At 39.7% G+C, this 288,358-nt stretch overlaps 8 protein-coding genes and 1 non-coding gene across 14 annotated transcripts in view; 3 read left to right on the top strand and 6 right to left on the bottom strand.

Annotated features, from left to right (window-relative positions):
- The window catches only part of LOC121521522, a 1,363-nt gene extending 297 nt beyond the window's left edge, over nucleotides 1–1,066 (top strand). Inside the window, exons 3-5 of the mRNA XM_041805574.1 lie at nucleotides 16–294; nucleotides 426–910; nucleotides 1,006–1,066. Coding sequence (XP_041661508.1) covers nucleotides 16–294; nucleotides 426–910; nucleotides 1,006–1,017 — 776 coding nt within the window. The 3' untranslated portion in view covers nucleotides 1,018–1,066. The remainder of the gene's footprint in view (nucleotides 1–15; nucleotides 295–425; nucleotides 911–1,005) is intronic.
- Nucleotides 1,067–24,953: 23,887 nt separating this feature from the next.
- Nucleotides 24,954–73,231, bottom strand: bcl11bb (BAF chromatin remodeling complex subunit BCL11B b). Of its 2 annotated transcripts, XM_041804420.1 has the most exons (5): nucleotides 72,882–73,231; nucleotides 72,424–72,751; nucleotides 59,512–59,895; nucleotides 54,219–54,323; nucleotides 24,954–29,942 (listed from the first exon to the last, which is right to left on the bottom strand). In XM_041804420.1, the coding sequence occupies exons 2-5, from the start codon at nucleotides 72,485–72,487 to the stop codon at nucleotides 27,877–27,879; spliced, it is 2,619 nt and encodes an 872-aa protein (XP_041660354.1). In that variant the 5' UTR covers nucleotides 72,488–72,751; nucleotides 72,882–73,231; the 3' UTR covers nucleotides 24,954–27,876. The 2 variants fall into 2 exon arrangements, with proteins under 2 accessions (XP_041660354.1, XP_041660355.1); XM_041804421.1 differs by lacking the exon at nucleotides 54,219–54,323 and having other exon boundaries at nucleotides 72,424–73,231.
- A 7,383-nt stretch (nucleotides 73,232–80,614) lies between these two features.
- ccnk (cyclin K) lies at nucleotides 80,615–91,115 on the top strand. Its single transcript, XM_041805877.1, has 11 exons — nucleotides 80,615–80,753; nucleotides 82,884–83,119; nucleotides 83,368–83,449; nucleotides 83,539–83,670; nucleotides 85,980–86,085; nucleotides 86,188–86,245; nucleotides 86,701–86,870; nucleotides 86,965–87,173; nucleotides 89,505–89,535; nucleotides 89,803–89,874; nucleotides 90,313–91,115. Exons 1-11 carry the CDS (start codon nucleotides 80,745–80,747, stop codon nucleotides 90,855–90,857), a joined length of 1,650 nt encoding a protein of 549 aa, XP_041661811.1. The 5' UTR covers nucleotides 80,615–80,744; the 3' UTR covers nucleotides 90,858–91,115.
- Nucleotides 91,116–94,221: 3,106 nt separating this feature from the next.
- On the bottom strand, nucleotides 94,222–179,229 carry ccdc85cb (coiled-coil domain containing 85C, b). Of its 4 annotated transcripts, none has more exons than XM_041805105.1 (7): nucleotides 177,763–179,229; nucleotides 123,219–123,298; nucleotides 120,116–120,157; nucleotides 110,606–110,710; nucleotides 102,353–102,445; nucleotides 98,565–98,663; nucleotides 94,222–97,471 (listed from the first exon to the last, which is right to left on the bottom strand). In XM_041805105.1, exons 1-7 carry the CDS (start codon nucleotides 178,478–178,480, stop codon nucleotides 97,382–97,384), a joined length of 1,227 nt encoding a protein of 408 aa, XP_041661039.1. In that variant the 5' UTR covers nucleotides 178,481–179,229; the 3' UTR covers nucleotides 94,222–97,381. The 4 variants fall into 4 exon arrangements, with proteins under 4 accessions (XP_041661039.1, XP_041661040.1, XP_041661041.1 ...); XM_041805106.1 differs by having other exon boundaries at nucleotides 110,606–110,707; XM_041805107.1 differs by lacking the exon at nucleotides 120,116–120,157.
- A 1,307-nt stretch (nucleotides 179,230–180,536) lies between these two features.
- LOC121521266 (cholesterol 24-hydroxylase-like) lies at nucleotides 180,537–188,566 on the bottom strand. The gene is made up of 15 exons (XM_041805104.1): nucleotides 188,364–188,566; nucleotides 188,157–188,234; nucleotides 187,851–187,932; nucleotides 187,445–187,518; nucleotides 187,178–187,264; nucleotides 186,888–187,026; nucleotides 186,673–186,783; nucleotides 186,431–186,593; nucleotides 185,880–185,945; nucleotides 183,376–183,448; nucleotides 183,210–183,294; nucleotides 181,545–181,655; nucleotides 181,271–181,359; nucleotides 181,092–181,158; nucleotides 180,537–181,013 (listed from the first exon to the last, which is right to left on the bottom strand). Exons 1-15 carry the CDS (start codon nucleotides 188,510–188,512, stop codon nucleotides 180,849–180,851), a joined length of 1,539 nt encoding a protein of 512 aa, XP_041661038.1. The 5' UTR covers nucleotides 188,513–188,566; the 3' UTR covers nucleotides 180,537–180,848.
- Nucleotides 188,567–214,799: 26,233 nt separating this feature from the next.
- LOC121521471 (cholesterol 24-hydroxylase-like) lies at nucleotides 214,800–220,734 on the bottom strand. 2 transcript variants are annotated; one of them, XM_041805486.1, is made up of 15 exons: nucleotides 220,486–220,734; nucleotides 220,263–220,340; nucleotides 219,960–219,987; nucleotides 219,661–219,734; nucleotides 218,880–218,966; nucleotides 218,610–218,748; nucleotides 218,366–218,476; nucleotides 218,122–218,284; nucleotides 217,658–217,723; nucleotides 217,401–217,473; nucleotides 217,237–217,321; nucleotides 216,214–216,324; nucleotides 215,970–216,058; nucleotides 215,765–215,831; nucleotides 214,800–215,687 (listed from the first exon to the last, which is right to left on the bottom strand). In XM_041805486.1, the coding sequence occupies exons 1-15, from the start codon at nucleotides 220,632–220,634 to the stop codon at nucleotides 215,523–215,525; spliced, it is 1,485 nt and encodes a 494-aa protein (XP_041661420.1). In that variant the 5' UTR covers nucleotides 220,635–220,734; the 3' UTR covers nucleotides 214,800–215,522. The 2 variants fall into 2 exon arrangements, with proteins under 2 accessions (XP_041661420.1, XP_041661419.1); XM_041805485.1 differs by having other exon boundaries at nucleotides 219,906–219,987; nucleotides 220,486–220,733.
- Nucleotides 220,735–220,817: 83 nt separating this feature from the next.
- trnat-ugu lies at nucleotides 220,818–220,890 on the top strand. The gene has a single exon. It is a non-coding gene; the product is annotated as a tRNA-Thr (tRNA).
- Nucleotides 220,891–235,213: 14,323 nt separating this feature from the next.
- ism2b (isthmin 2b) lies at nucleotides 235,214–255,303 on the bottom strand. The gene is made up of 6 exons (XM_041804789.1): nucleotides 254,676–255,303; nucleotides 242,811–243,062; nucleotides 241,415–241,742; nucleotides 239,563–239,700; nucleotides 239,391–239,459; nucleotides 235,214–238,494 (listed from the first exon to the last, which is right to left on the bottom strand). The coding sequence occupies exons 1-6, from the start codon at nucleotides 254,781–254,783 to the stop codon at nucleotides 237,977–237,979; spliced, it is 1,413 nt and encodes a 470-aa protein (XP_041660723.1). The 5' UTR covers nucleotides 254,784–255,303; the 3' UTR covers nucleotides 235,214–237,976.
- A 986-nt stretch (nucleotides 255,304–256,289) lies between these two features.
- On the bottom strand, nucleotides 256,290–286,811 carry sptlc2b (serine palmitoyltransferase, long chain base subunit 2b). The gene is made up of 12 exons (XM_041805333.1): nucleotides 286,557–286,811; nucleotides 280,007–280,201; nucleotides 279,178–279,332; nucleotides 278,370–278,518; nucleotides 275,387–275,511; nucleotides 270,115–270,208; nucleotides 269,473–269,578; nucleotides 268,241–268,460; nucleotides 266,637–266,763; nucleotides 262,182–262,317; nucleotides 261,736–261,865; nucleotides 256,290–258,552 (listed from the first exon to the last, which is right to left on the bottom strand). Exons 1-12 carry the CDS (start codon nucleotides 286,698–286,700, stop codon nucleotides 258,439–258,441), a joined length of 1,695 nt encoding a protein of 564 aa, XP_041661267.1. The 5' UTR covers nucleotides 286,701–286,811; the 3' UTR covers nucleotides 256,290–258,438.
- Nucleotides 286,812–288,358: the final 1,547 nt, after the last annotated feature.

The raw sequence follows: 288,358 nt of genomic DNA, 5'->3' as shown, positions 1-288,358 counted from the left end.
TCTCTGCCTTCCTAGGAGGCTACAGTCCTGGCTCCTTAGTGGCCAGCAGTGGTGTTGCCAGCGCTCCTGCCGTCTCCAACTGGGAAGCTCCGTCATCTGGTGGATATGTCCCTTCAGCTTCCTATTCTGGAGCTGTGGCTCCTTCAGCTCCTGTAGCAGCTGCTCCAGACACTGGATATGTTTTTGCTCAGCCGGTGGGACAACCAGCCACTTCTTACAGCTCTAGCTCTGCTGCACCAGTACATCCTGGCTACATGTCTTCTGGGGCCTCTTTTCAACCAGCTGCAATGCAAGGTAACTGCTGACATGAAGGCCATTTTTGAGCATTTGAAGGCTGGTCCTAACAAACGTCAACCATTTACTACAACTTTATCTAAATGTTAGCTTTTAGTCTTGGGTGTTTATTCCATTCTTATGCCTCTTAGATGTTGCCTGGATGGTTGAGCCTCCCACTTTCCTTGCTGTTCAAACTCCTGCTCAACTGGCGGCCTCCAGTGGCAGCTCCAGCAATGTGAACGCACCTGTCCGCCAGGGAGGTGAAATGTCTTCATATGAGAGGAGCGTCGAACACGGCAACGCTGAATCTGAGACGGAAGCTCACGGCTCCCAGCCAGCACCTTCTGTAGAGGCTGAGGTTTCCACTGACGAGTCCACCAGTGAAGTTCAGCCAGAAGTCGTCCGCAGACGCTTTCCTGTCCTTCCTTATCCCTATGACTTCATGTTCCTGACCGGCCAGTATCCTGCAGGAGTCATCACTCACTCCAGCCAGGCCTACGAGCAGGGGGCAGACCACTGGCAAGATGCCCACTACGTCAGGTACCACCTTCCTGCCTTCACCTTCATTAAGGAGCAACCCCAGATGGCTCCAAGTGTGAAGAATGTCAAGCAGCCTGTGAAACAACAGGTTAAGGTCAGTAATCTACATCAGGGCAGTCCTGTAGTTGGCATTTTTGAGTGATATTTCAAGAAGCTTGCTGTAATTGCTAATGTGTCCTTTCTTTTCAGGGTGGATACTAAGTGAAACCCTGCAGACCTTGTGGTGTTCAAATAAAACTTGTTGAATTAATGTTTCGCTTTGGTTGATCCTTTGAAACTTTAACCACTATGAGTACACCACTGAATTGATGCTTGCCAATAGCTTGATGGCATAAAATATACGTAAATATCGGACTAAAATTGTTCCATTTCAAAGTGGAAATGGGTTTACATGGGCACTTGAGGAATTGAATTTAACTTAAATAGCCCTCTATTTGTATGCCAAGTGACTGCTACTTAGCACTTTATACATATATGATGTCAGTGACGGCCTGATAATTGGAACTCACTTACCTGCCTCTTATGCAAACAGCCATACATTTCTGTGGCTCTTATCGTTGCTTAGTAACCCTACATGCTGTGTGCAGTGAAGCTGCTGGCAACACAAATAGAGTGGGGTGAACTGGCTATAAGCTAGCTTTTCTTTATTATGTTATATGCTTAAGACATGGTAGCAAATGAGTTCTTTAGGCTACTGGTTGCATTGGAAAGACAACTTACAAGGTTCAGGTCCAGTCAATGGTTAAGCAGTATTCCTGGCCACCATTACACCACAAAGACAAAAGAACACTCCAAGAAACTCAGAAAAGGTTATTGAAAAGTAAGTCAGAGGATGGAAACAAACACTTCCAAGGCACTGACCATCCCCTGGGGTTCAGTTATACCAAGAAATGGAATAAAGCATGTGTAAATCTGCCTAGATCACGCCGTCCTCACAAACTGAGTGACCATGTAAGGAGACGAGTGACAGAGGCCACCAAGACACCTTTGACTACTCTGAAGGAGTTACAAGCTTCACAAAGGAGAGACTCTGACTACAACTGTTGGCTCGGTTCTTCACTAGTCAAAACTTTATGGGAGAGTGGCAAAGAGCCACTCTTGAAGAAAACTCTTATTAAATCTGGACTAGAGTTCACCAAAAGGTATGTGGGAGAAAGTTCTTTGGTCTGAGACCAAAGACGCTATGTTTGGCAGAGTACTGCTCATCACAAGCTCACCATCCCCACTGTGAAGAGTGGTGGTGGCAACATCATGCTGTGGGGATGCTTCTCAGCAGTCGGCCCTGGAAGGCTTGTAAAGGGACAGGGCAAAATGATTGAGAAAATATGTGAATATCCTGAAGAACAGTCTTATTCAGTCTGCAAGAGAGCTAGATTAATTTTCCAGCAACACAATGGCCCAAAGCATACAGCAAATGCTACACAGAAATGGTTTAGAGACAACAAGGTGAGTGTTCTGGAGTGGCAGAGTCTAAGCCCAGACCTCAATCAAACAGAGAATTTGTATCTGGACTTGAAAAGGGCTGTTCATGCCTGATCCTCATGCAACCTGATGGAGCTTGAGCAGTTTTGCAAAGAATGGAGTCAAATTAGTGTCCACATTTGTTAGAGTAAAACATCCAAGGGGGTGAGTACTTTATGTGCAATGTATCTATAGAAATCAGGAGTTCAATAGCATGTTCATGTGTAACATTATCTACATGCATCACCACCTTTAAGAGAGCTACCAAATCTTGGTTATTTCAGCAACAGAGCTGCTCTCATGTTTGATTTTCTGTAACGTTGTCACTGTTTAATCTGTTTTTTACTGTCTCTATTGTACCCTGTCATTTTTCCCCTTTTTAATCAACTGTTTTAGCTTTTTATTCTTACAAAAGCCCTTCTAGGGACGGGTGTTGCAAATCAGCATTCACTGCAAACACTATGATACTTGCATGGGATGCCTGTTCTCAGTTGTCTATGTTTATTGTATCTGTCCCTATTCAATAAACCTTAAATAAATAAATAAGTACATTGCTTTAGGTGTACACAGTCTACCGTATCCTGTGACCCTCTTCAATTCATCTCTGATCAGCCTGATCAGTTAATAAGGATGTGGAAGTATTGCATTTCAGGTTTTCAATCCAACACCTCAGCTGCAACATTAGAAAGACGTATGCCACGTATCCATCTTCTGATGCAATTGCTACATTAAATAAAGGCTATACATTTTAAACACCAAAGCATGGCCAGTAAAAGGCCTTTTCTTTATCACACATTGAGTACATCCATAAACAAATCCCAATGTCTCGGGCAGTCTTGATGTATTGTTTGGTTTGAGCTGCGTCTCCAACAAGAGTGAATCAATACCCAATCTGTTACAGTGACATTGCCTGATGTCATTAATGGACAGTGGGCATCCTAATTCATATAACAAATCACCTCACAAAGACTCTGCATTGATCTTTAATTAGAAGCAGCTGTTAATCACCTTTATGACTCTCCTCAGTGGCACTGTAATGGTTTCTGCAGTGGAGCCACAGCAGTCTGTTGCAGCTGAAGAACAGCAGCATCAGCAGGGTATGTTTACTGTCTCTGTTTATGTACAGCACAACACACTTTTAATGGATCTCTTTCAGGTTTTCAGGATATTCTGAACATCGCATAATTGTGACTTTTTTTATTCTATTTGAGCCAGAGAGAACAAGAGAATTACAGCCGCCCTCTTTCACTTGTCTGCAACCTAAAATCTTCTCTTTTTAATGGTCTTTTCAGGCAAAGGGACAAACAATGACCCACAGGAGAGAAATGGCAATTACCTCCAGTAAGGTGCCCACTTCACACACCTGTCACAACACAGATGAACCCATCATAAAAGGCCGGTGGAGAGGGGACAAAAACGAGGGAGTTCTCCCCCGGTGACCCTTCAGCTTTCATAGTCTCCCCTCCTTTTCAGCTCGACTATTAAGACATAAAGGGGTCAGTCCCCAGACGGCTCCATCCTTTATCCTCTGCTCTCACACTCGTCTCTGACATAAAACCCTGACTGTGTTCCTCTAACCGAGCATTGACATCAAGATTTCCATTGTGGTTTTAATTCTAATGACATGGCTTCGTCAAGGTTGTCTCATTTATTGTGTCTTTTTGTGACTTTAGTGGTAAAGGTTTCTATTTTTAACAAAAAAACTGAACATTTCCTGAAAGTCGCTGTAAAGGGCTAAACAAAAAATGAGTTCTAGGTTAGTTGGATGACAGAAGGCCAAATTTTAGTATTGAAAAGTCTCCAAATATAAGAATAAGGTTTAAAAATTAGAAAAATGAGGTAGTAATATCTGTTTAAAATGCTGTGGGTGCATCCGTTGAATACACCAAAGCCATGTCCACTCACTTGATGATCCGCTCTTAAACTTAAAAATATGCTACAACCTGAATGGTTGACTCATCCGTCTGTTTTAACCAACCTGTCAGCTCTATGTTTGAGCCATAATCACATTAACGCCATGACAGAGAGATATTTTAGTGCTAAAAAGGGATTTTTTATTTTCTTATCCTGCAGCTTCTCTCACATTTATATTAGATGTCTTGAGTTACTTTTAAAGTTGTTGAATACTCTCCATTTCACTTCTATGTCTCCTTCAAAATAAAAGTCTTCCATGACAATGAAAAGCAGAGACTCTTACTGTGAAGACTGGTAGAAATAGAGTGTGTCTATCAATGGACGCTTAACTGAACTTCAGCATAGTGTTGCTAGGTGAGAGCAGGGATTAGTGGCCACTGTTCTGAGAGAGAGATAGCCAATAATCTTGCAAGGCAGATGGATTGGCCAGATTCTGCATCTGTTATCAGGCAGATGCATCTTGTAAAACCTCGAACTGAAACGATTGTCTGACAACAGACCTGACCAATCAGAATCATTTAAGGAGAACAAGGCAGAGCCATGCAGCAGGATTTAGAAAATGGGGCAGAGAAAATGTTTTTGCCTCAGCATGAGTTTTATCCACCAACAAGTTTCATCATTCAAACAGGTGACAAACAGGTTCAAGCTCAGGTTACAACCGGAGCTGTACATACCAATGATCTCATCTTGTCTTGTCTCTCTGATTGGCCCATAATGACTGTGACACAACGTTCTTCACCTGTCCTATCAGAATAAAGGGGAAAAAAAAAAAAAAAACACCCCAACCCCAAAAATCATTTTAAGAAAAAATAGCAGGGCTGTCAAATGGTTAAAATCTTTAAAATGCAATTAATCTGAACATTTCTTTAGTTGATTGTGATTGATCTCCCTTTAGTTGCATTTTGAATCCCACTATTTGCATTAAGAACAGTTTTATGTCCATTTTGGATTTTTGAACAGTCTTAAACTAAGGATAATTGACCTCCTGTTTGGATACAGACCTGAATTTATATTGAAAGAAAATAAGCAACTTTAGGTAAATTGAAAATCATGACATGTATTTTATCAATGTTTGACTCATCCACTGAGTTTTCTGTGATTTTTTTTTAAGTGAAATGAGACATTAAGGATTAGAGGTGGACTTGCTGCAGGGAGAAACTGCATTGGCTTAACAAAAGTGTGCTGAAAGGGACAATAGTAGCCTACATGATTACTGCGTAACAAATAAATCAGTGCACCAATTATGAGTCTTAATCGCATCACGATGACCCCAAACGGGATAAGTCGTTTATAAAATGGAATGATGGATGGATGGAATTGCGTCACGATTCATGCATTAATGCTGACAGCTCTAGTTGAGCCACACTTTCAGCAGGTAAACTTGTTTGTACCAGCTTTGCTCAGTTCAACTGACAGATACAACCACTCCAACAATAATGCTGCCCCCTGACATTACCTTTCACTGTGGTCTCAGAGCACAGCCACCCCTCTCTGTGTCAGAGTCCTGCCCCCTTGACTGAAAGGTAGGAACAAGAACAAGGCATCTTGCTAGTCAATAATTCCCACTGAAGGCTCAGCCAGCCAGCTAAACAACAGACTGCATTACACTGGAGCGCTCAATTCTTTTAGATCATTGTAGCATTAGGCTGGAGATCAAGGTTAGTTTTATTCTTATTTCCCTTTTACCTGGTGTTGTCCATTTCAGATAGTTTAATTAGTTTTTTCCTGCTAGATTGTTAGTTTAGTTTAGTTCTTATTTTGAAAAAAAAATGCTTCACTTTAGTTTATTTTTTATTAGTTTTAGTGTTAGCTTTAGTCTTTTCGGCAATATCAGATACCTGTCAGGGGTGAGACCCCAAAGGGCTCATCACTTTTTATTTCATGTTTTAATTTTTGATGTTTGTATACAGCTCAAGACCAAAAATTACCCTTGTGTGAAGTCTCCAATCAAATCAGGTGATTTTACTTTCTTCAGCCTTGGTCAAACATGTCAGCCATTATGCTGCTGTCAAACACTAAGACGAAGGAGATTTTGTCTCCATTTTTAAAAATCTTAGTTAGTTTTCTCAGTTTTCACAGTATTTAGTTTTAGTTAGTTTTTGGGGTTTTTTGAAAGCTTATTTAGTTAGTTTTAGTTAACTATAATAACTGTGCTGAGGATGTATTTGCTTCTAACCACATGTATGTGTACACATGACGGCTGCCATGCACCCCCAGTGTTGGTTTGACACATCAGCTGTGCACGTCTTCAAAGAATAGCGCGAATGCGAGTTGCAGTTTAAACATGACTAGAAGCAGAGGAGGTGTGACAGTCAACAGTAGCAGCGACGATAACAGCTGAAAGTAATAAAGACAAACTGATACACCAAGTCCACAATTAACCACATCTTTATGATGTGTCATAGTCACTGCAAAGACACAAACATGCCGGTTAAACTAGATCACAGTAGATACATCAGGATGACAATGTTATTATAAGATTTGTGTTACAGCTGTAAAAAAAGACCATGCTAGGTGGTGACTTTCAGTGGAAGGTGCCTGACTCTTTGTATTTGTTTGTTATTTATTTATTTTATGCATATCTGATAAAGATATTTAGACGTAAAAACAAATATCTAATAAGGCTGAGTGAGAGGACTCTTTCTGTTTTCATCAGCTGTAGACAACTTAAGCCACCAGTTAACATGGTCAGTAATTTAACCGACACACCGCTAACGTTCTGCCTGTGCACATGGAGAAATATTGTAGAAACGAGAGCAAATGTGTTTTTTAGGTATTCATCATCCTGAAATATGTTACTACTGATTATTGACATTATCATGTTAGTTCAAATTTCAACATTAACATTGTAAAACCTTACAAGTGTTTCCATGCTTGTAGTTTACATCCTACACTGATAGTTGTATAAAGGCTAAGCTTTCTTGTGTGCCCCCTAGTGGCGTCCTCCAGTAGTATGAGCCACGTACGGGTAAGTACAGTACTGTGAAGAACTTTTAGGCATGTTTGGGCTAAAAATTGAGGCTGAAGTAAGGGGCAGATGCAGCCAGAGGGCACCACTGGGAAGGAAGAAGGAATGACACATCCCTGGTCATGCTCTAGATGTCCTTGCATATCACCAGGGAAAATAATCAGTTGACAAAATGAAGTCTGCACCTTTAGGGCAGAGTAAGCACATCCTAGGGTACCATCTCGGTGTGTAGTAGGGTTCTTATGAGCCCCTGGTTGTGCTGTGGATGTCCCAAGGTTCTGGAAACTGCTGGGGATGAAATAGCCCGGACAAAAGAGATGCCGACGAGTTTGACCTTGACCTTGTGTTTCATCATGTGTCCAGCTTGACTTTGGCCACCCTCCCTCCCTCTCCAGCCTCAGGTTGTGGCACGTCAGGCCCCACGATGAATCCTTAGCACCCTTCATGCCTAAAACAGGACTATATTTACATAAACACTCATGATGCAGCTGGAGTAAGGTGGAACAAGTATATCTCCAGCCTCAGAGGTTGGGATAATTTATTTGGGGCCTTTATGCTTCACTGAGCCCCAGTGAATGCCCTGTCTAAAAAAAACTAGCCCTGAAAGCTGTGAAAAACTTCCCAGAAGTCTAAATCCAAACTTCAGTATGTTTTTTTCAGAAGTTAACAGCAGCTTTATTCTGAAATATGTAGTGTGTTAAGAGACTATTCACTGATTTTTTTTTACAGGGACTTTAAGTTAAACCAAACTCATTTGAACTCAAATTATATGAACAGAAAGTGAGTTTGTGATATTACATATAACACCAATCATTTAATAGTTCCACTGAAGCAGTGCTTCAAAGCGTTTTGCATGCAGCGCAGAGAAAAATGAATATACATGTTACCATATGTTGTGATTTGGCATCTGGCGTCCTCCTGTGCCAGTAGATGTGAAGGTGGGATCTGGTTCGACTTAGCCATGTGGCAAATATGGGCCTAAACAAACATGGATTTCAGATGTCTGGCAGTAAAAGCCAGATAAAAAGCCGTGGCTATATGGGGAAATAATTTGCTCGTAAAATTCATAGATCTTCATACTTGAATGTTATTCCTTCAAGTGTTTTACGGCTCCCTCTTAACATAATGAAACAGAAATTAAATCCCTCGGGGGAAAGATCTGACTTTTATTTACAGTGGTTCTCATCAGTGTGATTTCTTTTGATGAGATTCGGTCATTTATTGTCAAATTTACTTATTTATCTAGCTAAGCTCACACACTCAATTTGAAGTGCACAAAGAACAGCAAATCCTTTCTTCTCTACAGCGATTCCTCTCATCTGAATACCTTTGTGGTATGAAAACCATATCATTAAGTGCACCACCGAAATAGAGGAGGCATCAGATTCCATTACCATGTACAACTGCTTCACTTTTTTCCAAGAATACTCAGGATGTGTACAGACCAGTGTTCAAATCTACCCCCAGCCATCGTGAACGGCCCAATTGCCTTGTGATTAACGCACAATAAAAGAATGCGATGGCTTAAAGAAGCAGCAGGAAAAGCTGCCCAGTGAAAGATGGGTGTATGGTGCACTCTATAATTAAGCCAGTCTGCACTTGATGAAAGTAGATCACACTGGCGGGCCACGGCTTCACAGCCAGTTTGTTTTTACGACATAATTACAGTCCAAATCAAATGAGAAGATTTAATATTGCGCCACGACAAGCATGTGCCTAACGCCAACAATGACACTGACCCCCCTGAGGCGAGGTGTGTGTCTTTGTGAGTGTGTGTGGGGGGCAGGTCGGGCGTCAGGAAGCCGACACAGAGAATCTCCCCCACCACAGTAGCTATGTACCTGTGTCTGGGCCCACCTGGGAGGTCTGACACCGGAGGAATTACGCTGACAGTGGGACAGAGAAGAGAGGAGAGTCTGTGCGTAAATAAAGGAGGAAGAAACAAAGAAGGTTTATCTTGAGGAATCAATCTTGCTGGGATCAGGGAACAAAGAAATAAAAAGTGATAAAAGCGGGGTTATGACAGCAGGAGAAAATAATGAAGAAGAAGCAGACTTAAATATGCAGACAGAGAGGGTGTGGCTGTAGAAAAAGATAAATAAATGTTTTGCTTGATTGTGTCTCCATGGAGAGGTGATGGCTGGGCTTGTGCTGTCAAAACCTGTTGTTTTAGTGGTTAAAAATAATTGGAAGACATATCAGTGTTAAAGTGTCTTCTTTGTTCATGCAAGCCTAAACTTCCATATTATTTGTGCAAAAGTAAGGGAACTACACTGTAAACATTAGAAAGGTTGAATCTTATTAAACTGTTTAGACTTTAGAAATAGAACTGCCAGCATTCATCCATGCATAGTGATTAATTTAGGTCCATAACCATTACATAATTTTTTAAGATTACAATTAACCATGCTTTTCGGTCCCTTTCAGTTCACTTTAGTTAAACCATATCAGCGTCTCCCTGCAGCCACTGTGATGTAAAATAAATCCACCACTGCTCCTTCATGTCTCAGTTAACTTTAAAAAAACATCTCAGCAGCTCAGTGGACAAGTCCAAAGTTTTAGACTGTTTTATCAAACATTTACCCTTATTTCCTTTTCAATCCGTAACAAGTTCCTTTTTCTGTGGTGAAGGAAAAACAGTTTGAACCCTTTATAGAGCACTCGTTGAAATACTTGGAAATTTAAATCTAAGCCCTAGAATATTATTAGTGGACATCCCAAGACTTTTGCTTTTAAATACCCATATTTATTTATTCATTCATTCATTACTACAGTGAAAATCAAGTTCAACAAAGCGACCATATATGGTTCCTTACCAATTTATGGTTAAAAAAAAAAAAAAAAAAAATCCATAAAGTTTATGCATACCAAAAAAACAAACAAAAAACAAAAACAAAAACAAAAAAAAAAACATATAGTCTAATTAGTATATACCCGCACATCAAAACATATGTGAATGCCAAATACTTATTTTATACACCAAATCAATTTTGAAGGTCACAAATTGCTGATTTTGAGCAGTGAAGGGGCCAACAACAAAAATAAATGAGTCATAATAAAACTGTTACTCTTGTAGAACTGACAAAAATCACACACATTTCACTATTTCTTCCATTTATTTTCCTTATGATTTTCCCTGAACACCTAAAAATATATAATGCCTACATTAATTTAATCAGAAATAAGACTAACAGTGAAAATGAAAATTGATATAAACCACATTAGTGTAATAAAACTGTCATGGGGTTATAAATCTGAACAAAAATCACATCTATTTTACTATTAATACCTTGAAAATTTTAATACGAAAAATTTTACAAATGGATCACTCAACCCTCGCCAACATCTGACTGAGCAGTAGAGTGCTATTATCCATGTCATGATGAGTTGTTTTTTCAAAAAAAAAAAACCCTGAGTATAGCTGGTAGACAAAAAGACTACATGTCTTAATATAGACACCATTTACATCTCTAAATGGAAGTATCACCAAATGTGGTTCAACAATTTTTCACACTAAAACAGCACTAACTGCTAGAAATCTTACAAAAACAAACCCTATCATGTGATAAAACTCTATTTACTTTTATAAAGTGTCAACTTATCATGGATAGTTTTTATGTTCTTTAAATTATTTGTTTGGGACCAAAAGAGAAGTAAAACTACATTTTTCAAGTTCTGGAGGAAACAGGAAGTTTGAGATGCTCTGGGTCACCATTGGTTGGTCTTACGGTGTGATGTCAGATTCTGTGACGTTGACTGAGCTCTGATTGGCTGAGAACAAAACCTTCTGGTTCTACTGAATCACAGAGAGTTGTTGCATCAACTCACCTCATAATTATTTTAATTAAAATATGTTATAATTACCTTTGCCAAGGAGGTTATGTGATCAGCAGGATTTGTTTGTTAGTTTGTTAGTTTGTTGTTTGTTAGTTTGTTGTTTGTTAGCAGCATAACTCAAAAATTTCAGGACGGATTTGGATTAAATTTTCAGGAAATGTCAGAAATTACATAAGGAAGAACTGATTCAATTTTGGGAGTGATCCAGATCACCGTCTGGATCCAGGAATTTTTTAAAGCATTCTGTACTATTGGGAGATAGGGCTAATGGCGGAGGTCTGTGCTCTCCAATGCTTTTCTACTTTAAATTGTAATGTAGATGATAAAATGGGAGAGCCTGATTATTCTACATCAAGGGTGTCCAAACTACAACCAGGGGACCTACTGCTGCCCTTGGACATTTTTTAATATACCAAAGGTGAGGTGTATTAAAGTGGTGCAGTCAACTTAATCTTCTCTGAAAGTGGCCTAAACACATAAATATTTCTGTGTTAAAACGTGGCCAAAATTTGTGTCTGGCCCACTTACTTCACATATTTCAATGAATTGTGGGTTATTTAATCAGTCTGGTGGGACATATCACTAGCGTCAGACCAAAACCTCCAATCTCCAAAATTAACACTTTTCAGGGAATGAAAAAAAAAGGAATTTTCACACTGAATGCTGATTGTCAGTAGCCTTGCAAAGCAGATGGATTTGCCCGTTTCTGTGTTTCTCACCGGCAAATCCATCTTGCAAAGCTCCTATCTGACCAATCAGCGTCAAGGGGCCGTACTTTCAGGCGTGGCGAAGTCGTGATGTAGGCAAGCAGCAGCAAGAGGCCGGTACAATTATGGTGGAAGACATTAGCGTGGATGCTGCTAAGGTTTTATCAAAACTGGACAACATTTCTTCATTAAAAGAAGAAAAAAAAAAAAAAACGGAAGTGAGTTGTTTTCTTTTCAAAAATGACAGACGTTGAGTACTTACATGTTTATAGTCGCCATGTTTTGCGTTATTCCTCACTAGCTGCGGACGCGCAGCTCGATAGCAGCAACGTCACATGTTTTGTGATAGACAGAACGTTCATCCAATCACACTCCAAGTTTTTTCAAATCCCCTGCCTTTTCTCAAACATTTCCTACTGAAGCTTTCCCAGATGGATGTGTGAAACAAATCCATTTGGCATATTAGGTTACATTTTTGATTAAAGCTCCAGTAAGTTAGCTTTGGTTTGTGTGGACTCTGGCGCCCCCTGTGGACATATGATCTTATCCTGTACACGTGTAAATATTGTTTTACCTCGACACAGTCAAATTTATCACTCATTGTGAATGTTCATTGTGAGAAAAAACTTGTTTTGTTGTTACGATGTTAACTGTCTCATCTGATCTACAACACTGACTACAGCGCTGTAGTATGCATGTCAGGCTGTGAGACTTTATAATGAAACAACATAAACATCAAGTTGTTGTGAGAACAAAAACTCTCAATGAATGATGGCCTCATTTTACTCTCTTCCTTGTTTAAAGACAATGTTTTCTGTCCGTCCTGTATTTAAGGGATTTCTGAATATAGGGGATGAAATAATCACAACCATGAGTTGTCATTTCTGTTCTCTGATGAGAGCAGTTTTAATGCTTGATGACATATTTGCGTCTTAAATGACCAAAACCTCCCACAGAGTGGCTTTTAGTGTTTCCCTCCCTTGGAAAAAAAAAGGGTATTTCCTGTCCTTTAGTTACGCTCGACACGACCACAGAGCCTTTGTTCCTGCGGGTCAGATTGTCCCAGAAGAGAGAATCTTCCCAAGCCACAGCTGTTGAGTGACCATGCTCAACCACATCGCTCTCTGTCTCCTGACCACCCTCTTCTCCTCGTTCACCCTCCATCCATTTCTCCCTCCTTTTCCTCGGCGTTTTCCCAGAAGCAGCCAGCTGTGCCGGATTTACTCTGGTGTAGCCCAGTGTGCTTATTGGGCGGGCAGCGTCATTTGACTGGTCAGGAGCAGTAGATTAGTGACTGTATATCTATAGAGAGGCCAGTGGGGCCTGAGCCCTGTGATCCAGTGGAAAGTCGGGTCTCTGCGGCCGCCTTGTGGCTCACTGCGGCCCAAGACGTCAACCACCATCCCTGCTGACACCCTGTTCCCCGAGGACGTGGTTTTACTCCAAACCATGATTTCCCATCTCTCGCTCTGCGACTCACTGTCTGTGACTACAGAGTCTCTGCCCAGCGCTCCCTGCTGAAGAGGATACAGCACCTCCTCACCACGGATGCTCCAGGCCACTTTTCTCCCACGGAGCTGGGCACGCAGGAGGGGGGCCGGTCCTAAACAAGCTTAAAAGAGAACTTTGTAACCTCATGTCACATGTGGCCAGCAGAAGATGGGCCAGTGGTGGAGAAGTGGCCGGATCAGATCTGTGAGTAAGCATTTCTGTGGCTTCTGACTGAACAAAGGATATGGAACAGACAGTTCAGAAAGGGTTAAATAATGTCAGTTAAGTTGAATAGCATGGTGCATGAGGTTGTTATTAAATTTGCCAGACAGAGACAAAGCTTGAACATGTAAGTTTTGATCATAATATATGTAATCACCAGCAAATGTGTTTTAATGTTTTGGGTTTTTTTTTTTTTTTTGACAAAACTGTTTGCAATTATTAGAAACTTTTGGTGCAAGCAACATGTTTAAATGCAAATTTTCAACTAATCTGTCTGAAAGGGTGCTTTCTCTGTGGGAAAAGCAGGCTCATATCCTCTACATGATAAAATGCACCCTAAAGGGCCTTCACAGTAGAAAAACTTGATAAAATGCCCTCCAGTTCCCTCCCACTGACCAAAAAGTGATAAAGTGCTCTCAGTGATGTCCTTCACAGTGGACACAAAGTGATAAAACACCCTTAAGGGTGCCTTCCCAGTGGACAAAACACAATGAAGTGCCCTCCCACTGGACAAAAAGTGATTAAGCGCCCTCAAGAGTGCCCTCCAAAGAGGACAAAACATGATAAAGTGCCACCAATGGTACTTTACCAGTGTGCACAACACAATGAAGTGCACTTCCAGTGCCCTTGCATTAGACAAATGATGAAAGTGCCTCCTAAAGTGCCCTTCACAGTGGACAAAGTATGAAGAAGTGCCCCCTTGGGTGCCTCTCAGGTGTACAAAACATGGAAAAAGTGTCTTCCCGTGCCGTCTTAATGGACAAAATTGTGACCAAAAAGCCTGTCCGATTGACAAACCTGATAAAATGCCCTCCAGTGTCCTCCCAGTGGACAAAAAGTGAAAAAGTGCCCTTCAAAGACGACAAAACTTGATTACATGCCACCAAGGTTGTCTGCCAGCCTAAAGAATGTCATAAACTAACCTGCATTTGTCACTCTGGACAAAAAATGATAAGATGCCCTCTAGAGTGTCTTCCCAGACAAACATGATAAAATGCCCTTAGTACCCTCAAGGGTGATCTTCAATGAGGACAAAACATGAGAAATCACCACGAATGGCACCTTCCCAGCGCCTCCTAAAGTACCTTTCACAGTTGATAAAACATGATTAAGTGCCCCCTTGGTGCCCATCCAGTAAATTGCCCTCGAGAATTTCCTTAACAGTGGACAAAAAGTGATAAAGCATCCCCCCCCCCCAAACATGACAAAGTACCCTCCAGGGTGCCCTACCACTTTAAAAAGTGCTCTGAAGGATATCCTTCAAAGTGGACAAAAAGTGATAAAGTGTTCTCAAGAGTACACTTAAAGAAGTAACAACATGATAAAGTGCAACCAATGGTACCTTACCAGAGAACAAATCATGATAAAGTTCCCTTCAGTGCCCTTGCAGTTGACAAAATGTGATAAGGTCCCCACTAATGAGTCCTTCACAGTAGATAAAACATGATAAAGTGCCTTTAGAGTGCTTTGCAGTTCACAATATGTGATATAGTTCCACTTGGAGTGCCCTTCATAGAGGATAAAACATAGAAAGTCGCCCTCTGGGATTCTCTAATGAGACAAAATATCAACCTGTCCTTCCAGTGGAAAAAAAAACATATGGTGCCCCAGGGTGCCCTTTCAATGAACAAAATGCAAAAAGCTGCCCTCCAGGAAGCCCTCTCAGTGGACAAACATAATATTTACATCCTTACTTGTATATCTTTGAGACGGAAGTGGTTGAATATGTAAAATATCCTTGTCTGTCAGAGATCTATGTAAAATCACATAACAAAACAGTGTAAATCTAACTCAGGATTTAAAACGGTTTCTCTTTAAATGCATGATAACTTTTTTTATGCTGGTGCTCCAATAGGAACAGTGGTTCCCTTTTAAGCATTTTTTCCCTGCCCTTTAAATATCCTGAGTGCACTACTGGCATGAACAGACAAACCATTGAAACTTTAGGGGCAGCCTGTGCTGAAATGTTCTCAAAGTTTTCCTGATTGCATGTTTTGAAAAGGCCTAAGAGTTCTATATGATGAATATGATAAATACACAAAGTAGACAGAGTCATTGGATCATTATTAATGTCTTACCTATTTTCAGTAATTTCAACCATTTGCAGCTGCTAACAATGCACACAGAGTCATGCTATCCCAGTGATTGTGTTGATAGCTCTGCCACTGCTGGGGTAAGAGCTGTGGGAATGTGACATGTACTCCACATGCACATTTCTGCTGACCAGAAGACCAGAATCATCAACATGGCACCCAGATGTCAGCCTTCAGGCACAAACATGCAGACACAGTTGGGAAAGTTTCCTCCTGCAAACACTAAAATCCTCCAAACATCATCTATGTAAGCTGCTTGTTTGATTACTTTCAGGGTATTCTGACATAATAATTATATTTTTACTCTGGCTCATGCATAATTCAGAGATACCGAAACACTTCATGGGTCGTTGTGTGTGGCAAGAGCTGGCAAGCCACAAGAATTCCTTCTGATTTGACTTTCTCACACAAACCCGCCTTCTCTTCCTTTCTTCACTCCTCTATCTCTGCTCCATTGTTCTGTCTCCACTCTCTCTCTCTTTTCTCGCACTTTCTCTACACACATTCACACGCTCACACACTCGCTGTACATATTCTCTCTCTGTTATGTTATCCAATGGCCTGGAGGCTCAAGCGAGGACGGGCTTGACTGCTGTTGGCCTGATATCAAGAAATACCTGATGCGTCCCCACACTCATGCCAGGACTCATTTATGAAGCATGAGACGTTCAGCAGCTACATTCACAAATTAAACATATGAGTCACTTTCTCACTCGTATTGTTCTCTCAGAACAAGGGAGTAGTAGTAGCACTCATATCTGAGTGTAAACAAAAAGTTTGGAAAGGGCTTTTCTTTGATAAATAACCTGAAGTCGCAGTCAAATGTGAATTATTGCAGCAGGATTTTGATTCAGTATCTTTCTGTCTCGTCTTGCCCTCAGAACGTTTGGCCAAATAGCTGCAAGCTAGAAGGATTCCTCTCTGACAACATGATAGGTGGATTATTTCTTGAATTTCACCCATAAAAACATAAACTCAGAGACCTGTAGATACGATGAGTGCCATCAAACACTGCAAAAAAAAAAAAATCCTAGCAATTGTGTCTAATTTCTGATCAAAAATATATTACTACACTAAAAAAGCCACATTCACAAGGCAAGTTCAGCTAGTAATCTAATTATGATCTAATTTTACAATACAAAAGCAAAGACACAAAGTTTGTCATAAGTAAATTAATTCAGTCAGGAACACTCTCATCATATGTTTTACTATTTTATTGCAAAATAGATGTACAGTTTTACTTCGTGGAGAAGGCTCTGCTCAAAAGATGCTCCCAGGGTTACTCAAGCAGCATGCTTTGACTTTCCAGGGAGTTCTTAGCTAGAAAACCCATATGGATGGATCCATTTATGACAATACATACTGAATACAATAAAAAAAAATAGTTCAAAAGCAATTAATCCATAGTAGCATGAATCTGTATATGAGAAGCAACAAGCTTTATGCTATAAAGGAGGAGGCTGGGGTGGAGGAGGTGAAGCTTTGCCAGCAGCAGCAGTGTGGTGCATCAGCATTAATACAAGAAGAGGTCAGTGAGAAGTACGTCACATTTAAATACACCGCTGTGATGAGAGAAAGAGTTGTGATTGGCTGTGGGAGCAGGCAATAATTGGGATCAGCTGACTACCGTATGACTACCGTGTCCTGCATGAACTAACGCTGAGCTTCATTTCAAACAAACCGTAAGTGTCTTGGAATGGGATGTTCTAACTAAACTTGTCTGCACTCATTTCAGTAAACTTAACAAGTACTTAATATCATCTACATGCAACAGCCACTTCATTAGGTATACTGTGAAACTGCTCATTAAAGCAAATATCTAATCTGCAAATCACATGGCAGCAACTAATGTATTCAGGCATGTAGACATGGTCAAAATAATCTGCTGAACTTAAACAAAGCATCAGAATGGGGTAGTAATGTGATTTAAATGACTTTGAGTATGTCATTGTTGTTGGTCTCAGATGGGCTGGTCTGTCAAAATCTGCTGATATACAGAGATTTTCATGCACAACCATATCTAGGGTTGACAAGAGAATAGTCGAAAAAAAGAGAAAATATCCGATAAGCAGCAGTTCTCTGGGTCAAATCACCTTGTTGATGGCAAAGGTCAATGAAGATGCCCTGAATGCCATATAGACTGTTTCATATACTATATGGACAAAAGTATTTGGCCACACCTGTTGATTATTGAATTCAAGTGTTTCATTCAGACCTGATGCAACAAGTGTATAAAATAAAGCACCTAGCTATGCAGCCTCCATTTAGAAACATTTGCAGTTCTAAATGGGTCGTTCTGAGGAGCTCAGTGATACTGCTCTGTGAAGCATGGTGATGTGATGGATGCCACCTTTGCAATTAGATTGTTCGTGAAGTTTTATCCCTGCAGGATATTCTACAGTCAACTGTTAGTGATATAATTAGAAAGTGGAAGCGTTTGGGAACAACAGCATCCACAAAGTGACATAAACTATTAGAGCGGGGTCAACGACTGCCAAAGATCGTGGTACATAAAAGTCGGAGAATGTTACCTGCCTGACTGTATTGTGCCAACTGTAAAGTTTGGTGAAGGAGGGATAATGGTAATGGGCTGTTTTTCAGGGTTTGGGCTAGGCCCCTTATCTTCAGTGAAGGCCAATCTTAATGCTTCAGCATACCAAGACATTTTGCACAATGCTTTGTTTCCAACTGTGTGGCAACAGTTTGAGGAATGCCCTTTTCTAGTCCAACATGAGTGTACTCCAGTGCACAAAGCAAGGAAAGACATGGTTTGAGGAGTTCAGTGTGGAAGAACTTGACTGGCCCAAGCACCTTTGGGATAACTTCTAGGAAGAGTGGAAACTGTTGTACTATCGATATGCTATCATGGTTCTTTGCTCTTCTTTAAATAAAGAAGCATTTTCTAGTTATCTAGTTCTGACAAAAATAGTCACTAAAGCTACATCCAAGCTAAATGCTTTGATGGCGGTAGACATTTTTTATTACCCTTGCAAAGGAGATGGATTGTCCAGATTGTATGTCTGTCATCAGGCTGATCCAACAAGCAAAGCTCTAGTCTGAAACAACTGTGCCAGTTTGGACCAGACCACTTGAGTAGAATGAGGTGGTAGCTATGGTTTAGTTGTGACAACGGCTGCTGCTGGTGTAGCATTTAGTTTAGATGTAACTATAGTACTGGGGCAGTTTCCTCAGAGCACAGAACCACTTCTCAAGATGGAAAGATGCTTTTGCTCATCTCCTGACCTGGTTCGGCATGAGTTTGGGATAGTTTTAGGTGGGGTTTCGTTTTAAGCCAGTATGGTGGAAGGATTAGCTCAGACATAGCTTCAACCGCAGTTTTTATCATATATGGGCAGAATTTTTTTATTAATATTTATTTTTGGACTTTTTGTGCCTTTATTTGATAGAGGAGGACAGTGGATAGAGTTGGAAATGGGAGAGAGAGTGGGGAGAGACATGCGGCAAAGAGCCACAGGCTGGATTCAAACCCGGGTACGTGGGTAGCGCCTTAGACCGCTAGGCCATCTGCACACCTATGGGCAGCATTTCTTTATCAAAAGAGGAGCAAAGAGTCACACTGACAGATTGTCTTGGTTGAGAAGATGTTTTGTCACTTCTCCCGACTGGCCTTGGCATGAGTTTGATCCACCAACTAGCTCCACCGTTCAAAAACCACCACACTGCCTGCCTGCTGACGCCACTCACCACAGCTCTGCATACCTCACTTTGTTTTGTTTCTCTGATTGGCCCTTAATGAATGTGAAATACAGAACATCTGTCCACTCATCTTCCAAGAAGTGTGAAAAATCCTGCCCTTCCCAAACGCTTTGTATAGAAGATCTTCCTGATGAATCTGAAATAAATCCTAATGGATATATGAAACAGTCTGGTGTGTCAGGTTAGTTGTTTACTAACTTGCAGTACAAATGAACCTCGTCCGTAGTTACTTCCTCAGTCTCCTAAAATAACACTAATTGGTCCTGTTATTCTCAGACTAGGCACAAATGTTTCTGGCAGAAGTTTTGCTAAATGGATCTGCCTGATTACAGACATGGAATCTGGTCAGTCCATCTGCTTTTCATGATCAAACTGGTCCGAGCTAATCAGAAGGCAACAATAACTCAAACCATCACTCATAATCAAAGAATGCAGAAGAGCATCTATGGACAAAAAAAAACATGTCAAACAGTGAAGCGGAGTGGGTGACTTCTGAAGAAAAAGCCACTCCTGTCAGCTTAGAATAAGAAACAGAGGACACAGTTCACACAGACGCGGGTGGGAAAAAATGTTACATGGTCTGATGAGTCTTAATTTCTGCTGAAACATTTGAATCGAAGGGTTGGACTGAGGTATAAAAACACAAAACCCTCCCCACTTTGAGTGTTGAGATATGAACATTAATAAGCAGTTGAGCAGGTGTACCTAATGAAATGGCTTCTTAGAAGCACTGAAGGCCTTAATATTTGCCTTTTATAACTTTAAGCAAGATTTTGGTTTTACTTATCATGTGAATGTGACTTGTATTAAGTGTAATGAGATATTGTTATCAGAAATTAGGCAAGTATACTTGAGGATTTTATTTTTTTTCTTTTAAAAATTACCACTCATTTCCACTCCCTAATGATCAGAAACTTAGGGCAGGACTTTAGGGTGTAAGAGAAAGTGACTTTAATTTTTCTTATCAACAATTTTAATATAACTGTGAGGGAGTTTGTCCCAGCATTGGTAGAAGAATGTCCAACATAAAATATCCTCTTTAACTGGTTGAATAACTGAGCAAACACCGTATGTCAAAGTTACATAACTTAATAAGAGATAATCTTTTTAAATTGCTGGTTTAAAACTTTTGTTTAGGCTGGAGTAGCTCTCTCAGACTAGAGCAAACAATTCAAGGTAAACTTGTTTTTAATTGAGGAGAATTATATCATTGAGTCTGACATTTCTGCTTCTTTCTTGTCTCCACTGCTCCACTTCTCTCTCTCTCCTTCCCTCAAAAATGACAGTTTGACCTTGTTTTAACTTTGAACAGTACAGTGAGTGCTAATATCTCTGGTAATACCCATGATACCCATAAGGTGTCTAGTTCATTAAGCCAAAAGAGTGTGTTTTCACAATCGTTCAAATAAATTAAAAAAAAAAAAAAAGATAAGTTTGATGGCTCAAAATCTGAGCTGTCAAACTTATAAGTTCAAAAGGTCAAAACGAAACATTAAAAGTCAAAATAATGTTTAAAATATGCAAATATATGGGTAAAAGTCAAACTCATGACTTTAAAAGGTTAAAATATTATTTCAAATTTAAAATTATGAATCAAAGAGGTCAAAATATGAGAAAAAAAACAAAATCAAGAGATTATTTGGTCAAAGGTCAAAATGTGAAATGAGAAGTCAAAGTTAGGAATTCAAATATGAGATTAAATTAAAAATCATGGGTTTAAAAGGTCAAAATATTGCTTAAAATTCAAAATTGTAAAACAAAAAGGCCAAAATATGAGATTAAATTTCAGATCAGATTGAAATTTTAGATAAAATTTGAAATTATGAGTCTGAAAGCTCAAAATATGGGATTAAAAGTCAAAATATTGAGTTGAAAATGAGATAAAATACTAATTCTAATGTTGAAAATGTCTAAAATTTCACTTAGAATTCAAAATTATGGACCTAAAGGTCAAAATAAAAGATAAAATTGAAGAATATAGTTTAAAAGGTCAAAATATGACTCAAAATTTTAAATTATGAATCCTAATGGTCACACTATGAGATAAAAAGTCAAAAATATTAATTCAAAATATCTAATTATAAAAAAAGTCTAACTCATAAGTTGAAGTCATAACTGTGAGATGCAAAATTGAAAAATCTGAAATGAAAACACAATCTGACTTTTAATCTAATAATTTTTACTCTCTACTTTCATTTTTTATGACTTAACAGGGATATTTTAAATCATCAAGCTCAAGTTTACATGTCTATATACTAGAATAAATCTGCAGACCTCATACTGGTGGGCCAGCTATGATAAAAATATATGATCCTTTGGGCCTTGTATAACTGTACCATGGGCCAGATTTGGTCCCAAGGCCTTGAGTTTGACACCCCTGGTCTACAGCTTTGATAAATTTTAGATCATTTGCTCTTTCTCTAGCTAGAGTGCTGAGGTCGACTGGATGGGCCAAAACAAGCCTTAAAACAGAGATGACTGAGTCTTTGCAGTATCTTCACATCACCTGGAACAGCTCACAACTCCAGATCTGATCTGCCCGTCAGTAAAACATTTCCAATCACTGCTGAAGATCAATCTTGTCTTTGGCCGTCCTTTCAAGTCATGCTTTATCCTGACAGGTTTTACATTTTTGCATTACTATTTTATGATAAATGATTTCATCTTGTTTTCATGTTTTACCCTTTAACTCTGTACCGTGCTTTGATCAAACTTGGCTATTTCACATGCACGTTATAAATGACCGGACTCACCCTGCATGGTTCAGCCAACATTCGATAGTAGGTGGTAGTAAAACATTTTCCCCCATGCCTACATGAAATCATGAGTTATACTGCATAAGAGAGGTATTTTTGAAAGATTTATATGTGGCATTGTTTATAGTCCATGACTGCCTGATATGTATTACTATGAGGATTTTAAGGATGTAGATATCCTCTGTCAGTCTTTTAGCATATGCATACATGTTTAAATGTGAAACTCACTTCATAAGTGTCATGTCTGTCCAAATAAAATCCATCAGACAGCTGCATCTCTTCAAGAACGCTGCAGCCAGAGTCCTCACCAACACCATGAAAGTACCACTCCTTAAACCCCTACTTCCTGTGAGTCAAAGGATCAATTTTAAAATCTAATTGGTTTATAAAGCACTAAATTGCTGCTCTAAAATACCTTCTTCTCAAACCTTTTGTCCTATATGAGGCTTCCAGACCCCTCAGGTCCTCTGGTTTTCTAACTCTCCCCAAATCAGAACCAACCAAGCAGGGTGAGGCAGTTGACTTGTGGAACAAAATACCAGACAACCTTTTATATCAGGCCTTAGGTCAGGTCAGGTATGGGCACATATGCCGGTTTGGCACTTCACCACCTCAACAGTCTTGTACTGCTCAGGCCTCTTGATGGCTTCCAGGCCTGCAGCAGGCCAATACCCCATCTCTCCATGTATCCTTTCTGCTGCCCCCTCCACGAAGCACTCAGTGTGGAGTTTGCATATTCTCCCTGTGCATGCATGGGTTCTATCCAGGTACTCCAGCTTCCTCCCACAACCCAGAGACTTGCACGTTAGGTAAATCATCGACTAAGACCTCGTCCACACATTGTCAGGCAAAACAGAGGGCGTTGTAGGCCATTGAACATGAACTCTTTCCCAGGTCACGTTGGTTGACAACTTTGAAAGTGAAATTGTCATTGCAGAGGAACAGTGAGTATTTTTTTAAATGTTAACTTTTTGTCTTTTTTTTGCCTTTTAATCAGAGATGGGACAGTGGATAGAGCAGTAAAGAGGATGAGAGGAAGGGGGAAGGACATGCGGGGAATGAGCCACAGGCCGGAGTTGAACCCAGGCTGCCCGCGTACATGGTGAGTAACCTAACCTGTAGGCCATATTTGCCCCAGGACCACATCATGGACATTAATGCTGTCACCAATTCTGCTCCTTGCAGAATGTAAAAATTCTTTTAGTCTTTCATGTGGACTAAGAAGTTTCTGAGGATGTGTTGTGTAGACAGGATTATTTTTGAAAACTGAGGAGGAAAACCTACGCCATAGAATCACATGTGGACCAGGCCTTCATTGCCTGTACGTGTGAGGTCGAACATGGCTATTTGTTTGTCTCCTTATGTCAGCCTTGTGACTGACTGGTGACCAGTTGAGGGGGTACCTCTCGCCCAGTGACAGCTGGGATTGGCTCCAGCCCCACAACCCTGAAAGGTTGGATTAATAAAGAGTATAGATGGTTCCTGATTTATAAAGTATATCGTTAACTGTTGGAACAGTGCACTCAAATTATTCAGACGCCCTTCACATTTTTAAATTGTTATTTTGCAGCCTGATGTTACAGGGAGTTAAATTATTTTTTTCTCTCATCCATCTACATTCAGTATCCCATAATGACAAAATGAAAATGGAATTTTTTGAAATTTTTTGCAAACCTGTTATAAATAAAAACTGAGATATCACATTAAAAGAAGAATTCAGACTCTTTGCAACAACACTTGCAATTTAGCTCAAGAAAGTTTGCTTGAAGTTTGCAAAAAAAAAAAACCTAAATGAAGCTTTCATGTGTTTTGCACTGAGAGGCTGCCGCCTATCCACTCTGCCATAAAGCCCAGACCAGAGGAGGGCTGCAGTGATGGTTGTCTTTCTGGAACTTTGTCTCATCTCCATACAGGATCTCTGGAGCTCAGTCAGACTGACCATCAGGTTCTTAGTCACCTTTCTCACTGAGGCTCTTCTCCTCTGATCGCTAAGTTTGGCAGAGTGAACAGCTCTTGGAAGACTCCTGTTGTGCCAAACTTCTTCCTTTCAAGAATTATGGGGGCCACTGTGAACTTGAAAACCTTCAGTCAAGCAGATTTTTTTTTTGGTCTGTGCCTTGTGATAATCCTGTCTCTGAGCTCTGCAGGCAGATCCTTTGACCTCATAACTTGGTTTTTGCACTGTCAGCTGTGAGGCCTTCTATAGAGAGGTGTGTGCCTTTGCACATCATGTCCAATCAATTTAGATGGACTCCAATCAAGGTGTAGAAACATCTCAGCAACGATTCAGAGAAATGGGAGGAGCCTGAGCGACATTTACAGTGTTTTTGCAAAGGGTCTGAATACTAAAGTCAATGTGATATTTCAGTTTTCTATTTTTAATAAATGTGCAATTTCTAAAATTCTGTTTTGACTTTGTCATGATGGAATATTGAGTTCAGATTAATGAGAATAAAAATGATTTATTTCTAATATAGCATGAGGATGAAACATAAAATCGAAAAAAGCGAAGGGGGTCTGATTATTTTCTGAATGCACTGTATCCCTTTCCTCAGGATAACAAAGCTTGTTTTCAAATGATAATACGAGATCCCTCAAGACCTCTGAAAAAACTCAAATCATAAAATTTATCATGGAAAGCAGGAGTGAAATAAAAAGTATCCATGCACTCTGTCCTATTTCCGTGATGTTTCTTTACATCAAAAAGTGCAAACTGCAACATTTTCATGAAATAAATTTGTGTTGTTGAAAGTTTTTAAAGAAATTTTGGTGGGAATTTCTGATGAAGGAGGTGGTGGTGGGTCTTGAGGCTGCATGTTTAGATGATATTTCGATTTATTAAGTATTTTTATAGCTACTGGAATAAATAAAACTAGTGATGACTTTTGAACGAAAGAGGAAGAGGAAATAACCAGAATGAAGAGCTGCTTCAATCATAGAGCAATTGCAACATTTATTGAAGTGTTGGCTTTCTTGTATTGATTTTTCAACACATTACAAAAATACATATATGTTCAAAACAGCAGATGTGTACTGTTCTGAAATCACTTATTTTTTCACAATGATGCACTCCCCCCCAAAAGACCAAGGAAACTATTTTTGTACAAAGAGTGTAAGTGAAAGTTGTGAAAAGTGAAATATGAAAATGTATTTTAAAATTACAGTTGTAAGTGCCATCACAAGACCTTCAACTGACCATGAAGGAAAATAAAAGAAAAATAAAAACATAAAGTTCATGAACGTCTCAGATATTTGATTTGGAAAAGCGTTCCAGCACAAAGCATCGTATTCCCCTGCCGAAAATTCTTCCTTTAGGATCATCTTTAATCATTTTTGTTTTACATCCATAATGGATAGCTTCACCAAACCAACAGAAAACAATATTAAAAAATTAAATAAGAAAAGACTGAAGAAACCAAGTCATAATGGCACCACTTTAGTTAGAAAAAAATAACAATCTGGCATGATTCTGCAATATTACAATTCCAAAAATTGTCTTCCCATACAGTGAACGAGTAATCATACAGAAACATATCCATGAAGATAAATCCCTCCACCAGGATAATCATACAAAACTGCTATGGCATTCAAAAACATTTGAAAGAACATTGGCGAAAACAATACTTTATTATCATTTTAAACACTTACACAGAGTATTTCATTAATGGCATACTTCAACACTGTAAACATATTGTAAGACTGAATGTCCATGTGTGATTTAGATCTCAGGGTTCCTCCGGTGGATTATAATGTAGCTGTATGGCTCTTCCTGGCCTGACTCTCAGACTGAGTTTTCCTCGAATGAATACACTGTGCGTTCACAAAAGGATCTGGATTTTTGCACTCATGCATCAACATGTGTAAGCAAGCTGAAAGCAGCTCTTCAGACGATCTCTTTTTGTGTTATCTCTCTAAAAAGTACCAAACTAGGCTGCAACTGAATAGCTTATGGAGTGCTGCTGTAACCTTAACATCATTTCCTTTCTTAAAGAAATCACAAAAAGAGGAATTTGCATCCAAGATACAGTAAAAAATTCTTTTTTTCGATCAAAACAAGTGTGTTTGGGCGCAGATGAAAAGCAGACAAAAGGGCCAAAAAAGCAGGTCAAACTTTCAAGTGAGGATGGTTCTGGTGATTGAGAATTGCAGCACTAAAATGAAAGATGAGTCTCCGTCTCCTTTCATGTGGCTTTTCTGTCTCCCTCCCTCTAACGCTGGCTGTCTCTCTCAGACGGCCCGCTATAAGATGTGGCCAGTAACTGTGCATTTAGGTACAAAAAAGCCCTCACTTTTCATATGCTTCCAATTTCATTTGAATGACTCTCCTCCCTGGTCAAGGTCTTGCTCCTTCTCCCTCCATTTCTTTCTTCATTTCTCAGCTCCAATCTTTCATTTTTACTATAAGAATAGCCCCTACCCAAGGTCGCCTGGCCTTTCCCCACATTGCAGCTGTGCTTAAAATTATCATAACTCATATAGCCAGATTCATTTCAGGATGAACGATGCAGAAAATAAAAAACTGTAATCCCCAAAAGTCACGAACACGCACACTGTCTCCGAATCTGTTACTGCGAGTTAAACCCGTATCACTTTGTGAGGCGAATGAACAGGCTTCCCTTTTAAAAGCCGCTCTAATGCATGAATCTGAGCTAGTGAACTGTGAAAAGACGCCGTCGGAGAGAGGCTTAGAGCACGCCGCGGAGAGAAGAAAACACACACGCTAACACATGCGCTGATATGAATTTCATTTGGAGGCGTTTTGCGGGACACGGAGGGGAGTCAACCTGGGTCAGAGAGAGCGGCCACGCCAGAGGGAGATGGAGGATTGAGACAGTGTTGAAGTTGAACAAATGTGGGGTCTGATAATAATGAATGGGAGTTACACTTAGCATATACTGTGGAGGATGCAAGCAGCTGGTCTTCTGATTGTTTAGTTTTAGGCCGTCTTTCACGTACAGTCGGGGCTACTTTAACATTAAAAAATGAATATATTTACAAACAATAAACAGGACTGTTCTCCTTCTCACATTAATCACAAGTAGTCTTAACTTATATTTAAATACGGTGGTTTCATCCTACATTGGGAATGTACTGAGCATCAGTTAAGGGTACCTCCATTAAGTGCAACCTTTATTTACGTCCCGGCTGAAGCAAGGACAGCAATACAGTAACTGCATTTGGAAAGAATTATTCACAAGCCAATATTTAAAATTCCCTGAATAAATTTAAATCAGGTCTTTCCGCTAACGCTGGATTTTTTAAACCCAGCATGATGTTTTATTGTCAGGCTGACATTCAGTGCTTTAGGCCTGTGTGAGGGAATGGATTGTAGTCCGCTGCTGCAGTTCATAATATAGAAAACAATTATTTTTACTTTTAAAAGCTTACTGCTTCACAATTTTACTCTCACATGATAATAAGCATCCTTAAAGGAAAAAAGAAAGAAAATTTGTATTAAGGGTGACTTCCAGTTATCTCGTTTTAGAAAAAAAAAATGTTTTAGCACATTTCAAAACTAACTCCATATGAAATCCCACAAAGATGTACCTGCACATGCCAAATATCATTACAAAAATCCAATAAATACAGAAATTATTGCACAGTAGAAAGGCTCCATGGATTCCTAACTGATAAAATCCTCAGTTTGCCAAGAAACACCAAGCATGGCGTTCCAGACAACTTTTCATTAAAGTTTCCCTTTGTTTATATTCTCAGGTGGCAGTTTCTGTGACAAGAAAAAAGATTAACATCAATCAGTCTAATTTTTTTTTTAGAGAAAGATTATCCAGCCAAGCCCCATAGCTGAAGAAGTGGTTATAGGGATTTTTGTGTGTGTATGTGTCGTGTATGTGTGAGTGTTTGCTTGTGTTTGCTGTCGCTGAATGTTTGCTGGCTTAACCTCTGTCCGCCTGCTCCAGTTTGACCTCACTGGCCATCAAATGTTCCCCGTGCCACTTCTTCATGTGTTTCTCCAGCGTGCTGTACACGCTGAAGGGCATGTGGCAGATGTCGCAGCGGTACACCTCCTTGCCGAACTGCCCGTGGGTCTTCATGTGGCGTGTCAGCTTGGAGCTCTGAGCGCAGGCGTAGCTGCACAGGTCGCACTTGTAGGGCCGTTCCCCCGTGTGGCTGCGCCGGTGCACCGTGAGGTTGCTGCAGTTCTTGAACACCTTGCCACAGTACTCGCAGGTGTCATTCCTCCTGTCCTTAGAGCTCGGGGGTCTGCCGGGTCCGGGGCCCCGTAGGAGGTGAGGAGTGCTGCTTCCGCTGCGGCCCGAGGCGCTCCCTCCTTCCATCAGCTCCCCGGGCGGGGTGGAAAAACGAAGGCTTCCCGTCTCTGAGGAGGAGTGCTCGGAGGAGGTGGCGAACGGCGACTGACGGGAATCTGTGAATCCCAAGAAGGGTTCTCTGATGAAGTGGCGTGACGCGGCATAGCCAGCCAGGAGCTGAGAGTAGACGTTCTCAGGGGAGATGAGGGGTATGGTTGGGGGGAGCTCCAGCTGTTCTTTCTCTATCTTGATCCTCTTGTTGTTGGAGGGGCTCGGGCTGGTGATGGGAGTGGGCCGACGCTGGAAAAGTCCAGGAAAGGAGTCTGCCTCTGACACGCTTATTCTGCCGTTCATGGTGGGCCTGTGCTCCTCCTGGTCCTCCTGCTCTCTGTCCTGCTCCCTCTCATTCTCTCTTCCTCTTTCTCCTTCCCCCCTCTCTCCTCCCTCTCCATTAGGTTGTCTCTCCAGACTCCTCTTGTTGGGGTTCAGTCTCAGGTGATTGTCCAGGTGGTTGTATGGGTGCATGATGCCTACCCCGCCACTTTCACTCCCTCTATCCCCACTCAGAGTTTTCTCTTCAGGAGACTGCCTCTGGCCATTCTCCCGGTTCTGGCCGAACTCCTGCGAATCCTCACTGAGGTTGGAATCTGGCCGACTTCCATTCCTCATTTCCTCCTCCTCCTCCTCTTCTTCCTCCTCTTCTTCCTCCTCTTCCTCCTCCTCCTCGTCATTGTCCATTGTCATCCCTCTTGACTCCCCCTCCCGACTCTTTTCTTCCCCCTCTCCCACCTCTCCTCTGTTTCCCTGTTCTGGGGAGCCGCTCATGGACCCAGACTTGTTGTGCATATGCGTCTTCATGTGCCTCTTGAGCTTGCTGGCCTGGGAGCAGGCGTGATCACACAGATGACACTTGTACGGCCTCTCTCCTGTGTGGCTGCGTCTGTGGACGATCAGGTTGCTCTGGAACTTGAAGATCTTACCACAGAACTCACAGGATTTGGACTTGGCTGCAGCCTGGTTCTGTCCCTGGGAATCCGGAGGGCTGGAAGAACCGTGTCCCCCCTGAGAAGTTGGCGGCTGCGGGGCATAATTGAGAAACGTTGGAGGCTTGGCGCCAGGCTGGAAAAGCGTCGGACTCAACAGGCGGTGCATAGGTGGCACGCGGTTGGGGGAAAGAGGGGGTGTTGGCCCGCCGTTATTTGTCGTGTTGCCTGCCAGCTCCCTCAGACGTCTGGAGAAGTCCATGGAAGGAGGGTCCATGGGTGCCATCCGCATCACCCTCTCAAAGGCACTGGGGTGCTGTGACAGCAGCCCCATCTCCTCTGGGCCCAGCCGCTCTAGGGGAGGCCTGGGCGGTGGTGGGGGGCTGACAAAGGGTGGCGTCGCAGGCAGCCGGGTCTCCATGTACCCTGGGGGAGGGGGATGTTCCCTGAGGAGGGGCGCAGCCATGCGGAGGAGGTGGAATGGGTTGTTGGTGTCGCCGAGGAAAGTGGGGAGAGGGGATCGTGGGAGGGCGTCAGTGCAGGGGGGAGGAGGCAGAGCCATGCGGGGAGTGAGGGAGCAGTTGACCAGGTGGTTGTCCAGATAGATGCGGATCCCGTGGGTGTGCTGGGCATGCTGGAGCAGGAACCAGGCGCTGGTGAAAGTCTGCTTACAGGTAGTGCAGATGTAGCTGGAGGGCTCATCCTTATCTGTGGGAAAAGTGGAAGAAAGTCATGTTAGTTTGTATAAAAACAAACATTCAAAGTTAAATTTAAACCAAATATCAGTTCACAATAGCTTCATGTGCATTTTTAAACTGTGTAAACACATTAAGTTGCAATTCTTTGACAGCTATTTTAATGTTTGTCTCATGCTTAGTCTTAAAATTAAAGCGTTTATTACTTTTAGTCACATTTTACTCCACCCTTTATTGTTTAAGTGTGGTTTTAGTGTACTTTTAGTTGACAAAAACTAAAAAAATTTAGGTTAGTCCATTAAAAGTTCTTACATTTCAATATTTTCTTTTAGTTGAATCATTTCTTTCTGGCCAAACCTGCTTCCTTTTTTAAGGTCATATTCTGGGCTTCATTCCGATAGGACAGCTGCAAACATAGGGGGAGTGGGGGCAAGGATGCACCAAACATGCGCTAAGCCCATGAATTGACTCCAAGCCCAGTGCATCCAGGACTGAAGCCTCTCTATGTGGGCACCTGCTCTACCAACTGAGCTTAATTGGCACCAGATCCCTGCTTTCTACATTGACAGGCAAAAAAGATTCATATGCATTGTGTTTCTCCACCCACAATGGAAAAATATCATTGACTTTGAACATCAGATGAAAACTAGACTTTCTTTTTATAAGAGTTTTAATCATCAAAGATCTTTTTCAGTCTTAGTTTCATCTTTCCTATGTCGACTAACATTTTCGTCATACTTTTAGTCAATGAAATTAACCCGTTAAGTTGTACTTTGAGTCATCTCTGTTTTTGGACACACATAGGGGTCTCCTACGGCTTTTATTGAGTATGTATGATTTCTGAGAGTGTGTGTCGACAGGCTAATGCAGCTGGCAGGTATTGCCCTAAGGCCATGACACATTATGCTAATTCTAATGTCAGCGAGGCTTTAATATACAGATCCATCTCGTCTACTCTGTCATTTCCATATGGAGACAGGGGAGGCAATGACGGAAAAAACACACCAATAGGGAAGAAAGGAAAGATGGTAGAGGTGGGGGGAGTGCAAGAGGGTGAGATGTGGCATTAGAGGAAAAGATAGACACACAAAGGGAGCGACAGGAGAGGTGATGAAGAGTATATGTAAACAGTAAAGACCCCTCCGATCTTAAAGCAGCATCCACATTAAATAAAGCTCCACGTCACTGGTGTAATAACAAGTACAGTAAAGTTATTTCTTGTGGCTTCACACACACACAGAGACACGTCACTTGGTGACAACTCGCTCCTTTAAATGGGCCGACTTAAAAACTCCAAATGAACCTATCAGTCACTGTGGCACGGCCGCGTCAGCCTGCTGGTGACTCATAAAAAAACAGCCCGGGTTTGCATTCATCTAATTCGACACAGGCTAACATTGGAAGAGCATTTCCAGGGTCTTGTGTTTGCTTGCAGAGCATCTGCATCTACTTTTATCATCAGCGGCTACCGCAAGCCGAGTCAAGTTGGTACGGTGGTCCCAGAACTAGGAGCCCTGAGGGTGAAAACAAAGACTGAGGAGTTACTTTTGCCCAAAGTCCCATGTGATGAAGAAAAGAGCCCTGAAGATGGCCGACTGCCTCAAAGCCACACATTGTCATGGAATGTAAAACACACGTCGATATTTTCTTTTCACTTTTCTTCTCAGCACACCGAAGTACACTCTGGAGCTCACACACACCGTCGTACCGTGAGGAGCAGATGAGCGAAAGCTGATGTTGGATCAGTGTCTCGTACAGGAAGCTGATTTGGCGGTGTGATTGGTTTGGCTTTCCCCAGGGGAGACAGGGTCAGAAAGAGTTAATGAGGGGCTCATTTACTGATTCTGTCTGTTTTTCTCCGCTATTAGTGGGGCTCTGCTGTAGCCGTCACTCTCACTCGTGTGTATGTAGTGGGAGATGACCTGACTCCTGCTTCTAACGCCTGTGTAGGAGCATGTGTCTGTGCATGTGTGCGGACATGTATGTGGATGTATTTTGGTGTGTGCGTGGGGGGCGAGTGGCGGGCTGCCTGCCCGTGTTTAGTTTGGCGAGGCTTCACACGGCCGCTTGGCAGCAGAGAGCTGGACAGCTTAACAGCTTGGACGGGGAGAAGAGAGCGAGAGAGGGAAGGGAAGAGGAGGAGGAGAAGAAGGGGTAAGAAGAGAGGTGGAGGGACTTTAAGGGCCAGACGTGCTTCGGGCTCACATAAACTGTGACACACACATAGTGGGCATTTACATGTCCCGCGGGACCAATCGGGGTCTGCCGACTTGGGACTTGTTTTCATCAACAAACAAGAATCAATATGAAATGAAGATTGGCAGAGGGATTGATCGTCTCTCTCCATTAATCAAATACTGTTTTTCTCTTATTTTATCTCTATTTTACTCTGAACACATGGCCTCATCAATACACGCCACCCAATCATACCACCACCCCCACAACCTCCCATCCCACCACCACTACAGCAACACATTTGCATCTTGTCATATCTTACACAGCTGTGCCATATGCTGTTAAAGGAAGCGTGGCAGCTAATAGACTGGCAGCTGATGGCTGCTGCCTAATGACGGCCAAAGACAAATTTCATCAACTTCCCAAACAAGCCAGCGAGAGAGAGGGGGGAGGGGAGGACAACAGAATCTAAGACAGATGATCTAAGATAGATAGATAGATAGATAGATAGATAGATAGATAGATAGTTTCAAGCATAGACAATATTTTGTCTGGTGATATACCGTATCGTTTCAGCCACCAAGTATCGATTTTTTTCAAATTAATTGCTGACATGAACTGAAGCCTATGATAATGGAAAACTAAAATCAATTGCTTGGTAAACCAAGACATTCTTTTATTTTTTCATTATGTATTTGAAATGCTTGACAATCATTTCTTTTCTCTAAATTTGTTCCTTAAGTTAACACAGTAAAGCTGCTGAGCACATGCAATCCTCTTAAAGTAGTTTTGTAGTACTTGAGAATGGTCTTGATCTCAAGACAACATTTTGAATGTCTTGGTCTTGTCTTGGTCTTGTCTTGGTTTTGGACTGGCCAAACTCGGGATTTCCATCAGGACTGGTTGAGACAAGCACTGATCTGCTACCTCATTTTTAATCTGTCAAATTTATTGAAAAGAAAACTAAAATTAAAGAGAGAATGCTCTTTAACTGTTCAACCTTGTCATGGTTTTTTTAAAATTGATTTTTTTGGTCTTGTCTTTGTCTTGGTGCACTCTGGTCTCGGGCGAGTCTTGGTCTCGGATAGTGTGGTCTTGAGTACAACACTATCTTAAAGTATTGCCTTATTCCATATAATAGAACGGCCCATTCTGCTGGAGTCTTTTGCAAACTCCGAGCAGGTGTTCATGTGTTTTGCACTAAAGAGAGGCATCTGTCTTGCCACTCTGCCATAAAACCCAGGTCGGTGAAGGCTGTCCTTCTGGAACTCTGTCTCGTCTCCACATAGGGTCTCTGGAGCTCAGTCAGAGTGACCATTAGGTTCTTGGTCATCTTTCTTACTGAGGCCCTCAGTTTGGCCAGACGACCAGCTCTTGGCAGAGTCCTGGTTGTGTGTTTAACAGAATGTTTTTGTGGATCTGTGCCTGTCAACAATCTTGTCTCTGAGGCAGCTCCTTTATCCTTATGGCATGGTTGTTGCTCTGATATGCATTATCAGCTGTAAGGCCAAGTCATGTCCAATCAATTTAATTAACCACAGGTGGACTCCAATCAAGGTGTAGAAACATCTCAGTAAAGATTTGGAGTAATCTGAGCAACAGTGATGTTGCAAAAGGTCTAAATACTTAAGTCAATGTGATATTTCAGTTTATAATTTTCAATGAATTTGCACTGAAATGTAGAAATGTTTTTTTTCTCAATAGCATCAGGCTGCAACACAAGAAAAGCTAAAAAGTCAAGGTCTGAAAACTTTCAACTGCAGTGTGTATAATAATAAAATGAGAGAGACTGCATTACTGGTAGATTTGTATCAATGAAAGATCTGAAATAATCTGCTTCTGAACTGCACGGGAACCTTTACAACACATTTATATTCAAAATAAAAGACGGCGCATGTACGTATCTTATGGAGGCAGACAGGCACACGAGGAGAGACCCAGGGCAGTTTGCCACTTATTTATCAATCTCATATTATGTTGTTTTTATGATGGATAAAACCTAAGTGTAAAGGGGAATTTTTAGCACATGTTCTTCTCAAATCTACAATGCTACTGCAGACAATTTTCCAAATGAGCAGTTGAGAGCATTTAGTTTTTACTTGCTTTTTTTCCTTTTCTGATGATTATTTTAGACAACACGAACAGATAGAATATGAGTCTTTTATTTTCTTTTGGGGGGCTTTTTATGCCTTTATTTGAGTGATAAGACAGTGGATAGAGCAGGAATTTAGGGAGGGAGAGAGAGAGAGAGAGAGATTAAGGCTGCAGACTTTGAGGATCTATATGGGGCACACAAGCTAACCACCAGTCCACAAGCAATCCCAGTTTGGATTTTTTAATACAAAAGGTTAATTTATTGTTTTTGGAGGAAAAAATGTAATCAAATTAGAATTCCATGAGCTAATTTTATGGTTAAGGCCTTGTTGCACTTACTACAGAAACGCCACTAGACGCACACACTAAAATATACTTCAAAATAAAATACTTGTCATCTTTTGCATGTTAAAATCATCAAGCTTCTTATAGTGTGCATCATGGGAACAATTTGCATATTAGCTCTTCATTAAGAGCACTTCAAAGGCAATGACTGACGTGTTTGTTGATTGACATTTCTTTCAGGCTATTGACTCAGTTAAATCTGTCTTCAGCTCCACCCTGACCTCTTCTGTTTGCACAGTTTTAGATATTTTTGGTAAGGTAAACCAAAACCTGCAGGATGCAACATTTTCCCACAAAAACCTACATCTAACATCGCTCGCTCCCCCCTTTGAGCACACACGTATGCACACAGACACACACACACAATGCTTTGACGCACACACAATTGCACACACGCTGGGCGAGTGTGAATATTGTCACTGCGTAGTGCTGCAGCCAATAAAAGTGTTCATTAGAGAATCACGATGGGCCGTGTCACGCTTCAGTTTGAGGTAATTACAGTCGTCTCCCTGACACAGACACTCGCAGGGACCCCTCCACTCGCTGACCGCCAAGGTCAACTAGCAGTTAGAACAGTTACACTCTCGTCTCCACGCAGTCGCTGATGCCGGACCTAATCGCCCAATTTACTCTGACACACCATATGCACACAGACTCATAATGACGCACACACATTTACTCACACAGACGCTGCTCGGTAAACGCGTCTGAGATGAAAGGTTAAGTGAAATGGAGACACAGCAGGAATCTGTAAATTGGTGTTACATTAAAAACTGAATTCACAGGGTTTTTTGTCATTTAGCTGGCAGTCAAACAACTTGTGAGTGTTTAAGTGGGATTGTTTCCCCTTAAAATGCTCTGAATCTTTCATTGTTTTGTTTTTTTTTCCTTTCCAAGTGTCCATCCAGACAGAGTTTCCCATGAAACAGATGAACACAATGAGGATCTGATCCCAGCTAGGCTCTCTTTGTCCTGTGCAACAAAACAAGGGCAAAGGGCCAGGAGGCCTGGAGGAAGTTATTAAAACATTGGCACATGCATGAAGCTGAGGTGGGCCAGTAATAATGCCCTCCTTCTCTCCTGGGTTGTTTTTTTTTTTCTTTACTAAACCACCGGGCCAATTAAGCCAGTCTTCAGGGACTGAGATCTGAGCTTTACATCAGATTTTATTCCTTCCAGATTGCCTTTTATAGCCATTATTTTGCCTTAAAAAGTACAAACAAAATGCCAGTGAATGAAGGGGAGCCATGATATTGACTGTTTGCATATGGCCGGTGGAGGAAAGTTGGTGTGAGCTTGGCAGGATTTGAAGTAAAGACCGGTGCAGACATGTGGATTTGGGTTTAATTTAGGAATTCACATATGCCATCCCTGCAGTCTGAGTTTGATTTATATTTTCGAGGCATGAACTCCCTCTATTTCAGTTACACTTAGAGTTTGGGGGCTTTATCAGTCGCTGTAATCCAGAGGGACTTATAATAAGACCACAGAAGAATAACAAAAAAATCAGCAAACTCAGCCTGCGACAAGATGGGCAGACTGGAGCTTCTCAGCGAACAGTGAGTGGATGGTAATGAACGCTCACTGATGCCAAATTAACTCTCTCAAAGCTTAGAAAAAACCTAATTGAAAATAAGAAGGATTTGAACGCTAGGCCACCAACTTCTGTGCTGTGACACAGACACTTCTGCAGAAAGAGAAGAGCAAAGTTTGGAGCGTGTAGAAAAATGCTGCTTTGTTGTAGACGAAGAAGACAGTGCAGGGCCGGCTTGTTAACAAGGGAGTGAGTGCAGGAGCAGAGGATGTACCACACTAGATGTCACATGCGTGTGTACTGCAGCATTCCTGGGGTTCAGGTTCGCTGTTCTGCTCCTGCATTCCATCAAGGGCGACAGAACGCCACAACGACAGATTTGCATACTGAACAAAGCCGCCCGCAGGCTAGGCCACTGGGACACAAACCTGCCCCTGCAGCCCCTCCCTCACTCACAAACACACATACACAGACACGAACATGCGCAGGCACAAGCCCTGAGAGTATGCGTGTATGTGTGCACCTGTCAGGGGTTAGCTGACACCTCTGCTGCTGGCAAAGCAGCTCCTCATTAGCATGGCTGTGATCTAGGGGTCCCCAGGGGTCCCAGCCTCCTCACCTCGCCCGCTTGCCCCCCCTGCTCCCCGCTCCCCTTACACCTCTGCTCCTCTCCTCCTCCTCCTCTGCACAGCTCCCATCCGTCCCTCCTCCTCCGCCTTCTTCTTCGTCTTTACTCTCCCCTTTGCTCTCATGGCGTGTTTGTCATGACGGAGGCTAATCATTAGGCCATGCAGATCAGAGCTGTGTGTCTGCAGTACGGCTGGGCAGTACATTAAGTTTATGAGATAAATCAATTTTCAGAAGAGATAACAGATGAAATAATATAATTTATATAAATGTAGTTTAAGTGTTACCAGATACCAGGCCTGCTGTTCAGTTAAAGATTGTTTACCAGGGATGCATGATGATGATTTTTATATACAGTAATTTTAGCCTGCACTTATATTGATGTGTGTAACTACATTAATAATGTGTAAATGTAGGTCAGACTTAAAACATCAGTCATCAGTCAACATCAGGACACAGTTCAAAGTTTAAGAAGATACAAAGGAAAGACTTCAGCTTACATAGATCTGTTACTCCTGTCTGGAAATCCACAAACCAGATTAGACCAGTATTAACAGCCCCATTAGTTCAATTAATACAGCTGATAAAGGCCTATATTCAGAGCCAACACAGGCCAATAGTTACAGCTAACATCGGCCGATGATTACGGCCAATATAGGCCGAAATTTACATCAATATAGGACATATTTACAGCTGATATAGGCATGTATTACAAGCCATCATAGGCTGATATTTAAAGCCGATATAGGCCAAACTTTAAAGCCAATAAAGGCTGGGATTTAGAGCTAATACAGGCCAGTACTTACAGCCAATATAGCCAAAAATTTACAGCAAATACTGGCTGATATTTACAACAATCCAGGCCAATTTAACAGCCTAATAGACCTATATATCAAATCAATAAAGGCCAATATTTAAGCCAATATAGGCTGGTGTTTACAGCCAATACTGCCCGATATCAACAGCAAAATAGACTAATATTTACAGCCAATATAGCATAATATTTACATCTGCAATAAGCAGATAGTTAAAGATTACATTGGCTGATAAATATAGCCAATATAGGGAGATTTTTGCTGACGATATGGGATGAAATATACAGCTGAAACAGATCAACCTTTACGGCCAATTTTGGACAGTATCAAAAGCAAATATACGCTGATATTTACATCTGATACAGGCCAATATTTACAGCCAATATTGACAGTTATTTACAGCCATATAGGCTGAAATTTACAGCGTTTTTTGTCTGCTGATTAGGATATTTAACTTTTTAGGCTTATATCTGCCCTGCACAGATATCACACCAATAGCATTCTGTTATATTCTACTAACATTAATAACTGACCACAAAATAAGATATTTGAAATTGCTGGTCTAAATTGGGAGTTATCATTTTGTTTTTATTCAATTCCACAATATTAAACTAAAATCATATTGATTGATACTAAGACAATAGAAATAGGAGTCCTAAACACACAGTACTGGACAAGGTATTGTTTTAATGATCAAATGTTGCAGACAAACTTTTGCACTCTGTCTAAACTGTCCAAATATGTTGGCAGCATTTGGAAAGTGCTTGAGACTGGCAAGGAGGGCTCCTTGCTCCTCTTTTCCAAATGTTGCTCATGTGTCTAGGTAATTTAGATGATGCTTTTTCTTTTTTTGGTAAAAATATGACTGTCGATATTTAGATTTCTGAATTTTTTGGTACCCCAAACTGATAAAAGTTTGGGGTACTACACGTATACTCATATTAATGAGTATACATATAGAATATAATGCAACGTTGGCAATGTTTTGGTACAATTTAGACAGAGTGCAGGAGTTTGTTTGCAATTTCTGATCAACGAAAAAACTGTCTAACATTGGGTGTGTAGGACTTTTGTCAAAGGTTGTAAAATTGTTCAGATTTTTAGTAGAATTATATCAAAGTTTATGATTCAGGTTTTGTGACAACCATAAACATTGAGATATATACATTGAGTGTCACCATTTGGCTAAAAGACATCGAGATATGGTGCTTGGTCTATCCTGTCCCACTCTGGTCTGCAGTTGGGTTTCACCTGCAGGGTGCAAGGGGCTCGGACTTTAACTAAGCATGAACTGACCATCATTTGTACAGTATGAGGAGAAATAAAGAGAGAGATGGAGAGACAGAAAGAAGAGAGACTGTGGAGGGTGGCGGTAGCAGGCAGGGGGTAAGGCTCTCACACAGTGTGACTGGCTCCATGCTAACTCAAACCAGCTTCGGCCTGCTAACCATATACATCTGTGTGCTTGTGTGAGTGCAGCCAATATGACCAGCTGAAATGCCTGAGAAGTTTTAAAGAAACAGTGCTGCCCTAATGTGTTTGCTGGAAAGTGTGGGATGGAAAGCAACTATTTTCCCTTTCAGCTCCTAACTTCGTTTCTTCACCCTGCCTTGTGTCGTCTCTCTGTCTCACGTACACGCTCAGCACCTGCACAAGGTATCTGGGTACTCCACCCTGACCCTCATGCCTCCTGGGATGCGGGTCAAGTGAACAATAAAAGGGATCAGGTATCTCCAACAACTGATCACAGGCACGCACACATGCACACAGAAGGAGCGAGCCCACAGCTGTACAACAATGCTCTCATGTAGCACGTTAGCGACAAGCGGCAAGCTTCCCTCCCAGGCGAGGGCACTAGGGACGCGGCTGTGAAAAATAACTGGAAAGACCTCTCTGTCAGCGAAGAGCTATGACTTTTGGCTCTGCTTCTAGGACAAAGAAGGAGGGAGGGAGAAAGAGGGAGCGATAGAGATGGAAGAAAAAAGGAATGAAAAGAAAAAGGGAGCTCCATAAAGTGCATTAGCTAAGCTCTCTGTGGCATTTCTCAAAGCCTGACTCATCGCCATCAGCTCCTAACTGGTCCCAGCGCCTGTTTTCATGTGTATCAGGGGTATGTGCACACTTGTGGGGTCTGCTGTCTGTCATGTGACGCTGACAAATGGATGACACTCAATCGTGCTTGTGGTTTGCGAGGAGAGGAGCAAGATGGAGGAGAGGAAGAAAGATGGAAAATGAGAGCGGTGGGAGAAAGGGAGTAGAAGAAGAGGAGGAAAAGATAGCACATGAGGACAAAAGAGAAGCACGAGCACTTTGGGGAATGGAGGAAGAATTGCCCTTTGTTTTTCCTCCTCACCTGTGCTTTCATTTTCAAGAAAATTAAGCAATTTAATCTCCAACTTCATCACCTTCCTGTTTTACTGTGACAAGGAAAACATGACTCAATAAAAAGTAAAGGATCCAAGGTGAAAGCATGCTAAATGAACGGATAAATCCCCATAAACAAATAGAATAAAAACAAGGTGGTAAGAGGAAAAAAGCCCCCACAGATGCTACAAAAGACAACACCAAAATGTTTGGATAGGTGATGGCATCAAAAGGCAAAAAAACTCACGCTGCTTCAACAATGAAATGCAGAGCGACTTTGTGGACTCGCACAATGTTTGTTCGAGGTTTTACATCCAAATGAGCTGCAGTCATACCCCCTCAGGGGCTCTCACTTTTGTCCAGAAAGTTAATTTCCTATTCAGCGGCGGGGAATAGGAAATTGACTTTGACATGTGAGTGACACACGAATTCTGTTTTGTGGCTTTATTAAATTTTTCATCGGATCAATCATTTTATACAAACAGTGCATAAAATGTACCGTGTTAGTCTTTGAATTTATTTTTCTTTAGCAGTCAAACAAACTAAATTAAATCGCACCAAAGTGTTTTAACCTGTGATATAGCAGGTGTACTTTGGAAATTCCTCCAAGGCTGCAGCCACGTTTGACCTCTGCTGTAAATATTTAATAGTTACGTCAACAAACTTCATAAAAACACTGCAAAAACTCTTCTCTTAGCAAGCGTATTCATCTGATATCTGACAAGTCCACATAAAACTCATATTTCAGATTCAAAAGGCAAACAATAAAGCCCACACTGCTTTTAATAATCAGAAAAATCTACCAAAATTTACCTGTTGAGTGTCTTGAAATGAGTTCTCATTTTCAGTCTACAAGAAAAATTTGATTTTTTTTAATTTATGAGCAATGCAGGCCCTATTTTTTGCCCCTTATATCTTGATTAAGTTGTTTATTTGGACATGACAGATAGCTGTGGCTTAAAAGAAGTGAAATGAAACATTTTGACCACAATAAGACACTCAAATGTGAGTTTTTGCAGTGTGTATAAACACAGCCTTGGCGTATGAGCGTCTATTTGTGCAAAAAAAGGCTGAATAAGAAGAAGAAACAAGCACGACAGAGGAAAAACACTGCTTCTGTGTGTATGTGGTTTTATGAATGTGTTTGCATGTATATCCCCATGCTTTGGGTGTGTATCTCTGCTACCATGTCTGTGACAGGGTGCTGTATTCTTTCAGCAGTAGTAATGGTCCCCAGCTGCTTTTTGCCCACTGGAGCCAAGCAGCCAGGCCCACTTAACTAGCAGCCCACAGGAAAATACCACCGAGGCCCTGAATGAAGCACACAGGCCCTTCCAACCCAATCAGCCTGCTATAAAACTCGCCCCTCACATGCTTTAGACATGGCGTAGAGTCCGCTTTCCAGTGATTAGGAAACAGAGCCTGAACATTTATGTTCTTATTTACTATTACTCCACAATTTCTCCACTTTAATACGTGATTCTTGCTTTTAAAGGCTGTGAGAGGATGCATTCCTTTTCCTCACGCTCAAACACAAAGTGAGAAAGCTGTTAGCATCACAGGAGAGAACCTAGAAGTGTTGCATCATTTGCTGCCAGTTTTGAAAGCGATCTAATGAGTGTTAGCTTACTAAAAGGAAGAGGGGAGTGTTGAAAAATAAAAATACAGCCTATCATTATGTCTTGCTCCTTTTCCAAACTCCTTTGAAAAAGGTTTGTAGTGTTTTGGATAGAAGGAAGTGGATATATGGTATGATTACAGCTCCAAGCTAGCTTAGCTTAGCACAAAGACTGGAAAACGGAGAAACCGACTGAAATCTTTAATTAAGATGACCACTAAATCTATTTTCTATCAATTTTCATACTAAGCTAGCTAGCCAGCTGCTGTTGCTAACTTCATATTTAGCATAGCCGACAGACAAGAGAGTAACATGACTGAATATTACTGATGGAAACCTGCACCAGCTCATTTCTCTCCACTTTTATACTCAGCTAAGCTAGCCAAACCGCTGGCATTAGCTTCATAATTATTATAGAGGTATGAGAGCTACATAAATTCCTCTTTGGAGGCACTCAGATAAAAATGCACATTCACCTCCTGTTTATTTCACTCATTTTATTCTTATGATAACCTATAGAAACAAGAAAGTGGCACAACTAAAAAATAATTTTCTTTGAAACACCATCACAGACTTATATCTCTGTAATTAAGATGACAACTATATACGTTTTCTCTGTTCCTGTACTCAGATTAGCCGGCTGTTGTTCATATTTAGCATAATAGATAAGAAAAGATACATGGCTGAAATCCTTTATTTGAACCCATAACAGAAACAGGTCACATCCTTGCTTACTAGGGGGACCTTTTAAAGCAAACCCTTCTTCATTTGTTAGACTAAGCTAAGCTTGCCAACTGTGGTGCTAGCTTCATGATTAGCATACAGATATGCGAGTAACATAAATCTAATCCTTTCTAGGGAAACTCTCAGCTTAATACGTATCCACCTACACTTTATTTTGCTCCCTTTTTCTGTGATAAAGTTTCATTTCCCTTTATTTCCCAAATATTATAAGCTAGTAAGGTAAGGTAGCCAAATGTAAGTGCTAGCCTTAAATGAAGCGTAAACATAGCCTAGCTAAAATGGTTCATGGAATACCATAACAGACATAGCCTGACACATTTACATTTACAAGATTACCTCTTAAGCTTTTTTTTCGCTCATTTTTTTCCACTTAGCTAAGCTAGCTAGCGGCCACTGCTAGCCTTATTAGCATAGTAAACAGAGAAGAGAGTGACATGGTTAAAAGTTTTCTATGGAACAGACATGACCTACAACCTTGCTTGTTGAGGTAGCCTTTAAAACCTAAGCTAAGCTAGCCAACTGCTGGTGTTAGCTTCATAATTTGACTACAGACATAAGAGTTATATCTTGTCTATTGAAGCCTTCAGTTGAATGTGCAACCACACATTCACATTTTATTGAACTTCTTTTTCTGGGGGGGGGGGGGGGGTAAAGAATATGTATGGTCTTCATTTTTGTATTATATTGACTTATTAATCTTATTTTCTTAGGGTAACAATGCTTGCTGTTCCACAATATGGAGTTTATTTCTCAGAGTAAAAAGAGAAAAAATACTTGTTATCCACGTAAAACCAGCATAGATATATTAACATACAAGATAAAAAGTCAAGCCCTCAAAGAGCACTTAAAAGTATGTAATGTATGTCCTCTTAGGGCTTCCATACTTTCTAATGTATTTCCAAAAACATCGAACTTAAAATCATTTACTGTCAGGCTCATGGTGAACTTCAAACCAAATTTTTCACTTAGGCCTGAAAAAAAATGCAGACGAAACTTGTTTAATTCTCTAGAGACACATGGAATAAGTTCACGTGTGATCACGTCAATTTTAACACCTTTTTATCTTAAATGTGCCATGAGACAACAGTGTCGGTATTTGTTTAACTTTTTAATCTACCAATCTTTTAATCTGTCTTTCATCAGTAGATCCCCTTGTGATCTAGTGACGGCCAGCAGTGCGACATTATTAGCATTGCAACGGTCATGTCTCCAGGTGTATTCTGTTCTTTCTCTTTTTATTGGATTCTATACGTACTCAGGTGTGTCAAACCGTCTCCAACATTTAACCTTGAATGCTCCACACACACCCATTCACCCATACACGAATACAGATATGAGCATAGACCCATCTCTCATCATACACACCCAAGACATATTTATGGAGTGACAATTGTGTCTGTTTGTATGATTGGGTTGACTTGATTGGCCTCAGGCCTCCCCCTGTGGGTTTCATGTGGCCTCTCCCTCCGTCTCTCTCTCTCCCTCTCTGTCGTTTCTTTCTGTCTCTTTCTCGTTTTTCTCTCTGTCTTTCTGGCTGTTATCACGCTGATACATTTCCTGCTCCTGGCACGGCTCCTGCATAGCTTATGGTTAAAGAAAGCTTTCATCTATCCAGTGCCTTTAGGACACACACACATACAAAGACACTCACACCCACACTCACATACTAACACTGGTACAGGCCAGTGCTGCCCCACCAGACCACAGGCCCAGACAAGCTCCGCTGGCACCAATCACCCCGATAACATCTTAGGCTTTATTTCATTTTGGCTCGCTCTGTTCTGCTCGGGGAGAGACAGACATGGAGAAGAGGGCTTTATGGAAAAGTATGAATTACGCCAGTATACAGAAAGAGAGCAGCCCCCTTAACCTTGAGCAGTTAACTCCCCTGTCTGCAATGCCATCTATGGACATGACGGTGCAAGCCCTCTTTCATGGCAGAGCGAGAGCGGAGCAGACGTTTCCTCGTAGATGAGAGAACAGGTTTTGTGAGTTAAAGCGAAGGAAGAGAAATTAAGAAAACAAACTGTTTACTTGAAATGTGAAACAAATCATCTTCTCATTAAATCAGATTTCTTTTTCTTTAATTCATCATAAATCAAACCATGCAAGCAGGCCTCACAAACAGAGAGAAATATGAATGTGTCTTTCCAAATTAAAAGGCAAGGTGCTGTGGATTAGCCACAAAAGGCCCTCGCTGTTAACAGTTTTCACAGGAAATGGAAGTACTTTCTGCCAAAATTAAAATAGTCCCTATGAAAATTGTTCACAGAGTGTTCTTTGGATTATACACGAGCAAAGGCGCTGTTTCTGGAAAGTGCTTTTGCTATTAAAATTCCTTTTTTGAGAGTTTGAACCCTAGAATGAAATTCCATTAAACTCCCTTGTACTAGAATAGAGGCATAGTAATCTAAAGTTCATTTTTTAATGCTTTTTCTGTTTCTTGGATTTATAGTGTGTATGAAACACACTATATCATGTGTCATATATGCACAGCTCACCCCTGGTTTATATCTAAGTGACAAACCCACATAAAGATAGCTTATCATGTGTGTGTCTGTGTCCGGTGTGTTCTCTCTCTCTCTCTCTGTAATTGCTGGAGACAAATAAGTGGATGAAATAAGGGGAATCGTAAGTGTACCATGAAAGGCTTTCAATATTTCTTGTGGTAGAGCAGCCTGTAAAAGGAAAAATAGGACCATAAATGCTGTCTCCTCATTTTCTTCTCCCACAATCCTGCCCCAATCAAAGCGGGGCGTTAATAAGATAAGAGGAAAAGGAGCAACAACAGTGAAGCAAGTAGGATTACCCCTGTCTGACTGGCTAACAAGCGTCATCTCTTCGCCCCTTTTCATAACTCCTAATGGTAGCTCTCTTTCTTTAGAAAGCAAACACTTTTCTATAGAGAACAAGAGTGAATGCCCCGGTCAGAAAATCTCCTTTTTTACTTCTGAAAGAGGGCATATTATACATTATGGCGCACTGCACAATACCTGAACACACATGTTTTTATCTGCATGTCTGCAGAGTATTTCTATAAGGACAGTTTGCAGAGGTGAACATGTTGCTCAGCAGGTCCTTATGTCAGCTCTTGCATGTGTGTTTGTACATATACATTCAAGCTGTAATTAGAGTAAGTTTTTAAGGTTTTGCACCTTAACTCAGCACTGATGAAAGCACACCTGTAATCGAATGTCACAGCAAGAGAGAAGAAGCTTGAATAACTACAGAGCAGCAGTCAAATTACCTTGATTATAGCTATTTATGCAAAGAACATAAACACATTCACAGATTTCCACTGACACAAGACAACTTATGGTCCGCAGCAGCGCGACCATGAACTTCACATCAGCACTTCACTCAAAGCGGCGTGTTTGTGCGGAATACCGAAGCAAGCGCCATCATAGCTCTCCATGCGTAGCAGGGCCAGGGTGTGAGGTTTCTAATGCCTCTTAAGTAAGGCTGTTAAGGAGCAAAGAGTCCACACATCTGGAAGACACAGTCAGTCGGCACATGCTGAAAGTTAGCGGTGGCGCTCGCAGTCCAAATTAGTGGCGAGTTTTATTCCCCCGCTGTGGTAGGAAAATATCAAATCTGCTGCCATATGAGTGCCATAAAGCTGGCTGTGGAGCGTTTGATGCCTTCATGTGGGAGCCTTTAAGCTGTGTGAGTGCGTGCATGTGTCTGAATGCGCACGACAGTGCTAGGCCTTAATGTGAGATATATGCATTCCTGCATGCACACACATTTAGTGATTGCACGTCTCCTATCAGTGAGTTTTCCTGCATGAAAAAATAAATGTGCATAGCTATGTTTATGTATTGTGTGTGATTGTGTGTATGAGTCAGGTGGAAGCATGCACATGCAGCTGTGCCATTTAGCAGCCTGCTTATAGACCTGGTTGACCCTGCTGGATGTAGCAGACAGACACACACATGAGCAGAGTCAGACGGCCCCTGGGGTGGTCCTGTCTGAGGCACAGTGTTATGAGCCAACAACTCTAGGGGCCCATACACAGGCAGGAACACGTATACTGTAATTGTACACACACGCACATGCTCACAAAGTGTGCATGAACCCAAAAGATGCACAGAAACTAGCATGTTAATGAGAGAAATTATTCAGAAATCAGGCTAAATTTACTTTCAATTTGTATTTCTGAAAGATGCATGTACTAAAATTGGTAAATCTGTGCAAAACATGCAGCATTCTCTGAAAATTTTGATGTTTATAACTTTAAAGTTGCATGTACAAATCAAGTTAAGATCCATCAATTGATTCAACAAAGGCCTGAAACACTGATGTAAATTTGACTGCATAGTTTCTTATAATTAGCAGGTGTGTATAGCTAGCATATGTGCAATGCATGAATGCATCAAAATTAGGGTTGTCAGAAATTAGGAATTGATTGCAATTAATTAAGGGCTATAGTTAGTGCATTATTTATCAAATCAAATGCTGTATTGTACCTCAAAGCACACTTTGGCTAAGCCACTACATAGTCTCCCTGCAGCCGCAGTGATGTAAAATCAGTCCACCACTGCACCTTGATGTTTCGTTTCACACTAAAAAGTCAGACAGCTCAGATTAGTCAAAAGTCATCCACACCTTAAGCAATCAAATGTTTCCTTTTTTACCATTTTCTTATTTGCTTTTCTACCCATAGCAAGCTCATTTTTAATGGTTAAATTTATGCACCGATCTCAAGTCTACCTGAAGTTCCTTTTTTCAAAATAAAAGCTGGTCTGTATCCAAACAGGGAGACGTTAACCTGAGTTTAGAAAAACAGTTGAATCTCAAATGGAACAAAATGGGGAGATTAATTGTGATTTACTACAGAAATTCTAAGATTAATCACATGTTTGACAGTCCTAAAAAATTTTTTAAAAGTCTTGCATTAAAATGCATAAATCATCCTCTTTTCAATTTCTAAACGACGATATTGTTCATGATACCTTGTAATCTGCTATCTGTGTAGGCATCTTTAAAAGATATTCTTTAACTATCAGTGCCATCAGTTTATCTTGCTCATCTCCTGTTTCTTCTCCACGGCTGCAGCTCCAAAAAAAAAAAAAAAAAAAAGAAACACATGAGAAGGAGATCCTGCATCATGAATGAGTTTGTGTTAATCAAAAACAAAATGTTGTGTATTTGAGTGAAGGAAGAAGTGTGCTCGCCTTTCTATCCACAGAGGAATAAGGAAATATTTGCAACACACACTCACACACACAAATGAATAAACAGAAAAATAGACACACATGCCTACCAGCAGACACAAGACAAATTCCCTGGCAAGCATTCAAAACACTCATGTTAGTGCTCACACACACACATGTGAACACACACCTCCTACACAACTGCCACCATGTAACCCCTAATCACAACCCCAGAGCTTGGACATCAAATGAAGCAAGTTTTAAAAAAAATCATCAGGAGTAATTAACGCATTTTCATATGCAAATGTGATTAATGCAAAACTACAAAGTCATTATGCAAATCGACTTTTCCTTGAGCCTCTGTACAAATATTCGCAGCTCAAATCAGGGATCAGTCTCGCCATCTTTCTTTTTTTATCTCTCACCCTTCTCCCTCTCCCTCTATCTCTCTCTCGTCTCTCTCCTGGAGTAGAGATAATGCCTAAGTAGCATGTGAAGTTATTTCTAACTCACACACTGTGCATGTGTGTGCATATGTGTGTGTGTGTTTTCATGCGATGGGCCGGGGCTATGGCATTACGCCGCCTGCCTACTGATTACTGGCTGCTTGGCACTGGAGCGAGACAGGGAAGCCGGCGAACAGGGGAAGGTATGAATATGCAAAAGCCTGATTGCTTTTCATGATTAAAGCCTATTTAATATGGAAATGAGAGCAAGCCAGGTGATTAAAGGAGCATTGGGTGGTGGGGCAAAAAAGGGAGGAAAAAAAAGATGGGGGGGAGAAACAGAGAGAGGGGAGAGGAGAGGAGAGGGGCACCTTCAAATCCTCAGCGGTGGTGAGGTGTGGAAACTGGAATGTCACAGATATTTAGTGACAAGTGTCGAACATGAAGGTTTGACCTCTTTGGGTGTAAAAGTCGATTCACTTTTTAGTTGTTTATGCTGCGTGTTTCCATGCAGAAACCTAAACTAGTCATTAGGATAATAATGCTTCATGCTGATTGGCTCAGGAGCAAAACAGATTATACCAACATATGAAACAGTGCACTTTAGCACAATTTCACAGCAAAAGGGTGCAAAAGTCGTTTTATTTTGTTGTCGTTACATGTTTTCATGCAAAAACCTAAACTAGTTGTAATCATTAACATAGAATGCTTGATGCTGATTGGCATAGAGACAGAAACTGACTATATCACATACTAAAAAAACAGCACACTTTAGCACCCTTTCATGGGTTGCAAAAGTATTTTCATTTTTAAATGATTTACACTGCATGTTTTCATGTAGACACCACCATTAGTCATTAATGCTAAGATAAAAACGCTAGATGATGATTGGCCCAGGACCAAAAACCCACCATATCACAATAAAAACATATCAGTGCACTTAAGATCACTTTCACACCTGTGAAGAGATGCAAAAGTTGATTCAATGTTTAGTATTTTATACGGCATGATTTTATGGACGAACCCCCACAATTCATTAAGATTAAAAATGCTCAAAGCTGATTGGCTCAGGAACTATAAAATGGATTATATCACATTAAAAACAGTGCACTTTAGCACACTTTCACGCCTGCAAATAGCACAGAAGTCAGTCAATTTTTTTGTAGTTTACACTGCATGTTTTATGCAGGAACCTAATTGGCTCAAAAACAAAAACAGATCATATCATTAAAAAAAAAAAAAAAAAAAAAAAAAAAAAAAAATGTGCACAAAAGCACACTTTAACGCCTGCAAAGAGGTGTAATAGTTGGTTCATCTTTTAGTGATTTATATAGCATGTTAATGCAGAAACAATCACTGCTCTTTAAGATAATAATCCTTGTGGCTGATTTGGTCAAGAACCAAAAAAACTGATCATATCCCATAAAATAACAGCAGATATTAGCTCACTTTTGCACCTGCAAAAGGATACACAATTTGATGCTGATTGGCAGATCAGATCACGTAATAAAATCAGTGCACTCTAAATCATTTTCACACCTGCAAAAAGGGGCAAAGTTCATCCATTTTTTTGTCTGTCCACCATGCTGTCATGCAGAAACCTCTACTAGTCATTAACATTAGGAAAAAAAAAACTTGGCGCTGATGTGCTCAGAAACAGAAACAGTCATATCACATTAAAATGTATTTTAAATTGAACTTTCGATCATTTTCACACCTGCAAAATTGTGCAAAAGTCTTTTCAGCCATTTATACCACCTGAAAATGCAGAAACAACTAGTCACTGACATTAAGATAAAATAGCTTAGTGCTGATTGGCTTAGAGACAAAAAGAGGGTATTTCCCATCAAACTGAATATCAGTGCTTTTTGGATCACTTTCACACCTTAAAAAGGGTGTAGAGTTGATTTACTTTTTGGCCGTTGACAATGCACGTTTTCATGCAGAAACCACCACCAGTCATAATCATTCAGATAATATTCCTTGATGCTGATTGGCCAAGGAACAAAATCAGATCATACTTTAAAAAACACATCTCACTTCGACACACTTTCACGCCTGCAAAAATGTTGCACATTTAGGTGTGACGGTTTTCAAGGAGTTGGTGTCTCTTTGTAATTCTTTGATCATAAATCGAGTGTCATCCTGGTTCAGCTCATGCAGCAGTATCAGTCAGCGCTGGGCAGTTAATCAGGTTTCCGTCACTATTTTGGTTCCCACAAACATGGAAACAAAAAGCTTGATAATAAACGATGCCTGTGCCACATGGCGTGTTATGCTCAATTTGTACATAGTTTTGTCTTGTAGTGACTGTTTCAGTGTTTGGCCTTTTTGTTTATTCCGTTATTATACATCATAACTTTACAAATCAATGCTTTCTACTCATTTATTTTTATCTATTGCTTCGTTTCAACATGTTGAGAGGGTTTAAGTTGAATAAATGAATGTGATTCAGAGGTTGTACAATTAATGAGTAATCAAGTTTAATAATAATGATCCCAATCCTAATCACAATCGTTGATAATAATTTCTGCCTTAATCGAGCAGCCCTAGAATGAAGCTCAAATGAGGCCTACAGGAAGCTCCCTCCCATAAACAATGCAAGGATCTCCAGCCTCATAGAGGGATGAAGGAGCGGTGGCAGGGAGATCAGAGGTGGACGGAGAAAAAAGATGTTTGTCGCTGTCGCTCAAATGCTCTCATGAAATATTTAGCGTGTGATCTCTATACAAAGTGTTTGAGAGTGAGAAAGAAAGAGACAGACACAGGGAGAAGGGAGACGAGTTGTCATGATGCGACTTCGCCCAGATGTGCTGGATGTGTTTAAGTGCTCCGAGGGGGCCGCCAGCCGTCCTGGGAGGGGTTCAAAGCAGGGCCAGGGTCGTCTTAGCATGGTAACGCTCCCCTAGCGACAACCTCTCGCTTGCCTGGTGACACGCGTCATTCTTCACAGACGCTGCACGCATACACAAATTCATACAAGGTACGGCACATAGGCATGCACAGACGTATTAACATACTGTGACAAAGCCCACACATAAACACGCAGAGTGCATGCATCAGCAAGAGAAACTCAAGGAAAATAAAATAGGGCACAGAAGGGCCATTTTTCATCTACCCCGAACGTGCATAGCAGAGTGTGTGTTTGCGTGTGTGTGTGTTTGCACCTTTTGGGGTTGAATCTGCTAGCCTTGCAGCATGTTTGCAGTTTAAGCGAGGATACTGACAGACAAAGAGGCCAGACAGGATGTTATAAAACCCGAGCAGGTGAGAAAAAACAATCCAGGAGAGGAGAGGGTTAAGCGTTATGCATACAGCAATACAGGGCAGGTATTTCATGCACGCCACACTGCATTATGGGTACATTTCAGTACTTATATGCATGCAGGTGTGAGCTATGTATGATGTTTATTCTCATTTTGTCCTGCTGCTTTGTGTGTTCTTCTCAGTGCCACATGCTTGTAAGGAAATGTGATGATATTTCCTTATGGGTGTGTGGGTGTCTAAGAGTGTGTGTGCTGCTAACACATTGGACTTAATTAGACCTAATAATGTAATCTAATTTGGTTGAAACTTGAGACTGCCTTGAGTGGCAATCTAATGTGTTGAACAAAGTGCTCCTCCTCTCTTTCATTTGGGGCTTGGAGTGCTTTCATGTCCTGTTCTCTTAGTGATAAGACTGTCAGTGAGTCTGTCTGTATGTGCGTGTCTGTCTAAATGACTGCTCTAACAGGCTGACTCACTCGCTAACTGCTTAAATGTTTTTCCTCTGACCACCCAACAGACAAAGTGCTGTGTAAAAATTCATAGAGTCGTCTTTTCATTGCATGAGCAGTCAAGCGAGTTCCACGTTTATCTCTGCTGCAACGAGGTGGATTTAACGTTCATTAAATGTCCAATTTATGTATGAAAAAGGACACAAAACACAAGTGAGGTTTTTACTGAGCATGTTTCACTGATGTGCCGTCTCACTTTTGTCCTGTTAATTCAAAGCATTTCTTTATTTTGAATTTTAAAGATTCAATTCCAGGAATTTCTCTAAAATTCCCATCACTTTTATTTCCAAATATTAGCCTTGACTGCGCTGTCACATATTGTTTGTGATATTCTTTAGTACATTTCTCCCACTGCAGAAAACACTGACTGGACACAGATGCTGGCCTCACATATGGACATTCAGCATCTGTACTGATTTCTGATGAAAGATATCACACCAGCTTTCCCTCTGAAATAAACAACCAGATGATGTTTTATCCGCAGAATCTGTCTCTGAAATATTTGTCGCTCTAAGACAGAGGTTCCTAAAGTGGGGGCTGGGTCCCCTGGGGGGGCCATTAGACAATCAGGAGAGGTCGAGGGATGCTTTTGAAAAATACAAGGCGGAATTTATAATTTATCCATTATTGTACAAAATATCCTTAAAATGATTTCAATGTGAAATAAAACCACAGTTATTAATAGAGATCTGTGCTTAAATGTAAGGAATGTATACAAAAACTCCTTAAAATGTAAATTTGTACCTAATGCTTTATGCAAAATGGAGGGACAGTGAAGGCCCCAGTCTATGGAACTGTTATTTTGAGGGTCACAAGCTGGAAAAAATGGGAACCCTTGCTTTAAGAGACCTTGAAGGCGACATTTTAAGAGCAAGCCGAGAGTCTGACAGATTAAAAAAAAAAAAAAAAAAAAACACTGTAAAAATTTTTACTTATATTTAACCAGGAGAAAACAGCTAATCTAGATTAAAAATCTCTTTTACAAGAGTGTCATTGCCAAGGCCTTTGCCTCTAATGCAGTGGCTCCCAACCTTTATCACTGGAGCCTCCCTGCTTATTTCTAATAAAGGCTGAGCCCCACATAAAAAGTGACGCATTGCTGTCATTCATTGATAAAGCTCTAAGAAAAGAGGCCTATGCCTTATTTTCTTACCCAAACATCCCTATAAAAAACTATTAAATTAGTGTTTATCATTAATTTAGTTTAGGTTTTCTAGTGCAAATATAATTTTGACAACCTCAGGGCAGACACAGCCCCTGAGATTTTTGGGGTCCCACACTGGAAAACCGACCAAGTTAAAAATACTCAAAATATTTGTTGAAACTGATTACGTCAACTTTTTTAAGTAGTGGAAACAGATTTTTCAGTAGGCCAATGTTCTGATAGATAATTGCCACTGCAATCCCAGATGAGTTAATAGAACTCAAAACATTAGATGCTACTGATTACGTAATTTTTAAAAATAATACTCACTGAAAAACAGAATTTGTTTAGTAGCAGGTACTTAGCTATATTAAGTTACATCAGCTTATTTTGCTTGTACATTTATGTTGGGTTTGCTTAAATGACACTGTAGAAACTTTCCTACACTCAAAAATTCTACTTAAATCCAACTCAAAACAACAAGTTTGTAAAGCTACAAGTTCATCCCCTGCAATTTTCCCTCATTTCTATCACAGACCTCATTCTTAAACATTTACAACACTCAAGGTAGTGACAATAACTGAAAGGTACACACTTCACCAGGTAGTCTTCTTCCATCATGTTTAGTACCATCCATTGCATATTGTGGTTGCTCCCCACAGGTGGGAATTTTCTTAACTGAGACAGTAACTTCACTTATGGTGCAAAAGTGTCCAGTGGTCAAAGGGTTTTCTCGGCAAACTCTAACTTAAGTGCAGTTAAAAGAAAACTTTAAGTGTCTGGGTGCATCCTTTTAATTTAGATAAATAGAACTGAGATAGCTAATTGGATTTTAATGTTACCACGACTCATTTTTTTAAACAACCTCCAACTTTTCAGTCTTACAGTGAAAAACTGGGAGCACTTTAACCCAGAAAGTGTACTTCTACAGAGTTCAGGTATTTATCCTTGTCATGTTAAGGATGGTTACCCCCAGTCAGGACTGCTCTAACTGAGCGGGTAACTTCACTCATGGTGCAAAAGTGTCTTATGCTCAAAGGTGTTCTTGGAAAACTATGCAGATTAAGAGATGATTGTAAAATAACTTGAGAACAATGACAAAAATACTTATGAGTACTGTTTACTTAAAACTAAAAATATGTTATATCAGCTTAGAAAAACAGAGTTAAAGCTATTTTGGAATTTTAAGTCAACAAAACTCAATTTTTCACTGCAGGTTGGGAACTGATGCCCTGGACTGACTGACTGGACGGCTGAAGGGAGACAGGAAACATGGGTTGTGAGTGGGGGAAGTCATGCACCAAACAGCACCAGGGGTCATCAACTACATTTGTACACAGGCCAGATTCAGTTTTGACAGATGCTGTGGAGGAAAGACTTTCAAAGTAACTAAATGAGCATATTATTGTATTTGTATTTCCTTCAACATTAACAATGAGATCAGCTCCTACCGACTATACTGCAGCCAGCCACAAGGAAGGGATTGAGATATTTTGGCTTTATATTTCTGGGGTTGCCATGTTGTCCATCACTGGGCACTGGCACCCTCCAGGAGCCTGAAGTGGAAAGTTGACACAAAAACTGCAGATTTAATCAGAACTTAAATGATGAGCATGTGTTTATCGTGCATCATGTCACTGTTTCAATATTGTTCATTTTAAGGGTTGATTTAATAGCTATATGGATATAAAGAAAAAAGATATCATACAAAAGTTTACTTTTTCCGACAGTCTTTGTGGGACCTTACACTGGTACAAAGGGATACAGCCTCTGCATTTCAACCCAGCTAAAACTGTCATTTGTTAATTTGATGTCATTTAGGCTGGTAATTTGATACAAATTTAAATTCATTCATTTGACTGATTTTTGTAAAAATATGCACATGAAATGCTTAATTGTAGTTTGTCCATGTCTATGTGTTCCTGTAAAGCGTCCTTGGGTTTCTTGAAAGGAGCTATATAAATTCAAGATATTATTATTATTATTATTATTAATTTCAGAAAAACTCATGGTCATTAACGGAGTTTACAATGAAATAAAAGTAATGTGTGAAAAAAAAGCAAATGTAAGTTTGCAGCAATAATATTGGGATCTACTAGTCTGATAAAAAAACGATGCATTATTTGATTTAGTATGTCCACTAAATCAGGGGCAGAGTTCAGCCCTTATTTATGAGGGTGCAAAGGCATTCTTTCCCAAGCTTTTCTTCTAAATAGACAGTTGAAACATAGTATTTTTAAGCAATTTTAAATGCATAGTTATGATATGCCTGCATATTAACAAATCATTTGGGCATACATGATGTGATTCCTTTTTCTATCCATTACAGCCAACATCACTGGATATTATTGTCCTTATAGTGTCCTTATTACCTTTCTAAAAGATCAACGCTTTTCTCTTCTGATGCCTGAAAAAGGGCAGCAATCATCAGATGTACATTTTTTATTAACTGAATGTGGTGTAATTAAGTGCAAAAATTATTAGCATGTCAAAAAGGGTCGTAAAAGCAAAATGGGGTGTTCAAGACATATTTATTTATGAAAATGCTGAAAATGTAGTATGCAATATAATATTGAAAGTATTCACATAATGCAGTGTATATATAAGCTCTAAAGAAGAATGAAAATGATTCCTTTTCAGTTTTGCTACAAGGGCATAAATTCTATGCTGTGGTCAACAGGGTCCATTCATTTATTATTAGCAGTTTATTTTTTGTATTTATCAACCACAACACTCTAAAACAACATACTTTTTACCAATCTAAAAGATTCAGGGCTTAAGCCCCATAAACCAGCCCCTTGCTCCGCCTATGTACTCAATGTAAAAGTCTGTACTTGAAGATCAGTCTAATTCTATTTTATAGCCTCTATAACAATACATTACTACATAAATAAAACTTAAATGCTGTTGTGATTTTTTGTGCACTTCTTATGCAGTGTTAAGAAAGCCATATTAGTGATTGCGTCCCTGTGTTCAACATTGTACTTCAGCCAGGTCAGAGGCAGAGGGGATCCCCAGTCTCTGGCACTGTTATTCTGGGGGAAGTGGTCTTTAAGTTTGGGACCTCCTGCTTTAGAGTACTACATTTGTATCTAGCTGATCTGTCAACACAGTGTCTCTTTCATTCACAGCCACCAGAGACCTTCTAGCGAAGGCGACCACAGTAACCACTGCTCCTTGTAGCCACTTTGTATAATGTCATCTTAATTACATATTTAGATTTGGGTTGACTTTCTTATTAGGTATCTTTTTTTAAAACTTTACACTGAATCAGTTTTTAAGATGGAAAACTTTAGATAGATTACATAAGCACAACGTCACATTTTAACATCTTTTTCAGAATTATAAGTTACAATGACTGATTATTATAATGACTCAAATCTAAAGCCATAAGTCTCTCCAAATGTTTTATTTTAGATCCACTAAAATACATTAATGCTTTATTAAAGTTTATTCCACCATAAAACCCCACTTTAAGACACTGTGGTGACCACTCTCTGCGTGTAATCCCTTTATGTGTAACTACAGTGGCTACCTTTCACAATAAAAGCCCTTCCCTCCTCTAACCGAGTCCGTCTCAGTCTACTGGAGTCTGTGTAATCCTGGATAGCCGATCCCAGCTCTTGGGCGTGATGGCGACTGTCTCCTGTGATAACTTTGAACTGGTTTCCCCGCAGCGCTGGCAGTCTACAGTAACCCCCTCCACCACCTCCCTTACCACCCTCCTCACCCCCCCTCTACAGCCAGATGAACGGCCTTGCTGCTTTATTAATCCCCTTCTCCTCACCACGCACACAGATGAATTTTAATCAGCTTTCTTAACCTCTTTTTTTTTCTTCATATGCTGCAGGATTTCTTTACAAACGTTCAGACACGTGACACACACTCACACGGGCCAAAGAAGAAAACACACACATATATACATACACACACACACACACACTGGGGGCGGCTCCTCTATCACCTTCCTCCTCGCCTTTCACAATTGGTTTCAGCTGAAGAAGTCCTTCAGGCCTGCCAGTGTGAGTTTGTTTGTTTGTTTGGGGTGATTTTGTGTCTGCGTATGCGTGTGTGTTAGCGTGTGTGATGCTTTACTTTTACCGGAGCAGAATAGACGCACACAGCTCTCACTCAGTCTAATGAAATCATCCCGGGCTACATTAATCCCTCCTGAAGGCCACTGTCAAAATAACAAGCAGCTGGGATTCTTTAAAGAGAGCTATCTGTCTTGGACAGGTGAGAGACGTCTGTGTGTTGACATGAGAGCTCTCTTCAAAAATGAAACAACTTTAGAGCTCTTTGCATTCTCTTTTAAGTGTTTAGTGCAGAGGTGCCCAAACTATGGGGCTGGGACCAAAAGCAGCCCGTGGTCCATAAAATGAAATTAGGCCCATATGAGAACAAGAAGCTCATGCTGACTGTACTGTACTGAGTTTCAGCACTAGGCAGTGCTAACATGCTAATTCTGTAAACAAACATTTTGTCAAGAATTTATTTTGTTTTTCATGGCTACATTTGTCACATTTTTAACGCCTTCTTAAAATAGTTTTCCCGCTCATTTTTTCTTTTTTTACCAATTTTTTTGCCCAATTTTAACCCCTTTGCATCACTTTTTCCTGCCTATTTGTGTCAATTTTAACTCTTTTTTTGCCACTTTAAACCTTTCTTTCTACTTTAAAACCTCATTCCGTCACCTTTTCCACCCATTTTGCCACTTTAAACCAATTTTCTATCACATTTTTAACCCCTTTTCTCCACTATCTGCCTGTTTTTTACTTTGGTTAAAACATTCTCGGCACGATTAACCCATTTAGCCTCTTTGTAATCCAAATTTACCACCATTTTCTGCCCATGATTCCATATTTAAAAAATTTTTGGCACATTGCACCTTTTTTTTGCCTCTGTTAACTCATTTTTGCCACTTTAACTCATTTTGTTTTATTTTAAATCCTATTTCACCACCTTCTCTGCCCATTTTGGCCAGTTTTAACCCATTTTTGCCCGTTTCCACCCTCTTTTTAACCCAATTTTCATGCCCTTTTTTGGCACTTCTAACCCATTTTCATTCTGTTTTAAGAATAGGGGTTCACATCTTGAAGAAGGCTATATACTATTGTATAAATAAAAAATGTTGCCTTGATTATAGTGGTTATTATTCAGGTTAGAAATATATATATATATATATATGTATATGACCTCTGTGGGTCCCTCATTTGTCTGGGCCCCAGAAAGCTCTCCCCTTTATCCCCCCTTTACAGCGGCCTTGCATTTAAATGTCTAGTCTAAAGTCAAATAAATACAATACAACTAAAAACAAAGTCCAGCTGTAATAAAGTAAAGTAGGTTTGCAGAATGTGGTGAACGTTAGCAGCCTTAAATTCTCTTTGCAGGTTAATGTCCAATTCCTGAGCTGGATATCATCACACAGTACTTGGGTTAAATTTGAGTACAGTCTCACACTCTCTGGACAATTGAGATGCTGTCCATGTTAAAGCAGTTTATTTTGGAGAGCATTGTGGATGCATGGCAGTAATCATTGAGAACAACTAGCGTTAACTCATGACTGTGGGCCAAAGCTGATAAAAATTGTTAATAATTTCTGTAATAGGTGCCAGTTTAGCTCATTTGTTAGAGCAGGTACATACAGAGGCTACAGTCCTAGATGCACTAGTCATGGAATCAATTCACTGTCCTGGTGCTGTTTGGTGCATGTCTCCCCCTCCTCTTTTTCACTTTTCTGTCTTAATCATGAAAAGTTTTCAACCATTGTTATTCTGGTGCTGACCGCAAAAGTGCCCAAATTTTACCATTCAGCCGACTAATCATGCGCATCCCTAATATTGACAGTAAAAATTATAACAAAAACTTCATTTATCACAACCTGATGGATTACAGCTACAAATAGTGATTTACAAAGCACACCCTGCAAATCATCTGAATATGGAGATGAGACGTCATGCTGCACGGAGCATCATTCTCCTGACCAGGGTGGAGCTAATGGTAAACAGGCCAACCAGGGCTCCCCTAAATCTGATTGGCCTGCCTAAAATCCTTAAATGTCTCTCTATTTGCATTGCCAGACATTAACTAGCCATACTTTTAGACTGAACAGTTGTTAAAGAAAAACAAGTTGTGTTCACTTAAAAATCCAAAACCATTTTTTCAGCTCTATTTTTCTGAGTTAGTTAGTTGAACACATTTTTAGGCTTAAGTAAACAGTACTCAGTCCCTTTTTTTGATATTGTACTCACAGTATTTGACAATCATTCTTAATCTGCAGTTTTCCCAGAATGCCTTTGGGAATTAGACACTTTGCACCATGAGTGAAGTTACCCACTCAGTTAGAGAAGGCTCACCTGTGAGGATCAACATCAACATAGCAAGGATGATGTTCTAATTTCTGTGACAGAGCACTTCTGGGTCAGGGTTCACCTTTCAGTTTGTTACTGACAGTGGGTCAAACTTTGGGCCTAAATGAAACTTTGGAGTGATAGAAGGTAAGCTGTAAGGGATAGAATTGACACTTAAAAACTTTGATATAATAAGTTACGACAAATATTTGGAGTATTTTCAACTTGTTTAGTTTTGCAGTGCATAATCAGTCATTAAGCCTATCTGAGCCTACATTGGATTGGTTTAATTAACTTTGACAACTTAAAGGTGAAGTCCTTATATTTTTTGGGATGTGGCCCTCAGTGGAGAAAGTTTGTTCAACCCTGGGTTAGCGTGTTTCTGTCTCCATACCTCCTCTTTCTTGTTTGGGACAGATCCCCCTCGCCGGCGTCATCCTCCTCTCCTCCTCCTCCTCGCCGCCCGGGGTCACCTGGACGCCCACCTCCACCGGAATGGACTCCCTGCCCAGCTCCAGTGACCGGGCCCTGGGAGAGATCTGGATGCCGGCCATCCCGCCGTTCTCCCCCGGTTTGGAGAAGGACCCCGGTCTGCTCCCCGGCCCACGGCACATACGGCGCTTGTGCTCGATGAAAACCAGGATGTCCCCCAGAGGGAAGTTGGTCTGGCATTGTCCGCAGGTCAGGAGGTCATGCTCCCCTGGTGCCAGCCTCCGCGGGCTGGGGATGGACGGCTCTGGAGATGGAGATCCCGCCCCTGAATCATGATTGGCTTCGGCTGCAGGGATGAGAAATGTGACAAAGCTAATTAGTTTGGTTGCTTTTTCTCCACAACACAGGAAGAGAATTAATAGAACTGTAAAAGATTGAAATTTAACACGTGATTAATCTCAGAATGTCTGTGGTTAATTGTGATTAATCACATTCCTTTTCATAACATTTAACAATTTCACTATTTAGCATTTCAAACTGTTTTTGCGCCATTTTGGATCTTTCTACTGGCTTGATGTAAGGTTAATGACTTCCTGTTTGGATACAAACTTGCTTTTATTTAGGATGGAAGATTATGACACGAACTCAACCATGGATAAAGGAACGTCTTATGGCTAAAACAAGGTTCCTACACACTTATGAATTAAATTAGGCTTAAATTTTAAAAATCTAAGACTTTTAAAGACCTTTTTAGGGCCTGAATTTTGTGTGAAAAACTGTCAAAAATTAAAGGCATGTGCGATTTCTCAGTACACCAGTTGGAGCTGAATTATCCTGTTTAATTACTGTTGATAAAATGTCGACAGAAGGGATTTTGGGGTCAAAACCACCCAAATTCAATGATTTCTGGCACATTTAAGCTTCTTTTCTGTCAAAATATGGTAGACTGATATCTATAGTAACATACACAAAAGCATATACTCTCAAAAAGAATGATTAAAATCAAACAAATGTCAGTAGAAAACAAAGACTGGATAAAGACATGTCTAAGTCAGACCACTCACAAGAAAAAAATCTGAATTTAAAGACTTTTTATGGCCCTAAATTCAAAAAGTAAATTTAAGACTTTTTCAGGATCTGCCTGTTAAAAGGACAAAAAGGTACTATTAAAGGGTTAATGTCTGACATCACAAGGTGCTTTTGATTATCCACCAGGCTGTCTGTGAGTTTTTAAAACTAAATGAGACATTCATGAGCAGTGGTGGTTTTATATACATCACTGCGGCTGCAGACAGAGGCTGCAGTGGCTTTCCACAGTGTGCTGAATGGGACAGTTAAGCATACAGTAAAATAAAATGCAATAATCACTGACCTAAGTTAATCATGCTTAATGCACAAATGCTGACAGCCATAATTCTAATGTGTTTTATAAGTGAAAAATTATGCATTTTATTTTATTGCGTGTAATTGCATGTGTTAGCTAAATGCTGCAGATTTTCTTATTATATTATAAGCAACTATAAAGTCAAATTTGCATCAGTATTTTAGGCCTGTGTTGACTCTAAAAGGGTAATTTAAACTCTATTTATCCTCACAACTTAAAAACTGTAACTAAACGAATCCCTGTTTGGATACAGAGCTGCTTTTACAGGTAGATCAAAGATTATTACATGAATTTAACCACAGAAAAAGGAACTTGTTATGGATTAAAAGGACAAAAAGGCACAGTAATAAAGTGAATGTCTAATATCACAAGGTGCTGTTGACTTCTGACCTGTCCACTGAGCTGTGTGTGAGTTTTAGATGAAAAATGCTACAATAAGGAGCAGTGATGGACCTGTTTTGCATCACTGTGACTGCAGGGAGACGTTAAACTGTAGTGAAAGAAACAATAAAGCATTTTTAAAATTGATATGGACCTTAGTTAAAAGTGAGTAAAGCCTTTAGATCCAATTTTTACATTCTTCTAAATAAAAAAAAAAATTAAATTTCCAAATACACCCACACAAGCCAATCTTATGCATTTTATTTTGCTGCATGTAATTGCACGTTAGCTAAATGCTGCAGATCTGCTAATTATTGGCAGCTATACAGTCAAATTTGCACAAGAATTTTAGCCCCATGTTGAATCTACAAAGAGAATTTTAACTTTATTTTTCCTCACAACTTAAAAACTGTAAGATATTGACTTTCTGTTTGGATATAGGGCAGTTTAAAGATTATAACACGATTTCAGCTGTGGAAAAAAGAAATTGTCATGGATTAAAAGGAAAAAGGGACAGTAAAAAGATTAAAGTTTGATATCACAAGGTGCAGATGACTTTTGGCTTGTCTGTAAGTTTTTTTTAAAGTGAAATGAAAGGAGACGCTGTGGTGGTTTAACAATAGTGTGTTGAAAGTGATAATAATGCATGCATTAAACACGGAACTTAATTAATCAAGATTAATGCGATGAGTCTTGACAGCTTATAAAAAACACACTGAGGTGTTATTCCTGATTATGTTACCAGGTAAAATCCAACCCCCCTTCCACATGTGATCTGCACTTGTGTCACTTTCATGCCATGAAAAAAAAAAAACCCACCCCTGTGAAGCTGCAGACAAACACCTGCGTGGCTTATCTGCGAGAGATCAGCGTGGGTGGGACTCTGCACATACAGTGTATCATGTATATGTGTGTCACTGCCTCTATTTGTCTGCATATGTGTGTGTTTATGTGCGGCCAGGAAGCTATTCATCTCACAGTGCAGGCTGGGGTTTCCGGTGAGGGCCTTTGCTGCACTGAGCTGTCACAGCTAGACGGCTGCCTTCACCACGTGGGAGCCCCGGCTTGTGCAGAACAAAGTGTAGCGTAGCGGAGGCCACATCCAGCAGCGTGTGTGTGCGTGTTTGTGTGGATCACAGAATAAGATGTAGAAAAAGAAAAATGAGAGAAGAAGAAGAAGAAGTGCGTGTGCATGAATGGAGCAGGTGAGTTTGAACACTGTATTCTCCACAGACAGAAAATCTATAAAGCCAAACCCGAGGTCCTGTTAAGAGAGTAAATCTCATTCTTCACAGATCTGACACGGTCATTAATAACCATTACACACTCTTCTCCCCCCGCTCGTCCCCTATGGCACACACTGACTCCCTCAGCTTAACGTAAATCCCTCATGGACAACCTCCTCCTTTTTTTTTTTTTTTTTTTCTAAAACCACCCTGATGTACCAGTATGAAGACGTGTCCTGGAGGAAACCTGAAGCTCCAGAGACTCTAAGGGGGTGTCTGAGTGAGCGGGTGCCCAGGGAGAAGAGCATAGCAGTGCCTGCCTGTGTGTCTCTGCACCCACCCCCTCCCAGCTCTGCCTCCTTTTTTTTCTCCAAACATGACACCCTAATAATTGCAAAGATTAGACAAAGAGTGCATGTTGGTGTGTGCGCCTGCTTCGCTGCTATCAGACAAAGATCCTAAACTCTCTTATCTCTCATCTCAAACTGTCAGGGAGGCGTTACTCCGCTAAAAATCCCAGTTATAACTGCAAGACTGCAAGGTAGAGATCAGCATTGATATCATAGGCCATTTTAGACCCTTTCATGTGTGCTGCAGTACCCTAAATTTCCTCTCAGCAACCCTGGAATAATACTGAGCATGAACCCAACCAGTTTTTTAAAATTCTATGTAGAAACAGTAATTCAGGATGTAAACACAGATGTGGAAGGAGAGGAGGAGTCGAGTTTAAACCCATTTAATTGTGTTAATGTGGAATATTGTGTTAAACTAAAGCTCCAAATAGCTGCCCTTCAGCTTCAGGCAGTTTCAGCCTCTGGCTCACTAGAAAAAGTCAGGCATGACTTTTCATAGCATATCATCCTGTTTAATTTTAACCCTTGGATGCAAAAGTGGGTAAAAACGACCTCGTGAGGTTGTTTTCTTACATTGTTTTGCAATTATAAGTCACTTTCTGATTCGAAAAGATGAACATGAGGCCTGTTTAAAATGTAAATCTTCTGATTTTGGACCAGAATTCAATACAGAATAAATTAAAATGACCAGAATTGAATCTAGACATATTAATTTCCAATGTGGGTGAAATTTTAACCGCTTTTGGAAGAGCGTTTGGTTCAATCACTAACCTATTTTCTCTCCTTAATAAACAGCAGAAAAATCTAGTGGTTAGTAAAGAAAAAGTTTGGCTACTATTAGACGGTTTTAGACCTTTCAAGTTCTGCTGCAGCACCCTTAAAATAATAGTGTGCATGATGACGGCAACCTGACTTTTACTCTTATGTAAAAGTAAGTAACATTTTAATACAGATGTGGAAGGAGCTGGTTATGTAGAGTTTCAGCTCATTAAACTGTGTAAATATTTATTTATCCATTTATTTGTCAGGAACAATACATTAGCGTGGTTGCATCTAATTACAGTAACCCGTGTTTTTATGTAGAATATTGTCTGTTAGGGAAGAAGGTAAAAATGTCCTGGTTCAGGTGGGTTTTTGTTATCTTTTGCAGTTATAAGTCACTCTCTACTGTTAAAAGGTCAAAAAGTGCAAAATGAGGCCTATCTTGAATTTAAATCCCCTGGTTTTGGACCAGATTTCAAAACTGAATACAATACCCCGTAATGTCCTCTCAGCACCCCTGAGATAACAGAGAGTACAAAGGCAACCAGATTTTTAAAACGTATGTAAAAAAGTTAAATAGCAGAGGTGGACTTTGGGAAACATTTCAGAACATTTAAATGTGTAAATATTTATTTATTTCTCAGTTTATTTGTAAGAGATGATGCATTTTTGCATCTAATTGCCATGCAACCAATGTTATTATAAAACACTGTCTGTTAAACTTGAGTACAATATAAAGATACCAGTCTGTCCTATTTTAGCTTCAGGCTGTTTTGCTCTCTGGCTTGTTTGATAATGTCTGTGACGATTTCTTATAATGTAGCATCCTGTTTAATATGAACCATTAGATGCAAAAGTGGGTAAATATTCCCTAGTGAGGTTGTTTTCTAAAATGTTTTGCAACTATAAGTCACTTTGTGATTTGAAAAGGTAAAAAGGAAAAAAAGAGGCCTATTCAAAAAAGAAATCTTCTGATTTTGGGCCAGAACTCAATAAAAGAAAATATAGTCGATCAAAATGGAAAAAAGTGAATATTGATTTCTACTGTGGGTCAATTTTAAACAAGTTATAGAAGAGTGTTTGGTCCGATCCCTAACCTTTCTACTCTCCTTGATAAATAACAGAAAAATCCAGAGGTAAGTCATGACAAAATGTGGGCTACTATCAGTCAGAGCCAACTTTACACCCTGTTTAAGGTGAGCTGAGCACCCCTGAATTTACTCTCAACACCCCTGAAATAATAGTGAGCATGATTCTCCATGAAAGAGAGAGTAATGCAATAGTTTCAACCCATTAAAATGTGTTAATATGTATTTATTTATTAGTTTATTTGCCATGGACTATACATAGAGACAGATGCATCTGATTACACTGCAACTGATTTTATGGAATACTAAATGTTAAATTAAAGCACCAAAGCAGCCTTTCCTCCTTCAGCTTCAGGTTGTTTAACCCTCTAGCTCACTTATTAATGTCAGCTTATAATGTAGCATCTTGTTTTATATTAACCCTTAGGTAAAAAAAAAAGAAATTAAAAAAAAAAAAAAAAGTGAAACTTCAGTTTTGCTTTTCTGTGCCCAAAGTCTTGAGATGGGTCAAATGGGTTGTGAATTTGTTGCTCGGCAGCCTAGAATGTTCTGCAAGAGAGTTTATATCTTGGGGAACTGGTAATAAATTGTTTTTAAAGTAGATTAAAGACATCAGGTTGTAAATGTTTTGACTCATGACTTTCTGCTCTGTGACTCAGTAGTTGGTCGATCTGTTTCTTTTGTTTTTAATGTTAAAAAAGGTGAAAAATAGAAAGAAAGGCCTAGTCACAAATGAAATGGTCTGATTTTTGTCCAGAATTCAACAAAAGAGAGTCTAGTCAGTCAAAATGACAAAAAGTGAATATTAATTTTGGGTCATTTTTAAACCACTTGTGGGAGTGTTTTTGGTCTGATTACTAACCTTTTGAATCTTATCAGTAAACAGCAAAAATCCAGTGTCTAGTCACAAAAAAAAGCTAGGCTGTTATTAGTCAAAGGTGATTTTACACCCTTTTAAGGCTTCAGCACCCATAGTATCATCTAAATAATAAACAGCATTTCTCCACTAAATTATTAAATGTGACAGGTATTGTAAATATCCAAACTTTAATATTTAAGCTATCACTCTGAATAAAGAGTGGATAATCAGTCAAATGTATTCCTCTACACATGCCTGATGCATGCCTGATATAAGGCATGTGTGGGAGGCAGGGAAACATAAATGGTAATCATAGATGACTGCAGTTACACAATGATGACTAGTAGAGTATGATATGCCTTTTGAGATGTAAAACTAAGTATTGTCGTTAATAAAATGTGTCATACAACATGACTTTTTATTGAGTGATATTAGTGTTTTAGTGAGCCCATTGCCATGATGTCTACATGTGGCATTATCTTTAGGAGCTGATCTCCTAAAATCTTCCCTACTATTGGTGAGATTGTTGAGGCTACTTAATGCAACTTAAACATAGTCTAAGTGGGGAGAAGAAGACTCATGTTTGCTGTAGAAAAGGCCTGAATTCATAACTTTGTTGACTTATGAGTGAGTATAGTTGGTATTAAAATACGGCTCTGCAGTAAGAAATTTACTTTTATGCTTAATGACTTTCAAAATAATGTAAAAATGATCATTTAATAAAAATAACAGCAATAAACTAAAATCTTCCATTTTAACATGCCTCATATTTAGGAGCTGAGCACTCCTAAAGTCTCATTCTAAAGTCACCCCTGATGATTATTATGCACACTTCTCCCCTTTTTTCTATTATTTCAAATATTCCTTTGCAGTGATGAATCACCCCCCCCCCACTCTACCCAACCAACGCACCCTGCCACCCTCCCACGCACGCACACAAACGTTCCAGTCCACTCACTTCGCCCTGGAGTGATGATCCGACGCCAAATATCTTTTCTCTAAATGGAGATGGGTTCCTGGATGCCTGCCAAATAATTTCCATCTCATAATCTTTGGCGGCAAAGAAGGAACACAAACACATATTTACCTACAGTTCACAGCTTGCGACCGTAATTCACATGGAGCAATGATCCAGAGTGTTCACACAGGCCGTGCAGCCGTGCACATGCATGCATGCATATGTGCATATGTGCAGTGCATATAAATACATGCAGGGGGGATTCTTTGCAAACAATATGGCCGCCTTTTTCAAATGCTAAGAAAAACAAGACAGGTGTGAAAAAACCCAGATCTTGGTGTTTTGTAAATGAGGAGAAGATGACAGACAACTGGGCATTTGAACTTGACTTTCCTCCTGCATTCACAGAAAAAGTCGGGCCTGTTCGTTAGCCTCTGGTTAAGTAACACAGCCCGGGGCCAGAGGGCGGTAAATTAGCAGGAGTTGGCACTGTCACTATGCCACTCAAATATCAGTCGGACATCTTCTAACAACCGCACCCCTGTCTGAAAAAACCCGCTCTCTCTCCCGCGCTCGCTCGTCTTTCCTGAGGCTTACCTGTGTGAGAAAAACACAGGTGCGAGAAGAACTGAACATGGAATTCATCCAGAGGAGGGGGAGAAAGACAAAAAAAGGCGACTGTGGACACAAACAGAGTGAAATGGAAACATACACATGAAAGAAAAACAGTCTAATGTGGCCTATCATCGTGACAGACAGTGTCTAATTCCTCTGTATAAACTCGTATGTGAGAGGAACATGCTTGATAGGTAAGGGAGCATAGCAGACACACTGTCAAACATGCCATCAAGGAGAAGGCGTGATGATAGCAGTGAAACCCAGCTGTCTAACACGATACCGCACACACTTTATTCCTTTCTCTCTCTCATACACATACACATACACACACATTGAGGGAGTTTTATTCACCCAATGACAGTCCTGCTACTCTGCCTTATCAAGTGCGAGTTAAGTCAGGCAGCCTTAGAGCACCCCCTATCAGTTTGATGAGGAGAGAGTCAGTCAGTCACTCCACTGCTGCTGCTGCTGCTGCACAATGTGTACCAGATGGGAGACAGAGGCGAAGACAATGGGCCTCTTTCACTAATATTTCCATTGGTGCAAAAAAATATTGAAAAGTCTGCCTGAAAAGTGTTTTTTTTTTTCCAAGACTTTCCAGTACTTAAATGTTTGCACTAGAGTTTGACAAGAGTTGCATTGTAATTTAACAATTAAAGCTGAGGTTTAATGCTGTACATTTGTCATCTTTTGGAGTGTTTTTTCACTGCCACAACAAAGTGAGGCATGCAAGGTGTGTTTGCAAAGGTGCATGTGAGGTTCCTCTTCTCTTAATGCCTAATTACCATGTTGGTCCTTAAATGCTCTCATAAACTTAATGATCTTGTTTGCATTGTCACTTAGGGTAATATGAGAATAAAAACAAATTTCACCACACTGTTTGACGACTTCTCTATCCTGAGAGGGGTAACAAACTCAGGAAATGTAATTTAGCTGGATTTGAAACATTTGTTTTTATTCAGTGATGCGAATTTGATTAGATTCCTGTGAGTGGCGTTCAACAGAAACCGTGAAACTATTTTCCGTTCGAGTCCTGACCTCACACAACATTTTAATACCAGCTGCACACTCTGTTCCGCTGTTGGAGGCAGAGCAAGGCCAGGGGCACTCATATGACAGTCGACCATCCTGCATGGGTTCAGACCTGCCTCCCTTTCTTTGTTTTCCATTTGCTGAGCTTAACACACACACATGTGTGTGTGAACCCCACAGGGAAAGTCGGGTAAGATTCACGCTGTCATTGAAAATAAATGACACCAGCAACGTTGCAGATGGTTGCAATCAAAAATTCAAACAACAAGCGGCCTCGCTTAGCCTATCCCTTTTTTTTTTCTCGGCTGCGATTGCCAAGCAGAGCTGCAACAGTTCGGTTGTGTAAGGCCGGGCCTGTGTGTTTCATTATCTTATCATCATTTAATCTGTAGCAGTCGCATTTCTTATCATAAATCTTAGATTATCAGGCTGAAAGTGAGCAAAATACGGCTCTGCTGCTGACTGCGACTTGTCACTAAATCGCTATAAATGACTTGCGAGCCATGAGGCATGACATTTGGAGATATAAATCAAAATTTGCCAAACAATTTTAGGAGATATAATAATAATAATAGAGGGGCTTTATAGCAGTGCAAAATTGATTAAATGTGTTCGATAATATTGCAAAATACAACGAAGAGCTGAGAACAAACTGCAACGGCGTGCTGTAAATCATAAATCGCTCACCAATCATCTCCTGTGAGATTATCATCCGGTTACCACAATGCGTGTGTGAATATTTACTGTGCTGTTGCAGTGCGTACGGTGGGTTTCTCTCCCCCAGCATTCGACAGCCATATGGTGCGAATAAAGGCGAAAACATTAACTGTTTCACAAGTAGCATGCCATTTCTGAGAGTAAACAGTTATGGTGAGGCGTTTCCATGGCTGAAAACAATCCTGTGTATTAATAATCCGGGTATTAGATTGCAAAAAAACACCAAAGCAGACAAGAGAGGCCTGTGATACTAGACACTACATTAATGTGTGAGTGATTCATAAGGATGTACCTGTGATGGATTTCTCTGAATCACTGACAGAAAGAGTCTAAAAAAGCCTTGAGAGCATATTTTCCAACAGGAGTCTTAATTAAATAAAAGGATGATCAACAAACTGAAGGTCAAATTCATCTTGCTCCATGTGAGAAGTGAGGTGCTGATGCATTTTCAAGGTGCTTTTATGAGCGTGTGGCTGCTTTCCTTGGCGCATACTTGTGCATTGTGTGCTTGCATTGCTGTAATTGTCACTTGTGTGTCCCTCTTGATGTCTGGCCCGGCAAGTCAATTTCCAGAACGTAGTCTTCTTCAGCAAGCCTGTCCAGAAATATGCTGATATTCAGGTTCTCTGTTCTCCCTACTAGAGTGTGACCTATAAGCCCATGGCTGCAGGGCACCAGGCTGTGTTTAGTTACACTGAGTAACCCCTTGTCTGACATGTGGCTGATATATGCTGGCACCCTGCAGAAACTCCACATTATTAGTTGTGTAAGGAGATCTTGACACTCAAAACTTGACACTGAAATGTTGCACGGCCTCTTTACAAAGTACACCAAATTCAAAACAGAACAAACAATGAAGTCCACTTGATTTTTTTTCTCACTGTATTTCTTAAATGTCCTCTATACGTTTGCTCTGCTCTTATGTTGACTCAATCAAATTACAGTTTGGTTTTCCCCCAGCACTCCTCAGATCCTCCAGCCTGAGGTGGGATCCTGGTCCTCCTCAGACCCACCCAGCTTAAGGAAACAGCCCACAGCCACACGCAGCCTCCTAGCACTGAATGATGGGTACATTAGATGCCTGCCATCCATCTCTCACATCCCCTGATGTGGTATCATTATTAAGATATCCTGTACGGATGGCAAACACAAAAGGTGCTGTATGCAAATCAGGCATGTGTACACGCTCCAGCACATTGTTCTTGCAGAAAGAGAGTGAACAATGGATTTAAAAGGATGCAATTGCTGCTCTTTGTGCAAAAAAATCCCCTTTTTGCATTGCATCTGACCTCTCTCTGCAGCACAAACAGAATACCTGCAGCTTCAGTGCTTCCTTAATCTTGCACTTACGCCTCTCAGGTCATTGTCACCGCTCGAGGCCACAGTTCATCAAACAGAAGACAGAATGTATCATGTGAGAGAACAGGTAGGACCAGATTCAGGCCCAGATGGCCCGACTTTATGGCACTTTACTGTACTCGCTCTTATAGCCTTTATAGTTCAGTACTGACCTCTGCAACAGCACGCTTTTGCAAACATCTCCACCATTCAAAACCTGTTCACAGTGCCCAAAAATGTATCCTCCTGAAAAACTTCAGGTAAAAAACACATGCATGCATGAGACATCTGAAGCTCTGGTAGGGAAAGTAAGGAATTAAATCTAATCTGTAAAAGCTAATTATCGGTCTCATTATGCAAGAATCTTCATTCGGCACCACAGGTTCAAGAATTTGCTGACTGCACAGCAGGTGCTGGGAGGGTTTGTGTAACTACTATGCAAAAAAGATGTAAGAAAAAAAAGAAAGAAAAAGTGACCCATGGCTGGAAGGAGGGGAGGCAAATATTTAACATTTAGTCCAAATTTGTACCCGTTCCCTAAAGACAAATGAAAATATGCAAAAGGTTGCAATTATTTGTCATAATTCATGCAGGTAAACGTTAAAAAAACGAGCACACATGCCTGAGGTCAAACTGCAGTTATGCTGGATTTTTTAAAACAGGGTGAAAAAAAAAAGAGAATTATGGGGGATGAAGTCCCTCTTAATGAAGTGACAGTGCCAGCACAGGATCAGCTGTGTGATCAATACTGAATCAGGATCGATCTCTGTCATGTGCACAAACCTGCTGAGGAAGCAGCTCACTTTGGAAAATGAGAAAACTCCTCTTTCTGCAAACATTTAGATTTCAGATTGCGCTTTACGACTGAAATGACCGTAATTATTTCAACTCAGGAGAAGAAAAGTCAGTGACATGTGGCAGAGACGGAGTAAATGGGATAAATGATAAGTCGAAATGCCAAACGTGTCGGGTGGGACGGAATGCGCCGAAGCCCCTTTCAACACAAACCAGATTGGCCAAAGATTACATCATGAACTTCTGCTATGAATTACCCAGATTAGGCCCCTATGAAATTGGATTTAGGCAAAGCAGGGAGCGCTGGGAGATGAAGGTTAGATTGATATAATTGATTTGAAATTGGATTATGTGACTTTTTAATCATATACCCACTAAAAAAAGGAATCTTGCTTCAGATTTAATCTGCGTAATTTCATCACAATTTTTGGTCGCTGCTCTGAAAACCTGCGAAAAACTTAAAGAGCTTTAGAGTGAAAATGTTGCTCTGATAAAGTTCAGATTGTTCATACGTTGTGTGTAGTGTGTGCTCTTTTTTTGTTTGCTTTACTGCAACTCTACTCGATTTTTTTTGCGCAATTTGATCCTCATGTGTGCCAAATGTTCCAAAAAGTCCAGATAGGCCTTTATCAAGTCAGGGAAAAATACTTTAAATCGTGTGTTTTTTTCTGTGTGTGTGTGTGTGTGTGTGTGTGTGTGACTGACAAACTGAGAGCAAAAGCAAATAAAAGCATTTAAATTAAATACATTAAAATTGATCCATAAGTAAATGTTTAAAATAGCACATTTAAATAAAAAAGTTGGGATAAATTTGTGGCATTTTTTGACGAAATGTGCAGACAATGCCACATGTTGCAATACTGTGTAAAATTGTGTTGTGATAAAATGCTGGGTTATACACTCACACGCACGAAACGCACGTGCTAACATACAAAAAACACACACTCTCACACACACTTTACCAGAAAGTCCTAAATTAGTTGTAATTAGCTCCTCTTTTCTTGTAAATTCACTGAAACATGCAGGAAGCGCCTTTGAAATTTAATCAAACCGTGTTTATATTTTTAAAGCGTAAAACATAATTTAATAACCCACTAAATTACTTAAATCGCGTCTATTAAGTCTTTTTAACCCCCTTGTTTTCTTGTGCACGTGCGTTATCAAGCTGTACATTTATCGTCACAAATCAAACTTATGTGCGTTAATTTAACGTTTGGCTCAATCTAAAGATTTTAAACATGAGTATGGTTAGAATTTATCTCCAAATAAATCATTTACACACTTCCCTAAAATCAGCATTAATAGTGATGATAGAGTGTGTTTCATCAGATTAATAGAGAGTGGTGTGTGTATGTGTACTCACCTTGTATCGTCTCCCTGTGCGTCAGTGATAAGTGCTGCGGGTTCACCTGCTTGCGGCGGGACATTGCCCCGGCATTTACTCTGGCATCGCCCGGTGAACGGCACTTGGAGTCGGCTTGGACCGTGGTGTCGGTCCCCTCTGGATCGCAGGTGACCAACTTTTGTCCCCCCCTTTTTTTTTTCCCTCCCTAATCCCTCAGCTGTCCACAGTCTTCAGCTGCAACTTTGACACGCGCTTGGGAAGGTGCGTGTGGAGCCGGACAGGAGCGCAACGAGGATGGAGGAGTCCACAGTGTCCTGCAGGCAGCGTCTGCTTTAGGAAGCAACACCTGGATTAAGGAAGCCAAAGTGGAGTGTTTTTTAAGGAGGCAGCAGCGGCCGTAGAGCTGATAAATGCGCAGGTATGTTTTTAAAGCAATGACCTTTTGCGGATAAAAAAAAATATCCTGGACTGCCCACCTCTGCAGCGACCGCGGTGATGGCTCCACTGGTGATGTGTGCAGGCTCTTATTTGGCGCCTTTCCCTTTCTTCTTCTCTTTATTCTAATGATATGATTGTATCATCTGGGGTCAAACTGCTGCTGTTTACTCTAGGATTCCCTACAGTCCTTCCATTTCAGCAGCGGTGCGCTAAAATGACCCTTTGGCACTGACTCCTCCTGCGCGTTTTGGCATCGGTGCGCGGAACGGCAACTCTTGGCTCTGGTGGCAGTAGCCTCGCTGATTGAGAGAGAGAGAGGGGGGGAGAGAGAGAGAGAGAGAGAGAGAGAGGGAGCGGGAGCAGGCGGGCAGACAAGACACCTCCTCCTCCTCCTCGTCCAACAAGCTGAGGTCCAATGTTTCCCAGTTTCCTCCAGTGTCGAGGCTACTTCTTGTTGACTCCCACGATGAAAGAGGCTCTGTTAGGGAGGACCCCGCGTTTATGTGCGCCTCTCTCTGTGTTTATGCAGCGAGGGGTTTTGTGTGTGAGCGTGGGTGTGCGTGTGTGGTTGGGGTTGCCTCCGAGGAGTAGGATTGGATTCAAGTTCAAGTGCGTCCGTGACGTTTGCGCGTCAGACACAACAAGCATGGACAGCACGCGGACACTGGAGAGAGATGCGGCGGCTCCGTGGAGCTGTGCGCGTGGCTCTGACACACACAAAAGTATTGATCACTAATCAGCTGTTACTTACATATGTCACAATGTCTCACAGCAACCAAATTCCCTTTTACGCACACTTTAGTGGTCTTTACGCTCCACGAAAAACACATTTCCTTTGATATTATCTTGTTTTTCCTTTTACCCAGAATTGTTTTCTTTTTTTCCTGTTTATATCAGAGTGTTAAAACTTGATTTCCTTTCTTATAATGATGGCAAAATCTATAAGAAGGCAACTTTTAAACGGCTTGAGCATCAGGATCACCCACACTTAGAAAACATATTGATCAGGATCAACCAGGGCTTAAAGGTCACCTGTAATTAAGATAATTAATTATCTTTATAAATGACCAAATAAGTCCTGATTGGTATGTGAAGCACACTTTTCCCCTCATATTTAAATCAGAGGGTTAAAACAGCAGGCTGCATCTTTGTTGTTGGATAATTTAAACATGTTGTGAGGCAACAGTACCCTCTGTTGGCACAGTCAGGAGACATAACAAACCTGCTCAGAGGCTGAAACCTTACACACACACAGCCACGCTTACACTGTTTTACTCTTATTTTTAGAATGAAGCCTCCTTAATTTGCCATTTATACAATTCAGTTGCTAAAAGAGTCCTTGAAGAGCAGATCAGGTTCACTCAGAGGCAATTAATGCCACTAATGGGCAATCATTCAGCGCATAATTCACTGTATTCATTTGGATCAGTATGTGTGCACAGATAAGTGCTTTGTACAGGCCACAGCTCGGTTAAGACCACGCTCAAGTTCTTTTTTCCCCAGCCTGGGTGTACAATTCAAACCTGTGCCTTGCAATAATTTGAGTGAGACGCATTGTTGAATGAAAATACAAAGGCTAAAACAGCCATTTAAAGTCCACAGTGTTACTGGTGGATCAGCAGAGAAGTGTGCCGCTATATGCATTTTATAGTCGGCCATTAATAAAACATGGTGGGCAATTTTAAGAGCATTAGAAGTTTGATTGCTTCGGGGCAGGCCTAGGGGACTTTCAGGACAGTAATTATTTATATAAATGAAATGTCATCTCAGCTCTGGCTCAAGTAGACATAACCTCAGCAGACTCCACATGGAAACACTACACACAACAGCTATCTTTCACACACACAGAGGCCAGCATGTTGTCAAGCATACTGCTTTGACTGGAGAGCATAAATTCGCTATGTGATATTACATGAAATGTCTTCTTTTCTCGCATCGGGGCCAAGAGAGCAACAGCAGTCGTGGACACGTTGAACGCTGAAGGAAAACATTATCCTGCAAAGGCGCACGCACACACATAGCTTTCCCTGCTGCCTGCGAGCAGCTCCTTGATCCTCACCCATGGGTTTCTCAATAATACATCAATGTCTCCATTATAGCTTGTATCTGCAGGCTGCGGGCAAAGGCAGTTTAAGCTGGGTTGCACAAGGCCAATATACCACAAATACCCTACTTGTGGACACAGGAAAGGTTTTAAGTCCAAAGTGTTGCCTCTGAGGAGACAAGTGCGCGTGGTAAAGTGCCAGTGCTCAACTGGAGATCCCTTGAACGCACCGCAGGGCAATACCTACAAGAGAGACAAGGACATGCTGAGATGAAAGTTTTGTCCAAGTTACAAAGAGATTATGTCGACATTTTTTCCAAAGAGTGACTCAGGATTGAAGACAATTTTGGACACTTACATGATATGTTAAAATAGGTGCTGTCACGATCAATCAAGGTCCATAATAGTGCATTAACTTTCTTAATTGCATGCTTTACCTTCCCTTGCAGCACACTTTGGTTAAACCACTGCAGCGTCTCCCTGTAGCAGAAACTCTCAGCTCAGCGGACAAGTCAAAGGTTGTCTGCACTGTTATATCACACATCTACCTCTTAACTGTCCCTTTATTTTCTTTTCAATCCATAACCTTTTACATGGTTAACCTTTTTGTCTTAAGAGTAAAAAATGACCCTTCCCTCGCCTGATTGAGCTTCATGGTTTCTTATTTCATCCTCATCTAATGTGTAATTTTTACACAATACTGGTGAGAGTGGTGATTAAATTGGGGTAAGGCAACTGTTGTGGCCTTTAATTCCTCATTGTACAGTGAATAAAATGAATTTAAAGTTAGTTTCTACAACTTTTTAAGGTTGTGTAAGACCCTACCCAATTAAATTAATGTTTACAACACTGCAGCTACTCTAAACATGGTGATAACAATAAAAAATTATAATTCAGTGACGAGAACAAGACAGTTATGCTGGACTGAACAGTGTATAAGTGTGGTCTTTCAGCACAGTAAAGAGGGAAATCCCTAATACTAAGTGTCTGATTTTTCTTCATGCAAAATAGATTTTGGGTTCAAAATCAAATGAAGTTGTTTTATATGTGGAGTTAACTGAAGGTAAGTGGTTTTACCTGTAGGACAAGGTGAGTAAACAGAACATCAGGACAACGTAATCTTCAATCTACCCATAAAAGCAGATCCGTATCCAAACAGGAAGTTAATGACCCCCAGTTAAAGACAAAAAAAAATCAAAAATGACACAAAAACAGCTTTGAATGCAAGAAAGTGGAATTTTAAGATGCAATAAGAAGGGTGCAATTAAGTGCAATTTACTACAAAAATCCTGGATTAATCAGGACTAAACAAATGTATCTTTTGGTGGCCATAAATATAAGTCCACCACTGCTCCTTAATATCTAATTTCACTTTAAAAAAACTCACAGGCAGCTCAGTGGACAAGTCAAAAGACATCTGTACCTTCTGATATCACAAATTAAGTTTTGGCTGCTTCCTTATTTCCTTTTAATCCATAGCAAGCTCCTTTTCTTTAGTCTATGTCATAATCTTTAATCTACTATAAACGCAGGTCTGGATCCAAACAGGACGTTCATTATCTGTAGTTTAGGACAGTATAAAAAATCCAAAATATCACAAAACTGGTTGAAATTCTGAGATTAATCGTGATTAAAAGTGTCATCTTTTGACAGCCTTCAAAAAACATTTAGACAGCTCAGATGCAAAGTTAAAAATCATCTGCACCTTGTGCCACACAAATAAGGCTTTTTTCTTTATTTCCTTTTCAATCCATGACAAGTTCCTTTTTCCAAGGTTAATTTCATGTGATAATCTTCAGCCTAGCTGTAAAAGCAGGTCTGTATCAGAACAGGGAGTAAGTTACCCTTTAGTTCAAGACAGTACAATGATACAACACAGTATGAAATGCTAAGTAGGGGAATTTTAATATGCAACATAAAGGATGTGAATAATCATGATTAACTTAGGAGAACCTAAAATATACCACAATTGAATTTTTAATCTCTTTGGCAGCTCTAAAAATAAGCTCCTTAATGTCTCATTTCACTTTAAAAAACCTCACAGGCAGCTAGGTGGACAAGTCAAAAGTCATCTGCACCTCATGTCAAAAATAATTCTGTTCCCTTATTTCCATTTTGCAATCCACAACAAGTTCTTTTTCCCTCGGTTGAGATTAATATCATAATCTCAGATCTACACATGGGCAAGTTTGTATACAAACAGGAAGTCAGTTACCCTAGTTAAAATCATCACAATGAGCTCAAAGAAAAGGTTAGAGAAGGGAAAGCTCTGGCACATCACTTAATAAAAGCACATGCAGCTAAGCAGGCCTTGATTCTGGGTCACAACCTTTGTCACATCCTTTTATCTTTCATTTTTTATGTCCCTGCCATCTCAAAAAGAACAGAAAATCAGCATTAATGCCTTAAAACAGACCGACATTCTGCATTAAAATGGAGAAAAATAAAGTACGTGTCTTTGTGCACTGGAGGTTAAGTGTAAAAGTGGTTGGATGTGGATGTTTGATGTGTTTAACGACCACAGCACTGACACAAACAATGAGAGGTCCACTCCAGGACAGCTCATGGTAATATGAATATTGCTCTGGGATTTGCTTATAGTCGGCACTTCATTATGCAATGTTTAATATTAATAAAGAAAGTAGAAGTATATATTATTCATAAGCTGATTTACTGTAGTGTGTGTGTGCTGACTTGAGTGACAGATTGAGATGCTCCCTTGCTACGGGCAATACAACTAGACAAGGCTCTTACTTTTCTACAGGACACATCCTGACAATTTCTGCAGCAGTTAAGAGGATTTGTCCGAGCACGGCTGAATATATAATGCATGCAGATTCCAAATTTTAATTTGGACGTGGTAAATGATTCAATGCTGGCTTTTCTCAGAAGTGAAGGCTGGGAAGGGAACGGAGAGGGCATGAGATGTTACTTGGATCTAGTCTGCTCTTAAGTTGTAGCATTTAAAACAAACAAAGATGATGATTATGGAGGATCTTATTCGTGGCAAGTTTGTAAAACAGGTGACTCGGTGAGAAAAAACTGTTTTCTTTAATATTTAGATTGTGTTCCTTTGCATCATACTGTCAAAGGTGATGCTCCAGCATGTTCTCATTTTAGCCTGCATATAGAAAGGATAATCATCATGTACCATCATGTGTTATTATGGTTTAAGTCAGATAAAAGTTTAATATATGACCAGAAGTGGCCTTAAAATGTGACCTACGCTCAACAAAAAGCAATGAGGGTGCAATGGCCCTGTGGTTAGGCTGCACCACATGTATGTAGGCTCTAGTGCTCCGAAGTGGGCAACCTGGTCTAGGTCAAGTCTAACCAGTGGCTCATTTCCCTCTCCAGACTTGCCACTGCATCCCCTGTCCTCTCAAAGCATATAATGAGAGATGTTTTGTGAAAATCCGCTCTTACTAAAGTTGCGTAAAGTTAATTATTTTAATATGGGGAACTAAAATTAATCTAGCTTAGGGTGCAGATTGCCTATAATAGTTAAATTACACTCCGTGCACAATGGCAACTGATGTTCAAGTCCAGCCTATGGCCCGAGCCATTATTTTGAAATCTTGAATGAAGCTCAGGAGTTGTCAGTCTGTTATGCTAGTGCTTCATTCAAAATGTTCAGGGCTCACGTCAGCTCCCCTTTCATCGTGGCACCCGAGGAAACAGCCTATATCCCCTATGCCCAGAACCAGCCCTGGTCTTGTGACTAGTGCATCAAGGACTGTAGCCTCTGCACAGAGGCACCAAGTGATCTTACCTGAGAAACTCTTGTCTTTAAGCTGGTTTTGTCCTGTGCATCAACTCATCCTGCTGTCCTTTAACAATCAACAGTCAAATGCATCAAGAATGGGTCATTTTTGCCTGAAAAAGATTTTTTTTTATTATCTTTTACAATAAAAAGTTGTTATTAAATATGTCTGATACCTATCTTATCACAGTGTATTATAAAATAAATAAAAATAGTAAATGAAAAATTAATTTACTCAAAAGTGGAGTTGGGGTGACTTGATGGGCTTAAGCACTGAACGCCATTTAATTATTTATATCATAACTCTTGTCCATAACGACAATCCAAACTATTATCTCTGTTCTATGTATAATGGTTAAAAATATAAACACACCGATGAATTCATCTGTAGAGATGCAATGATAGGTCGCCAGATTTATCAGGCCAAGTAGAAGTACTTATAGTGAGATATCGATTGATACCAAGTGCTGATACAAGTAGGCTATCTCTAAAGGACTTTGAAAGTATGTTTAATTTTCATCAAATGTTCCCCACTTTCTGACAGTGACAGATGAATAGACACCATGGCAACGCTGAAAATAACATGGTACTGTAACATATTTAACTTTTATAGAACATGTCAGTGGATTTCAATGCCACACAACAATAGCAGAACACTTGAAATGATACGCTGTCATCTGTTGGCATGTTAAAGGAGCTGTTATAAAGAAGCTGTTAGGTTTCAGACTTCCAGACTCTTCTTAACAATGTAGCAGTGCACGATTAGCAGTCAGCTATTTCTATTTTAATCCTTGTTTATGTTTAATTATCAACAAATTAACTCAAACTCAAACTCCTCAAATAATGACAAAGTGACCTCCTCCTGGACAGTAGTATCAGCTGAAGTAGTATTGAGTACAATGAATGCAGTATTGACCCAATAGCTGACACCAGTTTGAATTCGTTCTGCCCACAGAATTGGCTGGCCCCCTGAAACCCCCAGAGAATGGGTCCTCCCCAGTAGTGATTTATTGATGATATCAATGCATGTGTGTTGGATGAATAGCATTAGTGCTAGCATCCTGGCTAACAGTTACCTCATTTTGGAATTGAAAAGAGTATTGAACTATTCTGGGGTTCTGATGCTGAAATGATTTTTTCATGCTGCTTTTTAACTGCTTTTCACCATTTTTTTTCGCACATTTATTCCACTTTTTGCCTTCTTTAAATACATTTTTGCCACATCTTAAAAACCCTTTTTTGCTGCTTTCTGCCTTTTCTTTCTTTTAAACAATTTTTGCCACTTTTATCCCATTGTTGCTTCTTTTCACCCTGTTTTCACTTTAACACTTTTTGCCTACTTTTTCAGTCTCAACTCACTCTCTGCCCATTGTTGCCTCTTCTTTTAGCCAATTTTGATGCTTTTTTTGCAACTTTTATATAATTTTTGCCACCTTTTTTGGTCAATTTTGACCCATCAGTTCACCTTTTTGCCACCTTTTTTAAACTTTTAGTTCATTTTTGCCACTTCTTAAAGGTTAAATTAAAATATATTCTTCAAACGTGTGAATGTAAAGTAGTGTATAGGGTTTTCAGTAGACACATTTAATGTTTTAGTGGCTCACCTGGTCAAAAGGCTGCATGTGCCAAATAGCCGTTGCTGGCTGCCTGCGTTCATACGTCATTCTTTGTCTCCATCTAGCGGGTATAATAAGGAACGACATATTTATCCTGCTTCTCAGTAAACACGTCAGCAGGACGTTAGATGTATATATATATGTGCCATTTTCCTGTAGACTGAACAGAAAGAACAGCTTTTAACACATTTATCGAGGAACAAAAAGCTGAAACTGACCGTTAACTACAGCACAAGTGCATCAGATACTTGTGTGGCAGTAATGCATCTTCATGGATGCCAGCTGCCGTTAAACACCAGAGAAGAAGAACTAGATACTTGCGTAATGACGTGTACCCGCAGTGTCTGACGTACTCCAAAATGGCGGTGCCCTTGTTACAATGGGGACTGTCGATGATCACTTGTTAGCCAACTTATTGTGAATATCAGCGGATTAACTCGACAGTTGTCTGTTTTGGGTGACTTGCTCTATCGGCTTCATGTTAAAGGTAAGAGTCGTGTTTTGTTGTTCGACATACGGACGGTAATAGATGAGTATTTGGACTCCGAGCCTCAGCGATGTTTAAACCTCGAGTGTAGCAAGTTTGCTAGCCGATGCTGCTAACAGAGTGTCATCTGTTCGGCTTAACCAGTGTTAACTGTGTCTAACTGTGTTTAAAAAAAGTAAGTTTGGAGTGTTGAACCCTTATTGCCTCAGTACCCCGTGGTCTGTATGGCATTCACTCAGGTTCTCGCGTTTTCTTTATTGGGTCATGTTGCGATGTTAGCTTCATAGCGGCAACTTTCTGTGCTTTTTAACGCTAGCTTTGCTCAGTATTACTAACTGGCTGAATGGTTTCCTCATGTTGGAAAAACTCCCTACGTTATTCTTGACATCCATACGAATGTCCTCAATATATCTGATATTAAACATTTGTAATATGACGTGTTGTTAGCATGCTTAGCTCTCGGTGCTCTTTGAGTGAGTGGAGTGGGATGGGCCGTGAAAAACGTTTGTTCTATGTAGAAAATGTTCAGTATTTCCGTTTTGTGACTTTAATGTTAGGTTTTCAAACTGTTATCCACTGATTTAGTAACCTCATCAGCTACCTGCCATGTGGGAAAATCTGTTGAGCAATTAATACGTTTCCCACCTCCTTTATTTGTGAACAAACCTATTTAGAGTTGCTTACAGTAATAGTAATAGTCAAAGATACTTAATTCAAAGATTAGAGATCATTTTGTATCTGTGGACATTTATTTAAACTCCACACTTGTGTTTAAATAATCCACATTCTTTACAGTGTTTAAAACAAAAACATTAATAATAGAGCAATAAAAGGCAAGCAAAAAATGTCATCAACCATGAAGCTGTATAGATATCAGTCAACAAAGAAAGGGAATTTTATGGTTGAATATATATATATGTATATGTATATGTGTGTGTGTATATATGACATTCAAATGTTAATCGGCTCATATCAGAATCAGTAGATATTTTTTGAAATTTAGTCTTAGTCTTTAGATTAAATTTGTTTTTTTGTGGGGGTTTTTTGTTGTTATTTTGGGACACATTTTAGTCATTTTTGGTTGTTATAGCTTGGTCTATTTTTATTTGAGAAAAACCTAAAACATTTTAGTCCGTCTTAGTCAACAAAAAATCCTAAAACTTTAGTCTTTACCTGTAGTCTTTTCTTTAAAACAATTCAATCAGACAGATTGTAAAATGGATATAAACGAAATGTACTCATCTTAATTCCTTACACGCACAGTGGAAATATATCGTGTATTTTTAATGCCCAAAAGTCCAGTACATTAAGTTTTAGTCTTGTTTTTGCCTCTGTGACAAAATTTAATGTACTTTTTGTTAGAGCTTTATCATAGGTAGATTTTTCACCAGTCTTAGTCCTGTCTTCATCATGTAAGAAAGTTTTAGTTGTTTATTCAGTTGTTGGTTTTTGTTGACAAATTAACAGTACTTTAAAGTGTGTGTTAAGGACTGAAACTTGTCAGTGTGTTCTTCCTCAGAGTTTAAATTGTGTGTTTTATGGTCTGAGGTTTTAGATCAATTCTACATATAAATATTGGTATCAATTCGAATTAATTTGTAAATCTGAAATCTTCTTCATGGCCAGATTCAAACAGTTTAGGCCGTGTACAGGCATGCACCTGCAATTTTTGATGGATTTATTCCCCTCCTCAACATCTGACTTATGAAAGAGAGGCAGTTTTTGTAAAGCTTGGTCCTTTTGTCAGCATGAGAATACCTAAGAATTTATCATTTTGAATGCACAGTGATGACTTTTATCCAGGCTGCAAAAACTTGAACATCTTTCCTACAGAGTCTTACATTCCTGATTAGGACAGATTCACAGCACAGTCTTGCCTTAATCAAAATGTATTCTGTGTTGTAATCCATCCCTTAATATCAGCTGCAGGAGAACTGAATTTAACATTACTTTCCTGTAGGCTTGGGTTTTGTGATGACAAGTTTTTCACCACAGTGCAGAACTGATTTGACAGTTTACCTAACATAACACTACAGCTAATTATGTGGGAAAACTGCTGCTTTTGTATTTACCATCATTTGCTGCTACACATCACTGCTGTTTAATTTGTTCGTCTTTCTGACTTATCAGCCCAGTGCAGCAGGCCCATCCTCTGTCGCCTCTCCTCAGCCAATGAAGGACTCCAAGGAGAACCTCTCAATGTCCAACCAAGGCATGCTGGACCACATCAAGCCATGCTGGTACTGGGACAAGAAGGATTTAGCCCACACCCCCTCTCAGTCTGAAGGTCTGGACCCTGGCACAGAGGCTCGGTATCGGAGAGAAGGAGCCCGCTTCATTTTTGACGTGGGGACCAGACTTGGCCTGTATCCTTGACTGACTGATTGTTTTATCTAAATACTGAGGAAAGCAAAAGTATGAAAAATAAAGATGATGACCAAGACTCTTATGCACATTGACATGCTTGTGAATTAAAGCAACATTAAAATGTATGTAATGGGCAAAGATGATAGATGAAAGCTATGATTTATTTTGATGTTATTTGATAAAACCATTGATATCTTATAGAACTGAACTTGTAAATAGTTTCCTTAATTTCCTTGACTGTTATCAGACACTATGACACACTGGCGACTGGCATCATCTACTTCCACCGTTTCTACATGTTTCACTCTTTTAAGCAGTTCCCCAGATACGTAAGTTCAGTGGATGGCTATTCTTGTATTTCCTGTCCCTCTAATTGGATTAAATGTGTGGGATTAATGGTTTGAATTCTGTCCTTCAGGTGACAGGCGCTTGCTGTCTATTCCTGGCGGGAAAAGTGGAGGAAACCCCAAAGAAGTGCAAAGACATCATCAAAACAGCCCGCAGCTTGTTGAATGATGTGCAGTTCGCCCAGTTTGGAGATGATCCCAAGGTGAACTTCTTCTTTATTTCATTTTATTTTTTTTGTCTTTGTTTATTGGCTCTATTTTAGGTTCAAGAGTTATGTAAACTTTGCTTGAGGAATTTTCTTTGTTCACAAAGTGCAAAAAAGTTAGTAATCTTTGCCCAAAATCCTTTGTAAGCCTGCTTTGCAGAGCTTTGGTGTAATGTGATGCAGAACAACAAAGCAAAAAACAAAAACATGACAGAAAAGTTTTTGCAATCTAATGGCTGTTAATCTGCTTTACCAAGCAGCCAACATCATGTGTATAAGGATTTTACTCCCTGCCTGGCTGCTTACACTCTTTACATACTGAGTGCAGTGTCATCTAAGGTCACACTTTGTGCAAACACATCCCCAACTTACCACTTATGTCATCAAATCACAAAATTCTGTCAGGAAAAAAGATTAAAATTACTTATAAATTTCTTGCCAAACTAGGAAGAGAGTTACTGGGTTAGGTCACCACTAACTTCAGTCATTTCTACTACCTATCTCACATACTCACTCCATAATATACTAATTTAAAAACCCACAAAAGCTCTTATTACTAGTTTAGATCAGGTATGTGTTAGAGCGTGTTGTAATTCAAGCTTATATTTTCCTTCTTTTGGAATGACACATTACTCGAATCATTTATGGGCAACAGCAGTATAATGTTTGTTTTCTTCAAGTATGTTGGTATGTGAAACTAACAGGATGTTGACAAAAACCACCGATACTACTTCAGCATTATCACATGAAAGGAAGTGATTTTTTTTAGTGTCATTACTTTTGTGATTTGGTCCTCGACATAAGGCTGCAGGCCAAGTGCCAAAGATAATAGCAGCAGTGTTTGTACAGATTAAATCCAGCCTCAGGTGTGATATTTCATGAAACAACAGTTGCACAAACAGAGGTCAAAATCAGTGATAGATTTTTTTTCATGGCACAACACAAAAATGCTTTGTTGTCTGGTCTTGTTGTTACTATGATGTGCTGATGATCTGCTGAGAATAATTAATTTTCTACAGACAAATTTAGCTCCTACAGCCTTGAATTTCTCATATATTAGTTTATATAGCACATCCTGCTCATGTGCACAGTTTTGGAGGGGGCAGTAATATCTTGTACGTGTGGAAATGTTTTAAAAGATGTTATAATTTCCAAAATCCACAGCGTGATTTAATCAAATGAAATATTGTGCTTTAAACAAATACTTGTTGCCATTTATAGCCTATCAAAACAGGATTTCTTTTTCACATTTATCTGCTTGCAGTGTCCTGAAGCCAGCTGTCTGTGATTGTGGCTTGCCATTCTGACTCTCAGGCAACATAGTCAGAAGGATTGAATCGAGCTGTGATAGCTCCGTTAAGACAGCTGCAACTGTGTCCAGTGACATTTTATAACAGTCTTGTAGCTTCATGAATCTTTGGTCTGAACTGGGCTCAAAGGATCCTGTTAGTCGATGAACAAGCTTCCCACAGATTCTTAAAAATTCTTTAAAAAGTCATGAATTTGATGTTTGAAATTGACGGCCACAAAATGTTTTTTAAATGTTTTTTTTTATCTGTTTGCACATTGAACCAGACGTCTGGATCCTTTATCAAAGTGACACATCTATTTATCGAGTTGTCAGTTTCTGTGGTGGATTTGCTTGTAGTTTTTATGGCAGCTTAAAATGCTTGCTTCACGAATTGCAAACGAGAGAAGAAGTTGGGGAAATGTAGGTCCAAAGAACTTTGGCTTAACACAAGAAGTACAGGTACTGGCTGGCAGGGGAAAAAATGACTGAGGTGAATTGCAAAGATGCAAAAGACTTTGAAACTTTGGACAATAGAGATCGAACTGTTGAGTCCCTCATGAGAGCAGAATTACACTGATTTCAGCACAGTGTAAAAAGTATGTGGCAACCATGATAGAGAAAACACTGACATCTGTTAATATAAATTAAAAGTATTCAGAACTTCTTCCTGAGGCAGTGATGATGTTCCTCTGTATTAACACCCTTGATGTGCCTCTTCAAAATACAGTCAGAAGTTGATTGAACTATATCATAATCGGCTAAATCAACAAAGTTTATCCAACATATTTCAAATCGCTACAAGATACAGCAGTTCACCCGTCAATTTACAAATTACTGTCATAGATATGACGTTAATGTTCCTTGTGCTTTAGTTATTTAAATGGAGAAGAAATAGAAAATGTTTTCAGTAGAAAGTTGGTGCCTTAGCTCGTGAACAAGTCTTTTGTTGCCTTGCGTGGGTGCTTAGTGAGCTCACTAAATAGGATATTCACCCCATCTGTGTTGCTTCTAACAGGAAGAGGTGATGGTGTTGGAGAGGATTTTGCTGCAGACGATCAAATTTGACCTGCAGGTAGAGCACCCTTATATGTTCCTGCTGCGCTACGTCAAGCAGCTCAAAGGTGAGACGTGATGAAAGTGTCTTTACATCCTCAAACAGCGTGTAAATTCTTTATAGTTGAAGGACTCTTTAGAGCTTATAGATCTTTTTGTTCTTGTTAAAGGTGAAAAGAATAAAGTGTGCAAGGTGCTGCAGATGGCATGGACCTTTGTCAACGACAGGTGAGCACATAGCATAACATCTCTAAGGATTAACACCAACTTCTGGAGAGCAGAACATAATGTATAGGATATACTTTTACTTAAAAATGGATCATCTACCATGCTGGATGTTAAATATATTAACCAGAAACTTTGCTTAAAGATGCCTCTCAGTCATAAAAGTGTGTGTTTATAGAGTATAAATTCTGTTCTAGTGATTTAGCAACATTTACTACACAAACCCACTCTTTTTCCTTTGTTTCACTATTTTCTTTCTGTTGCTTCCAAAATAAGCTGTTTTTTTCTATTTTTTAACAATTACATTAAAAAAAATTAAAAAATTATGAAGCTATAATGATGGAGATTAGTTTGGAGAAATTTCTGTGTCCACTGAGGATCAGGATTTTCACCATGAGAACAATTTTCCCCATATTTGAAGTATCTCAGTAAAGTCTATATTTGCTGTGTCCCTGCAGCCTGTGCACCATGCTGTCCCTGCAGTGGGAGCCAGAGATTATTGCCGTAGCTGTCATGTACTTGGCGGGCCGTCTCTGTAAGTTTGAGATCCAGGAATGGACAGCAAAGCAGTCGTCTCGCCGCTGGTGGGAGCAGTTTGTCCAGGATGTCCCAGTGGAGCTGCTTGAAGGTCTTCATCCTAAGGCTATGACTCTTCCTACATTCAAGATATTCTTTAATCCTGTCAGACCTGTTCCAATGAAAAAAATATCTTTGTCTGCCAGACATTTGCCACCAGATCCTGGACCTGTACTCCCAGGGGAACAAACCCATCCCTCAGCAGATCCAAGAGAAGGAGCGGGCCTCGGTTCCTCCGGTCCCTGCTCCCTCAGTCCCACCGGGACAACCGCCAGCCGCCAACCCTCCTCCCCCACCACCAAAGAAGACTTCTCCTCAGGGGGGCAGCCCTGCACGCCAGCTCAAACGCTCACATGTGAGTAATATGCTTTGATTGTGTCGGGCTTAAAACAATAGCTCTCGGAAAGTCCCATTGTTCTTCCTCATTGGTTTCAATTCCCTTTTTTATTAAAGTCAGTTTATTTTTTCATTTAACAGGGAATGAGCATAGTAACATAGATTCAGTAAAATGCAGAGAACTTATAGTTATTGATAAGAACAGTCCAACTTCACTTCCTGCTCTCTGGAGTGACCATGCCACCATTTTGGTAAAAACAAGCCAAGAGAAAGAAGAGCTGTACATTAGAGAACAGTCATAGAAACAAGATTAAATACTATTGCATTGCATTTTGGGCTTCAAAAAACATTAAAACCATAATTTACAGTGTCTTATTCATCCTCAAATGACAAAAGAGTTTAAGAGGAACTCAGTGGTTTTGGGTGGAAACTGGACAGAAGTAAAGTGGTAAAATGTGGGATCTGTGTGGTGTTGCTACTGGCATTAAATCAGCATCAATCTGTGACAGGAGGAGCTGTAGTCTGCCTGCCTGTTAACAGATTCTTCACACATATGCTAATGGATTTACAGCTTTTTAATAGTTAACATCCTTCTCATTTAACATGGTTAAAGTACACTCATAAGGTATGCCATATTAGTTTATTGCGTCTCAGGTCACAGTAAGGTGTCATTTGTCCAGTTTGATAGAGAGAGTCAAAGCAGACACTCATATAGATATATGGCTTTGTTTATTTTATATGTTACAATGCCAATCTGTATTCAGAAAAATTCTAACTTTAATGTTTAACTCACCAGCGATTGGGTTTTGGCTCCAAACATTTATTAAACGGTACAGTTTCATATTTTAAGCTGTAAAATTGTTAAAAACCCTGTCTTTCCTATTTAACACCATTCATTTTGACGGAGTGTTTTCACCCTGAGAGGCAGGGATGACATTGTTTTGGCAAACTACCTTGGTGGATTACTCTTATCCAGGGGAGGAGGTGACAAAATACATTTACTCAAAGTAATGCAACTGAGTAGCTTTTCTGGGTACTTGTATTTTTTGGTACATTTTAAAATCAATACTTTTACTTAAACGGAGTATGTGTACTTTCACTTGAGTACAATACTCTTGTTCTTTTTCCACCTCTGTTGACTACACAGTATCACATAGCAGGAGAATGATTCCACATCACAACCCAAACAGTTGATGACTGCTGGGGTTCTCTTGGTGATGTTTCTGGTGGATTGTTGCTGTTTTTGATGTGATGTATTTGCACCATGAGTGAATTATCCATTGTGTTAGACTTCCCACCAGTGACTTTAGGTGTCCCTAAGGGATTCATAGTGACAATTCTTCATCAGTATACATTGCCTTGCTTTAGGGTCAACCATCTGCTTTGTTGTTGCCAGAGGAGACCCACCTTACTACAGTTACTGCAGCTCTGTCTATTTATAATATATTTCTTTTGCAAGTGTAGTTTATATATAGTGTTGACTAATATAGACACTTAAATTGTTGGATTTAACTCTGTATAAGTTTAATTAATGCTGTCAATGTTGCCATGTATTTGACTTTATTATAGAGGTGTTATTTTCTCCAACAAGGTTATTGTTGGAGAAAAAGTTGGAAATTAGCAGTAGATAAGAGTTTTATCTATAGCTCATTTCCACCTTTTTCTGGCTGTTATGTATTTGAGTTTACACTCTAAAAATATAGAGCTTCGCTTTGTTTCTTGTTGCTCTTTTGACAGTGTTTATTAGTAGCACAATAAAGAGGCTTAAATATTACTGCCCGCATTTTAACATGTTGTTCCACTTATTATTCAGTTATTGGCTTAGTTTCTCCATTTGAGGTTTGTTGATGAGGACGATTACAACAGTGATCATCCTAAATTACGAGTATGGGATAGCATTGGCAGCAAGCAGCTGCAGAAAATGATACAAACAAAGGCATAAAAGTTTCAGTTTTAACTTGAGACATCATAGCTCAGTCAGGGAACATGCAAGCCGAATATTCTGTCTTTCTCTCTCACCCTTTCTTTCCCTCTTTCTCACACTTTCATAATGGCAATTATGTCGTAAATGTTTTTACTTAGACTTCAGCAGTCTTAAATAAACCTGGACAGCGTGCTTGAGTGTGGTCTTTAAATGAGAAATATTTAATCAATTATATGAATCTGGATAAACTCAACATTTAGAGATCAGACAGCTGTGGTTTGCTTGTAGTCAGCACTTCACCTTAGTTGTAGACTATTTTAAACAGGGCAGTAATTGTTAATGCATTTATTAATTTCAAATAATCACCAAATCCTTCAGCTTGTGTATTTGTTAACCTCTCACTTTATTTTTATGTATTTTTTGCAGACATCTCCTAAAGATGAACCAAAAGCTCCAGGTAAGATCTTTTTTAAAATCATGCCAGCAAAAATCTGTTCTTGCATGTTGTAAATCATTTAAATCATGTCTTTTCACCCCCTGAAACACCTCTGAATATTGTTTGCTAGATAAAGTTTCCTTTATTTACTTAAGTCTTGGCAAGATTTAAAATGTATTCTGTAGATTCGTCATGGCAGATAATCCGGCAGGTTCATGAGCATTTAAGCCTTCAGCAAACTAATTCAGTAACTTTATTTGAAACTCGACTGCTCTGTTAAATTTACAGAACAAGTTGGGTCGAAGATTCCCAGACTTGAGAGCCCCATGCCTCCTCTGCCTACATCACAGCCTCCACCAGGTAAAGTGACTGTCATCTTCTGCCTCCTTAAGTCTATAATTAGTGCAGTTGGGATGATTTAGTTTCAACGTTGGTACCTGCTTGTTTGTTTGTGTGTGCCACCAAAATGCTGCCAGGACCCCCTGCTTGGGACTGCAGCTTAGAAAGCAACATAAAGTCTTTAGTCTGCTTACATAACTCGTAACTCGTCTGGACATGATGTTTCCTAACACACGCACACTCCTAACCTCTCCCAGACCAATCTGATTAGAGCCTGAGCCTGATAATGAGACCTCCTACATGGCCGAAGCCTGCCAGTCCCGCTCTGGCTGTGCGCTCACAGTCTGAGAATGGAGAGGTTATTGGAGATCAAAGTGGACGGAGCAGTCTTGTGGTTTTTACAAGAAAGATGATCAAAATTTTAACTTTTGTTTTTCCTCTTTGCCTGCTGCTCACTAGAACGCAAACCTGTAGCTCCAGCCCCTCCGGCAGAAGCAGAACCAGGAAGTGAAACAGCTCCTCCTCCCCCACATGCCCCGCCACCACATCAGCCTCCTCCCTTACCCCATCGTCCTCCTCCACCTCCACCTTCCAACTACCTCATGTCCACCAGCAGCTCCTACATGTCTGGGGAAGGTTTCCAGAGCCTGCAGTCCATGATGAAGACAGAGGGGCCCTCCTACGCTCCCATGCCTCCTAACTATGCTCCTCCACTACCGCCGTACCACGTCTACCCACCGCCTGCAGCACCCCCTCCAGGCCCTCCACCTCCTCCCTCTTCATACCCTCCACCAAGCTTACCACCGACGTATCCGCCACCGGGCTACAACAACTACCCCCCGCCACCACCTCCACGCATGCCCCCAGGACACGTACCCCCTCCAGGTATCGGTCTACCACCTACTGGGTACCCACCTCCTCCTCCTGTGCCTCCAGGACAGTCACAGGTGCCCCTTCCCCCTCCGCCTGGCATGCCTCTGAACCGTGGGGGGTGGATGAGATGAAAGAGTGACAACAGAGTATGAACTGAGTCTGTGCAGCTGTAGTGAAAGAACCTGAAGCTGAAAAAGGATGGCCTGATCAACTCCAGTCAGACTTTTGTTGTCTTCAAGAAGACTTCACGACAAAGATCTGAGAGTGAAAGTGAAGTCTGGACACGTCTCACCCGGTCAGGTTCTCATAACCTCTAGTGTGGAGGTGTTGTGAGAACCTGACCTGATGAAAATCCTGTAATATTTTTAAATAAACAGTTCGAACGTGTACAGGATGGTACTTACTGTGCCTGATTCCAGGAACTTGTAACAAAAACTGTCTGCTGTTTGTTGTTATTCTGGAAATATACAAGGAAATGTTAGAATGCAGTGGCCTGTTGCACCAGCTATGTTTAAGTTCTATCTTAAGTTATGGAGTCAGGTCCACACTAAACTTCATGTTGAAACCAGCCAGTTTGGAACTCAAATTGTGCCGTGGTTTGGTTTCACCACAGAGACGTAAGGTTTGTCTGGACTAGTGGAGCCTAATGTACAAATAGGCCAAAATAATATTAAGCATTTCGTCTCACTATTGCGTTGCATTGCTAACTCTTATACCTAGTTGTTTCTGATCAGACTTGCATCTGAAAATTAGTTAAGTAACTGTTAATCCACAAACAGCAATGAAAATATATGGAAAATGTGACAGTGATCAGGGGATAAATTAGGTTACACTCTTGATCTGCAGACTGTGAACTAACAGTGGCATCAAGAGGGGGAATTGTCAACTAAAACATACGGCGGATTAAAAGACTGATAAAATTATCTCCGCTCATTGAAAACAAAAGCAGCAAAGTCATGAGATATTTCTGAGGGATGGGCCAACACTAAACAGCCGGTTAAACCATCTGCTCCTCCTCCTCTTCCAAGTTTGTCCACCTTTCAAAACCATACACCATGATGAAGGGCTTTACCCATACTCTGAGCAAGGTGGAGTAAGATTTAGACTTATTCCTACGTTGAAACTACAGTCAAACAAGGCACCACTGAAGCTTACACACAGCTGGTGCAACCCAGTGCTTATTTTTTACTTTGGTTTTTAGTTAATCTTAAGACGTTCAGAGATGGAGTCTTTAACATTTCCCCTTATATTTTGTTGGATTGTTTTTTTTTTTTAAACCCATGTCCTACAAGTTTTTTCCCTTTCCTGCAATCTGTTTTTCTTTCTCATTCCCACTGCTGTGCTGAGAAATAAACAGTAGATGGTAAAACTTGAGATGGTTGCAGTGTTGCTGAAGGACATATGAATATGCAGCTGGATCAAACATGCTGTACATAATTTCCCCAACATATGTACTGATTAAACATGCCGTACTGCTTCCATCATAATAGACGCTGTTAGTTCCTTCAGCTCAGTTTTATTTCTCGTCTTTTTGAGTACAACAATCCTTGTATTAAACCACCCATGTCTAACACTGGACAGTCTTAGGTATACGTGTACATATCTGATCCTTTCATTTAGCTTCTTTTCTGTTTTTGAGTTTTATCCATATGTGCCTTAGTCAGGCTTCTTTTCTCTGTATCCACACAGATTTGGTTTGTGTCAGAGTGGCACTTAGGATAATAAATTACTGCTTTTCCTTTTTTGAAATGAGCCCTGTGCCTTTTCTTCACACTGTATGAGATGACAAGGTGTCACTGCATTTACGTAGTTTATACAGAAAATCTGACGTTAAATTTCATACTTTTAATACCTTTTCAAGACCCTCTTCACATATTTTAAGACTCACCTTAATTTTAACTAAATTGATTTACCAACTTCTAATACTTTTTAAGACCTCAAGGACATCCTGATTTAACAGGATACATTACATCTCAGAGGGGTTCATGATACTTTCCTATGAAATAATTTATTGTACATTAAAATGTAAAATAAATCTGCACCAATTATATTTACAAATTAATTAGATGCCACTATTGTTTTTCATTTAACAGTTTAAAAATAAACAACTTTGTATGATTTTATTTATACCCAAAAGACCTTTTCTTTTACTAAATTATTTCAACCCTTTATAAAGATACACTTTTAACTGCCATATTATATCATACTAATAACTCGGCTATATTTGTTGATTTTGCTGGTGGTTAATGGTAATGGTTTTCAACTGGTCGGGCATCAGGACCCACCACCTCCTCTTTAAGAGAGATCGTGACCTAAATATTTGTAACTTTAACCACTCAGATTAATGAAAAAAGTGGCAGTTTGGACTCTAAATGAAAAAAAAAAAACATAATAATCAAAGAGCCAAGACAAAATAAACATGTTTAAAAAGCAGATCATTACAGGCAGAAATGCATACATTTAATTTCGCTCCATTTTTCCAAGACAACATGGTAATTTATTTCACAAGGAATTTCATTTATATCTTGGGTAAACCTACCTGTCAGCCAAAGGAAAGGAAATGAGTTGAAATCTTGAGGCAAATATTGAAATTTACTCTTTATCATTGGAAAAACTGAAGAATATTGTATGAATTTACCATACAGACATTATTTTTTTCCCTGGCACACATTTAGCTACCCATTGGAACAAGCTTTGCAACCCACTTTGGGTCCTGACCCACCACTTGAGAACCACTTTGCTATGCCATTCATCCATTTTTTTAAGCTTGTTTTTAGCTGACTATTAAAATGGTGTATGGAAATTTTACTGCCTGTTGAACCTTCAGAACAAAAACAGAATTAACATGGTGAACATTGGTGTTTTTATTAAGTGTTCACAACCAACAGCTAGCAAGCCAAAACAGCAAGATTGTTAAATGCTGAAAAAGTCAAATGAAACAGTTTAACAGCTACTCTTTGAATCCATAGCTTTGAGATAACTTTTATTCTGCTTATGTATTCTTACTGTTGAAGTGTTTACCAATAAAATGTAGAAAATCTGATGATTCATATAGTTATCTAAATGAAGCATAAATTTAACTATCCTAGCTTTTATCCAAAAACGGTTTATTTATGCTGAACGCTTAAGTGTTTTGCCAGTCAAAATTAAGTTATCCCACCATTTTATTGCTTTTAGCTAAATTTTTAACTGTTCTGAAGATGGTAAATTCACACAAACGTTACTCCTGTTCGCAGTCCGATTTGGCAGTTTAATCCCCCCTTATGACAAAAGGATACATTTAATAACATTGTATTTATTATGATATATAAGTGAGTGAAATTTATAATTTTAGTGCTCACTTGAAGCTCACCATGTTCAATACATTGAACTTCCTAGAAGAAACTATGTAGTTCAACTGTTGTACCACCAGAGTGCAGTCTATCTCATCTACTACAGAAAACAACACACCTGAAGGCATGCTTCCTCCTTCAAATAAAGACAACACTACACAGATTCATTAACCAACTTTGTTTATTTTCTCCCAAATTTTTCTAAAAGTGGCCTATTTCTTGTTTCTTTTTCATCTGCCAAATATTTACCTCATCAGTGAAATTCATGAAAAGAAGTCCCAGCCATGCTAGTTTCTACAGGATTTGACTTTGTAGGTTTCTAGGGTTCTGTACTGTGGTTTTAGCATTTAGGCAAAAAGAAATACTCTAGATGTTTTTTTTTTTAAAAAAGACAGCTGAGTTCCAAATCAAAACACCATGCAGAAAAATGTGGCACACTTTAAATCAAATGCCTTTTTTTTTATAAAGTATTCAAAATCGTATCATGGCTTCAAATTAGTTCCTAGAAAAAAGGACACTTTACAAAACCATACTTTGATTTATTTTTGAGCCATCATTTGAAAGAGGAGAGGTGCATGGCAAGTAGCCTTACAATGTTCTAATTTGGAACAAATAACACTAGAGATGGGAGAGCTGGAGCTGTCAGTCACTAAACACATCTATGAAATAACTTTACACTTTTAGTAAATCTGATAAATCTAAAATAACGCTGCTTAGTCACTGAGAGCGCTCCCATCTCTATCTAACACCTGGCAATAAATACTTTGACAAACAGTGTTTGTTCATTCTGACATCAAGAAATACTCGTTTTTTAAATGTTAGTGTTTTCGGGAGACACCTAAGGGAAGACTTATCTCTCTTATTTTAAGAAAAAAAAATCAATTTTAAGAAACATGCGCTGCATAAACACACCTGCTGAATCCAAGACAAAAGACAAGGACTGTGCTCTAGATGACTATTTTCATCTGCATTGCAAAAACACCTCAAAAACTGAACTTAGACATTAGCTATTGGCCATGAATCTTTTTTGTTATGCATTAAGCTGCATTTCCATCAAGCGGTCCTGTTCAGTTTGGTGCAGTACTGTGTGCTCTTATTTGCATTTCCACTGTCAAAAGTTGGTAAAACGTACTAAGTGTACCTACCCAACCCAAAAGGGTAGCTACTTACTGCAGCCCAGTGATCGGTTGAAATAAGCGTCAATTTCTTTGCAAAAGTGTTAATGATGGAAAAATGCGGAATGTGCCATGTTTTGTACTGAGCTGAACAGCTGTTCTCTGTCATAAACATGCTTTAAGAAAAAACTTTTTAAATAGTAATTTAGCAAATTAACCTTGTAGGGTAAACAGCAGGCTATGAGCCAGTAGTAAAGCACCGTTCAGGAACAAGTGGGTTCTAAGAGCTGGTTCTTTAATGTTAAGAACAGGAGCTGGCTCCCATTTGAGAGCCAAATCACCTTTGCCAAGTTTGTGAACAAGCCAGTTCTAAGAGCGAGTTCTTTTCTGTGAATGACAGAAGCTGGCTCCCATTTGAGAGCTGGTAGACTTTTTCCACTTTTGTAGCCGTTTAATAGAGATAGAAAAACCAAAATGGTAACAAAGTTTGCGAGTGAGCCAGTTTTAAGAGCTGGTTCTTTTACATGGACAACAGAAGCTGTCTCCCATTTAAGAGCAAATTTACTTTTGCCATTTTTTTGCGGTTTAATAGAGATGGTAAAGCCAAAATCGTACCAAAGTTTGTGAACGAGCCAGCTCTAAGAGTGAGTTCTTTTCTGTGAATTACAGAAGAGAGAAGCTGGCTCTCATTCCAGGGACGGTTTCCTTTTTCCATTTTTGTAGACAATTAATGGAGATAGTAAAGTCATAATGGTACAAAAGTTTTTGAAAAAGCCAGTTCTTTTCTGTGATTGACAGAAGCTGGCTCTTGTTTGAGAGCCGGTTTACTTTGAATCATTTTTGTTGCTGTTTAAAATGTAAAGAAGAGCCAAAAAGCACTGGGATTCCCCTCACTAAAGCTGGACAGACATTAGTGGAAAGCACAAACAAAATCAGAGTTTACAGTACCATAAATGTACTGAAACAACTGCTCGGTGGAAAAGGCCCATTATTTTTTCATTATTGGGAGAAAAGTTATTGCATGGATTCAGCAAACGCCTTCAGCAGTCTTCAACCGAGTTGTAATCAGGGTTCAGTAGAGAAAAAGAGGATTCACAGGTAGATGCTACAGCTGTAAGAGAACCATTCAGTCTCCACACACATACACTCAACAAGCACACCACCACAGACACACGCCGTCACAGATGGGCAAAGGTAAAGCTGTAGCCCTCCCAACCTGAGAAAATGATTGTCAAGCATGCACACAGCATACAATTTGAGTCAATTTCACAAAGAAAATTATCTATCAGTTAATGCATGGAGATGGTTTGATTCAGAATGGCTGTGATACATTTTCAAAGGTTACAGAGAAAAAAAAAAGGAATAACAGCATTTGAGCTGGAAAGAATAAAAAAAAAACAAGATTTTTTCGTAAGCAAAAGCAAACCCTGTTTAAGGTCCGGTTGTTGTGTGCGATTCAAACTAAGTAATTGATCACATGGCCACGCTAGAATACAAAATAGATCAAAGAAAAATCAACAATAACAATGAAGTAGTGCTATGGTTTTATACATAATATACACAAGTTAACAGTGATCTCTAGACTTTATTATCCATAGACTTGTCTTATGAGCAAAAGGCGCTAGGTCACAGTGGGTTTCACATTAGTTAACACTTTAGAATGCTAATGCTAGTTATACTCGTTGACCACTAGGGGGTGATACATGTGACAGGAGCTAGGGTCTCTATAGGAGGTACTATCAAGACTTATCTGAAGATACCACCACTGTGTTGCCTTCACATTCCAGCAACTAGAGTAGAGATTTGTGCCCCTGCAGCCTCATCAGGTCTGTGCTTTAAACCATGTCATATCGTTAGCTTAGTGTAGCACAGCGATGCTATAAAGGGCTGGGGGTGGGGAGGGGGGTGTTTATAGCTTTTACAGAGAGAGATCATTGTGTAGCTGGAAAATTAACAAAGAGAAGTGGTGTATCAGTGAAACTAGCTGCCAGTCGTCGATGCTTCATAAGCTCTGAGATAAAAACATGTTTGACTAACAGGTCCATGGAATAGCTTTCTTAGCCAGTCTTTTGTTGAAGGAATGCTGGGTACTGTAGGCAGTCGGGAGCATGGCATGATGGGTTGTGTAGGCGCAGGCTGAACGAGGTGATTTCAGGTGAGTGTAGGTACTGTAAATCCTGATCTCTCTCTCTCTCTGTGGTTGCTGTGCTACAGCGGCCCTTTGAACTGGTTCCCAGAGAGGTGCTGTCTGATGGACATCTTTGATCCAGCGGCATCACCCAGCTTTCTCCACACCACCTGCAAAACCAAAGCAGAGACAGAAGTTGAGAGAGGAGAAGTGGAAGAGTGAGACGGGCCGACTTAGAGGCAGAGACTGAGAGAGTGAGGCGCGGCAGAGGGAGAAAAAGACTTTCTTCTTCAAGAGCAAAATCTTCAGATGTTCACGGTTTGGCTTTGACTCGCAGAGTCTGCACTCACACACATGTAACAGTAGAGCTATCTCTGAATCTCTGTCCTGTGTCTCTGCTGGAGCTGAGATCTCTCGGCGAGTGAGGGAGTGGGGCCCCTGGGGGACCCCAGTGATATTACAGAGGTACTATTGTAGTGCTCCCTAGATTCCTGGCCTGTCACATACCTCTGCAGTGCCCAGATAGCCCTGTTCTCATTCTCTCTCTAATCAGCGGACCTTTTATCCCAGACCAGGCCTTTCAGCACCAACAGAGAAAGATGGAGGGAGCACAGAGTAAAGGGGTGAGGCTGAAGCAGGGGGGCGGTGGGTGCTCTTTTCCCTGCCGCTCTGGTTTAATTGCTCTGACAGCTCAACTACAAGCCTCTACTTACAGTGTAGAGTTGGCTGTGGAGCTGGGACGATGATAGAGTTGGAGGGGGGGAGATGGAGAGATAGGTGGAGAGAAAGCAAGTGGGAGCGCTGTGGCGAGGACACTAGTGCAAGTGTCATTCCAAAGCAAATGAGTCTAAATGAGGCTCCCTCATTAGTGGAATCAGCTCAAAGGCTGACCTGATTTGCACCAAGCGGAACAAAATGAAAAATCTGACCAACAGCAGAACAAACAGGGACAGTATGGACATAAAGCTCCTTTGTTTACATCAATGCAGAACATATAGAACCAATACAGTGAGCCATGCTTGAATGCATGAACCAACTTAAATTCCTTTAAACCTGGTGTGTTATGTAAGTTATTCTGCAGATGTAGCAGATGAATTGCATGGTGAATCACATGCTCACCTCCTGCTTGCTCTTCTTCCTATTTTAAAATCATTCATTTATGCAATGCAAGCCAAGTCTTGTGGTCCTTTTCAGAACATAAAAGGAACCAGAATAAAAGCAAATCAATGCCAAGCATATTTTAAGAGAAAGAGTTGTACTTACGTTGCACATCTCTCGCACAATGGCCTTCTCTTTCTCACTGAGGTCGTCCTCATAGTCCTCAGGAACCTGCTTGTCCAAGTTCTCGTGGACCTCAAGCACCTGATGGCACACAAAAACACTGATGAAGTGACCTAAAAAATACACGTGAGTTTCAGTGAAGACAAATCTAACTTAAGGGGTGCAAATATGCATGCACTAGTGTTGTAGTACTCGAGAGCAGTCTTGGTCTTGAGACTACTTTTATGCATATCTTGGTTTGTCTTGGAATCTGGAGTATTTTTACTCTGCCTTACATCTTACACCACCACTGATTTGCTATTCTTCGACATCATTAATGTTATTTTAAAGAGAAGCCCTTGCTAGAACAACAAATAGCTTAAATTCAGGATTAACCCCCCACAAACTGTTGAACAACTGCTGATAAATTAATGTTGTAGTTTGACATAAAACAGCTGCTGTTAGGTCGCTGACTGTTATGCCTCCTTGGAAATTTACTGAAGTGCCTTAAGTGTCAGACACCTGCAAAAACTCAGATCTTAACAACCAGTCCATCTTATTTCTAGTCAGAAATGCCTCAACACTTAATCTAGGCCTCATTCACCTGACAAATCTAGATCATCATCTAATTTTCATATATTCCAAACAATTCTGGACTTGACAGTAGCTTTTATAATACATACAAGGATTTGTTTTCGACAAGAAGTTAGTTAAACAAATTGCACTGTGGTGCTTTAAAAACAAAGTTGCAAACACCTTGTTTGTTGCTGTCAAATTTATTTAAAAGCAAACTAAAATTAAAGAGTGAGTGCTCTTTTACTGTTCAACCTTGTAAGGATTTTTAAAAATTGATTATTATGGTCTTGGTCTTGTTTCAATCTTGATCTCAACCCCCAAAGTCTTGGTCTTGGTGCACTCTGGTCTCAAGCATGTCTTGGTCTCAGAAAGCTTGGTCTTGATTACAATACTAGCAAGTACCACCTCACTACTACTATAGAGCAGTGGCTCCCAACCTTTATCCTTGAGGTCATTCCACTTTGTGCCTAAAACGTAGCTGAGGCCCCCAGAATCCAAATGAAAAAGTGATACATTGCTGTCAACACTTGACAATAGGTCTACTTGATTTTACTCTAACCTCAATTACAAGGCTGACACCATAGCCTGATATCTCTGAGAGAGGAAAATGTATTAATTTAAACAGTTTTATTTACAGATCATTTAATAAACCATCCAGTAAGAGTGCTATCGGTGCTTTTAGCTAATATGTGCCTATTTACTTTTGACAATTAAAGCAGGTAGAGCCTTGCCGCCCCTGGGGAATCTGGACTACAATGCAGTGGGTAATAAAAAGTAGAGCTTTATTTCTCATAGACTTTTATCACTCCGAGACCCATCGAGGAGTTTCCACCAAACATTCAACTGTTTAACTGATTTTAAGCAAAATATGTGAAGAGTTTTTCAGAAGCCCCTTGTCTCCAGTAAAGACCAATCTTTATGCTTTAGCATACCAAGACATTTTGGACAATGTTATGCTTCCAATTTTGTGGGAACAGTTTGGGGAAGGCCCTTTTCTTTACCAACATGACTGTTCCTCAGTGCACAAAGCAAGGACTATAAAGACATGGTTTGATGAGTTCAGTGTGGAACAACTTGATTTGCCCACACAAAGCCCTGAACTTAACCCCACAGAGCACCTTTGGGATGAACTGGAACGGAGATTGTGAGCCAGGCCTTCTCATCCAACATCAATGCCTTATGAATGCTCTACAGAATGACTGGACACAAATTCCACAGAAACACTCCAAAATCTTGTAGAAAGAGTTTCAAGAAGAGTGGAAGCTGTTATACTGTAGCTGCAAAAGGGAGCCGATGCCATATTAAAGTACAAATACTTTTGTCCATATATACATGGAGAAACCTGTTATTCATACCCCTGTAAACAGGATAAGTACTAGTATAATGCTTTCTGATTACTGCATCTTATTTGTGCAGGTGCCTATGATGTTTATTTTTTTTTTAATAAACCACAGCAAATTTTGAAATCCGAGAAAAATGAGACCCCTGTGGGTTATTGGTAGTGACGACACAACAGTGGTGGGCCTCATCAGCGACGATGACGACTCAGCCTACAGAGAGGAGGTATGACAACTCATCAACTGGTGTGACATCAATAACCTTCAACACAGGAAGAAACACACATCACACACCCCACTCACCATCAATGGCAGTGCTGTGGAGTCTGTGAAAAGCACCAAGTTCCTGGGAGTGCATATCACAGATGACCTGACATGGACAACCAACACCACCTACCTAGTCAAGAAGGCACAGCAACGCCTCCATTTCCTTCATAGGATGGGGAGAACTGACCTCCCCCCTTCCGCCCTCACCATCTTTAACAGGGGTGCTATCGAGAGCATCCTCACCGGCAGCCTCTCAGTCTGGTACGGCAGCTGCTCTGTTGCTGACCAGAAGGCCCTACAAAGGGTGGTGAGGACAGCTGAGAAGATCACCAGATCAGCCCAACCATCCATTCAGGACTTAAACTCGTCCCGCTGCTGTAAGAGAGCCACCAATATCATCAAAGACCCCACCCACTCAGCACACAACCCGTTCACCCTCCTACCATCTGGTAAGCACTACCACAGCACGTGGTGCAAGACCACCAGACTAAAAAAATAGCTTTTTCCCACAAGCCATCAGACTACTCAACTCAACTCAAACAAGAACATTCTATGAACCTGATAACCACTGCACCCACAAGACCAACTGACTGTTTAAATAACATTGACTCAAATACTCTATATGCTTTCTCCATGCCGCTACTTTGCACTTGCACTTTACCATATTGCACATATTGCACTATTTGTGCTTCAACAACTCTTTACCATATTGCACTATTTGCACTTCAACAACATACCTCAAAATTTTTGTGTGAATGTAAATTATTCCATCCTGCATAATGTAGGACCCACTGTCTGTTGTATCTACTGCCATTTTGTTGATGTCTGTGTGCTCTATTATGTGATATTTGCACATTTGGAGTTGGGGGAACGAAATTTTCATCCTCTGTGTAATTTATTTTACATGGCCTGATTGACAATAAAGCTCACTTTGATTTTGACTATTGTGAGCTTAGCACCATTAAATGCAGACATCCCATTGCAGATATGATGTATCCACGTCTTTTTCAGCAACTGGAGAAGAAAGTGACAGCAAGTATCTAACATGTCCTCACCTCTGACTGGAGTCAGCCTGTCACTGCCAACGCACAGGACAAGGAGAAATGGGTAAATACAGAGTTGTCACTTGGCTGAGGCTGTGCCTACGCAGGTAGTTAACAGCTGTCAGGGTAAGCGAATACATGCCACAGTATCTCATTTTCTTTTAGAGTAGCAATATCAGTTTATCCAGGTTCTGCCCAAATACAAAATCTGATCAAAACCAGGACACTCAAGTCCTATAAATGCACTCTATCTGTATCTGTCACTTGATGACTATTCTTTGCTCTGACTCTTGAACTTAACTGGTCTCCAGTTGGAAGAAGTTCACCTGTTACATCATCTCATTATACCTAATCTTGTTTTATCTTACCTAATCTAATCTTGACTTATGTAATCTTCAGTTTGATTGTCATGCTAAAGCCATTTCTCAGCACACACAAGGACTCAAGCTGATACTGGACAGCACATGGGGAAGTTGCAAAAGTAAATATTAGTTTGATTTTGTCCAGAAAAAACAGCTGTTTCCTGGCTTTAGTTACTCAGTATTTATTTTGCTACATAGTGTTGTACCTTCATGGCATGCACCACAGCCTCAGGCTTCTGGACGCAGGACAGGTAGCCCGTGGCAGGAGAGGACTCGCTTGTTGGGAGGCGCCCAGTGCCCTGAAAGGTGAAGAGGAGCAAAGATTTTAGAGAAGAGTTGATCTGGGACAAGGTTACACAAACCCAAAACATCCGGTTAACACCCTCCATTTAATAAACCATCCAGTAAGAGTGCTATCGGTGCTTTTAGCTAATATGTGCCTATTTACTTTTGACAATTAAAGCAGGTAGAGCCTTGCCGCCCCTGGGGAATCTGGACTACAATGCAGTGGGTAATAAAAAGTAGAGCTTTATTATAGACTGTCAAACTCTTATCTCATCAATTGTGCTGTCACAGTGTTTAACCCTGGGGGGGTCAGATGAGCACCACCTCACGTGGGTTACCGGTAATTCTGGGAAAACCTCGCTCAACAACAGGAAATAAAATGCTCTCTCATTATCGGAAGGGGTTGCTTCTGATTTAACAGGAGGGATTTCTTGTAGTGTAGCAGTGAAAATGCCATCCCTTTCATCCTAACTTACATCACCTCTCCTTCCCTCGTGTTTACCTTCCCTTTTTGCGTTCACCATGTATTCATCTCCCAGCCAGGTCTGCTACCTGCACGGTGTGATTTAACCTGCTGTGATGGGAGCAGCCAGCCAGGATGAGGATCGGGGGTTTGCTTGACTCATCCTACCCCCTGGTTAGTTCCAGACAGTGGCTCTCTGTTAGAGGGACACAGAGATCTCTGGGACACACAATGGCACCATTCAGAGTAACCTGGCATTGGGGCCCTGCATTAGACACAGCTCTGTGGCTCTGTTAGCCCGGGTTCAATTCTCTGCTCGCTAGTGATGCGCCTGTCAGCTCCCTCCGCACCCACTGGCCCCGTTTAGGTGCCAGAATGAGCCCACACAACCTAATAGCACAGAGATAAAATAATAATCCCACTGCAGCAGAGAGGGAGGCTTGGTGGAAACAGCCCAGCAGTTAATTCATATCAAATAAAGCACATGAAAACAGATTTTGATTTGCTAGTCTGCCTTTTTTTTTGCCTGACTACTGCCAACCTTGAAACCACTACAGAGAAGTCTTACCTAATTTTGTTTTGAATCTATAGTGCTGACATTCTGGCCTTTAACTGTATGTACAAATAAAAGGTGAAAGGCCCTCAGTATGTCTAAACTTTAGAGGAAAAACAGAAATATAGCGTGGTGCCACATTTGCTTCTCTGTGAAAGTTGTCATCCCCGTACAGATATGGTTTTAATAAAGTCAAACATGCTCTGCCCGGAGCGTGGAGATGAGTCGCCTGCCGTAACTTATTACTTTCATGGACTTAGATTTCAGACAAGAATGCACAAAATGAAAAGGTCGATATGAAATTTGGTTATTTCTTGTATTAAAAAGGTTCTGCTGCACGCACTAAATTAACTGAGTTTCCTCTGAGTGCAACTACAATTTTCCAAAAAACTTGCTTTTGGGGCTTTTGTTAACTTTGCCCATAGCACTAGTGCTACAGAGGTTGATATCCTTGCAGCATGAGACTGAAACTTGTGGCAGGAACTAGAAAACATTTGTTACGTCTTTAAAACCAACCAAAAGTAGAGCAGTTTATCATTTAAACAGGTGGCAAAGAATGTTAATGTTGCAGACAATATAAAAAATCCTATCTCACATTTTTTGTGTTTTTAGATAGAATAATAACACAACATAATATAGACAATATTACACGTAAAATCCTTAATGAGTTGAAACATTTTGTTTATTCAGCCTACAAACTACCTCGCACCAGAGATGGGCACAGTTCTTCAATTGTAAGTCCCTAATCTTACGGAGCACATAGCGATAGTTCAGGCAGGCTACAGAGTCCCACCCTGCCATATAATAGAGATCAGCTGATCTCACGCAAGCCGTTATCAGCTGACAACCAGCTGATTAGCCTCTAATTACACTATTGGCTAATCACACTTATGCCACCATTTTTAAACTGCTCTAGCTTGGCTATGCTTTGCTGCTCTCTCATCAAGCTGCTTTTTGCAACCCTCCTCCACCCCAGCTCCTCCTTTATTCTGCTTCTGACTTGATCAATGTCATTCTGTTGTCGCTGATGCCTGCTCTGCTCTGGGTTTTGCTGGTTCTCTCACTGCCTCAGGGTTTCCTACAAGGAGGATCCCAGACTCACAATAAGTATTGTAAGCAGTATTAAATATGTAATAATACTAACTGTAAAGTGTTATTCACACTTACAAAAAAAACCTCCTGAATTTTCCTGGGTGAGGTGCATGTGCAAACGACAACAGCAGAGTCTTTTTTCACACTGACTTTATCCTGAAATCCCCCTGCTAGCTACCTAGTATTCTCTCTCTTTCTCCCATCCCTCCACTGATGGACAAGCAAACTGGAGGAAAACTGCTGCTCTGGGGGACGTGTGAACAAGCAAGTCAGAACTTTTTCTGAGCAAGTTACCATGAAATTTTCCAGATCATTTCAGGTTTGCATTTGTGAAAAGGGCTTAAGTTTAAGAATTGTAAATCAAAGGTGCATTGTTAATCAAAAGCCATTTACCTAAACTTGTATTTGAATTCTGTCAATAATTTACAAGGCATTTCTCTTTAGTTTTACTTTCATTTTCAACATTTACTGACTTAATCTGTATGTTTTTCATTGTTGTTGTAGTGGTGGTTATTTCTTCCTTAAAAAGACTCCTGCAATAGACTTTTACAGATAGTTAATGCAGTGTGGTGCTGCAGTATTCAACTCTTTTTAGCTGCCAATTATCTCTACTTCATTTCTCTTTATCCATCATAAACTGCTGCTTATCAGTCTTAGATAGGACATGCACAGATATGCAGATGCATAATGGCTTGTAAATTAAATGACAGAACCTAAAATGCCAAATGTGCATCATGTTGTAAATCATCCTTTAACGACAAGTTACTGCAGAGGTTGACTTCATGCCTTTCGTTTCTTAATAGTTAAACTGCTCCTCTCTCCTTCCTCAGCCCTGCTCTCTATTTGCAAGTTATATTTCATCTAACCATTCTCATAAAATAGCTTACTTCGTAGGATACACTCTTAAAATGTAATCAAGAAAAGTCTGATAGAAAAGTCAAGGTCAAAATTTTTAACTGTTATTTGCTGCCAGCTTGGAGGCCTTGAATGTTTTTAAAGCTCTGTGCAGAGAATTAGAGCACTGTAAACAAATACAGAACATTCACTTGAATGGATGACTTAAAGGGCAGTTTTAGAATATATATAAAGATGCATATATTTAATGCTATAACATCGCCTCAGTTAGCTACAATATAAAATACAGCTAAGGCATTATTGTAACCCATATAATACAGCCTGTGACAATGGGCACAATAATGCAAAATGAGTACTTTTTCCTTTTAACATTACACTTAATAAAGATGTATTTTTTGGCTTTTAGCCTTCATTTGAAGTGGAACAGACAATAAGTAGGATAGGAAATCAGGTAGAGAAAGCAGGGAATGAACTGGAGGAAAGAGCGACAGGTTGGATTTATACCTTGGACTGCTAACTTGGAAAGCTAGCTTCCATACACGTGGTGCAAATGCACAGCTAGGCCATCTGGCATGACCCTTTAAAGATATTTTCACATTAGGCTTGAATGTTTGTTCCAGCTGTTCTGCTTTCACAATAGAAACATCATTCACAGTCTGATACAATGGGTTGCAGCCTGCACCTAGTTGCTTTGCAAATCCACCAATGAAGAAAGCCAAAGAAGCAACCATGGCAACCACTCACACTGATATCTATTAATGTTCTGTGTTTAATGGTGTCCATCCTTCTTCTATTGAGTTTTAATTCATTTTGAGATGCAAAGATCCGCTTCCTCCTTCCATATCTACAACGTAGCTCTTAGGATGAAATTGGTCTGTGCAAATATAGCAGTTTATAAAAATACAGGAGACATTTAGAACTGTCTTCACATCTCTGCCCTGACACCTCTTTACAAGTATTTGTGTCAGTGCAGAGGTTATAGTGGACAGTCACTAAATACGTGTTACATGATGTTTTAATCGTCTTGCCAAATACAAACATACAGTGACTATAAAAAGTACTCGTATTATATTTTATCCTTTAATTAATTTTATAAATCAATCACGGTCAAAAATGTAAAATAAGTGATTGAATAAATATTTACCCCCTTAAAAGTGACTGACCCAATACTCATGGGCTAGTCAAGTGGTGCTAGTAGTCCCACAATCACTGAAATGTGGATCACCGGAGTGCAGTGAATGTGTTTCAACAAGTGATTGTAGTATAAAGACACCTGTGTATGGAAGGTCCAGTCACTGATTAATCAGTGTTCCTGGCTACTGTTACACCATTTAGACAAAACAACACTCTGAGTAACTTGGAGAAAATGTTACTGAAAAGTATAAGTTGGGGAATGGATACAAAAAAAATCCAAGGCACTGAACATGCCCTGGACTTCAGTTGAATCCGTCATCAAGAAATGGAAGGAATGTGGTACATATGTAAATCTGCCTGGACTAGGACATCCTCACAAACCGAGTGACCGTGCAAGAAGGAGACTAGTTACAGAGGCCACCAAGACCACTATGACTGCTGTAAAAGAGTTACAAGCTTCAGCAGCTGAGATGGGAGAGACCCTGCATACAACTATTGCCCAGGGTCTTTACCAGTCAAAGCTTTATTGGAGAGTGGCAAAGAGAAAGACACTGTTGAAGAATTTCAGATTAAATCTCAACTAGAGTTTACCAAAAGGCATGTGGGAGACTCCATGGTCAAGTGGAAGAAAGTTCTTTGGTCTGATGAGACCAAAATAGTGCTTTTTTTTGGGCATCAGACAAGACACCAAATACTGCACATCACCACAAACACGCCATCCCCACTGTGAAGCACAATGGTAGCAGTATCATGCTGTGGGATGCTTCTCAGCAGCCAGCACTAAAGATTTGTAAAGATAAAATGAATGCAGCAAAATATTGTAAAATCCTGGAGGACAATCTTATTCAGTCTGGAAGAGAACTTCAGTTTGGGAGAAGATTTATTTTCAAGCAATACAATGAGCCAAAGCATACAAATTCTTCTACTAAATACTGACTTTAAGGGGAGAATATTTTTGCAGTCAATTATTTCACAGTAAATATTTAATTTATTGACATTACTTTGTAGAAATCTGTTTTCACTTTGAAATTAAAGAGCCAACTTACATAGACCATGACTGATTTTATAAATCAATAAAAGGGGGTGAAAGCTTTGTATTGGCAATGTATTTCCAACAGGGTAAAGTGTCTTTCCTTTGTTTAAGAACAGTTATTTGGCTAAATTGTGCATGCAGCTGTTCTGCCGTTATACTTCATAGTCAGCTAAATAAAAATTATGTAAATTCCTGTCATATCAGCTCTCTTCTGTTGGTTAAAACTATATAAAATGTGTAAACACTTCCGGCTAGCAGCAGGTCAGATTCTTTACTTTCTGGAGCAGCTGCAGATTAAAAAAAACACTGATTTGGACAGTGTAGATAAACAATGAGCTTGGGGCTGCTCATATGGATGTACATTTTGGGATGGCATGCCTGCATAAACAGGCCTGATTTGGGCCTCGCAGGATGAGGAAGGAAGGACGACAAACATTGTCAGTATCAATGGTTTGTTGCTTCAGCATACAGAATTCAATCTGACCCTTTGAGTTTTTGCACAGATCACGCAGTCTTCCTTTCTCTATCTATCGTTCCTCTTTTTCTTGTTTTCTATCTGACAATCTCACGCACACACAATGAACTGAAACTGGGCTTGGACTGGACAAAGAGCTAAATATAAAAGAAAAGCTGATAGTTTGGGATGTGTTCACACAACAGTTCACTCAAGTTCTGTGGTCTCTGGCCTCATAGCTCTCATTTTCTCTTTCTCTCCCTCTCCATCTTCAAACACAGGCTTTATGTTCTCATGCGCCTGAACTCGGGTCACATAAGAGAGCAAGAAATCAATAATTGTTCAGTTCAACATGATTATGTCTTCATGGAGCTGTCACGACAACAAGCCATCAAAAGGAGGTGAAACTCAAGAATCAATTACCCTCAGGAAGTTTTTAATTGTTTACATATTTATTTTCTAGATCTGTTTTTTTATCTTCACATTTTACACAACTAAACACAATTCCAAACTGGAGCTCTGCTTTCATGACAGTGAACTACATTTACGGTTACTTGTCTATAGGCATGTATGCTGATGTAGCAGTTAGCTTATGAAGCTAACAAAAGTTTAATTTGAAATTTATTTTACTTCATTACAACAAATTCTACTTTAAAACAACTTGTCTTTTTTTAACTGGTAAAAGCAGTCCAATGTCATTTCCATCCCTCCATATAAAATGTTCAAATCACTAGCAATTGGATTTGAGCTCTCAATAATTGTTAAACAGTTTGTTCTTTGTATTCTAAGCTCTAAATCAATCGTCTCAATCAATCTACATCAACTAATGCCCATTAAAAACTATTTTTTTGTGGTTTATTCTTTAGTAAAATTCCACTTGTGAACATTTTTGTTCTAGCAAGTTAATGTTAGATCTACCACCTAGCTGCTTCAACAAGTAAAGTAACAATTACATCTATGTTTGCTAGGCATTTATTTAGTAACCAAGTCCCATGAAGGAAGCTTTTTTTGTGGTGTATTCTTGTTTAAAATTCTACCTGCAAACAATTCAGTACTAGCAAGCTAATGTTTGCTCTAATAGCAAGCTAGTAAAATAGCAACTAAATCTCTGGTTACTGGGTGTAGACAATTAGTAACTAATGCTCTTGGATTAAGAAGTGTTTTGTGCATTTTTTTGTTGTGTAAAATTCTCATTTACATTTTTATACACTAAGATAATGCTAGCTCTTGCGATAAGCTAGTCTAGCTGGCAAAGTAACAATTACAATTTTGATTAATGGGTGTAAATATTTAGTAACTAATGCCCATTAAAAACGATTTTTTGTGGTTTATTCTTTATTAAAATTCTACTTGTGAATATTTTTGTTCTAGCAAGCTAATGCTAACTCAATGAGCTAGCTAGTTTAGCTAGTAAAGTAGCAGTTAGCCTATATCTTTGAACACTGGAGTAAATTTTCAGTAACTAATACTTAAGTATAAGTTTGTTGGTCCATTCTGCTTAAAATCAGTTGAACTCCACTTTAGACTGGTTGTAGATAAATGCAGCCACACAAATCCACTTCATATGCCTAGTATCAGTCAGAATGACATCAAATGTCACATCAGCATGAAGCCAAGAGTAAGTCAATATCTTGACCTTGTTTCATGTGAACCTGCACCGTGAAATTACATGCGAAGAGGCAACTATCAAGATAATTTGCAGTTTATCCTCTCTCTTGCAGGAGAGACCCCTTCTAGGGTCAAGGTTTATGGACATTATTGAGCGGCATGAAGCTCCACGAGGAGGCAGGTTTGACCCGTGGGCTTAAAAGGTGCGAGCTGACTCTGAAAGCACTCGACCCGTGCCCCATAAGGACAGCCCGTGATTAAAACACAATATTGATTTTTATACACAGGGATGGGTTATTCCTCTCTGGTTAGTGATGTAGCCCAGATATGACCTCCCCTAAGCAGTCAGAAAACAATTACCCAGCCTCTCCTCCCCAGACAATGGCAGGGTCAGGGGTGGCGGTGGATTTTAGAGGATTATTACTTTCATAGTGGGATTCAGTTCAAACAGGCTCCAGGGAGGGAGGGTGGGAGCTAAAGGGCCAGGATATGAAAGGAAGAGAGGGAGAGACTAACTCCTCTTAACTTCCAATCCTGTTTTTATTCTGTTTTAGTTTCTCTTCTTTATCTAGTCCGTCTCATCCCTTTACCTCCTTTCACTCTCTCTTTTCTCTGCCCACCCTCTTACTGTGCATGTGTGCTTCATTTCCCGTCATCTGAGAAAGAGAGTGAGGCTGCCTATGGAGGTATAATTGGAGAGTTAGAGGTAAAGTGAATTAGAGCTGACTTGACTTGATTTCACTGTGGAGGCACTGGCACCATCTTCTCTACAATTAAGCGTGTGTGCAATTAAACCCTGTCTCCATACATAACCACCTTTGTGTAAGCATGGCGTCACTGTTGATCTTAGAAAAAGGCTGCAGAAGACTGTAATTGGTCAGGAATTAGTGAGTCTCTCTGTGAGTCTTTGTAAGTATCGCTGTAGTTGGTACCTTTTGTTTGTGTATCTAAAAGTGCCTGTATTAGCTTCTTGGGTACTGACCATGTGCATGGCGTCCTGGCGTTGGGGCAGTGAGGACAGCTGGGACTCTGAGTGGTAGAGGGTCATCCCCTTCCTCAGGGCACGGAGGTCACCTGGGTTACACTGCTGACAAAACAAAACAAGCAGACAAACAGAAAAAATATAAGGCTACAGTACTGACAAAACTGCCATAACAAGCACAAAGTTGTGATAGACCATGAAAATTTCCTTTCATGGCTACATATTCAACAGCAGCCCCCCAACCTCTCTAATATAGTGGCCTCACTAGATATTTCCAGGTTGTGTAGAAATGTGCTACTCAGTTCTGCCTTCTCTGGTTCTTACTCCTTCTTTTAAATTGAGGACTCTATTCTACGGCTGAACTTTACATACATCACTTTACAACTGCAATGGTGATGCGTGCATGTGCATTAGTCAAACCACAGGAACATGCAATGTAAACTAATAGTGCTGTTTGATACAATACAAATCCATGTTTTTTTGTTTGGTTGTTTTATGACAAATCTGGGAATATTAGGAAGTAAGAGAGAGTAATAGAGATGAATAAGTCATACACAGGGGGGCAATAAGAAAGAGGTAAGTGGGGAATAAGAGGAGAGTAAGTGAGGTATAAGGGTGGAATCACAGGGCAATATGGGGTAAAAGGGAGGTAATTAAAAAAGGGAATAAATTGGGAACAACGGGGGAAAAACTGAGGAGTAAATGCTAAACATACTGGGAAAAAGTGTGTAAAATTATCTGATATTATTATCAGCTGTTAGAGAACTGAGCACAGAGCACAAAGAGGCTGCGTGTCTACTACATGTAAAAACACTCAAGCTATAGGTGACTCAGCTGCTATCAAAGACACAACAGCATTATGCCGACAAGCACTAAATTACACAAACTGACCTTAAGTTAATATTTTCCCGCAGCACCTCGTCCTAGTTCTTAACATATACGGTCAGTTAAAGGTTCATTGCGTATATTATATGTGTGTCAGTTGCAGCTGCTGGACACAGTGAGCTTCCATTTAATCAATGGTTACACTGATGATATTGAGTCAAAGCATTGCAAGAGACCCCTCAATGCTTTGTGAGCATCTTGCAATGCAAAACACAGGAATACCACTTTCAACAGCTTTTCTCCCTCTTTATGTGAAACTCATCAATGAAACTAAAATAGTGGCTTACTGTTTAGTAAATACATCTAACTAAATGCAGTTTTTATTGGACAGAGTCCGAAATTCAAAACAAGAAGTAAGCAACAGAGTTAAGTGGAGCTTAGCAGCACATCTCCACTCATCATCTTTTGTTATTCTTGGATTTAGAGGACCTGGTGGTTGAATATATAGAATGTGTGATTGAACCTGACTTGTTTAAAGCAATAAAAAATGAGCAGATCCCAAGTAATTCTGGATCACTGATACAATCCTGAATTTTTATTGGTTATGGCTGCACAATTAATTGTAGTTTCACTGTCATCAGGATTGCAATATACAGTAATAAACACATATTTTTAAGTAAACAGGCAACACTTTCTCCCTCTGCAGATGAAGGCCTGGGTATAATGGACATGCTTCCAAACCATTCTGATGCAATGAGATGCTGGGAAAAAAAACTTTTGGTTATAATTTAGTGTTAAAAATGCTTTAGGGGGTTTATTTTGGAATAAAAAAAAAGAGATGCAGGTATTGTACCATACATAATAAACAGCAGGTTAATCTATAAAAACGATGATATACACTCTTGTATTTTAGTTTATTTATTGCACTTCCTAATGCTGCTGCAATATTGCACAGTGATATGGCACACTGCGTGTTTTTCTTATACTGTGCAAGCTTAAAAATAGTGTAGAAATTGGATTTATATCTACCCAGGAGGCATTTTTTGAACCAGAAATAAGGCTAAGAAATTAATCAAAAAGTGTTAAATCACAATATTGACTTACAATTTTTGAATCGCAGCAATATTTCTGTGCAATAACGTGTCAAAATACCAGTTCAAGACATTTTTTCCAGAAAAGATGATATGCTCTACACATCATGCAAACATTCAAGTCTGTTTCTATGTGTCAAAATAATCACAATTATATATTTTTTTAAAGTCATCAACTTTAACACCAGTAAAGACCCATCATACTTAAAATAAAAGACTACATGTGTCTGTCTGCAGCCTGATCTGTATATTTAGATCCTCTGTCTTGCTTCATTAAAACTCCTGATGTTCTGTCCTCCTCCCACACTGCACCTGCAGCCTCATCGCCTCTCCCACCACTGCCCCGAGCAGCATCGTAAATGGCACTGTAGTGACGTGAGGCTATACCGCCGTGTGTCATTGATAGTTGCCATTATGCGGGATCAAAGTTCAGAAGATTTGTTCTCATTAGCAGCCAAAGACCACTGGTTACTGGGGGCGGTAACCAGCCCGGCTCCTTTCTGCAGGCAGGAACATGGCAGCAGTACGGTTCCTTCTGACATTTCTCATATCACGCACGAGTGTTCCCTCTGTGCGAGGCGCGGCGTGTAAACACACGTGATGCCTGCGAGCGCTCAGGCAATAAATAGCCCAATGAGCAGTGGGCGTGCGCCTGTGTATGCGTGGACATTGTGCTGTGTTGTCTGCCTCTGTATTTTGTCTCTGCATCACACACAGGTGCAGAGCCACATACACATTTGGCTCAAACACACAAAGCTACAATCAGCATTCCCCTTGTCTTCCTCGTCCTTTGATGTTCTCCCTCCTCTCCTCTTCCAGCTTAGCATCCTGCTGCTGTTCCTCTAACCTTTCACAATCCCTCCCTCGGCTCCTCTTGATCCATCCTTTGGGTTTCCATATTCATGCCCTCAATTCTGCATGTTAGCAAGCACCTCTTTGTCATTTCTCCTGGCTTTTTGTCATTTTGCGAGATACGCCTTAAATGTCACATCCTTGAAGAACTACGTGAACACTAAATCCATGAAATTAACACATCCATCTTCTTTAAACACAGATCCCTGCTATGCTAACTCTAGCTTTACTAACAACCCAGCACACATCCATAACCTCACTGCCTTTCCTGTGTTGACCTTGACCACTGAGACCAAACAAAGCCATTTGTTAGCACGACAGCTGGGGACAGTTGACCCTCCGCAGTGTAAGCTCAGTCCCCTCCGTCTACACATCCATCACAATGTTCTTGGTGATGACAGCGAGAAGCTGTGGCATCACGCATCACTTCCTGTTTGAGTTATGAGGGCCAGGGGTGATGCAGCCTTGACAATAAGGTAAAGTGTTTGGTAGCATGCACCTCTAGTGAAGTAATGTCATGAAAAAGAGAATAGATTCAATAAAGTCTGACATTTATTTTTTTCATAACCAACTTCACACTTACAGTACAACAACAGGACAGTTGCTTGTTTTTAATAAATCACTTGTGTCAAGGATTATAGACATACCTACATTCAGTACAAACATGGAAAATTTAAACGATCAGAAAAAAACACGTGTTTTTGACTGATCGTTTAAGTAGCATGTAGCATGTACTCCTGTTTGAAACTGCATCCCCAAGAGTTAGTTGGATAATGTACCCTTTTACAGGGATGCATGCCGACTCGGCTTTCATGTGGAGCTTTTTGCAAACTCCAAGCAGACTTTCATGTGTTTTGCACTAAAAAGAGGCTTCTGTCCAGACACTCTGCCATAAAGCCCAGATCTGTGGAAAGCTGCAGTGATGGTTGTCCTTCTGGAACTTTGTCCCATCTCCACACATCTCTGGAGCTCAGTCAGAGTGGCCATCGGGTTCTTGGTCATCTCTCTTACAAAGGCCCTTATCCCCCTATTGGTCTGTTTATGACCAGCTCTTACAAGAGTCCTGGTTGTGCCAAACTTCTTCCATTTGAGAATTATGGAGGCCACTGTGCTCTTGGGAACCTTCAGTGCAGCAGACATGTTTTTGTAGCCTTCCCCAGATGTGTGCCTTGCAACAATCCTTTGACCTTATGGCTTGGTTTTTGCACTCATATGCATTGTCAGCTGTGAGGCCTTCTATAGAGAGGTGTGTGCCTTCCAACTCATGTCTAATAAAATTATTTACCACAGGTGGACTCCAATCAAGGTGTAGAAACACAAAATTTACGTGACATTTCAGTCTCTTATTTTTAACAAATATGCAAAAAATTTCAAAAATTCTGTTTTTACTTTGTCATGATGGTGTACTGAGTGTAGATGCATGAGAACAAAAATGATGTTTTTCTACTGTAGCATCAGGGTGCAACAACAAAATATAAGTGAATAAAGTGAAGGGGGTCTGAATACTTTCTGAATGCACTGTAAACTGATATTTTTTAAACTGTAAAGAACAGCAAATCTGTCTGTATGTCTGTCCAGCACTAGACTTATCCTGTTTGTTAACTCATGACAAAAAGCATTTCATTTCATCAAAAAATAATAAATGCTTTCATTTTTAGATGAAGACATTTGGTAATGAAAAACAAATAATTTCTTTGGATCAAATGTGCATCAATAGATCAGTCAAACAACCTTTATTTGTATAGTGCCAATTCATTACCAATGTTACCTAAAGAAACTTTACAAAGAGGGCAGGTCTAGACGGTTCTGTTTGTTTTATCACCTATGAAGAATCAACATTAATCCACCATAAGCTCAAAATTAAACCAAGTTTAAGTGGAAAAGAAACACCTCTCTGTAATGGGCAGAGACCTCAAGCAAAACCAGACTCAAGTTGAAAATGCATGTACATTACATGTCAATTTAAAGCCAAAGTACACATGCTTTTTTAAACAACCTGCTGACTCACACCAGCTCACGAGTTCTGTAGTTAGTTCATAAAATAAAAATGGGCCAATTTATAAGAAGCTTATGCTTTTAGATTTAAAACTAATTCTCCAATTTACACAACAGATTTGCAGGTGGTTCCCTGAAAAAGTGCTTGAAATAAGACAAAAACAAAACAACCAAAATCAGTGTTTTAAAAAAATCATCATAAAAAGGAAACTCAATGTAAAAAACTTAGCAAAAGCTAATTGTTTTGATGACATGAAAGAGCTGCTTGGTCCAGGGCTGTCCAGTGTCCTGGACACAGTTGATTCATTTCCACTAAGAGGTCAGATTAAGGTTGGTTGGTTCTTATACTCTTATTATCTGTGCTTTCACTGTTAAAAGTTGGGAAATAATAACTGAAAGAATAACTGATCCAAACTGGTCTACTTTTGTGGTACCTATTTGTTTGGTACCTTCGCAACCCTAAAGGGTGGAGCTAGACTCACTGCTGTCTCCTGATTGGCCAAAATATTTGTCAGTTTGCAAGTAATGGCTTTTCCCCCTCTTTCTGTCATAAACATGCTTTAAAGGAAAAGGAGATGGACTATTTAGCAAGTAATCCCTGTGGGTGCTGATCAGATTGAAACAACCGTTCAAGTTGATAATTGATGAGCATAGCAATGTGATGTTTGTGAACAATCCAGGCCTAAGAGCTGGCTCTTTAAATAAACAAGCTGCTTTCCTTTATTCTATTTTCGTTGTAGTTTTTTAAAAAGCCAAAATGGAACTAAATGAAGAGCTGTTTGGGAGCTGAAAGACCGGCTCTTATTAATGAGTTGAGCCAAACAATCCAGATATCTAAAAGGAGACAGAAATTCCCATCATGATTAAGACTGGATGGAAATTAGCTACGGGAATGTAAGCAAAATTAGGTTTACTGTGCCAAATTGTACCAAACACTACAGATTTCCTACTCCATCTGCTGTCTGATCTCTAACAGAAAGGCATAAAAAGTCCAAAAATAAATATTAGAAATGTTGGGGCATTGTTATCACAGTTTAATGATTTTTGAGAAAAGTGAGAAGTAGAAGCTCACTCTGCGCCACAGCAGTAACTAAATTATCCTCCAAACTCTGTCAAAGCTGTTCTGATTCATCAGTCAATAAATCAGTCGTATCAAAACTCTGACTCTCAATACTTCACAATTCATTAACCCTGAGTCCACTGGACCCTGCTGCACTGCTCTGTTTCTAAACGAGTTAAATTAGCCTGCAGTTAACGGATGACGTGCCATCAGTATCCAATGTATAAATCTTTCAGCTCTCAGAGTCTCACTGAGGAGTTTCGTGTTAATGATAAAAGAGAAGTGAGCGAGTCAGGAAAGCCACAGAGCGCCTCACACTTCACTGAGCTGACAGTAATAAGTAATGGTTGAAAGACACTGGAGATCCGTGTGGGAGAAGAGTTGAAGAGCGGATCATGAACACGCATGTGGTTGGGCATGTTGGAGTGTGGGTGTGTTGTGCACGTGAATTCAAACCTGTTTCTCTCATTGTGTTCACACCTGTGCCTTGTAGGCCCTTGTTAATATTCACGGTGGGACCTTGTAGTTAACTCCCTCCCTGCTCTCTTTGGTGCGGTAAAATCCCTCAGCCAAGCAGGTTTGAAGGGTCAACATTCCTGTGATAAGAGGCTATTGTTGCCTACAGGCTCAGTAAGTTTCACTGGGCCAGTTTCATAACATGGGAAGTTAGGCAATATGTCCATTCAAGCAACTAATCCACTGTAACAATCCCACCTGCTAGCATCCAGATAAATTTAGTTAGTACACTATTACATAAGAGGCAAATTAAAAGTAAACTCCAGCTCTATTTTCAATTATGTAGCACAGAACACTTATCTTATAATTGAATTAAAGCAGTCTATTTATAAAAAAAACCCCATCAAGATTTTTCATTTCAGACAGAAGATCCTTCATATTTTAGTTGAACTCACACACCAGTTGTTCCCCATGCATTATTGAAGCCTGGGTCCACCTGTGTTAACCTCCAAACTTCAATTATTCAGACCAGCAGACGTCCCGACAAGCAAGGACAAGCGTGCATTTATGCACCAAAGCACAATGTAGCATCCATTCACCTGAGGTAACGTGTACCGAACACTCACTGTGCAATAAAAAAAAAAAATTAAAAAAAAAAGCTCCAAGGACAGAAAAAGGCTCTCCTGCCAGATTCGGCCACATACAGGCATGGCCACCTGTGCTCGTTTGTTAGCCTTGTATGCTAGCTGTGCAGAACAGAGACTGGACACAGGGGTAACACTCCTGCAAGGTGAGGCTTTCTATTCTCCTGGGCTTATAAAACTTAAACTGGTTTAACAGGGCTGATTCAGTCCAATGGGAATGTTTAGGCTGACATTTGTTTAAATGCAATGATGTACAAAATTTTGAGTACATTAACAAGTACAAATGTAACATAATTAATGGTTTTACATGCACAACAGACTTGATCTTTTTTGTTTACAACTCCGTAACCTACCTGCACATCTTCATGGCTCCTCCACTGCACCTCTGCACATTCCTTTTTGTTTTTTCTATTTAATTCTATATTTCTATCGCTATTACATACATATATTTTATATACATTCATCTCTTTAAGTTCCCCATAAGCAGAGGTACTGCTGCTTTTATAGCCTCTTACTGTTTTTAGTCTTCTTTCTTCTTGCCCAAGCTCAAGTATGCTGTGTCCCAATTGAACCCTGAGGCTCACAGAAACCCTCATTCAACCATAGTATGAGACTCAAAGTATTTACCTCCATAATCTTATTTTATAGATGGAGAATTTGATTGTGGACACTGTCTAGCCTGGCAGTGTCAAGCTCAAGGTCCAGTTTAAGGAACAGTTTAATCTGGCCCGCAAGATCATATGATATTTTTGTTATAACTGGCCCATTAGTATGCAGACTGCCTTTAGTATAAAAATGTCAAGTTATCCTTGATGATTTAAGATATCCTTGTTAAGTCATGAAATCTGAAAAAGTAAGGAGTAAAAATAATGTGGTAAAAAGTCAGGAATGTGACAAAATAAATTGATTTGTGTTTTAATTTCATATTTTTAATTTTGCGTCTCATAATAAGGACTCAAAATTGGGATTTTGACTTTTTATTTTGTACTTTGAGCATTTCAACTCATAATTTTGACTTCTTATATCATATTTTGAGCTTTTAGATTCATAATTCAAAATTTTCCATCATGTTTTGGCCTTTTCAACTAATTGGGCTTATTTTGTATTTTATCTTACACTTTCAGCTCCTTACTTTGACTTCATAAGCCCATAGTTTGACCTTTTAGACTCACAATTTCAAATTTTGAATCATATTTTGACTTTTAATTTCATGATGACAATTTTTGTTTAATTTTTTGACCTTTTTGTTTATTGCAAAGTGGCAGCATTTATTAAGTGCTTATAAATAATTACAATTATAAATACCTTAAAATTTACACCTGAAATGAAAGGTAATAATATAATTAATGAGTCAGATTGGTATTTCCTCCATTTCTGTTGTTGAAAAAGCTGATATCAGAAGTCCCACCCCTTCTTAATTTTGATTGTGGGAGAATTGACAGCGACACCCATGCTCTAAGTACTGACATCAGACTTTTTTTGCTTTGTATTGATCATGCCAGTGTAGAAAACAGCGGTAAGTGGCCTTTGAGGAATAAATTCATTCATATGATGGCAGTTGGATACCAGTTTCATGTCTGTGCCATGAATAAAGCTGAATTAATCTTGGCTTGTCATATTTCAACTTTAGTAATAATGAAATCATATCCATGCCTGTTTCTATACGACAGCAACAAAAATAGAAGTCCTAGAAAGCAAACACTGAATGATTTCTTGTTTTTATCCGGATCTTACCATCACAACTTTTTAGTGTAGGGATATCTAGGCTTTAACCTGATTTACCAACATTCAATGACATTATTAGCCTGCAGGCTTTTTCTCTTCAGCTGGAAATCACCATCCCCTCCATCTCACTCACACTGGATTCATGAGGTTATGTCAGTTCTCAGACTAGAAAAAATCAGATGCACGGTTCAGAGCTCATTGAAAGGATTTCAAATACTTGGCTCCCCTTCCTAGACTATTATGCAAACAACTTTGATGCCAACACTCTAGATCAGTAGCCCTCCTCAACCCTCCCCTACCCTCTCTCCAATCGCTCCACGCTCTTTATTGCTGATTGTAAAACCTGATTTGATACCATAAATTCATCCTGCTGCCATTACAAACAGAGGGATTTCATGTGTAAAGTATGTCAGATATGAATAACATCACATTAAAGTAACTCTTCTGTTACTCATATTAGCTCCCCTGTTTTCTTTTATGTTGCATTTTTTCATACCATATTGACTATTATTTATTATTATTTATCTGCATTGTTCAGGGGAAAACTAAATAAAAACTCCTTCACGCTGTCTAAATCAAACAGATATGTTGTTCTCTTTAGTTATTCTGCAGCAGCTTCTTGTTGAAAATACATCTGTAGATGTGATTGTCATTATTCAGTTCACTGTAACAGGAGAAATGAGAGCATCACACTGTGCCAGTGTTGCTTTAATGTGTCCATGCTCTGAAAAAAATACAGGCTTTAAGCAGTGAACAGTCCCACCACCACACAGATAAAAGAGTGAATAAAAGCAACAGAGGCTAAACCAACTGACCAGCAAAGAAGCCAAAAAACATTTCAAGAGACATTTCATGACTTTACCTTTCTGGTCTGTATCTGTGATAAACTATAGCGGTTATGAGCCTAGAGAAAGAAAAACACAGTATGCATTGGATCATTGATAGATTAGTAACCTTTAGTAACATTCATGATGGAAACTATTCTTTAAGGATGTGCATTTCAAGTAAAGTTCCCATTTGAAAGTTACAGAACAAAAGGCAAAATAATTAACTTGTGACTCATTTAGTCACAGATGGACCAAGATGTAAATCTGAGTTTGTGGGCTTAGTGCTGATGCACAATGGAAATTTTCTTGAAACAGTAAACAGATTAACAACGCAAATCTTTGGTCTGAACTGAAGTGATGCAGCAGTGTGACATTTAAAGCACTGTTTTTACCCTATTTTAATTTGCCTTTCTGTTGCTTGCTTTGACATGGACATGACTGGAGGAACAAGGATCCTATCTGAAGATTTACCGATGTTTCTGGTCTGTTCAATCAATTTTTTTGCTGACTTCTGCTGTATCTAGCTGCTGAATCAAGTATGAGGTTTTTTTAACAAGGTACACAGCAAAACTGGAGTGCTTGAATCTCAGTGTTTACATTTTCATTTTTCATTCACATTTTTCATAGATTTAAACTCCCAAAATGTCATTTTAACTCCATTTTGACTAAAAGGCATTCAGTGTTGGAGTTATTTGACAGTGTTTACCCATTCAGTGTAAGTCCAACTTAATAAACAGTTCATTGATCTGAGCTTGGTCTACAGCAATTTAAATCTGGGAGGTGGAGTTTTCCTATCATGCCCTTGAGCAGAGTGTGTAGATGTGTTTTAGGTGTATTTTTATGGGTTTAGGTGTTGCCTTTTGTACAATGATCACTGTTGGGATTGCTATGCTCGTGTTTCTGGTGAATTAAACTTGTTTTTTATGTTAGACATTTCTGCACCATGAGTGAAGATATCCACGGAGTTAGTCACTTTCCGTCGTGTTCCACCTTTGCATCTGTTTCTTTGATCCGTGCCAGGAGACACGCAATTTTGCCACAATTTACAAGAGAAAAGCCAACACAGCACATCTGCATTTTCATTATTTATTCGTTTTTTATAAATCAGTGCTATTGGTCACACTTTAAATCTGTCTGGGTTTTATTTTACATATTTTTAAACAAGTTTTTCACTGATAAAAATGATGCTGACTATGACCATTTAAAATTTAATCATTTGTGAAAATAGATTCTTTTTTTAATACCCTGAAATGTGGTTATCTTGGAGGGATGAGGTTTTGGTGCTCCAGCAACAAACTATTGAATACAAGGTGGCAATATATAAATACTTAAATTTATACCAAAAGTGAAAGGAAATAACACACTGTTGAGTTAGAAGTACACTTTAATGTGTAAAACACTACGAGAGAGTTAGATTTCAACACTTTCCAAAGTGTTAATTTAACCTGGAACTTTGAATCATATAATCTCAGAAAAATGTTTTTGTGAGAGGAATTAACACTGATGATGTTGTTGTGTAGAAGAAGTGACCAGTTAGACAAACTGATCTGTTTTCATGGTCATACATTTAAGAAAATGTTGTCAACTTACACTAAAATAAGTGATTAAAAAAAACAATGGTATCGGTGTTGGCTAAATTGCTAATTTAAATATCGGCATCAGACCTAAATTTTACAATCGGTGCATCTCTAATTAATAATATGAACATGTTTCAAATGTTAATGCCTGTGCAAATACAAAGCATGACACTTCTATTTATCTGCAATCAAAACAAAGTGCTCGATGTCACTCTGTCATAGAGAAAAAATACAATTTACAGAGTGAAAAGATAAATATTTATCATATGCAACGTCCACAGCAAGCACTAATATTTAATGTGAAATAATAATCGAACCCCTGTATTCTTTTAGGACGCTGGTAGCTGCTTAGTGTCTCTACAACTTTTAACACTACAGTTGTGACACCTGATGCTGATGCTTTTTTCCTCATTTGCTATGTAACGACTTCTAGTGAGCAGCTTTCAGATAAGCTGCTTTACAACAGGTAAAAATAATACAATACATATATATTCAGTTGCATTCATTCTTGTTTTATTTCCACTTTTAGCTGTAAAGCAATAGAAAAAAACCATCATCACTTAAAAGTGAACATGGACTATAACTGAACTTTAAAAGGCAGGCTCCAATTACTATTTCTGCCTGCTGTGAAACAATGTGTAGCACCTCGTTGTAGCATGTAAGGGCTAATTATGTAGATCAGTTCTGTATCACTGATTTCTGCCTACACTTTCTGCCTACATATAAATCTGCAGGGAGATAATTGGGCAGAGAGAAATCACTTAAAAAAAAGAATAAAGGCTTTGAATCAAAAGCCATTTAAAGTGTGAAATTCTAGCTAGACTGTCTGCTGCCTGACTTGCATTCAAATGAACTGAAGAACTTCATAGAGGGGAAAAATGAAACATAAAGGCTTTGATGTTCATATATTTACCCGTAATTAAGGAGCCGTAGCTGTGACCACTCTACAGTCTGACCTCCAACATGACCAATTGATGTTTCAGAGTAAATTTTAGCCCTGAGTCCACCATCTGCAGGCATGAGCTTGAAACACCTCTAAAGACTGACATGTGAACTCCTGGTGAACCAGACTGAAAATCCACACCCCCCCTCCTTTTCTTTTCGCACTCCCACCTCCACTCAATCAGCTCACTCCATCCTTTAAAAATTTTTTGGAGAAGTCAGAGCAAGGTCAACTTTGGGAGAAATACTTTGCTCTGTCACCGTCACTTAATGCCTCTTTCTCCTCCTTTTTCCTCCTCTCATCTCTCCTCTGCTCTCACAGCTCGCCTCAGGGGCTAACATCACTGCTCGCTACAGAAGCTTACTGACTCCCTATGAATAAAACATAGATAAACATATTCTCCCACTAACAGGCGGGCTGTAGTGAGGGGGTAGCTGCACGGAGGCATCAGCCAGCCACTCAATCTCGTCACAGCTGCATGTCGCATGTTTCAGGGAGAGTTTGGAAGTTGCACGAGTGGTCTTCAGGGAGAGTTTGAAATCAAATAAAGCTAGATTGGGCAAAATAACTCCTTCACATGCATTGGTGTTTACATGTGTCAGCAGTAGTGTGGCGCACCTGTGAGAGAAGCTTATTGTTATCGTCCTCCAGGATCCGCACTTTTGTCTCCAGCTGCCTGATGTAGTTGGAGGAGGAATCTGAGGAAGAGAAAGAGGAGAAAGAAAACTGATTAGCATTTCAAAGACCCAGAGCAGAAAAACAGACGGGCATGGCCAACAGAGTTAAAAAAAGACCACGTAGAGCTCAAAAGTCTGCTTGTACTTTTACACACCCATAAATCCACTCTCAAAATCAGTGGTTTCACGCCCTGTTTTAACCCCCTGACCCGGGCCCTAAAGTTGAAATACGGGCGGTGTTTTCTTGTTTTTCACTTGGAAATTCTTTGACGGGAAGTTATTCTTTTGAAACCCAAAGCAAAATAGAGGGATTTTGTTGGAGGAACCACTTGTTGTGCATGCAGGGCATTTATAGGTAAAGTATCAGCTGGAAAACACAAGTTCTTGATAGACAACACAGAACTAATTAATCACAGAGAACTAAAGCATTTCAAAAATTTTACATCAATTAATCACACCTAGTCATCATAAATCACTGATCAAACGTCCAAAACAACTTTCTAAACTTTAAGAAAACACATTATAAAAGTTTCTTGGGCTCTTTTTGATTATCATTTTAACCATCCAGATCAACACTTTTAACAATCTATTGATAAACTGAAAATTTAATCAAGCACTTTTTTGTTGGATTAAAAAGAAAGTTTGTCAGAGAGCCATAGAAAGTCCCCAGATTTGCCTTTTTTTTTTTCTTTACCAAAAACCAATTTAATGTAGTTTACCATAACTTTATGACATCAGCATGGTCAACTGCAGCTTCTTATTCCTCAACTAAAACTACGACTAAAAATGTTGGTCTACATCCTTTTTCTATGAGGAACACAATTTAAAAAAGAACTTTGGTGATACAAACTCTGATTAAAAGTAAGTTTTTTGTCAAGGAGACTAAAATGAGACAAAAGTGTTAGTGCTGGACTGATGGACATCCATAATACATAGAATTTCTCTGCTGTGCATATAAGGTAGGTTATGTCAGTTTTATTTGTGTATTTTAAATTAGCTCAAATGGTTGTATATGAAAACCAACAGATTTTGGCACCGTAGCACTAATTCAATCAACAGCGGACAAATGTCTTACTGTGAGAGGAAAGAAAAGTCCTGACCAGGAACTGGTTACAACCAGAATCGCTAGAACTTGAAAACTGGTTAAAAACTGTTCGGTCAGGAACACTCTCGTCATACATCTTACCACTTTATTGCAAAATGGATATACAGTTTTACTTGGCAGAGAAGCCTAATCCATAGTAGCATGAATCGCAAAATGAATTCTATGATATAAAGGAGGAGGCTGGGATGGAGGAGGTTAAGATTGGTGCATTAACATTAATGCAAGCAGGGATTTAAATGGGCCGCTGTGTTGAGAGAAAGAGTTGTGATTGGCTGTGGGAGCTGTGAGGTGATAATTAGCTGGCCATCAGCTGATCAGAGCTGGGTGTATGACTACCGTGTCCTGCATGAACTAGCACTGAGCTTCATTTCATGAAATTTATATCATGGGGACTAACATTTTCTACAAAGCTAAATCAGAGAAAATACAAACAACTATGGCAAAAATGGGTCCAATAAATTGTTTTTTTTCACAGAGACTGGACTTGGGCATTTTAATCCATAGACCAAAATTAAGATTAAATCCGAAATAGCTGCTAAAGTTAACACTGTAACCAAGGATAGTTGGGCCCTGCTAAGGGTCAGTTCAAGATATGTTGTAGGGCTTTTGCTAATAGTAACAGTTTTATAAACCAGTCTATCAATTTATGTAATAAGGATGTCAAAGTTTTAAATACTATGATACGTTTTGATACCACTTATTATAAAACAGCTCAATACTTAAAAAAAAATCTTATCAGTAGTATCAAAAAGTGCTCGAACTTTGTAAAAACTTCAGATCTTCTGTCATTTAAACTCAATGCTGATAAAGGCACAGACTAAGAGAACTGCCTTAAACATCACAAAGACTGTCAATGTAATGGGATTACATTCAATCAATGTATTTAGACAACTGAGACAGTTCACCTGTGTTTTTTTGGTATTTATGCATATAAACACCTAATTTAGCTGTCTAGGACTTCTGGTTTTATTGGTATCCTCATTGTTTTATTTTCACTAGAGATGTACACAAGTTAAATACTGTGACAACCCTAGTATGTATGGGAATTGGCTAACTGGATCAATTTTTAAGAAATAAAATCAACAGGAACCAATTTTAAGATTTATTGTGAAAGAGATCTTTCGACAGACTGCATAAAACAGAAAGTTCAGAATAATAGCCATAAGAGAAAATCTGCAAATCTTCACTTTTTGAGGCTGGAAACAGCAGAAATTTGGCATACATTTTCTAAAACTCCTCTCTTACACATCCTTTAAGTAAATGCAGCCTTCTTTCTTTTCAGAGAATTGTTAAGTCTTAATATTGCCTCTCTGGAAACTGTCTACCATGAGAAGTTTCTTTCACAAAGCCCTCGTGCAATAAAAACTTAGTAGTATCCTGATGTCAGGGGTCAAGCACTCAGTGTTCCCACCCAGATTAGCAGTGCTTGACCTAACTTTCGACCCCATTCGCCACTGGAGCCATCTTCCAGTTTGGCCCACATTCCCTGTCTCACTCACTCACTTACTCACTCACTCACTCATTGTAAAAAAGACAGACATCCATGATATATCTGAGATTCACTCTCAAACCGTCTCCATACTGTTCACGCCTGGCAAACAATCTAACTGTGGCCTAATTGCTCCACAGAGATTCCCCCAACTGTTGTTTATCGGCGTTCTGCTTTCACATGAATCCACTTGACTGAGTTCAAACAGGGGACAGGAGCTGTGTGAAGAGTGGAGGTGCAGCTTGAATCAGTAGGTGGCACAGAGCCTGTTATCTAAAAAGGCATGTTTAATTTACAGCCAGATCAAAGAGGAGAGACGCACAGGAACAGCAAAGCGAGGAGAACACCACGGAGCGCAGATTTATTTTATTTTGTTTTCTAAATGGAAAGTACAGACCGACAGAGTGATGGGGAGTTATAATAAAGCCGACTGGGAGGCTGCTGATAAATGCACTGGGCTGAGATAAGATGATGAGAAGTCAACCCTGCAGGGCGCAGCACACAGACATCCACACACGTGGGATTGCAGCTTGTTGCATCAGTGAGGTAACTCTGACCTTAGGTTGTTTAAACTGAAATGACCCTAACAAGCTGCCTCAGTGATTCACCCAACAAACGGATGGAAAATCTGCAACCAGGGGGCACTGGTCTGCAGAAAAAAAAAACACAAAAACATTCAAAACAGCACTGATTCAGCTAAAATGAATTCTAATTCCAATCTTTTTTTGCACCCAAAAATGCAACTCTAAAAAACTATATAGTTGGTGCAGCAGGATGCTGCTTTGATAAGCATGAGGGGAAACAGTTTGCACAATCAGGCTGCAAGATTAGAGTAACCAGGTGAACATATGCAGCTAGATTTCTGTCTGAGAATAAGGTCATGGCCATATGGTTAACTGGCTTTCTGGGGGGATTTTAAAGTCTCTGTGTCCAAAACAGTTACCAGATGACAAATAAATAAAGGGATTTTAAGCAACTTAGGGACTTTTAACCTAATATCTTTAAATAACCCTGCTTCTAATCTACATGCAGGGTGGCCACAATACCAAGAACTCTAATATGATTCCAGAAAAATCAACTTCAATTCCTGTTTCCTGGGTCAGGGGGTCACTAGGCCAATAAAGAGTTCCAAAATAGGTTGCGACAGAATCTCAGTCTGGCTGATTATCAGTGCTGGTATTAGGTATCTGTCTTATTATCTGTACTGGCATTGTATTTAAAACAAATCGGTTATAAAGTGTGCAAATTTGCCTCTACTGCAGGGTTTGTCTTCTCCTCTGGTTTGGTTTTCATGCTCCACAGTCTCACCTAATATCCTACCCACAATCTCATCTGAATGGCTAGATGTCACACAAGTACTTACCAGTTAACACTCAGGCCTGGATGCCATTAATATAATGAGATTATGGCAGCGGTTCCTGTTTTCGCTCTTGAAAAACAGTGCTAAATTATTCTTTTAGCTTGTTTATTTTTCATGCAGTTTTTGTCACATTATTTATTTTTTGTTAGTAATAATACATTTGTTGAGGTAACAAAATTGGTTATCATATTTAACTAATAATCAGTATCAGCCTTATTGGTCAACCCCTAGTCCTAGGCATTAAATATTGGCTAATAAATTGTTTTAAATTATCAGAACCAGGCAAACTCCTGCACCCCTGTATGGATGGATACATTTATGACAATGTGTACTGAACACAATAAAATTAGTTCAAAGGCAACTAATACTTAGCAGCATGAATATCAATGGTCCAACAAGCTTTATGCTATAAAGGAGGAGGCTGGGGTGGAGGAGGTTAAGCCTCACCAGCAGTAGCAGTGTGCTGCGTGGTTAGTGAGAAGTACATCATATTTAAATGGACTGCTGTGTTGAGGGAAAGAGCTGTGATTGGCTGTGGGAGCTGAGAGGTGATAACTGGGATCAGGTGGCTGTCAGCTGATCACGGCTGGGCGTATGACTACCATGTCCTGCATGAACTAATGCTGAGCTTCATTAGATAGTTTAAACAAAGGTCTTTTGGTAAGAAAAACACCCACCCGTTTTCAAAGAATTTTACCAATGAAATAATTAAAACTCAGGGTTCCTATAAAACTTTTAAAAATCAAGACTTTTATAAGACCTGAGCTGAGAAGAATGATATATTTTGTGTTGCAAATGGGCCAAAATTAAAGGCACGGTACACAGGACAGCGCTGAATTATCTGGTTTAATTCACTGTTAAAAAAATGTCTACTGTAGAGATCTTTTGGTCATAAACACCTAATTTTGATCATTTCTGGCCTATTCAATGCCTCTTTTCTATCAATATATGGTGTACCAATATTCTTCATAACATACACAACAAGCATATACTCAAAAAAGAATAATTTAAATCAAATAAATGTAGGCAGAGAACAAAGGTTGGATAAGACACGTTTAAGTCAAAGTGCCCTCTAAAATGTCAGACCTCTCACTGGTAAAAATAAGACTTACCACAAGTTTTTATGGCCTTAAATGTAAAAAGTAGGGGTGTAATGGTACAGAAAAATTTTGGTTCGGTATGAACCTCGGTTTTGAAGTCAGTGTTCGGTAAGTTTTCGCCATGGTTAAAAAGGAACAATAAAATTTAATTTTAATGTTTTAATTAAATTGTATTAAAATAAATAGGCTGAATAAATTACATTTAAATGATAAATAATGCTGCAACCTCCCTCCAAAAGTTCTTCAATGATTAAAAATACTAATAAATAAATAATTGTTTGAATAACTAGGTTATTTTCATTGACATATTGATATATTTATACCCATTCTTTAAACACTAAAATTTCCCAGCTAACTTAAACGCATCATCACACAACTGAAAGTTAGCTTGTTAAGTATGCAAATTAGCGTCTTTTTTGCCGATTTCAACACAGACTTCAGTAATGGACTACTTTTTTAACCAATGGGACCTCCTACAAAGTTTGGAAGAACTTTTCACAACCCATCTTGGAGGATAAAGAGGTTAAAGCCGTGTGAAATCTGAGGATAACTCTACCTATGACACAGCTACAGAGTCCCTCTCTCACTCCTCCAAGGCTGATAGTTGAAGGTAAAGTTAATATAAGTCACAGAGCCAGAGCACCATTGCTATATGGGTGGTTCAATAGAGTGTAAACTGTGAATTTCCCTTCAGGGATTAATAAAGTATGACTTAACTTAACTTTGACTTAAATGAAGCCGACAGCTCTTCTAACTCCACAAGCGCCATCACTCTTCTTTGTTTGTTTTTGTAACTGCTCCCTCTTCTGTAATGCAGTTGCTGGCAGCTTTTAGCCTCATTGCTGCCACCTGGATTGAAGTGAGAACTTGACATTTTTTTAATACTCACTGAGACGTATTACTGCATGCACCGAACCGTGACGGCCATACCGTGACGTTAAGGGGCGAATACAAATACCGTTACATCCCTTGTAAAAAGTCAAATTTTACATACTTGCCACATCTGCCCCATACTCACTCTAAAGCAGTGGATTTTTTTTCCAACAGACTTTTAGAACATGCACCTGGTAATATGCAAGGACATCCAGAGCATGGGGTTGTGTCAATCCTTCCCACCTGATGGTACCTTCAGGCAGCTTACTTGCCATATCTGTGTCTTACCTTCATCTCAAACATGCCTAAAAGTTCTGCACAGTACTGCATTTGTTGTAAAAGTCTGCATAAATGTTCATATCTGCTGATAGTGCTAACTTTTAAAGCTAATATCTGACAATATCAATATCATGCCAATAGTATTGTGAACCTTTTTAAAGCTTTATAACATGTTGATTACTTTTAAAGCATGCTTTATTTGCATCTAATCATTTAAAAAGAATAAAAACCACGAGTGTGAGACTAACACCAAGAAGGATCTCTCATAGGTTCATCTTGTGTCAAATCCAAAGTCTTCTCCCAGGTACAACACTGATCCTTCACCCAGGACCTGAGAGAAACAGGGATGAGTGACAGCACCACCCAGCAGGTCCTTCAGGTGCTATCTGCGTCCGGCCCTTTGACTTTATAGCATGGCCGGGCGCAGACAGTGCCGTCAATCGACTGTTTAGACGAGAGGAGAGGGCTGCAGAGGCCATAGCTGCATGGTAATCCTCTCTTTCTGCCTTGTGACCCTCTAATCTGGATTCATCTGCTGGCCTGACCTGCAGCCAGATCTCAATCCGATTAGGTTGAAGGTTCCTCGGCCTTCAGTCATTGCTAGCAAACTCAAACAACAAAGAAAAGGAGCCTTGGGGAAACAGTACAGACGGGAAATGAATGTTCACTGCTTCTTTGTCTTTCTCCACGATGTGGATATTTAGATTACTTACTGAGATTGAGATCTAGCAATTGGTAATCCAATAAACTCAAAAGTCATCTGAGTCTGTCAGGATTATATTTATCTCCTTTTAACTAATTAAACAAAATCTAGATAAGCAATCAAAGACAAATATTGATATATGGCTCAGGCAGGCTCTGTTAAACTACAGAGCTGAGAGTGTTGGCTAAAAGTGCAGGAATCCCTCCGTCAGTGTGAGTCTTCACATACCAGAGCACTACGTCTCCTTTCCTCTCCCCATCATTAAGCCTTTGATGTGTTATGGGGGGGTTATGTTAAACCTCACAGCGCATCACTCCAGCATCACACATGACAAGATTAAGTGGTCCTGCTTAAATATGTGCAGATCTGCCGTGGGAACATGCACACAACGCCCAGACACCACCAACCCCCAACCCCCCAACTTCACACACGCATAAACGCTGCACGCACGCAAAGAGCCACGGGGATCTGCAGGGAGAATCCGAGACGTCACCCTCTCTTTAGCACCCAGCTCCACAGTCATCCTGGTGGGATAGAGGGGTCAGGCAATTAAACTGTTCCCTGTCTCCCCCTGCCACTCCTCCATCTTTTCATCCAGCCTCCATCCCTGCAGCTTCACACTCTCTTTCTCTGTAAAAGCTTAAGGAGAAGCCATAGACTAGGGCCACACATTGTATTGAGCTTTTTTAAGATATATCAATATGTTTTCAAATGAGATAGAGTAAGGCAATATTGTTTATATCAGTATAGTTTAAATTGGTGTTGATTCAAAAAAGAAAATAGATCCCAGGCCTGATGCTCAGCAAAAAGACGACATAGTTAGAGCAACTAGTGCTTAGCACATCAACATGCAGCTAAAAGAAGTTGAATTATTGCGTTAGCTCAACCAAAACTGCTTTTAAAATGCATTAAAATACGTTTGTAAGGGTTAAATTAGATACAACTTTGCCTTACATGCATAAACTTCAAAAGGACCCAAACTTGACCGGGCATTCTTGATATCAACTCAAGAGTCTCCCCAGTCCAACAGCATATATTTAGCATATGCTCTAGGGATGCACCCAGTTTTCCAGTTTAACAGTTAAATTCTGATATCAAATTAACTGGCACAAGATCTACAGGTTGGTAAAACTAATCATAAATCTCTTTTTTTTATAAAAATGGGCCTGAAATCCTGGTCAAATGCTCTTTAAATACTGTAATGTAATGAATCCTCCCGCCACTAGCAGCAGCTTCAGCTTCAGATAATGACCTCTGCCCTCCTGCTGAAACTTTTAACGATGACTTTATTGACATGAGTTTAGCAGTTTACTTGCTGGAGGAACAGCATGGAAACTTCACTGAAGTGATGAGTAACCAGCATAATACTAATCTTCAAAGATAAATGAAGACTGGTGGAGCTAGGTGCTAACTTTAGCCATGCTCTATTCAGCATTAATCATCCACCCACTAACACACTGACCACATGCTTAATTTGACAGCTTTATCAGCATTTTCTCCTCTTTAGAGCAGTCGGTTGCCAAGTGTAGAAAAATCCTAAGGAAGATATTATCGTCTTCCTTCAGATGCTACAACAAGCTACAGAGATAGTGGCACCACATTTGTACCAAAAGTAAAGGGAAGAGTGTGTATAAAATGTATCGTGCTGTAAAGTTGTTCATGCTGTTGCCGCTTGACTTACAACTGGATTAGGTGCTTGTCAACGTGTAAGCAAGGTCAATCAGAGGAAGGTCCATCTAAAACTAGCTGAAAAGGGGCATTTTTCCTCCTACTATAGATGATGGGGGCTGCTCCTGTAAATACATAAATCGTAACATTAACCGAGACCAGGAATGGATCCCGTGACCAGTGCGTTGAGGACTCCAGTCTTTGGAAATTGGCGCCTGTTGTCCCAGCCGAGCTAAACCTTCACAATAAGTGCATCTCTGTTAAAGTGTCTAACTAAAACTCCACTTAACTGTGCATTTTCACATGTTATCTATTTAAAATGTTTAGTCTAGTCAGGAATGATCATTTATTTATTTTACCTACTTTATGAAGAATATAAAGTATTAGTATGAAGAAAATGAAACCATCACCTGTTTGATATCATGGCAACAAAAATTAAAGTCTGAGACACCCAGTATGGGGGAATTATGTTAATTATCAAAAGCTGCAAGCAAACTCATGCACTGTCTAAACTGCACAAATGTGCTGTTAACATTTGGAAAAGTGGGTTAAACTGGTGATCTTATGTCAGTAAGAAAAACAAATTCTTAATAGTAACTGGCTACCATGTTGGGATCCAGGGTACATCCATCACTTTTTCAATAACTGGCAGAAAAAACAGACTTTTATCATGCAAAGGTAGTTTTTTGGTGAGTTTACTCTAACCCTTAAGCCCTTTACCTTAGAGGACACGTCTTTTAAGTGCTGAGAAAATGACTTGTATAATTCACTCGTCACGTCACAACAACCTAAAGAGCTGAGCACCTCTAAAGGTTTGATCCTACAATCGCCCTTCTTGTTGGATCATATCTCCCAGTTGTACAACAACCATGCATATCATCACATAACCCCGGCATAATAATTACAGTCAACTGCATCTTCTCTCTTCTATGCAACCAGTACCCAGGGAGAGGCCTGTATTACTTATGCATAACGTGAATGGGATCTCAAGGGCTGATAAAGTGAATAAAAGCGAGCCTAACTAAGCAGTAAACAATGCAGAAGGAGACGCAGACACACGGGGGGGAACCTTGTCCTCACAACGCACAAGGAAGCTATTTTTACCCGCGCACAAGTGTTGTTTACCCAATGAATCGAGAGCATGTGAAAGCTCTTAATGTGCAAGCACGAGTGTGTGTTTGCGTGCACGCAGGACAAAAGGTGACGCAGACGGTGGCGCGAGTGCCCCCCCCCCCACAGCACGTCACTTTGTATCACGTCAGTGCGGCTGTGACCCACTTCCAGCGGCCACTCCCTCCTTCCCTGTTTCCCTCTCTTTTGATTTTATTACATCCCTCTGTTTTTACTTTTCCATCCTCTGCTTGACTTTTTATCAAGTGTGCAACTATTTTAAAGCCGCTCCGTCTGTCAGCTTAGCTTTCTTAGACGTTATTTTCTCATTCCCTTTACCAGAGGAGTTGCACAGAATGAAAGTCAAACTCTTGCATATTTGTTGCAATCCTCCAAAGGTTACGACCTCGACTGGTTCGTCTTTGTATTCCACTGAGCTCCAAACATCCCCGTCCCCATCTGTCCATTACTGATCACTCTGCGTCTGCAGCACGCCACGGCTACTCTGACTCACAGTGTTTGGAAGTTTCTCCAGACAGTTTTACGACTTCTTGGAATGAAACAGAAACCTCGTCCAAAAACTGAAGGTGATTTTGTTAATGGACTGCAAAAATGTTTAAGAGCCAGTGTTGATGTTTGTGACTTTTCCAGAGAGTTTCCGTTTCTCCTGCATCATGTTGAGTTAGTCAGTTGCTGGAGTTTGCCCTGCTGTTGTAGAGAGGACATTTATCATCCAAGGCCAACTTTAGTATGACTAATAAACCTTAACAAAGCTAGTGAGAGGTCAATGAGTTTAGTCAGTTGTCTTCAAATGTTTCTGAAAAAAACGAGGAGATTTGGATGAAATGGTAATCAATCTATTTGCCAATTTTATGTACATTATATTTTGCTAACCATGCATGTTGTAAAATTTTTAAGTCTTGATAAGTCAAATAAGATACAACTTTATTAACCCCAAAGGAAACTTTGGTGCAAGGTTGCTCAAAATTACATTGCAAAAAGTGTCACACAAAAAGCATCAAATACACATAAAATACAAAACGTAAAGTGTATAATAAAGTGTTCAGTGGACTAAAGGTAAACAGAAATAAACTCTGCCTTTAACCATATTTTTCTAAAAGCTGAGTTTAACTTCACTATCCACACCCAGGCCTAATTACTGCCAGACTTGTAGAATCAAGAAATCCCTTAGAACCAGTCTTACAAAGTGAAGTAGGCTAAAATATCTCAAAAAGCAACACATCATAGCTCCATCTAAAGACATTCAAGAACAGATGAGAAACAAAGTTACTGATGTCTATCCTGGAAAAGGTTACAAAGCCATCTCTAGTGAACAGCGTTCAGAGTCCTTAACCACAAATGGAGAAAACTTGGACCAGTGTGAACCTTTCCAGGAGTAGCCAGCAGACAAAAATTACTCCAAGAGCACATCGCGACCCATACAGGAGGTCGCAAAAGAACCCAGAACAACATCTAAAGACCTGCAGGTTTCACTTGACTCAGTTTTAAGAAAACTGCAGAAATATAGACCAAATCAACTTAGAATGAATTGAAAGTTCTGTTCCTTTTGTTACGCATTTCAAACATAAAGCATAAATGAGCCTTTACACTATAGGTCCCACTTACACATTCATACACTGATGGTGATGGCTGATATGTAGAGTGGCCATCAGGATGAGCTAATTCCACACAGCAGTGGGAGGTTAAGTGTATTGCCTAAGGCCACAATGATCTGTATTTGCAGGAACTGGGGATTGAACCCTCAAACACAATTACCCATAGAAGCATGATAGGTTCAGTCACAGAATAATGTAAGAACTTCAAAATTTACTCCAGGTTTTAATCGTCGATGAAATTCTAAAACCTGTGTGGATTTCATTAGTCTGTATAACAGAGGAATTAATCCAAACATGCACACTAGCTGAATTGCATAAAACATTTCTGATCTGGATCATTACCAGGGGTTTTGCATAGTTTTGACTGTGCACTAGAGTTTGTATGCAATGATTGGTAATTAACAAACAAGAAACTTTCCAAAAGTTTGGTGCTTTGGATTTCTATTTTTTTCTTCATTGTATCAAAACAAGTATCAATAATGTTTGGTTTCTGCTTGAACCTGATATAGGCTCAAAATTCTGGTATGTTGACAACCTGATACAAGAGTATGATATGCAATTGCCACAGTAACAGCATTGTTGACCGTAGTGCAGAAGTTCAGCCGCCACTGCAGGCTTCATTTATGCAAACTTGAGGTTGATACTCCTTATTGCACCCTGATGTTATATTAAAGCAAACATAATTGTGCATGATCAGAAATGATAGAATCTATGCTAAACTCAATCATGTTAAACAATGCATGGGAAAACTGGTTACCATTATTTCTCCAGCCTCCACTAAAGGACCAAATAAAACAATGGAATAAGTACTAAAAGCTTGGTATGTATCTCATTATTCTGTCCTTTAAATTTTGTTTTTCAAAAGCTTTCAATGAATCGCTCTTCTGCTGCCTTGTGTTTTAACGTTCTTGTGCATCCCATCAACCGCTGGAAATAGTTGTTAAAAAAATGCACTGTTGACTCCGACTCGAGTGAGCTTTATGGAAGACTAGAGTGCTCACATGTCAGAGGAACTATTTTTATATGAACGTATACATTTTTGAGACATTCTTACAGAGTCAGGTCTTCAGTGAGAGAGCAGCTCAGGGCTGAGAGCTTCAAAGGGGCTGTATCGACTTAGGGTTCGATTTCTTCCTAAGATTTGTTTATGGAAAACGATGCAGAATGATGCCAGACACATCCTTTAAAAGTAATACTAAATAAACAGAAAACGGTGGCTGCCTAGAATAATTACCAGGGAAGAAAACAGATTTTTTGAGATACATTATCATAATTCTTAAGTGTTCAGTCAGTGTTTCTCCTACCATCTATGTAGGGATGGCTGCTAAAAGTAAGAGAGTATGGCTAAGCCCTGTCCTTCTCATAACATAAAGATTAAAAAAAAAAAAAAAAAAAAAAAAGTTCTTCGATCATTTAGAGTTTGTGTGAGCAATAGAAATGACAGGACCTAAAAGTTACATGAAAAGAATGCAATCTTTATGAATGGGCTCATTCTTACAGCCCAGGCAATGGAGCATCTTCCTACATTCATTTCCATAGTGTCATGAGAAATAGACGTCATGGTACGCTCCCTTTATTTGCTGATAATTTGAGCTGAACTCATCCAGCCAAAATCAATGCAGAGTAAACAATGCAGAGTACAGACAGAAAGCTTTTTAAGCACAGAGCGTAAGTCAAGTGTAGAGCGTTAGCTCAGGAAAGCCACAGTCAAGCGCTGCTGTATTACTGACATCAGCTGATCTGAATCTCATCAACTGACAGCCAACTTATTCACTCTAGGCATGCAATTACCAAATAACACATTCACCATATTCAAACTGCTCTGCTCCCTCATCAAGCTGCTTTTTGCAACCCTCCTCCACCCCAGCTCCTCCTTTATTCTGCTTCTGATATGATCAGAGTGATTCTGTTGCTACTGATGCCTGCTCTGCTCTGGGGGTTTTTGCTGCTTCACTCACTGCATCAGGCTTTCCTTGTACGCACAGGAAAGGCAAGAATGTGTGCTGCTCCTGCTTGATGCTTTCCACGTAGGCTTATGGAAGGGCAGGGGGAGCAGAACAGCCACATTGCCAAATATAAACAACAGCAATATGTGTAAATGAATAACTAATAAAGGAAAATACTGTATCAAATCAAATGTGGTTCTTGACAAAGTGGTACTGATTGAAATGAGCCTTGAGAAACTAATTTAGCATCTACTGCTGTAAGTAAGAATGTTCCCAGGCTGCTTTTCCCTATTCAGCTAAACATGAATTTAAACTGTGTTAAACCGACTAGTCTAAAGAGGAGAAATGCTAAGAAAACAGTAAAATTCACCACAGGGACATTGTGTCTGTGGGTATATGATGTGAGGGTGCTGAGCCTAGCAGAGCGTGGCTAAAGTTAGCAGCTAGCTCTGTCAGCTTCGTACCTCTTTGCAGATTTGTATTATCCTTAGTATAATTACTCATCACAGTGGTTCAGTAGTTAAAGGTGAGTACAACCCTCAACAGCCTACATACAACTTTATATCCATTTTCTAGTTCAAAATACTGCCATACTGTGCCGTTACTATGACACACTTACCGCTAAGCTTCTCAGGTTTATGTTTAGTGAGGTACGGTGGGAAAGCTCTGGCAGGGAGGCATTAACTGAAGCTATAGCGACTACTAGAGGCGGGAGGCTGGAACATCTGAATGGAATTTCAGGACCATGTTTTTGAAAAATGATAATTAGTGTAACTGACTTTAACTGACAGCCTTTTAGTCAGCTAACTGCTTGCATCCCTATTCTTCAAAAGAATAAGTAAAATAGGTTGTTTCTCAAGTTAACATTACCATTATTAGGGTGCTAATTCTGTTAGCTGGTTAATGGATACTTTCATTATATGTTAGCATATTTTATGTGATGTTTAATAAATGGTGTTAATCATGATAAAAGCTGCACTGGTCCTTTAAATTCTTTACTATGCCCAGTTTGCAGAAAATATCTCCAAATGCCTTTCATTCCTCACTCTTCTAATTTGTCTTTCCATCTGTTCTTTCTTCCTCTCTGCCACACCCTCCCTATATGTGTGTCAGCTCCCAGTATGGGGCAGTGGGAGGGATTGACTTTATTGGAGGTCAAGGCAGGCCACTGGATGCTGAAGCAAACTGGGGAGGTGCAGTCAGCATGCACTGAACCAGGCTTGTGCGTAAAAAAAAAAGAAAAAAGGGTTTCTGCTGGATTTAGATTTAGGGTGTGTTAAAAATAGACTGCAGCACGTGCACAAATTTACACCGGGCATTGAGCTGATACAGCCGGGAAAGATACAATTAGAGCATAGCTCGCTTTCTAGCTGTTGACTCCAAGGTCTGTGCTACTTCAAAGTAGCTTTGGTAAATTTGTATGGTTAAAAAAAGGACCAGGCTTCCCTTATGTTTTCAAGTCAGATCCCATGGCCTATAGAGGCCTGCAGTGAATTGAAATCACTCTGCTTTTATTATTCCTGGCTCGGCTCTGGCTTTCATCTCCTATTCACAGCTGTATCGCCATGTTTTAGCACTGAGACATGGATATTCTCCCAGCGCTCTGTGTGTATATGTGCATCCATGTGTTCTGAGTATGAATAAGTGCTTATATGTGCAGCATTTGTGAGATAGAGAACGCATGTGGGATGCATGGCTGAGTATATATGTGTGTGTATGTGTGGGAGAGAAGGCGAGAGGGTTAGTTCCAGAAAGGGGATTTTCAAACCCATCTGTGATTACACTGTATGTATGTGCGCGAGTGACTTTGTGTGCTCAAGGCAGGAGGTTGGGTCAATTACCTCAAGATGTTGAAGAAAGAGCAGAAACAGTCCAAACAGTCTCTTTCTCCTTTTTCTTCACCAACACCCAACTCAGAGAACACTGAATCCCATGAAATCTGACCTCACCCTTTACAGAAAGTCCCATTTATCATAAAAAAACATCCCAGTTAACCAGAAACATCGGAATTCTACAGAAAAAATCTGTAAAAAAAAGTGCCAGGGCCTAGCTCAGAAATGGAAAAAAGGAGGGAAAGATGAAAAAACTGGGAGGGAAAAGAGACCAAAAGGGGAAAAGAAACAAAGAAGGAGAGAGGCACCACTGCCTCAAGTCAGACTCTAGTGCCAGTCATGTGAGCCAGGCTGGAGGGGAAAGAGTTTGTTCAAAAGGCCTACAAATATTTTATAACATTTTCATCAAGGAGAGCATTTTGATCAAACCACTGAGGCTTAAAGTAGTTTGTTTCATCCGTTCAAGGGGAAATAAAGGCTTTCAATTACAACTAGAATCACTCTGCCCTTGTAGATGCCAGGTTTATCTCCTGAAGCCCCATAAATGATGTTTGGTGTATGAAGATATCCAAAGCATGTGAAAGGCATGGCATGGCTTACTGCGGCTATGAACAGCTGTTTCAAGTAGGAGTCAAAACTAATTGTTTTAGCTCTAAATTCCTTCACTTATCCCAACAGTGGGCCATGCATACCGAAGGAGAGCAAAGGAATGATGTGTATGCACACATGTTGGTAGGTTAGTGTTACGAATTGCATGCCTGCATGGGTTTGTTGCTCTTTCATCTTTACCTACAACCAGCAGCTATCTGTGTGTGTTAGAATGCATTTACTTGGCCAACGAGCCCGAGGGTGTCTCCTCTGCTTGGGCTGCCCAGCGCTCAGTGGTCACAGCCAGGGCAGGCTGACCACAGCAACAGAGACGAACAAGTTAAGTGGGCATCCATGCTGCATTAATGAGGGGGATGGCAGAACCTGGCAACCCAAGCACGTAAACCGCGGGCCCCTGGAAGGGCTTCAAAGGCTCACCCTGGCTCGTCAGCTGGCGGGGAGCTAACCCCATCTGACAAGACATGGCACCCGCTCTGAGGGAGAGAACGCGTCTCACCTCCCCACCCCACGCACTCTCTGTTAAGAGTGTGCTTGCGTGGGTGAGCGCTGTGGAGAAAGAAGGCATGTTTTCTCATGTGTATGTGAGTGTTTCTGAGTGCGTGTGTCTCTGTGTGTGATAACAGCAGAGTATTACTCCATGCTTGAAGAGAGACGACCCATGCTGAGTGACTAGTGTGAAAGTTAAAGTGCCAAATGGATTACACTTTAAAGGACAGCTTGTGACTCCCAACAACTCCTGAACATTGACCGGGTGAATTCAGCTTTTTAATCTTCTGCTGTTTGTCTACAGGAGTGTCAATCGGAGCTTATTAAACAACCAGAGACAGCTCAGTCAGATTTTAATTCAGCACTGAATGCTTCTCCCCTTTAATGTGAAGTAACAGGAGGTTTGAGACATCATCTGTGTCAAACACAAAACTGCTAGAAGAGATTTTGCCTGGAGGAGGTTTTAGTGGATTAAATATTTAGCACTCTTTTGTGCATCATGCCAGGATAATAGTTCAGTGAAGCCCTGTTTGGTTCTGCAGTGGAAACGATGCTGCTGATTGGCTGTGACTGGATGAAACTTGGACGTTGACCACACAGGAACATTGAATATACCAGCTGTGTGACCTCTGTTAAAGAATAATACTTCAGTCTTGACCACTGTTTGGTGTCTATTGTTCTGAAATGATTTTCGTTGCATCAAATAACCTTCAAACTGTCATCCATCAAAACAGAAATAGAGCTGTGGCATTGAGTTCAACAAAAATCCAAGGAGTACCAGAATAACAGTGTTGGTCTAAGCCTCATATACTAACACCAGTATTAGTAATGGCTTCAAATACTGATAAATACATGAATAACTGTCCCAAATACAAAAACTAGTATGGGTATTGTTTAAGTATTGCTTCAGTAGTACTGATAAAAGTGGTTTTATTGACCTCTCATAATGTTATCAGCATTGGTATTGTGCTAAACAATACTGATATCAATATTCAGTCAACATCTTCTTAATAGTAACACTGTTTATAGTCACTGGCCTTTCCCACTACCATATTGGTATATAAATCACTAAAAATGAACTGGTTAGTGATGATTTTAGATATGTATTAGAGCTTTGGTTCCCAACCTGGGGTTTGGGGGCCCCCAGGGAAGCGCCAAAGATCTTGGGGGGGTGGGGTGCTTTATCTGCTCCAATGCTGCCAAAATTAGATATGCAAATATTGACTAAAACCATGATAAAGCAGCTGTTAAGTAGTTTACACAAAGGTTTTTTGATAAGAAAAGCATGCATAGGCCTTTTATCAAGGGTTTTATCACTGAAACAATTAAAATCTATGTTGATTTTTGGCAGCAGTGGGGGGGTCTCCAAGAAAAAATGGCTGGGAAACACTGTATTAGAGGATGTCAAAGAAGGTCAGCAGTAAGTGTTCTTACATTAATAATATGATGTATTATTGAATCACTAATGAGGTTTAAATGCATTAGTATTTGCAGGGTAACTCAGAACCAACCAAACTTAATGAATGTATTGGACAGTATGGGAAATAAAAATCAAACTCAGTTTCATAAAGTGCCGAGCCACAAATCAGGGCAAGTGAAGTTCGTGAGTGCTTCAAAAGGTTCTCGGTCCCCTAAGAAAGGCCCCCCTAAGTGTAAGTGCCCTTTAAATGATGATGTAACAACCTAACCTGAAAGTAAGGTCCTGGCTCAAGGTGATGAACACAGATATACTTGTCAGCTTTTTGTGTTCTGCCATTTGAACTCTTTCCATTTGTCCTGCTGAGATTCACTGTAATCACAAAATAGGCTCCACTTGTTTCCTGTTTCCTGTATCCAGGCTGAACTTCATTCCCTCTCCTCTTCTCAACATAAATCAATCAGACTGTCTGGATTAAACAGAGGGATGTTGATGTATAATCACTATCGACTTGATCTAATTACACACAATAACCACAGCATGTTTTGTACGTAATTACACCCACTGTGGTGTTTTAAAGAAATGCAGAGGTCAGCTGGGGCTCTTTAATGCACCAGAGGCTGTTAAATGTCGATTGAGTGGAAATTGAAGACCGGTGTTCATCTCTCACGTCTATCTATCGATCAGTCTGTCGGGGTCCTTGGAGGAAAAGAAGGAGAGAGGGTTTATTTATAGGTTTGAAGCAGACAGTAACACAGACGTGTGTCTTGCTGTTATCACACATCCTGTCCGGCGAAGTGATGCATCTCTCCGCTGGCCCCTCAGCTCGTCGTCACCACCATTGCAGGGAGCAGCGGACGCCTTCACGCGCCTGCAGCTGTGTGTGTCAGGCTGGAAATGTGTCCATGTATGTGTGATGTTAGCATGTGTCTGTGATTACGTATGTAACGGATAATGTGTTAAAGCAATTTTATAAATAACATTTTCACTCATTAGTTCGATTTGATTGGCCATGTTAAATGTGACAAGGAAATCAGAATGCATTGTAAAACAACAATCGAAGTGCACAGGCTCAGATTATTTGTTTTGTAGATGCTTATAAAGCTGGTGCCCTCTGCCGCTAATCTTTTGATTAGGCAAGAAGAATGGCAATCTGGCAACCAGTGGGGTTTAATCCCAGGAAATATAAGCTGTGGGTTTATATCCAGTCCACACCCTTAATTACTGTCGGAGTGTGCGTGAGGTGGCTATTCACTGAGAATCAGAACAAAAGATTAGAGACATTTTCAGATGGATTGGCTCTGGGCTATTGTTTGTACCCAGGAAACTAGTCGTATTTGTTATGTTGCAGATAACCTTTAATAATCCATCAACACCAGGTCAACTATGTTGACAATGTCAGCACAAACTGTGTTAAAGCCTGCCTGTCAAGGGTCATACCTTAACAGGAGTACCAATACTACTCCTAAAGTCCATAAAAGCCTTCTTGGATGAAGACGTTCTCCAGTAATAAATATCTTTTTCACATTTCTTTAACTCTTGGTGAGGTTTTAACATTGCGCTGCAGTACAATGACTGCTATCCATACAAAACCCATGTACTCCAGTGTTTTCAGCGCTCAACATCCTCAATGTAAATCCTGAATGTCAGCTAAATTTTCTTGCTGTGCTCTTAGCACACTCAGTTAAAACCGGTTCAACTTTTGGAACAAAACTGCACTTGACAATGTCACCTCTCCCTTGTAGAAACTGACAAAAGGAGAAAAAGACTTTTTTTTGTTTTACTGTCCAATTTATACTGACTTGAGGCAGTTGTCCCCCTCGCCCCCGCTCAAAAGGGGGTCACGGTGTTGTGACAGAGCAAGGCCAAGCAACACCAGCTGACGACTTTAGCACTGAAGAAGAGGAGATGCTCAGTGATGTCACCTCAAATTCAACAATGTGGTTTCAGCTCAAGTCCAAAACCCTGTCAGCACTTTGGACTGGATTGGAGAGGAAAAGGAGAACCTAAGAAGAGCCATAGCCACACTCTTCCCCTTTGCAACATTCTACCAGTGTGAGAAAGTTCTTTCCTGCTGTTTCCTCAATCAAAATAAAATACATGTTGAAACTGGACACTGAACTCAGATTTTTTTCTAAATTTGTTTAAGGCAAGAGTTGTTATTTCTTTAACATTTTGAGGCATTATGTTGTTTAAAAAAAAATAATATTGTTTGAAAAAATTATGACTGACATTTTAACATGTTGATATGTGAGGGTGGAAGGGACAGGAAAATACTTCCATCTGCCAAACGGGGAGGGCAGAAAAAGTTTAGAAACCACTGGCTATGGGACATAATTTTTGGAAAATGTCTTTCATTAGTGTTGACTTTTTCTGGTTTGGCAATTATGAAAAACTTGTTTCAGAAAAGGAATCCTGTTTTTAGCAGATTTTATCTGCAAAGCCTGAGGAAAATGGCAGACTATACTTTTTAATGTGGAGTTGCAAAAAGTGCATGTGGCTTTGGTAACGGCCTGTACTGACTGGCCAATCACAATAAAGAAGGGGCAGTAATAAAACTAGCAGCTTTGTCAGCAGCAGTGGCAGCGGACACTGATCAGGTGAGGGTGATATCTGCTTGAAGAAAAAAAAAAGAAAAGCAAATGGAGCTATGTAAAACATCAGGAATACTGTCCAGAAAAATCAAGTGTTGTAATGGAGCAACAATAAGCGCTGGCGAGAATTGCTCTGAGGTTGCGAGTGTGCCAGCACAAACCAGCAGCTGTGTGAACACAGGCCCTCAAATGTCACAGACAGTTGTAATGACCTGACTAAACAAAATGTGAATAAAATCATAAAATAGGTGACACAAATCTGAGAAAATTAAATGTCTTTGAAAAGCTTTCTGTTCCATTTTGCAATGCACACTCAGGCGTAAACTCTATTAATGTTCTTTAGGGTATTTATTTGATTTGAGGGTTGTTGATAAAATTGACTTTTGGTGGAAGCTGGAGCACCAGAAAAGAACCCATGCATACACCACACACAAATGCCCATTTGTACCAGGAACCTTCTTGCTATATCACCATGCAGCCCCAAGTATCTTGTGTTTAATTTAAATGTACATATCAGTGTAAAGTAACATAAAAACACCCCATCTGTTTCAACACAGCTCAGTACCAATGACTTGTTGAAGGGATTATACGTCTTTAGTAAGCATGAGATATGAATATTTACTTGTTGGTTAAACTGAAGTTAAATCATGGCCTTTCTAACAAAAACATTTAGAAAATGTCAGCTAAAACAGCAATTTAACTGAGCAGATATGTTGCCTATAAACATCTGGTTTACATCAACATGACACCAATGAAAGATGCCTCAGTGATGGATGGGTTTACCTCGCACAACCCACAACCCACCGCAGTGTGTAAACAAACACCAGAGGGCATTATGGGTAGGGAGTGTCCTCCCCGAGTCTTTGGCCCTCTTTAACCTCATTCCTCTCACCGTTACCACGGTTTCACCACCACAAACCCCATGGCAACCTCATTTGCATGAATCTGCATACCTCCCCGCTCCTTTAAAGGCCCGTCTGAGTGACTGCTGAGCTGGCAAAGGTTGTGCTTATGTAAGCAGGGGCTAACGGCGAGGAGTTAGATGGTAAATACAGACACTGTTATAACCCTTTATTATCCGCCTCTGGAAATCCCATGTGCCGTGTGGGTTCTGATGCAAATTTGCAATTTGGGGGTTTCTTCTAGTCCGGGGAAAATAACCTTTTCTTTCCAGTGACATCATGTGGTGGTTTCATTACTGTTTACATGAATAATAACAGCATCTGATTTCATTCTAATGCAAATCAAAGAGAAAGCCTGATTCAACCTCCTGTTTAAGCTCAGTGCTGATAAAATCCACCCTGTTTTGGCTTGTCTTAACAAAGAATTACCTGAGACAAGAGGAGCAAAATCCCCAAATAATAAACACAAGACTAATTCTTTTCTGTAATTTCAATAATTTGTGTAATTACAGGAGAGAAGGCAAAGCTCCGAGATTCAAAACCCCAGTGTCATCCAGAGCTTTAGCAACTATTAACGTCACACTGGTGGATAAAAGGGATCTCAGAAGAGTTATTAGCGCAGTAATTGCCATAAAGAGAAAGACATCTTACGTAAGAGCTGTCCAGATAGACAGTTATCTCATCCCTTCCACGGCTAAAATTGGATTGATGTTGGACCGGAGTACCGTAGCCTTTGACTCGGCCCGACAGCAGCGTTTTGAGATGTGGTGAGACTAAGCGAAGGCGACAGTGCAGTGGTTGGGAAAGAGGCCATCAGAAAGGAAACAGGAGAGTAAGAGAGCGTGAGGCGATACAGTAAGGAGACAAGAGATACTGTGCAGACGGGACCGAAACAGGCATAATAACCCAGGGAATTCTATTACATCCCATTATGAGTGCTTAGAGCTGGCTTAGGGCTAGACTGCGCTGCTTCTTCCAGGTCTCCACTACAAAGGAGAACAAGGCTAGCCAGGAGTCATTATCCACGTCACCGGATTTATCCCTTGAGAGTTTTTCCGACTCGAAATCACATCGACCCACTGGCGAAAAGTGACCAATGTATCTGGCTTTGAGTGGCAGACTTCCTCATCCTCCACCGCAGGGCAGAACAGTGTGAAACATATCCAAACAGGCACATGGTGCGAACATGGGCTATTTTTAACCCCCTTAACATGAAATCTTCTTGTAAGTCGCAGCAGCGAAGTAACATTTTAATCTTGCGAGTGTCTGCACACACTCTCTCAATGCCTTTCCTGTGCTGAAGTCAAGCAGCGAAACAGAGACAGCACATGTGGCCCCACTGCGAGTTCTTAGAGGTGGAGGTGTCAAACATCACAGAGAGGAAGAGTCAACGCCAGCGACCTTTCAGAGGTAAACTTCATGAGCCTTGAAAGCAAACATCAGGTCTGAGAAAGGGTCTATCCTGAGAACAGGTTTTTAACTTGTCTTCTGTTTGATCCCAGCTGCTGAGCATTCCCGAGCTGTCTGATCTTGTCTAATTGTCCCATTTAAATGGACGTGGAGAACAGCGTGACCTCTAAATGATCTGTATGCCTCTTTTCCATTCTGTATCCAGGCAACCTTAACTCTAAAACCTGGGCAGAGCATTAAGGAGGCGATTTCATTCATACTTTAACAGACATATAACCCACAGCAATTTCACCTGATGCCAAACTTTGCCTTAATTCAGGCCTATCCTTTCACCGTGAACAGCTTTAAAATCTCTTCATATTTTGCAGTGTACATTGGAGAAATAATACTTTTTCTTACATTTTATTTTTCAAATTGCATCTGAATTATTTAGAGAAATATATACAAAGATCTTAGGCAAGAAAATAAGGTAAATTTGTATTTTTTTTGCTTTGTTTACATAAAGGAACAACTGAGATTAATCCTGCAGTGCACTAGAGGTCATACACCTCAGGCTGGGAGTCAATATAGCTCATTGAGCAACAAGGGATTATGGTCAAGTATAGACAACTCATGAGTGATTGCAGAGGACAAAAACTGTGCCCCAGTCCTTTTCTACTCATATCAAAATTTACATGGGTTGGAGAGGATGCACAACTTTACATTTTAGAGCAAAAAAAATAATGTATTAAGTATGCATAACAAAGGACTGGTGTGCATAATGAAAATACTTTTAAGTTGACTTCATACCCCATATTTACAATAATGCAACATTGAGGTCTGCAAACATAGCTCTTTGCAGAGACTGGTGAGAGTTGTCAGTATTACTTCAAAGTTACAGCTTTTCTTCTCAAAGTTGCAGTTTGAATTAGCATCAATCACAGCATGTTTTTCAACCTGACACACCAGATGGATATGTATCCTTCTGGGCTACAGTCCATACACTGTGTCTGTGGTGAGCAGAACTTTTCCTAAATACTTTGTAGGTTGATTTAATGTGTAATGTAAGAAATGTAAGTAAAATCAAGTGCATCAAAATGCATCATTAATCTATTAAGAATTGAATCACAGCCCTATGAATGGTAATCGAATCGAATCGCGAGGTGCCTAAAGATTCCTACCTCTAGTTCTGAAGTAAGGCCAACGATACAGCTCATTCTTCTAAATCAATCAGACATGAATAAAATTGTAGCATGTCATAATCAGCGTAGTATAGTGATAACTTACAGTGTATAAGACACACTTTAAAGTAAAGTTGGTTTCATTTAATATAACAGTGTGGCCAAGACATCAAAGTAAAATGCTGAAGCAGCTGCCACCCTAATGCAAGCTGACTTTACTGGCAGTGCCACTTTTTAACAGCTTTTCTCCCACATTGGGCCATAATACCACATTTGAAGAAAAAAAAGTGGTACACTATTATGTCAGAAAGCTTTATGGAGTGCTGGTTTGTATGAAGAGACACTTTAACTAAAAACAAATTACCAGTGGAGGCAGCAAGCAGGACTCACTGGCAGTGGGTCTGTACTTCACCTTTTTAAAGTAGTCTTTAAAACACTTAAAATTTTAACTAATGAGGATGAAGTAAGAAACAGACTTCACTGATGTGGGTCTGTCACTCAAACTCGTACGTATGGCTGATATTTAGAGCCGATCTATCAGTTTGAAATATCAGTAGATATTTTCATATCTGCTCATACCAGTAATTAACTTTTCAAGCAAATAACTGCCAACATCAAACCAATAATATCCTGCATCTCCATAAAAACTTTAATTTGTATTAGCAGATAACAATTTCTATATACCACAGATAGATCAGCTGGAAATATCAGCCTTATTTATGGAGGAGTTCTAGGCAGGACCAACAAACCTATGTCAGCTTAAGTCTTATTCTTTGTTCATCCTCATAATAATAATAATAATAATAATAATAATAATAATATCTTGAATTTATATAGCACCTTTCAAGAAACCCAAGGGCGCTTTACAGGAACACATATACATGGACAAACTATCATCATGGCTTAAATTTTTAAAGTGTGTTTTAAGGACTGAGGTTTGAGGTCTGAACTACATTTACACTGTAAATCGGTATAGATGTCAATAATGGCTAAAATCAGTTTGTATTGTCAGCATATATAATCTCAACATGATGAAAACAGCTGGTGCTTAAAGAGCTACACAGCTGCAGTGAGACTGCATGATGTGGACTTCACTAAATAAAAAAATATCATCACCAAGGAAGACTGTCTATAACTTCTTTCCCTCTGGGAGACCCCCAAACCAGACTTACATCCTGGATTTTACAGTACTGTAATACTAACATGACTATGGATTTAGGTCACAGCTTAGAATACAGAATTTAGGAGGATTTAGGAGCTTCAAAAACTTAAGGGAAAACATGATATTCATTGACTGCTGACCCACACGCATGCAAACAAATGCACACTGTGTGTGGGCATAAAGTGTGTGAGCACTCTCTGAAGTAGCAGCGAGCTGAGACTCAACTTAAAACAGCTCCAATTACAAGACTGCATTAATCTCAGCACTTAACACTTAATTGCAGATAATGATTGCATCATCAAGCAGAGTTGTTACACATATAACATTTTTATTTCCCTCCCTGAGGGCCATAATGAGATTTACTGCTGCAGCCTATGTCAAACTAGTTTAAAATTTAGGGCATCACATCTGATCGGATGATAAAGCGGATTATAGCATTATACAGTATACGTCCTACAGTCCAGTGCATAGAGGGGTTTTAAATATTATTATACACTGGGCAGCGGTATATCATGAGGGTCCTGACACCATATCTGCAGTTACAGCACAGCAATGCTCCGTCCCTTTAATAGGCCTAAAGCCCACCTCTGACTTTACAGCCATTAGGTTTATTAGTGCAGCTTGTCAGGAGGGAAAACAACACACACACAAAGAGAGGAGCCAATCACAGGAGCAAATTCCATCAGGAGACTATCAGTTTATAGCCAGATGGTTAACCTGCCCTGAATCAATCTGACGAAGACCACGCTACAGCGGGACCACATTTCACACATACACACACGTATATAAAAACCTCATAAAGCCTAATGGAAACTCATCAACCAGTAATTTTATTATTCAGGACCTCCCTGACACCCCATTGTCAGGTCGTCAAACCACGCGCTCTCTCTTTATGATTCATGGCTGTAATTTACACAGCGGGGAGGTTACAGAGGCAGTTCGGTTTCATACATCCTCTAACGGAGCAGAATCATTAGACGGCCTCATCAATCTAACACACACACTCTTTGAATATTTTTCAGGGTCTGGTTACCATAAATGAAACACAAAACAGCTAAATGTGTTACCAACCTATAAAGTAAAAGTGTTTGTGACAGGAAAATTACAGCTGTGGTTGACGCCGATATGCCGCCACTGGGGCTCAAAAGCCACTGAACTGTTGGAGAAGGTTGAGGCAAACAGACTACTGGGTAAAGAAGGGAACATTTGATCAATCTCTCAAAACGACTTCTGACAGGAGTATTTCATGATATTCAGATTATGGTATCTATTGCATTAGAGACTGAGAACAGCCGTATTCAGAGCAAGATGAAACAACTACAGCCAACTTTGAAAACAACATCTAGCTAACTGGGTCGGTTAAAAGGTTATAAACATTTGAAGAGGATTTCAAGATGGGAAGTTAAATCTTCCCTTGTTTGGAAAGAATTAGATGAGAGGACTGGAACCACCGCCACTCGTAAATGCTAACACAAGGCTACATCCAGCATGGCTTACTTTGGAGAAAAGTCTAGAAACAGGAGGAAACAGCAAAGCCTGTCAACATTTTCAATACTTTGATACTTTATGTATATAAAAATAAGAAAAAGTTGAGCCATTTCTTAAAAGCAGTGCTGCTTCAATGTACCAATCTCTTGTCAAGTTAGTTAATGTTGGACACTGTTGTTGGTTGGCTGGTTAGACAAGGGTTGTTGCAATAATAGAATCTAAAATGTATACAATACTGATAAAAATCAAACAAGATCAATACCTGTTTTGATATCATGGCAACAAAAATAAATTTGCATAAAAATTAACAAATTGAAGGCAAACAACGGCCTCCTCTTAATACATCAATACACTGGTTTCTGAACAAAAATTATTTTGATTGTTTTATTTTTTTGCTGCTCCAAGCAGGCGGATAAAATGCAACATATCTGGTCTTAACCAGACTGCAGACGTTTAGTGATGTGTGATATTACAACCTAAATGCGTCAACATCCCGGATGACTAAGGCTCCAAATTTAACTGTCTTGTACTGCTCTTTTTGCCAAGTAAACACCCTTCAGTCATTTTCTCTCTGCGGCTGATGTCTTCTTTAAATCAGTCAACAAACCTCTATTACCCAAGAGACCTCTGCAACCACAATGAAAAGGCTGCAGATATGAGTCAGCGACCCAAGCTGGACTACCTTTACCTTAGATAGCACAGGTGGGTCAGACGCTGCTTGGCCTCCATTGTCTGTTGAGGAGCCAGCTGTCCTCTGGGATCCGCTGTGTCAGCTCGCATTAGCGGTGAGTGACACAGATCAGAAGAAGCCAGCTGTGACCAGGTGCTCCCTCTGACTCGATGAGACTTATTTACAGATAGACAGAGAAACGGAGGGAGGTCAAGGGTAAAACTGAGACAGAAACTGGTGGGAGAACGGCCGTGGACGAAGAGATAGTGTAACTGAAGAAGAATGGTGGGAAATGTGAACATCATAAGAGAGTAAGGAGGAAGAATGGTGATTCTGAAACTGTGTCAGAGGAAGGTTTAAGAGTGGCCAAACTAGTGTTAACTAGCTCCAACAGAGATTTAGATATTTTATGCTGTTTTGCACATGGAGGGATATAAAACCTTTAATCATCTTACTGTAAAAGCTCCAGATTAGCAAATAGGAGCATATGCTAGCTCTTTGTCCTCTACTTCAATCTGTTGCTGAAAAATTTACCTTAATTCATCATTTTCTACTGATTGGGTGCTTTCATTAAGAGATGTGTTGCTTTCTTCATTTGAGAATTTACCCCCTAGTGAATGTTTACTGCCCTGAAGCCTGACTGTGTTATGAGTATCAGAGTTGCAGTGGACCATGGTTTTAGCTAACTGTGTTCATGATAAAAGCAAGCATAAATAGGAATGGGAGGATTATTGCAGGGTGCTTTATGACTTCACGTGTTTTAAAATGATACAATCTCCATTATTTTAATGATGAATGGTACTGAAAAATACTACAAATACAAAGAGACTACTTCTGTTTCCAAAAACAGCTGCACAGGAAAAGGAATGAATCCCTCAAAAATAGCAATCACATGCACACTGTCTGACAACGCTTCCACATGTATTTGTCATTTCTAGACTGTGCATGAGGTTGCTTGTAATTGCTGGATACAGAAATTAGTAGATATTGATTGCCTTGGACTTAAGTAACTGGTTAGGTTTTGATTTACTTTGGTTTTCACCAGCTTTGTAAAGCTTTTAAAACAAGAATAAGTCCTTGAAAAATGCAAGCCCTCACCTGCATGCTGTCCAAATTGCACAAATATGTTAGCAACATATGAGTAACAAAACAAAGCCAATGTATTAGGGATGCATTTTTGCCAAAATCTGAAATACATATATTTACAAATTCATTTTAGCTGATATCCAAATCAGCATCAATACATAAATGTAATTCAGAACTGTACCTTCAGTTCTTAAAACACACATTTAAGTTAAAGGAAACTGGATGAAAAAAGCAAAGACTTCAGCTAAAGTAGGTTTGTTGGTAAAGCCTAAAACTCATCAAACTAACCTACATACAGTCAATATTTATTACCAGTGTAGGCCTATATTTACAGCTGATGTAGTCAAAATTTGAAGCCAATAAAGAGGAGACAGGTCATATAGGTCGATATCTACTGCTAAAAGGCACATATTTGCAAAAGACTTAAGCAAATATATTACCAATACTTATAGATAATACTTACAGTTAATATAGGCCGATATAGGTCAATATTTACAGCCAATAATGACAACATTTACGGCAGATATATAGGCCAATATAGGCTGAAATTTAAAGCCAATATTTACAGCTGATATAGGTCAGTATCTGAAACCAGGTTTAAGCAAAATTTGCAGCAGATATAGGGAAGTATAGACAGCTGACATAAGCCAATATTTATAGCTGATACAGGCCAATATAGGCCAATATTTACAGCTAATATAGGCTGATATAAGCCAATTACACAGCAATTAAAGGCCCATATTTACAACTAAAATAGGCCAATTAAGGCAGATACACCTAATATAGGCCGATAAAGGCAGCTTTTAACAGCTAATATTGATACTTAAAGCAAATATAGGCCAATATAGTAGGGCTGGGTTCAAAAAATCATTTTTTTTTTTAAATTTTCAATATTGATTCATTTTATTCAAAGATTGATCTTTTATTACCGGCTGTTAAGTTTATGTTGCACTTTATTATGTTGATTGATCAAACGTGTTGGTCAATAAAAAGTATTTTCAGGAAACAAGTTTGGGGTCAGTTTTTAGTGTAAACTTGAATATTTTAAATATTGTGCCTAGTTAGAGGGTTTCTTGTTAATAATTCAACTGAAAGTATCATTTCTGCCATTAGTTATTTAAGACTCCCTTGCATATTCAAGCAAAACAGGTACTGTAGCTGAAATATCCCTCAATGAATTGATATTGAATCGAATCGGAAATCAAATCGACTTGGGACCTTGTGAATCAAAATCGAATCGATTCAGGAAATTAGTGGCAATACCCAGCCCTACATTATAGGCAATATTTACAGCTAATGATACTTAGAGCAAATATGGGCCAATTACAGTCAACAGTGGCTGATATTGACAGCTGAAATAAGCCAATTTAGGCAGATACAGCTAATATAGGCAAATAAAGGTTGGTATTTACAGCCAATATTTAAAATCCGACAGGCAGATTTTTACAGCTGATCTAGGCTGATACAGGGTGATATTTACAGGCAATATTCATAGCCTATATCAGCTGTCATTTACAGGTGATGGACCCACATTTGCAGTGGATCAATTCATTGTAAATATTGGCATAAATGTTCGTATCTGCAAATACCAACAATGAACTTTTTTAAGCTATTATCTGCCCATACCGATATCCTCCTGATTATATTGTGCCATTTTACAAGAGTTTTCTTTCAACTTTTAAATTACTCAATACTGGTTGCCTCAAAGAACACATAGGTGTAGTTTAATTCCAATGTTACTACATTAACGTTCAGAATTCTTGTATCATGACAGCTCTGGATATTTGATGTTGCAAAAGCAGGTTGCAGAGACAAAGGCAAACATATTGCATTCACATGAGCAAGTTAAATGTAGCTCAGTTTATCTGGATAAATGGCATGATGACCTCAGATTTTCAAGATACATTTTTGGAAAAATGTAGAGTTCACCTGTTTTTCTTCCAATGGATATACATCCATATTATAGTTATTTTACATTGTTTAATGTCAAGCCCCGACTACACAATTTTTTATTAAAACGTTTTATTATAATTGGAAAAATTTAGATATTTGGGTCACAATTTGTCATTAGGAAGGTTATGGTGGGTCCTGAAGATAAACCAGTCAGTTTTTTTTTTTACTTTGCACAGGCTCATTAAAACTTTACAGTTGTTCAGATAAAACCCAACCTCTGGTAAGAGCAGATTTTATTTCCACAAAGGGATATCTTGTAATTCTGGGATCACCATCTAATAAAGCAAAACAGAGCAATAGTTTTGTTTTCTCATGCGAATGTAAAATCCTTCAGTAGAGACTAAAACAAACTGCTAGTATTGCTTTTAAAACATGAAACAGGGCTCATGAAAACTTAAAATCTTACTAAGAAAAGCATTTTTCCAGCACTGCAACTGGGGTTATATACATTTATGTAAACTCACGTCCTTTGTCTGAACTTCATGGTACAGAAATGAATAAATGATGAAAGACAACAGTGTCCCACATTTCTCCAAATCTAAACTCCTGACCCTTCTCTCTCATGTTTCCTTCCACATGTTGAATCCCACACAGCAGTTCATCAACAGGACATGTTCACAGACACTGACGTCTGACTTACATAACCAAACCCACTGTTTTTATTACAACCTAATGACAATACGTCCTTCTCTCTTTACATTGACTCCAAGTTCCTGTCAGCACGATCTTCCTTTTTTTGACATTCCCCAGAAATAAACGCAAGGCACATTCCCACCCAAGAGCTCTGAACATCTGCTTCCTTGAACCAATCATGAAATTTCTCAATCAAAATGAAGACCATAACTCATAGCAAAAACTGTAAATAATTCCACCTCAGACCACCAATGCAACATGTGAGAAATGAAAAGTATTTAAGCAGCTGGAAAAGCTCCAAGTTGGATCAGTAGTGAAAAACACTGAGGGTAATAAGCAGGTCTGTAGAGATTTGAATGGAGTTTAGCCTGTTGGATTAAGCTGCTGGAATGTGGAGAGGGAGTGTACAGTTTGTTTACCTTTGTCTTCTCAAGAAATGAAGGAATTTGGACTCAAAAACATAACTTTCATGAAAGCCTTCAAAAAAACTCTGCTTTCTTACATAAATTATTGCCTTTGTTTAAAAATGTACTTTGCACGTGTCTTTCTACCTCCAGAGTAAAAAGTTAGAGCTAAGAGCACAGTGATAGCAGCTCTGTGAGAGGAGATAAAATGGATTTCTCTGTTGAAATATTAACATATCGGGTAAGAAAAGTATGAAAAGTCTGCTACTCAGTGGTGTGGGTTCAGTGTTCTGCAGGCGCAGTGATATATGCAGCCTTTCAGTCCTTCACAGTGGGTTTTTCACCCGTGCTACATCTCAGCAGCAGCAGCTGAGCTTTCAGGCATGGCTAGTTTCCAGCTGTGACTTTTATGAATTACATCTTCCTTTCTTTTCCTCTGCCCTCACTTCAATTTTTCAAGTTATATCACCCCCCTCATCTTCTTCGTCTTCTCCATTCACCCTATCTATTATCTGTGGTTGATTTAGATTAAGAAAATTTCCCAAAATTTTCAGAGTGAGCTATGTTAGTATGTGAAAGCAGAGTAAATATAACCTGAAGTTGAATTTAAAACTTTTAAAGCCCATTTTCAAGACCTCCTTAATGCATTTTAATACCCTAATGTCTCTTCAATACAACCAATCCAAGCTAACATGCCAGCTACTGACACAACAGAGCTCTGTATGGACACACACTGATAAGTCAACACCAGAACCTAATTAGGCACACAAAATGACACCAGATCTTTCTGATTTCTATCAGAACGATGCACATAGCTGAAATTAAAAAAAAATTAACTCAGAAAATCTTGAGGCTACAACCTTTTTTGATGAATGTACAAAAATTTACTTTACTTTACACTTAAAATTTTGAGACATTTTCTTGAAATAGCTGGATTTTTCAATTGGACATGTTTTTTGCCAGTCGCCTGGTGAAACTTCTGCAAGACACAGTTTGTATTGTATGTTTTTACATCTGCCCAGGGTACACAGATGTAAATTAGCTTCATCGAATGGCTCATCCACTGTGCTGTGTTTGGCCCCTCTCAAATAAACTGATAAACTTAACTAAATTAGAACGTCAGGCTGAACCGATGTGTGAATGTACGCAGTAATATCTAGGAAAACTCATGAATTGCATTAGGACAGATGATCAGCTGAAGTACCTGTGCTCCCTCTTCCTCTCTCATCTCCTACTGCACTACTTCACTGTGTGCTCACAAAGTGGAGCAGGGGTGGGGACCCTGGCCTGATCTGGTTCTGGGCTGCTGGCCACGCTGGGCCGGTCTCAGGCTCATGCAGAGGATCAGTCCAGAGTTTCTTAGAGGAAGCACAAAAGTCCCTGGATCTGCATTCCTCTAGAATATGAGCCAACTTGTGCAGAAGTCCCCCAAACAAAAGGAGCAAAATGTGATTGGTACACTGGTGTAGAGAGGCCAGTGTGATCCTTATGCATAGAGGAGCTTCTAGATAATTCTTCCTGCACAGAAAAACTTTTAGGTATTGTGATGTGTCCAGTTTAAGGCAGCATTGATAAAAGAAAGAAAAATGTCATAATAGTGGCCCCTGGAACATTTTGCCTTCACTATGAACATCACAAACGAGTAAGGGTATGGATATCAATTATTATGCCATCTCGGTGTTAATATAAATGTCTCATGCAGCTTTGGTTATCATGGAAATGCTCTGTGAACACACCAAGTGGCTGGACTCATCTTGGACTTTTTCAGCATCTTTTTTGATTTCCGTCTTAGCTTCCCTGACCCTCCACCAATCAACCCTGAAACATCCTAGAAAGTATCAGGGGTGCATGTGTGTAAACAGCTCCAGTTTCCATTCTGTCTTTCCCCTTCCTCTTTCTTCACAATGTTACCCTCCATAACCCCGACCCTTGCTTCATTTCTCCCCGTCCCACTTCTTCCTTTTCCACATCTTGACTCAACACTCTTTGCTTCTCAAATTCCCCTTCTGCTCACTGCTCCGTCAGCTTGTGGCCACTGATGTGGTCTCTCCTTAAACCTCCTCCGTCAGCCTTTCCACCCGTTTGGTGAACCGCGCTGCCATGACTGTGGTCGATACAACATCAACACAAAAGGGAATCGGTTCCATGCTTCTGCTTTCATTGGAGTTGGTGGGATTTTTTTAATACTTTCCCTTCATCTAAAGGTCAATTATTAACTTCTGCATTCATGGAAAGTTTAAATTGCACCATTCATCTCCATAATAACTGAAGCAAGAGTGGAGGATATGAGACTAAGGGTTAGCACATGGCGGCAAACTCATCCTTTTCTACTTAATGCCTGCTGTTCCTGTGTGTTGTACATGTGCAAGGTACAAGACGGCCCTGCAGGTGTACAGTCCACAATTTCCTAGAGGGGCCATGTAAATCCCTGGATCTGGATGCATTCCTCTGCAACAAGAGCCAACTTGTGTAGAAGTTCACAAAACAAAGAGGGGTAAAACTTGACAGAGGAAATTTATTAGCACCGTAGGAATTCACTTGGCTGAAAGAGGTGTAGAGAAAGCGCCGTAAAGCACACCCCATAATACTGAATAAAAGGGTATCCTAGCAACAAGCAAAGGCTGCTTTCTCTCTGCTGTCCTCTGTTGCTCCTAGATCTTCAATCTTGCATCTTTCTTTATCGTCTCCTTCACAGCTCCTCTTTATACTTCCACTTCCTGTCGGGACACCCTGTTGCCCCCTAATAAGTGCACTTTCATCAAGCATGCACGCCGTTTAACAGCATTATGTCTCCTGTACGTTTTAAGACTGCGCCTTTGTTCATACAGTGCATATCATACACAGGGCTACGTGCCATGTATTTAAAAGAGCGGTGGGCAGAAATACAGCACTGGATCCCGCTCCTCAATCCTTTTAACAGAGAAGCCCTCCCCTCCAAACCCTCTGCCATGCAACACAGTGCCAAAGCAGCCTCGGTGGTTTAATCTCTTTACATCTTCTGTTGATTAGAGGAAAAAGTAAAAGACACAGAGAGGACAGACAGTAGTTAACAGGCTGTAAATCATCTCCTCAAAGTGCTGTTGGCTGAATTTTAGGGCTCAATTAATAACTTCCAGATTGAGGGGAAAAAAAGAAGTGATGGATAGCTTTGAAGACAGCGACCAGTCTATGTGGAATCATCAAAGAAAGGCGTATATGAGAGGAGATATGTGTGGGCGGGTTCACTGAGTTCAGTCATCAGGCTAACACCATCCAGACATCATTAATAATATCACAGCTGAATATGCATGAATTAAAGTACTGTAGCGGATAATATAATGATACAGAGCAGCCAGTGATGCCATATTGAACTTCATCTATTTTTTAAAGCCTTTTTTATCCTTCTTGATCAGTGGTTCCCAACTAGTCCAGCCATAAGACCCACCACTTCCTTCCTAATGTGAAATCACCACCAAAATTTCAACGAATAATGTTGTTTGGAGACTTGATAGAAGAAAACATGACTTAGTTGACTCAATTTTGTTGTGATAATATAAAATATGGTTGTTCTTGAGAAAATACATTATCAAGAGAAAAACAGCTTTTCTCAAGAAATTAAATCCAAGATAACATGATGTATCAGGCAAGATCTCAAGAAAACATATGGGTTTTACTTCTCGTCCTGCAACAACTGTAAAGTAAAATATGGAAACATGCCTGCTTAGGGTGTCTCTTTTCCCGGCATCAATTCCTGACCCACAGGAAACAGTCCCAACTCAGGTTCGGTATTGATTAGTGATGGGAGAAAAAAATTGATACAGCATAGTAAAATCAATTGTTTGGGCAACTGTTTCTCCAGTGAGGTCGGCAGAGGTGACGGCCATAGAGCAGGAGAACGTTAGTACAACAAACATGGCAACACCAGGGGGGAGGACATTAGGAATGCAAGCAGGACACGAATTAGATGGACATGACACATGAGGTTTGCAAGAAGTGCTACATGAAAATAACAATAATACTGCAGAAATACGACAAACATGAGGGCAAGACTAATGCTAAATGAAAAAAAAGACTTATACTAAATCAGCTAAACAGTTGAAAAAATGGAAGAGATCGCAATATATGGTATCCAAATGCTCACTGTATTACAAAATGTTTAAAATCACAATAATATCCAATTGTGACCCAAGTATTGCGATAGTATCGTATCCTGGGGCCAGCCCCACCCCTAGTATTGTTTGGGTTTTTCTGATGCTAAATCCCTACTTTTTAAATATGTTGGTACCTAAACGGTGCCTGAATCGAAATCTTTAGGAGGGAAAAAGTGTTTGAAAATTCACAGCTTAATAAAAGCTGTCTTGGTATCGTAAATAATTCAGGAATAAGATGTCAACGGAGTACATGAGTACAGGGAAACTTTTTGTGTCTATAATTTGGAATGACAGGGTTTATGTTGGGGTGGTGAGGCACTGAAATGAAGCCCCGAAATCCATCTAATTAGATACAGTAGGTATCAGATGTGTTGGTATCAGTACTATGTTGGTACCAGGTTTTGATACCCATCCCTAGTCCCAACCCACCAATTGAGAACCACTGATCCAGATCTCAATGCTTCCCTACACTGATGCTGATACCATAACCAATGTATTATTTGATACTGAAAAACAAACATATTGGAAATTATCCAATACATCTTGTCATTTTAATCCAAATTCGGACACCTAAAATAAGCACTGACTGGTTAGGGCTATTGCTCAAAAAATAAAGATTTTTGGTAATAAACCCAACATTGCTGCCTCTTCTAGCACTGCACTAAAGTTTTTCATTGTCAGTACATCTTAATTCATCAATAACGTATCGACTGGTGTTGACGCAATTAGGGGTGCACAATATTTAATTATTTTACATATATTTTCAAATTGATACCAATACAGGTATTTAAATATAGAGACCTATGAAACTTCTGTCCTTAACTTCTGCTTCCCTCTGCAGTGACCACTGGGTTTATTTTTGATAGTTCTGTATCCTTAATATTTGCTTTAATTCAAGAAGATATCCTCAAGGAAACCACAAATCTGGTCCCAACATAAGCAATATCTCGAGACCTGGAAATTGTACCCTTAAAAAGATGAGCCAGATTAGCTTCTCATTCGCCATTGTTGTTGTCAAAGCCGGAATCTGACATCCTGCTCCTTATTGGTTTTGACTGGTCAGTCAGAAAGAAGGTCCAGTGGCAAGCACAGTAGTTTTCCGAACGTTGTCTTCAACAGCGGGCACTGTGAGAGCAGCGACGAAGAACAGTGGGCACAGTGATTTTTGTCTTCGGGATGCTGATGACTGAAAATGCTGAACTGCACTGATTTTGCATATAAAGACTACCACAAACACTCTTCCTACAATTTTGTACTCTACAATTGCACTAGTACCAGAAAGATACTTGGTATCAGCCAACACCAAGTCAAGTTCATGGATCAGATCATTTCTGTTTCTGGAAACATCAGTTTTTTTCTGTTTTAATCTTATCTTCTTGCCTTCTTACATTTCTTTGTATCGTAGTAACACTTTAAATCCCCATCCCACTGCAGTCTTCCTCTGGTTGTGAAGTGGAGAATCCCCAAAACAAGAGTTTACAGGCCTTTGTACCCTGATCCAAAATGTGCTGATTTTAAAGTGTCCAGAAACAGGAGTGGATCGGTGTGAGATCTGAACCAAAGAGGCCACAGTGCTGGAGAAGAGAAACGGCTATAATTGACTGTCAGAAACATCGTCTCCTCTCAGGGTGAATGAGAAGAAGGGTATGAATATGCTGCATGATGCCCCTCTGAAGATGAATAACTGGCTTCATCTGATGCCTTACAACTCTATAACAAGCCATAATGGTCTTCTTGACAAAAACTGACTGCAATAGAAGCAGAGGAGGCCTGGGTATCTGCTCTCTCGCCTCTTTTGAGAGAAAAAAACACTCTTAAACCAAAATCTCTATATCCATACTTTGACTCTTTTTCATCTATCAGTCTGTCCGACATTAAAATCGATCTCAGAGTGTGATCAGGGAATTATGAGCTGAAACTCTGAGGGAGTGAAAGAGGATTTAGGGAAACCCAGGAACATCTCCAGAGTTTGAGATAATCAGGATGACAATCCTTTATGACTGTTCCAAGAACATTAACACTAATACTATAAATTTCATTTCAAGGCGCATGAATGAAGGGATGAATGCGTTTGGTTTTGAACCTCTCCTTTGACCCTTTCATAGAGCTCTGATTTTCACATAGTCAGCTTTCATATGATCTGCTTTCACCTAAGCCCTCTCTGAACCTCAACATCCATGGAATCGAATGTTCTGCATTTGGCAGAGTTTAAATAAATAATGATTTTGATCAGACCTTATAATCCAAGGCCAAGCCCAGTTAAGTGGGTTTGTCCCAATAGGTTTCTAATGGAGTTTTAATGGAGATCAGATTGTCTCTCAGGACTGGTCGTGACCAGCAGATCTAGGACACAGGAAAAACGGATGAACCATTTCTGATTAAATACTTACTGTTCAGGGGAATTCACAACAATGAATGTTCAAAACTGATATCGACATGTGACTCGGTGGCTTTATCTGACATATTCCCTCTTTATGTAGCGCAGCACATAGAGCACAAGTTACAGGTTTTTACTCATAGGAAAAAGCTGAGAGTTGAGATTAATCTATGAATATATTACTGTTGGAAATGACAGCAATACTGACACTACAGCCAGGGTGGCAGGAAAGTAGCTAATTATTAAGCTTTACACTCATAGTCTATAGGGCAACATGCTAACCTTACTAGGCTAACAACCACAGTGCATCGCTATCGTTTACTCATACCTTTGCTAATACATGGAATGATCTGAGCTTGTATAGAGCTTTTCTAGTCATCTGACAACTCAAAGCATTTTTACACCTTGTCATTCACACCCTTTCACTCCATTCCCTCCATATTCACATTTGATGAACGGATGCACCAGTGCATCCCTGTTTTTTATAGTTCCTCCTGTGGTAAACATTATTGTCTGTTACAAATATTCTAGCAAATCACTGAGTAGTTAAGTCAAAAGCACCAATAAGATCATAGGATCCCCAAAGCCAGCACAGCTCATCATCTGGGAACCACAAATATCTGCACTATGTTTAGTGTCAATCAATTCAAAGGTTTTGATTTATCATGAATTACTGAGGAGTCTACTGCTGATAGTTGTCAATTAAAAATAAGGGAACGATCAAAGTTGATGAAATTCAACCTCAGGAGACCAGAAACGACGGTGCCAAATGTCAAGGCAATCAAACCAACAACTGGCTGCATATTCACATGAAAATCAACAAAACTCCTGAATCAAATTCATGAGTTTTCAATGAATTACTCTGATAGTTCAGCTGTCCAAAGAGGTCGAATATCTAGCCATGGGGCACACCTTCCAACCTTGCCATGGAATTCCTCTCGAGTGAGTAACAGCAGCAAGGATGGCATGTTTGGGAAAAGTGAAAAATAATCCTGTTTTATAAGGAAACTTGAGACAATTGGGGAAAACGTTGATCAGACTTGTCTCTATGAAGTGTAGCTACGTTCCATTTTTGTGAAATGATACTTCCATAGAAGCCACCCACCAAGTCCACTAAAAAAGTTCAGATAGAGAACTGGAAGCCCATTTTCCTCCATCTTTATAATGTAATAATGTGGATAACAATATTCCACCCTGACAGATGGCTGTCATTGCATAGGAGGAGGGTGGCAACACTTAACCCCTCAAACTCAGTAACCTCCTCCGCTGTAACACAAGACTCTCACATACCATGTGCATGTTTCCACTTGTGCTATATGTAGGTTAATTCTTTACATGTTGTGAAAATCATCACGTATTTCACTCTGCATTCATCACATACTCACACAAACTAAATCCCCTTTGAATGATGGCTTGTCATCCAAAAGTTGCAACTACTGCTTCTCACTGGGTTTTAAGTACTGAGACAAAGAGGAGAAATGTCTTTCTCAAGCTCTATCCCAAACCCAAACAGATACATGTTTTCTCAAGCTACACAGCCTCGTCTTGGCACTTAAACCCAGCCTGCAAGAGGAAATTAGCCTCCAGACCAGCAGAATAAGGTTACCTGAAACCATCTAAAAAAAAACTTCCTGAGGATAGGCCGGCAATGTTGAGACTGTACAATCCATTCCAGATGCCTGAGCCGACCGTCAAAACTCCACATTATCTCATCCATCTAGAGGTTTCTCTGCCAGTTTCACATTTTTGGAGAGTGCTCCAGTTATGTCTCAACTCTGACTTTGAAGTAATCATCCAAGCACCCAATCAAGTAATTCAATATTTCATTATTGCAGCAGTGCAACAGATTTTCCCATCAGCTTCAACATTTGCAAAGAATTCAAAATAGGGATTTACGTCTTTAAACTTGGAAACTATGATGCCATTCCATCTGGGACCAACCAAAAGTGGTCCCATGCGTGCATTTCAAGCAGAACAGCACCAGAAAACAATCTATAACTGTTCAACTACATGCTAAAGTGAGGTGACAGCACTATCTAAATGCAAGCAAGGTGAAGACATCTGCTGACTCCAGTCTCCAATGTCACAGCAACCTGAAGCAAAGAGCTGACAGGCAGAAAATCCAGATGAACGCCCTGTTCCTCCCAGGCCTCGAAAGGAGCTGATGAAGAAGTGCTCTGTCTAGGAGTTGCTGACTTTTGGCAACCTGGGACTGCTCTATTGTCGAAGGTCATTGGGTGTGTTGCACAGACAGAAAACAAATTGCTGATGGGGAGTTTTTTTGGTGCAACCCCCAGATGAGTTTTTGACATTGTGCCATCTGAGTCCCGATAACTCTTACAAACCACACGCTCTGACTCTGATTGCATCTTAATAAGTTGGTCTTTTATGTCTGACACATAATAAAATCAATGCAGGTCTTGCCAGGGATGCAGTACCATGTATTAAAATCGAATTTAGTCATGTAGGGCAGGCCGATGTATGGGACAGAGGACAAGCAAGGGTAACCTTGGAAAATAACAACAAAATCAGAGCGGAAAAAGTATTTTGAAGACATTTAAATCTGTTTTGAATTGAAATATCAAAGACGAAATATTCCTCAAAACTCAGACACTCAGTTATTTTGGAGAGATTCAGTGCTTCCCCTCTTCATTTGGGATGGCAGCCCCCCAAACATAACCCTCCTGCCACTCTAAATGAACGCAGGAAACTGCTTCTTTATCTATTTAATGTATGCAATTATCTGTTTTATTTTAACAGAGCGTGAGCATCTGTTGTACTCTGCTAGAAGGTTATGAGGGGAGTTTTTGTCTTCAACACATTTAAACTGACCGACACATTTATTTTATTACTCGTCTCTGACACAGAGCCAGGATGTGAATTTTGGCTGAGCCTCTATACCTCAAGAGGTTACAGCTGCATCCATTTCTTAAACCTTATTCTGTCGGCTTCTTTTCAAGATATTTTTTTGAAACATTTTGACAACTTTTATTCACCTGTCAAACTCTGATATGTTATAGACACATTTGAGTGAAGCATGGTTTCCTAAGGGTGCAGAAATAGTAAGCTATGGATGGTGTTGACCAATGGATCCCAAATGCTGTGCCAAGGCACTTTGTTTTGCCATGAGGCAAGTCTAAGTGTGTCAGAAGTTATTACTATAATAATACAACAACTAAAGATGCTAAAGATGGGTAAAAAAGTTTGAAAACTCTTGGTGTAGACCAGGGGTCACTAACTGGTGGACCACGGCCCGGGTCCGGACCCAGACGCCAATATGGACCTGGACCCGTACCTACAATCATTAGATTAAAAGGGAACTTTAACTTTGACAGGGCACCTCTATTCTAACTGGCACAGCTTTTCTAGGATTTACAGTACTGGTTTTGCAGATCAGGAAATGCAAAGACCAACTGCATGCGAGTTAAACCATCTCATGTGACGCCACTCAGCCAATGAACTGTCTGCACTCCAGGCGGTAAACATTGAACCACTGCATTCATACGAGGGACCGACGAGAGGAAGACAGAAAGAGTGTGTTTTCAATTTGTTATGTGTTATGATTTGTTGAATTAAATATATATTGTTAGGTTGGTTGAGACAGTTAAATCATTTTATTTTAAATATTTTAAGAATTTATGGAGAATGTTTTAAATTAGCTTTAAAATAATAATCAAATTATACTTTCCACTTTTACTTCTGTTATGTGTTGCTTTGTTTGAATAAAAATTTGTCTTTCAAATAAAATTAACAGCATTAAAGGAAAACTGACTTTTTTTTTTTTCTTTTTAAGTCCCTGAAATCGCACCCTGATCCACATATCACACTTACTCAAGTTAGACATTCTGATGATCTGGACCTTTGGTTTAATACATTTTCTTTGACTGGACCTCTTTGAATTTTAGTTGATTACCCCTGGAGTAGACCAATACATCCATTTACAAAACAACTGAGATTTATTCTGCCTCACTTTTTGATGATCTGGATGGATCATTATTGATTCATCTTTACAGCAGAGGAAGTATCGATCATAAACTTGCAACTTTTAATAAGAGATATATAAGTAAAGGGAAACACGTGTGACTTCTTCACATATGAATTTTGTGCCTTTCCATTGGAGTGACGGGGATCACTTTGTGGTGGCAAGGTACTGAAATGAAGCAACAAAATCTGTCTCATACTTCAGTATCAGATGTGTTGGTACCAGTACTATGTTGGTACTGGATTTTGATACTCATCCCTCATAGCTACTGCCTCTTTCACCTCAGACAAAGCTGATTGGTGTGTTTATTCTCCGACAGGGAGCAAGCTCATCAGCTTGGGGCTTTGGATCTGCCTGGTGACAAACATGGAATCTGGCCAATCCATCAGCTTTAAAAGGTTATCTTGTTGCCCCCTTTGGCTCATCAACAGAGCCATCTACACTGTTGCTGATCAGAGTAGCATGGCGTGCCAGCAGGCACACAGCAGATCCAGACTGTGGTGCCCAACTAGGGACAAGGCTTAAGCAGGGTTGGCATGAAGTTTGTGTGCATACACAAAAAAGGATCATCATGTGTTCACCCTTATTATTCCCTCTAATCATATATATTTGAACCTTCAGGTACCTGAAATATGTTAGTGTAGGCTAAACTTAAACTGCAAGCATTTTGGACAACTTCAGCCATTTATTTCTATAAACTAACGGCACATAAGGAAAATGTTCATATCTAACACCATAAAGTAATATGTAACTTGGACCACACCCTTACTGTCTCTTTATAGTCAGTTTTTTAGCCATACAGGCAGACACATACACACATGCAGAGCGCTGACCTCACTCTTGCTAGCACTATTCTACATGGGTCATCCAGCATGAAGGCTGACAATGCCCAAACCGATCCCCATCCCCCTATCTCTTACTCCCCCTCTGCTTCAGTGAGTCTGAGGCTAGGCGTGGGCGCCGTCCACTCGCCCCACTGATCATTGCTGTTGCCTGAGCAACCGAGCAACCCAAGCCCCTCCAGCAGCCCAGTGATCAGAAAAGCGGGACAATGAAGATGCTGGAAAGGCACAGACAGAGGAAGTTTAAGATTAGTTTTTAAAAAAAAAAAAACATAAAAAGTCTGTTGAAGTTGTTGCTGAACTTCTGCTCTGTAAAATGCAGCAGCATAAGATACTACTGTGGGTTTACATCTATGTGTGCAATGCTCACGCTGCCTTTTATAACCTCATTCTGTCGGCTGAGTGTTGCGATGATGGAAAAAACGGACAGCGGATCAGACAGCAGGTTCACAGGAACTAAGAGAGAGAAAGAGAGAGAGATGTGCAGATGGAGGAAGAGGAAAAGACTGGAGTTGAGTCCCAGATAAGGGTAGACAGGGGAGGTAAAAGTTCAAAAAGCGGCCCGGAGACACACGCTTTCGTTCCACTTCCACCCTCCTCTTTTCCGTGCAGTCGAGTTCCTGCTGTGACACTGAGAGGAGAGAGACCCACTTCCTCTTTTGTTTATCCAGGAATGTGGGACGTCCTGACAGGCTCGCTTTTCATTGACAGTACACAGCTGAGAGTTCCCCCTGTGGCTCTTTCTCTCAGCCTCTCCTGTGTGTCTATCTATTGTGAGTTTGTGTGTGTTTCTACTCCATTATCTGTGCTATCAGTGGGCCAGGCCTCACACAGGCAGGCGGGGGTGCTGGGAAATGCATGCCAGAGAGCGCAGACAGGTCAGTGTTCAAGGGAAACTATCGAGCTAAACACATGACACAGCTCTGACTCGGTGGAGGATTGATTTTGGAAAAGGTAAAACTCAGAATACATATCCAGGGCTAAATAAACATGGCTTTGGGACTCATTTGCAAACTATTTGACCAAAAAAAGGGCATTTAAACGTTTAGGCAGCCCTAGGGCTGGGCAATATGCCCCAAAATCATACTTCAGCATGTTTTAGTGGAATGGCAATACACGATTTAAATATTATTCTATAGAATTATAAACTTTCATATGATGGGAAATTTTCTACACTTCATCCCCTGCAATCAGGGAATATCTGAGCAACAATTTGTGGAGACATTACAATTTTGTATAATATAAACCAATATATCAACCAATATAGACAAAGAATTAGACCTATTTTATGCATGAAGTTTGTACTGTTGTAAGAATTTGTGTTATTTTTTTGGTCTTTTTGAAACTTATGGGAGACCAGAGACTTTTACAGAGGAATTAATAGGATTTCATATGTCTGTATAAGCATTGGCAGCAGAATGAAAATAAGTGGTTTTAATGATAGTCAATAAGGCCAAAAACGGCTCCAGGGAGAAGACTGACAGTTTTTTTTGTCTACACAGTGGAACATTTGTCAACACAGTGTGGATGCTGAAATCCCAAAATTCATTAAAAAATGAACATCTTTGCAAAATATCCTCATCTCAGCATTATAACTGCAAAAATGAGAGCAATAATTGAAAGGCCAAAAGGGGTTATAGGAGTGCCTGAGGGTTAAACACTTAAATCCATCAACACTCAGAGTTTAAACCTGAGTCACACTCTTACATAACAGCCAAACATTAAATATAATCAATGATTCCATCACCATATGGAGATCAGTTTATGTTTATGTTGCAAGAAGCATTTTCAATCTAAAATTATTTTAAAATGGTACATTTATGATTTTAACCTCAAATGAACAAGAAAACCAAATTGCACCTTGTAAGTCAAACTATTTTATGAATTAGAACATAGGGAAAAGTAGCTGGCTGTAATTGAGTATGTAGTTGGCTGTTTGGCCAACAGCTGGCACTTGTGGAAACTTACAGTTTTGATGTGACAATAACAGAAATAGAAGTTCTACACAATACTTGGCAATTTTTCATTTTTAAAAATCTGTTATTGCAGACAAACTCCTACACATTGTCTAAATTGTACAAAAGCATTGGCAACTTTTCATTATAAGTTTGTCACTAATTGTGTTTCAAATTGATAAGATCTTGATAAGATGTTATTTTAATGATTAGTGGGGTCAAAAAGCCCCTAAAAAAAACCTTTATATTTTAACAAAGAGAGAGAGAGCACAATCAAAATTGTGCAAATATGTTGGCAACATTATAAAAGTGGGTAGAATTTTCATCAAACTTTGGCATGTATTTTTGCAGTTAAGCTAGCGTTCAGGAGGTAACCTGCTTGTTTTGACAACTTAAAAAAGGGATGCACAATGTTCTATATTCGCTAATTTCTGATATATTGATATTAACAGATCAATTTTAGCTGATATCAAATATTGACACAGATTTTTAAATGCAGCTCAAACCTAAAACCTTAGTCCTTAGAAGTCACAATTTAAGTTTGAGGATGAACAAATTAACAAATTTCAGTCCTTGAAACACACTTAATAGAGTAAAGAATGGTGAGGAATGAAGAAAAAAAAACTGCTTACGTAGGTCTGTTGGATCAGACTAAAACTCCACTAACTTATTTGTTAATACAGCCAATATTGGCAGCTAATGTAGGCAGATTTTAATAGCCAAAATATCAGTGGTAAATACTGGCAAAATCTCATATCTGCAGTTACTGATATCGTAATGGCAATATGTGCATCCCTGTTAAAAAACAACAAATTAACTTATAATGGGTGTCAAGAACTTCTATTTTTGTTGCTGTTGTATCAAATATGTATCCATATCATTTAATTTTTACTAATAATACAAACAACACTAAATCCAAAAAAATAAAATAAAATAATAATTTCCATTTGGAATAAAAATCTTTAGCTCTAAGAATCTTTGTCAACTCGCCTTACAAAACATAATCTGTTTTTGGGAGTTTCCCAAAAAGGAAAAGAGGCTTAAACTGTGCACCTATGTGGCCGTTTATATCGTGTTCAGTAAAGTTTGAAACGAAAAGCCTGCAAGTTGCACTGCCCACCTCCACTTGTTTCTTCTCTTTAATCGAGAGTCTTTCCAATCAGACCAGTTCTTCACAAGCTTTTTTCACTGAACAGTTTACCTCCTGTTTTCTTTGTATGCATGATTTCCGTAACCTGACGCGCAAGATGGATGTGTTTCACGCATCCATCTGGGAAAGCTTCAATAGGAAACGTTTGAGAAAAGGAAGGCTTTGAAAAATCCTCGGAGTATGATTGGGAGAACGTTCTGTCACATCTCTGCGGGCCAACCAGAGCAACAAAGCATGTGACATAGCCGCTAGCAAGCTGTGTGTGCACAGCTACTGAGGAATAACATGAAACATGGCGATAACAGACATGTCAGTACTCGACTTTTGTCGTTTTTGGAAAGAAAACAACTCACTGCTGTTCTTTGTTCTTCTTTTAACGAAGAAATATAGTCAAGTTCTGATTAAACTGGCGCTTTAGCAGCATCCACACTAATCTCTTCCTTCATAACTGCACCAGCTCTTGCTGCTGCTTGTTTATGTCACGACTCTGCTTCGCCTGAAAGTACTGCTCCATGTTGCTGATTGGTCCTGTCACTTTCTAACCGGGCCCAAACGGTTCAGATGGGAGCTTTGCAAGATGGATTCGCCAGTGGAAAAACAAAGAAACGGGCGTATCCATCTGCTTTGCGAGGTTATGACTGCCGTGTATCACAGCACATTGTGAGCTGTGAGGCTGCTGTTTGCAGGACTTAATTTCCAAAGTGTCAGGTTGGGAGCAGCAGATGATGTTGGTGTCTGCACAAGCGGTCGTGATGGCACACGTCTCAGTAATTTTCACAGTATACTGGTCACAATTGCATATATGCAGACAACTTTATAGACAGATTTGAAGGTTTTATTTTTTTTACTGAGCATTAGGCCTGAAATCTTTTTTTTTATTCAAATCAGCATGGGTTGCGGAAGCTTTCAACCAGAGCAACAACTACCTCTAGTTCAAGTTTTAACATGACAATCCAGCTAACCTTAGCTATTATATTCATGCTAAAAGCTGTCTTTGCAGTTTAGCTGCCAAGTTTTTTTTGTTGATGATGTACCCAGGAGGCGTAAATTAAGCCATAAGGGCTGGGCTCCAAAATTACAAGTCAGCTTCTTGAAACACACAAACTTGAATCCAACTGTGGACAAACAGGAAATCAGCGACAGACACATCCTATTCCTGCCTTACACACCCTTAAACAACCTGCAGACATGCCACACAAAGACATGAAACCACAGCCGAGAGGAAAACACCATTGTTTTGTTGATGCAAGGGTTTCCTTTGAAAGGAGCTCATGCCGAGAAACTCCGAGGCTCACTTTGATAAGCTCGCTGTGATTGATTGATGTTTGTTTGAGAGAAAACAAAAGATACTGAGACGCCTGACTGGAGGAATCAAACTAGCTATGAAGATTTTGCTCTGATGGTCTTCGATTGTTCCATAGAAAGTGACCTTAATAGATCTTTTAATTCAACACTAAAGAAAGAGCCTTAAATGAGAGATTTGACTTCTAAAGCTCTCTAATTTTCAGCCTCAGAGGGAGAATGGCTAAACACTTCACTCAAACTTGAATGGGAATATCAATTCACTAACTAATTTGAGTGAGCGTGATGAAACACAGACACACTGGTGGCCAACTGGGAGGGCTGGTTTTACAGTTTCATTGTGAGCTTTTAGGTCACGTCACTCCCCAAGGGTAAAAGAAGAGGCAACTGAAAAAGAGAGAGACATGGAGAGAGAAAAGCTGCCAAATGAGAGAGGGGATAAAGTTCACAAGCACCGTGGCACCTCATATTTTACAGACGCACACATAGAGGGAAGGTGCTAATGACCCCAGTTTAAACTTGCAATTTTATGACCTCTCACACGGTTAATTGCTACTAATTTAGCCTAATTTGAGCCTAAGTGAAAAGGTGACGCAACAGAGTAAAGACAGAGTGAAGGAACAGCACAGTTTACTCCAGTCAGGCAAGTAAGGAGCCTGAGCAGGCCGACCCTTTAAAAACAAATGAATCAAATTCAATTGAGTGCATTGTGTTGAAAGTTTCATAAGGCTAATCCCTAGTGAGTCACAAACCTAGCAAACTGGTTTGTGAGAGTCACGTGCAGATGTAGTCAGACTTATGAAGTGTGATGAAGTCACCACAGGGAGGACCACACTCAGATTCATATCTCCAGAATATTTGGTAGAGGATCAGGGATAAAGCTCAACTCGTAGGGCTGGCTGTTAAGCAAAGGGAGCTAACAGCTAACAAACTAGCCAGACCAGATGCACAGTAGCTGGCCTCATAAGCCTCATTCACCTCTATTTGTTTAGTGCTGCAATTTGTAAAACATGGAGAGAATCACTGAATTTAATAATAAATGTAGACATGGAAGATAATTAAAACTAGAACAGTGACAACATACTAGTCTGTCTGTGAAACTCAAACTGTGCTGCTATGTTTTGTGCTATTTAGGGACATGCTGAGTCCGTCCTCCACTGCCTTTGATTGTGTTGATATCACTGGAGGCTTTGGATTTTGTTGACCATTATTCACTTTTAGGCAAACTATATGTAATAGGTTTGATTATAATACAGTTCTGTGGTCAGTTCATATCTTCACAACTGGAAACAACGGATGTGTTACGTGGGAACAAATCAGATTTGTTATTTCAATAGTGAGGTGTGCCTCAGGGCTCAATATTAAGCCCCCTTCTCTTTTCCATTTACGTAAATAACTAGCCTTCAATCTTTCATCATTGTCATGTTCAACTGTATGCAGATGGTACTGTCCTATACTCTGGGGATGCACAATATAATTGACCTGATATCGGTAATGGCAGATATTTGCTAAAGAAGGCAAACGTCGGTATCAGCAGATGCCAAATTTCTGCTAATATTTACATCTGATATTTGGCCTTGAAAATCAGCATATATCAACTATAAAATTTGGCCATATATACTAATAAATTAGAGGAGTTTTAGGCTGGACCAACAGGCCTGTGTAATTTGAGATCTTTTTCTTTATTCATCCTCATTCTTTAAACTTTACAGTGTGTTTTTAGAAAAAAGTCTGTTTCTTTGTTCATCGTCAAACCTTAGATTTGGTTCAAAGGATTGAATTTTTAGTTATGGAAAACATATTTAAATATCAGTATCGATATCAGTATTGGCTAAAATAAATCTGTAAATATCGGCGTATCGGATATTGGCAAAAATCTAGTATCGTGCATCACTACTGTATACCGAGTTACTACAAACACAAGCTTCATTGCAGTACAATTTCAAGATTTTACAAGACTGGCTTTTATCCAATAAATTACTCTTCAATAAAGCAAAATCATGCATGATGTTAACTGGTACCAAAAGCAAACTAAATACAGTATGTCATCCTATTTTCTCATACCTAAATCCTTATTTATACTTCTATGTTAAATCTACACTAAAGCAGATGTACATGTAGCCCTGAATGCTGCAGAAAACTAGCCATGTAGCCAACATGCAAATCCTCAAAAGTGTCACCATGCATTGAACTGACAATGCACATCCTGTGATTGGTCCGCTGGGTGCACTGGGTCACTGCCAGCCTGAATAATGTCTGTATGAATATTGTGCTTACTCTAGAGTGAGACAAATGGCTGTGGACTAAGCTATAACTCATAATATTTACTTACAAAACTGTCAGACATGCATTTCCTTATCCAAGTGTAAAAAAATTTCTCCATCATCTGTGTCAGCTGATTCAGTGGCCACATTTTAGAGCTCCTCTGATGTCTCCTCTTGTTTCTTCTTTGCAGTGATTGCAGTATAAGCAACTGCTGCTCATATTTATCAACTCCAACTCTAATATAATATGCTCGATTGTTGTGCTATGGTTTCTTCTACATTAACAAGAAGAAAATGTGGCAGCAGGACTGAAACTTTGTCTAAAAGGTTTTCTAAACATCATTAACATGATTCTAGCCAGTTTTAAAAGCTGTACCCTTCCCTCCTGGATAAAGGAAGGGAGTGAAACGCCATTGTTATCTTTTCATTAATGAAGGTCCTCTGTTTTAGCATGTCATGTCCATCAGTCAACAGAAGTTGTGTTGAATTAACATCTCACTGGCCTCTGGCACACACGTGGAAAAACAAACACATCAGTTTGTGTGAAAGTGAAAGATGGGCCCACCAGGGCTGCATCCATGTGCTACAACTGGCTCCAGTTTTCACCTTCACAGCTGGACTAAAATCCATTTCCTAAATCAGTGTTTTATTTAATGCATGTTTTGTTTTCCATGCATTAGTGTAGGCTACATGTGCTTCTCCTGGTGCATGTAACGGCCGAACTCAAATCAACACGGGTATAGCTGTCAGTGATCACGGGTTAAAACTGAAAGTCATTCATTAAATTGGTAGTATCATATGCATGGATGGTTTCGGAAAGCTTCTAATACAAAAATAAAGTCCCCTGCTACCCTGTTCTTTCAGCTGGAGTAAAACTAGAATAACATGTTGAAGTTAGCCACACTTGGATAATCTCTCTCTCCCACTCTTGCTGTTCATGCATGAAAAACCTTGCTCCCTGGCGTGTTTTGAGTCTCTTCACCTGCTGGGTTAGAAACATTGTTCCTTTAAAGCAATTTGGCAGCTACAAGGCCGAGAGCATGTACAAGGGTCCGCTAAAGGTCAACAAGCATTATTGCATAGAGGATCTTTATCAGTTTATCTGGACGATGTCAAAGCAGCACTTTGGGGTCTCGTATGGCCACTTTGTCTCAATCTCAAACAGCTATACTGAGTCTGTGCTGCACTATAAGGAAGGCTAATGCCAGCTCTCTGTGACGGCATCATGTTTCAGCCCCTGTTTGACTGGAATTGGGTTCCAGACCACCTAAAGCGAACGCAGACATGGAGAAGTCCGGAAATAGAAGTCACCACTAAAGGTTATGAAACCGTGCTATTTAATGTAGCCCCTGCTGTTCCTACTCTTTTATTTCTAGCCTTCAGTCTCCTCACATACACACCCTGTCCAAGTAAACACGCACACGCACAGCTTGTGTCCCAAAAGGAGGAGGATTGGGGGGGTTGTCAGCCGTGTCAACGCACAAGAAATTCAATTAAGCAGACAGCAGGATGCCTCTGAAACCCAGCCTCCTTGGAGCTCAATATACCCTCCAACAGTCCCCCGCTGCTCCTCCCCCAGGCCTCCCATCCAACCCCTTACCACCGCTCAGCCACTCCCCCAACACCATCAAAACCTATTGAAGGACCTTTGCTGGGGCCCCCCTTTCATACCCTATTTCCCATGTGCCTCTTTTACCCTTAAGTGGATGCACTATGCAATGAAAAAATGTCAAAATTGGCTGTAAATTTATGAAACAAAAGTCTCCAGCTCCAGAAACCAGTTGGTTTGACTCCGAGGACACTAACATTTCACCCTCCTCCTCTTCCTCCCATCTGTGTCTGGCACACTGACAGATGCTGTTCATTTAGCACTTGTGAGGCGATCCTCGAGCTTGTCTCCTAAATGCCCAGGGGAACCGCTGGCATTTACACAGCATTAAATAAAGTGACTATGCAGACCTCACACACCGTGAGCAAATCTGACCTCACAACACAGTCACTCCAATCAGATTTCAAGCAGCCAATTGAGTAAATCTGTGCTGGGGAAGAATTTTTCCTACCAGTCAGGCCTGTAGGAGCTCTCCTCAGGAAATTAAGCTTTAAATCAGAGCAGGTTTTTGAGCTGTATTGATCCAAAGAAGTGATTAAATGCTGCCTCTGGGTGCATTCATCCAACTTGTGTAATAGCAGATTCAGATCAATGTTGTAATTTCTTTGTTGTTGTTTATATTGATTGAAATCTTAGTTTATTTCACAACACAATGTCAACAATGGATCTGTTTTCTTTTCACATGAAGTTGCTTCCATTTGACCTTTAGTTTACTCCTTGATTGGTCAAAAATCTTTGCTTGGCTGCTCCTGGTTAGGCAAACTTTATTTGCAGCCAATGTAGAGTGAGTTCTATAGCCGATATCGAGAGAGATTTACAGCCGAAATAAGCCAAGATTCACAGCCAAAAAAGTTTTACAGAAGATACAGCCTGAGATTTTCAGATGACACAGACCAATATCAACAGCCAATATGTGTTGATATTTACAGGTGATATAGGCTGATATTTACAGTTGACAAAGGCTGAAGTAGGCCAAGATTTACAAATGATATAGGCCAGTTTTACAACCAATATAGGCTGTGACTTAAATCAGACATAGGCTTTTATTAGCAGCCCTTATAGGCCAATATTTACAACTGACATGGGTGAATATTTACAGCCAATATAGGTCATTACTTACAGCTGACATATGCCAGTATTTACAGCTGAAATAGGCAGAGATTCACAGCTGATATAGGCCAACATTTATGGCTGAAATAGGCAGAGAATTACAGCTGATAGAGGCTGACATTTACAGCTGACACAAACTAACATTTACAGCCGATATAGGCCAACATTCACAGCAAATATAGGCATATATTTACAGCTGACACGGGACAATATTTACAGCATGATAAGCAGAAAATTTCAGCCAATACAGGTGGATGTATACTGCCAATATGGGCCAAAATATCAGTTGTAAGTTTTGGCAACATCTGTTATATCTGCAATTATGATATTAAACATTTTCAGCTTATATCTGACTAAACTAATATCAAACTGATAATATCGTGCATCCCTGGAAAAATCTAGAGGTATTTTCAGCTTGATGGCATCAGTCTTATTAGCAATACACTATTCTCACAAAGCAATAACAAACTAGGTCTTTCCCATGCCAGATGTGTCATTTGAGTACCTTTGTGTGTATCTGTATGTCAATGACAATGATGAACACACTGCGCCATGGCCTCAGGGGCACACAATGTCACACACATCCAGGAAAACAGCAGCACAGAGAGGTGCTGGGCCGCTACAGAAACAATATTGATGTTGAGCAACGATAGAAAAACACTGTAAAAAAATGTGTGTTCCTGTAAATCTCCATGGATTCTCTCAGCTGTTCCTCAACGCATCCTTGAGCATTCGTTACCTTCACGGGTTTCAGTCCACAATTCCAAGAATGTCCCATGAATAACAAGTGACCTGTGTAATCTGATTTGTAGCTTGCTTTGAGCTTCTATGTGCAGCTATGTCCTTGTAAATCAGGGTGACATAGAAAATATAAAGTTTCCTCTTAAGGGGGGATTTTTTTTTCACCCTCTCTGAAACTGAATTTATTCTCCATGCTGAACAGATCATGGAGTTATCAGCCAGTGTCCTAGCTAAACGAGGCTTAGTGTCCTCCTGTTCCATCAGGGCTTTTTCATCCTGGCTTTGAGCTTTCAGCCGTGTATTTGGGTCTTAAAACAGGCACATTGATTTCTGGTCCCACGCCATGCATTTCAAACTAGCCCTAAGCAGACATGAGTGCTCTTCCACAAGCAAAGACGACAGTGATAATCAGCCAACGACCCCAAGAAAATCAATTTGCTTGAGCCCTCTTCTTTAAAAGCTATTTAGATAAGTCGTCTTTCTTGAGGACCACAAGTGCAGTGACCTAAATCAGCGCAGATTCAAATGATGGAGTCGCGTGGGGCTGAAAAGGCCACTTAAGGATGCTATGAGTGCATGTGGGTCTGTGTTATAATCACCCCAATCAAGACTTACAGTAAGGTTAAGCCAAGACCCCCCATGATAATCCTTCACAGCCATTTTTATCAGCATATGTTGTTGGTGCAATCACATGTGCATGGTAAGCATGCAACACATGCCAACTGTGCCGTCTAAAAGCACTAAAACTAAAAGAATAATACAGCTGGATTACCCTGGTTGCATCTTTAAGCTCAGCCACATAAAAATATGCATAATTCTAACTTTAAGAGAACTGCAAAGAACAAGAACCTGTTTTCTTCTGCTGTTTAAATAAGGAGTGACACTTTATGAGTCATCTAAGCTCACTTGAGAGAGACTTTAGAGCACAAACACTGGAATAAAACAAATACAAGCAGTGTTTACTGTTAAAAATGGAAGCTGTAGATGAGCATGGATCCATACATTGCATTTTACTTCTTTTTCCAGTGATAAGGTGTATTTTCTGGTTGTTTTCTTAAGAGATCGACATTTTTGGACCATTATCTTGACATAAAAAACACTGATTTTTTTCCTGTGATAAGTGAATTTCTTGATGTCAATAAAACAGCTTAAATCTACTCATTTTAACGGTAAAGGCGGCGCTGTTCTTGCAAGATAGTGAGGAAAGGCAATGATATAATTGCCTGGGGCCTTATGCACCTTAATTTATTGTACATTAAATATGAGGTATATGTCTAAAGTTAATGATTAGCGATTCAGGAGTGCATTTTGAATGTTAATGAGGTGTCAAAAGTGAATAAAAAGGTATCAAAATAGAGTTTAAATTCAGGGGGAGGCCTTATCTGATGCAAGGTCCAAACCACAGGCAATAAATAAAAAATGGATGACTTATGGCAGAAAAACAGATACTGTCCCAATGATGTGCATATATTCTTTATTTTTATTGGTTACGCCAGGCCTAGAGGCATGTTAAAGCACTTAGATGTGGTGAGTTTGAGTTATGGCGCTGCTCTAGGAGGTGCTGAGCAAGTACTGTTGGGTATTTGGCATGCATGGTATTCATAATAAATATTGTAGTGCTAAAAAGAGACACTTTGAAAAATGTTTTTCACCGGCTATGATTGTTTTAAAAAAGTGAGGAGGGGTCTCGTACTACCTAGTGCCTCCAAATTACTACAACCACCCCTTGGTAAGCAAATCACAATCTCCTGAAAACAACAAAGTTTTGCTTATCACAGGGCAGCCGGATAAGCTAAAATGTATGCATGTCCACTAAGGGCTTCTGTAGTTAGAGGCCAAACAGCCTTTGTTTTCAAACTAATCTCTTGTCTGATTGGCTGGATGCTATGAGGGGCATCTTGTTAGGCCTGCATGCAGGCTGTGTCAAACAGGTGTGTTTCCACAGGTGGAAAGTGGGTGTCTACTCACCATTCAGTCCATTGGGGATGCTCCTGTGGTGGTGGGGTGCTGACAGGTCATCCATGGACCTCCTCATGGTGGGGCCCATCTTATTGTTCTCTGTGCTGGGCTTGTGTATGTGGTTGTGATTGTGGTGGTCAGGGCTACCAGCACTACCTGTGCTGGAAGTACTGCTGCCATCTCCAACATCCCTGACCGTGCTGGTGCCTCCGTTCAGGTTGGTTAAACTGGACTGACTGTCTATGGAGCTCCTGGACCCCGCTCCGTTCCTCTCCTCATCCAGCATGAGGATAATCTCCTTCAGCTCAGAGTTCTCCCTCAACACGGTCTCCTGGTTGGCCTCCAGCTCCTTCAGCTTCATCATGTAAGTACCCACCTCCTTCCACATGGCACTGGCTGTGTAGCGGCCGAAGCGCTGCCACTCCCGGGACAGCTTCTTGCCCTTCTGTCGGTCATCGTCCAGGAAGCAGCACAGCTCACGGAGTTCATGGTTATCGTCCTGCAGTTTCTGGTTGATTTCCTTCAGGCTCCGGATTTCATGCAAGTGCACCTGCAGCCTCCGGTTTATGTCTTTCATCATGTTGCCATGCTCAATCATCAAGTTCATTTTCTCGCTGTCAACCCTCCTTAATCTCCGGACCAGCTCCTCTTTGCTGAGCCGCAGCAGCTCCTCGTCCGTCAGCTGGCTCAGCTCATCCTTCTGCCCCTCGGATGGATTCTTAGCCATGACTGCCTTGGCTTTGAGTCTCAAATCTTTAAACGGTGTCTCGAAAATATCCGTGAAAGCTAACCCAGCTTCAGTAGCGGAATAGTGTGGAAATACATTGTCCAAAATCTGAAAGTGTCTCTGTGCCCTCCGCTTCAACAGGCCGTAATGAAAAGGAAAATTAATTAATTAATTAATTAATGTGATGCTATGGCAACCCGTGCATGAACTGAACGCCCTCGCTAATCTGCTCAAGGAAAATCTAACATGTATCCCCCAAACAACAGAAAATATTCACATTCCGTCAAATAAGCAAATACATGGTTTTAAAACGATTACCAGATTTTCAATCAGGTCCTGGCTGCGAGTCTTGTCAGCACAACAAACCGCGTCCCACCGCAATGTGCGCCGTCTGCGCTGGACATCCTATTCAAATGATGAGCCACAGACAAAGCACGAATGAAAATCCTACCGCTGGCTAAAAGCTAATTTAGGCTAAAAGTTTAAAATTGGAGTAAACACGACACCCGTAAAAGCGCACTTTCCTTCCAACGGTGCTCTCGTGAACCGTTTCACCGTCAACAGCTCCGCTCGGTTAAGCCTCTTTACTGAAGGTGCTGTTGTTAGTGGACGGAGGACTCAAAGCCCTTCCAGCCAGCCAGCTCGGAATTAGCAGCCGACCCCCTCCTCCCCGTCCAAACACTCGGGTTTGAAATCATTCAAGAGGATTTCGGCCAAGACGACCAATCAAGACGCTCGAGCGGAGTGGGCAGCAGGTAGATGAAAAGTGCGGCGAAGATTCAGCGGGCACGAGCTCAGCCCTCTTAAAGGAACAGTAACGCAAGTTCAACACTTACACAAACATTCACTAATATTTAAAAAAAATAAAGGTGGACATAACACAAAACTGCGGCTTTAACTATGTACATTTACAGCTATTTTAATGCTTCATTTTACCCAGACATTGTTACTTTCTTTTGTGTGGTTTTATTTAAAACTTTTCAATTAATCCTCAGCCTCGAACTACAATTTGATATACCTCTTAAAAAGCTGAATTTCCACAGAAACGTAAAAAACAAACTTCTGAGGGAGAGTGAGTGAAACATTTGAGTTTCAGTCCTCTGAAAGCTGCAGTTTAACAGGTGCTTTGACATTTCTTTTCAGTGTCATACCGCCCCCTTGTGTACAATTGCAGACACACACATGAGAAGCAAGATTGCTCTAACTTTGAAATACGAAGGACCAATACAGAATCAGACTCTGGTGTATCCTCTTGCTTTCGATACCCAAAGAGCTTATAGAGTGAAATATGATGTTTTAAGTGCGCAATAACAAGAAAATATGAATCTCCAACCAGGTCATTAACTCTAAGGTTTGCCCTATCCTAAAGTAAAAGGCAAGAGTTGTTTGGAGCTAAAATGTTGAGATATTCTCTCCCAATGTACGACCTATCATCATGTGTAGTCAAATTACTGGCCAGTTTCATGTTGTTTGCAGAAAGCTTGGACCCTTTCATTCTTTTTGTGCTCATTTTTACTCAGTACTTTGTGCTTTCTAAAATGTAGTTAAATACAATTATTCCTCAAAAAATACAAATGTAAAAGTAAATTACTGTTTTTATAAAGTTAAACTTACATTCATATGTATGCTAGAGCACCAAGAAACAAGATGGATATGCTTTTATTTTTCCAAAACTTGTTTCATGTGTTCACTTGACATTTAATTCAACATAAAGCTTTTCTTTGTGAATTTTTGAATGAATAAAATGAGGGGAAAATGGTCAGTTTCAATTACTGAGTTGAAGTAACAAAGTTTTAACATTAAAATTAGTAAAATTGATTCCTCCTCATAGGCTCTCTGTACTTTTTTATTACAGAAACATCAAAATGTAGTCCCAACAACCAACGAAATTGCATGTTTCTTTTAAATAATTAATAAAATAAATGCCTATTCCCAAGAAAACTCTTACATGGTTTTTATTCTATGAAATGGAAGCACAAATGGTACCTCCAAAATACTTTCAAAATGTTATGAGAGAATAAAAAAGAGCATAGACTCGGACCAGATTCAGGCACCTTGCTAATAAACCATTTATTAAAGTTATCTCAATCAGTGCAAGCGATTTGTTCAGAGCATTAGTGTTAAAATAAAGATGCATAAAGTCTCAGTGGTTATAAACAGTGATTGGTCAGGTCTAAAAACTTAACTCTGAAAAGAAATAAAGGATCTTTTTTTTGTTGTTATAGTAAAAAGTGAAAAAGTTTTCCAAACTGTCATCCCTGTAAAGAACATTAAAATCAGTATAAAAGTTCATGTGTACATACATCCAATATCATTATAAAAAAAGCATCGTAGAGTTAGAATTTGTCTCTCTCTGTTTCCTGTTTCCTTATTGTTCTTTCTTTTCTTTCTTGTAATCTCTGTATCTGATCGAGCACAGCACTCCACTCTTTGGCTTGAGTGTGCCACAGTCCTGGACGTCAAAGGTCTGTCCTGGCGTTAGGGTGAAGTCAAATCTCTGGAGCAGCTTGGCCATCACCACTTTAGCCTCCATCTGTAAAGACCCCATCATCCACAGAATTAATATGTGTTTCATCGCTTGTTTGTGCTGATTATTTATGACTGTACCCACCTGAGCAAAGGTTTGTCCGAGGCATCTACGCGGGCCAAGAGCAAAGGGGTAGTAGCAGTAATAAGGCCTTATAAAAAAAGAGGTAAGGAAATGCCCTGTTAAACCCACATCATTTATTTTATCCAGCGATCAATGATCTGACATTCATCTTTACTATCTGAAAGTTGTGTGCTACTCACTTTGGAGCATCAGGGTGAAATCTGTCTGGATCAAACTTCAGCGGATCCTTGAAGAATTTTTCCATCCTCCCAGTGATGTAGGAGTTGAACTGAATTTCAGAAGGAATAAACGTACATGAGAATAAATGCTGATTATCTATTCATTTCAAACAAACAAAAGCATTTTTGGTCATATGTTTGACAGTGAAAGTCTTTACAAAAAAAAGGTTAAACACATCGCACATTCTCAGGTCATGTTTCCTGTTTAAGACAGACAATTACATGAATGACTTACAAAAATCGTGACTCCTGCAGGTACATGGATACCATCGATGACAATATCATTTGGTATATCACGTGATGTGCCAACACCTATTGGGTAAATCCTCAGAGTTTCTTTGAGCACCTGGGAAGAGGTTACAAATATTAGGTCCAAATCTAGTTACCTATAAAGGTATTGAAAAAAAGAAAAAGAGATGAAACATAAAAGCAGATTTTGACACAAAGACAAATCTTTCTGACATAGCCAGGAGGCATTTTAGTAATCTGGAGGCCCCAGGCAAATATATGAGGCCGTTTTTTGTTTATTTGCATAAAGCAATCAAAGCTGGCAAAACATGATATTCTGTAGCATCTCTTCAATTAACAAAGCCACAGAATAACAACTCTGGATGTACCTAAATGTAAGCAAGCAGTGCTTGTCCACCACTGCTCATTTGAGTAGCAGTGGAACCAAAAGTCTCCACAAGACAGTAGTTTACCTTGCCTCAAGACAAGGTAAACTACTGTCAACACTACATGTATGTTCTTCTGCCACAGATCGAGATTTTTAAATGTATTTAATGCCATTTTACCTCATAGTAATCCACTGTTTAATAGACTGTAGGTTTCTATATGGATCTACTTTGCTTGATTTGAAAACATATCAGGGCTTTATGATGGGCTTGAACTTAAGTGAGAAGTCCATGCGTCCTTCATAGAGTTATCTGGTCTATATCAAACTCTGCATTTTTATGCTCTTTGGGAAATATTTAAACATTTTACATCGTCGTACGCCACTGCATATGCTTCAGGCCTCTTAGTGCACAAAGCACCTGTCAACCTTTCCCAATAGTAAAACCACCGATGGATGTAACATCTATAGATTGTCCCTGATATTGAAAATAAGACAGTGTGAAGTAAGAAACTAGGTTAATAGAGAAGGGAAAAAAAATCAAAACACATTTACAACTAAGGTTGACACCACATCTTTTAAAAAAGATGCAATCTCTGTTACTTACAGAGGTACAATTCTAAAGTATGCAAGCTTCAAAAAGAAAAATCCGATGTTCTGTAATATTTTCAACAAATCTACCACAAGTAAAAGAGGACAGATTTCTGTCTACAAAGTACAAAGTATAAACGTTGCCAGTGTATTTGTGCAGTTTAGACAGAGCACAAGAGTATTTATCCAGTTTCTTCTGGATATTTGTGGTAGAGTCGCAATGCCAGTAGGCAAAGAAAGTTGACCCAGACACCCCTCTCTGGAAAAACACTTTCCATCTCCTGGGGAATCCTGAGGCGTTCTCAGTCCAGAAGAGATATATAATCCCCCCAGTGAGTTCTGGGTCAACCCTGCAGTCTCATCCCAGTTGGATGTTCCTAGAAGACCCCAGGAAACCAGAAGGCATCCTGATCAGATGCCAAAACCACCTAAACCTACTCCTTCTGATGCAAAGGAACAGTTGATCTACTTCAAGCTACCTCCAGATGTTTGAGTGCCTAACCTAGTCTCTTTTCCTGGCCACCCTTAAGGGGGTTTGATTAGGTGACTAGGACACAGTGTTTGTTGCTGTGGTTTTAATAGCAACTTTAAAAATTAATTAACTTAAAAAAAAATGATATTGTGAACAACCTATTCAAGACATCATGATTCACTCCCATAAACACCTTAATCATATTCTCCCTTCATGATACATACCTGTGAAAGATAGACCAGTTTCTCCAGATCTTCATAACTGATCTCCTGTTTCATCCCCATGGCATCATCCACCTCTTTCTTCACTCTAAGGGGGGAAAAATACAAATTCAGGTCACTTTGAACAGATTTGCACAGCATGAATAGTTCACCAGTTAATAGTTCTTACTTCTCCAGGACATCAGGGTTTCTTCCAAGCTCCATGACACAAAAAGCCAGTTGATTAGCTGTTGTTTCTTGCCCTAATATGTTAAAAAGGACAAAAAAAAATAGTGTTAACCAGCTTTACAAAAGGTCAACATGACAGTTCAGCACTTGCCATGTCAACCTTGGTCCTGTAACACTCTAGCTTTCTGATGGCCATCCTCCAGGCATGCGCCTGGTCTATGCCCCACCTCTCCAGGTGTCCTCCCAGCTGCTCCACAGTGTACACAATTGCCCCCAGTATCTGATCCAGCCCACCAAGTCCTTGACCAGTGTAGTGCACCAGGTGACCGTGGAAACACAGTGGCTGTTCCCATATGAGGACTGTGACCCTTCCCATCCCTGATCTCATGAGCACGTCAGCGTCTTGCCAACAATACCCAAAGATGTGCTGAAAAGAAGATGCCACTAAGGAGTCCAGTTGGCACCTCTGACCATCATTCAGCATCCAGGCCACAAAAGAGTATATTAAGACCAGAAGAAACAAGCACAGAAAGACTGACTTTCATCCACACGTTCAGACAAAGGGAATGCCACACTGTCTTGCTCAGTGAACCCCCTTGCGTGGGTCCAAGAAGACCGTGATTGATCTCAGCCTCCCAGTCAGCAGATCTATGAATTATTCTGCCAAGTTAGTTGAACTGCTCTACTTCCACACTTTCACCATTCACAGACACTGATTGAATGGCAGCATCCAAGGCATCCCCAAATGCCTGGATCTTTGTTTTGTCTAGGAGATGATGTGCAATCCCAGCGTTTCAGCCTCCTCACTCAGTGAGTAAGGCCCACAAGGACATCTACAGCATCATCAGCAAACTTCAGACCAGGGATCTGGACATCACCAAATGACACTCCACAGTTTGCTGCCCGTTTCCCATCCCATTATCCACTCCACACAGGTACTGAAGTGCATAGGGGCTATGACACACCCCTGCCCCAAAAACCATTGGGAGGATGTCAGAGGTGGAGCCACCACACTTCTCAGCACTCTCTGTACATGAATATAGGGCAGACTTCAGCTGGATGAGCAAATGCGGGATCCCACAGAGATCCTGAATCGTCCAGAGGGCAACTCTACTCACCAGGTCAAATGCCAACATAGGCTGTAAGCAGCTCTCTACTGAATTTCTGAAAGGGCCCAGTGACAACCCAAAGAGCCAGGATACGGTCTACTGTAGACCTCTTAGGTGTAGAGCCCAACTGTTCAGGCCCCTGTTGTTGAAGAAGCGGATCATAGATCCTGTTCAGCAGTTTCACTGCAAGGACCTTGCCAAGCTTCCAGACTGGAACAACAATACCCCTCATCCAGTCAGCAGGGATGATGCCTGTTCTCCATACTGAGCAGGTGAGAGCATGCAACCACAGGAGGGAGGTTTTACCACCTTCCTTGATCATCTCAGCCTTGATTCCACATACACCTTTTGCTCCTGTCAAATCTTCTTGACAGTTAGTGGGCCACAGCTCACAGGTGGGTCTGCACTCTCTGCATCTGCAGCATCCATTTGGAGCTCACAGCTGGGCGATCTGCCCAAATACACTCCTCAAAGTAGCCAGACCATCTTTCCTTGATATCTGACTCCTCTGTCAGGATTGTGACATTAGGGTGCCTCTGTAAGCTGGGTGGTCATTATTTGTGCCGTGGTGGACCATCTAAAGTCTTACACCAGCCACAAACCCTGGCCTCTACATCATCCTTGCAGTCTCATGTCTCAGTCTCCTGCCCAGTTTGCTATCAATGGTTCCCACAGAGATGAGACCCCCCCCCCCTTTGTAACTCTGGGATGCATTCACTGACAGCAGCCAGGGTAGAAGTCCTCCCAGAAAAACTCAGGCTCTTGAGAGGCACCTGGTGCTCCAAGAGTGGCCTCGAGCCCAGCCGTGTACACCTGTGCAACATCTGGCTCACCAAGTTGACCGACATCCAATCTGATTCGACCTGAGCCAGCCTTCCTGGGGCACCTCAGCCACAATTTCAGGGTTGCAACCAGAAGCCAGTGGTCACCTCTAAAGAGCTGCGCACTTCTAAAAACCCTGCAGATACTCCAGCGTCCACCTACAAATACACCGTCAAACTCCTTCTTCATAAAGCCATCATTGAAATACAAGTCCAGCACCACGAATCAGATCTCTGGATCCACGGTTAAGCAATCCTTATGCTCCGACTGCTGGCAAAGTCAGGGAGCATTGAGGAGCTTTCATCTAGCTGTCCAGTGAGACAAAAAAGGGAAAACAGTGAAATCCAAGCCAATCAACACAAAAAAATGTGCCATCAGCTTGTTTAAAGCAGGGCATACAAAAAGTAGTGAATAAGTCTTTAAATACTCAAATAGAAACTTGTCTTAAAATGATGATCATCTGGTATTTGTGAAATTACAGATGGATTTCCCCTTAAATTGTTAGCCTGACTCCTCACATGCAGCTTGATTTGAAACATTTCAAGCATAAAGGAAAGAAAAAATAAAAACTCACCTGCAATGAAAAATGTCACAAAGTTGTCCACCATAAACTCTTCATCTTCTTTAGACATGTTCTCCTCTGCATTATTGGAAAAATACGATTTAAAGCAAACATTATTCTAGTTACCCCATTAAAACGTTAAACAGCCTGGAAAACAAACATTAACACCCAATATGAGGCTAAAAGCCAAACATGTATAGTCACCTATTTTACCTACTTTTACAGTGTTTACTGTATAACTGGGAGCAGGTACAAGAATATTACTGTACACGTTAATTCTAAGAGTAATGCACATCAATCATGCACATGTTGAGATGGTAATACTTGTTTTTTAAATAAATCTTTCTTCCATGTTATGAAATTCTCTAAAGTTTAAAGTAATCACAAGGCTCTTATCTAGATCTTGGGACAATGTCAAAAGTTTGAACTTATCTGACTGGATTTTATTGAACTGAACTTTACTGAGTAAGTGAAGTTTATTTGATAAAGCACCTCTCACAAACAGGTCACAAAGTGCTTTACAAAACAAAGTAATGACAGAACAACAACATCTTCATACCAACCTTTGCCAGCAGTTTTGATGATTTGTGTGAGGATATCCTTGGGGACATCATCACCGTTTCTCACGCTTGTCTGTCTCTCATTGATCCATTTTGCTCCAGTAGTTCGCAGCAGGCGGCACGCTTCCCTGACTTCATTAACAAATTGGCGATTCTTTGGCTTGTACTGCAGTTTCAAAATTAAAACTGCATGTTGTTTAAATGAATCTTATTTTTGCCATTATTCTCTATCAGATTCTTCTTACCTCAAAAAAGCTGTCCCTAATGTAGTACGTCATCCCTTTCAGGCATGCCTCTATGGCTTTAGGGAAGGGTGAACTATTCTGCAGCAGGTCTAAATCCACACCGAAAGCAACCTAAGAGTTACCAAGAAAACAGACATGTATTCTCATGTAGAAAAATCAGTGCAACTTGATAGTTCTGCTCTTCCACACAGTAAAACAGATATTAGAAAAAATACCTTAGCAATAACATCAAGGGTTACACTGTTGAATAGGTGTAGCATTTTGGCCTCTGTTCTGTTATCAGCCATTTCCGCAAGTTTAGTCATCATTTTCTCTGCCCTCTCATTGAAGGTGCCCATAAGACCTCTCAAATACCTGGAAATAACAGGATCTTTAGAAACTGGACAATTAAGGCTGCAAAACTCCACAAAAATGTTGTTAGAAAATAACTTCATTCAAAAGATAAATAGAAAAAACTATTTAATAGCCAGCTACTCCTTTCAGTCTTTATCTTCTAATAACTCACAAGCTGCTGAAAGCAGGGTCCATGATCCGCCGCTGTTTATACCACACTCCATGGTCCTGTGCTGTTACCAGACCATTACCCAGGAACCTTTGAGACAGACAGCAGACACAACAAAAACAGTGAAGTGAACTAATAAAGTCACTGTAGTTGCCACAGGAGTAGACTGAAGCAAGTTCACTTTTAAAACATGAGAGTACTTAAGTTAAAAAAAATCCTTCCAAACTCAGTATTATTGACAAGTCTAAATAATCTAGCAACCTAAACAACCTTTCACTGAAGAGGTAGAAGAGTCTCTTGTACAGGAATTTGTCCTTAGGGTACTTTGGGGACAACAGGACTTCCTGAAACAAATCCATTAAAGAAAGAAAACAGTACTTTTAATGCCAATATTATCAGGGTGTTTATGTACACACTGGATTAAAACGACAACAGAGGGCACTGTATGGCCCATTTTTTTCATTTTGAAAGGGTAAACAAACAAGTTGGTGCCACATTTACACTGTTTATTATGCAATGCTTCTGAAATTTAGGTGACATACATTCCACAATAAGGTGTGGTGTTTCAACACAATATCAAGGAAGTTGATCAAATTTTAAAAGATGTTTTCGGAAACTACATTTGTGATTATATATTTTCTATCATTTCCCCTAAATACCAAGAATAGGTTTTTACCTTGGTTGTCTCTGGGCAGGTCACAAGGAGTATAATGTAATGTAGAATATTTATCCTGCAAACTGGCCCACATGCCTCAACCCTGCAACAATATGTTTATCATAAGTTTACCTAAATAATAAACATGTAGTTACAAGTAAGGTACTATGCAAATATAGATATTTTAGGGTAAATGAAAATCTTAAACACATGAGCATGATGACGCGATAATAAATAATTTGGGGTTAAATCAAGGATCTAAAAAACGTCAGTGCACTGTCGACTGGTAGTTTTTTATTCATGCACGGGCATGAAATCCAACCTTACCATTCCTTGAATTTGTCATGCACGTTTCCGCCACCTTTCATCACTTTTAGCATCGATGGAGAGTGTCCAAGGAGGAAACTGTGAGAGAATAGCATTAGATGTAAGGTATCACTGTGGTAAATTCCGGTTGTTTTCGCTATTATTAGCTGTCTTACATGACGGGAAGTTAGCGTTGGCGTCAACTGAACAACAACCAGTTGAACTCACCTGTCTCTCGGTGGTCCAGGTATGTGGTCGTATTTGTCATGAATGTGTTTAATATAACAGCAAAAGCCGAGAAAGGCAAAGCAACTTAGAATGAGGAGAAGTATCAGAATTTGAGCAGCCCAGCTCAGAATAAAATGAAAGACCGCCATTCCAGTATAAACAAAAGCCCCCAGGCTGTCACGTTGAACCGTCGGTAAGTTGACTCAGAGTGAGGTAAATCCCGGACGTGCGGGGCGTTGACAGACTTTTAAGTAGTCCGGAACGGTGACTACGTCACGACTTCCGCAAAACTTCCTCACGACTGCTATCAGATCATAGTTTAGTGTGAGATCTGAAACACGAGGCCATGAAACATAAGAAAGCATTAGATGTGGTGAGTTTAAGTTGTGTTCTTCAAGGAAGCGAGGATCACTGTGCTCTCCGTTTAAACAGGCCAAAGAAAATATTACTGTAATAATAATGATAATAACTTGTATAGCACCTTTAAAAACAGGTTTGCAAAGTGCTTTGACAATATGCAGAAACACAATTAAAACATCGCATCATAACACAAGCAAAGAACATAACAAGACAAAACCGCATCAACAGAAGAACCCATGAAAAATTAAAAAATAAAGCCAGTAATGTAACATTACCATTAGGCAAAGATTGCCTGGAGCCTCGTCCATAAGGGAGGCCTCAAGAATTTGCCTAGGTTTGTTTTCCTACAATTATAGCTCACTTATGTTTTTGCCATTCCCAGGTCAAAGAAAATTATTCATAGTTTAGCATTTAGAGCCGTAAGGAACATCATAAAAAAGACACACAGCAGAGCGCAGTTGTCCTAGACAGTAGGAATTTAGATGGGGCAAGTAGATTTGGGAAGCATTTGCCCTGAAGGGCAAGTTGGCAAAAACCTTTACGTCAGACCCTGAGACAGTGAATGGGGAAATTACTGTGTGCAAAGCAAAGGAGTTGCAAAAATCTGAAAAGCCGCACACAAGTGGTACTCAAAATATTTTGCCAAGGTTGACAGGTCTGCATATTTTCCATGAAGCCACGGGCACTGGCTGCATAACACAGGACACATGCCTGTAAACAGCATGTAAAACACATGGAAAACACATTGTTTTGGATGTTGTTTTCAAGAGCCTATACACTGTTAACCCAAAAGTTGTTTGTGATCAAATAATTTAAGTAAATATTACTTTAAAAGACTAAGTTTTATTGCATTACTTAAGTCATTTTGGTGTATTCTACTATTATAATGTGACTGTAGAGTGTACTTGTTGTTTTGAGTTGAATAAACTTAAAATTTCTATATTTTTAACTTAAACTTTGGGTTTACTTATAATATCAACTGCTTCAAGGTGTTGAATTCTGATTAGCTGGTTGAATTTAAACTTGTCTTGGCTTGTTTGAAACAAAATTGCCAATAGTTCACTAGTTCAGTGGGTCACTAACAGCCATTTACAGTGTACACATTTTGAAAATATTAAGTTAATTTAACTTTCCAAATTAGTTTCAATTAAATCAACTTGTAATTTAGTCCAATGGACTTAAAATATTAAGTTTAATAATTATGCAAAGCAACTGACTTTGCAACCAACTTGGCATGTAGTTTGTTGTGCTTTAAAACTTAAGTTAAAATCATATGGGTTTTCATTATACATTATTTAAATTTTTTAGGGCAACCAGTTTCCTCAAATTTTTTAAGTAAATTCAACTCATCCGGGCTTAAAGTGTATGGCTTATTTCATTGGCCAGTTCTCTGCAATCCTTCTGTTGTTAGGATGATGTTTAAATAGTAAATTCTACAGGCAAGGGAAAATTTGGAAGCGCTGTCTTGTGACTGTATTAGAACGTTAGGGGGCAGGGAGGTGGTGACACAAGGTTTGGTTCAACACCTCTTCAGACAAAGAGGAAAACAAATCCAGGGATTCCACAAACATACCTGTGTCCCGTATTTGGAAATTTTGCAGAGATTTAGTATGGCCATCCAAAATTTAAACATGGTGTGTAATTTGTTAAGCAAAGATTTGCATAATACACTGTGTTCCACATTATTATGCAAACGACGTTTTTCTCTGATTTTCTAAATATTAACGCAAATGACAGTCATAATATTTTTCAAGTCATCAACAGTTAGAGTATAATTCAAATGGTTTTGAACAAACTTCATAATGATATCTATTTTTTTTTTAAATAAAAACCTCAAATGCACTTTTCCACATGTTCCACATTATTAAGCAGGCCACAGGTTTCAGCAATATGGGAAAGAAAAAGGATCTCTCTGCTGCTGAAAAGTGTCAAATAGTGTAATGCCTTGGACAAGGAATGAAAACATTCAATATTTCAGGAAAAATTAAGCATGATCATTGTACTGTGAAGAAATTTGTGGCTGATTCAGAGCACAGACGGGTTTGTGCAGATAAAGACATAATGAGGAAGGTTTCTGATGGACAAATACATCAGATTAAGAGAGCAGATGCTAAAATGGCATTACAAAGCAGCAAACAAGAATTTGAAGCTGCTGGTGCCTCTGGAGTCCCACCAACCTCAAGGTGTAGGATCCTCCAGAGGCTTGCAGTCATGTATAAACCTACTAGTCAGCCACCCCTAACCAATGCTCACAAGCAGAAATGGTTGCAGTTGACGCAGAAATACATGAAGACTCATTTTCAAACAGTCTTGTTGACTGATGAGTGCCGTGCAACCCTGGATGGTCCAGATGGAGGAGTAGTGGATGGTTGGTGGATGGCCACCATGTCCCAATGAGGCCGGGACATCAACAAGGAGGGGGCAGAGTCATGTTTGGGCCGGAATCATGAGGAGAGAGCTGATAGGCCCCTTTAGGGTCCCTGAAGGTGTGAAAATGACCTCGGCAAAGTATATAGAGTTTCTGACTGACCACTTTCTTCCATGGTACAAAAAGAGAATCGTGCCTTCTGTAGCAAAATTTTCTTCAAGCATGACAATGCTCCATCTCATGCTGCAAAGAATCCCTCTGTGTCATTGGCTGCTATGGGCATAAAAGGAGAGAAACTCATGGTGTGGCCCCCATCCTCCCTTGACCTCAACCCTATTGAGAACCTTTGGAGCATCCTCAAGCTAAAGATCTATGAGGGTGAGAGGCAGTTCTGGGAGGATATTCTGACATCCTGCAAAAAAAAAATTGAGCAGAAACTCTCCAAAAACTCACAAGTTCAATGGATGCAAGAATAGTGAAGGTGATATCAAAGAAGGGCTCCTATGTTAACATGGAACTTGTCCTGTTAAGATGTTTTTGATTGAAATAGCTTTGATTTCAGTAAATATGACCCTCTGATGCTGCAATTTCTACAAATGACCATTTTCAGTTCTTTACAACCTATAAAATGTTTTAAAAAGCTGTTGTGCTTAATAATGTGGAACAGTGCATTTTGAGGTTTTTATTCTTTTTTTAAATATTGTCATTATGAAGTTTTTTCAAAAACATTTGAATTATGCTCTAATGGCTGATGACTTGAAAAATATTCTGACTGTCATTTGCATTAATATTTAGGAAAATCAGAGAAAAATATCATTTGCATAATAATGTGGAACGCAGTGTAGACCTTGAAGACAGGACATTCCACTATACGTTTTTATGAGCCAGACTCTCGTGTTTATTCTAAGCGTAAGATTATTTGATCATTTTGATTTTTGCACACCTAACTGTCCCTTCAGATTGTTGGACTACTACCTTGCCCTCGCTGGCATTGGCCCAGTTTTTCAAGCTGTCCTGCCGATTCGCCTGTGCTGTAGAATAAAAAGTAAGTCAAATGTTTGAACATTTGCAACACTTCTACCTAATCCTCAGTTGTCTTCAAATTCTTAATGCAATTCTCCTGGTTTTCTTTTTGTGTTTTTCACAACTATTTCTAATGGATTTTTTTTATTCTTAATAGGTTTGCAGTGCCTAGTTGGATTTCTTGCAAACACCGTGCAAGTGCTTGTGAATGTTCTGGTCGTCAAAATGTTTGCCATTCATATTTTTGCCCTCGTGGGAGTCCAACTATGGGCTGGTGATCTGGGCCACCGCTGCTTCTTGAGTGAGGATATTTTGACTTAAGGATATTTTTTTTTATAATCTAATATTGTTTTCATTAATGTCTCTCTGTGGTAAAATTAGCTAAAGGTGGCCTCTTGGTATTTATTAACAGCCCACAAACAAATCTATAAAATAGAAATACAGCTTTATATACTCACTTTGAAACGTTGTCTCAGTAAAACTGTGTGTAAGCTCTTAATTTTTTTTTCAACGTAGAAAGTACAACGTCTCCATAAACCCATACTACTTTTTATCATATGGCGAGAAAAGTCCATTTATCTGTGCTCCTGACAACAAGGACGGGATGCGGCGCTGTAGTGACATCCCTCCTTACACAGTGCATGGGACTGTCTACAAGTTGAACGCTTCTCAGCATACAGGAGCTGCAGATGAGATGGTACCTACTGCGGAGGGCAGTACTGGCTGTTTTATTGGAACCAGTACTACAACATCTGTAAGAATGCTTACAAAAACCCTCACAGGGGAGCCATCAACTTTGACAACATTTTCTTTTCCTGGATGACCACATTCCAGGTAAGAATGGCTTTTGTGCATCAAATAATACTGAATATGGATGTATGAAAGAAAAAAAATGTGTTGCAGGGAGCTGAGATTGTCAGGCGAAGCCCTGTGTTTACTTGGAAAGAGTCCTTGATAGTTAGTTTTGGCATGTTATTAATAATTGTAAGATTTTTAAGAACTTCAGAACATTATGTGTTATGATTTTAAACATGCTTAAACATGGACCACTATGTCTTACAGAGGACTTTACACCTACTAGTTAGTGTAAGTTGTATCTTAAGCCCACATGAAACTATCTCAGCTGGTACCAGTGTTAATTTCATCGACTAAAACTATGACTGAAAATGTTTGTCTACAGCCTTTTTTCCATGACAAAAACTAGACTAAAACTAACAAAAATAGATCTGTGATGACTAAAACTGACAAAACCTAATTTTAGTTTTCACCAAGATGAATAAGACCAGACTAAAATGTCATGTAGTTTTCATCAGACATTCAAAATCTGTGATATTTCTTGACTGTTGGTAAATCTGTCAAAAAAATAATGCAGCTGTAGCTGCAGCTGCCTCTTAGCTGTAGAAAGCAGGGACCTTAGGTTTGGCAGGGTGCATAGAACACACTACCATGATTTGGTACCAGATTTAGGCAAGAGAATAAATGCTTGGACTAAAAATAAAGACTAAAATGTGAGGACTTTTATGGACTAAAACTAGACTAAAATGTTTTGAGTTTTAATCGACTAAAACTAGACTAAAACTCAAAAGGATAGAAATGACTAAAATGTGACAAAAACTAAAATCAATTTTCTTTGAAGACTAAAACTAAGACTCAAATTAAAAATAGCTGCCAAAATTAACACTGGCTGGTGCAACACCTGAAGTGTTTGCAGAGCATAAACTGTTTTGTAAATAAAAACTTAATTTCAAACTAAGACATGCTTGAACTTAAATGCATAGCTGGTGCTGATGTTCTAGCTATTGTCCTCCACTATTTTCTATCCACATCATAACTCCTCTGGTTTTCTGTTTCATTGTTGATCATGTTTCAAACTTGGAGGTTACAACAGTCATGTTCTAATTCTATTACTGTTTCTTTCTCTTAAGGTTGTCGAACTAACTTCATGGTCTGAGATTACGTTCTTTGTGATGGATGCCAACTCCTTCTAGAGTTTCGTATTCTTCGTGTTTGTCACCGTGTTAAGTAACCACTTAATTTTGATTTACAACTTTAGTGTTCATTCTCTGCTGTTTGCTGTCAAAATTATAGCAAATTGTGGGTAACATTGCCAAAATGAAATTGTCCATATCTCTGCAGCAGTTTCTTTGTTCTTTCAGTCCTAGTTCTAAATAGTAATTTTATCCCTCTCCAACCAGATGGGCTCTTTTGTCATTAAGAACACGTGCACAGTCGTCATCATAGACACAGTCTCACACGACATTGATATGTTTGGAAACGTTGAAAATTACCCTTGGAGCTTTACAACATCTTAAGCTGCCTTGCAAAGTGGATCTCCCTTAGAATAAAGAGGTCAGTCACTCTGGATGTTTCATCCTTAAGTTTAACTCCCAAAAAATATTTCCTTTGAATAAATAAAGCCCAGTTCAGTTTCACTAAGAGATGAGTTGCATCTTGCAAGTTCTTGCAGTAGGCTCGCTCTGTGATGTTCTAAAAGCCTGCCAGCTCACACCGCTTGAACTGACGGAGGCGATGCAACGTTTCTAGCTGCGACTCTGATGGTCACTTAGTTGAAAGTTATTTTTTAAGCAACTGTGCAATAATCTATCTCTGCTAGAGGGACTGTACTGCACATTCATTGTTTTTTGCCTTGAATTTCTCATGTTCTAGTGGGTATAGCACCCAAGGTCCTGCCTACGTGAACACCTGATGGAGGGGACAGGAGTGTTTGCAGGCTGCAGGTTCTGTGTGAAAAGTTTAAAAAAAGATAGATGTGTTCTATTATGTATTTTTCTCTCCCAATAGACTTCAGCTCAGGGTGCGCCCTGAAGGCAAGAACAATAATAAGGCACAGTAGGCATACAATCTCAGTGAGATGGGTGCAAACATCAGTAATAGCAGCTTTGCAGCATTGTTGATCACTGACAAGGTGTCCCTTCACCGCTTCGCTTGCTGTGTTCCTGCTTTCTTACAGTGCAGACGCTTTGCTGCTTGCTCCCTGCTTTGCTTACATTCTTTCGATGACATCTTTTTTATTTTGGACTAAAAGTTGCAGACAGGAGGTCTTTGACATTCTTTAGTCACTGGAGACATACTTTTGAAAAACAAAGGAGTTTTTTTTTTTTGCCATTTTTCAGTGTTTTAAGTCCTCCTCAGTGCTACTTGACCGTGGCCTGTCAACAGCACAAGCCTGTACCACAGTACTTGGAAACGCAGTGCTCTGCTAAGCTAATTAGCTTCAAGATGGCTCCTCTATTTGCAGATGACTACCACAAACTCTTACAGATAATTGCAGTGCTGGAGACTACTATTCACCGCCTAGAAGTTAATGTGGAAGTAAATGGACTAGGTGGAAATGACACCACTTTACCATTGGCTCAAATCAGTGGACAGGAGCTGGCTAACACACAGCTAACAAGCACAGAAAAAGCTACTATGAAACAGGTAGGCTCTGTTCTGTGTAATAAGCCTGCAAGTAGTAGTCCTCCCTGGAACCAGCTCGGAGCAAAGCCAAAGAACAAATCATGTCCCTGCGTCCCCCCAGCGAGCTGAGATATGTGATGAGACCGGCTGGCCTGCACTCCCTCCCAGGTGAAGTGCCTCCTCAACCCCCGTATCTGGAAGGACACAGCCATGGAAAGCTGCAAAAGGGAGGATGAGCAACAAACCTCCAAAACAACCTAGTACTGAGCTGCACAACAGATATTCTCCACTGATAAAGGACCCAGAATCTCCGTCAGAACATCCATCCTCAGATGGCGGGGTAAGGACTGATAGCATGTCAAACAGTAAAAGGCTACGGGGAAAGCTAAAGCCTGGGCCTCAAACTTTGATCGTGGGTGACAGTGCTGTTAGAGACTTACAAAGGGTGTGCAGTAAAAACACCAAAGTGATCTGTTTCCCCAAGGATATGGTTTCTAACATGATGGAAAGGATTCTGCACATCGTGGCTGAACATCCAACTGTAAGGAATATCATAATACACATAGGGCCAAATGATGTTTCTAAACAACAGTCTGAAGTGCTTAAACAGGACTTCACTGAGCTGTTGAATACAGTGAGCTCTGTGAAAGCAGATGTGTTTATCAGCGGACCCATACCACCGGTCAGAAACGCAGAGGAGAGATTCAGCAGGTTGCAGGCACTAAATAAGTGGCTTTCGACTGCGTGTACTGTCCATTCAGTGCATTTCATTGAACATTTCCACATCTTTTGGGAGCGCAGACATCTTTTTAAAGCTAATGGACTCTTCCTTAACAAGCCAGGAGTAAAATTGTTGGCCTCTAACCTATTTTACTTCCTACGTCACTCATCAGCCCCCTCTGCCAAGGACTTTAAACAAAGTCTTTCTCCCTCCTCACCCCACTTGGAGTTCACTGACCAGATGAAGGAGCCGTCCCTCTCCCATCCTCTCTCCTATTAGCACCCCATATCGACCACCTCCACCACCTCTGACACAGGCTCCAAAGCCCCGTCGCCCGGCCACCCTGTCCCTCAGAGGAAGCATCATGTACTGTCTCCTCAGCCCGACAAGGATGATAAGGCTGCTGGTGTTCAAAATGTTACAAGTACAAACTGATTGGTCATAGAAAAACAAAGGTAAATGTGCTGAGAAACTGGGGGCACAAAAGTGACGGCACAAGATTGTCTAACTTGAAATTTATTCCCTGTGAATCACAGTCCATCCCAAAAATTATAGAGGATGTTCCTACAACACTAAGACTAGCTTTATTGAACATCAGATCTCTGGTTGGAAAAACCTTTTTAATCAGTGATTTTATCACCGAGCACAACCTTGATTTTATGTTTTTAACTTGGAGACTTGGTTGGATCAAAATAACAGCACAGCTGTGCTTACTGAGTCAACCCCTCCCAGCTATAGTTTTGTTAGTGAGGCCAGAGTGAATCAGAGAGGAGGTGGAGTGGCAGTTTTATTCAAAAACTCTTTCCAAGTTAAAAAATTATCTTTCAGTAATTTTTCTACTTTTGAATATGTGGCTCTTCAGCTGAACTCCTCCCCTCAAGCCGTGTTACTAAATGTTTACAGGCCACCTAAATACTGTACAGACTTTTTTGATGATTTCAATGAAGTGCTGTCCATAATCTGTATTGAATATGACTGTATAATCATTGTTGGTGATTTTAACATCCATGTTGACAACCCCCAGGACAGAGGGGCTAAAGAACTATACTGTACTCTTGACAGCTTTGGGCTGAGTCAGCATATGTCAGAGCCCACACATAATAGAGGACACACTCTGAACCTGCTTATCTCCAAGGGTCTGAACATACACAAGGTTGTTGTGAGCGATGTGGCCCTGTCTGATCACTGCTGTGTTTTCTTTGAGAGCTGTATCTCTGTGGAAACAAGTAATCAGAGAGAAGTTATCATGAAACGATGCATTACTGAAAACACCAGTGAAATGTATAACCTTTTTTCCTCCACAGGCACCCTGCCCTGTAGTTCCGTCAGTGAGCTGGTAGATAACTTTAATGCTAAAATGTTAAATGTTATTGACTCCATTGCTTCCATTAAGTTGAAGGTTGTCTCTAGCAAGAAAAGATCTCCATGGAGAAATGCCATGGTGGTGAAAAATGAAAAAGAGTGTTGAAAAGCTGAATGCAGGTGGCGAAAAACAAATCTCCAGATTATTTTTGGCATCTATAAAGAGAAACTTTGCTCTTATAATCTACAGCTGAGGAATGCAAGGCAGTCTTTCTTCTCAGACATGATCACTAGAAACAAAATTAATGCTAGAGTGTTGTTTTCTACTGTTGAGAGATAAACAAACCCTCCTATGTCAATAGCTCCTGAACTTCACTCCGCTAGGGCCTGCAATGAATTTGCTTCTTTCTTTAGAGAGAAAATTCAGAATAATAGACTGGCAGTGAGTCCATCCACACCAGGTTCAGGAGCTGTGCTATGTCCATCTAAAAACAACTTAAACACCATGACACAGTTTAATCCAATCAATGACAAAATTCTGGAGGACATTCTACACCAACTGAGCTCCTCCTACTGCTGTCTGGATGACTTACCCACAGATTTTTTTCAAAAAGGTCTCACATGTCATGGCATCAGATCTGTTACAGATTGTAAACATGTCTGATCTCAGGAGTCTTCCCACAGACCCTGAAAACAGCTGTTATTAAGCCGCTCTTAAAAATGAACAATCTAGAGAAGACCTTAATGAATAACTATAGGCCGATATCAAATCTTCCTTTTTTAAGTAAAATTATTGAAAAGGCCGTGTTTCAACAGCTAAATTACTTTCTAACACTGAACAACTGCTTTAACGTCTTCCAGTCAGGTTTTAGACCTCATCACAGCACTGAGACCGCTCTGGTCAAGGTGTTTAATGACATTTGCTCAAACACAGATCATGGCAGAACTTCAGTCTTAGTGTTGTTGGACCTCAGTGTTGCATTCAACACAGTCGACCACAATATATTACTTGACTGACTGGAAAACTGGGTGGGACTGTCTGGCACAGTTCTTGAATGGTGTTCATCCTACTTAAAGGGCAGAAATTATTTTGTGTCAATAGGTAACTTTAAATCTGAGCAGACCGAAATTACATGCGGAGTCCCTCAAGGCTCCATCCTGGGGCCTCTTCTGTTTAACATGTACATGCTTCCACTTGCTCAGATTATAGAAAACAACAAAATAAATTATCATAACTAGGCAGATGACACACAGCTCTACATTTCAATGTCCCCAGGTGACTATAGCCCCATACAATCACTGGGTAAATGCATGGAACAAATTACTGAATGGATGTGCCATAATTTTCTCCAGTTAAACAGAGAAAAAACTGAGGTAGTTGTTTTTGGACCCAATGAGGAATCCCTTAAAATCAGCATGCAGCTCCAGTCACTTCAGTTAAAAACCTCAGACCAGGCCAGAAACCTGGGTGTTGTCATGGATTCAGACCTAAATTTCAAAAGCCACATAAAAACAATTACAAAGTCAGCTTATTATCACCTCAAGAATATTTATAGGATTAAAGGACTAATGTCACAGCAGGACCTTGAAAAACTGGTCCATGCATTTATCTTCAGTCTAGTTGACTACTGTAACAGTGTCTTTACTGGTCTGCCTAAAAAGTCTACCAGACAGCTGCAGCTGATCCAGAACGCTGCTGCTCATGTCCTCACTAAGACCAAGAGAGTGGACCATATCACTCCTGTTCTGAGGTCTCTACACTGGCTCCCTGTCTCTCAGAGAATAGACTTTAAGATCCTCCTGTTAGCTTATAAAGCACTGAATGGTTCGGGCCCAAAATACATCAGAGACCCTCTAGTCCAGTATGAACCATCCAGACCGCTCAGGTCGTCTGGTGCAGGTCTGCTCTGTGTCCCTAAAGTCAGGACCAAACATGGAGAATCAGCGTTCAGTTACTATGCTACTTATATCTGGAACAAACTCCCAGAAAATACCAGGTCTGCTGAGAGTTTGAGTTCTTTTAAATCAAGGCTGAAGACACACCTGTTCACTGCTGCCTTTGACTAAAAAACTTTTTACCTTTCAAATTTTCCATTTTTGCTCCAACTCTGCAACTCTGCACTGTTGCTTTTTTTTTTTTTTTTTTTTTTGCTGTTTTAAAAAACTTTTTATGTGTGTTTTTATCTTTTTTGGATTTTATACATATAAAGTTCAGACAAACAACACTAGGGATGTGTCTATCTTGTGTGGGTCTTATTTGCTGTTTTCAATCACCTTTTACATGCTTTGTTTAAAATGTTTTCATTGTGTTTCTTTTTCCCTTTGTCAATGTATTTTAATGACCTGTGTGAAGCACTTTGAATTGCCTTGTTGCCGAAATGTGCTATACAAATAAACTTGCCTTGCCTTCACTGAATCCCTTCACAGAGAGAGAATCCCTTCAAGGAAGTTGTAGAAAAAGGACTGTTTAAGCTACTGATGAATATTGCTGTGGTCCTCAACATTCTCACCTTGGCCATAGAGCATCATCAACAGGTGAGGAGCACTGTTTGTCATTCTGCCAACTGTATGTCTTTTCTGGTCTTCTGTAAAAGTCAGATGAGCGGGTGAATGACTCTTTTCCCTTTAATTCAAGACTTTCACAGATGCACCTCAAAAATAAAAGAAACTTGTATTTGGCTTTGTTATACTTTAGAAAGCCAGAGATTTTCTAGCAATTCTGTCTGGATCTTTAACTGTTTAATTTGTCTATGCTAACTTCCTGCAGCTGCAAAGTTTGACAAACTCTGAAGAGCGGTCACCACATTTTCACCGTCATCCTTTGTTTGGAGATGATATTAAAGCTGCTGGCTCTGAAATGTGTGTACTTCACGGATGGAGAAAACCTCTTTGACTTTTCCCTTGCTATCATCAGGTAAACTTCAAATGGCTTTTTATCATGTATTCATCTATTTAATTGTCTATCTGTGTCAAGCAAACACAACCCGCAGCTGTGATAACAAATTTTATGTGGCAGCTAGAGAGCCACAAGTAGGGGGTGCAAGACCAAAACATCAGACATGCCAGAAAGCTCTGTGGTGGGGGTTTTGGTCTCATCTGTTGCAGACTACTACAATGGGGCAACCTCGACCTTGGGATGGGAAGTACCCTACTAACCCTTGTTGGGTTTTTTGTTAGTTTGTTGTGTGTTAAATTTAAAGTTGTCCCCTTCAGTAAATTTTTGATTTTTGCTCATAAAATCCTGCTGTTGTGGAAAAAAATTGTCGCTTAACATAACCCCTGAAAATATATGTCATTCTGATTCTGGCTTAGGTAATGTACATGTTTTGTATTGGTTTGTAGTTTGTGGGAAGTCATTGAGAAATCTGATGCCAGGCTTACAGTTCACTTCGTGTGATGCGATTTCTGAGACTTCTGAGACTTGACTCCTTTCGTTACCTGAAAATACAGCTGCTGAGGCTGAAGGTGTCTATGGGAAAGGCATCCAAGCTCCTCCTTTTTCTGCTGTTTGTCATCGTCATTTTTAGGTATGTACACACCCAATGTGACCCAAATCCCTCCTCAGCAATAAACACTGAATGTTCTTCTACATCAGCGATGATCAACAGGCATGAGATTTGTCTGATTGAATGATTCTGATCATCTTTTCTCTACAGTTTACAGGGTTGGCTCCTGTTTGGTGGCAAATTTGAGATCAAGGCAGCACATGGAGGCATTTACAGTGCCAGGAAAAACTCTGACACCCTCTGCTGGTCTATGGTCACCATGTTTGAGGTTAGGCTTAGTCTTCTTTACTTTCCTGCCATTGCATTGCAACATCTCTACTCTATGTCTCAAATAAAATGTTTAAATCCAGGTTTTGACAGAGGGGGACTGGAATCTTGTTCCCTATGACACCATCGCCACCACATCAAAGTGGTCCGCATTGTACTTTGTTGTGCTCATAATATTTGGGAAGAATATTCTTCTCAATGTACTTGTGGGCACAGTGGTTACGACCTTCCAGGACAGCGATTCATCCATCAGCTATTCTTCCTCCAGCGATCCTTCTTCCTCAATAGTGACCCCCCACTGACAGATGACAACAGCAGTGAAGTAAGTTTGTTTAAGTGTTGTATCTGCTCAGGCCAAATCATTTTGCTGTGCTCAACTCTGCTTACTCTTGTGGCAGGACCAGCAATACCCCTGACAACCAACAACATTAAGTTGTGGCAACAGTGAAAAAATGTGCTTGAGCCACACTAATGGTCCGTGCAAAACACGGTATGTGTACCAAGGCTTTTGCATAGGCACCGAGATCTGCAAACCTACAGCCTATTGTTACAATGTAGATTTGAGTATAGATCTTAAACAACAGTTTAAAGTGGTTAATTGTTCTGTTTTCCATGGTCAGAGAACTACAATCTCCTGTCTCTTCTTTTCTCAGCCTGTGAGGAACTACAAAGAATGGATGCTATTGTATGTCATTGCCATCATGACCTTGAACATCATCCTCTTGGACATGCTCGTTGGCATTATGGTCGAGACCTTCCACCTGTGCCAGGAGAGGCAGAAAGCTGCTGACGCCTCACAGCAGGGGAGAGAAGCACCAGCACAGGGCAGGAGTAACACAACTGTTTGACTCACAGAAGGCACATTGCTTATAGGGAGTAATTTTATTATTTGGTTTCTAAAAGAATGAATGGCCTGACTAAAGCTGGGCACTCACTGTGTAATTTTAAACTGACTCTGTGCCAATTTTCAATTTCAATTTGCTTTATTGGCATTAACAGATCAGTTACTGCCAAAGCAGTGTAAAAAATAAAAATGCATTAAATATTTACACAATATAATTAAATAAATCCACAAATAATCAATGTAATGAAATGAAATAAATCTGATTATTAGATCATTAAGCTATTTTTTATATAATTTGTGTTCAGCGTCTTGTCTGTCAACGAATGATTTATATGACCTTTCAACTTTGCTATTGTTCGATTTTAGAGGCAGAAACACAGCGGACATTCAGGCTTTGTCACATTGTTGGAAAAATGGTGGAAGTTTTATTTAATTGCAGCTTAATCAAGGCTGACAGTGTACCTACAATGATAACACTAATAGGTTACCATGGTTACTAAACAAGGAATAAAGCCACAGTTTTTAAAAAAAAAACAGGATTTTCTGAATTAATCCTGTGGATTACAGCTCTCTAATTATCTGCATTTGTTTCAGAGCCGGTGGAAGTCCCATTCTACACCAAGTATTCCCCTCTGTGTCGAGCTGTCCACAATCTGTGTACAAGTAAATTTATGAGCCTGTTCATGACCATCATCATTTCCCTGAATATCATTGTGATGTCTATTGAACATTATGATAAGCCTCTGGTAATTCACACAAGAAGAAATGCATTTCTGTACAAATTTTAAAAAACTCCTTTCTGCAAGTGTTATGATGTTTGCATTGACTTGAACGTGCATATCTTTGCTTTCAGTACATTGAGCTGTTCATACAGTATTCCTACGTGATCACCACCATATTTGTGATTGAAGTCATGTCGAAGCTTGTGGCATTTGGGGCACTGAGGTTCATAAAAGACAGGTAACAAACTCAGTGAATAAGATTGTTTATATTGTCATTCAAAATACTGTAAGGTCCCAAAGAGTGATTTTTTTTTCTGTATAGAATGAATTGGCTGGATGTCGCCACGGTCATAGTTTCCATCATCAGCATCACCAAGATGAACATGGTCGACAAAATCCCCATCAATGTGACAATCCTGAGAATCTGTAAAGTGCTCAGACGCAGCGGTAAGCACGCTTTAAAGCCACTTTGGGAAGAAAATGCAGAGGTAGCATCATCATGAGATGCCATGAGAGAGATTTCTGTTTTTTCATGAGTTATCTTAGAAAAATAAGGAAGCTGCAGCCTGTTGCACCAGCTATTTAAGCTACATCTTAATTTATGGTGTAAAGTCCACACGTAACCCTACGTTGAAACTAGTTTAGTAAGTTTTGTTATTGTTCTGTTGCATCACAGAGACATAAGGTTGATCTTAAAGGGATATTTCAGGATTTTTGAAGTTGGATCGTATGAGGTACTTGGTTATAGTAGTGGTATTACCCTGTGGTGATTTCTGTGAAAGTTGATCCTGTGTTTGTTTTGAGCTCACAGCGATCCACAGCATAATGGCTGTAAATAAATACAGTGCTTAACAAATTTATTAGACCACCCTAACCCAAACCAAAGTAAGGTTTATGCCACAGCTGCCCTAAATTAACGGCATTGGTAATTACCAAAATCATTTTTTATGTTTCTGCAATGGTTAATACATCAATATGTAGAAGCTCTTTAACCTAAATGATATTTTAATGCTAAAATGTAATTATTATTGTTAACCATGAATTTTCAAATTTAATTTTTTACAAAAAAAAAACTGAAAAAATAGTAAAGCACATTATTATTTCTTCATTAATATGTCAAATTATAGTTATTTACTTACATTCCTGAACAGAAAAATGAGTTTTAGTGGTTGAATGTTATGCCTGATTCATTTCTGACTTCTCAGAGAAGGCCAGTGAGCCGGCTCAAATTTGGGTATAAAAAGGTGAATTCAGTTTGAAATCCCTCATTCTTGTTCAAAATGGTAAAACGTGGAGAGCTCACTGAAAATGAAAGGGTCCGCATTAAAGCACTTCATGATGCTGGATGGTCTCTGAGACAAATATGACAGGTGGTCTAATAAATTTGTTAAGCACTGTATATAAATAGAATTAAATATCAATCAATAAATACAAGTCTCACATTTATTTATTTCAGACACTGTCAGCAGCAGTGCAGAGATCATGTCAAAAGATTGTCCTCTTCAAAACTCTAACTCAAACAACAGCATCATGTCCAGAGTGGGCTACCAGCGAGTGAAACAGACGTTATATGTAAGGGCTGGGTTGTTATGGCAAAAATCAAAATCATGATTAATTGAACTTTTCACCTCAATTACAATTAAGGAATGATTATTCCACCCCAACCTCTGACTCTGTTCTGTAAAGCTAAGGTAAAACTAAAGGTGGACATAGTTCTGACAACAAATGTATTCCCTGTTCCCTCCAAAAGTTAACAGACAAAATGTTTAATCTTGTCTCTATATCAAATAAAAATACTAATATACGTGTGGTTAAATTTAGAATTAGTACACATTGTGCATTTATATTTACTGGAAATTGCCTCTAATATATTAGCAGCAACAAAAATAGTTGCTACTATCAATGCAATTCTCATTCCCCCCAAAATTGTTCAAAGACAAACTCAACAATCCTGTATTTCGATCACTAAAATGGCATCTAATACTAAAGATTGTTATTGTATACAATAAATATTAGTATATAATAATCAAAAATAACAATCACTGAGGATTAAAAGCTAATATTAACTGAAATCTCTTGTTGCTGCTGTCTCTCCCACTTGAAATCATTCAGACTGACAGCTTTAATATGTTTGGAGCTATTTCAAGCTACGTGAACCACATGATTGCGTGGCGGCGAGTCTAAAGCGTGTTGTAAGTCTCTCTCTCAACTGCTCTGGATAACTACTGCTTTCATTGCTGTAGTTTTCAAGTTTGCTTTTGTGGTGATAGTCTGTTGATTTAAACGTCCCCGAATTATTTATTAAAACCAGCATTTCAAGCATGCAGAAACACATTTCTAATTTTATGTTCATCAGAGAGCAGTATTGAGTACCCATGTCTGAGCTTGCATCATTGCTCAGACTTTAAAAACTTTGGAGCTGCACTGCTGACACTTTACCAAGTGAGCACAGGCGACAACTGGAGTGGGATTCTCAGGGTAAGTTTACACATTTTAATCCATATTTAAATAGGCTGAGATCAAAGATTTGCAATGAATCAAAGAAACAGCTGCCACAATATCAGAAATGTATTAAAATTGTATTAGCAAGTATATTTTCACATAAGAAGAATTTGACCATGAATTGCAACCGTGTAAGAACAAGAAAATCTCAGAAAACAAAAAGCTAGTGGAAATATGATGCATTTAACGTCAATTACCAGGCAGCAGGTGCCATACATGCTAGCAACCATGAAGGCTAAGGTTAAATTATATTTGGATTCATTCAACTGCACACAAAGCTTATGTTTTTCCTTACTGTTATTAACTTTGCACTTTCTTCTCAGTCAAAGTCAGTTCGCTGGATGCCTGTGCTGGAGTGTAGAGGGAGAGCCACTCCGAAAGTAACGGCTGCTGTTGCATCAAGTGTTTTTGAATCCATTCGGGATGTTGTTACGAATGCGCACAGCAGGCTTAATGCAATAAAAATACATTGATCCAATGACAGATTTTAGTTTGGTGTCCAGCTTTGTCCAGCACCAGGTTATATTGTGTGAAATAAAAAAGAAAATATAGGTTCAACCATTAAGATAATTCAGAAAATTTAAATTTAATAAACAAATCAATAATTTCCAGCCGTTCTAAAAAGAAAAAATCACATCAATCCAACAATAGCATTGCTGTTCTTTTTTCAGTGCTGGAGGAGGATGAAGAGATGGATCGGGTGCCTTCAGGAGAGGAAGGACGAGCGTAGGCCTGGCCACTGCAGAGAATCGAAGACCTAAGCTGACTCTGTAGTCTTGAGCCTAAAAGCCAAAGATTCATGCACACATTTAATTGTAAATATCTTTTGCTGTAAATACAGAAAAATATGGGGTATATTTGTCTGAATACTGTAAATATTCTTGATTAACTATAACAAAAAATCTTAAAATCTTAGTAGTAGCAGTAATCTTGAAGTATTATTAGTAATAGTCAGTAGTTGTAGTAATCTTTGAGTAGTGTTTGTTGTCGTTGTAGTAGAAGTAATCTTTTAGTGTTATAAGTAGTTGTAGTAGGAGTAATCTTTTATTAGTAGTAATCTTGTAGTATTTTTAGTTAAAGACAGTGAACAAAAGTAGTTTTCTTTCTAAGTGTATTTATGTAAATGTTTCTGTTTCACTTGTTTAACTCTTCATGTTTCAAATTTTGTGATTTTTCAATCAATAAACCAAGGTTGCATGCAAAGTTCCACTTGGATTGGGCATGCACAGCTTAGTTATACTCAACTTTCTGTTTCTTGAGAAATATGCAAATTCAGGGGCCCGTCATGGCCACAACCTTTAAGTTTTGTACAGAAGCTGCAAAGATTTTCATCGTTCACATCTCTTTTAGCTATCTCCTGAAACTTAGATTAATTGTAAAAACACCCTCATACAAGTTAACCCTACTAGGACCCCTGGAAACAGGCTAAAAACACATATTTGGACTCTTTTATTCAAAATGGCGGATTTTCTGTCAAAGCTAGGGGACTGTTTCCAGAATCTTTTTAGATAAGGGCTCCTCAACCTTTTCAGCGCGCAACCCCCAAAATAAAGGTACGAGAGACCTGGGACCCCCACTGTACCTGAAGGTGGTTGAACAAACTGGGGGCCCATTATAAAGTTAAGCTGTGGTATCCATATTTTATATTTAACATGAATAATAATCACTCTTATCAAAAGAAACAAATAGCTTTAAATGCTTGTACCACTTAGATCAGGTCAGCTAAGGCTAATTATTTTCTTTCACAGACTACACAAAATTTAAATAACCCCTCAAAATTCTGGAAAAACATCAAATCCATTTCTGACAATAGTAAAGGCTTTGAGCTACCACCATGCATTGTGAGAGACACTGAGAAACTCTCTGACAAAGACAAAATGCTTACTTGTTTTAATGAGCATTTTGTCGCCTCAGGGTTTTTATTTGAGTCTCTTAATCCCACAAATCTTAATACTAATTTTATTGCTACTTTTAATACTCTTAATTCTTTTATTGATATTCAGACTCAGTCTAGACCTTCTTTTAGTTTTTATCCCATTTTAGTTTCTGAGGTTCATAAGGCACTCAGACTTTTAGACACAGCAAAAGCTGCAGGCCCAGATAAACTTGAACCTTACTTTTTAAAGTTAGCATCTGATTTTATTGCCTCTCCTTTAACTCACATTTTTAATCTGTCCTTGATCACCAACACTATACCTCCCATCTGGAAGTCTGCCCATGCCCACTCCTCTGCTCAAAGGGGGTGATCCCTCGATTTTAAACAATTATAGGCCCATATCCAAGCTGTCTGTCCTGGCCAAAATTCTTGAGTCCCTGGATAGTGATCAGCTGAAGGATTTTTTAACTGAAAACAGTATTTTATCAAACTTTCAATCTGGTTTTAGAAAGAGACACAGCACGGTTACAGCTGCATTTACTGTTCTTAACGATTTTATTGATTTTATTGATAATAAACAGCATTGTGCAGCCCTCTTCAACGACCTCTCCAAAGCATTTGACACTGTAGACCACTCAGTTCTGGCTCATCAATCATTTAATGCAGGACTGTCAAAACATGCTGTCGGCTGGTTTGAAAATTACCTGACAGAAAGAACTCAGTCTGTGCAGGTGGAGGGCCTCATTTCCAGCTCACTCACTGTTACTAAAGGTGTTCCACAAGGTTCAGTTCTGGGACCACTGCTGTTCATTCTTTATATCAATAATATCAATTGGAATATATCAAATGCAAAATTTAATTTTTATGCTGATGACACAGTCATGTACACTTCTGCCTCAACACCAGTCCAAGCACTTACACAACTACAACTTGCTTTTAACACCTTGCACCAAAATTTGTATGACTTGAAACTGGTTTTAAATGCAGACAAAACAAAAGTTATGCTATTCTCAAATTCTAGACCCAGACTTTCTAACCTGCCTTCAGTGGTCACTGCTCAGGGTTCTCAGATAGAACTTGTTTCCTCTTACAAGTATCTTGGTGGTTTAATTGATGATTCCCTTTCTTTCTCTGCCCATATTCAGCAGCTTGTTAAAAAATTAAAACTGAAGCTAGGTTTTTTCTTTAGAATAAAGTCCTGTCTCTCTTTCGAATCTAGAAAGAGACTTGTTTCTGCTACATTTATGTCTGTGCTGGACTACGGTGATATTTTGTATATGCACACCTCCTCTCAAAGCTTACAGTCTCTGGATACTGTATATCATGGAGCTCTGAGGTTCATCACAAATTTTAAATCTCTTACTCATCATTGTATGTTGTATGCTCGCATTGGATGGTTTTCTTTGTCCGCACGCAGACTCAATCATTGGCGTGTTCTTATTTATAAATGTATTCTTGGTCTGCTTCCTTCCTACCTTCTGACCTACATCAGTCAGAAGAACACAGGATCTTATAATCTTCGGTCTCAGGATCTTTTCTTATTGTCTGTCCCAAAAGTAAGAACTGAACTGGGAAAAAAGGCGGAGGCAAATCTTGCCCCAAATCAGGCTTAAAATCCTGTAATGTGTGGCCGGTGAAGGGATATGTTATATAGTAAATAAGCTAACAAAAAATGCTTTGATGACATTATATACCAATGCACTTACTTTGCAGGTTATGTTGTGTTGCACATTGTGAAGGTTTAAAACTCCTGGAGGCGCTAGATCACTCAGTACAAAGGAATGAAAATGACTCGCACATGAAGGTTTATGCTTTGCAGCACACATAAGCTTTTTTACTAAATAAGGATGTTTGTGAATCAGGAAGACAGGGTAGAGACAGATACACCGCATTCCACATTATTATGCAAATGATATTTTTCTCTGATTTTCCTAAATATTAATGCAAATGACAGAATATTTTTTAAGTCATAGAGAGAGCATAATTCAAATGTTTTAGAACAAACTTCATAATGACAACAATTATTAAAAAAAAACTAAAAACCTCAAAATGCACTGTTCCACATTATTAAGCACAACAGCTGTTTAAAACATTTTATAGGTTGTAAAGAACTGAAAATGGTCATTTGTAGAAATTGCAGCATCAGGGGTCATATTTACTGAAATCAAAGCTATTTCAATCAAAAACATCTTAACAGGACAAGTTCCATGTTAAAATAGGAGCCCTTCTTTGATATCACCTTCACTATTCTTGCATCCATTGAACTTGTGAGTTTTTGGAGAGTTTCTGCTCGAATTTTTTTTTTTGCAGGATGTCAGAATATCCTCCCAGAGCTGCCTGTTTTGATGTGAACTGCCTCTCACCCTCATAGATCTTTAGCTTGAGGATGCTCCAAAGGTTCTCAGTAGGGTTGAGGTCAGGGGAGGATGGGGGCCACACCATGAGTTTCTCTCCTTTTATGCCCATAGCAGCCAATGACACAGAGGGATTCTTTGCAGCATGAGATGGAGCATTGTCATGCTTGAAGAAAATTTTGCTACAGAAGGCACGATTCTTTTTTTGTACCATGGAAGAAAGTGGTCAGTCAGAAACTCTATATACTTTGCCGAGGTCATTTTCACACCTTCATGGACCCTAAAGAAGTAAAGTAAAATTAAATAGAAACAATCTTAAAGTTATTGAAAAAGGGCCACAGCTGGCCCATGAGCAACAGCTTTAATAACCCTGATATAAAATAATTATAACTAGTGTAACAGTCAGATATTTCCAACATTTTAAGACACATCCACGTATAGAATCTCTTCCTAACTGATGTTTCTAATGTAAATGAAGAAATTCTTATGTTCACTCAAACACAGAGTGATAGTGACTTAATAAGATGGTCACATTAAAGTTAAGTTAAATGGTTAAAAGTAAACCTGTTACCTCAACTTTTATTTACTCTCACAGTCTGTAACAGTGCATGCAGTTTGATGCTGCATTGTGTTTTACTCCTGACTGTAACTCTTCTCTCCTCATCTCCCTGCATCCTCGCTGTCCGTCTGTCTGCTTCATACTAGACTACATAAATGCAGACACATGTTGGCTTGTTTTTTTTTTTTTTTTTTTTTTTTTTTTCTAAATACCTAGCAAGGCAACTTAAAACTAAATTATCAAAACAAGGTATAGCCTAGAACCAAGCAGGCGCTGCACTGTAAATAAAAGCATTCACGCCCTGTTGATTGGCTGCACTCTCGGCTTGAGCGTTGGCTTCCCGGGCATCTTGCAAAGCTTGCTCTGCAGCTTCCAGCGTAACTGAAATCTCAGCAGCCAAGCGTGAGTCAACTCTGGATGCCGCTCTGCGGCCCGCACGAACTCCGATGTCATATATTGCACGCACCTGGATCTTACAACCCCTGGCAGTTAACAGATCTGCTGCCCTCGGGTTGAACTCCGAAATGTAACATCTCATGAACTCAACCAGGTTAGGGAACTTCCCTGCCTGGAACAAAACCACCTCAGGGAGTTCCAGGAACCGAACATAAGGCCCGTATTCCGCCAGATTAGCGTGTGCATAGCACGCCTCTTTGTATCTATACAGGTCTGACCGGAAGATGGGAAACGACAGCTCAGGGAGTTGGTTCACCAACAACATATCCCTAATCAGGACATACATGGCAATTCCAGCATCTTGCAGGTACACTGCCAGGTAATCAACGACCTGGAGCCATGCGGTTTTCTTTTCTAGTCGCGTGCTTAAAACAAGACCCACAATCGCCCAACGGACCATCATAGAGTCTTTAATTAACCCAGCAAGGATGGTCAACATACGAGGACTGAGTATGTAATGTCGACTCATGTGAATCGAGGCCCCCTCGTCCATATGTCAGATTCTTGCAATAGCATGGGGAACTGCAGTTCTAGGGCATGAAACGGCTCTCGATGCCAAGGCCTACTGCTGGACACTCCATCCTCACACTAATGCGGTGCTGAAGTCTACCTGGATCCCCAAGACCAGCTGCAAGCAGTGCTCCAAGTAGAGCAGCGGTTAACTCCATCCCAACTCCATCTGTCGGAAGATGCACTATAGCTTCAATAGCAATCATCAGGGCACGTGAAAAGTTGGCATGGTTCCAACAGCCTGGACTGACATATAAGAAGGGATGCTCTGGTCCTCTAAAGGTTTCATCACCGAAATCTCCTTCCTTTGTGAACCGTCTGCTGGCCGCAGAGATCATAACCATCCTGCTAAGTGGCATCGTACGATCCAAAGCCATTTTGAAGTTAATGACCACCTCGTACGTCGAGTTTATTCTAGGAGGGTGAGTGTGATGAGCACTTTCGGGTCAGGTCTGGCTGGGATTGTTTGGGCGGCTCTTATTCCCGCTAAATTGCCCAAAGTTGCTACTGAAAGCACTAGGTCACTGATACTCTCTCTCTTGCTTGGAACACCTCTCCCACTCCGGGTCTGCCAAGAGAATCTAATTGACCTAGAAAAAATTCTTTTGAGTACTCACATGTTGGCTTGTTAAGCAACCAAAGGGAACTACAGTACTACAGGGGAATTATTAAGCTAACTGATACTGGAATGGAACATCATTTGGACTGTGGGCCTTTGAGTTTGAAGCCCTCGAGGGGTGAGTAGGTGAGAGGAGTGTCTGTGCCTTGCGCAGAGTCTCTCTCCATGACTCTCTGGTGTGGTGACGTAAAATAACTTGAAGCACGGATGTGTTTTCTTCAAGGTGCAGCATTATGTCATCCTGTACTGGGATGAGCCACGTGATGTTTGCCGGGGTTTCGTGCAGCTGCTTTGACATGCTGTCATTGTTTTGGAGGGGGTGGGGTGAGTGTTTGTGAATTGTGGCACAAGTTGTGCCACGCTTTAATGATCCCCCTGAACATATTCCTCAGGTATACGTTCCTCTTAATAAAAAACACAGCATTTCAGTCAAATTCATTCAAATTTTTGCAATTTCCACAATTCTGCTAACATGGAAACCATAGGGCCTTAGACTCCTTGTCTCAGCTCACTCGTCTTTTCGTCTACTCTCTTTGTCTTTCTAATAATTGTAGGTCCAGACCCAGTGCAGTTCTTCCACATCAAACTCATGAAACCATGTCTTTGTAGTACTTTCTTTGTGCACCGGGGCACATTCATGTTAGAGTAGGCAAGGGCCATCTCCAAACTGTTGCCAAAAACAACCTGGTAGAAGACTAATACTCTTATCTTGTTACACCAATAAGATTAGATCTTTTTACCTGAGAAGACAGATTTATAGAGCAGTACTTCTACTTCTAATTCAGGTAGAGAGACTTCAGAGTAACTGTACTTTTAATTGAGTAAATTAGTCCTGAACTCTTTCCGCCTCTGAATTACTGTAATGTACTGTACTGATTGACACAAGTAATACAAAAAAATTAAACTAATACACACACTCACAGAAATGAAATGTTGATTTTACTTAACTAAGTTAAGTCAACCAGTTCCACATAACTGTGTTGCTTAAAATGGAAAAGCAAAACATGAGTAATGTGAACAACACATATTAAGTAAATCTAACTTAACTATCTTACTTTAAAACTACATGATATTACTACATTGCATAACCACAACAACATTATGTTGGATTTATTGACACTACAGTAAGTTAACTTAATATGATTGAGTTCAACTAACTTAACACAGATGAATATTATTAATGTGGTAGGTTTGTGTTTATACAGCACCTCAGTTGTACTGGTTTAATGACAAAATTAAATAAATACAATATAAGTTGCAGGGTTGCATGGTGCACTGATTAAAATGTTTTATTGATGCTACTTAATTTTAGCAGTTGCAATAAAGAAATTTGCTTAGATTCCTCAAATGTTTTTATGTTACCATTTCACCTAAGGTGGACCAACTTGGGCAGTCATTTGCAGTTATGACTGTTATTCATCCACTAAATCAGTAGGTAAAGTTTCACCAATGTCAATGTGCCATCTTCCATTCATTAGCATGATTAACAGTAACATTGCCCCCTGTAGGCGGGACCTCTGTAATTGAGACAGCAACTTCACTCATGGTGCACTTTAGTTAAATATTTTATTTAACCAGGAGAAAACCTCTTTGAGATTAAAAATCTCTATTTCAAGGGTATCCTGGCCAAGACAGCAGCAGCAAACTGAGTGCATAAAGGTTTAGTGCCCAAAGGCATTCTGGGAAAACTGCAGATTTGTCAAAACGCAAATAATTTGAGTAATAACCAAGTGTTGGCTACATCTTGAAACCTATAGCTATAACCTTATACAAACAAGCAATATGTGATAAAAAAAAAAAAAAAAAAGATACTATTAAAAAAATACTGTTACACCACTTGCGCTGCTACATGGCGTGCAAGTGGCGATGGTTGTTTTGCTCTGTGGTTATTGCGTATGTCTGAGAATGCATCATAGTAGGGTATCTTTGCGTGCGTGTTGGATTTAAATGAGATGGTTATGTTCGTTTTAATCAACTGTGTTGTGTAGCCTTGAAATCTCTTACTATTAAGTTATTCCAATGAAACCTTGTTAAGTTTTCTGTAAAAACTTAAAAAGTTACAGTAATTTTAACACAACAAAGTTACATAATATGAACAACATCACTATTTCATTTCTTAGAGTATATAAAAATACTATTACTACTACTATTAATACTATAATTACTAATACTATTAAAATTCTACTAAAGATTTAAAGATTTTTTTTGCTACAGTTAATCAAGACTACATAAATTTTTATCATTAAGTCAAAAAGTCTGCATTGTGCATCTTTGGTGTTATAGTTAGTGATGCACTTCATGCCCTTCCACATGCTCCAGGGGTCGTTTGAGGTAAAATGGCCCTGGATCTTTTGGGCATATGTGGCTTTGGCCCTCCTGATACCCGTGGTCAGCTCTCTCCTCGCCGCCCCGAGTGTCGATGCTTTGCCTGCCCTGAATGCAGCATCCCTAGCCTTCAGCAGTGATCTCACCTCTGCATTCAGCCGGGTTTTCTGGTTCACAGTTGTTGTCCTGGTGGTGGTGAAATCATCAGCACACGTCGAGATGAAGCTCAAGACAGAGGACGTATATTCCTCTAGGTCTACCTTTCCTTCCTGTGTAGCTGCCTCTGAAGACCTGCCAGTCCGTGCTCTGGAAGCAGTCCTGGAGCATGAGGGCTGCATCGCTGGGCCATACAGTCACAGTCCTCCTTGTTGGTCTTGGCTGTGCTCACCTTTACTGCAATCGTCCATAACAACTGCCAATATAAGGTCCACCAGCAGAAACTGGACAATTAGGACGAAGCTTATAAAGTACACAGGGGAGACCCATGACAGGGCGCTCCTACAGAAGTTTACATATCATACATACCATTTTTAGGCCAGCCCTACTGTGAGGCACTTTGGTTCTACTCTTGTTGTTTTTAAATATGCTGTTGGAATGAAAGGACTTGACTCATGAGTGTTAATTCCCTCACTATTTACAGTAATGCCATAAAGAATACTGCCACACAAGCCGAGCACAGATTACAACCAGTTTTAAGCTTTCAGTTGATCGATCATTTATTACACAGCGAAACAAGCACTTGTTTTTACTCTGAATCAGTTCCAGTGATTTGTTAAGTGCATAGTAATTTGATAAAACAGTACATTATGCAGATTCTATATTAGTGTTGGAAGCACAAAAAAGCAGCATAAACACTCATTGATTATGAAACAGTAATGAGTCAGTGCTAAAAGGTTAACTCTGGTAAGAGTTAAAGGATTTTTTTGGTTAAAAAAGAAATCTTTCCCATATAATCATTGTACAGAAAATAAAGAATATAGTAGAAGTGCATGAGTATGATCATTTCATATCATTTCAAAGAGCATCTCTGAATATGTTTAAACCACATGAACAAATAAAATTTGACAAGAGACAAGAGTTAAAATGATCAGCAGCATGAGGGGCCTTCATTACAGCAGCAATCAGTGACTGTGGATCAGTAGGTTGAGTCAGATGTCCCACAACCAGGGGGTACAGGTTCAATCTCCAGTTCCTGCAGTCACATACTGATGCATCCATAGGAAAGACACTCATTCCTAATTTAATCCCACTGCTGCATCAGTGAATGAATGGGATTAGTTAATACTCATGGTAGATCTATGTAGCAAATTTAGCGGTCAGTGTGTGAACGAACAGCAGCATGAAGGACTTTTGTTACAATAGTTAAAGCAAACCAGCAACCCAGTTTTCACTCCATGGACTGTTACAGTCTCTCTTCATGTTTCCTTATTGTTCTTTCTTTTCTTTCTTGTAATCCCTGTGTCTGATCGAGCACAACACTCCACTCTTTGGCCTGAGTGTGCCACAGTCCAGGATGTCAAAGCTCTGTCCTGGCGTGAGGTTGAAGTTAAATCTCTGGAGCAGCTTGGCCATCACCACTTTAGCCTCCATCTGTACAGACCCCACCATCCATTGAATAAATACTGTTCCAATGTTTGTTTGTGTTGATTATTTATGACTGTACCCACCTGAGCAAAGTTCTGTCCAAGGCATGCACGTGGGCCGAGAGCAAAGGGGTAGTAGCAGTAATAAGGCCTTATAAATACAAGAGATAAGAGGGCACTCCATTTAATCCACAGCATTTAATTTATCTATGTGGGACAGTGATCAATGTCCTGACATGCTGACCCAAATAAATAAAACTTAATTATCTGAAAGTTGTGTGCTACTCACTTTGGAGCATCAGGGTGAAATCTGTCTGGATCAAACTTCAGCGGATCCTTGAAGAATTTTTCCATCCTTCCAGTGATGTAGGAGCTGAACTGAATTTCAGGAGGAATAAGCATACATCTGAATAAATGCTAACAATTTCTTTGCACATTTTTACAAGTGATAAAGGCCTTTGTCCTTTTTGAACATAGACGATATATTAACAATATTCAGTTTACAGTAATATATTCATAAGTGAATGACTCACAACAATGGTTGCTCCTGCAGGTACATGGATACCATCGATGACAATATTCTGCAATAAATCACGTGATGTGCCTGGAGCTGTCGGGTAAATCCTCAGAGTCTCTTTGAGTACCTAGACAGCATTAAGAATATTAGGCCCAAATCTAGTGTCTGACTCAAAGAAATTCCAAAAAGAGATGAAACATATTGAAGCACACTTTATAAGACGGACAAATCTTCCTGGTGTTAAATCTACAGATGGAATTGCCCCTTTAAGTTAAAAAAATTACGAATGCGAAGAGGCTGACTAGGTCAAGTGGAAAGGAAAGGACATTGTATTCAAATATATGTACTGTAATATGGAGCTGACCCCCTTTTACAGCCTCCACTCTTCTGAGAGGGCTTTCCACAAGAATTTGGAGTGTTTCTGTGGGAATTTGTGCCCATTAATTCTGTAGAGCATTTATGAGGTCAGGCACTGGTGTTGGACAAGAAGGCCTTGCTCACAATCTTTGTTTGGAATTCCATATTTACTGGCTGTTATTGCACATTAAGACCAGGTCATATTTCATTGTGAAAGCCCCTTGGGTATCAAAAGTAGCTACTCAGTACTTGGAGTAAATTTTAAATGACTTACTTTTTACTCTTACTAGGGTAGATTTATAGACCAGTACTTTTACTCCTACCCGAGTAAATTTTAACCAGAGTAACTGTACTTTTACTTAAGTACAATAGTCTGGTACTTATTCCACCTCTGCCACAAACACATCATCCCTGCTGTGAGGCATGGTGGCAGCATCATACTGTGGGGATGCTTTTTGCCAGCCAGCTCTGGAAGGCTTATAAAAGTAAAGGGTAAAATGAAATTAGCAAAATATGGTAAAATCGTATTATACACCTGTGACGATGGATAGTTAAGGAAAGGGGTTCTTTCCCTGCCACCAACTATGATTTAACACCAACTGGATTTATAACAACCCTATTCAACACATCATGATTCACTCCTATAAAGACCTGAATCATAGTATCCATTCATGAAATGTACCTGTGAAAGGTAGACCAGCTTCCCCAGATCGTCGTAACTGATCTCCTGTTTCATTCCAATCACTTCGTCCACCTCTTTCTTTGCTCTAAAAGGAAAAACAACTTCAGAAACCGTCATGCAACAGGTCATTTTCAAACTGTATGCACAGCATTGATAGTTCTTACTTCTCCAGGATGTCAGGGTTTCTTCCAAGCTCCATGATGCAAAAAGCCAGTTGATTAGCTGTTGTTTCTTGTCCTAAAATAATACAGATGCCAAACAATCACCACAGTGGACAGCTCTACAAAACAACGATTACCATCCTGAGGGGAAACAGATATTTATGACATTACATGTGCTTTCACCTTAAATATTAGCCTTGTTTGGCTCCAGGTGAATTTTAAATACCTCAAGTATAAAGGCAGAAAAAAGAAAAACTTGCCTGCAATGAAAAATGTCACAAAATTGTCCAACATGAACTCTTCATCTTCTTGAGACGTGGACTCCTCTGGAAAAAATACAGTTTAATGCAAACATTACTCTAGAGACCTAATTTTAGCATGAAGCAAGGAGAACAGTCATTAACATCCAATATGGCTGAAAGCCAAACATGCACACTGACCCCAGTGCTTACTTTTACAGTGTTTACTGTAAATGACTGGGAGCAGGTACAAGCATGTTAATGCACACTGCAATTCTAAGACTAACGAACACAATCATGCACATGTTTAACTGGTAATACTTGTTATTTTATATTCTTTGTTTATGTTATGTAATCCTCTAACCTTTAAACTAAACACTAGGCTCTTATCTAGAGCGTGGCACTATTGTTTGTACCTACTCTGACCCAGTTACTGAGAAAGGATGTCAAAAGCTTCCCCTTATCTGAACTTTAGAGATCCTAACCTTTGCCAGCAGTTTTGATGATTCGAGTGAGGATATCCTTGGGGACATCATCGCCGTTTCTCAAAGCAGTCTTTCTCTCATTGATCCATTTTGCTCCAGTAGATCGCAGCAGGCGGCACGCTTCCCTCACTTCATTAATGAATGGGCGATTCTTTGGCTTGTACTGCATTTCATTTAAAGAGTGTCACTTTTTTTTCTAAACAGTTTTTATTTTTGCTATTATTCTCTATTAAATTCTACTTACAGCGAAAAAGGTGTCCCTAATGTAGTACACCATCCCTTTCAGGCATGTCTCGATGGCTTTAGGGAAGGGTGAACTATTCTGCAGCAGGTCTAAATCCACACCAAAAGCAACCTGAGAGTTACCAAGAAAACAGACATCTGTCTCATATACAAACATCAGTGAAACTTGACAGTTCTGCTCTTCCACACAGTAAAGAATAAGAGCTAATGCTCTGTGAGCCTTTAAACAAACATTGGAAAAATACCTTAGCAATAACATCAAGGGTTACACAGTTGACTAGGTGTAGCATGTTGGCCTCTGTTCTGTTATCGGCCATTTCCGCAAGTTTAGTCATCAGTTTCTCTGCCCTCTCATTGAAGGTGCCCATAAGACCTCTCAAATACCTGGAAATAATGGGATCTTTAGAAGCTGGACTATTGTGTCTGCAAAACTCCACAAAATGATGTTATATTATAACTTAATACAAAGGGAGGGGGACTATTTTATAAGCAGATAAGTGATAAAAATAACTCACAAGCTGCTGAAAGCAGGGTCCATGATACGCCTCTGTTTATACCACACTTCATGGTCCTGTGCTGTTACCAGACCATTACCCAGGAACCTTTGAGAGAGACAGCAGACACAACAAAAACTGTGAAGTGAACCAATAGTCAATTAAATGGTCTTTAACAAGAGCAAAGGCCTCTGCATGCTGAGTCAGTTTCTACTGTCCATTGTGGCATGTTTAAAATAATATAATCTCATATTGTGTCAGTCATGTTTGCACACTGACTCTCTGAAACTTTAAACCTTAAGTACTTTCAGAGAACCAGCTCGAGTTCAGATTTTTTTGTATCCATCAGTACTGTTTAGAGGGTTGTTTGGCAAGTCAGAGCAGCAGTTGCAGCTCCCTTTCTCTGACTTTGCTCAAACTTGCACAAATGAGCTACACACATGAAAAGCTCGGTCAGGAGTGGATGCACCTCGTGTTTTTTCCCAAGAAGTAACATAACCTTTTAATCATTTTATATCAAATACAAAAATAAACACCTCAGACTCAGTGTGAAAGGAATCTGTACCACACCTGTTTTATCCGACTACACCTGATAACTCATCCACCAGATTAGACCCAGGGTACAAATGCCTTAACTTTATAAAACTAAGATTACTTTGGTTAAATGTTGCCTGGCAGTTGAAAAATGAAACATACTGCCACTATCAAATAAAACATCCTTCTTATTGCAGCATTGCTAAGTTGTTACTCCTCCATGGATATGTGCAACATATTCAAAGTATAGCTGACAATGATGAACAACCTTTGGTCAAACAGGTAGAAGAGTCTCTTGTAGAGGAATCTGTCCTTGGGGTATTTTGGGGACATCAGGACTTCCTGAAACAAGCCCATTAAAAACGGAAGACAACAAAGGTCAAATTCAGGGTTTTTTTAAGCATATGGCTAAACATTAATCAAAATCAACAACAGAGGGCAGTGTATGGCCCAGTTTTTATACTGAAAGGGTACAAAAGCGGGTCAGTCCCACTTTTACTCTGTTAATTTTACCTTAGTTGTCTCTGGGCAAGTCACAAGGAGAAAAACGAAATGCAGAACATTTACCCTGCAAACAGGTCCATATGTGTCGGTCCTGTAATAAAAGCATCATCATCAAAAATCAAACAATTTAACATGACATGACTTTATGAAAAGATAAAAACATGGGACACGTGTCAGCTTGCACAAGGTAAACTACAAGAGCAGACCTCGACTTCAAATAACTGACTGCGCTAGCTTATAGAGATGGAAGAAGGAAAAGTTACTTTATGTGGCAGTAACAACTGTTTTACTATCCTGGAGTCAGTATTGTAATCTTAAGGTCATGCACGAGCGTGAGAATGAGCATGAAACCACGAGGTTGCTTACCATTCCTTGAATTTATCATGCACATTTCCATCACCTTTCATCGCTTCCAGCATCGATGGAGAATGTCCCAGAAAGAAACTGTGAGGAGACACGCAAAAAATGTCAAGGAAAAGTCATCATTGTGTCGACTGACGATTGTTTTCGCGGACATTAAGTTGATTCATATGACGGGATATCAAGTAAAGGTAGCAGTAGCGTCAACTGAACAACCAGTTGAACTCACCTGTCTCTGGGTGGTCCAGGTATGTGGTCGTATTTGTCATGAATGTGTTTAATATACAAGCAGAGTCCGAGAAAGGCAAAGAAAGCGAGAACAAGGAGCGGTATCAGGATTTGAGAAGCCCAGCTCAGAATAAAATGAAAAACAGCCATCGTCGTAAGAGGAGTCCGATGAACTACACCCTTGTATCGTCCGTCAGTTAGCCTTTACTGAGGTAAATCAGACGTGAAGAGGCTTTTAAGTGGTCAGGAGCGGTAACTACGTCACAACTTCCTGGGTACAGACGCTATAAGGACAACATCAAAATTTTATGGCAGTGCGATTTCGTTGTACCGGGCTCCATAGCTCAGTGGTTAGAGCACTGGTCTTGTAAACCAGGGGTCGCGAGTTCGATCCTCGCTGGGGCCTGCGAGTGAAACCTTTTCGCTTTTTCAGAAATTTGCTCTTGTTTATGATATTAAATGGTGTTTTCATGCTTTCATTTTGAGATTTAACATTCCCGGGTCTGTTTATGTATCAAAGGAATATACAAACAGTTGACATTTTGAAAATTTTCGTTCTAACAAGTATCCTAAACTCTAAGAGGTTGTCATAAACTGCTCACACAGTAGGCTATAGGTTTGATGAATAGTGTAATTAACTCGCAAACATTAGGTGTATAACATGAACATGAAGAAAAATAGGTCACCTTTAGCTAGGCTACTTAAGATATGCAGCTGCTGTGTTTTTCCTCCAGTCCTTTGACCTCATTTTCATGCCACTCCTATCAAAAGATTATGGTTTTATATGACCATAGAAAATGTTGGGTGTGTACTGAGCCACCCATTATGCCCAGGGATAATGGGATAATTAATAGTATCAGTTCACTATTTCAATTACAAGAACAGTACATTTTTAAACTGTCTGATGCACTTAGTTTTTGCCATGTTTTGCACATTACACAAATAATTTGATAAAACATTAAAGGCCTGAAAATTGTTGCCTTCAACACGCACTTTTAAGAAGGGGTTTGAGTCATGTATGGAATTTGATAGACATTTTCAATTATTGTTCAAATAGTGATGTTTTTAAGAAATTCTAAGTATTCAGGAATTTGGGGATTTGGCTGCAGGGTGGCCGGCCTCAAAATGGGGCTGACCATATCCACTGAAAATACAACTCAGGTCTTTTCGTATTTCGTAGAGAGCCCACCAATCAGAGGGCTGAAAATAAAGAATTTCCTGCCCAGCAACAGAAAGTACTGATAGGAATTAAAGTGGATATCTTTCATTTAACCCTTTACAAGAACGCTCAAACATAGACGAGAATCCAATTTGGTTCCCAGCACTTATGAGTTAACAGGGTTTACTCACTAATACAAGCATACAATTTTTGTTTTAATTTTTATTTTTTAACATCATCTTTTTATGCCTGTTTTGAGAACCATTTTTCATGTGATGCACAGTGAAATGTTAGAAGAGGAATTTAGTGACCGCCTATATGGCCTATACCGAGAACCTGCTCTAAGAAAAATGTCAGATCTCATTAGTTTTGTGCTTCAACTCTTTTGCCTTTTTAGTTTTTTATTATTTTTCTTTTTTCCTGATCAAACAGATTTGTACATTCTAATCTACTCTACATTATGTTATCTGTGTACTGAAGAGAACTGAGGACAGCTGGCCAGATCCTTTATATGCCCAATCAGCCTTTGAAGTAAAGTAGAAGTACTCCTATGTGATATCTATCTAGAGCATGAGTTCATGATAAACGTAGCACAGACTTAAAAAGTTTAAACTTAATGTACTTCCTCCTAGCTCAGAGGTCATCACTCATCTCTTTCAGCACGGAGGAACAAGGAAATTCCTCCATGACTGAAAATAGGACTTATTTACGAATCGGAGCATGCAAGTACGTACGTAGATGTACTTCACACATCAGATACCACCAACATTTACTTCAGCTGATGAAGCAGGAAACTCTCACTGAGTAAATACAATTACACTTCTCCTCAGGAGCGGTGGAAGAAGCATGAATATTTGAGTCAGACCACTCTCTCACATAGGTTTATGAGGAAGTGCGTACAGAAGTGATGAGGTGAAGTCATGCAGATGGACATTGACAATCAAATGTTTGCTCATGCAAATATATTTGGTCAGACATTGTTAAATTCAAAAAAGGTCAGCATGTCCCCCTTCTTTGGCGGTTTTTAGGCTGATTAAAAACAGCAACATGAACACCAGCTTGGTGCAGCCTTTCCTTAAGTATGCAGCTCTTCACTTCATCATAAACACTATCTTCAAGAACCTTAACCGAAGTCCAGCTCCCCCATTTGGATCAAGTTCTGGAAAATGACCCCCCCGAGACCTGAGGTTTGTCTGGAATGCATTTTAAGTTTTTCCCATCTATTTGGGATAAGCAGGACTCTTAAAGTTAAAACATTAGCCTTTTCTTAGGACGGAAATTTCATGAAATTTTTCTTTCCAAAGAATAGAAATTAATTTCACTGAATTTTCAGTGAAAATTCTTAAACATATTTTAAAATATCTAAATAAAAAGTACCACCAAATTCCCCCAACTATTCCCTAAATTAGTGGGTGAAACTAAATCATAAAACCTAAACATTCCAATTAACAATTCCAATAATATTCCTGAAAATTTTTCAAGAAAAATCCCCCTAAATTTTCTAAAAAAGAAAACAAAAACAAAATTGCAAACATTTGCAAAATTCCAGAAAAATTATGTAAAATTGAACAAGAATCCCAAAAAAATTCCCTGAAGTTTCCATAAAAATTATTTAAGACTTTAAATGCCCACAACCCCACCCCAATTTTCCAATCAAATTCCCAAAAATCACAAATACATTACCCAAATTTCCATGACATTGCCCAGAAACTTCCAAAAAAGTTTCCTCAAACATCCAAACAAATTGCTCTAAAAATGCATAAAAATAATTTTAAAACAAATTTCCCCTAAACTCCTAATTAAACTTCAATAAAATTATTGAAAACCCAAGTAAATTCTCCAAAACATCCAAACAGCTAATTTACATTTCACTCAAATTCCTTAGACTACAATGGACATTTCCGACAATCATCTCAAAAATTGTAATGGCAGTCATAATTACAATGTTGTAGAAAAACCATAATGTGATGTCCTTATATGTACATGTGACGTGTTAGGAGTTTAAGACAGAATATTGGCATCATGTAATTTGTCTTACTGGCCACTAGGGGGTGCTCTTTAGTTAATTCCAGCACTCACATTTTTGCTTTCTCAATGAAATAAAAAAGTAGTGGTGTCACCAGAAAAACACCACTCATTTTATGTATTATAAGGTCTAAATTTTGCCCTTTATTATTTGATTAAATATAAATTTCTACAATCAGGATCTGCAATTCTGATCAGAGCTTCATCTGACTTTAAGGTTGTCTTTCTTCTACTTTTTCATCACAGTCCATCCACTTCTGCCACTACGGCCACTTCATACCTGTATATATTGTTTGCAATAACCTTCAAGCTTGTCTGCATTCTTATCTCACAAAGAACGAGCAATCATATTTTTGGTCCAGGGTCTTGGCTCTGGGTAAACGCTGGAGGCTAGGGGCTGTTTGATGTTGTTATGGCTGGCTGGCTGCCGCTTCAGTACTACTGGCTCTGCAGGCCCTTCTCATGTCCAAAGGTATTGTGTTGGCTGCTCTTTTGATTATATTATCAACAGAGAGGGAGAGATGGAGAAAATTAAGTCCTCCACTGGACATAAGTAAACAAACAAGAGTTTGTAGTGTCTGGTTCATCCAAAGAATGTCAGTTATTCAGACTTCTCTGAGGATATTGATGTCCAGTGTTGGGATTATCTGCTGAATATTGCTCCTGCTTGATAGAACAATTTGCTTACTTGGTCTGCAAGATTGAAGAGCATGAAAAATGTGAAAAAGGGAAGGATGTTTCGATCATAGAAAACAGCATCACTTACCTTTTCCATTTAGCATTCCCTGCAAGTAAAAGAGAGCAATACCAAGTCTGTTTTAGACATTTTTAACCATGTTAACTATTCACATAGCCTCACATAGAGAAGGAAGGGCACTAATATATAAACATAAGTACCCAAAATGTACATCACTTCAGCCAATGTTAGCTTTGAACCTATTAGAAGGAGATTTGCACCTTACATCTATTTTTTGTATACTTTTAACAGTTAAGTATGAAAGTAGTAAACACTGTTATCTGTTGTTTAAGGTACCCAACAGATTGACAGATATTTTGTGTAGGTTTTACTAAAGGCCTTAAATCCAATCAGATTACTGTTCATTATTTTTACTGAACCATCAAAGAGCCTTAAAGTGACACCAAATGGTCTTATTCACCACCTTTATACCATCTGCAGACCTACAACACCATAACAACATGTATGCTCCCAAACTTAAGTATTGCATCAAATGGCCATGGGTGAAACTGCAAATAGCATGAGCTGCCATGAAAGATTATTCAGGTATACATGGCCCACAGAGGATGAACCTCACTAGCTTTGGTAAAATTTGACCAGGACTTTTATGTTCTCCTAAAGAAATTAGTCAACCTAACTTTGCTAATTCGATTAACTTTGATGGTGAGCCTAAATCTTGCGCCTGTTAGAAGGTAGGCAATTGTTTGGGGCCTTGAACTCCATGGAGCATCAAATCATTATAGGTGTTCATCAGACCAATAAGCTTTGCATTTACATTTTTTTCAATGATTAGGATTAGAATTTTGATTGTAAATAAGGGGTCAATAGTGAATAATATAGCATCAAAATAGAGTTTGATCATCTAACAAAGTCTATGGTGAGGACCCCTGGCCCCTCATAAAGACCCAAAATATTGAAACATTGGTGGATAACTGTAGAAAAATGAACGGGACCTGGTCTCAGATGCCTACTCTTGCAGACCACAACTGTGAGATGCCACATCTGTCAGGACAGAAGAGACCTCTCTGGTACAATTTTTTAGAATAGTCAGTCTTCATGAAACAACCACATCACAAACATTACAGCCTAAAAACATTTCAGAAATTAATAAAAGAGAAAAAGGTCAGAGGTTTGATCCGGGATTAAATTATGTGTCTGATTTTTGAAGTAGTACTGTGAAATTTGACTCACTTTAGCTTCATTAGCTTTAGATAACGCTAACATAGCCATGCTAGCTACCAGATTAATGTTACTCAAAAGCCAATGTAGCTACACTTTAGCATTAGCAACTTGAGCTTTAGCAAACATAGCTAAAGCTAATAAAGCTATATTAGCTATAAGATTACATGGCTTTATTAGGTTTAGCTACGTAGCTTACATAGCTAACATAGCTTCATTAGCTTAAACCTTATCTAAGTTAGATATGTAGCTACGTTACCTATGTAGCTAATGTGGCTTTGTTAGCTTTATCCTTTGCTAAGTTAGCTGTGTTAGAGTGTTTTTATGGAGGACAAGCTTTTTTTTTCTGTGAGCAGACTGATTACTCTGCTTTATGAAACATTTTCTTATTGGGTTTTGCAGGTCTGTTTTTTACTTTGAACTTTTGATGTCCTAACTGTTACCTTAACTGGAAGTTTAATCCGATTGTATTTGGAATGTTTCAGCGCGTTTCCGTTCTGACAGATGTGGCGTCTCACAGAATGCTAGTGGTCTGTGAGAGGGGGGCATCTGAGAACTGCTAACTAGCGTTACACTTTTTACACAAACATCAGCGCAAAATAATGATAATAAAGAAAAACTTTCAATGATCTTACAATAACTCCAAGAGATGTACAGGAGCGCTGTAATGCTAGCAAAAGGAAAAGATAGCTTTAGCAAAATGGAAAGATTACCATATTTGTGACAAACTAAGCTAGAGGCCATTAGCACTGTGACTTTAGCCTGTGTCACTGACTCCAAAATTGACAAAATCCCTGGCGCTAACACAGTGGGGTGCTGCAAACTCTTACATGTTATAGAAGCTATATTGGCTTAATGTGTGTATTTGTGACATTTGCTAAATAACAGGAAACTAATTAGACAAGCAACAGGTAGTGTTTCACTTTTGCCAGTTTGAGGTTAAGAGTGATTTAGCTAGCAGTACTAACCACACTAAGTGAACCCTGAGGTGGAGTGCTTCGTATGCTCTGATACATGTACTTTTATTTTGAGTTGCCTGCCCTTATGCAGCTATAACTGCTTCTATTCTTTCTGGAAGGTTTTCCACAAGATTTTGGAGTGTTTCTGTAGGGATCTGTGTCCATTCATTCTACAGAACATTTATGAGGTTAGGCATTGATTTTGGACGAGAAGCCCTGGCTCGTAATCTCTGTTCCAGTTCATCTAAGTGGTGCTCTATGGGGTTGAGGTCAAGGCTCTGTGTGGGCCAGTCAAGTTCTTCCACACTGAACTCGTCAAACCATTTCATAGAACATGACTGTGCACAAGGGCACAGAAAAGGAATAGAGAAGGAATAGAAAAGGACCTTCCCCAGACTGCGCCACAAAGATTGAAGTATAGCAATGTCCAAAATGTCTTGATATGCTGAAGCATTAAGACTGGCCTTCACTGGAGATAAGAGGCCTAGTGAAACCCTGAAAAACAGCCACATACCATTATCCTATCCGATGCTTGGCACTGGACTGGTGATGTGAGGCTTGCGTGCAGCTGCTCAGCCATGTAATCCCATTCATAAAGCTCCCACCACACAGTTTTTATGCTTGCATTTAATGCCAGTGGAAATTCAGAACTATTCAGATGTGGAATAAGCAGAGCCTTGGAGACTTTTGCATACCATCCACCTTTGCAGTCATTGACTCCACTCTGTGATTTTACACGGTCCTCTGATTCATGGCTGAGTCGCTGTTGTTCCTAAATGCTTCCACTTTCTAATAATATCACTTACAGCTGTCAGAGGAATATCCAGCAGGGATGATATTTTACAAACCTTCTTATTGCAAAGATGGCATCCATCACAGCACCACACTTGAAGTCACTGAGCTCTTCAGAACGACCCATTTCGTTTCACAAATGTTTGCAAATGGAGACTGCATGGCTAAGTACGTGACCTGTGGCAACAGGTCTGATTGAACCACCTGAATTCACAAATCAACACGTGTGGCTAAATACTTTTGTCCATATGATGTAGTTTGTCATTACATGGGAACATGAACTTTAAGTGGGTTGGCAAGCTAAAAGCTGTTGAAAAACACTTGTTTTGTGAATTGTTCTTCATGCTCTACCTCTTCTGCATTGGAGGCCTCGTATGAATGGCTGCTCCATTTTGAGATTAGCGTTGTTAATCAAACAGAACAAGGCTTTCCTCTGTGTCAAGTTGGCCAAGGAATGGGATAAGTCAAACCCTAGGCTAGATAATCCATAAAATCCTGCGATCCGGTGGCATTCTTACGAGTCATGTAGGTAAGGCAGTCACATTATGTGTATTTTGTTAGTGTGTTTGGATAAGCATATATTTACCAGCAGTAATGCTGAATATCATGTGGCTTTCATGCCTTCAATGAACCCTTGTCCGTATCAGTGTGAGTGTATGTTTGTTTGCGTGGGGTTAGCCTCAGCACAAGTGCTCCTCAGCCCGTAACGGCAGCAGCGAGGGACTTGAAGGGCCGTGCTGTTTTCAGGTCGACCAGCCGCAGTGCACCCAGAGGAAATCTCGTGTTCCTGCCAGCCTACAAAAGTAAACAGATCTGCAACCACCGAGCGCTGGCACCTGGCCTGGGCCACCGGCGCTTCAACTCAAGGAATGAATCACATCACATTCACTTGCTAAAATGTTGCGTGACGAAGCATGCATTATGAATTTTGTATGGCAAATCAATATTTGAAAATTGAGTTTATGATAATGTTAGTAAAACCACCTCCACTCCTCCAGTGATGTGATACATATGCCCTCCATAAGCCTTAAGTGTATTCACCTTTATTTAAAAATACATCCGCCTCACTCAATATTTTAGATAACATCTTTTAGCCACAGAGTTTTTGAACCCTCCCCTCTCTTTTATGTTGCTTTCTCTCTCCCTCCTCTCTGTTTTTCCTCCCTCTGCTCTCTCCTCCGTCTTCACATCTGTGGTTATTTATCTGTTATTCTGCGGCAGCAATGTGGTCAGCATGTGTCTGGCTTCCCTCCACTCAGCGCTCATCTGTAGTCAACGTTGGAAACCACTGAGGGACCACAGCAGACCCACCAAGCTCCTTATCGTTCAGTGTGCACAAATGGATGTTGAGATTGATTTTTAAGCATCTTCTTTGTTATGCACATAACACAAGAACATCCTCTGCTAATTGTGTCCCACTTTTGACCTAATGTTCTAACCAGGCTTTTTTCTCCCTCCTGGGTCAATAAGAGCAAGTGAAGGATAGACACTGTGACCTACAGGAATTAGAGTATCTAAGAGGACTGTTTGGATTGCCTAAGCCTATGGATTTACATCACTCTGACCTTTGAACGTTAAATCTCAATGTAATTTAATCCTCTAGAATGAGTATAGCTTCAGACAGCATGATAGGAGGAATATATCAACCTCAGTAGAAATGTAGACAGTGATGCTGGTTAAAGCATGTATGGGTTTCTAAGGTTGAACTTGTGTAGAGAGTTATTTTGTCTAAGTGCTCAACACTAGAAACACCAAGGCAGTCATTCTGACTGTTTTCACATTTCTGTTACATAACTCTGCTCAATAAAAGTTACAGTGCTGCTGGTACCAGACTTTACCTAGTGTGTGCACTTTAGTTTGAAATGTTATTTTAACAAATTGCACTAAAGGAAAAGAAAATATGATCACTTTAACCTAGAAAGTCCACAGGAAGTCATTTTTCACTTAAATTGATGCATTTTTCTGCAATGATAGCAGCATATTAGTTGCTTTAGCGTTCATTGTTTTTGTCAAAGTAAGCTCCCTATCAGACAAATTTCAGATGCGTGGTGTGCTATGCTGTTTGTGGTGCTGATCAAGGGCTGGTTTGTGTGATCATTTCAAGGGGGGCATACTGAGATATCACTGCTATCCAGCTGTTGTGAAGAATCAGAAAACATAGTTTTAGATAGAGGTGTGTATTGGCAAGAATCTGGCGATACGATACGTATCCAGATACAGGGATGCGGATATCAGTATATTACATCCATACAGTATTGCGCTGCAAAATATCGCGAGTGTATCGATATTTTCTTAAATCCTTGTTTTAGATTAGGGCTGTCGCCATATACCGATATTGACGATAATCGTGGTATTAAAAAATAAAATTTTAATATCGTGTTAAAATGTGCATATGATAATATCGTGTAAATGATCCAGTGCCACTTGAACAGAGTTTGTTTTCTACATCCGCCCCTGTTTTCTTCTGCCCTGCTTCGTCTCCTTCCTGTACACAAACACTGACCCTCCGTAATGACACAGCAGCTGCAGTACCTCCTTAAACAGGTATTTTGAGTGTAATTCATCTGCCAAAAGAGAGAACACAACATAAAGTTAAAGATAAATTTGATTAATTGTCCCATTATTATTTAATTTTTATCGTTATCGTGACATTTTTTGCCCATGATAATCGTGAAGTGAAAATTTAGATATCATTAAACCTTAGGAGTCAATGATCATGCTAGCAGGATGTCTTCATGTAATATTTTTGCCATATGATAGCATGAAAAAAGCCACATTTTTGCATTTCACTTTGTGTCAAAAGTGCGATTTTAAGGAAAAATTATCATTTGAATTTGATATAAAAAACTAATTTAACCAATGGTGTACAGTGTTCAATACTGTTGGTCTTCACGCTGGTCATTGTGTCATGACTTTGACATTTTATGTCATTTTTTTTACACAATTTAATTTCATGTTTCTACACCTTGATTAGAGTCCATCCAGCCATCTATTTTCTATACCGTTAGGGGGCTAAGGCCTATCCCAGCTGTCACTGGGTGAGAGGCGAGGTACACTCTGGACCGATCGCCAGTTAATCACAGGGCACACTCACATCTACGACCAATTTAGGGTCACCAATAAACCTAATGGGCATGTTTTTGGTGGTGAGAGGAAGTCAGAGTACCCTGAGAGAACCTGCAAACTCCACACAGGAAGGCCCTGACTGGTAAGTGAATCGGGGACCTTCTTGCAGTGAGGAAACAGTGCTAACCCCTGTGCTGCCATGCAGCCCTTGATTAGAGTACACCTGTGGCAAATTCAATTGATTGATGAGTGATTGAATTGATGAAGGCCTCACAGCTCGCAATGCATATCAGGGCAAAAATTTTTAATTTACTGTATAATTACATGGTTAAAATTAAATGCTTTATAATCATATCAGAAACAGCCAGTTATATTTTGGACTTCTGTTCATCTTTTTTGAAAAACACCTGTGTTTCTTTATGGAATGATTATGGCTTGCTAACATACACTATATTGTCAAAAGTATTCACTCACCCATCCAGATAATTAAAATCAGGTGTTCCAATCACTTCCATGGCCACAGGTGTATAAAATCAAGCACCTAGGCATGCAGACTGTTTCAACAAACATTTGTGAAAGAATGGGTTGCTCTAAAGAACTCAGTGAATTCCAGCATGGTACTGTGATAGGATGCCACCTGTGCAACAAGTCCAGAGGTGAAATTTCCTCGCTCCTAAATATTCCACAGTCAACTGTCAGTGGTATTATAACAAAGTGGAAGTGACTGGGAATGACAGCAACTCAGCCATGAAGTGGTAGGCCACGTGAGATGATGAAGCGGGTCAGCGGATGCTGAGGTGCATAGTGCGCAGAGGTCACCAACTTTCTACAGAGTCAATCTCTACAGACCTCCAAACTTCATGTGGCCTTCAGATTAGCTCCAGAACAGTGCGTAGAGACCTTATTGGAATGGGTTTCCATGGCCAAGCAGCTGCATCCAAGCCGTACATCACCAAGTGCAATGCAAAGCGTCAGATGCAGTGGTGTAAAGCACGCCACCATTGGATTCTAGAGCAGTGGAGTGACATCTCTGGAGTGACGAATCGTGCTTCTTCATCTGGCAATCTGATGGACGAGCCTGGGTTTGGTGGTTACCAGGAGAACAGTACTTGTCTGACTTGTCCGAATGCTTCAGCATACCAAGAGATTTTGGACAAGTCCATGCTCCCAACTTTGTGGGAGCAGTTTGGGGATGGCCCCTTCCTGTTCCAACATGACTGTGCACCAGTGCACAGAGCAAGGTCCATAAAGACATGGATGAGAGAGTTTGGTGTGGATCAACTTGACTGGCCTGTACAGAGTCCTGATCTCAACCCAATAGAACACCTTTGGGATGAATTAGAGCGGAGACTGAGAGCCAGGCCTTCTCATCCAACATCAGTGTGTGACCTCACAAATGTGCTTCTGGAAGAATGGTCAAAAATTCCCATAAACACACTCCTAAACCTTGTGGAAAGCCTTTCCCAAAGGAGTTGAAGCTGTTATAGCTGCAATGGGTGGACCAACGTCATATTAAACCCTATGGGATGTCACTTAAGTTCATATGCGAGTCAAGGCAGGTGAGTGATTACTTGTGGCAATATAGTGTATGTTAATATTGAAAAGTTGAAGTAAACTTCTTGATAGGTGCATCTTGATGACATTTCACTTTTTCAAATATCCTCTCACAATAAATGGATTTCTGTTTGTCTTGGAGGTAGGAGTTCACAGTCAGAATGACCTGTCCCGGTGTTTGTAGTAAATTTTGAATTCTGGTCCTTCTAATGTTAAAGGGAAACTTCTGTGTAATGCTGACATCCGACTGTATTTTTCTTAAACCTTAATCAAAAGAAATTTCCATCCATCACGAGCACTTTCTCCTGCTTGTTCCAACCACAACTGATATTCCTCAATAATGTGTCACTCTCGTGAATAACCAGAAAATGCCACAATACATATATAAACCCTGAAGCATGCCTGGCTTTAAAAGGCTGTGGTCGATTGTTTAGAAGTCTTACTGAAGATGTTAGTACAACTTTTGACTTTAAGGACTGAAGTCAACTTGTAAAGAAAACCAAAGTTGGATTGAGAACACACATGATTAAATAAATGGAGGAAATGTTTGATGGTGTTGGATCAAACAGCCCCGTGCACATGTTGCTAACATGTGCTAGCAGAAGTCTCACCTTATTTAATGCTCTCGTCTGTCTGGCAATAATCGGTTGAGTAAGACGTACAGTAAGAGTCACAGTCATCAATTTTCCATGAAGTCAGACAGTTAACAAGTCCCCAAATGATATTTATATACTCATTTAGCATTACTGTTAACCTTTGTTAGTTAAGCTAGGCCTCTATGTGAACAAGACACTCTCTGAAAACAGGGGCCTTTCTTTGATGGTTTGACTGTTAAAAGATTTTATGAGACAATTAACATTCAGCAAGAATCTGACATTTGGGAAATATGCTAATTAGCTTTATTGCGGAAAGTAGAACGAAAACATGAGTATTTTCTTTTCAGGAGTAAAGTTAGCCTAGCACAAAGACTGGTAACAGCGCTAGCTTAAACCTACATGTACCTCCAAACAGCCTGGTGAAAGTTTCACCATATCACTGAAATGTGCAAAGTTTCAATACTTAGCTCTATGGATGGATTAGGGATTAGACAAAGAGGACACATTCATTGCAGGTTTTCAAGGGCCCCTTCCCACTGTGGGCCTGGGCAATCAGTACCCCCCATGCTTCATCCATGATTTTAGTATATTTATGTGCATATCTGCCTTTTCTCTGCATTTAAAATAAATTATATCAGTAGTTACAGCCATCTGTCTCTCTTATTGCTTACAAAGAACCCAACATATACAAGTGATAAAATATAATTATAGAAATGTTCTATTTTTCATGTTTTCAAAGCAGATGTTTTGATGTTTTCTTCACATTTACAATTTCCTGATGTTTGAAATCAGCTTGTGGGCTGCACTGAGTAAGGAGGAAGGCCATATGTGGTCCTGGGTCTGCCAGTTTCCTACTACTGTTTTCAAGGAAAGAAAGAATGTAACTTCGAGGAAAAAAAGTTGTAACAATGGGATTGTTGTTCCTGTGTTTGTTGTCAGGGGGCTGATTTGAATGTTGCACAGTCTAGGAGAAATGCTGACTAGAGCATGTGTTAATGTTCAGAGTGTTGACTCTAATAAAGACAATACAAATAGGAACAACAATCCTGTTGTCGCTCTGGGGATGTTTTCGTGTGTGGTGACTAAAAGAGAGGCTCGTATCTCGTTTTCTGGTTGGTCTTGTAACATGAGTTCCCATTAGCGGTCTGAAGATTTTGCCTGTTGCTCTAAGTAAGGAAGTGACATGTTTGCTCTTTACAGGAATGTTTGCTGCACTGTACCTGTCTTGTTTGGAGGAAAGCTACGGAAAACTTTGGTATGTCGGTCAGTGGAGTATAACCACTCAGTTGTGTTTGAGGAATTTCGCTATACAGTGCTTTGCTATGTTTGGATCTGCTGCACTGATCAAAAGTGATTAAGAAGAAATGACACATCAGAAAGTCAGATCATGAATGCAAGGTCTTTATATATTTCTTCAGTATAACTGCAACAACATATTCAGAGAGCACTGCAGTACAAAGTAGAATTAAACACACACACACACACACTTGATGCTGCTGTATGAAGTGACATGAGGCGAGTGGTTTCCCTTTTGATAACGGGTGCCTTCATTTTTTCAGTTCCATTAGTGCACCATGTTGAGTATAGAGACATTTCAAAGCTTAGGCATATTTAAAAAAAAGAGAACAGACAAATAAATACTGTACAACACCATATATGTAATACTAGATTCAGAAATCACAAGTTCATGCTTTCCTCAACAGAACACTTGATAGAAGCACTTTCAAAGAACAATGCAGCATTTCTGGCGAGTTTCCCTTCATAATAATACCATCGTCAACAAATGGCAAACAAGAATACATATTGATATATCTTTTGTATATTCATACATATATATATATATATATACCTTAAATAAAGTGCCTTCCTTAAAAATCGGTGATTCCAAAATGTAAATGCTTGATGGCATAAACAAATCTGGAAGCAGAATTCCTGAAAAAAGGTTTGGAGCAAACATTCATCAAACCAGACTGGAAAGAAAGAGCCATTTCTGCAACTTTAAAGTAACTTAAATAAGTTCTCAAACAAAAGTCTCTGCTTTTAAGTAAAAAAGTAGAGTTTAATGTCACTACCACTACATTGCAATGACTGGTCTGGTTGCAGTGAAGTAAAGTGGGGTACAAGGGCCTGATTATCTGAGGGGTCTAAGGATTATCTTGCCAGATTCTCCTGTAGTGTGTAGTGTGTTAAGAGGATTTTTTTCCCTACACAATCTGCTTTTAAAACATTTAAGACCGTCTAAATTTGAAATCATAGATATCAAATAGGGATGCACAATATTACTGGCATAATATCAGTATAGGCAGATATTGTACATACAACTGATGTATCAGCTATATGTTTTAGGTAGGACCATCAGACCTTTGTCAGCTTCAGTCTTTTTTTGTCTAACCTTAATTTTTGAAATGTGTTTTAAGGACTGAGTTTTAGGTCTGAACTACATTATGTATCGATATTGGTGTTGGTTTAACCTTTCACAGCAGATAAATTGGTCACCTGAGAGTTCATTAACTGGGTGGTCCCCAGTTCATTAAAGGCCACATATTTTATCCCTTTAAGACAAGTTTATATTGGTTCAAGAGGACCCCAAAACATGCCTGTGAAGTTTGTTGTTGAAAAAACACTCCTTTATTGGATTTTTGCATGTCTAAAAATCCCTCTGTTTCAGCCCTGCTCAGAACGAGCTGTTTCTGTGTCTGTGGTTTTAAATGTTAATGAGCTGTCTGACTCCGCCCCTCTTGGGAAATATATGTGGCTCTCCTGATCCTCGAGGATCGGGGGGGGGAGGGCGGAGCATTCTACCAAGCGGGGAACCAAACCTGGGGGTGGTGCCTCCCCACATGACATCACGAGAGGAAAATCTGAGAACAGCTTGTTTCAGCACACATTTTCTGAAAGGAGAGAGGGGGAGGGAATGGTTGGATTTTTCTGATTCTTGGGGGGACTGTGTAGGCCAGGGGCACATATTTTTGTTAGAAAAGCCTGAAAAAGTGTATTTTCCATGATATGTGACCTTTAACACATGAATGGTCAACAGAGGCTATATATTCCAACGTTGGCCCCAGTCACATTAGAACTGAAAGAATAAAGAGTTGAAACGTCTTCAAGAACCTCACTCAAGTCAAGTTGCCCGCCTTGACAAAGATTTGGATAATCATGATCTGGATGAATGAGAGCCTACATAGACAAATAGCTATGTGGAGTTGTGCTGTAAGCCATTATCTTGGATGTAGCTATATCAAACTTCAACCACTTTTCTTTATAAAAACAAAAGAAAAGAGCCAGACTGAAAGCTTCTTTTGGCAGAGGAAATGTTTGTGCATATCTGCTGATAGGCTTTGCCAAGAAATTTACCCATTGATAACCTCAGATGTTCATAAACAATGGCAGTGCTTGCATGTATAGCTCCGGTTAGCATTGGAGCTGCGCATGTCTCCTCATTTTGTCTCGTTGCTCTGATTGGCCTGTCATGAAGGTGATCATTTGTCCAGTCCCCTTCTGAGATTTTTTGGAATGACCTGCCCTTCCCAAACTTGTTGTATGGGAGGTTTCGCAGGTGAATGGGAAACTGAAACCGTCTATCTGGCATGTCAGGTTAGTTTTGGCAGAAAGAAATTTATAAATATCTGCATATCAGATATTGTTAAAAATCTAATATCATGCATCCCTAATAATATCTTGTCAATGATCAAAAATCTTCAAAAATGGGGTAACACTAGGGATGAGTACATAATCTGTGGATTTTCACAGGGAATAGAATGATAATCAATCTGGAAGCAAGTTCCATGAATTTTCAGGTAAATGAGTAAAAAAAAAAACAGCATCACCAATCTTCCTGATCCTGATGCGCAATATTTGTTTATTCTAAGAATAATCTTTTAGTGCTTGGCACACTTTTGGTCCTCTCATTGCACACTACACACCAGGAACAAAGTTAAAGTTGTCATTATTTGTCGTCTGGGCGGGATCACTCACATTTTTTAAATTAGTTAAGATTTTAAAAACTGTAAGTGTGTGCCGGGTTTAGGCATTTTTAATCTTTCTACCACACAGGGTGAAATACTTGGATAGTTTAAATGGTGACTACTGCCATGTCATGTTCCCTTTCCTCTAATGGAAGGGTTAAATGCAACAAATACACAATCTAGGTAATGTTTATGTAAGTAGGAAATGTCCCTTCCATCCAGTCCAGTTCAGTCAATAAACCCAAAGACCCTACAACTGCTTAAACAGCAATAACATCTCTCTACAAACACAATCAACAGCAAGTTTTAAGGGATTCCTTTGCTTTCAAGAAGCATTATCTTTTCATTAATTCCAATCTGGACCACACATCCCATTCTGTAATCTTATCTTTGCCCCATTACACTTTGTTCTAGTTCAAATAGAGCTCCACTGTCGAGGTAAATGAATGAATTTTTCACTGTTGGTTAGTCCCCCTGAGAACATAATAGAGACACATCTATGACCACAACCTACTCACTGTACTGTACTGTACTGTAGGGGTTCATTTTAGCTTACAGTAGAGACTAAGGAGGCTGGATTTACAGAGGAACCAACAGCTTGATTTGAACTCTTTGGCACCCAGATCATACATCTTCATGTGAGGAAATACATGAAATCAATCTGTGTGACAAGACATTTGAAAGCAAATGTAATGTTCCTTTAACGCTCCTTCTTCAGGGCTTTGTTTTATAATTGTAGCTTAATAAGCTTAACAGCACCTCACCTCTTTGTAAAATCCCAAGTATTCTAAAATAAGTTAGTGTAGTGACTGAAAAGAGGGTTACTGTTACTGCATGTGGTGTCTATTTAGTTTATTTATGTCCTGTTGTCTTGTTCTCCATAACACCTTTGTAAAACCTGAAGGATTTTATAGTGTAGCAGCATAGTTTAGATACTCATTTGTTGGACTCTTCCCGTGCATGTGTTTCATCAATAAAACCAGCCCACATTCATACAAATGTTAGGAGCACAATCAGGATGTTTACCATTGGCTATTATTGTCAATCACAATCACTCGATGACACCATCAAGAAAGCCAGTAGGTAGACATCACACTTACACACACCCAGGAGAGTGAACCAAATATAGAGACAGAGAGCTTGATGTCATGCCAGATGTGAAACAGGTTGGCAAGCGCTGGGAAAACGCAGCATTTCTTAATCCATTCTTTAAATACAGTTCTTTCAGTGGAGCCTGAAATCAGGATACCATGCCGAATCCTAACCTGGGACAGCCACACTTCACTATCATTCCTCAAGCCCATGAACTTTCCAATCACAAACGCACATCTCCTCTAAGTCAAGCCGTGGTGCATGGTTGAAATGTTACACTTTATGACTTTTAAGGTTGGAAGTCCATGCTCAGATTAGGATTGGGCCCTATGACTCTCAGAGTGAAGTGGTAGTTTTGGCTGTAGTCTCTCAGTACTCCCTGGCCTCTTCCAGTTCATTCATGAACACATCTTCATGAGGGTTTTCTGGGCAGCTCAGTCCATTGTTGGGCGGCCGCACTGCATGGAAGCGACTCCAGTCCCCCTTGCACAGGATCCATGGCAGCACATCCACTTTGAAGTGCAGCTCAGGTGAGAACTCAGTGCTGATCAGGTTTGGCGTGCCTGCGCCTTTACCCCGAGTGATCAGCCGCCCGCCAACGCCGTAACAGCAGTGCTGCGCTGCAAGAGTAGATGAGTCACTGGAAAGTGTTGATCGTATGCAGCTACGCGCTGATGGTTTGTAGATGTCCAAGCGCTCCTTGGGGCCACTGGCATCACGCCAGCGGAACTGCCGTCCATGAGTCTCATCGTAGATGCTGACCACAGTGTACGCCACCTCAGAGGGGTAGGAGCAGGGGCAGCTGGGCAGCTCAGACAACACCTGGTGGAGGTACCTCTGCAAGAACTCACTCTTACAGTTGAGCCACTTTTCACAGCTGTCCACATCTGTTGGAGAGAGGATTGTTATCAAACATTGTTGCATGCTACAGTTTGTGGCATAATTGAAGCACTACTAGTAGAATGGGGAGATTTAAGTCTGGAGCCAAATCTAAATCCTATCCCTGATATGCTTCATCATTTAACATAAAAAGTGAAATGAAACAGTTAAGTATGAGCAAGACAAAATCTATGTTTTGTTATGACAGCCTGTCAGTTACCATAAGATCTGGAATATACTGTAACTGCACCTGGTATATAGGCTGTAGGCTGTATTTTGGAATCTCCTTGGAGGGAAAGGTTTAAACTGTCCTCCTGTGAGGTGATTTAAATTTCATTCAGCAAATTCCACAACATTCAGTTTCTGTGCAGCTCTTTTAGTACCATCTGTTATGGAGTTTGCACATGTACTAGCTCCAGTATGGTGGTAGAGCTCTTCGCCTCTGCTGTGAAACAGACTGAGCATGAATCTCTCTCATTTGCTACATTATCTGCTCTGTCTCAAGGTCCAGTTTACAAAGTGTATTGCTCTAGTCATCTTCAAGCACCAACACTCTGATTAACTTAGTGCAGTCTACTCTTGTTTTATATCTGAATGTGGAGATAAGCTGTCAGTCCCTCCTCTCTCTCTCTCTCTCTCTGCTGCATGGAGCAACCAAGGCACAGTTCTTGTGTTAAATAGGGCTAATCAGGGCCCCTCTTCAATCTGGCCTTTCCCAAAATCCCTAACAATGTGTGGGTATTTATTTTGTTAGCTGTGACAAACCAAGCATGTTTCAGTTACTCAGAATATCTTATGTATATGAAGATCAAAGTGGCCATGTTAGTTTTTTACTTTTTGGCATCTGGCCCTCAGGGAAAACATCTGGACAGAGTGATAGTAAACTTCCTTAATAAAAACTCACCTGTCCCAAACGGCTCTGTACCATTCTCCATCTCAAAAGGAAATGGCTCAACCACTGTGTTGACCTCACCTGTAAAGATGAGAGTGAGACATTGGTGGTAGCTACATAACATAACTACAAAACATAAAAATAGTCTGGCCTTTTTATTTCTTACATGCAAATATTATCTTACCAGGACAAGGCTCCAAATCACACTTGGAGGCTTCTGTCAGAGTGCATGAGTAGCCACAGGACTTTGTCCTCTTCCTCTCACCATGACCGCATGTCACTGAGCACGGAGACCAAGGTGTCCACTCATCTGGCTCTTTCTCTGCAGAAACATAACAAAAATTAACACGATTAAGGAGCAGTGGATCAATACTACCTCTGTACTATTTAGAGAGTTCATCAAATTTCAATAAGTGCTTTTTTAAGTGGGTAACAAACAGATAAAACAAAAATATTTCACACATATTCAAAAAGATAATGGTAAGCATCTCCCACTGACATTACAAAGCAGAAGTGCACAAAAATAATCTACACTATTATGCACTGAAGTGAACTCAACTTGTACCTAAAAAGCCCTTTTTCAGGATGTAAATGGAATTTTCTCCTGGTTGAACCTTTCCCATGAAAACCCGTATTCTTTTTAAGCTGACTTCAGTAAAATTAGAGAGCGGGAGGCTAAGCTGTGGCTGTCCGCCTCCGCACCAAGCTTCCTTGTGGTGTTAATAACACTGAAAACAAGTCCTTCTTGATTAAAGGCGAGGTGGGTGCAGAAATACCAGCTTGGGTGTAGCGAGCACCCAATTTGACTTTGTGGGCGCTGCCAACTCGCCATGTGGCCATACGGGAATGAGGTCTCAGGAGAGCTCTAATTACAGAAGAAGCTAAGGCAGACATCCTTGATTTATGTTGAGTGAGTCTTTAGATGTGACCACTTTACAGGCATTGTTGCCTTTTGCTGGCTTTATACAGACAGTCATTATAGTGGTATAACAGATTAAGTAACAAGGTTAAAGAGTTCAACCTTGTCAAGTCAAGAGACACCTGTTAGCACATTTTATGACCGCAATTCACCAACCTTAAGACACACGAGAAAAACAAACAGATCAATCATGCTCAGATTAGTGTCTGTGAGAAATGTCTCTAGAATGAAAGCTTGAGTTTGTGGTGAACCAATGACAGCGCTATGATCTACAGTAGGCCTCACACAAACTAATCTAACCACTGCCAAGCCCATCAAACTTTCTTTTTCTTCCTCCTTTGCATCCCCATTCTCCATCACTCATTATGCATACCTCTCTTTCTCTTATTATTTATTACACCAGAGAATAAGAGGTTTGTGCAAGCTGAGACAATTTTTTCCCACTGGAGGTAGGTGGATTCAACAGGGGGAAAGAGCTGTTAAAGTTATGCAGAGCCCCAGAAGCCCCCTGAAATTCTTGAACTGGCTCAAAAAGGCCGAGCCGCAGAGGGCAGTGAGGGCCGTCAGGGTCTGGGGGGGCCCATGGGGAAGGATGAAAGGGCTGGCCGAATGGCCCCTGTCATTCTGTGTTCCCAATCTGCCCTCTAATTGTCCACAAGCAGAGGGATGTTTTGTCCCAGCGAACAGTGCCGGCCTCACGCTGCCATTAGCGAGCGCATCGGACCCATCTTCAAAAGACAGGCCTCTGCGACCAGCACGACCAGTGTCGACTTCAAAGCGCACACAACCCGCGATGTCCTGATGGTCGAGTGCTCATGCTGTCTCGCATGCTGGCATCGTTTGGCTCTCTCTGACTGTAGAGACAGTTATCATGCAGCCCCCTCTCTCTCTGTCTCTCATTCCAGACTTCTCTGTTGGCTCGCTTCTTTGATGTGATGAATTCAGTGATTGTATTTACACTCTACTGTCCTTTTGAATTATTTCTCTTTCATAAATCCACACGATGAAAATTAGTGATTATTTATGTGCTATTAAATCTTAACCAGCTCGATGTCATATCCAAAAAGCAGCAGGTCTGTGCTAGCAGACAGTGGTTGTACTACTTGGCAGTTCTTACCATAGTAACTCTGCATAGGATCCCAGCCTTCATTCCAGCGTGTATCCCAGTCTGCACCCACCCCACTGGGTAAGGGCTCCTCACTGCCATAATCGAGGGAGTAATCCTCTTCCTCTTCTTCTTCGCCTGTTTCTTCAGCACCTGACCGGCTGCTGCTGTCTTCACTGGAATCTGTATAACTCCAGAAAAGAGGCCAGAAAAGCTTCTTGCCACCCAGCCAATCTACTGTTGAAGACGGGGAAGAGGATGAGGAGGGCAGCCACTCTTTTTCATTGGCCAGGTCCATCTCTACTTCCATCTGAGGGTCATCCACCACCTCAATGGTTACCTGTGAAGGATCAGAAAGAATCCATATCAAGTTTAAGTAACAAATCCTTGCTTAATGAAAGAAAAACAGACATACAAGTTATTTAACCATGTTTGCCTTGACATGATAGCAGTCCTCTTGATAAAATACTTTATTCTTGGGAAATTAATTCCCTCAAATTTGAGGAAAAGCTTCTTAAAGCATGCAGGAGTGCTCACCGGATGCAAGTCAGCCATCCAGATGTAAGCACAAGCATTCAGCCAACTAAATGATCATCTCCGAGAGAGAATGTGAGCATTTATTCTGGATAAGTACCTCTCATTACCTTGGTGTGACTCATCCGAGATGCTATAGTTTCTTCTAAGTACCCGCTTCAGCTAATGTGAATAAAAGGACAGAGGAAATCTTTTTTGTAGCTGTTGCCAAATTAAAGTGAGGAAAGATGTATGATTGAATGCACTTCCATTTGTCTTCGCTGAATATACACTCAGGGCAAAGTCTTTTAACTGGGTTACGGTACATCTGGTTTGAACACTTCATGAGAACTCATCAGAAATGTCATCGTCTCTGTTCTTGAAGTCGACATAGGCATCATTACGTCCCTCTAACCACATCCTGATTACACTGACCAGAGCTGGAGAGCATAACTGCCATGAGATAAGTTAAACAGAACAAGTTTTTGATCTTTTGGGCCAATTTAGAGGGAGATGATGAGGACTTAATGGCTAACACTTATAAATACAGAGTCTGTTTTTCTTTATTACTCTTTAATTAAATAGTAGCATGAAAACACACAGGTCTCTAAGATTAGACCGCGAGATTGTTGATTTTGTTAAACATTAGGGAAATAAATCATTTCACCAAATGAAAAAAAAAAAATCCTGCCACTGGTTGCATGAATGGTTTTAATTTAATGCAAAATTTACCGTCTTTGGTTACTGTTTGGATACAAAAGACAAACTGAATTAACTAATCTAAGCGTCATTAGAGCTTAAATTAGAAACATTACTTCTTATTCTATTTATTGCAACAATTACAGACCTTACAGACTAAATTTCCGACATCCATGACTGCCATCTCCAAACTGACCTGTATGTTAGGGTTCTGAGAGTTGATATCACCATTGGCCAGATCTGGGAAGTTCTTGAGATCAAGAATGAAGGGTTTGGTCTCCTCTTCAGGCTCTGGCTGTGGGAGAACACCGACGGAGCGATGCTGGGGGTGGGACCACCGCCTCTGGTGGCTGTGGGGATCAGGCAGGAGACTCTGGACCTGGTTCTGCTGCTCCAAAGCCTCAGGGGTGTACTGGACCCCACTGCTGTGGACCTGGTGGCCATGACCCTGTGGGCACAAGATGAAGAGGCAAGATAAAGATTGCTATAGACCTCAAACTTTGTCTGGAGTTTGTCCATCACAATAACACAAGATTTCTAAACTTTGATAAGATACTAGTAAAAATCAAACAACACTGATACCTGATTTGATAACATGGCAGCAAAAACAACACGACCTAGGCTTCCAATAATGGGTCATTTATTTTCTTGACTGCCAAAAACTGAAGCAAACTTCTGCAAAGTGTAAAAATGCACAATACATTGACAACATTACCAAATGTGTTCAGCATAATCTCTTCTGCTCTATTACATAGCCTACATAAATGTCACTAAAACACCAAAAGGACTTCAGAAACATTAGTATTTGCTGACTGTGTATTTGAATATAACACCACTGATTTTTAAAGCTTCTGTACTTCATATACTATTAGTTTGCCCCCATTTCTCAGTCAGACCTGTTACCTCATCTGTGCAACAATTCAGCAGCTCATCTACCTTATTGTACAGCAAGTGTTACTTTTATTAATTAATTTGTGATTTTTATCTATCCATGGCTTTAAACCCTTCTTTCTCCTTGCATATAGGGATACTAGGAAAGTAAGAGGGTTATTGCATGTTATCAGCTGTCTTTAGTGTGCACATGTCAGTAGACTTCATCCAATCTGATTAGGGCTGCAAAATATTTGGAGAAAACTAAAACATTTTGACATTTCTTTTGCTATATGTAGTGCAGTTTTAAAAGTAACTGAAATTCCAACCAGATGATGCATAAAAATATGTATAATATGCATTTACAACACATGTGCAGTGACAAAACGGGTATTAAAATGTGCATTAGCTTGAACACAGTTTCTGTGTGTATCTACTGCAGAGTTTCACACAATATTTGTGTTTGCAACATATCCATACTAAAGCTCAATAAACCCAAAAAAGCATTTATGTTCACCAATAAAATGGCAACAATAATGGCAATTTAAGGGGTTCTGATAGCTAGTGGTTCCTTTATCAGACTGCCACCCACATCTCCATCCAACATTTAAAAGTGTGTATGCTTTTGTGAGAAATGTTTGCCTTTCTGAGGTAATTTTAAAGCCCTTTTATTCTATCAGACAGGCCATGAGAAGAGGACTGAAGAAAAACCGCAAATACAAGAGAGAATGATGAAACATGCTCCAAATAGCACAAGGATAAAAACTCAATCCTCCGATAAGTAGCCAAGGACTGAAGCTCTTGCACACAGGCACCAGCTTTACCACATGAAGCAAACCCATGCCTGAAATTTTATCTTTTTAATTTTTTGATTTCTTTATAGTGTGATTATTTCAGGCTTTAGTTAAGGATGCACAATATTGGATTTTTGCTGATATTACATCACGCCACTAACTTCAAACTCACTTAAGCCAATGCTAATGCATACACACCTCTTTTTCATATCTTCTGATACCAATATTTAAATTTTTCTGCTGATATCTGCTGATACCAATATAATGCTGATAATACCTTGCATTTCTGTTTATAGTAAAAGCCAATATTGTGTTAATGATAACACTGTGATTTCCTATGTGTCCCTACAATAGATCATTTAAAAACATTTTAAAATAAGTGGTAAATGTATAACTGCTTATACAATATTACTGCTGTGTACACGATTGTAGGCCATGGAGAAAAAGACACATGGGACACATTGTTTACCTGACATAGCATTTAAGGCTGTTTAACAGGTGAAAAGTATTACAGGTGAGTAACAAAACTACTCTATTGATGCAACAAAGAGAAACATGATGACGCAGATGGCTTAGTTGTTTAAGGCATGCCCGTGTGTACAGGCGGCCCATATTTATTGTATCTTTGTCAAAAGAAGTGATATTGCATCGTAATGTGATGAAACTGATGACTTGCATCCCAAACATGTACATAGAATATATAACTGATGTATATCCCCATGATACATGGGAAGTGAGATATGAGACACAGAGTCCATCAGTACAGCATGCATGTGTGGACACCAACATTATTAATGTCAAGTACTAGGGATGCATGATGTTATCAGTATCATATCAGTAGTGGAGGATATTAGCTTTGAAAGTTAATTACAGGTATCGGGGGCTATTGAAATTTTTGCTGTTATATACAACAGATACACTGACTGTATATATTGGCTGAGAAAATCAGCTGTATGTACAAACACGTTTGTGAAGTTTCAGACAGGATCATTGGACCATTGTCAGCTTAACTCTTTTTCTTCATTCATCCTCAGTCCCTAAACTTTAAGGTGTGTTTTAAGGACTGATCCACATTCATATATATTGGTATCAATATAATTATTGGCTAAAATAAATGTAAAAAAAAATGGGCATATTGGATATCAGCAATATCCAATAAATGGCATCACTTTAAAGAAAAACTAAGACAACAGGAACACATTCAAATGCCAGAATCTACTTGAGGCCTAATAACAAAGACAGGATCTATCACCAATGGCTCATTGATGAGTATAAAAACAATCAGTACTCTGTTTCCAGGAAGAAACCTTGAAACCATGTAAGCACTTTGCAGCCCGGTCAGCAATTCCAAAAAGCCCCTGAGGCATCCATCTAACCGGCCAAGTGACCAACCAGCCTTCGTTCATTTCATTCTTTTTTTTTTCCCACAACAGTCATGGCATCCAGGCTGTGGACAAAGAGGGGCCTGTGCCAGAGAGATCCTCTTTTAGCTTTAATGAGAGGGCCTGGGAGGCGTGGGACCCCTGGGCTGGTGCGAGCGTGTCTGAACCTGCTGTGCTGCCGCCACTACGGCCACCACTTAATTTGACCTTTCGTGTTTTACAGTAGTGAGAAGAACAGAGGGAAAAATTGATCCCTGAAGACAATTATGACACTGTAGTTTAGGGAAAGTGCAGATATAGGTACTGTCATTTAAATGTAGTCACTGAGGATGGGTTTTTAGTTTGCATGACTCTATTTTACATCTTTACAGTACATCTCTATTTCATGCACACACAAAAATTAAATTGATCCTTGTCTGCCATTTATTCATGCCTATATCATCCTTAATAAGCTTAATTGGCCCCATTGCATGGCTTGACTGGACCTTGAGAATTGACCTGTGCTAGATTGTGGTCTGCTAAGAGCAAAGCAGTTGTTGTTCGAAGGCTAAAGAGGAGAAGAAATGTCTGATTTAATGACCAGACGGCTGATGATTTATAGTCATGGCCTCTAGAACGGGGCGTACTTTTCACTGACTGCCTGTGATTGTCCCATGAAGAAGTTATGTGGTCGGTCAAACTCAAGCATGTGAACACATTATGGCTGTTTAGAGGAGAAGCCAGTCAAGCATGATAAATGATGGATGAAGAGAAGTTGGCCCCTTCCCCAGATATCTGTAAACTGGTGGTGACAAGCAGATAACCTACTGGGGACATTTTAGCTTTCTCTGTGTAATGGTATCCAAGAAAAATATTGTAAGCAAATAAAGCACATATTTCAAGAACAGTGGCTTTTGCCACATTTTTCGGACAAGGAGAAATAGACTAATTAAAGCAAAGCTGCGGAAAACTCTCAGACAAGATTTAAATCACTCACTAGAGGAATTTAGAGCATGCCATGAATACAGTAATGCATGTTTTTAATGAGTTTACCAACAGATTTTATGTCAGTGTAAATACTTCTAAGGGCTTTGTAAATACAGTTATGATTTTAAAGGATGTTTTTTTTTATCATTCAGCCGGATAAAGTACAAGACAACCTTTAACAGCTATTACAGCTGTGCAATTCCACAACACACACAAACTTTAGGGATGCACCATACTGGATCAGTTGCTCTTTAACATTTTAAAGTTAAAGAGATGATATTTGCTGATTTTCACAGCCACAATATCAGTTGTAAATATCAGCAGAAAGTTTTATATTTGCCAATACCAATAATTGCCTTTTAAGCTAATATTGGCAGATACCGATATCAGGCCAGTTGTATCGTGCATCCCTTATAAACTACTCAGACAACACATTGCTGGTTAAAGTTTTTTTATGTCAATAATCCCTGATTAAGGTGCAAATTTTTGATTTGATATTTGATGATTTAGTATCATAGCAAACTGAGTATATTTAAATTTGAGTTAGTCAAGAAATCTTGATCTTTTACACAGCTGACTTGGACTAAAATTTATTGTTGCATTTTATTTTGTAGCCTGAATATATGCAGAAAATCTGACAACACGCTGATACCAGGGATGCACAGACGCATTGCTTTAACACTGGTATTGACCAGTAACAGCCCTTTCTACAAACATCCGCCATCAACAATTAATGTGAGCATAATCTGATGTCAGTAACAGATGTTTATCTATCGTGTTGTATCAATGTATTGCTTGCATGAAGCACACCTGACTGATGATTTAGAAGAGATTTAGTATTGGACAGAAATGTGACTGGCTGGATACACTCTGATCTGTTTTCATAGTCTGATGTGACAGAAAATGATAGCATTGTGGGAGCACTGTGGGAGCATAAGGTGATCCTGGAGATTGTAACAACAATGTTACAGGTGAGAACGGGGTAGGTTTAGCCAGCAGGAGAATGCTGCACATGGAGCTTCACCTGTAACATCCCACAATACAAAAATGCACTGTGACTGAACAGACAGGGACACCAAATATCACACCATTGCGGACCATTGTGGATGTAAGATGTAAAGATGGTGGAGCTTTGTTCCAATTAAATGTACTTTAAAAACACCCATAGGCTATCCTCCCCATCACCCATGATAATCAAAATAACATTTTCACAAATCCAGAGGGACATTTATTCATTTTAAAAGGTAAAACAATCTATTTTTAGCTGATTTCCTAAAAACTCATATGAATGTTGTACTGTAACCAGGGCTGAACGATGTGGGAAAATAATCTAATCCCCCAAATATTTCAATTTGATATGCAGTTATTTCTCGAGTTCCACATCTTTTGTATTTTCCAATAAACACAAGCACTAGATTATTCTATATTATAACCAACACAATCTAAGACTAAACCAGGATTGAACAATTTTGAAAAAAAGTTGTAATTGTGATTATTTTGACTCCTATTGCAGTGTATATGAATTGTTTTATTAAAGGGAGTGATCATTTTGGTGTCCTTTTTTTATTTATTAAGAAAAACCCACAAAAATGAAGCATGATATGTAATTTATAACAATCTCTAATGCAAAAATAGTTTTAAACTGCTATTTTGACACAAATTTCAGGTTAAAGAAATATTGCACCTTCTGTGATTTGAAAATTACAGCAGGCCATATTGTGATTTCATCTAATTTTCGATTAATTGCCCAGCCCTACTGTAAACTGAGAACTATCAACTTTCCCTGTGTACATGTCGCTCTATCATGTGGCATAGACACAGGCTAGCATCCAATTCCATGCTAGCTAACTCAATCATTAGCTTACATTATGTTTTAGCAAGGAATTAAACAGTACCACAGAGTGATGCTAGCATCCAACCAATTTCTTGCTAACACAACCAGTAAGTTATTTTTATATTAGCTAGCTATTATGTAATATGACTGAAAGAAATATTTCAGAATTCAGCCACCTCCTATCTAAAAGCATCATAAGCAGTGGTGTAGTGCAGGGTATGTGTAGGTATATAGACAATATCCATTTTTTTTAGTTCTAGTTTTTAAATAGAGTACACCCAGTGAAGAGTATTTAAATCAAGTATGCCCACTTTTACACGCACCACTACACCACTGAGCATAATCTAGAAGTGGCTAACACTAAAGGGCTGCACACTGTCAGCTCACACGGTGCAACTTAACCTTGCATGACACATGACCAACTAGGAATGGGCGGTAATACGGTAATACCATATAGTACCGAGGTATCAAAAAATAGCCACAGTATTGCTTCAATTACCATCATTAAGAAGGGGCCATGTAAGGAGTGCATAAATAAATGTAATCCTGCTTATAATTTCATTTCAATTTAGCAAATGATGAAGGTGTTCAGAGCTATACTGGCGTATTTAAACTGGTGCACTGCGTACAACGGCGAGACTCCCTGGCACAGCGCTGGCACAGCAGTGTGCTCCTCTCTATAGTCAAAGTGTTTAAGTGCACTGCTGGCTGTGATGTGATCCACGGTATCGTGGGGATCAAAAAACTTTAATTCTTCTTTCTGTGTGTAGATCAGTGATGAGAAATGTTACAGTTTAGGTTATTAATAACCACAGGTGCTGCGTGCTGCAGCAGCAAAGTCGAGCTTAATTCCCCCATCAACAGATTTTAAAAACGTCTGAACGTCTAACCCTTTTTTGGAAAATGTAGATGAAGTTTACCTATGTTGGTAAGTTATTTAAAGTTCTAAAGTAGTCTGTAACTTTTTATAAGCTTCCTATAAAGTGAAGTCGCAGCATGACGGAGCTCACCAGGCTGCACAACACAGATATAAGGCCGATCTTTATCTGCTTTGAAGCACACAGGACATTGCTTCACATTTGTAGATACTGAATAATGATAGATGTGGATTATTATTTTATCTTTGTACAGTAAGGTAAAGAGATCCGCTAACTTATTACGCACAGAGGCAGGATGGAGAGAGAGCAAAAAAAGAGACGAGGGATGATTTGATCCTGATGCACTCCACTCTGTGGACTCCACTCTGCTTACCTGTAAGGTGTGAAAACAAAGGCTTCAACTTTAAGTCACTTCCAGCGAGGAGTGAGCAGTAAAACCATATCCCAGGGTATTAATAAATAGCACGGTAGGGCTTTCATTACAGTCATGAAGACAGTACTGCGTAAAAAGCGCACGTTTATAAAAACTGTCTTGAGAGTGTATGTCTATTCCAATAGTAGCACCACTGTGTGTGTGTGTGAAGATGCTTTAAAAGTGATGACAGAACTTCTATTAATGATGTTGGGCCAATTTGGCCATTGCCAAACGTGCGCATACATACAAGCGCATATAAACTTGTGCTCCATGGCCTGGCACAGCGCTGCATGGCACCACGGTCTTCGGTAAAGGCAAACTGTTAAATGTGCACCCCTGGCTGTACTGTGATCCATGACAATGTGAGTTTAGATGTACTTTAATCCTCCTTTCTGAGTGTAGATAAAAATCATGAAGTCTATTAACCTGCTGCATTCTGCTGCAGCAGCACCGGTTCTCAAAACGTTCAAATGGTAATACCGCGGTACTGCAGTATAGTGGTAATACCGTATACCCCAGTAAAATTTGGGGAGGGTATGACGGTGTTAAAAAATGGATACCGCCCAATCCTATGATTAACACATGGTTTATGTGCTCACACTGTACGATCTGATGATTGGCCTCAACCTGAGCCCTCAGACTTTGCAAGTGAAGTTGGTACTACAGACTGAGACAAATTATGAGGTTTTCTTTGAAGAGCCTCACAAATAGATGTCAAAGTCAGATCTGTTGTCTTGTTTATGCAGCTCAAATGGCTACAAACAGCGAAACAAATGCTCCTGTCATCTCTGTCACACATAGCATCACCAGCGAACACTGGTACCTAAATAATAACAAACACTGTTTCAGCTAAGTGCTGGGAATTCTCTCTGGATCCGTATCATTACAACTCAGGAATAAGAGCTGATTCTTTCAGCTAACAACAACACTTCATCTGGCTCTAAAAAAATCAGTTTTTCACTGGGCAGCAGCTTTACTTGTTGCCTGTGGAGTAAAGATCACCCCTTTAGTCTGAGCTGAGTCTAATAACAACTACTAGGGGAATAAAGGTCTCTCACCGTTGACATAAAAGAGCCGGCTCTTAGACTAGACCCATTCATGAATGACAGATCATCACTGTCAGCTGGAGGCCTATTTCCTGCTTATTTAAATATTCTGCTAGTTAGTATCTTTCATGACAAGAGGGTAAACCACATCAAACAGGTATGCCTGCTGTTGTCATGATAATTTAAGATGCTGTTTGACAGTTTACAAGGGAAAAAATGCCCCAAAGTTGGGAATCTGCTTGTGGCTCTGCTCTCACTGTGTGAGAATGGCTCAAAAATGTGTGCCTGAATCAGCTGTAAATTGCAGTGTGTGTTATCAAAGGGTTATCAAATGTTTGTATATAAGTGGTGAAAAGTGGAAAAACGGCTTTAAGTAGCAATAAAAATAAGTTAAAGGTGGCAAAGATGGTCAAAAAGTGGAAAAATCATGGCAAAAAATAAGTGAAAAGTGACTAAAATGGGCAAAAAAAAAAGGGAACAAGAGGTACGTAATGGCAAAAGGTAGCTTAAATGGTCAAAAAGAAGAGGCAAAAATTTAGGAAAAAAGGAAACAAGTGGTATTGATGGCAAAAGGTAGCTTATTTGGCCGAAAAGTGGCCAAACAATGGTAAATGAAGGGCAAAAATGGGATAAAAATGGCAAAAATGAGGAAAACCTGGCAAAAAGAAGTTGCAAAATGGCCAAAAAAAGGAAAAAGGGGTGTTTAATGGCAAAAGATAGCTTAAATGGGTGAAAAGTGGCAAAAATGTTGAAAATGGCAAGGTTTCCTAGGGGAATAATATTTAAAATTAAGAAAGTAAAGAGCCCAGTTAAAAAAAAACTGTCTCTATTGTGAACTTAACACAATTTTAAGGCCCCATGCTTGAACTCCTTTAAGAATCTCCTAATGTCTGGTGTCTAGTGTCACATTTTAATGCTCCTTCATGATGCTCTACTTTACCTAGCCCTGCCCTGGACTGCATCATTGTTAAATCTGTCCTGCAGTGACAATATTCACTTATACATGCTCTAACACCTAAAAGACTGACACAGACAGAGTCACGAGAAAGGCCACATAGTTTCACACCCTCCTCATCTTGTCCTGTTACACATCTGGATCCTGTATTCTTTCGCCCTGTATATCACTCTCCTCCTCCTTTCTTCCTCCCCCTCGTTCTCTCTGATCCTGCTCTCCTCCTCTCTGTAGAGGGGCTCCTCTGATCAAAGGCTCAGAGGATGATGGCATGCGGTGTGTTTAACGGTGAGACTATCTGGATGCAGTGGGGGACCTCAGCCTGGGCTGGAAAGTGCTTCACTCTTCTCAGAAAAACATTAAATCAAACCTTTTGGCTAAACACTGAGTCGTCCTAGCATTGGACGGAAAAAGTGGATCTATTCAGGCTGCAGTTGATGCTACTGCTGACGGTGACACACATTCAGGTTGCGAAATGGGGGTTTGGAGTCTGGTTGGGGGCAGCAGGGGCTGAGGTGAGGGGCAGGGATGGGATCCGGTGGGGCTGGGGGGCAGGCTGGGAAGGCTGGCGGTGTGGCAGCTCTGATTTATGCAGCCGCAGATATCAAAGGCCATTGCACTTGGCTGTTTCCAAACCATTACAGAAGAACAATAAACTATAGACGCTCTTTGATCGCCGCCTTTTGCGAATGGAAACGGGACAACAAATGCATGCCTGGTGGAATCAGGGTGAGGTTGTGGAGGTTGGAGGTGGGAGGTACATAACAGTTAGGGCAAACAGGTCATGATATTTGGAAAGGAGGCCACTTCAACACAAGCCCTCCTCCTCTTTTTCTTTGCTGAGAGATGGGGGTTAAACCAAAAACAGGAAATTCCACATTAACACAAAAAAAGAGCCAATGTAAACAATCAGATGAATGACACTTGACCCCATCTCCAGCATGAGAGATGCCGAGGGCTTGCCTTATTCTGGTTACATAAGCATCTCGTTACTGGGCACCCGCTTTACTGAGCCTCCCCTCCTCCTCCTCCTCCTTCCTCTCTTCCTCTGCTAATCTCTTCTCTTCATCCAGCACTTACGGACACGCATCCAGCAGGTCGCAGGCGAAAGTGCAGAGTCAACAACTGCAGCCCTTTTTGGTGAATGAAATGAACAATCACACAAACCACAGTGAGATGTTTTTCTTTCTTCTTGTCACTAATCACTCCCTTCTCTCGTCTCCCTCCCTCTTTTACCTCCCCGTCTCTCTCTCTTTGCTTTGACATCAATCAGACGGATGATGAGAGAGAGTCCCGACAGGGCATCCATGGGAGGCCACACAAGACGGAGAGTTCAAAGGCAAAAACTGAACCCTGACACAAATGCACACAAACAGACTTTGATATCCAAATATGTCTGTGCGTAACACAAACACTGGAGTACACACATCACATACTGCACAGCTAGTGTGTATGTGTAAGGATTTATTACAGCCCAGCTATGGCAAAACTTTACTATACATGGAGAGTCTAGAGCAGCAAAAGGGTGTAACATGTACTTAGAAGTAGGGATGCACGATATTTTCGGCACCGGTCAACAGGTAATAGTTAAGAAAGTGAATAATTGGTATCCTTAAGTGTAACAACTTCGGAAGAGATTTACAACCGATAATACTCTGCCTATATCAGCTGTAAATATTGGCTGTATGATCTAAGTCAGCTGAAGTCTTTTACTTTATTTATCATCATTCCTTACACTTTAAAATGGGTTTTAAGGGCTGAAATGTATTGATTTGTTCATCCTTAAGCTTTGAATTATGTGTTTTAGGTCTGAACTAGAGCTGAACAACTTGGTAAATAATTAAATGCGATTCTTTAATTATCCCCAGTGTTGAGATTGTGATCTAAAATGTGATTATTTATCAAAATAATGAGTTTTAAAAGTTAAATGAGACATTTAGGAGGAGTGGTGGACGGAGACGCTGACCTGGACTAACTGAGCGTTAAAGTGGAAATAAGACATGCAGTTAATCGCGATTAAAAAATTAGTGCACTTATTATGGATCTGGATCAATCACTACTAACTTGATTAATCTTGACATTAATTTGTAAATATCGGCATATCAGATGTCGGCAAAATCCAATATCTACTTATAAAAAATATTATCATGAAATTAGATCATTATAATCACTTAATATCCATTGAAAAAGAAATTTTTGGACAAAATACATCAAAAAGTGACTTTTCAAGTCATTCTTGTAGCATTGTGAAGCAGACATAGTTTATTGTATGTGTTTAGTCTTGCTCTTATGTCTAATATTTACATTTTTCTTATTTGTTTTTATTTTTCGTAATAAAGATCCATTTTCATTTAAATAATAGTTTACATTGTTAAAAATTACAAAACGACAATGACCGTTGTTCCCTGTGACCCAGTAAAAATTAAGCTAACATATAGGCTAACAGCAGACAACAGCAGGGATATTTCGCTTATTTTCGACTTGCAAAGCAAAACCTTTGGGGGTTTTATGCCATATTTCTTTTATAATATGAATATTACCATTAAGCTAAATATTCTAGTCCATTTTATGCAAGTTTTAGCTTTATTTCAAATTTGACATTTTGCAACAGTTAGCATAGATGTTGCTAGCTAAGAAATGTGCAGATTAAGTAAGTTGTGTCCAGGACAGGTGTCATTTTAATATTTAAAGTTTCTTTTATAAATCATTTTTGGTTAACTTTAAAAGCCAAAAAACAAACATATACTTGTTATCTTAAATCAAATTAAGATAACAAATTTTAAAATAGAAATATAATGGCATATCTAGCAGGTGTTCTGTTCTTGTTTTGATGTACATCTACTAGCTACAGAAATTAGATTTTAGAGCCTTGTACTTGGCTTTTTAGTGCACTTAAACTACACATAGCTCAAAAAGGAACTTACCTTATGGCCAACATGCCTGTGCCTGGTTGGAAACCCTGTCCCCAAACTAAGGAGCGTCGACCAAATCACAAGCAGCATCTGAAATCTCACCGCGACCTCTCGACGCATCTTCAAAACTTCCTGTCAGGATTTGTTAAAGTACTTCGGAGGCTTTTCTCCCTAAATAAGCTTGTCGGTTCCGAAGACGTGACTTTTTCCAGCTCTTCAGCAACTTTGACTCAGTACAGATGAAGTTTCAGGCCTCGTCAGTCTCGAAGTGTCGCACTTTATGAAGATGCGCACCAGCGTCCAGAGGTATCCCGCGCGCTATCCATATCTGGCACCAGCGCCTCGCGCAGCAACTGTCAGTCCGTGTGGCGGCTCGAGCTCAGCGCCTCTCTTCCCCATAAAAACCACAGTTGGAGGAGCTTTAAGTACCAGAAAGAAGTCAAATACCCCACGCAGAATCTCCCCGTCCGCACCGGCGCTCGCTTATTCAACTACTTTAAACTGTGAGTCATTCCTTCGTGGGTGGGTGGCTGTTTTCTTCCAATACATTGACATCTGGAGCTCATAGTAAACTGCGCGTCTTTGCTATCTGTCTGAAGCGTTAATCCATTATCCAGCTGAAGTTCATCCACCGGTTCGAGTTGATGTGTGCGTGCATTTGTGTGCGTACAGCCCAGCCAACCGGTTTCGGTAAACTCGTCTTTTACGCACGCATTCAGGAGGTTGGCGCTTCAGAAGTTGGGGGTGGGAGGCTTATTGCTCACAGCTGTGAGGAGGGGGGGCGCGTGGGGCCATTGGGGTTCCTGATAAGGTACACGGTTTAGTTTACATAGAAACTACAAAGGGCTACATGGGCAGGACATGAAGAGAACATTTAGTCAGTCACAGAGGAAAGAACATTTAATAAAAGCATGCTCGAGTGCAAAGGTGTATCATGTACCTTTTTTTATCCAACATTTCTACTATTCTAACACATTTTCAAGCAGTGGGTCTCAGCTGGTCAAACTGCAGGACCCATCATAGCCTCCTTGATGACAAATCACGTCTCAAAATTTTGAACCATTCATGAGTATTTAGAGAAGCATGTCGCAGTTTTGTCCCGGATGAATAGATAACGTAACAAAGTAGGCATGTTTAAAAGGCACATAATTACAGAAATGATTTGAGAACATGCATCCTTACTTTTATACTACTTCCTTTCACATGAAATTGTGTAGATTTTGACAGATAATAATTTGACATCTCCAGAAAACAACCAAAATTTACTTGTAATCAGGGCAAAACAGAATTTGACAGAGTATATTGGTGCATGTCTGCTCAGGGCTTCCATACATTTTTCCCAGGCACGCATTCCTGACCCACTTTTGGGCACCGACCCAGCTGACACCCACCACTCCATCGGATTATCTTTGTCATAAACATAAAAAACAAATTTGTATCTCATCCCACTTGTCTGCAGTTTTACATACCCACAGTAGTGGATGACTGACAAGAGAGGAATGCTGAGTAAAGGCAGGATATGAGGGATCTCTTTTGAAAACCTTCGGACATGTTAGTAATGAGCCTTTAAGACTGACTACATTGTGTTTGAGCCTGCTGTAAATAAACACAAACCAAACCCAGGACTTGATACAAAGAAAGTGATTTAATCAGCACTGTTTCCAACAGCATGGTCAACAAACATCACGGCTTTACAAACTCCTCTAAGTGGTTTATCTTCAACCCAAACACAACCCCAAGGGCAAAAACAACTGATAGGCAAGTTTCCCAATGGTCACTGCAGGTCAGTCTGCAGGTGTGTGATGCATGTTAGCTGGAAAATGTCACAATACATTAAAGAGCTTCAAGCAGTAAGACACGTCAGTGATCTTTTAACTTTTAATTCCTCAGTTTCAGTGGGGGAAAACCTGGCTGAGAGAAATGGTTATGTTGCTGTTTGCAATTACATTTCTGCCTCCATAGACAGAAATGTAAAAGCTCAACATACTGTGCCGGGCTGCAGACAGCTTCAGAGGAAACTTTGACGAAATGTTTTATGTCAGAGTGTGTTTCTGAAGAGTGCAATTCCAGATCATAGTCATGTGTTCCACCTTTTACATTATATTTATTAAAAGCAAATGCATTATGGAGTTGTTCAAGCCATTTTTTGCACAACAAAAGAAACAAAATAGGAATGACTCACTCAAAGACAACTTCTAATGAATATACAGTTAAAAGGACCCAGAAAGTTATCCTTCTGTGCTAAAAAGAAAAATAATATAAATAAAAATATCTCTTAACTGGAGCTGAGTTGAATCACTCTGATGAACATTTAAAGGAATGGTCATGATGCCAGACCGTAGCCAGCTTTCTGACTGACTCTGACATTGACATAGCCTCTAATTCACATCATTAAGTGATAATTAGCCTATAAACAAACAGGTGTTTGAGTGCAGCATGTAGGCCCCCTTTAGGGTAACCCTGCACAGAAAAGTTGGACATAAACAACAAAACAAAGGAAACAGTTTGATATGGAATGTCATTCCAGACCACAGATGATAAATAAAGGAAAAAAAAACAAAACACAATGACATTTAAGCATATCCAAACAAATCTTGCTAATTTATTTCAGTGACTACGTCATCTGTGCATTTAAGATGCCTGTCAGTAGTGCGGGCACTGAAGTTAAGACGTGTTTAAGTAGTCAGATAAAATGCACACCTTCCGTTTGGAGCTGCCTTCCAGAAAATATTTATAAAAATAACAAAGCTGAGAGATGACGGTTTAAATAAATAAAGCTGTCTGTATATCAGATGAGCATGGGAGCGTCATCGTCATACATACAGATCTAAGGTACAGCGTGTCATCGTGCTCAGAGATCGTGTCGACGCTGATTCACATGAAAGCACTTGAGTGAGAGCGATTTAGCGTGTGAAGGGAGGAAATATTACACGTGGAGCTCATTAGCTTATAGAAATGTTAAAGACACTAGGCTCAAGTTTTTGAGTGCAGGTGTAAACAGTAAATAAGGCTGAATAATATTTTCTAGAAAATAAGCAGTAAAAAATATTCCTTAAGTCTTGCTCCCTGGGATTCTTTCCCCGTAAAAGTCTTCTTTTTCAACATCTGCTTTGCATTTTAAGAGAACAGGTAGAAAACATATCTATACACATACAGTATATCCTTTGGTTAGGGAAAGAACCCGTTATTATTCTCTACTTTCTATTCAAGTAAAAGTGATTAGAAAGACAAGCCATCAGATAAATACATGTGGAGTGAACATGCTGATGTTACTCCTCTCTTTCAGGTTTGGGATGCTACCCTAAGGCAGTATTACAAACTTCAGGATAAATATTATTTACATATATCATTTTTTCCTCTTGCGTTCGTCATAGCTATGATCAGATTTCTTTTCTCTAAGCTCATGAGGAGAAACTCTGGCAAGAATCTGTCTACTTTGCTCTTGGTTGTTTCGAATAACAAAGAAACTTCACGTTGTTGTTATTATTGCACAAATAAGATACACATTCGATGTGCTCACAGAAATAAGACGTAGACAGATGCAGTCACAATAAGTTAGGACACATTTGTAACATCAGACACATACATGGAGATGAGGGTGATTCTGGTCATGTCCCATAATGCACTGAGGCTAACCAGTAAAGACTTTAGGTCCACTTGGATCCGACGAGATGAAATATGATGGAGAGAGTGGCTCAGAGGAAAAAAAAAGGGATACATAAGACAAGAAAAGGTACAGAAAGGGAGGGGTAGTGAGGAGGGGGGCTAAATGGGCTTAGTCCTGCAGCAGACTCTCTTCAGACATCCACCCCAGAGAGGGAAGAGGCTGCTCACGTCTGGAGTACTTCAACTGCAGCAGATCGCCCACTTCACTGATGGCTGCCAGCGCCTGGCGAAAGAACAGGAAGACAGCTATTAATCTGAAGCCAAAATTATTTATGTCAATCAAAATAATGAAGACAGCCAGACGACCAGAAAACCCCAAAGATGAGTAGATTACACACAAAGCAGGACTTGAAAGAGCATTGCTTTTTAAGGTGACAAATGAAGTGATAAGCTTTAATCACGTGTGGATTTTCAAACACTTAACATGACAGAAATCTCCCTGCATGAACCACAACTGAACACAAACTCCCTCCGCTTCTTTTCACCAGAGACTGTATCAGCATTGCAACACTGTAGAGCACCTGGAAACAATTTACCTTCCTCCTGACCTTTTTTTTTTTCTCTGATTCCATGCTTGGAGAAATAGCGAGGGCTGGCTTTTCCAAAGACGGAAAAAGCGGCTCCACGAAGTGCTCTACAAAGGCAGACCGATGCCCTTTAAATGGACTATTACAAACGGTGTTGACGTGCTCCTCAGGAAGATGAATGAAGTGTCTTTGGAGAGATGAAGCGGCTCAAATAAAAGTCTCCGTCTAAGCCCCGTTGTAATACTTCAAGACAGCTTGGCTTTTCAACTTGTTTTATAATAAAGGACATATTGGGAGCTTTATTATTCAACCAGCACACTAACATTGTGACTCCACAGACAGGCACACTCAACAGCTGAGAAAGGCCTGTAAGGCTGAATCTGCATCATATGAGCTGGATCACCAGATGTGTTCCTCTTTACATTTTGATAAATACAGCAACATGAGCCAATGTTGGCATTTTCACCTCATCTAACCCAGCACTGACAGAGATGATCAACTTGCATGTATAGAACAGCTTTAAAGTGAATTTCAGACAAAAGTTTTTGCCCCACCTCATGTGAAACTAACACAATGCGTTAAAGAAGAGAGAGGCCCATTATCACTAGTCTTTTGGGAAAATAATCCGTATTAAAGAGTAATTAACCCTCCTGACTGCTTTTTTCCAGAAGATGGCCTATACCTATACATGGGGATTTAGTAGTACTGTTAATCAATAAGGATCCAATCTTGACATTTCAACACAAAGTATTTAAATTCTGCGTTTTGTAATAAATAGTGCATAGCGACTGCCTCCTACAGATTTGAAACAATCAACTACAACCGAACATTTCTACAAAATTCTACTGTCTAATCTGGTGCTCCGTGACATACATGGTGCCTGTCGTCCCCACAGAGATCAACAGTATCCACCCCCTTTTTTCCCCCAATTATCAACACCACTCCTAACAGTTCACAACTGAAATTCAGAAACCTGCCCCACCAGTTGGACTCTTACACAAATCCCTCGTGATGGATATGTGTCACATCCATCTGGGCAATCGCCCACTGAAAGTGTCTGGGAAGGGCAGAACCTTTGAAAAAAATCTTGGCAAGTGACTGGATGATGGCTCTGTCTCTCATTTATTCAGGGCCAATAAGAGCGACAAAGCATATGACCTTTTAGGCATGTACAAATCTGAAATGAACTTGGCATAGAGCCGCTACGGTTGCTTGAGCCAGCTGGTTAATCACTTCTGCAGAAGCAGGTTAAGAGAAGAGCAAAAATCTTTTCTGGCAAGACTGTGTTCCAGTTCTGATAAAACTGCCGCTGTGGCTACAGCAAAGCTAACCACTCCATCTGTAGCCATTGTATCCCAGCTTACTTAACTCCACCTGTAACCTGTAACTAAACTCACACACAAGCCGGTCACGAGTAGGGCAAAACATCTCGGCCATGTGAAACTTTCAGTGTAGTTCTTTGTGCTTCTTATAATAAAGAAATGTGGATGAGTTCTGATAGAAACTGATGCTATACTATAGCTACAGCTGAGCTAATCACTACACCGCCAGTAGCCACTGCAACCAGCTTGCAGCACAACTAAACTCTGCCCCTAGCTACCGCCTCGTTCTCCCCAAATAATACTGATAGGTCTAGTCCATTCTTAGACCTGGCATGATTGTTTCAGATTGGAGCTTTGCAGGATGGTTTTGCCCAAAGACAGACATGCAATCTGGCCAATCCATCTGCTTTGCAAGGTTAGAAATTTGTGGCTCCACTAATCAGAGACTGTGTTGTGACACTCTGGGTTGTGGGTAATGTAGCGCAGTTGCCTGAGATTGTGAATAAAATGTGCCTTTCTTAAATAAGGTCAATAATACACTTGCTTGTGTCTTCTACATGATTATACAGTGCTTAACAAATTTATAAGACCACCTGTCATATTTGTCTCAACGACCATCCAGCATCATGAAGTGCTTTAATGCAGACTCTTTCATTTTCACTGAGCTCTCCACGTTTTACCATTTTAAACAGGAATGAGGGATTTCAAACTGAATTCACTCAAATTTGAGAAGTCAGAAATTAATCAAGCATAACATTTAACCACTAAAACTAATTTTTCTGTTCAGGAATGCAAGTAAATAACTATAATTTCACATATTAATCAAGAAATATTAATGTGCTTTACCATTTTTTCAGTTTTTTGTAAATCAGTAAATTTGAAAATTCATGGATAACAATAATAATAATTTTCTAACCGTTGCAGAAACATAAAAAATGATTTGGTAATTACCAATGCTGTTAATTTAGGGCAGCTGTGGCATAAACCTTACTTTGGTTAGGGTTAGGGTGATCTAATAAATTTGTTAAGCACTGTATGTCTTCATTACTGTGTTTCAACCAGGGGTCCTCAACTGGCCTGGACACATGGCACAACACCTACCCCTTCATGAGAAATTGTGACCCAAACTTCTAATATTTTCTGACCAATCAAATTTTCTTGAATTAAAAGAGTCCCCGTTTGAGCAGCATGGACTGAATGATCTTGTGGCTGATAAGGGACAGCGATAAGGAGGAGCGTTTTCCATGCAGTTCTAAAGGCATTTTTTGAAATTCCAGGGTTGATGCAACTCAGCTGAAGCATTTTAATTCAGTTACTCCTTGAATAAGTAAAGACAAAAGAGGGATCTAGGCGTAATGGAGCTGTCAACTGTGTCCTCCATTATCAGCCACAGCTAAAACTGTAAACCTACAGTATGATAATGATGGGAGTTTATTTCTGTAACCATATGTTAACCTTACTTCTTTAGATCTATATACATCCTTTAATTTTTTGGAATAAATTCAAAAAAACATCTTTGTTTTTCAGTCAGTAATTCGGATGTATGGGATGACTTACTGTGTCAAGCATCTCTCTGGTATGGGCAGCTGAAATGCAGAAACGTGCCCTTGACTCGATGATGGGTGTTGCTGGGAAGCCTACGACCACTGTGCCGATGTTCCTCTTTAACATCTCCCGACCGAATGCCCTGAAAAGCAACATTGATATAAGACGTAGGGCAATGCATGGAATGTCCAACTTCTCCACCAACACCACAGCCACATCTTAGATGTTTTTTTTCTTTAATGTGTGAGCCTAAAATCATAAACAGCTTTCCACACTTTGAGTCAGATTCTATTTGGAGAAGGGACTAGAGTCAAGAAAATCGTTAAAATTAAGAGCCTTTATGTCTTCTCCAAAAGTGAAATCATTCAGGGATTCTTCTAATTATACATGCTAATTATCCTTGATCTTTAAAGCTTCAAAATGTATTTAATTATCTTAAATGGAGGAGAATTACACACCCAATTTTGGCAGGCATGTAGAGCATCATGGGTACTACGGGTGAGTCATCATTGCCATAGATAATGAAGCCCATGTCGCGGAGTTTCCTGCGGAAGTAGGTAGTGTTTTCTGATAGTTGTTTGAGGCGATCAGCACCTGGAAGACAGAAAAACACATAGATGGGTCATAATTTGAGCATATGGTAGTTTTAAAGCTATTTTCTGTTTGTAATGGATAAAACTGTTCAATAAAAAAGCCTTGATGATTGGTACCTCCCGTGATTTGACCTTTTCTCATCAGCTGTGTGCATGCACACGTGGTTCTTATTGGCATTTCTCTTATTTTTCTGTAACACAACTGTATCCGCCTTTCTTATTCTTTTTATACTTAGGAATAATAAGCTTAAGAGACTTCACGTAGTTCCTAGCAAAGTGAAAACATGTGCAGGAGTGTGCAGCACTTTAATTATTAAATTCTCATAATACTGAGTTAGCTTTTGTTCTTGAAGATGCTTGACAAGAGAAACATCATGTACCTTTGTAAAAGAACCTCTAGAGGTACTTTAAATAACAGCGTGCATTTTTCATGTTAATTATTAGTCATGCATAATTCTTAAAATAATAAATGAAAGGTCAATAAAGCACAAAACCAAAGGCAATCATTTAAAGCCATAAACAGTACAGCGCTGCAACAAAATGTAACAAATTATGTTGAATTTTAAGCCCATTTGTTGTTTTTTTGTGTGGAATGATAGACAAAGCAAATTATGACTTTGTGTTTCAGACTTTTAGCACTACAGCTAAGAAGAAAATCCATCAAAACACCACAAGTATGCACTTTCTCTGCAGGTGCAAATAAGCTTAGGGTTACATGAAGCTCTCATGAAACATTTTTTCTGTTGATGCTGCATAAATCAGACACTGATTGCAAAGTGTTTTTGGTTCTCCTCAAAAACTCTTTGCTCTGGCTTGCTGGTACATGGCTGAAAAATACTTCAAAGGGAATAAATCTGAAGAGGTTCAGGAACATCTGGCCTGATGTGCCAGTGTGCTGTAAGAATTCACAGATCCTGCTTCATTATCATTTCAACCAATAAAACAACAAAATTCTCAACAAATAAGTGCAGATCTCATCATTAAACCCAAGTCTTGTACCATGCTCTGCATTTAAAAAAAGGAAAACATTACAGCACTTGCCCTTTAAAGACAACAAGGACTCTTAGTCAAAGGGATGAAACTGAAGAGGAATCAATTCTCATGCATCGGTCTGATGTACTCTGTGGATTCACTCCCTGAATCCTCAGGCTGAACCTTCAAGAGATAGCATCTAAACCAAACAAATAGCCATATGGCTAAAAAGTGCCAACAGCAACACACATCTGCCTGTCTGAGCTGAAAAACAGAACAGAGACACCCTGACTTCAAAGCATCTTCAGACACAACAAAGTCTGACGTTGTATTTATCCAGACGTCTTTTCTCAAGTCAAGGAATCCAAAACTATTCTCAACATTGATGGAGAAAACAACAAAAGTATAGAATATTCAGACATTTTATTTTCAGAAACTTTTGAGTTCTTTTCATGTTGAAGAAAGCTTTGCCCATCTTCTGCTTTTATTTCTTATCCGCATATTTGATTGATGTGAGCTTCAAACAACAAAAGTCACATTTCAATGCAGACCTATGCTGGGAACCATGAGCAGCCGTCCTCAGCGACTGAAACGCGGCAACAAACTGTTAGTGAGACTGTCACTTCAGCTCTGTGTCAGCGTCTGGATCTTCAAAGGCCTGAATTTCAAAGACTGACAGGGCTGCAACCAATCAGACTGTCATTGTTAGTCCTCCAAACTGGAATACGTTTAAGGTCAGACGGTCTTTCTCTGCTTAAAAATATGGAGCAAGAGCCTAAAAAGACTGAGAAACAGCCATATTATAAAGGTTGCCCCAGGTGTTTACTCCTGTACCTAATGATTCAATGACTGGGGAGCAGTGTAATCTGATCCTAAATCAGCATCTTAAAGAAGCCAGCATCAATCAGGCTGTGTAAAAGAGTAAAGAGGTGCCGCCCTGCAAGAAAAACAAGACCTAGTGATCTGTTTGTGTGTTTAGGAGATGAGCCCAACAGAGTTTGATCTGCATGGATCTCGAGCCCTCAGCACCATGCTCCTTTGTACCCAGCGTGAAGGCAAAGAAGCACACGTACACAAAGAAACACATCTGAAAGCCATAAAGAGAGAGGGCAGAAGAGTCAGCATACCAACACTTCAAGAAGACCTTCTATAAGCCTGGGATGAATCGGGGATGAAAGAAATATCCACCCAACAGCTTTACCAAGGCATGTCCTTAGAGATAGGTTCTTTGGAGGACTGTTTGAAGATGCAAAACCAGGCTGAAGACATGTTACCATCCACAGATGGACAGATAGAAAACAATGCTGATAAAAGCATCTCTTCAGATAAAAGTTGCTCTCAAAATGCCAAAAGGATCATTCTTGAACATTTTAAAGTAGTAAATTACAACTCATCCAAATATAAAATCCTGCCACATTTCAAAACAAGACATTAAAATTACCTAAACAGGTTCCCAGTTTGTAGTTACACATGGCCTGGTAGGAATGCAAATAAACAAAAGGCACATGTGTCCTCATTTGGCATCACGATCATCCTTAGAAAGATTTCACACATGCCACAGAGTTTACTGGGGCTGTGCAACACACCCTTATTTACTAGTAAATAATTGCCAGATAGTTGTCTTTATCTCTGCGCTGGAAAAGAACTTCCCAAGGTAAACAAGCACAATCTGCATCAAAGAGCCAAAGTACAAAAGGTGGCACAGCCAATGTGGGCTGGAAAAAAAAACACAAAAGTCTGAAAGCACAGCTCAGAGGATTACAGGATTGAACCAAGTCTGAACCAAGGGTTATGCTGCCATCTTGTGGTCTTTCAAGAATAAGCATGTCAATTACAACCAATCCCAAAACAAAATGATAAACACAAGGGATAGAGAAATGTAGGACTTTTCATTTACATAGAGATGTCATGATATGGAAATTTCATATTAAGATTATCATGACCTAAAATATCAGTATTATTATGGTATGGTATGGTATAAGTTGCTGAAAATGTTTCAAAAGTACTGATGTGTCAAATGACTGGATTTGTAAGTTTTATATTAAAACAGAATCAAACTAGCAGCACAGAGCACTGTGCACTTTTGTTTGCAAAAACATATTAACATTTAAAAAGTAGAAATAATAACCTCATCAAATGTGTATTAAAGGTCATTTGTTCATAATGTCAAAAATATCCATCCTCTGGTACTTTTTTGATAGGCTACCACATGTTTTAAAAGTCACAATATCTTTTACTTTTATGTTTGGTAGTGCAGAAAAGTCAGCAACAAAAAAAAACTACACAGGACATATTTTTAGCTCCTTATAAATCCAAGTACTTTGTGATACCAGCAGGCCTTTTCTGGTGTTTGGTGCAAAGACAAAATGACACTTCATTTTATAACAGAAAAGTAGAGCTTGAGTTAGAAAGTTAAATAGGTCATGATTCCTGTTAAATCTGTTTTAAAATGCTGACAAACGCATTTCTCATCCTCACAAATTAATCAATTTAGGTTTCTTATTAGAAACTGATTAGTTTTTTCCCATAATGTTACATTTGAATACATCATGGCATGTCCTTGACATTTGCCGAACACTCATGTTTACTGAGCAGGCCTTGACTGCATCATATATACTAGTAATCCTTAGTCAGCTGACGAACATCTATTTTGCCAATTTCAGATTTTAACACTGGATTAATATTCTTATCTAATGGGACATGAAGTTTTGGAGCATTTTTCATGGACTTTTTGAGCAGAACAGGGGCAGCTGAAGGCAGTAAGTGCATGCTACTCCCACAGTCAAGAGTTTTTTTTTTCCTAAAGTAGACGGTCGAAGGTATCATTTTGGGTTTAATTTAATTTACAGTGCTGATGTGCTTTGAGCTTATGAATTGATTAGCCTAGTGCTAAAGTGCTCCTTACTTACTAGTCTGTGACTCTTTGCTCTGAACTCCCAGACAGTGCACTGCTATGGTGCAGACAAGAGAGCAGAGGAGAGACACAATGTCTCCTCCCAAAAAGTGTTTCTTAACATCAACCTGTGGATGTTTTTTCCATTCACCTCAGTAAACAAACCTGAGTTGCATGCCATCTGAACATTATTTGCTGTGATACTGAAACACAGTTATCACAAACAGTTTAGATGATAATCAAATTTGAACAGTTTGATAATCATGAGGGAATTTTATCACAGTTATCATTAAATTGGTAACCATTTCATTGCTTGTCAACACATCCACTGTTTTAAAGTACTGATAATGCAGTGGTTGAAGCTACCATTTCAAACTCTTTCTTCTCACCTTTCAATGCTTCTGGCAGTGCATGGATGCGCTTTAAAGTGTAGAATATTATTTTCTTGAACCTACCCAGTGTTGTTCCGTCCTCTCCCATGATGATCTTCATAGAGGTGATTATCTGCTGGGCCACAGGCGGGGACATGGAGGTGGCATAAAGGGCGCTGTGGGAGTGGCGTCTCAGGTAATCAATGAGCTCCTGACAGAGAAATGACAAAGTAGTGCTTCTTATTTCCCGAAAGTAATACTGATAAAAAACATTTCATCTATATTTTATTTTGTTTTATTGCACATATTAAAGAAGAAACAGGAAAAGGGATAGAAAAGATACAGAATAAAACAAGATGCACAATACACAAAGAGCATGATAATTTGGAAGTCATGTAATATTTAAAGAAATGTGCAGCAGAAGCCAAAAGAACCCGTGTGGGCTCGTCAAGTGGCCCTTCCAAGTGAAAATTTAATTTGGCTATTAAAAAATGATCCAGATGTATATCTTAAAGGCACAATCACACTATGGCCCGTTGCCCTGTACCACAGTGAAGCACCACTGTGCTCCCTCCCCAATCCCCTGTTAGCCTGCACTCACACTGGTCCAAGCCCAACTGGGTCTGGGTCTGGGTCTTGTAATATGAGATATGCAGTTCACAAGAAGTGCAGTCTCACAGAGTCAGTACAAGTAAACAGACAACATGACAGTAACTTTACTGACTCTGTGGTGTATTTTGAGCCATTTTAGTCGGATATAACACACCAACAGCTGTACTGTTTATATGCCATGCCCATAACAAGCTAAAGCTTCTCCATATGTGCCAAGGCCAAGGAAATGTACCATGTTTGTGTGTGGTAAGGAGTACTAACACTAGTAAAATGCACTGGAATTTGCTAAGGCATGGTAAAGATGCTAGTGTGAATGCACCTTAAGTGTTAAAACTCAGAAGGATCATTTCTTCTATTAAAAGAAGTGGGAAGGGGAAAGAAAGTAAGAGGGAGTGTTGGTGGGTTAGTCATAATGACATCCAAGTCTCTCTCTGTACACAGATTAGTGCACTAAACTATATTTTTTACCTTCCTTAATCTATTTTTTTTTCAGCTAGTTACAGACATTCTGTCAGTATTTCATCTTGATTTGCTTTAAAGGTCACTGACTCCTGATGGAGAGCAAAGGTATGCTTAATAAAGTAATTTTTTTGTAACAGACTAGATAGAACAGTTTTTTTTTTGTTGCTTAAGCAATAATGTAATAGAATAAGATTTAGAGTTCATAAGTTGTAATATTATGTCGTTACGGCACCATCATATGGGTGACACAATATCAATTAGACACAATAAATGTAGCTCATTTTATAAAAGAGGTTGCTATATAAATAAATATATTTTACAAAGTGCCCTTGTTAGTGCTTTACTCTAAGAGAAAATGAAAGCTTACAATGACCCTAAAACTCCTGACTGGAAAAAACAGGAAGTTTGATTTCCCATTTCTGGTAAGCATCGAGTCAAATGCCGTAAGTGAATGACACACAGCATGCTGGGCCTACACAAGCAGGAAATTTCTACGGTCCCTAAAGAGGAAGAGTAAGTGCTCCAGCTCCAGCTAAGTATGCTTCTTATTCCCTTACTGCATAGATAGCTTGTTATTGAAGTATCTGACCTTACAGCCTAATTCATCCACCGACCTTTTTGCCTCCAATGTATCCCCCAGCAGCACCAAAGCTCTTGGTGAATGTTCCCATCATGATGTCAACATCTCTGGGATCCAGGCCAAAGTAGTCCACCACTCCTTTGCCGTTTGGCCCCATGGCTCCAATACTGTGGGCCTCATCGAGGTACAGATACGCCTTGTAACGCTTCTTCAGAGCTATGACCTCTGGCAGGCGCACAACAGATCCCTCCATACTACAGGACATAGAAAAAAGATGTAAAATTAACAAAAAGCAAACAGTGCCACATATCCAAACTGAAGACATGCTTAGAGCTAATCAATAAACAGTACAGTCCTATTTGTAGAGAGCCACATTAGACTTAAAATCACACACTATCTCATTCTCACACACACACACACCCTCTGACCCTGTCTGACCTTTCTGTAGCTATGCAAAAGCGGGTGTTTATATTTTAGCAGGTATCTGTTTCAGCAGCTGAAGTGTTTTCTTCCAAATCCCAGTGGAAATGAAGCTCCATTAATACTGCATTAGGAAAGGGCACTGATTATGTCTCTGACATCTGTATTGACCAACAGGATTGATTGTCTTAACAGTAAATACAATTCAAATACCAAGGAATGCATTATGCTCAAAGGAGACAGGGCTTGCTTCCAAAGTATCTTTATTTTCTTTATTTAAACAAAGTTACAAAAGGGGGTGTTGACATCATGACTCAGAAACTAAACTATAAACCGTCCGACTGTTACTCAGAATTTGTTCAAGCAGAAAATGTCTTTGTTCTGCGTTTAATACAAAGTCAGCATGTGGGTGTAGCTTCAAGTGAAATCAATGCAGGAAAATGCTCTTATATTGAATTCTGAATTATTGCTTCACTTATCTTATGAAAGTTCTTCATCGTTTTATTGTAGATCAGTTTGCCTCTATGGTGGGGATTGGGACGTTTATAGCATGAAAGAAAGCCTTTAGGCAGGCTGTGCAAATCAATACTTTTTTATTGTGACACTTTAGTGTCTTAAACAAAAAAGAAAAAAAGAAAAAGACTCATAAAATGAAGCAGAACACTCTTACTTAACATCTTAAAGTGTTTACATGCCTTTTCTAAGATGCAAATAAAAGGACAAATGTAGTACCAGTTAAGTTGAACCCCCCGTAAAACTCTGTTAAGTATTTAGAGGTTAACTGGGACACACAGCAGTGGTAAGAAACGTGTAAGGGTAAATGGTATAGCAATTAAACAGACATACCTGTAAATGCCCTCAACCACTATGAGGATCTTCTTCCAGGGTCGGTGGGTTCTTGGCTGTCCATGAACAATAGCGTCTCTCAGCAGCTTCTCCAGGCTTTGCATGTCTAAAACATAGAGAATTTCCTAAGGATGGATTTTACTGCCTCTTAAAAAACATGAGAGGTTTCTTTTATTATTGGCAGCGAGTCAATTTAATAATGAATGCAACACTTTGAAGATTTGCTTCAAAGTGTTTTTTTTTTTTTTTTAGCAGACAGCCTGCTTGGTTTCTGGCTGCTGCGTGTGAACTTGGATAACTTTGAGGGAGAATCTTGAGGATATCTGGAGAGAGTGCGTCTCTGTATTTCTAATAACACCACACCCTTTTATAAGTGACTTAATGTCGTAAGAAAAGACAGACAAGGGTGAAATAATGAAGCAAATGTTGAACTTCAGATAAATGACCAAGAATTTCATTTGATGATGCATCCTGCCAAAACTCACACCCATGTTAACAACAATTATAATTCCTCCCTCATGGTGTTGAAAGGTCCATTTTAACCCTATGTGGGCTGTGTTACTGCATTCCTCAGGTTTTCAGCAATACACATTCCTACATTTTTGTTGTAAAGGAAGCTGCTCATCATTGAAAGCCACTCACTGTTGTGTTTGAAGACCCGAATTGTGGAGCCGGACAGGCGTGCACCCAGCACCAGCGACGCATGATTCAGCTCATCACTCAGAATGAGACAACCCTAAAGCAAAAAAACAGAAAAGAAATTCTACCTAAACAAATGTCACACAGTTCTGATTCACTGCCAGAGAAAAGTCAGAAACTATTCAGTGAGAAACATTCAAGTTCAACCGTCTTTGGAGCTTTGATTGCGTCATTGTCATGCCAAAGGATGTCACATGTTGGAGTTTAGTGTTGAGAAACAGCTTTCTAGGCTAGACTGACTTTTCCTGTCTGAGGAAAAAAGAACAGAATGGTTTGGAGGCCAGTGAGCTGTTGGAGTATATAATGTTATAATATTATTTGGCCAAGAATTAGGGATGTGTATGACTAGCCATTTAAATTCTTAAACCCCACCTCCTTTGCTTATTTGTGCAAGAATTACTTGACAGTCACCTAATTATTAATACTGTCTGGTTAATGGCAATTGCCATACTGCCATAACACATTATTACCCTATAGAACAGTACAAGACAGATAGCATTTGTAGCATGAAGAGGTTTGACAGTACTATGATCTAGAATGGAGAAATAGAGAGAAATGGAGGAAAGTAGTATGCAGACTGTGTCAGGATAAACTGTAATATAGCAACTCGATTGGAGCTGTGTAAACACATGCAGCACAGGCATGTGGGTGTTAACCTGCAAAGTGGACTAAAGGCTGGAGATGCTAAAACTGCTCATAATAACACTCTGCAAACCTGTTTTACACCATTTACGTACAGACACTGTTATGTTTAACAGTCTTACATTGTGCTAAATTTTGACTGTATTATGAGCATTTTCTTACCCTTACACTTGTAAACTAGACTGAATTTAAATACCCATTGACTCAGCTTTAAAATTAGTCACCTTTGTAGAAACACTCCTACTAAGAATACCTGTTGCCATGAATAAATGTACAAAGAATAACATCCATATCTGGATTCTGCTCCGGGAAAAAAGTAGGATCAGACCACATAAGTGTCCTGTTTTTTGTGCTGAATATAATAAAGCGCAATAGTGATATAATATGAATGTACTCATTTTTTTCCACTGTATACTTGAGGGTGTTATGGAGTGGTACTCCAATCCCATCCCTCTCACACAAAAATAATCCTGTCCTGTCTCAATCCAGGGCCAGATAATAAAATCAAAATCCTGTACCCTCTCAACCCTGATTCTGAAATAATGACTCCCACTCCCCTTTTTTCTTTTTCTGTACTACATTTTCTACATTTGGCCTGTGCATTGGTAGAACTAGAACAGGTTCAGGAACTGGACTACAGTTTTACAACAGTGCAGGGGTCTGGGGGTCCTCCTGGAACATATTAACACACACCGTTGTATATAATTATGACATACCTCTCACTAATCCCTGCTTGCATTAATGCTGATGCACCACCCTGCTGCTGCTGGCAAAGCCTCCCCTCCTTACCAGCCTCCTCCTTTAAAGCATAGAGCTTGTTGCACTCTCATACGCAGATTCATGCTACCTGGGTTAAATGTGTGTAAACTAATTTTATTGTATTCAATATGAATTGTCAAATGTCCATATAAGGGGCTTCTAGCGATGTGTTCTCTGAAAGTCAAAGCATGCTGCTTGACTAACCCAGGGAGCATCTTTTGTTCAGAGCCATCTCTGCCAAGTAAAACTGTACATCCATTTTGCAATACAATGGTTAAATATGTGACAAGAGTGTTCTGAATTAACTTTAAGTTAATACACTGTTGGGATAAATGCCCTTCTTGATAAACTTTAAAGACCGTTTTAATCTTGGAATCGCTGCCTGTAAACCTAAACTTTCTTATTTTCTCACTCTGCCTCAAAGACAGCTGTTTTTTAGCTAGTGTTTTCTTGTTCTGAACCTTTAATCATCAGCATGTGATAGGCTTGACTACAAAGAGCTTTGATATGTATCTTGAGGTAAGTCAGAGCTCTTATGTTTTAATCACAAACCAAAACCCTGATGTCTTCAAGTACGAATGTCATATTAATTAAACCAAAAACATCAGACTCTCAAATACTGAACCAGTAAAAGGGTATCACGATGCATTGTTCAGCTTACTGTCTTGTTATAACAATGAAAGCCTGAGTTTGTGGAAAGCCCTGAGCCTGCTCTCTCTGAATCCACTATTGTTTGATTTTAGTGATGAATGCAGTGCCTGCATGACCGTACACTGACAGATATTTCATGCCATGCATGTCCAGTAAGATTAGGTGTGTGCCTGAAAACAACCAGCAAACAGACACCAATGCAGATGGTAGCGGAACCACCTAGTAACAGAAACGCAAGTGTGGAGATAAAACTGCTCTATCGTTATGATTTTTGCTCCTGTTAACTTTTTTCCTGTCCCATCCCACTCACATGATTAGCAGTGAACTCTAGTCCTGTCCAGTGGGAATCCCATGGGAAACCTGTGATTCCCAGAAGTTTCAGCCTCTGCTGTATAGCTACATATTTACATTCACATACCAATAGAAACATTCCTCTAGATTTCAACTGTTATTTACATAAAAAGAAGGGAAAATAGCAAATAAACCAACAATTAATACCCAACAATAGTCAAATGCCGTCGGTTTGTCATGCGTGTGTGTGCAAGAACAAAACAGTAGAGCGTGCTGCTGACTGACAGACGCAGCAGTGCTGGGCAATACAGGTAGAGAGGCACACAAAGTGATGCAGAACATGTTCTATCCTGACTGTTTAGAAGGAGGTTAGGCTGTAAATAACTTAAACTTGACACGAAGATGCAGGCTTTTTGTAGGATACTGAAGTGACACTGCAGAGTGTCTTTGCTCTGTCCTCTGTCAGAGTCCCAACTCCAGTGACCTGTTTAATTCACTGGTCAGTAAACGTGGTATAATATTGCCCGTTTATCATCAGATTAAAATGTTCATGTGAGCTTTAGTGTCTGTTACAGGCAAACAGAGAGCAAAGAGAGAAAAGATGATGTCTCTTTGTCATTAAGTCACAACCAGCAGATTTTTCTCCCTTCACCTCAGTAAATTAACGCTGCACGCAGTCTGATATATGCTCATAAATGACATGGCACTGGCTGGAATGAGTGATCCTGTTAATAGTTATCGTTGAAAATTAATACAAACAATTGTCTGAGGATATTTTGTAGGCTTTGATGCCAATAAGTTATTGTGCTAGGATCACATAAATTACATGATTAAAGGTAGGTGCATGCTTATTGTCTCTGAGTCAGCTGATATTTTAGTACAACAAAATGAGGATAAAAATAATCAATAGTGCCTCATAAAGCTTGTTTTGTTGATTTTTAAGTTCATCCAGACTACCAGAGGATGCAATGATGAGCCTCTCACAGATCAAGCTGTTTTTTTTTTTTGTTTTTTTTTTTTACTGCATGACAAATCGATTGGTTTGTGTGTGGGTGTAATTTCAGTCAACCAAGATTTTCTTTGGTTGACTACAGCCCTACTTCATACCTTGTAGTTGCTTCATGTTTGGACAATCATTTAGCTCCACCTTCACAGTTCCACATTTTACTCTACACACAGAAATACAAAAATATCTCCACTTTATATACACAGAAACAGTCCAGAAACTAAATTACCCCTTCAAATTGCAACTTCCTTCTCCTTCAGTGAACATTTTCTTTAACAGTTCCATGTTGTTGCTTATTTTTTGCTTTAAAGATTACTTGTGCTAGTTAAAATTCCACAAGATCTGCCAACTTCAGTGTATCTGACTGTAGGAGTGATGAGTGTTTATGATCCTGATATGCAGCATTGTGAGTAGTCTGTATTGCTGTTTTAGGAGAATAAACAATGACTAATGTACTTTTGTAGGCGTTGTCTCAAACCTCCACACAGTACCTTTAAAAAGGTAAAACCAGTGAACAGTACAGAATGTGGAGTGATTTGGGACCTAAAGCCTGTTTTGCTTTGTTTGGTACTACTATACTTCTTAATACTTAAATACCTCATACTACTTTTATGTGTGATGACCAGCTGAGTTTCTTTATCAACTGTAAGGTTAATATAGTTAACTACAAGTAACGAAATAAATAAACTAAAAATGTAAATATCATTTAGTCAGCTGAAACTTAAATACAAATAATCAATCCATTATTATAATGTTTGCTGAGCTCGCACATTTTTCTCTCTTCAAGTTGACAAATATTTTGTTTTTATCAAACCAAATTTTTTATTTCACATTTTTTAAGTGATCCCTTCTAACTGATGCAAAATCTCTCCAGGATAAAAAAACCCCATTTGTATCATCTGCAAATAAAACAAGGTTTAACAGATAAAAATGTAGGAAAATAGATCCTTTGAACCAAAACCTCTGTGTGAAGTTCACAAAGACACTGAAAAAAACTGAAGATTTTTGTTGTTAAAAGGTGACAACTTTTTGAATTTTAAACAAGACTGTTTACATAAAAGAAATAAATTCATATTAACTTGAGTTTGATATCAAACAAATATTTCTAGAATAACAGTGTATTTTCTATTATATCGAACTAGTGCCAACGCCTTATACACTTGTTAAAGTCAACAGTGACATTGCTCACACCATTTCCTCTGGTCAATGGATAAATAAGACTTCTTACACAACACAACTTTATGCTGTAACAAACGATGTGAGCTAACAGAAAAGTTACAGGCATAGTTATGAATTTATGAAACCATGTGACAAGGGCAAGGCCTCAAATCTTTACTGTCAGTTGTGGGTTTTTTCTCTCACACTTTGCTTATCTGTTTCTCACTCTGGTCTGTCAGGAAATGTGCTCTTTGACTCACATGGTACACATGCTTGTCAGCTCAGATTTTTACTTCCTGTTCAAGACCCTGTAGCTCAGGGAGAAAGGAGTAAAAATGCAAGTGCAGACTGTGTGTGTAGGTTGTTGGGGTTAGAACAACAGTGGCTAGAACTTGTCAAATATTAATCTCTAACCCGCTGCTCTCACAATGTTTTGAAAGCTTTGGGTGGAAAATAGTGTGTTGTGGAACAGTCTGAACTCTCCACGCTTGGCCATACATCTAAAGATGAAGCTTGTTTTTACTTGACACAGGAAACTGTGTTTTTAGCTTACAGTAAATCTAATAATGACACTCAATACAATTACAGGATGGGTACTGGGGCAAACATAACCCTAAAAACACAACAAAGTAATCAATTCAAGAAGACCACAGTGTTACAGGCAGAACTCAAAAAACACAAATAAAGGAAGTAAATGAAATTCCTTACCTTCCCGGTGAGAGCAGGAATGTTCATGGAGTTTGTTGCAAAGCCCATGCCAAAAGCCATTGATGACTCAACACCTAGGAACCTGGCAACTAACTGCTCCAGCTCCTCATGGATGTCAAGGTTTCCTGGAAACAACATAATCTCAGTTTTTCATCAAGCAGCTCCAAGAAGAACATTTTCTGCAACCGTCTGCTACTGTTGTAATAATGTACGGGGACACATAAGCATGCAAGAACAAGGATGATATCCTAGATAGTCCTGTCACAAAAATCCTCCATTAGCAGGAGGGGCTAACTTGCCAAGATATAGTAGATTGCAAGGTGCTAGAGATGCAAGGGGGATGTAAAAGATGTTTTTTTTTCCAATAATCCACTGTGAAATTTACAGCAGCTTATACATTTTCCCCTGACATAAGGAAAAAAGGCCTTCTAAATGAGAGGCCAAACAAGTACAATCCCTTCATTCCTTGGAATCGTTTTCTTTTCTTTTTCTTCAGGGCAATCCAAGAAAAGTGAAGGCCTGCACATTAAGAAAGAAATATGTAATCATGTCTACAAACTGACTCAAAAACAATCTCTAAAACAGGTTAAGGTTTTTTCACATTTTTTCAAATCTGACCAAGTAGGCCTGGGCAATATGGCCCAAATATTGCGGTATTTTTCTTGCCCTTCACAATAATGGTATTACAGAATTAAAATAGAACATGCATACAGACATCAAACTTAGATAGGAAAACACAGATTTAGCCTGTTTACTGTCTTGTAAGTTATGTACAGTGGCACAAGTGGGTGACGTTCAGTTAGTTACCCTGCTGGTCGTAATGCTGGAGCAAAACTTGCAGCTGGCTTGACTCAGACTGTGCTGTTTTACATCACTTTGTTATGCTAGCATCAGTTATACCCTGCGAACTGCGTCTACAACTGAACACACCCATTTTAACTGGTTATGACAGTCTTGCAGAAATCCATACCCTAGCAGAAATTTTAGCGACGGTGTTGATACCGGTTTACCACCCACCACTGTGTCCAAATCATTTAAGTGGGTGAGCTCCTTTCTCCCTCTCCCTCCCTTGTACTGAAACCTCACTTTAAACATCATGATTTGCCCATGTGTAAGGTGCATATTAGCCATGGATCAGAAAAAGCCAAAATTTGTGGCTATGGCCACATAGCAAAGACACTAAATTGAAAGTTGTACACTCTCTCTCCAAATTGGCACGGGGCATTGGAAAACAACTAGGGATGCACGATACTGGATATCTGCTGATATCCTATATCAATACGGATATTTAAATGTAGTTCAGACTTAAAAATTTGGTCCTTAAAATACACATCCTCAAGTTTGGGGATGAACAAAATAAGGCTGTTGGAACGAATTTCAGGGTTTGAACACAATTCAAATATTTAAAAACTCATTAATATTCGAAAGCTTAAGTTACTATTCAAGCATGTTTTTAAAATATTTTTACTGTTTATAATCATTCTTGAGTCTCTCCCCTCTCTCCTGGGACTCTACTTTACCCATATGTAGGTGTAGGAACCAAATGTTTTGTCACATGACACGTGACATGATGAACAAGTTTTCACACCAAAACACAGAGGCGCTGCAATTGGGATGTCTATCGCCAAGGTGGTGCACACGCTGATGGTGATTTGGCAAGTGAGGCTTCGCTACATCAAGAGATGCTGATGTACGAGAATAAAACTGCGATGCCCACCGACAGTAACCCCCTGTTGTGGTGGAAAACGCTCCGGTCCAGGTATCCTTTCCTGCCCCGGCTGGCATCCTGGGCACCTCCTTCAGGAGAGGGTTTTCTCCACGGTTTGGACCATAGTGAACAAAAAAACACTCTGTTCTTGATTCAGAGTACGTGGATCGCCTTGTGTAACTACACGTTAATTAAAGCAACTGAGCGTTTTACATACACATCAATAAAAAATGTGCATAAATATAACTCAAAATCTGTGAAAAACAATTAATGAAATTATAATGGGACTGTAGATAAATATTGACAGCCCTAGAACAAAATAATGAATTTCAATCATTAAAACACATCTAAAAGTGTGAGGAATAATGATAAATAAAGAAAAGCCATTGGCTGATGTAGATCTGTTGGTCCAAACTAAAACTCCACAAACATATTTGCATATTTACAGCTAATATAGGCAGATCTGTAGATCAAAAATATTGCTTTTAAATCTAAATTTTCATATCAGCCAAATTTTTCCAATGACTAAAAAAATTTAAGTCAACGGTGGGCAAGGCTTAAGTGAGTGGTGTTTTTGATTGGGTTACTGATCCCCCCAAAAAAACACATCCAGAAATAACAGACTGAGTGTGCAAAAGACCTTTACTCCTCTACTGTCTTTCTGAGAGTCAGTGGATTCAGTGGTTTTCAATGTTCAAATTTTCAAAATCATATTGGCACTCAAGTGCACGTTAACATGGCTCTGGGTCAACCCTCCTCACTCTTTACATATGACATCTGACTCCTTCTTTTCTGTGCTACATCTTTGTTGTAGCTCCACAAACATACACTTTCAGTTTTGGTTGTAGCAGGCTGTCAGAATAATTTTGAGAATTAAAAAAAGGACACATTTTAACATTGACAGGATGCAGGAAGACTGCACCTACAACATACTGATGTAGACAATACTGGATTTGAAATACTTGGGTTTGTGAATGTTTTATGAGGAAGGAAATGCACTCTAGTTTCCCAGGTTAGAAACAAGCCTCAGCAGACTATAGGCTTTACTGAAAGGACGTGAACTTCAAAGCTTTCTCAATTCTTGATCCTTCAAAACCACTCATGCCTGTGGCCTCTGCTGTCGGCTGAAAGAGCAATGGACAAAAGAGGGAGCAGTTGCTCGAGTCCCAGCTGTGGTTTAAAGTTCATTTCATCATAATATGACTCAAAAGGTCTCTTGGATGATTACAAATCAGTGAAGCTTTTTAAAAAGAAGCTCTTCAGCTTGACCCTTACCCATTTCACAGCGAGTGCTGCCCACTCCAACTCCGTACTTCTGTGTGGACTCAACAGCAGCATCGGCACAAGCTCCAATGTTCTCAGCAAAACCAAGGTAGTTGTATGAGCCCATGTTGATGACATCCTTCACCACTCTCCCTGTGTGCCTGAGAGACACAGAGGATTAATAACATAACATCCATTAACATTCAACACAAGTGCCAGTCTAATAATCCTAGTTGCCTGGGGGCGCAATGACAAAGTTTTAATATGTACCATTTATTTCCAGAAGGGATATCAGAAGGCAAAATGAATATGATATTACAAACAACTGAGCAATATAGGAAAAAGTAAGACACAAAAGTCACTTTTTAAGCCATTTTCTTGCAGATAAAGTAACACACAGGTATAGTTTTTTCAATAAAATAAATGTTGCTATTGTTGATCAATAAGTTCAGGCTTGTACTTTTAGCTTAGGCAATAAAATAAAGGAAATCTGTGGCTGTTATGACAGCTTTGACATCACACTGTGCTGACATGACACCAGTCAGAGTATTATTAGGACTTCTCAGAGACATGTGACAGATACTGGTGCTTTCAACATACTATCTGAATCACCAGTGATGTCACTCTTACTATCAGACACACAAGGTCAGTGACTGAAGGTGCAAATCAATAAACTTCCTGTTAAGCTAAGCATCAGAAGCACATAAACACACCTCTGAGGGAGTAATGACCGTCAAAGACAACGCCTTGATACTATATCTGTCCTGTACAAATACATAATCATATCAGCAAACAGACACGCTGTGATGTATCAACCTACTCAAAGGTCCAGTTGTAGTCATGGGAAACTCTCTCCACCAGGTCCATCTTTGCACCAGGGACGCTACAGATGGGTCGATTCCAGTTGTCACGAATCCTCATGTACAAGTTTCTGGTGTAAAAGTTCTCAAAGTCCTGATAGAGGGGGACAAAATCCTGATGGGAAAATGGAAAGTGGAGAGAAAATTATCAATTTATTGTGTTTTTAGGCCATCTTTATTCATTTGAAGGAGATAGAAAAATGCAGCAGATTATTTTTTTGAACAAATTTTAAACCTTAAAGGTAAAAAGGACTTGCAGCACTCTGATAAAGCATGAGCCAGGCACTGAATGAGACAGTTCTGCAAAAGGATTACATACTTTACCCTCAAAATATGAAATTAAACTCTAGCTTGCAACGTCTAAGGATATATTTAGATTAGGTATCACAAGAAGATTTATGCGAAACTCTTGCTGTGATTTGTCTGCTTGTTAACTTTAATTTGGAACCAATGTAGAGTTAGTGGCCTCACATTTAGTTGGTCTTCGTCAGCCTTTATACACAAAAAGGACTTATGTCAATAGGGATGCAAGACATTATGGGCATGATATTGGTATTCCATGCATGTATTTCATATGTTGTGGATTTTTTTGGCTGGACTAACAGACCTACGTCAATTTATACTTTTTTTTGTTCATCCCCATTCCTTAAACTTGAAGTGTTTTTAAATGACTGAATTTTGCATCTTTGTTCAACTTTAAACTTTTTCACATTACTTTTTAAAGATTAGAGTTTGAGGTATCGGCAGAAATCCAATATTGTGCATTCCTTAAAGTGAGCACTACTTTACCTTTTGCTCCTCTCTCTCACGAGCCACGTGGCACTTCTCAATGTTCCAATGGCGAAGGAAGTCTCTGAGATAGCCAAAGACAGTGAGGATGCCATAGCCCATGTATGTGAGCACGGCCACCAGAAGAGGAGTCTCCTCGAACGATTCCAAGAAAGGCTTCTTGTACAGGCTGGAGTTGTGTGGTACATTTTGGTTCTGGGGGGAAATAAAGTAAGGCAGTTTGCCATTACAAGCCTATAAAAGTTGAAGTTTTCCATTGAAATGACAACATTTTAGCACAGCTTTAATTCTGTTTGACTTTGTATCCTCCAACTGATACTAAAGTAAAAGGAAAACAAACATGTCCAATTGTTGCATGATGAACCTTGTCTTGACATGAATTGATGAGCTGTGGATGTCAGGAAAAATGACACTGTGTAAGCGGCTAATCATTACTTGAATCAATGTATCCTTGGAGATAACAAGTCCCTTGAGAAGATGGACGGTTTCATGTTACATTTTAGACGTCTACAGGCGCTCAGCTTGGTTTAAGTCTATCAGATCCACAAGTTCCCTCTGTGCATTTTTTAATCATTTTCTTCTTGAAGAAAAATGTATCAACTGAATCCATAGACTCTTTATCGGTTCTATAAATCTAAGCCTGAGCACTGATTTAGGGAATGAAATGTTGGCTAAATTAAACAACTTTATGTTATAGCCCCATTCCTTCTGTTGGTGTCGCCTTTAAAACCTTCCCGATTTATCTACACTTACACTGTGTTTACATATTGAGTCTGCTTCACTAAGCAGCCCAATAAATTTAGATAGAAACCAGCCAAGCTAATCCAGTATACACTGGCACACACTTGACAACAGCGGGGCTGATTTGTTAAAATCGTGTTTTTCTTGGAAAAGAGTAAGAAAACCAGTAAAAGACACAACAAGCACATTAATTCATGGAAACCTACCTAATGGTGCTCAGGCCATTGTGGACCAGTGAGCAGTAAAATGGCCATCAGACCAGGGTTCTCATTCATTGAGTTTTATGAATAGAAATATTGATCTTGGATTACAGCGCCATATAAATGTGGTCACACTTGAAGGAGCTCCACAAAAACCAAACAGAAAAACCGGCATCATTATAAGCTGGACTGCACCTCACTTCTGTCTACAAAACCAACATTAAACAAATGAGGGCGGTCACTCATTACCCACTCTGGCCTGCAGCTTAGCAACCATAGCTCATGTGACCAGTCATGCTTCTCCAAGAAATACCTCTGAGCCGGGGAACAGGAGGGTACTGCAGTGTGAGTGTGTGTTTGTCTATGTGTGTTAAAAGCCGGTCAAACAGGTCTCTTTCTCTGACTTTAAAGAGCAGCAGACCAGAAGCGATGGTTTCATTAGTCTGTCTCAACTGAGCACAAAAACACATTCATATCCATGAACATGGCTCAAAGAGACACAAACCACAGCAGCCAAATACAGGTCAACTGACGTTATATTTGTTCAATCTTTTATACCTGTGGACAAACAGAGACTGGAAAAAAGCAGAACTGTGCCACTCATTTATAGCTGGACAACCCCTAAAAAGGGCATCCAACTTAATCTGTGGAAATCTACTCTATCACCTGCTGGCTTTGCAGCTCATGAGACGGTGAAAGTATTACAGTATAAAAAGATAAAGAAAAAACACGTGGTTTATGTACCAAATTGGACCTTAAATTGAACAAACGACTGAGCCCTCTCCTTGTCAACTGTGTTCACATCTAATTTCTGCTGAGCAATTATTGACACCACCATCCCCGCTGAAAGCTGTTACTGAGTTCATTATTCCTGCTGGCTCATCAACATCCCGCCCAGAGCATTTTCCCTATTCTTTCCATACAGGGATTAAAGCTAGCTTAATAAGGAAGAATCAGTTGTTGGCTGCAGACTACAACCCTGGAGGACATTTATCACTGGTCTTTGATGGAGACTTGGACTTGCTAGAAAACGGTCTACATTTTGTTCTTAACCCCTGAGAAGTTAATAGGCTTGTTCTGTGTTGAAAAGCTGATTTAGCATTTAAAGAAAAACAACAGAGACGTAGTTTATCTGGAAACAAAAAGGCCAGTGGGCATCTAACTCCCATTTCAGTCTCTTATCAATAACAAGCAGAGCGCATATCAGACAGGAGGATGCCCTTTTTCCAGTGCTGATAGAAATCCTGTACATTACTCACTTTTTAGCATAGGTAAATATTAGTCATCATTCGGGTCAGCTGAAATACACAGTGTGAATAAAAACGATTAACGTACAAAATCACTGTTCGTCTGATTAACAGAAACATTTAAATCAACAGAATTTAAGCTCTGCTGCCAAAGTACTCTCAATTATAACAATTACCAAAGATAACACCAAGGGTAGAGAAGGGAATCATGGGAGTGACCCACTGGCAGGCAGCTACTCTGGGGGCAAGGCTCGCTCTGCTCTGAGGTTGTCATCATTAGATTTGCTCATATTGAACAGAATATGACTACACACTTGGTTTATAAAATAGTCTTTTAGTAAGAAAAAGTGTGTTTAGGCCCACTATGTTGGAATTTTAATCGATGGATTGGCTAGATTCCATGTCTGTCATCTAGCAGACCTCCCTTGCAAAGCTTCAAGCAGAAACACTTGGTCCCAGTCTATGAAAGAATGGACCAATCAGCGTCATTTGAGGGGAACAGGGTGGTATACAGGTGTGGTTTAGTAGCTGGTAAACTATGGCATCTTGTGAAGGGATTAACTTGGATGTAGCTATAGCGGCAGTTTAATCAGAACCAAACAACATCTTTTAAAAGAAGAGTGAAGAACCACACTGAAAGCTTTCTTGGTGAAAGAGATATCTTTTTGTTCTCCCGGCTTTGGAAAGTTTAAGTTGCCGACTGTCTCCACTCATAGTTAACAACAATAATGGCTGGCTGTCAAGCCCCTGTAATGTAATTTACTTCCTAGGGTGCAGTGTGCCAACAGTGCCATATGTTTTGTTCCTCTGATTGGCCCATAATTAACGTAAAGTTTATTCAATCATCCTCCTAGATATTTTGAAAGGTTATGCCCTACAGATCTGAAATATATTCCATGCAATGGATATATGAAAAGGTCTATTTGGGGTGTCAGGGATGTGTTACGGGATTTTCTCAATGTAAACAAGTAAAATTGATGTTGGTTGACAGCAATGTAGCATGTTTTCTGTGTAGGTCCTGTTGGGTTGGGGGGCTCAGCTTATCTTAGATACAAGAAGGGGGGTGTTCCTTGAAAATAACATTGGGAACCACTGGTGTGTAGACCATAGTAAAGACAAACAGGGGTTCATGACAAGTAAGAAGCACAAAATATGAACGGATACAGCAAAAGAGCGGCAACTTCCAGTCGCAATTCCCACTCTTTTATGTAGCAGTTCAACTTGCTGGATGTGCCCAACGTAAGGCTTTGGTTTTCTTTTCAAGATGAGATTTTTTTATCCCAACAGTTTTTATAGACTTTACTGTGACTTTTAACATTTTTATGATGTTCTATTTTAATTGATTTGAATATTATTTGATTATTCTATGTCAATGTGTATTCTATCATGTTTGCCTTATACTCTGTAAAGCACTTTGTTTTAAATGTGCTTTATAAGCAAAGATGAATTGAACTGAATAACGGGCTGCATGGCAACACAGAGCTTAGCACTGTTGCCACACAGCAAGTAGGTTCCTGATTTATCCCAGGCCAGGGACTTTCTGTGTGGAGTTTGCATTTTCCCCCCATGCATGCGTGGGTTCTCTCCAGGTACTCCAGCCTCCTCCCCCAGACCAAACACATACTCATTAGGTTAATTGGTGACTCTAAATTGGCTGTAGGTGTGACTGTGACCATACCTGGCTGTTTGTTTCTGTATGTTAGCCCTGAGATAAACGGGTGACCACAACAGGGTGTACCCTGCTTCTCTCCTAATGACTGGGAAAGGCTCCAGCCCCCTGGTACCCCAAAGGGATAAGAAGTGCAGTAAATGGATGGATGAATGAACTGCATAACATCAGTGATTCCACAGCAAAGATAAAACATGTGGCATCTGCCATGGTGGACAAGACACATCCAGTTACAACTACAAAAACCTGTTTTGAAAATTACTGGAAATATTTGGGGTAAACACCAAAAAGTACCAAGTACTTACATTTGGGTGCTTACTGATACCAAGCACAATTAAGAGAACACATCAATACCATAATTGTTCTTAAATCATTTTGAAAATTTGTTTTATTTTCATCACGTTCTTCATCTCCACTTTCGATGTTTAATCAGTGGACGGTTTTCTTTCTTCTCTACTTTTGTCATTACGTCTGAATATCAGCAAACTGCAGACATAGCTCAAACTTTGCTACATACTCACAAAATGAAAGACTAACATTATGCATTCAAATGATACCAGTACAGTTTTATGAGTAAGAACACTTGTGCTTGGTATCAGCTCTAATACCTTAGGTCAGTGTTACTCAACCCTGCTTAACCAATACGTTTGCAAGAGCCACAATGTAAGGGGAAAAAACGGCTTGAAGTAGCAATACAAATAAGTTAAATGTGGCAAAAATGGTCCAAAAGTGGCAGAAATGTAGCAAAAAATTGAGAGAAAAGTTACTTAATTTAGCAAAAGGCAGTCAAGAGTGGTAAAATAGGGCAAATAAGGAAACAAGTGGTATGTAACAGGAAAAGGCTGCTTAAATGGGCAAAAAATGGTGAAAATGGGCAAAAATTGGATTGAAGTGACTAAAAGAAGTTGCAAAATGGGCAAAAAAGAGAACACAAGTGGTATTTAATGGCAAAAGGTAGCGTTAATGGGCGAAAAGTGGTGAAAAATGGTAAAAAAAAAAAGGGCAAACAAAATATGGAAAAAAGGGGCACTAAATGGCAAAAGGCAGCTTAAATGGGCAAACAGTGGCAAAAGAATGGCGAAAAGGGCAAAAATGGGATTAAAGTGGCATAAATTGGGAACAAGTGGCAAAAAGTGGCAAAAATGGGAAAAAAATTGAAAATAAGTGGTATTTGATGGCAAAGGTATATTAATTGGATGAAAAGTGGCAAAAATGGTGAAAAAGAGCAAAAATGGGATAAATATGGCAAAAATGGGTATATAAAGTTTGACAATTAAAACCTTCTGTTTAGGCCTAAGTACTGGAAACAAACTGATTTATGTGAATAATTTCTGATGTCAAAGTTTCCCTTTCCTAAGGTTTTCTGGGGGAATAATATTTCAAATTAAGACATAAAAGAGCCACAAAATATCACAAAAGAGCCACACTTTGTGCATCACTGCCTTAAGTGTTTAGTCTGGCAGTATCAAATAATAAGTTAAGTCAGTGAACCGATGCCTAAACTCTACTTCAACTGGAAATCGAACAGATCTGATCACATTATAAGTAGTATTATATGTAACGCAGTTATGCTTGAACTTCTGGTTCATAAAGATGCTCATGAGAGATATAATTAGTATGACAGTCATAACATCTGGGCCTAATTGTGTAAAACTCACTGCATGTTGAAATCAGCAGTCCTGCGGCTTTAAACTGTTGCAAGTCTTGAATGTTACGTCTCCAAAAAATGGGAGGTTGTACATTTCATTTAGTGTCAACAGAAAGTTTGATCTTCATTTTTCATTGATGTTAAACCTCAACAAACTGAAGCAAAATAACAAAGCCATGTGTATATCTGCATACCCTACCTCCACCAATACACATGCAAACACTGTTTTCATGTGTTTCTCCTTCTACCCCAGGAGGGACCACACCCTTCACAGCTTGGAGACATTCCTCTCCCGCTCAAGTGTCATGTGGAGGCAGGCCTGAAACCTCCTCTCCCTGGAGACAACCACTGACAGACAGCTACTCTGGCCACAACACAACAGGGCACTGCTCTTCATCATACTAGAGTAAGTGTAAACAGAGACCGGTCTAACTTCACCAGGTACTCCACAGACACACAGGGGAGTGTAGAAACAAAAGGGTGTAAGGTTACAAACAAGTCACCACAACTATCCTCCCTCATCAGGTAGCAGGTAACCTCCTAACGAGAGGTGTTAACTCGCCAGTGTAACTAATATAGCCCTTGTTACCAGCCACACTCCTGTGTTATAAAGCTTATAATTCGTAATATTTGGTAAATTGAAAGTCATCTGGCTGGGACCTAAGCAGTAGAAATTTAATTGGAAGCAGTTGGCAGCAGCTAGTTTTGAAAAGGTTATGTTAGGACAGAGCTATTGGCTAGCACACAACACTTTGCATTAGCTGTTATATAAACTTTAGCTTAGTGTTAGTTATTACGTTAACAGTAATGTTAAACGGTTTACTCCTGATGTGTCAGGAGGCTGTCGTCATTCAACCGCAGCTTACACTTTTTACGAGCGTTTTTAATATAAACATACTAAAAATGAATAATTGTCACCACGCTGTGAGCACTAAACACAAGAGCTAACATAATTTCCTTTCATTCAAGCTAGCCAAATACACACAGCGGAAAACAGAGATGTTACCCCCCGGTATCGAGCAATTGACGGTTGGGCCTTTCTTACCTTCTCTCTGGGGCGACGGTACTTCTGTGGTTGCTGAAACAGACAGTGGTTCTTCACGAAGCCATTTTTACTCGATTTTTTACCATTGGAGGTCCGGTGACAGGCGTCTCCGTTTAGCAGCTTGGTAGCGGAGCTTTCCGTCATCTTTCTCGGTCGTCTGTGACAGGATATTTCACGATTTTTAGTTGGCCAACTTGTGTAACGTTTGTCGTGAAGTCATGTATGAGCTGGAGAAGAAGACGGATCAAACGCCCACCCTGCACTGTGACCGCACGAGCCTACCGGAAATCCACGCCCAGGAGTGATTTTATTGGTCAATGCTGAGACTCCAGTACAAAGATCGTCTATAAAGACACAATTGGTTACACTGTTTAGGGCATCAACAGTATATCAATGTTGAGTCTCTTGACCAGCCTCGCAGGCAACACTGAGGATATTACCGTATAAGGAGTCTGTTTCATTTGTTTGGAAACGCTGTCCAAAACGATGTTTTCATTGGAGTTTTAATTGAAACAGCGTCTAATTTTGGAACACCGTTTTTTTTTTTGGAAGAGTGTGAAGCTCAGGAACAGACAATCTTCTGTAAAATAATTAACCCATAGTGATTATGTAAAAAAATGACGGAAATTAAAAACCTTACTTTTATTATTGCAACAAGAAATGGGATCAATAGAAGCAATGATCATTTTTGTGACTTTTTTCAGACAAAAGTTAGTTTTTGCTGACAGACCCAGATCTGTGGTAGTTTTTGGTTAGTTGTCTTTAATGATGACTCAGTTACAACTAAGAAGTCTTTTATATGCAGCTAACTCAGGCTAATTTGTAAAGAATGAATTAATTATAATTGTAATAATACTTCTTTAAGTTATATTAAGATAATCTTGTAGGAGTGTTGTTGTGTATTGTTGGCAGTGTTAGGGGGAGCTTCATATCAGAGTCTGCTTAGGGCTTTACTTTGGCCAGGGGCGGCCCTGCCTGCACCCGAGTAAAGAAGCTGAAATTTGGTATGTAAAGGGTGGGAGTAATTTAATAGAATCAACACAGCTATCATCTGTAACTGTATGGTATACAGAGTCTCTGGGCTAACCTGGGACTCTCCAATTAGCCAGGTGGGCCACACAATTTTTGTACCATATTTTAAAACGTTTAAAGCACTTATATATGATGTATATCCATCCTCTGTGTCAAATTTATTCTGGTCCCTTGCAACAGTAAAACAGTGATTCAATCAAGGATCCCTTTGTGTATTATGTGTATGGTACGTTAATGTTAATCAGAGTGATACCTCTTCTCTTATTTCCTACTCTTTGCTAGGCGTCAACCTCTCTCCAGCGTGGGACGTCCTAAAGCCTAGCCCCATGGAAATAACCCATAATAACCTTTGCTCAGGCGTCAGCTGAATACCCCTCCCCAGTGACGCTACTTCTTACCTGGCCTGGAAGGATGCTAGACATGGGTCAAGGCTAACTCCAAGGCAATTACCTCTGAGTAAAAGTTGAAACTAAGCAACACTAAGCTAATAAACTATTTCAGGGTGTGAACATTAACTTAACAGCCAAGACACGTCTCCCACCTCTATCCTCAAGCTTTTATCCTTTATAACAGACTAAATAAATAAATGGATCGTGTGACTCATCATTAGCATAAATAAACATAGCATGTGACTGATGAGGCTTTAATGGCCCTGGTTAAACTCTAACCTGCACTGACTTTTTATCTGATCTACATCAGGCTTTGTAAACATCATAATCATCAGTTTCGCTGCAGTTTAAAGGGCTTCTTCCTTTAAGAAAATAATTGAT

The sequence above is a fragment of the Cheilinus undulatus genome, linkage group 14, assembly GCF_018320785.1.
Source record: "Cheilinus undulatus linkage group 14, ASM1832078v1, whole genome shotgun sequence".
NCBI classification, from domain to species: domain Eukaryota; kingdom Metazoa; phylum Chordata; class Actinopteri; order Labriformes; family Labridae; genus Cheilinus; species Cheilinus undulatus.
This window is presented reverse-complemented; position numbering and strand designations above follow the sequence as displayed.

Excerpts from the sequence above, each read along its gene's own strand:
- bcl11bb (XM_041804420.1), bottom strand. The coding sequence starts at position 72,487 with ATGTCCCGCCGCAAGCAGGTGAACCCGCAGCACTTATCACTGACGCAC. Across the intron at positions 59,896-72,423 it reads GCACAGGGAGACGATACAAG|CCGAAGCCAATCATGATTCA; the intron begins GTGAGTACACAT and ends TCATCCCTGCAG. Across the intron at positions 29,943-54,218 it reads GGCTGGCTGCAGTATAGTCG|ATAAGGATGAGCCCTCCAGC; the intron begins GTAGGAGCTGAT and ends CTTTTCCCACAG.
- ccnk (XM_041805877.1), top strand. Across the intron at positions 86,246-86,700 it reads TGGACCTTTGTCAACGACAG|CCTGTGCACCATGCTGTCCC; the intron begins GTGAGCACATAG and ends GTGTCCCTGCAG. Across the intron at positions 89,536-89,802 it reads AGATGAACCAAAAGCTCCAG|AACAAGTTGGGTCGAAGATT; the intron begins GTAAGATCTTTT and ends TTAAATTTACAG.
- ccdc85cb (XM_041805105.1), bottom strand. The coding sequence starts at position 178,480 with ATGGCTAAGAATCCATCCGAGGGGCAGAAGGATGAGCTGAGCCAGCTG. Across the intron at positions 110,711-120,115 it reads CACAGATACAGACCAGAAAG|CAGTGTAACCCAGGTGACCT; the intron begins GTAAAGTCATGA and ends TTGTTTTGTCAG. Across the intron at positions 97,472-98,564 it reads TTGTGCGAGAGATGTGCAAC|GTGGTGTGGAGAAAGCTGGG; the intron begins GTAAGTACAACT and ends TTGGTTTTGCAG.
- LOC121521266 (XM_041805104.1), bottom strand. The coding sequence starts at position 188,512 with ATGGCGGTCTTTCATTTTATTCTGAGCTGGGCTGCTCAAATTCTGATA. Across the intron at positions 187,933-188,156 it reads CATGACAAATTCAAGGAATG|GGTTGAGGCATGTGGGCCAG; the intron begins GTAAGGTTGGAT and ends ATATTGTTGCAG. Across the intron at positions 187,265-187,444 it reads TTCTACCTCTTCAGTGAAAG|GTTCCTGGGTAATGGTCTGG; the intron begins GTTGTTTAGGTT and ends TCTGTCTCAAAG.
- LOC121521471 (XM_041805485.1), bottom strand. The coding sequence starts at position 220,634 with ATGGCTGTTTTTCATTTTATTCTGAGCTGGGCTTCTCAAATCCTGATA. Across the intron at positions 219,735-219,905 it reads CTTGCCCAGAGACAACTAAG|GAAGTCCTGATGTCCCCAAA; the intron begins GTAAAATTAACA and ends GGCTTGTTTCAG. Across the intron at positions 215,832-215,969 it reads TTTCACCCTGATGCTCCAAA|GCCTTATTACTGCTACTACC; the intron begins GTGAGTAGCACA and ends TGTATTTATAAG.
- ism2b (XM_041804789.1), bottom strand. The coding sequence starts at position 254,783 with ATGCGTCGAGAGGTCGCGGTGAGATTTCAGATGCTGCTTGTGATTTGG. Across the intron at positions 241,743-242,810 it reads CTCAGAACCCTAACATACAG|GTAACCATTGAGGTGGTGGA; the intron begins GTCAGTTTGGAG and ends GATCCTTCACAG. Across the intron at positions 239,460-239,562 it reads TGATTTGGAGCCTTGTCCTG|GTGAGGTCAACACAGTGGTT; the intron begins GTAAGATAATAT and ends TCATCTTTACAG.
- sptlc2b (XM_041805333.1), bottom strand. The coding sequence starts at position 286,700 with ATGACGGAAAGCTCCGCTACCAAGCTGCTAAACGGAGACGCCTGTCAC. Across the intron at positions 270,209-275,386 it reads TTCCTGCTCTCACCGGGAAG|GGTTGTCTCATTCTGAGTGA; the intron begins GTAAGGAATTTC and ends TTTTTGCTTTAG. Across the intron at positions 269,579-270,114 it reads TCGGGTCTTCAAACACAACA|ACATGCAAAGCCTGGAGAAG; the intron begins GTGAGTGGCTTT and ends TCTATGTTTTAG.